This window comes from Ornithorhynchus anatinus, chromosome X1 (genome assembly GCF_004115215.2).
Source record: "Ornithorhynchus anatinus isolate Pmale09 chromosome X1, mOrnAna1.pri.v4, whole genome shotgun sequence".
Lineage (NCBI taxonomy): Eukaryota > Metazoa > Chordata > Mammalia > Monotremata > Ornithorhynchidae > Ornithorhynchus > Ornithorhynchus anatinus.
Genome location: NC_041749.1, coordinates 54,653,595 through 54,940,732, shown reverse-complemented (window position 1 = coordinate 54,940,732; position 287,138 = coordinate 54,653,595). Strand labels below are relative to the sequence as shown.

The following is a 287,138-nucleotide window of genomic DNA, read 5'->3' as shown; positions in this document are numbered from 1 at the left end:
GAGGTTGATAGGCAACCACTGGAGGTTTTTAAGAAGGGGAGTGACATGCCCAGAGCATTTCTGCAGGAAGATGAGCCGGGAAGTGGAGTGAAGAATAGACTGGAGCAGGGCGAGAGAGGAGGAAGGGAGATCAGAGAGAAGGCTGACACAGTAGTCTGGCTGGGATATTACGAGAGCCTGTAGCAGTAAGGTAGCCGTTTGGGTGGAGAGGAAAGGGCAGATCTTGGCGATATTATAAAGGTGAGACCGGCAGGTCTTGGTGATGGATCGGATGTGTGGGGTGAACGAGAGAGACGAGTCAAAGATGACACCGAGGTTGCGGGCCCGAGAGATGGGAAGGATGGTCATACCATCCATGGTGATAGGGAAGTCTGGGACAGGACCGGGCTTGGGAGGGAAGATGAGGAGCTCAGTTTTGCTCATGTTGAGTTTTAGGTGGCGGGCAGACATCCAGGTGGAGACATCCTGGAGGCAGGAGGAGATGCGAGCCTGAAGGGAGGGGGAGAGGACAGGGGCAGAGATGTAGATCTGTGTGTCATCTGCGTAGAGATGGTAGTTGAAGCCGTGAGAGCGAATGAGTTCACCAAGGGAGTGAGTGTAAATGGAGAACAGAAGAGGGCCAAGAATTGACCCTTGAGGAACTCTAACAGTTAAAGGATGGGAGGGGGAGGAGGAGCCTGTGAAGGAGACTGAGAATGACTGGCCAGAGAGATGAGAGGAGAACCAGGAGAGGACGGAGTCCGTGAAGCCAAGGTAAGATAAGGTGTGGAGGAGAAGGGGATGGTCAATAGTGTCAAAAGCAGCTGAGAGGTCAAGGAGGGTAAGAATGGAGTAGGAGCCATTGGATTTGGCAAGAAGGAGGTCATGGGTGACCTTAGAGAGAGCAGTCTCGGTAGAGTGGAGGGGACGGAAGCCAGATTGGAGGGGGTCCAGGAGAGAATGGGAGTTAAGGAATTCTAAGCAGCGAGTGTAGATGACTCGTTCTAGGATTTTGGAAAGGAAGGGTAGTAGGGAGATAGGGCGATAACTGGAAGGGGAAGTGGAGTCAAGAGAGAGGGTTTTTTTTAGGATGGGGGAGACATGGGCATGTTTGAAGGCAGAGGGGAAGGAGCCATTGGAGATCAAGTGGTTAAAGATAGAAGTTAAGGAAGGGAGGAGGGAAGGGGTGATGGTTTTTATAAGGTGAGCGGGAATGGGGTCCGAGGCACAGGTGGAGGGGGTGGCACTTGTGAGGAGGGAGGAGATCTCCTCTGAGGATACTGCAGGGAAGGATGGGATCAGAACAAGTAAAACAGGCATTAATATAAATAGAATTATAGATATGGAAATATATGACAAAAGTGCTATGGGACAGGAGGGGGTTGATACAGCAAAAGGAGTGAGTCAGGGAGAGGTCGGGGAACGGGAGCTGAGGAAAAGGGGACTTAGTCTGGGAAGGCCTCCTGGAGTAGGTGAGCCTTAAGTAGGGCTTTGAAGGGGGGAAGTGTGATTTTTTGGATTTGAGGAGGGAGGGCAATCCAGGCCAGAGGTAGGATATGAGCTAGGGATCAACAGTAGGACAAGCAAGAACAAGGCACAGTGAGATTAGCAGCAGAGGAGCAAAGTGTGAGGGCTGGGATGTAGAAGGAGAGAAGGGAAGTGAGATATGAAAGCAACACAAGGATAATAATTGGAAGAAAATTGTTATGAATAGTTTTTAAGAATGAATTAAGTATAATAGTTAAATATGATTTAGCAAGCATTTGGCAGACCAGGATTAGAAGCCAGGTCCTCTGACTCCCAGACCCATGCTTTATCCACTAGGCCATGCTGCTTCTTATTGCTGTTTGGTGGACACAGATCATGGCTCAGTGGAAAGAGCACGGGCTTTGGAGTCAGAGGTCATGAGTTCAAATCCCAGCTCTGCCACTTGTCAGCTCTGTGACTGTGGGCAAGTCACTTCACTTCTCTGGGCCTCAGTTCCCTCATCTGCAAAATGGGGATTAAGACTGTGAGCCCCACGTGGGACAACCTGATGCCCCTGTGTCTACCCCAGCGCTTAGAACAGTGGTCTGCACATAGTAAGCACTTAACAAATACCAACATTATTATTTCTTTTCAAGTTCTGTGGTGTTATCCAGCCCATGCACCAATGTTGCTGAGGAGTTCTCACATACTGCTGCTTAGGCTACTGAGGTGAACTGAGGCTAGGGCATCCTGAGGCTGAAAGCTGAGCTACTGCTCAGGGTCATTCTTGCTCCTTCTCCATATAGTCTAAGGTAGCAAGTCAGGCTGGGAGAAGGGATTGGAAGAAAAGGAAAAGAAGGCTCCGTCAGGGAAGGCCTCTTGGAGGAGATGTGCCGTCAATAAGGTTTTGAAGGGTGGGGGAGTAATTGTCAGATATTAAGAGGGAGGGCATTCCAGGCCAGAGGCAGGATGAGAGAAGACAGGATGAGAGGTTCAACGGTGAGGTAGATAAGATCAAGGTAAAGTAAGTTGGCATTAGATGAGGCTTAAATTGTAAGCCCCATATGGGGCAGGAACGGCATCCAACCTAATTAATTTGGATCTACCCCAAGGCTTAGTACAGAGCTTGGCACTCAGTAAGCACTTAAATATCACAGTTATGTGATATAATCACATAGGAGAATAATAATAATAATCAATGATATTTATTGAGCATTTGCTGTATGCAAAGCACTGCACTAAGCACTTGGGAGAGTACGATACAACAGACACATTACCTGCCCACAGCAAACGTACAATCTAGAGAAGGTGACAAACATTGACTCATATATATATATATATATATATAAATAAATTATGGATATAATTACTACTACATAAGTAGTGTAGAGCTGGGAGGGGGATGAATATAGCTAGCAAATCAGGGTGGGAGAAGGGAGTAGAAGAAAAGGAAAAGAAGGCTTAATCAGGGAAGGCCTCTTGGAGGTCAGGTGCCTTCAATAAAGCTTTGAAGGGAGTGAGAGGAATTGTCTGTTGGATACGAGAAGGGAAGGCATTCCAGGCCAGAGGCAGGATGTAGGTGAGAGGTCAGTGGTGAGATACAGAAGATCGAGGTACAGTAAGTAAGTTGGCAATAGAGGAGTGAAGCGAGTGGGATGGTTTCTAGTAGGAGAGTTGCAAGGTGAAGTTGGAGGGGGCAAGGTGAATGAGTGCTTTCTAGCTAATGAGAAGCAGCGTGGCTTGGTGGAAAGAGCACAGGCTTGGGAGTCAGAGGTCATGGATTTGAATCCCAGCTCTGCCACTTGTCACTTATCTTCTCGGTGCCTCAGTTACCTCATCTGTAAAATGGGGATTAAAACTGTGAGTCCCACGTGGGACAACCTGATCACCTTGTATCCCCCAGTGCTCAGAACAGTGCTTTGCACATAGTAAGCACTTAACAAATACCACCATTTATTTTTTTATTTTTAATGATAAGGACTCTCGGTTTGGTGTGGAGGTGGATAGGCAACCACTGGAGGTTTTGGAGGAGTGGGGAAGCATGGACTGACCATTTTTGTAGAAAAATGATCCAGGCAGCAAAGTGAAATATGGACTGGAGTGGGGAAATCTGCCAGTGGGAAGGGGTGAGCTTGTCAGAGTTTCTCTTGCTGTTAGCACAGTAAAAGCTGCCACTCAGCGCCACTAGCCAAAAGTGGGTCTCCAACAAGTTAAAAAAAAGACAGACACTGGACCACCTGTCAGAGTCATTCAACAAGATAGAGAAAAAAAGGTGATCATCTGGTTCCCCATCTACTACATGGGAGCAGCAGGGCACAATAGGTACAGCACGGGTCTGGGAGTCAGAAGGTCATCGGTTCCAATCCTGGCTCTGCCATTTGTCTGCTGTGTGACCTTGGTCAAGTCATTTCACTTCTCTGGGCCTCAGTTACCGCATCTATAAAATGGGGATTGAGACTCTGAGCCCCACATAATTCAGGGACTGCATCCAGCCCAACTTGCTTGTATCCACCCCAGTGCTTAATACAGTGTCTGGCACATAATAAGCACTTAACAAATATCATTACTATGGAATCAAGTGGAAGATTCAAGACTTCAAAGTCCTCCAGTAGCTGGTTCCTTTCCTAACTGCCCTCTTCACCCCTACTCTCCAGCTCACATTCACTGCTCCTCCCAAGCAAACCTTCCTTCTGCAGCTCGTCCTCAACTTTCTCACCACTGACCCCTGCTCATGCCATTCCCTCAAACCGGAAATCCCTCACACTTCAAGTTCCTCAGGCCATAGCTCTCCTCATTAACAAAGCCCTCCTGAAAACTTACCTCCTCCAGGAGGCATTTCCCAATTACACAGCACCACGTTTGATCTTGTCACTCTGTTAGCCACCCTTAGCATGTGTGTACTCTGCTAAAGTCCTGATAGTATTAATAGGTTCAATTAAAATAAAGTGATATAATTATAAAAAAGCACTAAATGGTTTCACATAGAAATAAAGTACACTAATGTATTCCCAAGATCCAAAATATGGGTTAAAAACATATAAATATATTTTTAAAAACCGGTGAAAAAATTCACATGGGACTTTGCTGTATATTGATGTACATACGCCACTTTTTACTTTATTTCATTTTACATAGTCATACTGTTACCAACTTAATGTATATTTTTCTTTGTGCAACTACAATTTAGATCTGCATTTTTCAGTCAATGCTATTTATTGAATTCTCACTGAGTTCAGAGCACTGTACTAAGCACCTAGGAAAGTACAATACAACAGAGTCAGTAGACACGATCCCTGCCCACAGGGAGCCTGCAGTCTACAGTGTTTCCACCACTAGACTGAAAATTCCCAAAGACCTTGTGCATATACTACGGCTCATTAAATACGAATGAATGAATGAATGAATCTATCAAAAATAGGCTTTCTGTCCTGTAGACTCTAAGCTTCCCTCTAGACTGTAAGCCCCTTGTGAGCAGGCAAAATGTCTACTGACTCTGCAAAGGTCTCGGTGCTCTGCACACAGTAAGCACTCAATAAATATGATTGATTGATTGTCCTTTTTCTGCAAGACTTTACATATTGTCCAATTCAGATTTCTTTATGCAGCAGTATTCTCAGAAACTCTTTGAAATAATGTGTACTGACATTTCCATTTGGTATAATTATTCTTTCTCTTCACTGTCTTACATACCTTTCAGAAGATGGTTTGCTTCATTCTGAATTGAAGATTTCAACAAATTCTTGAGCTCCTTCTGCCAAGAAATTTTCCCTAGATTACCAGGAGATGGCAATGCATGACCATTCTCTGCTAGTTTAGGGCTGATTCACAACACATCTGTTAATAACAAACCATTCCTACCATATCCATTGCCCTTTAAATTTATCCACTTCTTTTCAGTTCATTTTACAGAGTTACTGAGCAACATCAGACCATATGATGTTATATGAAGCCAGAATGTAAGTGATTGATTCAGTGCATTTCAGAGAGATACAATTGGAATTATCTTTGGAGTACATATGATAGATTCTATCATAGGGCACAATATTAGATAGTTTATTCCCACTGCTCTAGACAGAACTTTTAAATTACTCAAGAAAACTACATTCTAACACCACTGTCAGTATTTTGAGAATGTTTATGTGGGTGGAGTACTTTAATAGACACTTGGAAACTATACCAGAAGAAAATATGGTCCCTGCCTTGAATTTACAATCTAATGGGGAAGCCAGGCATGCACATATTTGTGTGTGTGTGTGTGTGTTGGAAGGTGGGGGATCTGGGCAGGGAGAGAGCTGGGGATGAACTGATCTGGAAATGGACAATACTCAGGGAATATCTTGACCAATAAATCAGTGCTATTTATTTAGTACTTACTGTGAGCAGACCACTGTACCAAGTATTTGGCAAAATGCAAGGAAGTAGTAGACATGATCTCTGCTCTTAAGTTACGTACCAGGTAGTGGAGGAGACAGACACTTAACTTGCAGATAGGAGGAAGTAAAGTATAATAATATGTACATTCATAAGTGCTACTGAAGGTATGGGTACCCAAGGGTTTAAGCAACATGGAAGTGTTTATCTCGGTTCCACCACTCATCTGCTGGGTGACCTTGAAGAGGTCATTTGTCACTTGGATAAATTTGTCACTTGGAGAGGTCACCTGGATATTTCTCTAAGCCTCAGCTACCTCTTCTATAAAATGAGCCCCATGTGGGACATGAACTGTGTCCAACCTGATTAGCTTTTATCTACCCCATTGCTTAGAACAATCCTGTGCCTGGCACATAATAAATGTTTAACAAATACCATTAAAAAAGTGTTAAAATGGAAGTTAGGAGTAATTTCGGTGGGTGATAGGTATTAAGCGAGGAAGACCTGGAGAAGATGTAATTTCAGAATAGCCTTGAAATGGAGAGAGCAGTGGTCTGCCAAATGTCAAGGGGAGGGAGTTCCAGGCAGAAAGGAGGATGCAAGGAAGAGGTTGGCAGCAGAAAGAAGAATAAGGCACAGTTAGTAGATTGACTTGAGAGGACTGAAGTGTGTGAACTAGAATGTATTGGAAGAAGAGAGAATAAACAGTGAGGAGAAAGCTGACTTTTATTGGGGAGTGAGGAATAGTGTTCAGGACAGTGTTCAGAGAAGCAGTGTGGGCTAGTGGATGAAGCATGGGCCTGGGAGTCGGAAAGTCCTGGGTTCTAATCCTGGCACCAACACTTGTCTGCTATGTGACTTTGAGCAAATCACAACTTCTCTTTTCCTCAATTACCTCATCTGTAAATTGAGGATTAAGAATGTGAGCCCCATGTGGGTCAGGGTCCCTGACTATAATCCAACCTGATTATCTTCTATCTACTTCAGCATTTAGTAGATTGTCTGGCACATAGTAAGTGCTTAACAAATACCATGAAAAATGATTTAGAAAGATGAGCTGGGGAGCAGAATGAAGTACAGGCAGAAAAGGGGAGAGGCAGAATATTGGGAAGTCAGTGAAGAGGTTGATGAAGTAGCCAAGGTAGCATATGACATGTACCTGGACTAGTTTCGTGGTTCCTCCCCCTTCCCTCTCCTTCCCCTCCTTTGAAGCCCGTATCATTCTCCTCTATCACCCCCTCCAGATACTTGTAGCCATCATCTACCACCCTCCTGCTCCCACCACCGACTTCTTCAACCACCTTGACCCCTTTCTCACCTTCCTTCTCACCTTCTCTCTGCCCACTGTGATCCTCAGAGACTTCAACATCCACATGAATATACCCAATGACTCCTCTGCCACCCGCCTGCTATTGCGCCTCGACTCTGCCAACCTCCTGCTCCACCACACCTCACCCACTCACCTACTTGGTCACACCCTCGATCTCGTCATCTCCTACTGTTGCACAATCTCCTCCCTCACCAACTCTGAAATCCCTCTCTCAGACCATAACCTTCTCACCTGCCTCCTCTCTCATACTCTTTCCCCCTGTAAATCTGTACTACTCCCCCCAGAGACCTCCGCTCTCTTGATCCCATCCATCTCTCCAAAACCATCTCTCCCCACCTTGCCCCCCGTCCTCTCTTCCCACTCTCGATGATCAGGTTACCACTCTCAACTCCACCCTCTCTACTCATCTCAACTCTATCGCCGCCCTTTCCCTCCGCTGCTCTCGCTCCACTAACCCACAGCCCTGGGTCACTGCCTCTGTCCGCCTCCTATGCCCTTGTGCTCATGCTGCTGGCGAAGGTCCAAGCACCAAGTCAACCTTATCCATTGCAAATCTTAACTAACCCTCTCCTCTGCCAGGCAAAACTACTTTTTTTCCCTCATTGACACCCATGCCTGTCACCCCCGCCAATTGTTCCAGACCTTTAATTCTCTCCTCAGGCCCCCTGTTCCTCCCCCTCCCACATCCCTTACCCCCAAAGATCTGGCCACCTACTTCATCATGAAAATTAACACAATCAGGTCTGAGCTCCCCAAAGTCACCCCTCCACCTTCTGCCTCCCCCCCTCCGCCCAACCCTCTCCCCTACTTTCCCATCTTTCCCTGCAGTATCCTCAGAGGAGATCTCCTCCTTCCTCGCAAGTGCCACCCCCTCCACCTGTGCTTCGGACCCCATTCCTGCTCACCTTATAAAAATCATCGCCCCTAACCTCCTCCCCTCCTTAACTTCTATTTTTAACCACTCACTCTCCAATGGCTTCTTCCCCTCTGCCTTCAAACATGCCCATGTCTCCCCCATCCTAAAAAAACCCTCTCTCGACCCCACTTCCCCTTCCAGTTATCGCCCTATCCCCCTACTACCCTTCCTTTCCAAGCTCCTAGAATGCATCGTCTACACTCGATGCCTAGAATTCCTCAACTCCCATTCTCTCCTGGACCCCCTCCAATCTGGCTTCCGTCCCCTCCACTCTACCAAGACTGCTCTCTCAAGGGTCACCCATGACCTTCTTCCCAAATCCAGTGGCCCCTACTCTATCCTAATCCTCTCAACCTCTCAGCTGCCTTTGACACTGTAGACCATCCCCTTCTCCTCCACACCTTATCTCACCTTGGCTTCATGGACTCCGTCCTATCCTGGTTCTCCTCTTATCTCTCTGGACGTTCATTCTCGGTCTCCTTCAAGGGCTCCTCCTCCCCCGCCCATTCTCTAACTGTAGGGGTTCCTCAAGGGTCAGTTCTTGACCCTCTTCTGTTCTCCAGCTACACTCACTCCCTTGGTGAACTCATTCGCTCTCACGGCTTCAACTATCATCTCTATGCGGATGACACACAAATCTACATCTCTGCCCCGTCCTCTCCCCCTCCCTTCAGACTCGTATCTCCTCCTGCCTCCAGGACATCTCCACCTGGATGTCTGCCCACCACCTAAAACTTAACATGTCCAAAACTGAGCTCTTTATCTCCCCTCCCAAGCCCTGTCCTCTCCCTAACTTCCCTATCACTATGGATGGTACGACCATCCTTCCCGTCTCTCAAGCCCGCAACCTCGGTGTCATCTTTGACTCGGCTCTCTCATTCACCCCACACATCCAATCCGTCACCAAGACCTGCCGGTCTCACCTTTATAATATTCCCAAGATCGCCCTTTCCTCTTCACCCAAACGGCTATCTTACTGGTACAGGCTCTCATAATATCCCGGCTGGATTATTGTATCAGCCTTCTCTCTGATCTCCCTTCCTCCTGTCTCTCCCCGCTCCAGTCTATTCTTCATTCCGCTGCCTGGCTCATCTTCCTGCAGAAACGTTCTGGGCATGTCACTCTCGTTCTTTAAAAACCTCCAGTGGTTGCCTATCAACCTCTGCACAAAACAGAAACTTCTCACTCTAGACTTCAAGGCTCTCCATCACCATGCTCCCTCCTACCTTCTCTCTTTCTACTACCCACCCCATAGGCTCCGCTCCTCTGCCGCCCACCTCCTCACCATCCCCTGTTCATGCCTATCCCACCGTCGACCCCTGGGCCATGTCCTCCCACTGTCCTGGAATGTCCTCCCTCCTCACCTCTGCCATACTAATTCTCTTCCTCTCTTCAAAGCCCTACTGAGAGCTCACCTCCTCCAAAAGGCCTTCCCAGACTGAGCTTCCCCTTTTCCCTCTGCTCCCTCTCTGCCCCCCCTTCCCCTCCCCTCAGCTAAGCCCCCTCTTCCCCCTCTTTCCCTCTGCTCCTCCCCCTCTCCATTCCCCTCCCCTCAGCACTGAGCTCGTCCGTTCATTTGTATATGTTTTTATTACCCTATTTATTTTGTTAATGAGATGTACATCCCCTTGATTCTATTTATTGCTACTCTTTTTGTCTGTCTGTCTCCCCCGATTAGACTGTAAGCCCGTCTATGGTCAGAGATTGTCTCTACTTGTTGCCAAATTGTACATTCCAAGCGCTTCATACAGTGCTCTGCACATAGTAAGCGCTCAATAAATACTATTAAATGAATGAATGATTAAATGTCAGTCTCTGATTAGCACCGGAGAGAGTTTAGGCGACTCCTAACTGTTAGTCTCAAAAAAGGGACCTGATGAAGAACAGTATGACCACCAGCTGAACTGCTGTGAACATAAATATTCATCTTTCAAAACACAATGGTTCAATGTCAACTGTTCTTGGTCTTGTTGCTCAAAAATAGTTTTGACTGGAGAAATCTCTAGTTTGTAGAATCAGAGGGAATTACGTAGGCAGTCAGTTATGTAGGCATTTGGGGCAGAAGGCTATTTCCTAGAATCAACTCAGGACTGTAGATTTAATGCATAGGCTAAGCTTTGGCTTTCCTTCTTGACTATGAGCCTTTCTTCTCCTCTCCCCTCAGGGCAGCTACTCCAGCAGTGGGATTACATCATTCTGCATAATGTAATGGTGTCTCATATGACAGTTTGCAGGTTAGTCCAAAGAGCATTTTTCTGCTCCCATTCTGTTTCTGTCACTTTAATCATTCATTCATTCAATCATATTTATAGAGTGTTTACTATGTGCAGAGCACTGTATTAAGCACTTGGAATGTACAATTTGGCAACAGAGACAATCCCTGCCCAATAACGGACTCACAGGCTAAACTGGGGAGACAGACAGCAAAGCAAAACAGAACCAAACACATAGTCTAGCGTAAATATCAAGATAAATAGAATCATAGATATATACACATCATTAACAAAATAGAGTAATAAATAATATATACAAATATGCACAGTGCTTTGGGGAGGGGAAGGGGGAAGAGCAGAGGGTGGGGGGAAGGGGCGATGGGGAGGGGAGGAGGAGCAGAGGGAAAGGGGGGATCAGTCTGGGAAGGACTCCTGAAGGAGGTGAGTTCTCAGTAGGGCTTTGAAGAGGGGAAGAGAGTTGTTTGGCAGATGTGAGGAGGGAGGGCATTCCAGGACAGCGGTATGACGTGGGTCGGGTCGAGGGCGGGACAGGCATGAATGAGGGACTGTAAGGAGGTGAGCGGCAGAGGAGCAGAGAATACGGGGTGGGCAGTAGGAGAGAAGGGAGGCAAGGTAGGTGGGGGCAAGGTGATGGAGAGCTTTGAAGCCAAGAGTGAGGAATTTTTGTTTCATGTGGAGGTTGATAGGAAACTACTGGAGGTTTCGGAGGAGGGGAGTGACATGCCCAGAGCGTTTCTGTAGGAAGATGACACGGAAGATGACACGGGCAACGGAATGAAGAATAGTTTGGAGCGGGGGGGGGAGACAGGAGGAAGGGAGATGAGAGAAGAGGCTGACGTAATAATCCAATCGGAATATTGTGAGAACTTGTACCAGCAAGGTAGCAGTTTTGATGGAGAGGAAGGGGCGGATCTTGGCGATATTGTGAAGGTGAGACCAGCAGGTGTTGGTGACGGATTGGATGTGTGGGGTGAATGAGATAGCCAAGTCAAGATGACACCAAGGTTGCGGGCCTGTGAGACAGGAAGGATGGTCGGGCCGTCCACAGTGACAGGAAAGTCAGGGAGAGGACAGGGTTCTTCTAGTTCTAAAAAATTCTGGTATGGTTTAGAGAAATACTCCGTTCTCTTCAGGTTTTAAACAAGTGGAAATGTCATGGGATCCAAGATCTGGCAGCTCTTTTGTGGAACGCATGGAAGCAAGGAATTGAGAAATCTGGAAACTGTTACCTTTACATTTTACTGTTCCAGCCCTGGTCCTGTGTGGCAAACTGATCCAGTGTGAACCTCACCTTACGACTCTTCTCCCAACACCTTTAACCCACAGATCTCAAAGCATGTTTTCCACATCGAGGAAACTCTATGGAATCCTTGTGAGGCAGATTTGTCTCCAGCATCAGGGAGAATTGTTCTCCAGCATCAGGGAGAATTATACACCCCCGTCCTCAAGGAGCTTACATTTTAAGTGGCAAAATGAGGGCCCGGGGCCCTGGATTTCAGTTGCCACGTTCCATCAATTTTGTCAAACCCTTTCCGTTCATCACACCCTTCTTTTCTCGTCCCTAGTCCACAACATTACTTAGTTCAGAAGTTAGCAATCGTGTTTTTAGTGGTATTTGTTAAGGGCTTACTTATGTCAAATGCCATTCTAAATGCTGGGGTAGATACAAGTTAAGCAGGTCAGGCATAGTCCCTGTCTCCTATGGGGCTCACAGTTTTAAGGTACTTTGCCCGCCCACCCCCCTCCCCCCACCCCTTCGCTTCTCTCCTTTTACAACCCAGCCCGCACACTTAACTCCTCTAGTGCAAACTTTCCTGCTGTGCCTTGATCTCACCCTTCTCTCCACCGACCCCTGGCCAACATCCTGCCTCTGGCCTGGAGCGCTCTCCCTCCTCAAATCTGCCAGACAGTTACTCTCCCCACCTTCAAAGCCTTATTGAAGGCACATCTCCTCAAGAGGCCTTCCTTGACTAAGCCCTCTTTTCCTATTCTTCCACTCCCTTCTGCATTGTTCTGACTCACTCTCCTCATTCACCCACGCCCCCACCACCCCCCTCCCCAAACCAGCCCTACAGCACTTATGTACATATCTGTAATTTATGTTAATGTTTGTCTCTCCCTCTAGACTGTAAATTCATTGTGGTCAGGGACTGTGTCTGTTATATTGTACTTTCCCAAGCACTCAGTCTAGTGCTCTGCACACAGTAAGCGCCCAAACAATACACTGGCCTGACTGACTAGCCCCCATTGGTTGGGGTGAGGGTAGTAGGGCTGTTAGTCGCTCCTGGCTTTGGGCCATGATTCAGTGCTTCTCCTGACTGAGGACTGGTTCGCCTTCGTCTTTGGACCTGCAATGAGGAGCAGCGTGGCCTAGTGGTAAGAGCTCGGGCCTGGGAGTCAGAGGACCTGGGTTCTAATCTGTTAATCTTGGTGAGCGCTTACTATCTGCCAGGCACTGTACTAAGCACTGGAGGCACTGTACTAAGTGCAGAAGGGAGTGAAAGAAGAGGAAGAGAGCTGACTGTGCTTTTACTTTGTGGATGCCTGGCCCTTCAAAGCATGTTTGAAGGTTGAATGCATGAGGATATTTTTTATTTTGAGCAGGCTCTGTTTGGAGAGTAATAGCTGGTCAGGTTCTCCCTTGAGTCATCTTTTTCCACGCTGTGTACTGCAGGGGGTTGGTACTGTGGGACTCCTCTCTGTCTGACAACAGGACACAGAACCAGTGAGGGGAGAGATGTGTGACTCACCACCAAGACCTCCTCTGAGTAGAGGGCAGTAGAGCCTGGAGCATGGGTCTGATGGAAGTGAGGTGTCACTGGAGCTTCTCCACCAGTCCTAACTGAAATTTTATCTAGAGTTGTGGAACCCGGACTTAAAATACACATGTGGATTAATGAACCTAAGCATCCTGGTTCCCCTATCCTGCCCTCTGAGGCTAAACTCCTCAGTTTCCAGCAGACTCAAGAATCTCATAGCTGAAGAACCAGGGGGAGGAGATGGCAGACAACCTTCTTTTTGTTCTTGTTATTTTGGAAGTACTTCCCCTCCACCATCCCAACTCACCCCAAACACTGTGGCTAATCTCAGGTGAGGTTAAGTGTACATACAGACCACCACAACTCAACTGAGTGTCACACTCTGCACATTTAATACTTAGCTTCCCTCTCCTCAGAATCCCAGCTCTGTTAGTCCAGGAGGGGCTCATTCTTCAAAGACTGGAGGTCCAGCACAACTGTACAAGTCAATTTCTAGTACAAAGCCCTGGTCTAACCCTCCCCACCCACATCTCTGCTGATTTGGTCTTGGATGGGAAGTTGTACAGCTCTGCTTCTCAGGGAAGAAGGCGTGGACCTTTTGATGCTACCCTTATCTTACTCCCGACACTAGACCAACCTCCCCAGAAGCCACCACCAGCAGGCTTAGGCCAGTCCCTTCTCAGGGGGCTAAGGGTTTGAAGGGTGACCTTGATAACGGGACTGTAGATGCAGGAAGGTATGACCCATCCATAGAATTCATGGCCCTGCATCTTCTCAGTCCCACAGTTGCATCAAATGAAGGCAGCAACCTGCAGAAAACCCCAACCTCTCTTTTCCAGAATAGGCCTCTGAACACAGAGCGGCAGCCCCCACCTAACCCTTCTCCCCTCCAAACTTAACCCCACCGTTCATGTGAATGCACACACCTACATGAAAAACTCTTTCCAATGGAGTGGCAGAATGGTTCCATGTCTCTTTGGGGACAGGGGTCTCCCTTACCCCCCCAGATCTGAAAAGGCGACTGGTGCTCTCTCTGCTTGACAGTGGGGCTTGAGATCATGAAGATGCCTTGAGCAGCCAATGAGCCTCTCCCATCAGTCATTGAGACAAACCAGTGAACTCAGAGCTGGGAAGAAGAAGAAAGAAGGAAGAAACCAAGAAAAAAGTAGAATGAGATTTGCAGATAATGCAGTTTCTCCTTTATTGCACTCTCTCCCCACCCAACCCTCAAAATCCTCAATCCTGGCTTCCCCAGGAAGGATGGGTGTACAGGCAAAAACTGACAGGATAACTGCTACATTCTGCCCCACACTTAACACTGGACCCCCAAAGACCCTCACAGTTGTCAGCCCTCTTGGGGCCCGAGATACCCAGGAAGGCTGCAGACTGGACAGAAATCTGTTTCCCATACAATGCCTGCCTTCCCCAGTCATCCCCTCTACAGACTGCTTCATAATAAAGACCCCATAGTCCTGCCTCTTAGAAAGTGGGATGGAGTGGACACAGTCATGGTCCCTACTGTACTCCTGACCGTGTGCCTCTCGCCTTCCCCCCGTCCCTGTCTTCCCCAGAGGAAGCCACCAACAGTCATGGAAAGATCCCTCCTCTCAGTTCTAAGGATGTGCAGACAGGGCCCTGAATGCAAAGAGGTTTGACCAATCTATAGAATTAAGGACCTTGGGGGTCCTCGGTCCCACAGTCAATTCAGACGGAACCAGTTCTGGCCCCTGTTTCCAGAACCAGCCTCCTTCCCAAGAATGGTATCCCCCTCCTCACTTTTCTTCCCCTTAGGGTAACCCCATCATGCACACAAACAGACACAACCTTCCCTTTCGCATGGCAGTGCAGCTCTGGCTCCATCCATCTGGCTCCATTAATCTGGGGACGGACCTCACGGTGCCCACACCGCAGAGAAATAGTCCACCGGACGAGGAGATGTGTCGAGCAGCCTCTGTAGAGAAGAAGAGATGATCAGTTCTGCCCCTTAGTCATCTGGCCCCGACAGCATGGCTTCCACCCTCCATCAGCCTATGACTGAACGACAAGATGACCAAAATAATGACACTAAGTATGGTATTTACATGCTTCCTAGGTGCCAGGCACTGTACTAAGTGCTGGGATAAATACAAGGTAATTGGGCTGGAAATAGTTTGTCCCATGTAGGGCTTATGGTTTTAATCGTAGACCAGCGGCGGAGCCAGAATTAGAACCCAGGTCCTTCTGAATTCCAGGCCCATGCTCTAATGGCTAAACCACGCTGCTTTAGACACATCATGAAGTGAGACAGGGGTTTCCAGTATTTCAAACATCACATCACTTCCAGGTTGTTTCCTCCCAGAGGATTCCATTGTGTTAGTACACAACTGCCCGGCACAGCTGCCCACCACATAAGGTAACACAAAGGAGTGTAACATTGCAAAAGCTTAACAGTCACTTCATTTCCTCCACCTCCTCACTTTAACCACATTTGGACAGGCAACAGAGCCCCTTCAACCTTCAACCCAATGGCCCTGGCCTAATGTTTCCCTCTAGAGCTGCCTGTTCTTCAATGGTTGTATCACTGTGCAAAGAGACAAGTAGAAACACAACTTATTCTTTACCAAAGCATCTAACTACTTTTTTCCACAGGATTTTGTGACCTGAGATGCCTCTGGACCCATCTTTCCACAACTTGAAAAAAAACTATATAGATTCAAGTCAAAACAGAACGATCCCACCCTTGATTCTAAGGCAAGATAGATGGTGCAGTAGGTGATGTTGCCTGAGAAAAACAAGCCAAACTTTCAGGTACCTGTCTGTTGACTCCTAAGGTCCCACCTGTCTGGGGGTTGGGGGTTCACCCACCCCAGGAGTTGTGGGTAGAATGGGGTTTGAACACCAGAGAGAATCGGGATTTTGAACACAAAACACTTTCAGATAAGAGATAGTGTCTGCTTACTTTCACAGCAGAATTGGGCTCTCTCAGGAAAAACAGTGTCACCACTTACTAAGCCCTCAGTCATCCAGCTGAGAGCCCTGCAGGTTATCTAATCTGCAGAGCCTCAGAGTGGTAGCACCTGTGAGACAGCCCATTCACTTAACCCTTGCCTGGAATCATTCTCAGAAAGCTGAGAATTCATCTGAGGGAGGCCATTCCTCTCAGAGATAGCAGAAAGGCAGGCTATCTAGTGGAGAGAGTGCTGATCTGGGAGTCAGAAGAGCTGGGTTCCAATTCTGCCTCTGCCACTTGCCTGCTGTGTAAAGTGATTTATCCTCTCTGTGCCTCAGTTTCTTAATCTGTAGGATGGGGATGGGGATACCTGCCCTTTCCTCTTTTTTTATGGTCTTTGTTAAACCCTTTATTATATGCCAGGGACTGTACTAAACCCTGAGAAAGATAAGATAAGCAAGTTGGACCTAGTCTATGTCCCACATGGGGCTCACAGTCTTAATCCCCCTTTTACAGATGAGGTCACTGAGGCACAGAGAAGTTAAGTGGATTGCCCAAGCTCACACAGTAGACAAGCGGCAGAGATGGGATTAGAACCCACAAAACCCATGCTATTTCCACTAAGCCACTCTGCTTCTCTATGTCACCACGCTTATTATAATTATTATTATGATGCAGGAGGGAGTGGGAGCCAGCTGGTTTCTCAACAGATTTCTCTTCTCTCTCTCCTCCCCCTGCCTTGTTAACTAGAGGAGGGTGGTTTGACTTGACAGGCTGGATACTGCTGAAGAGGGCACATGGGAGATTGATCTAGATTACTGCCTCAGCCTCCTTTCTGACCTCCCAACCTCCTGCCTCTCCCCACTCCAGTCCATACTTCATTCTGCTGCCTGGATTCTCTCTCTATGGAAACGTTCAGGACACGTCACCCCCCCCCAAATCTCCAGTGGTTGCCTATTCACCTCCGTATTAAACAAAAACTCCTCACCACTGGGCTTTAAAGCACTCCATCACCTTGCTCCCTCATGCCTCACCTTGCTTCTCTCCTTCTACAACCCAGCCTGCACTCTTTACTCTTCTGGTGCTAACCTTCTCACTGTACCTCAATCTCACCTGTCTCGCTGCCAACCCCTCGTCCACATCCTACCTCTGGCCTGGAATGCCCTCCCCCCTTTTCAAAGCCTTACTGAAAGCACATCTCCTCCAGGAGGCCTTCCTAGACTAAGCCTCACTTTTTCTCATCTCCCACTCGCTTGTGCGTCACCCTGCCTTAATCCCTTTGCTCTTCCCCCGTCCCAGCCCCACGGCACTTAAGTATGGATGTGTTATTTTATTTATTTATATTGATGTCTGCCTCCCCCCTCCTCTAGACTTTGAGCTCATTGTGGGCAAGGATTGTCTCTTTATTGCTCCTGCTCTGAGTACACAGCTTTCCCAAGCACTTAGAACAGTACTCTGCACACACTAAGCATTCAATAAATGACTGAATGATCAAGAGGGTTTATTTTATGCAACCCCCTTTACCAAGCGCTTGGAAGAGTTCAGCAGAGCTGGGAGATGTGATCTCTGCCTTCAAGGGTCTTACATTTTACTGGGGGAGGTGGATGCTAAAATAAAGTTACAGGTGGAGGGGATATCTGGGGCATGAGTATATGTATTTGTATATGTGTGTGTGTGTGTGTGCGCGCGCAAACTCATGCACACATCTGAGCTGTCTGGACATGGGTATGTAGTTCTATCTTTTGAATTGTCCACTTTGGAGTGCTTGTACATGTCCACCTACATTGTCTCCGTGCTGTCTGTAGGGTGACAATTCCATGGCAGAGGCCTGGGAGCCAGACTAGTAACTATGGTATTTGCTAAGCCCTTACTCTGTGCCAGGCACCCTACTAAGCAAAGTCATGGGTAACCCCAGCTCCACCATTTGTCTTTGTGACCTTAGGCAAGTCACTTTCCTTCTCTGTGCCTTAGTTACCTCATCTGTAAAATGGAGTGGGTCAGGAAGTGGGTCCAACCTGATTTGCTTGTGTTCCCCCCACCTCAGTGCTTAGTACACTACCTGGCACACTGGGGGTGCTTTAACAAAGATGACAATTAATCTCAGCTCTGCCACTTGTCTGCTGTGTGACCTTGGGCAGGTTACCTAACTTCTTTGGGCCTCAGTCGCCTCATCTGTAAAATGGGGATGGAGACTGTGAGCCCTGAGTGGGACAGGCACCAGATCCAATCAGATTGCCTTGAATCTACCCCAGCGCTTAGGGCAGGGCCTGACACGTGGCAAGTGCTTTACAAATACCCCAATTATTATTACTATAACACTCACACATATTTAATAGTCATAGTCCCTGCCCACAAGAAGTTCAGACTAGAGGGGGAAGATAGACATGAATATAAATAAATGATGGATATCCTGGAACTTAGGAAGCGCTTACTCCAACACTTATTGTGATGATGATTATTATTAGAAAAGGGGGAGGGGAAAGCAGAGACCCAGAGAGACTGAGGAACACCTCTTAGGTCCCACAGCAAATCCCTTAAGTACAACTGATTGACTCACTGATTAACTGGGTAGTGGAACCCGGGACAACTTCCCACCCCCACTGCCACCCTGGGCTGCCCTCTCCCTGGCTCTTGAGTCTAGAGGATCCTGCCTCCAACCTTAGCCTACCCAGGCACAGCTGTCAGAGAAATCTGAGACTCTTCTGCCTCTGCGTGCCACATACTTCTGGGTCATTCCTCTAGAGACCCTCAGGGTGGATGCAGGGAGAAGGAAGGAGAAAAAGGGCCTCATCACCTCCTCTCTTTGAGCTCTCAAGCTTCCAGCCTCCTTACCCAGTGTGTGTGAGACTGAAGGAATGAGATCTAGGGGTTGGGAGGGAGGAGTGAGGGTGCTAGGTTGACAATCTGTAAGTTAGATGCTGGTGGAATCGCTCCTGCTCTGAATACACAGCTGGTACCCCCAACTTATAACCCTCCTGTGGGCCAGGACCACAGGACCAGCCTCAAGGAGACTCAGGGGTGATGAAGAACATATACATTTTATTCCACATACATTTGAGTGCAGCCAGGCAAGGGGAAAGAGAGGGGAGGAGGGGTCCAGACTGTGCCTTTTCCTTCAGTGTGCAGGTGGGGAAAACACTTTGCATCATCCCCCTCTAGAATTTGCTACTAATCCTCCCCCAACCTCATTCAGTTCCTCCAGGGGGGATGGATGACACAAGGTACTCACCCACACCCACACACACACACACAACTGATGACTCCTGCCCCTATACCCTGCTCCCCCAGGGGCACACACCTCAGGGGGGAAAGCGAGTCTGTACTCTTGAAGCCAGAGCTGGGCAGATGACTTCCAGTAGATCAGGCCAGGAGGAAGCCACAGTGACTATAGAATTAAGGGCCCCAGGCTACTTCACACCTGCCCTTGAGGTCCATCCTCAGAGCACCTATCCAGAACTCTAGACCCCTGTTTCCAGAACCCGTCTCCCCGACCAAAAAAGGGTGGCCCCTCTCACCCTGCTCTCCTCCTGGTCCGTGTTCTCACACCAGAGACACACCCACACACACCCATCCATTGCCTCTAGGAGTTGCCAGAGACTGGTTTGGCACCCATGATGCAGGGTTTGACCCTTGCCCACTAAAGGAAATGGCAATGTCTGGAGGGAGGGGATACAGTTATTGGCTAGGGAGTAGGGTGGGTTGGGGGTGGAGGGGGTGGGGAGGAGGAGTGGACAGGTGGCAGCAGCCTGGTGCCAACTGACTGCCTCCTGGTGGGGCCCGTGCAGTGCTGTGGCATCCTGTGAGGAGTCAATTAGTCCTCCACTGCCCCCAGGACCAGGTAGTCTGGTTCAGGTCCAGGTTCTGGTTTCCTGGGGATTGATTTGACCATTGGTTGGCTGATGAGATGTGCCCCAGACCGCCCCTGGGGAGAGTGCCAACCAGTCACAGTTGGGAAGTGGGGGTGAGAAAGAGAAGAGAAGGGTTGGATGGGTCTCCAGTGGGGAGCCCAGTCCTCCAGCCAGGGAGCAGGAAGTTGGGTGTTGAGTAGGAGCCTGGGCCGGGATCACTACTAGGACAGGTGGGACTCGGTCACTGCTCTGATTTGTGAAGTATAAGGATGCAGTGGATAGTGTGTATGTGTAGCAGGGGATATATTGTCTCAAGCACTTAGTATTGTGCTCAATACATTCCACTGGTTCCTCCCACTTGTTCCCAAGAGAGCTCGAACAGTCCCAGGGTTGGGGCGTGACACTCATCGTCTTGTCCTCGGGGAGGCTGAGTCTGGCATGGCCGGAGCTCAGGTTTCTTCCTTGGTCCTAAGAATATACCTGGTCAGGTCTCAGGGCACTCTTACTCTGTGGTACCTGGTCAGGTCTCAGGGCACTCTTACTCTGTCCCCCTGCTTGGGTCAGGGGGTGCTGAGAGCGAGAGAGAAGAAAGTGAGGGAAAAAAGGGGGGGAGGGGAGAGAGAGAGAGAGACCACCAAGACAGAGATAGGCAGACAACACAGAGCTCGGGCTACCTTTCACACACCCTGCAGGGGAGGCCTTGGCACCCCAAGGCAGGACACCCCACCCAGTCTGGATTTTCCCCAGCAAGAGTCTTAACCCCTGCAGACCCCCTCCCCAACACACTCACAAATCCAGTTCCCCAAGGTCTTACCGCTAAGCAGGGTTGTCTGGGAGACTTTTCCAGGAGGGCAGAAAGAAGCTGGGCTTCTCCCTTTTCTCCTCCTGCAGCCAAAGCCCTGAACACTTACCCAGTACCAGTCTGGTCCTTCAACCCTGCTCCTCCTGCCCTCCAACAGTAGAGACCTGATTGGTCTGAGTTTGGTCTGACTTGAGCAAGACCACACCCCATTAAGCACCCTTTTTGGCAAGTTGTGTGGAAGAGACAGCCCCTGCCCACTGGGACCTTACAATCTAAGTCAGTCGATTGGATGTGACCTCTGTGTGCAGAGTACTGTATTAAATCCTTGAGAGAGACATGAGAACACAGGCACATGCACTGCCCACATCGAGCTTACCGGCTAGAGAGGGAAGCACTGACTTTGGAACAACATGGTACAACTGCTTCAAAGAATTCAACACTACATAGCCTATACAGCCCCTACTCTGAAAAGGTTTTCAGACTACATGACAGACATTAAAACTGAGTTACGCATGGGTAGAATGGCATATACAGGGATGGTACATGAAGTCATGCACGCTGAACCCAAGGCAAGCTTGAAAGGGCAGTACAAGTACATAAAAAAATAGAGTGTCAGTACAGAGAGTGAAGGGTAGCACTATTGCATTAAGACAGCAATAGTGACTATTTATGGCTCTGACAGAGCACTGTTCGAAGAACACGATGGAGCTGAGAGACCTCAATTGCTAAGAACGCCAGTTTCAGTCAGTCATATTTATCCAGCACTTACCATGGGCAGAGCACAATACCACAATGGACAGACCGATTCCCTGGACTTTATGAGTTTACTGCATACAGGTAGAGACACATTAATTAAAAATAAATTATATCCATTCCATTAGGAGCCATGACAAGCAGAGAGAGAAGTCATCTGAAATCTTATGCCAACTAGGTTCCAACTCAGTTTTCCAGTTACTCAGTATCTACTGAGTACTCAACAAATGCCATTGGCGACTTGGTTTCTGCTGCTACAACCGTGCTCCAAACCAGTTCTTCATATTTATCCAACGCAGAGCGCTGTATTAAGTGTTTGGGAGAGTACGATATAACAACACAAGCATTCCCTGTCCACCCCATCCTTACAGTCTATTCCTCATGGGTAGGGCTACCAAACCCCAACTCATTCATTCCTGGGCTTTGGGGGAGCTAGGAGTTCCATGGGAGTTAAAGGGGAAACTTGTATGTGGGGGTACAGTGATTGGGAAGCCCATAAAGGAAGTACCCAGACAGCCAACTGAGTTCAACACAATCCTGCCCTCAAGGGGGCACACAACAGTGTTCCCACCCCTCACGACAGGTCTCAAATCCTGCCCTGGGGGGCTCACAGCCTGACACCCCAATAATGACACTTTCAAGACAGAGCCACGGCACTGAATCTTAAGAGGGCACAGTAAAAGGGAACTGAAAGGGCTACACAAAAGGGACACAAGATGGCTAGGTGCCAGCCTTGCAAAAACAGCCTCTCACCTTCTAGTACATCCCAAGTGCAGGATGCAGTGTAGAAATTGTGGAAGGTTACTGGCTTTGTGACCTTCCAACCTCTCTCTACAAAAACCTTCAGCACCGCCAATGCAATAGACATCAATTAACACAGTTGAACAAAAGAAAAGCTAACCAAAGGAGCATCACAGATGCTGCTCACCAAACCCCCAGAAGAGCATATTCCCTCTACTCTCCACAACCTACAAGAAGTAGCACCCACAGGCCCTATTTGGGGTAGGGAAAGGCCCATCAGCCTCTGGGGTTTTAAAGAAGCAGTGGTCCCGGCCCCACTGAAAAGCACCTAATAGAGAGACTGGATCTCTGGTGGATGGGGCTGTAGAGTCAAGGAAAAAAGAGGCAGAAGTCTATTAAGGAGAAGGGGATTTGCAGCTGCTCATCATTAAAAGGATCTGGAAAAATTCCTTAATTACAGACATTCACATACTCCGGAGGGTCCAGTCTAATTCTCATTTAGTGCTTTCCCTGAGCTAAGTACAGTGCTTTGCACCCAGGAGGATGTTCAATAAATAAAAATGAATGAGTGAATGCATGAATGAATCAATCAATCAATCCATCAACTCAAGCTCTTTGCTAAGGCCTCCCCAGTCCCAAGCTTGATAAATGTCAAGCACTGTACTAAGTGCTGATTCCTGGGGTGTCACGTGTCTCATGGAACACTTTTTTATGCTACTTGTTAAGTGCTTACTATGTGTTAGACACCATTCTAAGCGCTGAGTCAGATCCAAGTGAATTAGGTCGGGTACGGTCCCTGTCCCGTATGGGGCTCATGGTCTAAGAACCGAGAAGAGAACCAAGGCCCAGAGAAGTGGAGCCACTTGCCCAAGATCGCACAGCGGGCATTTGGCAGAGCTGGGATTGGAGTCTTTTGACTCCAAAGCCTGGGCTGTACCACAAGGCCACGCTGCTTCTTGGAAGTCCACCTGAATCTTGGCCATTTCTCCCCGGAAGCATGGGTACCGCTTCCGAGCCGTGCAACGTGGTAGTCGGAGTAAAGGAGCAGAGGGAGGCTGGGTGTGGGAAAATAAAAATGGTGGGCAGGAAGGCGTTTGACACTGACCCATACCGTATTGGCTGAGAATCAGATCTGGACAAACAGCCGTTCTGCTGACCACCTTTTCTGCGGGCCTGGGACTCACCCAAGGCCATGTGGCAACCAGGTCTGCCGAGGGGTTCTCCAGTCTCCCCTCCCAGAATGCCTGGGGTTGGGACATGCCACACAAGGCCCCTCAGGACTTACCATAGAACAGGTCTCCTGTTATAGGGTGCAGAGGATGGACTGAGATGCCACATCTCTGCTGTGTGACCTTGGGCAAGCAAACTTCACTTCTCTATGCCTCAGTTACCTTGTCTGTAACCTGGGGATTAAGACTATACTTTCCAATCGCTTAGTACCCTGCTCTGTACACAGTAAGTGCTCAATAAATATGATTGAATGAATGAATGAATGACTGTGAGCTCCCCTTGGGACAGACTCTGTGTCCAGCCTCATTGGCTTGTATCTACCCCAGTGCTTAGAGCAGTGCGTGGCACATAAGTGCTTAACAAATGCCACAATTATTATTGTGAGACAGGTTTCAATCCAACAACAATCAACAGTATTTACTAAGCACTTACCCTGTGTCAAGCACTAGTGGATAGAGCACAGGCCTGGGAGTCAGAAGGACCTGGGTTCTAACCCCAGCTCCACCACTTTGTTTGCTGTGTGACCTTGGGCAAGTCACTTAACTTCTCTGTGCCTCAGTTACCTCATCTGTAAAAATGGGGATTAAAAAATGTGAGCCCCACGTGGGACAATTTGATTACCCTGCATCTACCCCAGCGCTCAGAACAGTGCTCTGCACGTAGTAAGCACTTAACAAATACCATGATTATTATAATAATTACTAAAATTATATATTATAATAATTATAATAATTAATAACTGTGAGCCCATCATTGGGCAGTGTTTGTCTCTATCCGTTGCCAAATTGTGCAGTCCAAGCACTCAGTACAGTGCTCTGCACATAGTAAGCACTCAATAAATACTATTGAATGAATGAATGAATGAATGAATGAATAATAATGATGGTATTTGTTAAGCGCTTACTATGTGCCAAGCACTGTACTAAGCGCTGGCAACTGGAAGAGTTCACTAGAGTGAATAGATACAATCCCCACCCTCAAAGGGCTAAGGAGCCAGCAAGTTGCCATCTGGGTTTCCTTTCAGCCTTCATTGTCAACTCTCTGGGACCTGGGCAAGCAGGGGCCCGGAAAGTTGGAAGCCATCACTCCATCACCCTTGTCTCCCCCATGGATCGGCCTCTATGCCCATGCTCCAGATCTGTTCCACTTCCCCTAACTCATCTCTACAAATTAGGGAGCTGCTTCTGGGCCCTGGTGATTTGAAAATTAAAAACAATAGATATAAATGGTGTCCAATGCCTTAACAGTACTTCTCAGGGGACAGACTGGATGAGAATTGGGCTGACGGGCATAAAATGGGAAAGACCTGGGGATCTTGGCTGAGGGGAGAGGGCGAGAGGGTGGGAGGACTGAGGTTAGAGGGGACATGAACTCAGGGGTATTTACCATCCCTAAGGGAGCTCCAGCAATGCTGCCCAGAGGTCTGCAAGGGGTGTCAGGCTCCAAATAGAAAATGGCAGCTGGAGGACAACCACTGCTACCAGGTTAAAGGCTGCACAACTGCTGCTGTCTGCCAACTGCTAATAATGATGGTAACGATGGCACTGGTAAAGCGCATACTCTGTGCTAGGCATTATTTCTAAGCACTATGGGGAGATGCAAGCTAATCAAGTTGGACACAGTCCCTGTCCCATATGGGGCTCACAGCTTTAATTCCCATTTTACAGATGAGGGAACTGAGGCCCAGAGAAGTGAAGTGACTTAAAAGTACTCCCAGGTTAAAGGCCACTGCTACTGCTGCTACTGCATTGGTTTTCCTGGTCAAAGTCTGTTTGTGAAGCATTTACTATATGTCAGGGGCTGTCCTAAGTGCTGGAGTAGATAGAAGCTAATCAGGTGGAACCCAGTCCTTGTCCCACATGGGGTTGCTCACAGTCTTCATTCCCATTTTCCAGATGAGGTAACTGAGGCCCAGAGTAGTGAAGTGACTTAGCCAAAATCACCCAGCAGACGAGTGGTGGAGCCAGGATTAGAAATCAGGTCCTCCCGACTCTTAGGCCTGAGCTCCATCCACTGGGCCACAGTGCTTCTTGGTGGTCTCAGCAGGGCTGGGGTGTGGTTGGGAGGGAAAACCTGGGAGTGGGGAGCAGTGCTAAACAGCCATTCGTTGATTCAGTTGTATTTATCGAGTGCTTATTGGGTGTACAGCACTATTCTAAGTACTTAGGAGAGTACAATGCAACAATAAATGAACATATTCACTGTCCACAAGGAGCTAGTTCCCTGCCAAGGCTGACTAATCCAGGTTTCCAACCAGGTTACGCACAAAGCTCTTAACAAACACAATGATGAGAGTTCTGTTTTAAAGTCACCCTGTGCCAAGCTCTAGGGCAGATGCAGGATTATCAGGTTGGACACAGCCCCGGTCCCACACAGGGCACACAATCTAAGTAGGAGGGGGGAAAAGGCATTGGATCCCTATTTTACAGAAGAGCAAACAGAAGCACAGAAAAGCTAGGTGACTTGCCCAAGCTCAGACAGCACACAGTAAATGCCATTGACTGATAGGCTGATTAGTGACAGGCAAGGCATATTCATGGGCTTGATTTTAGCTGACATCTCAAAGATGGATTATCTGTCTGGGAATTCCTGAATTGGTTTCAGTTGAGTGTCAAGAGTACTGGTACAAGCTCTCATAATATCCCGGCTGGATTACTGTGTCAGCCTTCTCTCTGATCTCCCTTCCTCCTGTCTCTCCCCGCTCCAGTCTATTCTTCATTCCGCTGCCTGGATCATCTTCCTGCAGAAACGCTCTGGGCATATCACTGCCCTCCTTAAAAACCTCCAGTGGTTGCCTATCAACCGCCACATAAAACAAAAACTTCTCACTCTGGGCTTCAAGGCTCTCCATCACCTTGCCCCCTCCTACCTCTCCTCCCTTCTCTCTTTCTACTGCCCACCCCACACGCTCCGCTCCTCTGCCGCTCACTTCCTCACCGTCCCCCCTTCACACCTATCCCGCTGTCAACCTCTGGCCCACGTCCTACCGCTGTCCTGGAATGCCCTCCCTCCTCACCTCCGCCAAACTAACTCTCTTCCCCTCTTCAAAGCCCTACTGAGAGCTCACCTTCTCCAAGAGGCCTTCCCAGACTGAGCTTCCCCTTTTCCCTCTGCTCCCTCTGCTCCCTCTCTGCTCCCCCTCAGCCCTCTGCTCCCTTCCCCTTCCCCCTTCACCTCCCCTCAGCCAAGCCCTCTTTCCCCCCTTTCCCTCTGCTCCTCCCCCTCTTCCTTCGCTCCTCCCTCTCTTCCTTCCCCTCCCTTCAGCACTGTGCTCATTTGTACATATTTTTATTACCCTATTTATTTTGTTAATAAGGCATACTTCCCCTTGATTCTATTTATCGTGATTATGTTGTCTTGTTTTTGTCTGTCTGTAAGCCCATCATTGGGCAGGGATTGTCTCTATCTGTTGCCCAATTGTACATTCCAAGCACTTAGTACAGTGCTCTGCACATAGTAAGCGCTCAATAAATACTATTGAATGAATTGAATGAATGAATAACTAAAGTCTCCTAGCTGAACCAAAGCTACTTTCTGTAGAAAGAGTTAAGCCACTTCTAAGAGATAGCAACCTAACCATAAATTGCAAATACTAAAGCAGGTAATGAGATATAAGATAAATGGAGAATGTGGTGGGGTGAGGTTTGTAGATCAGGCCTACACCAGCACATTCTACATGTCGAAAGGCAGAAAAAACTTCTTACCTTCAAAGACCAGGTCACTGAATTTTTTTGCCTCAGTTAGTGGAATTATTTGCTGGTTCAGGTCCTTCTCTCCCTTTTCCTCCACGTGACCACTGAAAACATTGAAATAGGATTCAGATTCTCTGAAATCTTGGTGAAACGCCCCTCTTCCCATATCTAACAGAATTCCCTTTCCATATTATAGGTCCAGTAGCAGCGGAAATGGGATGACACAGAAGATACAATACCTGTAAGGGAAGGATCTGAGTATAAGGATATGTGGTGAATACTTCAGGGCTCGGTAGGTGAACCTAAATGCCTGGGTGAGCCACTCTCTATGAGTTCTAAGAGACTTTCCTCCTGCAAACCATCAGTGTTAATAACTCTCACTATGTGTAGAGCACTGTACTACATATTTAGGAGAGTACAATACAACACACTTAGCAGACATGTTTCTTACAGCCCTGACTCAGCACACCTTTCTCCGCTTCTCTGCTGTCCTGGTATCCGGTATCTGAAGCCTTACACCTTCAGATATGTGTGTCTTCTACATTCTAACCTAGTTCCCTTTCAATCTTAGAGGTCCAGCATCAGTTGAATGGGGAGGACCCAGATAATCCAATATGGGGAAGAAAAGGATCTGAGTATAAAGATCTGTACCTAATCACTGTGGGGTGAATACTTCAGTGCTTGGTGGGTGGTTCTAAGTGCATGGGTGAGCTGGAAGAGAAAATAAAGCACGTGGTGGGGTTAGGGGTGGAGAGATGAGAGCTTTAGACAGGGTTGGCTTGTTGGAGAAGAAAAAATTTCAGTAGGGCTTTTAAAGTTTTGGGAGAATGATACATATATACACATCAAAACAAGTAAATGGGCATCAATATAAATAAATAGAATTATATATATATATATATACACATATAAGTGCTGTGGGGCGGGGGGAGAGGGATAGAGCAAAGGGAGCGAGTCGAAGCGGAAGGGAGGGGGGAGCTGAGGAAAAGCGGGGCTTAGTCGGGGAAGGCCTCTTGGAGGAAGTGAGCCTACAGTAGGGCTTTGACGTGGGGAAGAGAAAAGCAGAGTTGTGAGATTGAGTCGTCACAGGTGCAGACAAAGTGCATGTAGTGCCAGCATTGGGCCCAAAAAAGGTCTGAAACCCCTACCGTTCTCTCTCCAGCTTTGAGACCATTGACTCGCTTGGCGGCATTAGTGTCTGGCGATTTAAATGTGGTCCTCAGCTTTAGACAGAGGCCATGCTGAGGAATGCAAATCTTCAGGAATACTAATCCAGGCGTCCCTGCCAAGGTTTCACATGTGCATCAGCCAGGACTGGCGGAGGAGTTCCAGTTACACCCCACCTCCTTTGGACCGATAATCCAGGAATGTTGCCAGAGGAGGCTTCGACAGTGAGTCCCTTCCCAGTTCCTTGTCTAGATGGCTCTGAGACCCTGCAGGAAGTCCCACAGCCTAAACACCTGGCAATACACAGGTTGGGGTGGGATGACAGAGGAGAGACTCTGACTAACTATTATTCTCTCTACAGAAGCAGCTCAATGCATTTTCCTAGCCTTGAGGATCAGCCCTCCATAGTTTGACATCCTAGTCAATTCTCAGACTTGTCCTGCCATTGAGATGGAGCCATTGCTTGTACTACTACCTCAAAGGGAAGCTGTTGGGTGTGTGTGTGTGTATGTTAGTGGATGATGGGGGAGGTTAGCTGGGTGGGGGACAGAACCATGAGTAAGAGGTTGCCAATGTTGACCTAGAAGCTGGTTCTGGAAAATGTGCCTAGGGCTCTTTGCAGGTTGATGCTTCTGTTTGGCTTGACTGTGGGACCTTCTAGACTGTGAGCCCATTGTTGAGTAGGGATTGTCTCTGTTGTCGAATTGTACTTTCCAAGCGCTTAGTAGTGTTCTCTACATAGTAAGTGCTCTATAAATATGATTGAATGAATGAATGGGACTGAAGACCTGGGGACCTTAAATCTTCAGATGGGTCAAAGTCCAGCCTTCAGAATCACTCTGCACATCCTCAGTCCCCAAAGAAGGGACTCTTCTGTGTGTGACACTGGCTTCTAGGGAAGCCAGGTAGGTGGTGCTTTGTCAGGAGTAAGGCAGGGCTGGTCACTGTCTACCTCATCATCTGCTGAAGAAATTGAGTTATGGGGATTTCTGGAGATGGATGATAAGCAGCGTGGCTCAGTGGAAAGAGCCTGGGCTTTGGAGTCAGAGGTCATGGGTTCAATTCCCGGCTCTGCCACTTGTCAGCTGTGTGACTGTGGGCAAGTCACTTAACTTCTCTGTGCCTCAGTTACCTCATCTGTAAAATGGGGATTAACTGTGAGCCTCACGTGGGACGACTTTATTACCCTGTATCTCCCCCAGCGCTTAAAACAGTGCTCTGCACATAGTAAGCACTTAACAAATACCAACATTATTATTATTAATGGTAAGAGTCACAGTGTGGCGCAGTGGGTAAATTGCATTTACAGTCAGGCATACAGGCTGGGGAGTTGAAAATGCAGGCACTATACTAGATACTGATTTCTGTTCAATGAATAAATATACTGGTTATCTCTGGAGTCCCTACAGGCTGGATATTTGGAGGGGAAAAATCTCTGGGGTTTGGAGGGGTCCAGTGTGAAGCATAAGGTAGAGTTTAGTAGTGAACAGTGATCGTTGAAACTTCATTGCGCATCTCTATTTTGTACAGAAGGGACCTTCCTCGATATGCCAGGTGCTACTCCCAAGGGAGTGGGAGGTGAGTGTCCAGAATGAGTGTGTGTGTATATGTGTGTGTGTCCACCCGCCCCATTTGCCTCTAGAGTTTTGTAGCCCCCAACCTGAGTTTTTTTAGGGAGTATAGAAAGTTTTGGTCCCAAGTACTGTAGGTCTTAGCTCTGACCTGTTTAGTCTGCCATTGCAATGGCAACTTCTTGCTCTTTAAATCTGGGCTTCTCCCAGCCTGGGAGTGTGGAGATCGAATGGCAGGGGTAGGGAAGAGTGGAGAAGCTTGGGCATCTGTGGTGGTTCTCTCAGGCCTGTTGAACAGTAGGTTGATTTAGGGGTGGTAGAGGAATGTCTTTATTTTGGAGAAACTGCATTGTTTGCATCTCCCATGACCTCCTTCTTGCCAAATCCAGTGGCTCCTACTCCATTCTAATCCTCCTTGACCTCTCTGCTGCCTTTGACACTGTCGACCATCCCCTCCTCCTCCATACCTTATCTCACCTTGGCTTCACGGACTCTGTCCTCTCCTGGTTCTCCTCTTACCTCTCTGGCCGGTCATTCTCGGTCTCCTTCGCCGGAGCCTCCTCCCCCTCCCATCCTTTAACTGTTGGAGTTTCTCAAGGGTCAGTTCTTGGCCCTCTTCTGTTCTCCATTTACACTCACTCCCTCGGTGAACTCATTCGCTCTCACGGCTTTGACTACCATCTCTACGCAGATGACACGCAGATCTACATCTCCGCCCCTGTCCTCTCCCCCTCCCTTCAGGCTCGCATCTCCTCCTGCCTCCAGGACGTCTCCACCTGGATGTCGGCCCGCCACCTAAAACTCAACGTGAGCAAGACTGAGCTCCTCATCTTCCCTCCCAAACCCGGTCCTCTCCCAGACTTCTCTATCACCGTCGATGGCACGACCATCCTTCCCGTCTCTCAGGCCCGCAATCTCGGTGTCATCCTTGACTCGTCCCTCTCGTTCACCCCACACATCCTATCCGTTACCAAGACCTGCCGGTTTCACCTCTACAATATCGCCAAGATCCGCCCTTTCCTCTCCACCCAAACGGCTACCTTACTATTACGGGCTCTCGTTATATCCCGGCTAGACTACTGTGTCAGCCTTCTCTCTGACCTCCCTTCCTCCTCTCTCGCCCCGCTCCGGTCTATTCTTCACTCCGCTGCCCGGCTCATCTTCCTGCAGAAACGATCTGGGCATGTCACTCCCCTTCTTAAACAACTCCAGTGGTTGCCTATCAACCTCCGCTCCAAACAAAAACTCCTCACTCTAGGCTTCAAGGCTCTCCATCACCTTGCCCCTTCCTACCTCTCCTCCCTTCTCTCTTTCTACCACCCACCCCGCACGCTCCGCTCCTCTGCCGCCCACCTCCTCACTGTCCCTCGGTCTCGCCTATCCCGCCGTCGACCCCTGGGTCACGTCCTCCCGTGGTCCTGGAACGCCCTCCCTCCTCACCTCCGCCAAACTGATTCTCTTTCCCTCTTCAAAACCCTACTTAAAACTCACCTCCTCCAAGAGGCCTTCCCAGACTGAGCTCCTCTTCTCCCTCTACTCCCTCTGCCATCCCCCCTTTACCTCTCCGCAGCTAAACCCTCTTTTTCCCCTTTTCCCTCTGCTCCTCCACCTCTCCCTTCCCATCCCCACAGCACTGTACTCGTCCGCTCAACTGTATATATTTTCATTACCCTATTTATTTTGTTAATGAATTGTACATCGCCTCAATTCTATTTAGTTGCCATTGTTTTTACGAGATGTTCTTCCCCTTGACTCTATTTATTGCCATTGTTCTTGTCTGTCCGTCTCCCCCGATTAGACTGTAAGCCCGTCAAACGGCAGGGACTGTCTCTATCTGTTGCCGACTTGTTCATCCCAAGCGCTTAGTACAGTGCTCTGCACATAGTAAGCGCTCAATAAATACTATTGAATGAATGAATCTCCTCCCCTTTCCTTCTCAACTTGCTGGAGCACCTTCAGACTGCTCATTCTGCCGTTGGGGAGAATCTAAGCACTAGGAGAACCTCGACGATCTCATAGCCGATGAGAAGAAACTTAACTTTCCATGTCTTTTGTTCAGCAACAGAGATTCTTCTCCCTCACTGACTCCCATGTCTATAGCCTTCACCATTTGTCCTAGACTTTTAACTCCTGCTTTAAAGCCTCAATGCCCCCAACTACCTTCTTGTCACAGAGGCAACTGCTAGTGCTTAATAACATACTTTGCACTTAAGAAGTATTGAATCAATACTATCAGTACTAAAAAAAGACTCCTCACTCTGGTCCTCATCCTCTGCCGTGTCTTTCCCGACCTCTCAGCTGAGACTAACACCATGGACCAGCCTGTTGACCTGGGAACACTAAGTACGCTCCATTTCCCCAACACAGCCCCCTCCTGGTTTTCCTCCTCCAGCCTTTCTTTCTTGCTCTTCCTCTGACATTTTCAGTGGGTGCCCCCCAAGGTTGGATCTATTCTATCTTTCTATTCTCATGCTATCCCCACTCCCTTAGACCTCAGATGGTCCCACAGATACTCACTACCTAGCCTCACTCTTCTCCCCCTATAACTCAGCCCACAAATTTTAACTCTGGAGTTGAACTACTCATCGTGCCTTTCTAAGTCTCTCTCTCTCTCTCTCTCTCTCTCTCTCCTTTTCTCTCTTCTCTCTCTCTCACTATTCTCTTGCTTATTCTCCTTTTGACCCTCCAATTCCTCCCCAACCTTCTCATGTGGCAGACTAGTGCCTTGCATCTTTAAGGATCTTCTGAGATGACATCTTCTCCAGGATGCAGTGCAAGATTAGCCTTTCATCCTTCCTCCCCTTTTTCCCCCAAAACTGTCACCTCAATGCTCTCATCACTTTAAGACTTGGGCATTCATTAATCTTAATTCACTATGGCATCTTGTCACTAAAATTGCCAGTAGAAAGAAGACCTAGAATATGACAGATACCTGTTTGCCCTGCTAAACTGTAATCTGAAGGGCAGGGACCATGTCTCCTTATTGTATTGTACCCTCCTAAGTACTTGATATTTAGCAAATTTTGTGTGTCTTGTGCAGGGTGGACTGAAAAGTCTTTTAGTAATGAGAGTGTTATCTGGGACTAGGATCCACCATTCCACATGTGCATGAGTCAGGCCCAGAAGAGAAACATCAATCTCTCCCCTGGGATGGACACTTTCTTATCCATATGACCAAAGGAGGCCCAGAGAGCAGAGGAATGTCCTGAGGCCTACTGGGAACAAACAGGAGGCTCTCCCAAGGACTTGTCTTGTTGGCTCAGAGCAGCCATAATAGAGACCTCTATCCTGTGCACCCTAAAACCGTGCTTGTTATTTGGGTCACTGTTTTTGACCAACCTTCACTTGTGTTCACAGGGGAGCTGAGACAAGGGAAGGCGCACAAAGAATGGACTAGGTCGTGACCAACCCCTCATTAGCGGTTCCGCTGGATGCAGAGTACTCAGGTCCTCCACGGCCACGAGGATCTCAACTGTGCAGTGTGGATACGACTGGATGGCTCCCCAGGCCTCTTCGGAGACTGAGCTAAGAACAATCCCTGGCCCCAAGTCCAACAATGCTGTTTCCTTGAGGATAAATATTTTATTGCCGGGGTCTATGTGCTGCCTCCTCCAGAAAGCGATGGGTTTTTGTGAGATATGTGTGTGTGCCGTGGGATTGACTTTGAGGTGTAAGGGTGCTGTTCATTCATTGAATTGTATTTATTGAGCACTTACTGGGTGCAGAGCACTGTACTAAGGGCTTAGGAGAATACAGTATACCAATAAACAGACCACAACGAGCTCACAGTCTAGAGGGGGAGACAGACATTGATATAAGTGGGGATTGGAGAAGGGGATAGAGAAAGGGAGCAAGTCAAGGTGACAAGTCAGGTGCTAGTCGGGGGCCTTCTCTCTCTCGGCCCCGAGTCCAGCCCTGGATCCGGGGGTCTGGGCTCTGTACCAGGAATAGATTCCGCTGACTGGACCGTGGGCCGGAGAAGACCCTGGGCCCTTAAATCTATAGACAGGTCAAAGCTACCTGAGTCCACAGTCCAGTCTTTAGCATCACTCCACACAGAACTCTGGCCCCTAGAGAAAGGAGCCCTTTGGTGCCGATGATGGGGAGGGCCTGGGGAGAAAGGGGCCTGGTTACATTTGCAATATCACATTTTGTGTGTCTATGTGTGGCCCATCACTTGTGGAGAAGAGCATTTTAGGGAATCTAGGCCGAGAACACATCAGTGGAGGGTTGGAAAAGCAACTGTTGTTCAGGGAAATTGCATTGTCAGTGCAAGTAGTTTCAGTACTACAGCAAGTACAGCAAGTAGTAGCAGTGGATTGAGGGAGACTAATGTGGGGTTCAGGGTCTTTTTGGTATAAAATGTACATAAACTGAGAACTGAAAGGAGCGTCTAAACCCTCCACTTGACCCAAGGCTGCAGAAAAGGTTGCTCCAAAGCCCTATGTTTCAGGATTTTGTGAAACTCATAATGATGTTGATGACAATAATAATGGCATTTGTTAAGTGCCTTCTATGTGTCAGGCACTGTACTAAGTGCCAGGGTGGATGCAAGCAAATCAGGTTGGACACAGTCTCTGTCCCAAATGGGGCTCACAGTCTTAATCCCTATTTTACAGGTGAGGTAACTGTGGAAAAGAGAAGTGAAGTGACTTGCTCAGGGTAAAACATCAGACAAGTGTCAGAGCCAGGCTTGAAACTCAGGTCCTTCTGAATCCCAGATCTGTGCTCTATCCACTAGGCCATGCTGATTTTTGTCAGGTCTTTACATGCTCTTACACATCGGCTGGGACACAGACAGGAGTCCAGCAGCACTAACCCCCTGCAGTGCACAGCTCGGGGTAGGTTGACATGAGGGAGAATCTGACCGTCTATTACTCTGCAAACAGGCTGCTCAACATCTCGCCCTGGCCTTGAGGATCATCCCCTTGCAGTGGGGGTTCAGTCAAATCAATTTTCGGATTTCCTCCACCCTGGAGAGATGGAGCTGTGGGCCAAGCTGCCACCACAAAGGCAAGGCTTAGTGTGTGTGTGTGTGTGTGAGAGAGAGAGAGACAGAGAGACAGAGACAGAGACAGAGAGAGAATGAGAATGAATGAATGAATAAAGGGGCTAGACTTTGGGCCTTGACAGGAGAAGGTTATCACTCTAGGTATGGAGGCTGGTTCTGGAATCTGGGTCTGGCGCTCTGTGTAGGGAACTGGTTCTGTCTGACTTGACTGTGGGACTGAGAAGACCCAGGGCCCTTAATTCTAGAGATGGGTCAAACCTTTCTGTAGCCACAGTACTGTGTGCAGGGTCAACCTGAGCACCCTCAGGCCCTGGGGAAGGGACATGTCTTGCCATTAGTGGCTTTTGGGAGTCTAGTGTCCAGAGTCAGGCAGGAAAACTATCAGTGTATCTACTCCATTCTTCTCTGAAAAGCAGAGTTCTGAGATGGAGTTGTCACAGGTGCGGATAGGGTGCATGAAGTGCAGGCATTGTTCTCAAAACTGAAATTGTCCAGTTTGGGTTGGACCTACAGTCCGTAGAATACAAGCCCCTCCTGGGACAGGAGGTTGGGAGATCAGTAAGGATGCTGATGCAGTAATCCAGTCAGGATATGATGAGAGATTGTACCGACAAAGTAGCGGTTTGGATGGAGAGGAAAGGGCGCATCTTGGCAATGTTGTGAAGATGAGTGGCATGTTTTGGTGATGGATTGGATGTGTGGGGTGAATGAGAGACTGGAGTCAAAGATGACACCCAGGCTTCAGGCTTGTGAAACAGGAAGGATGGTAGTGCCGTCCACAGTGACGGGAAAATCAGGGAGAGGACAGGGTGGTTTGGAAGTGGTGGTTAAGTATTAGTAGGGTAGACTTTTGCTTTGGATTTAACTGTGATTGTGTCCATAAACCTCACCTTTTCTGGTGTTGGGGTTACTGGGAGGGGGGAGAATTGAATACTCGGTCAGACAAAAAAGTTGTCTGACATCCTTACTCTTCTCTTTCCAGATTCAAGATGATTGATTCTCCCAGAGACATCGGCATCTGGTGATTTTTAGATGTGATCCTCGGCTGTGGACAGAGAGCATGGTGAGAAACCCAAATCTTCAGGGTCATTAGTCCAGGTGTCCCCGCCAAGGTTTCAGAACTGCATCAGAGACAACCAGTAGAAAAGCTCCAATCATAACTCAACTCCATAGGACTGAAGCTGCAGGGTCCAGTACCATGTTGCCAGACGAGGCCTTGGCAGTGAGTCCAGACAGCTCTGAGAACCGGCAGGAAATCCCATAGCCTCAAAGCCTGGCAGTGCACAAGTTGGGGTGGGATGACTGAGGGGAGAATCTGACTAGCTATTACTCTCTCCAGAGGCTGCCCAATTCATTCATTCATTCAATCTTATTTTTTGAGAGCTTACTGTGTGCAGAGCACTATACTAAGCGCTTGGAAAGTACAATTAGGCAACAAATAGAGACAATCCCTATCCAACAGCGGGCTCAGAGTCTAGAAGGGGGAGACAGACAACAAAACAAAACAAGTAGACAGGCATCAATAACATCAAAATAGATAAATAGAATTATAGATATATATATACATCATTAATAAAATAAATAGAATAATTAATATGTACAAATATACACAAGTGCTGTGGGGAGGAGAAGGGAGTAGAGCAGAGGAAGGGAGAAGGGGTGATGGGGAGGGGAGGAGGAGCAGAGGGAAAGGGAGGGCTCAATCTGGGAAGGCCTTCTGGAGGAGGTGAGTTCTGAGTAGGGCTTTGAAGGCGGCAGAGAGCTAGTTTGGAGGATGTGAGGAGGGAAGGCCCTACAGACCAGAGGTAGGACGTGGGCCAGGGGTTGATGGCAGGACAGGCAAGAACGAGGCACAGTGAGGAGGTTAGCAGCAGAAGAGTGGAGTGTGCGGGCTGGGCTGTAGAAGGAGAGAAGGGAGGTGAGGTAGGAGGGGGCAAGGTGATGGAGAGCTTTGAAGCCAATAGTGAGGAATTCATGCGAAGGTTAATGGGCAACCACTGGAGATTTTTGGGGCGGGGGTGACATGCCCAGAGCATTTCAAGTAGAAAGATATTCCAGGCAGCAGAATGAAGTGGGGAGAGACAGGAGGTTGGGAGATCGGTAAGGATGCTGATGCAGTAATCCAGTCAGGATATGATGAGAGATTGTACTGACAAAGTAGTGGTTTGGATGGAGAGGAAAGGGCGCATATTGGCAATGTTGTGAAGGTGAGTGGCATGTTTTGGTGATGGATTGGATGTGTGGGGTGAATGAGAGAGTGGAGTCAAAGGTGACACCCAGGCTTCAGGCTTGTGAAACAGGAAGGATGGTAGTGCCATCCACAGTGACGGGAAAATCAGGGAGAGGACAGGATTTGGGAGGGAAGATAAGGAGCTAAGTCTTAGACACGTTGAGTTTTAGGTGGTGGGTGGATATCCAGGTGGAGATGCCCTGAAAGCAGGAGGAGAGATGAGCCTGAAGAGAGGGAGAAAGAACAGGGGAGGAGAGGTAGATTTGGGTGTCATCAGCGTAGAGATGATAGTTGAACCCGTGGGAGCAAATGAGTTCACCAAGAGAGTGAATAGAGATGGAAAACAGAAGGGGACCAAGAACTGACCCTTGAGGAACCCCTACAGTTAGGGGATGGGAGGGGGAGGAGGAGCCCTTGAAGGAGACTGAGAATGAACAGCCAGAGAGATAAGAGGAGAACCAGGAGAGGACAGAGTCTGTGAAGCCAATGTTGGATAACGTGTTGAGGAGAAGGGGATGGTCGACAGTGTCAAAGTCAGCTGAAAGGTCGAGAAGGATTAGGATAGAGTAGGATAGAGGGTTCATATACCATGGATTGATTACCATTAAATGATAGAACGAGACTAGACTGTGAGCTTGTTGTGGTCAGGGAACATGTCTACCAACTCTGTTATATTGTACTCTCCCAGGTGTTTAGTATAGTGCCCTGCACACTGTAAGTGCTCAATGAATGCCATTGATTGATTGCTTGACCGAGGCTAGGTCCCAAAGAGACCAACAGGGATATTCTTATCTTGTTGTTTTCCCCTATCCCCCTTCCCTCCTATGGAGGACTTTGGACATGAGATGTCGGAGCTTTTTCCATTCCTGGCTGAGAGGCCAGGAGAACAGCAGGCCCAAGATTACTAGATGATTTATTCCTTCATCGAGGATTTTCTACTTCACAGCTCGCAACTGATTCAAGAAAACCCCATCTGTCTCTCAGAAGCCCTGCTCCGGATGGCGATAGCCTTGCGTCTGCTGCCACCTAGTGGCCATTCCTAAATAGGTTCCTCGTGGCTTAACGTGAAAGAAGCAGCGTGGCTTAGTGGAAAAAGTACGGGCCTAGGAGTCAGAAGGACCTCGGTTCTAATCCCAACTCTGCCAGTTGTCAGCTCTGTGGTCTTGGGCAAGTCATTTAACTTCTCTGAACCTCTGAGGATTAAGACTGTGGGCCCCATGTGGGACATGGATTGTGTCCGACCTGATTAGCTCGTATCTACCCCAAGTGCTTAGAACAGTGCTTGACACATAGTGAGCCCTTACCAAATACTATTTTTATTAGCATTATGTTATTAAAATATATTATATAATACAATCATATAACATATTGTAATATTATATTAATATAATATAATACAGAATAGTGAGTCCCCCTTTCCTCTGCTCCTCCCCTCATCATCCCAACTCCCTCCCTCTGCTCTACCCTCCTCCCTGCACCACGACTTGTATAGGTATATACATATTTATTATTCTATTTATTTTATTAATGAAATTCATATATCTGTAATTCTGTTTGTTTATTTTGATGCTATTGATACCTGTCTACTTGTTTTGTTTAGTTGTCTGTCTCCCCCCTTCTAGACTGTGAGCCTGTTGTTGGGTAGGGATTATCTCTATCAGTTGCTGAATTGTACTTTCCAAGCACTTAGTACAGTGCTCTGCACACAGTAAGTGCTCAATAAATACGACTGAGTGAATGAATACAATAGATTATATTACATATTGTATCGTATATAATAATAATAACAGTAATAATGATTGTCCCAATTCTCCCTGTCTTAGGACCATGGCTGGAATAGTCCTGAATCAAGTCTAGGAAATCTCAACACAGATTCGGCCAGGCCCGACCCACAGGGATTTTTCCCAGTGTCCTGGAGGCTCAGTCTGGCTTTACTAGGGACAGCTCTCTAGCCGAGTGTATACGAATGTGCTTGAGAAGATCAATGCCAAAAATGCACACAATCACACAACACACTTGTACAGATTGTCTTTTGTTGTCTGGTTCTATTTGCTAGCTGCAGTAGCTGATGGTGCATTCTGCCCCTTACTAACAATATCTTTTCAAAGACCCTGCTTGAAAAGAGCCATCCCGCTGGCCCTCGTAGACACATCCCTTGTCTGGGGGCACAGTGAGGATTATTACCCCAGAAGTCACCCTTCCTACTAAGACACCTAGGGTTCCTATTGCTCCCAGACCTGGTGCTGTGACTTAGTGGAAAGAGCACGAGAGTCAGAAGTGGTGGGTTCTAATTCTGGCTCTGCCACTTGTCAGCTGTGTGACTTTGGGCAAGTTACTTTACTTCTCTGTGCCTCATTTACCTTATCTGTAAAATGGGGATTAAGACCCTGAGCCCCACGTGGGACAACCTGATTAGCTTGTCTCTACCCCAGTGCTTAGAACAGTGCTTGGCACATAGCAAGCTTAGCGCTTAACAAATACCATGTTGTTCCTCCAGCTTGAAACGCTTTCCCTCCCCACATTCCAAGCCCTCTGGATGCTCCCTCCAACAGATCAAACCATCAGTGGTATTTATTGAGCAGTTAGTATGTGCAGAGCACTGTTCTAAGTGCTAGAGAGAGTACAATATGACAATTAGCTGACACATTTCCTGCTCATAATGAGTTTACAGTCTAGAGGGGAAGACAGACAGATCACAGCCTCCTCACATTCAAAGCCCACCTCCTCCAACTTGTCTTTTTTTTTCCTAAATGGTATTTGTTAAGCACTTACCATGTGCCAGGCACTCTACTAATAACTGGGGTAGGTTACAAGATCATCAGGTTGGACAGAGTCCCTGTCCCACACAGGGCTCACAGTCTTAATTTCCATTTTACAGATGAGGTAACTGAGGCACAGAGACATCCAGCACTTAGTGCCCAGTGCTTAGAACAGTGCCCTGCACTTAGAATAGTGCTTGGCACATAGTAAGCGCTTAACAAATACCATCATCATCATTGTCATCATCCCAATTCACACAAGCCCATCAACCCTCTCTAGCACTTGCGAATTTATTCATATCCATCTTCAGCATTTAAGTATATCTGTTTATTCAATTGCACATTCAAATATTTATTTTGAATATTTTTTATGTCTTATAAAATTATTTTATACTTTTTATGTCTTTCTCCTCCAACCATATGGAATTGTCACCACATCTGCCTGATCAGCAGACAGCAACTCCAGATTTTGCACCCTTAGCTCTCCACCTGACACTGCTGTCAGCAGACCTTCACATCCAGGCACACTGGGAGTTGAGTGAAAGGCGAGCCAGAGTCACTGGCTCCCTTGGATGGCAGCTGCCAATTATGTGTGGCCATGGGCCAATTAGGAAGCGACAATTCCATCCTAATCCCTTCATAATCACAGTTCATCGCCACAAACCCAATCCTTCCCAATTGAATTACAACAAAAGCAACTCAACACCCTGCTCCCTGTCATTAGTTGATTAATGAGGCCATCGAATTAGTGCCATTGAGAAACTGTGAACTTTTTCCAACATGCTGTACGGTTCACCCCCCCGCCAGCACCAACAGCACACCTGGTCAATGGCAGGGGACTTTGGTCTGTCACTGAGCCAGAGTCACCCTGGGTACCTGGAAGCCAGCATTACATTTAGCTGATAAACTGCAAAGGGAAGTACAGCCAACCTCATCCTTTTCTGCTAGCACACTCTGGATGTCATACTGTCAATTGTCAGCTGAACCTCAGTCCCTTTGGACACTGGAATCTGTGTTGGTCCAGTGATAGTTTTTGACTGGGCTCCATTGTCTCCTAAATACCTCCTGCCAGATTGGTGGAAGGAAGTGAAGCTGACCAGTAACGACCTCAAGTTTTTGTTTCTGTTTTTGTTTTCTTTTCATGGTATTTCTTAAGCACTTACTATGTGTCAAGCACCATACTAAGCACTGGGGTAGTTGCAAGTTAATCGAATCCCCACTTTGCAGTTGAGGAAACTGGGGTACGGAGGAATTAGAACGCAGGTCCTTTGGCTCCCAGCCCCGGGCTTTATCCACTAGGCCACACTGCTTACCCAAGTTAGAGAACCAAGGTGTGTACACGGCCACCACCTTTGGAGACTTCATTCAGATGCCAGTGAGGAAACTGGAGAGGGGAAGGTGGAGACAAAGAACAGCCTATAGACTACATAGGTGTTGGGACCGCCGGGAGTGGGAATGATACCGACTCCTAACCCAGGGTGGGGAGCTGGAATCAGCATTCCCCGGGACCCCCGAAGATTGCTTTGGTGACCTGATTTTCCTGGGTCCAGAAGACTTCTGCCTCCTCAGGAAACTCCCTCTGGCTCATCCGGCAACTCTGCCTGGGCATCTACTTGGGGCTAATCTTCTCTGGGGGACCCACTTCCTTGGATGGGACTTCTCTTTTGTTCAAAGCCCCCTCCCAAGCTCAGCTGTGGCCTGTCATCAATCCATCATATTAATTGAGCACTTAGTGGGGGCAGATCCCCAGTATAATATAATTGAATTGGTAGACCTGTTCCCTTATAGTCTGTCAACTTGGTGAGGATCCAGTCTTTCTCTGACACCACTTTTCAGAGAACTCACCTTCATCTTCTTCCCGAGGCACCCTCACCTTCACTCACTATGCCATGGCTCAGGCTCCTCGTTTCTCCCCTAATTCTAATTAATTCTAATTATGGTACTTGTTAAGCACTTACTATGTGCCAGGTACTGCTCTAAGTGCTGGGATAGATACAAGTTAATCAGGTTAGACATAATCCCTGTCCCACATGGTGCTCACACTCTTAATCCCCATTTTACAGAAGAGGGAACTGAGGCCCAGAGAAGTGAAGCGACCTGCCCAGGATCACACAGCATATGGCAGAACTGAAATTAGAACCCAGATCCTTCTGACTCCCAGGCCTGTGCTTTATAGACTAAGCCACACTGCCCTACCACCGCCTCTTCTCAGAGGCCCCTTTCCTCTTGCCTGTCATCCATCCTCCCTCCATCTGCTGACGATTCTGGTTGGCAGCTCTCCCCCGCCCCCGCCACTCCAGGAGGGTGGCGATTCATGGTGTTGCCTTCAAGGCTGAGAAGCAGCATGGTGTAGTGGATAGAGCACGGGCCTGCAAGTCAGAAGGACCTGGGTTCTAATCCTAGCTCTGCCACTCGTCTGCTGTATGCCCTTGAGCAAGTCACCTCAGTCACCTCACCTGTAAAATGGGGATTAAGATTGTGATCCCCATGCGAGACAGGGACTGTGTCTAAGCTGATTAACTTGTAATTACACCAGAGCTTAGTTCAGTCCCTGGCACATAATAAGCACTTAACAAATACTATTTTTTAAAAAAAGGTTGTTTGTCTTTCCAGGCTTGAGGCCTGGAGAGAGGAAAGCCGGACATCTACCTGGCGAAGATGGGGCTGGATGGTCTCCCTTCAGACCTGACGTGGGTTCTAATCCTGGCTCCACCACTTGTCTGCTGTGTGATCTCGGGCAAGTCACTTAACTTCTCTGTGCCTCAGTTACCTCATCTGTAAAATGGGGATTAAGATTGTGAGCCCCACGTGGGACAACCTGATTACCTTGTATCTACCCCAGTGCTTAGGACAGTGCTTGGCACATAGTAAGTGCTTAACAAATACCATAATTGTTATTATTATTATTGGCCATGAGTGTAATGGGCTGGCTGAGTCTCTTCCCAGATTTCATTCCTCTGAGACTGGCAGACAAAGGTGGAAGCTGGGGAGGCTTCATACATGCTGTTTCCCTCGCTGAGATTGTCGATTTCACTTCTCTCCCAGTGTTCTTTTCTGGCCACTAAAGCTATTTCTGTGCTCTACCCCCACCGCCACCTAGTCACTCTCCTTCTTTTCTAGCAATCCCCAAGTCCAGGATGGGACTTTCCCATTGGTCTGCTGAGCCCCTAGCCTGGCTGACTACTGCCTTTGAACCAATTCCTCCTGCTTTAGCTCCACAAAAGGGCAGAACAGAATTGAAATTCCCTTTGGCTGCAGTAATGGAAGGATAGGGTTGGTCTTGACCAGGAAACCTGGGTTTCCAAACTCTATTTTCAGGTGCAAATGCTCGAAGCTTTCCCCTTGAGCTCAAACCCAGTGGGGCTTCCAGAGCCACGGAGGAACGTGAGCCATTTCTGATTTGACAAGAGATGGAAATGGAAGCTGGAGGAAGCAGGGATAAATCTTGGGTTCTGTAGGCTCTTAGAAAGAAAAAGGTAAATTCCCAGACTTGGTTCTAGGGATCATTCCTCTATCTAGATGTCTCCTGTAAAGGGGCCTCGGGAAGCAGCGTAGCGTAGTGGATAGTGGATAGAGCATGGGCCTGGGAGTCAGAAAGTCATAGATTCTAATCCCAGTTCTGCCACTTGTCTGCGGTATGGCAAATCACGTCACTTCTCTGTGCCTCAGTTACCTCAGCTGTAAAATGGGGACTAAAGACTCTGAACCCTATGTGGGACAGGGAATGTGTACAAGCCAATTTACTGGTATCCACCGCAGCGCTTGGTAAAGTGCCTGGCATATAGTAAATGCTTAACAGATACTATAATTATTATTAATTAATATATGGGAAGATAATGGCCCCAGAGAGAAGAGGTGAGAAGAGAGCCTGAGGGGAGACCTGCTTAAGAAAGAGAACCAGGAAGGCGCAGGAATTCAAGGAGTAATAGGCAAAAGAAGACAGAGATCATCAAATTTAGGCTCCTGAAGCCTCCCCCTCTTCCACCTCCCATAGCCCTGCTCCATGGTCTGGTAACAGGAAAATTAATTCAGACCATTTCAAGGGGGTTGTCAAATCCTCGTCCCAGTCTCCTGCCCCCAGCGATGTCTTATTCTCTGGTTCTCTCTCCTAGCCTGCCTAGCTGATATTCGTTAGAAAGTAAAGCCACCATTCTTTCTCCCTGTTCTTCTCCTGGTCTCCTGTGCTCAAAGTACTGACCTGCCGAAAGACCCACAGACCTGCTGCTGCTGCTGATCTCAGGGCTGGGAGAGGGGCAACCTCTTTTCATCCCAGGACAATCTGGATCCCCACCATGTCTTTCTTTTCTGGCCCTAGTGCTCCTAGATCCAAGGGGTTTTCCTCCTTGACTCTCCTCCTGCTATGGTTCTGAGTCATTGAATACTACTGTGTGGGCAGGAGATACGAATCCTTGAGACATCTGACAGAGTTGGAGTCAGGCGGGGGGAACAACATGTGAACATTGCTGGGGTGTGCAGGAGAGGAAGTGGAGTTTCTAGGGAGATTTTTAAAGAAAAGGTCAGATAGCCCTGGGTAGGGAGGTCATTCTACAACAGGTTGATTTTCAGCTGGTCTGTCCCTTATCTGGCATAGATTCAGTAGCAGGCCCTCTGCCCCAGCTCCTGCTGTCAGATTCCAGGATTTGGGCAGGGTGTCTGAGTTTCCGTGATGATGATAATGATGATAATAATAACTGTGGTATTTAACCACTTACTATGTGCCAAGCACTTTACTAAGCACTGGAGTAGATACAAGATCACCCGATAGGACACAGTCCCTGTCCCACATGGGGCTCATGGTCTAAGTAGGAGGAAGTAGGTTTGAATCCCCATTTTACAGATGAGAGAACTGAAGCACAGAGAAGTGAAGTGATTTGCCCACAGTCACATAGCAGACAAGTGGCAGAGCAAGGATTAGAACACAGGTCCTCTGCCTCCTCCAGCCCCCCAGGCCCAGACTCTTTCCACTAGGTCAAGCTGCTGCCCATGAGCCTGAAAGAGGAATGCAAAGGCTCTGGAGTATTTGGGAAGGTCAGGTCCAGGCCCTTGGGGAAATACTCTAGATTTAGGATTATTTGGGCTGAGTTGGGCAGACTTCTGCAAAACGGAGACCACATGATGTCAACACATCCCACTGTGTGCCAGCATAGCATGTGTGGCGTCACGTGCACCTCGGAGTCTGCTTTTTCCAGAGCGTTGTAACTGACAAGCCCAGCCCTGAGAGAACTCTGGAGACAGGGGTAGACTAGCTGACCTTTCTAGGCCCTTTTTGGCAGAGGAGTCTCTTTGGTGTGGGATGGTTTGGTTTGCTCTGACCTGTCTGGTGGGGCTCAGACATCCTGAGCTCAATGCCCCCAATTTACTCTGAAGATTGGAGCCCACCCTTTCCCCTTTCTGGGTCTCATTTGCCCATTTCAGTGACTGGAGAGTCCACCTCAGCAAAAGATGAGATTAGATGAGGTGGAACTGGGAGAAACTCCAGAAGAGAGGACAAGGCGAGTTTATGGCTTTATGGTATAAGGGAAGGGATACGAATACCATAACTCATCCATTTCCTCCAGTCCAAGGAGCCCCAAAATAACAGGGAACAAATGATGCAATAGCCTTCCACTAAAGGAGTCAAGGAATCAGAGAGGTTGTCAGATTGCAACATTTACAACCGCACACACGTGTGCACGCACACACACACGTGGCCTAGAGCAAATATACAAGCACATAGAGGCACATACATAAACACACAGGCAGCCTCCATGCCCAGACTTCCCTCTTTGAGGACTTTTGAACAGTTCATCGCAGAAGTCCTAGGAACTATTTCAGCTAGGGCAGGAAGCTGAGGGGTAAAAATATCACCTTCTGCTGCCAAGAACAGAATTTCCTCTCAGCTTGTTCTCTCCTCTCTCTCTCTCTCCCTTTCCTCCTTCCCCTTTGTCTCCACGACTGAGCTCACTGGTGGCAGAAATCCCCAGCCTCATGGGTTTGGTGAGAGCACATGCACTTAGCTTCTCCTATACAAACCTTGCAACAAGAGCAGCAGCATGGCCTAATAGAAAGAGCATGGTAGAAAGAGCACGGACCTGTGAGTCAGAGGACCTGGGTTCTAATCCCCACTCCTCCACTTGTCTGCTCTGTGACCTTAGGCAAGTCACTTAACTTCTCTGGGTCTCAGTTTCCTCATCTTTAAAATGGGAATTAAGACTGAACCCAACTTAAACACCTTGTATCTACGCCAGCGCTTAGTACAGTGCCTGGCACATAGCAAGCACTTAACAAATATCATTAGAAAAAAAACACCTGGGCTTCCCATGCTGCTCTCTCATCTTGGAGCCATTTTTCACAGCTCCCTTCCCACTCAAATTTCCCCAACTATGTCCCTCCTGACCTTTCAAGTCCTCTTAAAAAACTACCTCCTCCAGGAATTCCCCCGGTTTACTAGAGTAGACCTGTTGACTTATAAGCTATTTAATCGCCTACTTTTGTTTTTATCATTTGTATCTCTGTCCTTTTTCTTTTACCTATTGCAGATTAGACAGACAGGTTTTGTTTCCTTTTCTCTCCCATTGGACTGTAAACACCATGAGGCCAGGGATTTTGTCTTGTTTTCCATACAAGCTCCCTAGCACCTAGTATAGTGCTGTGCATACAGTAGGCACTTGTGGCTTAGTGGAAAGAGCATGGGCTTGGGAATCAGAGGTCATGGGTTCAAATCCCGGCTCCTCCCCTTGTCTGCTGTGTGATCTCAAGCAAGTCACTTAACTTCTCTGTGCCTTAGTTACCTCATCTGTAAAATGGGGATTAAGACTGTGAGCCTCAAGTGGGACAACCTGATAGCCTTGTATCTACCCCAGTGCTTAGAACAGTGCTTGTCGCATAGTAAGTGCTTAACAAATACCATCATCATCATCATCATTATTATTATTATTATTAAATACCATTGATGTCAATGCTGTCACTAACAGGGCCAAAGGCAGAGCTATGTTCTGCCATCCAGCCCTTGTGCAATTTCTCTGGCCACAGTTACCAGGAATATGTCCCAAGAAAAGAGCAACTGCCAGGAGGTGCAAGAGTAGGTTCAGCTAGATAATATCCCCGTTTTCTGCCCTCTCACTCCTCTGGCCTCTGGTTTCTCCCCTGCAGAATCTTTTATTTGTTTAACCAGGGTCCAAGTGAACTAGAGGAGAGGCACTGTGACTCCAGGGAGCTGGAGTTGGGGGTGGAAATGAAGGGTCGGGGGCCAGAAAGGAAAATGATTCCCTGTTTCCTGCTGCCCCAGGAGAATCTTCATGGACCGAGACAACCCACAGGCCTCTTATCTGGGTTCCCTTTACCCTGGATATGGCCAGAAGCAGCCCCTAGGGAGGAGAGGGGGTGAGAGGTAGGGGGTTTTAGCCTTCCCCACTGGTCTCTTTCCCATCTACTCTGCAGGCTTCTTATCTCAGAGGAAACAAAAAGGCAAGACCAGAGGCTCCAGAGTGTCCATACCCCTGCACCGCCTCCTGCCTCTCCTCCCCACCTCCCCAGCAGAAAGCTGTGGCAATGGGGACAGAGGCAGCTGGCTGGGGCCTGAGGGATAACATATGTATCCCCTTATAGTGTTCACCTATGGAAACCTCCTTCCCCTGGCTCAGCATAGCTGCTAGAAGCTGGTTGGAAAAGAGACTACCTCCAGGCTGATTTGACAGACCCCTTTTCAAGGGGAGGGAGAAGGGGTTCCAACCAAAGGGAGGTGGGGTACAGAAAGCCAGCCAGCCCTGGTGGGGTCAACAGCCTCAGCCCCACCTCCCCCCCACCCATTCCCCCCCGCTTCCCTTATGAACCCAAGAACCCATTTGCCACTTCAATCAAAGAGCACTTTGCTAAGCATTTGGGAGAATACGATACCAAAGAGTTGGTAGATGAGATTCCTGCTTTCAAGGAGCTTACAATCGATCAATCAGTCAGTAAGTGCTTGGAGGAGTACAATATTACAATATAACAGAGTTGATAGTGTCGCGGATCGCCTCAAGATGGCGATGGTGAGGCCAGCCTCAACCCCAAGTCAGGGGACCTGTGCCATGTGACCTGTAAAATGCCTGCGCCATTGCCTGTGCCATGTGGACTGTAAAATGGCCACGCCACGTGAAACTCCTCCACCATGTGCCACTTCAAACTTGGTGCGCCACTCTCGCGCGGACTGGTCGGGTGTCACGGGATCACGAAAGTGCTTACTGATTGGTTACTGTTACTATGTGTGCCTAGCCCCGATTTGGTGCCCTGTGCCAGCGGGGGGTTTCGCCGTACCAATAAAGCTGGCAGGGCTTAAAGCTGGCGGGATCGGGGCGCTGTGGTCATTCGTACCCCACTGGGTGAACGGGCCGCTCGCCACTTTCCTACTGTCCTGTTCTTTGACCCGTTCTCTCGGAGTCTTTCATCTCTTCATCGACTAAGCGAACCCTTTCTAATTTATCTATTTTTTGTCAATAACAATAGACACATACCCTGCTCATAACGACCTTACAGTCTAGAGGGGGAGACGGACATTAAAAGAAATGAATAAATTATGGTTATGTACGTGAGTGCTGTGAGGCTGAGGGGTAGGAGTGAATAAAGGGAACAAATCAGGGTGACACAGAAGGGAGTGGGCGAAGAGGAAAGGAGGGCTTAGCCAGGGAAGGCCTCCTGGAGGAGATGTAACTTCAATAAGGCTTTGAAAGTGGAGAGAGTGAAAGTCTGTTGTATAAGAAGAGGGAGGGTGTTCCAGGCCAGAGGCAGAACATAGGCGAGAGGTGGGTGGTGAGATAGATGAGATTGCGGTACAGTGGTTAGGTTGGCACTAGAGGAGCAAAGTGTACGCTGGGTTGTGGTAGGAGAACGGGGAGGTGAGGTAAGAGGGGGCAAGGGGATTGAGTGCTTTAAAGTGTACATTTTACAGTATACACTTTGACCTCTGGAATGACTTCCCCGAGCACCAGGAGCCCAGGATGGGCTCAGATTCTAATAATAGTAATGGTACTTGTTAAGTGCTTACTATGTGCCAAGCACTGTTCTAAGTGCTGGGGTAGGTACAAGCTAATCAGGTTGGATACAGTCCCTGTCCCACATGGGGCTCACACTCTTAATCCCCATTTCACAGATGTGGTACCTGAGGCCCAGAGAAGTGAAGCGACTTGCCCATGGTCACACAGCAGACATGTGATGGGGCCAGGATTAGAACCCAGGTCCTCCTCCCTTGCCCAGCAGGCTCAGAAGTACAGAGGGAGGAGATATGACTTGTCCTAGTGAAGGAGTTGGGGTAACTGCATGGTTCCCCCCAACCCCCTGGTCCTGCTTTCCCACAGGTTTTGTTGCATAGCGAGCAGCCAGAACCAGAGCGAGGATTCCCGGTGTGACCCCAATCACCACGTTTAATTTCCCCAGCCCCAGATGACCACGGGGCTCAGCCACGACTGAGGGCCCCAAAGATGATTTGGCTAAGGCCAGGCAACTCTATTTTGCCATCTATAAAATGGGCATGTCTATGGGTGGTCCATGCTCACCAAACCAGCTGTAACTCAAGGTCATAATATTTGGGAGAACAATTCATGGCCATTCTAAAAGAAGGAATAACCATTAAAGTTGTTGTTTAATCCTTTTAGAGAATGGAAAATGACCTATTTGCAGCCCTGCCCAGGTTGTCAGTATATAATAGGCAACAGGAGAGATTTCAAGGATGTTTGAACAATGGGCTTTCAATAAAGAACTTCTAAGGTCCTATCTGTGCATTCCGAATCATTATGTGCAGCCAGGCACCTTTCCTCACACCCCTGCTTCCTGTTTTTCCTTTTTAGATGAAAAGACAAAGTGAGAATCCAACTTGCAAAATGGGCAGCTACTGGGTCGAGACCCTGGAAACACCCACGACTTTTGGGGGTTTCCTCCCCTCCTAGCTTGCCCCACAGCCATGTGGCCTCTGACCTTGGATGACTTCATCTTCCTGGGCCTCAGCATGGAGGTATTTCGAGGCATTTTGGGGAAACGTGCTCATTTTGGGGAAACAGCCCCATGAGTCATTCAAATCCTGGGGGTTTGGATCGATTCTGTTTCTGTTTCATTGCTATTCTTGTCTCCTCTCCTCCCTCCATCCTCAGCATAAAAAATGTCATATTCCCCCAGAGCACTTAGCGGGTTCTGCACCGTAGCCTAGTGGAAAGAGCCCAGGCCTGGAAGTCAGAGGACCTGGGTTCTGATCCTGGCTCTGCCACTTTCCTGCTGTGGAACCTTGGGCAAGTCATTTAACTTCTCTGTGCTTCAGTTTCCTCATCTGTAGAAGGGGGATTCAATATCTGTTATCTCTACTACTTAGACTGTGTGCCCTGTGTGGGACAGGGACTCTATCTGATGTCTTGAAAATCTTGTTTCTATCCCAGGGCTTAGTACGGTGTTTAGCACATAGTAAGCCCTTAACAAGTATTATTATTATTGCTATTCTGGGTGAAACCCTGGATGTCTCTGAGCTGAAAAGTGGGGATGGCAAATCTGAATCATCCTGGTAATGCAGAGAATGAATGGTCTTCCCCAGGACTGGGCTAGGGAAGAGTGTGAAAGATGCCTATCAGGCAGGAGACTAGGTTCAAGTCCCCCCACGGGGAGCCTCAACATTTTGCTTTAAGCACTTTGTACAGCTCTGAGGATCCAGTACAATGCTTTACACACAAAAGGCCCATGATAATGTTGAAGATGATGAAGGCTCAGCTTTCTAAAAAGAAGAGAATTATGAAATGGAGAGAAGAGTAAGAAAAGACGGAAGATATGAAAAAACTACAAGGCCAAGCTGCAGCCTGACATCTCCCACTATTCTGTTATGGGAATGTAAACCCTGCTGCCTGGAAGACACCCTTCAGTTGCCATTCCCTGGATATGAGGCCCCACCTGCTCTCTCCCTTCTCTGGGATATGAGGCCCCAGGATGTGGGGGCCCCTCTTGCTCTCATTAGCATGTCAGGGTGGGAAGGAAGCTGCAGCTTGCCTTGTTTAGAACATTGGGGTTCTTGTGTCAGTGGCTGTCATGACTCTTGGATTCTAAATAGCCCTTTCCAGGTGGCAAGGAGCCTGAAACTGGAACTCCTTTGCTATTTATTCTTGTCTTTGTCTTTCATCTTCCTTGCATATCTGCTATCAACCCCCATTCCCCACCCCTTATTCTTCTTAGATTGTCAGTCCTCGAGGGCCAGGGACCTTGTCGATTTTTAACCTGTGTGCTTTTTCTCACTGTTAAGTTATAGGGCTTTGAACATAGTAAGCACTTCAAAAGTACTATTCTTATTCATCAATCCATCAGTGAGTGTGTGCAGAAGATTGTATTAAGCGCTTTAGAGAATTCAAATCCCCAGAGTTGGTAGACACATTCCCTACCCACAAAGAGGAGAAAGAGCAGGAAAGGAAGAAGTGATTTATCAATTAATTTTCTTCTACACACAGTCATGTGGAGAAAGCTCCCCTGAAGATCTATTTCCCCTGTTTAGAGCTTCTTCTCCTTTTCCTTCTGGTGTGAGAGCTGTGATACCAGAGATTAAATTGGAACCTTGACCTGCTGTGTTATCCAAACAGCTTGCTGCTGTCTCCATTTTGCTGCTGTCTCCCTCCCTGTCCTTGCTCTGCACACCCCCCTCTCCGACTCCCAGCCTGCTGGCCTGTACAAACAGACTTGGAGCCTCTGTTTCCTGTTGATGGTGTCACCAGAAAAGATTTGGGGGGGAGGAGGCTGGCTGAGGCCTGCCAAGGGTTAAGCCCTGCCCTCTTGCCACAGCCTATTGGAAGTGCTGGGAGGGTCTTTCAGTGACAAAGCTCATGCCAAAAGTAAGTCTCCTTAGATTCCTACGCATCCCCTTTCAAGGGAAGAATTACTGAATTGTTTGATACACAGAACTTTTTTTTCCCTTCTTCCTCAGTGACTCACTTCCTCAGGTTAAAGTTACTTCTCTGCCGAGGTCCGCAGAGTCTTACTTCTGAGACTTGGGACTCCTGGGACCTAATCCTGCATCTCACTTCACTGAGGCAAGCCAGGCAAAAAATCAAAAGCCACCCTCCTGCATGGAGTGGCATCCTCAGGCAGCAGGAAAAATTGGAGCAGGAAAGAGTGTAGCTTTCCTTAGGTTTTTTTCTCACTTCAAAACTCATTCTTAAGGATTTTTCCAAAGGGGGAAGATTTAGGAATAAGCACGCAGAGTCATTGTTCCCCTTCTTCTGAAGGTCACAGCTCTGTGAGCCAATTTGTCAGAGGCGCTCACCTGCCTTGGGAGATTTGTACTGTTCACAGCTCTATGGGCTCTCTTACCCAGTTTTGCACTGGGAACAACATGTTGGCAAAACTGGTTCTAATGGGACTAGAATGTTATCTTGGTTTCTCTTCTCAGCTGAGTTGCTGATTAGGGCAAGGCTGGCAGGACCAGGTGTCCTGAATTAGGGAAACAGTCACAACTTGGGACATTCTATCAAGCCACCCAAAAGACCTCTGTCTGGGCTTGTTTGAGTCCAACTTTCAGGAAGAGACTGGAAAGCTGCAGGAGTGTAGCAGCAGGAAGGTGGAAAAGAACATGTCTAGCCCCCTCCTCCTTCTCCTCAGCAGCAGCCACTGTGAGTTGAAATGGCCACTTCCTGAGCCATTTCCTGGAGGTTTCTAGCATGAACACTATGCAGAGTTTCTGTCCAGCCTTGGAAACTTCCAGGATACAGCCCAGGGGACAGCAGTGATTGCTGCCGTGGCCAGAACAGTGGTGGAGGTGGCAGCCATTAGGTAGCAGTATGATGGTAGGCAGCGGTTGATATGTAAAAATGTAAAAAATATAGGCAGTGTGATCTAATGGGTAAAACTCACTTCTGGGAATCAGAGGACTTCGGTTCTCATCTCACTTCTTGTTGTGTGACCTTGAGCAAGTCCCTTAGACTGTAAACTCTATGTGGGAAAGAGACTGTGTCTGGTCTGATTATCTTGTATCTACCCCAGCACTTAGAACAGTGCTTGGCACATAGTAAGTGCTTTACATGTACCATTATTTTTTTTTTCCTTTTTGTTAAGTAGGGAGAAAAATCCCTGCTCTCAGCCTTCCTCACAGGGCTGTAATGAAGAGAAAAGGAGTACTAGGCAGAAAAAGCTAGATTAGGAAAACTATTGTTATCTTCAGATTGGGGTGCTGTCCTTCACGAGATCTTTACTACTTTATTAGTTTTAAGGCAGTCACTAGCATTCGGGGATTGTCCACACAGGGTCCTTATTGAGTGTTTTAGTTTCGTAAGCTTGGCGTGGGGCAAAGGAGACAGAGTTTCAGCAGTATTTTAAAGACTGGAGAAGGAGGGGACCTTTTGTAACTGTGGCACCTAGAAAATTGATATTAAGAGCCACTTCATTTTCAGCTCAGAAAACCAGACTCAAAGTAAGGATCAAAAGTGTGGCAATAATAATGGTAAGTAGGCCATTCGTTACTTGCTCTGGCACTGAAGTTCATTCAGGAGGAGAATCACGGAGTCACAGACCTCAAAGAAACCTCCAGACTTCATCTAATCCACCCTACCTGCCATCAACTGCCTCTCCCCCAGCCCTGAGATCAGCAGCAGCAGCAGCTCTGTGGGTCTCTTGGAGGGTTGACGAGGTTTGAGAACAGAGGACCAGGAGAGGAACAGGGAGAAAGAGTGGTGGCTTTACTCTCTGATGAACATCGCTAGGCAGGCTGGGAGAGAAGACATTGCTGGGGGCTGGGATTAGGCTAGCAAAACTCTCAGTAAAGGGGATCCCTCAGCATCCCAAGCCATATAAACCCATCAGCTCTTTCTAGCACTTATGTACTTAACTTATCCTCAGAACCTATGTATATATTTTCATTCAGTTGTACATTCAATTATTTATTTGAATTACCATTTGTAATACTTTTGTGTCTGCCCCTGCCATTAAAGTGTAAATTCCTTGTGGGCAAGAAATAATAATAATAATTATGGTATTTGTTAAGCACTTACTTTGTGCCAGGCACTGTACTAAGCACTGGGATGGATACAAGCAAATTGGGTTGGACACAGTCCCTGTCCCACATGAGGCTCACAGTCTCAATCTCCATTTTACAGATTGAGGTAACTGAGGCCAGAGAAGTGAAATGACTTGTCCAAAGTCACACAACAGACAAGTGGTAGAGCCAAGATTAGAACCCATAACCTTCTGTGCTATCCACTAGGTCATGCTGCTTCTCAGGAAATGGGTCGCTTGCTTGTTTTGCATTTCCAAAGTGCTTAGAATAGTGCATGCACCCAGTGGGTGCTTGATAACTGCTGCTACTATCAATCAATCAACCATATTTACTGAGCGCTTACTGTGTGCACTCTCTGCCCACAATAAGCTTACAGTCTACTACTACTACTATTATTCATTCAATAATATTTATTGAGCGCTTACTATGTGCAAAGTACTGTACTAAGTGCTTGGATTGTACAATTCGGCAACAGATAGAAACAATCCCTTCCCAATGACAGGCTCACAGTCTAAACGGGGGAGACAGACAGCAAAGCAAAACAGAACAAAACAAAAATAATAATAATGTTGGCATTTGTTAAGCACTTACTATGTGCAGAGCACTGTTCTAAGTGCTGGGGTAGATACAGGGTAATCAGGTTGTCCCACGTGAGGTTCACAGTCTTAATCCCTATTTTACAGATGAGGTAACTGAGGCCCAGAGAAGTTAAGTGACTTGCCCACAGTCACACAGCTGACAAGTGGCAGAGTTGGGATTCGAACCCATGACCTATGACTCCCAAGCCTGTGCTCTTTCCACTGAACTATGCTGCTTCTCTACAGACAACAACAAAGAGAACATCATCAAGATAAATAGAATCAAGGAGCTATACACCTCATTAACAGAATAAATAGGGTAATAAATAATATATACAAAATGAGCATAGTGCTGAGGGGAGGGGAAGGGGGAAGAGCAGAGGGTGGGGGTGGATGGGGAGGGGGAGCAGAGGAAAAGGGGGGGCTCAGTCTGGGAAAACCTGTGAGCCCGTCATTGGGCAGGGATTGTCTCTATCTGTTGCCGAATTGTACATTCCAAGAGCTTAGTACAGTGCTCTGCACATAGTAAGTGCTCAATAAATACTATTGAATGAATGAATGAAAGGCCTCCTGGAGGAGGTGAGCTAGAACTGCTAGTACTACTACTACTGCTAGTCTCTAGCTAAGAATAGAATTCCCTGCCTACTTGAATCTTCATGCTTCATCTCAGGCTCAATTTATCTTTCCCCATTCTCAGTACCCTCTGTAAAAGGGCCCTTAATAGACTAGAAAACCAATAAATACATTTAAGACTGATAATGTACATGTAGATCATTAAGTACTGGCAGCTTGAGATGAAACAGTACCCATGTGCCTTGTGGTCCAACCTTAGGGATACATTTGAAAGAAAATCCTAACTGTGTACTCTGGGGTAACTGAAAATTTGGTTGAAAGAAAATCTTTTTTTCACCAACAACCATTTATAAGTATACTATAAACAGCTTGTCAGTCTTATTAAATTGCCCCTGAGCCCTCTCTTTTCCCAACCAAAAAATTCAACTCCTCTTAGGTCTTATTTTCCCACCCATTTGTCATTTCTGTGACTGTCCTGGGACCCTAGATCCTCCATATGACTAGTTATGGAGCCCAGAACCAGATGCTGGACTTCAGTAAGGCTCTACCAAGGGAATGAGTGCATGGGAGAATTACCTCACAGGTTCAATGGGCTAAGTGATTTGTACATCCCAGTATGGAGCTTGCTATTTGTCTTGTCTATAGTATGCATTTCTGAGTTCTGACTCCTTATTATCCACCAGTGCTTAGTGCTTACCGTGGGCAAAGCACTGTACTAAGTGCTAGGGAGACAACAATATAACAATAAATGGGCACATTCCCTGCCCACAACGAGGTGTCAGTCTAGAGGGGGAGACAGGCATTAATCTATATGAATAGATGAAGATGCTGAGGTGCCCTGATCACCCCCACTAGGTCACCTAAGCACTTTACACATACTCTTTTCACCTTATACATACTCTTTCTGAGAACTCATCCACTCACCTGGCTTCATCTACCATCCTCTGATGACTATGTGGATGACTCCCAAATCTATCTTACTTCAACCTCTCACGTGCTCTAGAATCTTGAATTCCTCTTAATCCATCAGCATCTATCCATCAGTATTTATTGAGCACTTACTCTGTGCAGAACACTGTGCAAAATGCTTGGGAGAGTACAACAGAGGTAGTAGACAAGAACCCTACCACCAAGATACTTCCAATCTAGTGGGAGAGACAGATTCTATTGCTCCCCTCCCCGCACCTCCCTCCTCCCACCATTCATTCATTCATTTATTCATTCAATTTTATTTCTTGAGCACTTACTTTGTGCAGAGCACTGTACTAAGGGCTTGGGAGAGTATGATATAATAAACATATAGTCCCTGTTCATAATGAGCTTACAGTACAGAGATGAGCACCAGGTAGGGGGAAGCACTAGAGTAGAAGGTATGTGCCACACAGGTGGCAAATAGTAAGCACTTAACCAATGCCATAAAATGAAGTGGGGGGTGAGTACTTAAGTGCTTAGGTCACGTGTAAGTGCCAAAGTGACAGCAGAGGAGGAAATAGGGTGTGGGGCGGCGGGAGGGTGGGGGGGGGTGAGAGATAAATTGGGGAGGATCTCTTGGAGATGTGATTTCTGAAGGGCCTTGAAGGTGGGGATAGCAGTGTCCTGCCAGGAAGAGGGAGGGTGTGAGCAAAGGGGAAATGGTGAGAGAGATGAGAACAAGTCAGAATGTAGGATGGCTCGAGAAGAATGATGTGACATGGGAGAGGAGTGAGTATAACTATGGGGGAGAGCATAGATTCAGTGCCATAAAGTCGATGATCCAGAGTTTCTGCTTGATGCAGAAAGGGATGGGCAACCTTTGGAGGTTTTGAAGCAGATCACTCCCTCCTCTAAAGCCTCCAATGCTACCCATTGCTCCTCCCATAAAGCAAAAATTCCTGCCCATCTGTTTCATGGCTCTTTCTGGCCTAGCCCTAACCCCTAAGCCACCTCAGCATTTTTAAGCATTTATATGTTTATTTATTTCATATTGATTTATTTATCCACTTGGTTTCACTATTTATATCTTCTCTCCAACTATTTAGCCTGTTGTGTATTTATTTATACTCCCTCTCCATTCTGTATGTCTTCCCCATTAGATCATAAGCTCGTTGGGGGCAGGCATCACATCTTATACTTCTTTAGTAGAGGAGCAGCGTGGCTCAGTGGAAAGAGTCCAGGCTTGGGAGTCAGAGTTCATGAATTTGAATCTCGGCTCTGCCACTTGACAGCTGTGTGACTGTGAGCAAGTCACTTAACTTCTCTTTGCCTCAGTTCCCTCATCTGTAAAATGGGGATTAACTGTGAGCCTCACGTGGGACAACCTGATTATCCTGTATCTACCCCAGCGCTTAGAACAGTGCTCTGCACATAGTAAGCGCTTAACAAATACCAACATTATTACTAGTAAGCATGAGCTTGGGGTCTGCTAATTCTAATTCTAACAGATATTCTAATAAGGTAAAAAAAATCAAAGAAACAATAATAATAATAATGTTGGTATTTGTTAAGCGCTTACTATGTGCCGAGCACTGTTCTAAGCGCTGGGGTAGACACAGGGGAATCAGGTTGTCCCACGTGGGGTTCAGTCTTAATCTCCATTTTACAGATGAGGGAACTGAGGCACAGAGAAGTTAAGTGACTTGCCCACAGTCACACAGCCAACAAGTGGCAGAGCTGGGATTCGAACTCATGAGCCCTGACTCCAAAGCCCGTGCTCTTTCCACTGAGCCACGCTGCTTCTCCAGGTAATGTCTTTTCCAAGAAGCCAAATCTCATTTTCAGGAGACAAGTTCAGTACAGGCAGAGAGAAGTCTAAGGGACAGAGCCTGGTTTCTGTGCTTAAAGCGATCGCTCGATCGCTTTCGAGCACTTAGGTAATTAAATAATCAACTGTACTCATTTAGACATTGAAATCAGGTGTCATGGTTACAGTTTAAAAATCACTGTTTAAAGAATCCTAAAGTGTCCAACCACTTGATAGCGACATTCTATCAGGCAGTGTTTTCCCGGGGTGGGCAAAAAGGTTTGAGTCCCTGGATTGGGAGGTTCTTGGGAAAAGGAGCTTGGGACAGTGGTAAGGGTCTTTCACGGAAGTGTCTAGAAGAAGGAAGGGTTGATCTTGGAGGAAGGGATTGTGAAATGCAGTGAAGCAAACTGCTCCCTGAAAATGAGCATAGCAATCACCAGATCTAAGAGATTTCAGGAATTGCATCCCTCCACTCATAAATACTGGTGACAGACATTTGGAACTTGAGCGTAAAAAGAAAATGAGAGAACACTGCTAAAAATAGACCTCACTCTAACTATGCACCTCCTTCTTAACACGGGTGATGACCTCAGAGATGGATGTTAGGAGGTCACCCAGTTGGGAAGTGAATTACAGACAGAGAGGCAAGGTGAGGTCACTGACTCTTTCTGAGCCTGCCAAAACCAAGTCTACAAAGTAAATCATTCATCAGTATGGTGTGTGTGTGTGTTTTGGGGTCGGGGGTCGGAGGGGGGGGGATGTCGGGGGGGCGTGTGGAGATAAGCTTGTGTGTGGAGGTATTTGGTATTTTACTTTTATGGGCCTCTCCAGTTCACCTCTCAGTGCTTTAGCAACTTGGAAATCAGGCTCCTGTGGACTTGACAAAATCGGGAAGGACTACTGTTTTCCCTGTTTCATAGATGGAGAAACCAAGGCTCATAAAGGGTTACTTAGAAAGTCAGCGATCGAAATGAGCACAGAAACCAGGCTCTGTCCCTTAGACTTCTCTCTGCCTGTACTGAACTTGTCTCCTGAAAATGAGATTTGGCTTCTTGGAAAAGACATGCAAAATGAAATGTGTTTATCATCACTAAATATCTATTGAATGCACCCTCCTCCTTGCCAAATCTAATGGTCTCTAATTCTCTTTGACCTTTCGCTCGCCTTTGACATTGTAGACAACTCCCTCCTCCTGCAAAGGGCTATCTAATCTTGGTTACATGGACAGAGTTTTCTCCTGGTTTTCCTCCAAACTCTCTGGCAACTCTCTCTGTCTCTCACACTGGGTCTTCTTCCTCTTCCTCTCTGTGAGTGTCCTTAAAGGCTCTGTTCTGGGTAACCCACTTTTTCTCACTTTATATTTGCTCCCACAGCTTCAGCTACCGCCTATCTCTATGTGAATGACTCCCAAATCTATCTCATTAGCCCCAAACTCTCTCCCCATCACAATCTCACATTTCCTCTTGCCTGCAGGGTACCTCTTCCCAGCACTTTAAGCTCGATATGCCTGAAACTGAACTCCTCACCTTCCCTTCCAAATTCTCTCCTCCACTTAATTTTTCCTTTATGATAGACAATGATCCCACCCTCCCTTGGCGTTACCCTTGAATCCTTCCTTCTCTTTCAACTCTCATATTCAGTCTGTCTCTAAATCCTGATAGTTTTTCCTCCACATTTCCCGGATCCACCCTTTCCTCTCTATACAAACAGTTACCACCCTGGTCTGGACACTCGTCATATCCTGGCTAGACTACTGTGTCAGCCTCCTCGCTGGGCACCTGGCTTCTAGCCTCTCCTCTTTCCAAGCTGCACTTCACTCTGTTGTTCAGATCATCTTTCTAGCACATCGTTCTGCACACATCTCTGCACTCCTCGAAAACCTTCAATGGTGACCCATCAACATTCACCCCCCAGCTGCTCTCTTCTCCTTCTACCCCCTAGCCTTCACTTTCTGATCCTCCCAAGCCGACCTTCTTTTTGTCATTTCTCCCATCTGACTCCTTGCTCAAGTCCTTCCATCTTGTTAGAACTTCCACCCCCTTCAAATCTGTAGACCACGGCTCTCCTCATCTTTAAAGCCCTTCTGAAAGCCCAACTCTTTTAAGAGACCTTCCCCCACTCATTTTTCTTGTACCTTTAAATTATATGTTATAAATCATTTATTGATATTAATGTTTGTCTCCCCCACTAGACTGTAACCTCGTTACGGACAGGGAACATATCTGTTAATTCTGTTGCACTGTACTCTCCCAAGCGCTTAGTACAGTGATCTGCACATAGTAAGTGCTCAATAAATACCATTGATTAATTGATTTTCTCCAGGTTATATCCTCCTATCATCTCACCACTTTTTCACTCACAATCTCTCCTGTCCTTTAGTACATACCATTTTACATACTTTGACATTTAAATACTTCTTCCTCCTTTCTGTAAACTATTGTATGACAGTCTTCCTGACTAAACCCTCATTTCCTCTTCTCCCACTCGTTTCTGCATCACCTTCACACTTAGATTTGCACCCTTTATTCACCCTACCCTCAGCCCCACAGTACCTATATTTATTTATATTAATGTCTTTTCTCCCCCTCTAGACTGTAAACTCATTGTGGGCTGGGAACATATTGTATTGTACTCTCCCAAGGTCTTAGTACGGTGCTCTCCATACAGTGATCAATAAATATGATTGACTGATGGATTGATCCACCATTAGCCTCTAAATTCTTTGTGAGCAGGGATTTTGTCTTTGGCATCTGTTTTTCTATCTACTCAAAGTAAAATTCTCTGCACTCATGGTACGTGGCAAACTGATAGAGAAAAGGAAAGATCGTTGGAAACATGTCGGTTGGAGAGCCTGAAATTAAGGAAATGAGGATGTTCTCAATGACCTAAGTTTAAAACCTAGCTCCCCAAGTGAGCACAAAGAAGGAGGCCCTATTAGCATAAGATAGCCAGCATTTCAGCCACCTAAGGCAATCAATCAATCAATCAATTGTATTTATTGAGCACTTACTGTGTGCAGAGCATCTTAGTAAGCTCTTGGGAGAGTCTACAATACAACAGAGTTGCTAGACACGTTCCTTTCCCACAATGAGCTTACTGTCTAGAAGGTTAGGAAGACATTAATGTAAATAATAATAATAATGTTGGTATTTGTTAAGTGCTTACTATGTGCAAAGCACTGTTCTAAGCACTGGGGAGGATACAAGGTGATCAGGTTGTCCCACGTGGGGCTCACAGTGGAAAGAGCAGGGGCTCTGGAGTCAGAGGTCATGGGTTCGAATTCCCACTCGGCCACTTGTCAGCTGTGTGACTTTGGGCAAGTCACTTAACTTCTCAGTACCTCAGTTACCTCATCTGTAAAATGGGGATTAAGACTGTGAGCCCCACGTGGGACAACCTGATTCCCCTGTGTCTACCCCAGAGCTTAGAACAGTGCTCAGCACATAGTAAGCGCTTAACAAATACCAAAATTATCATTATTATTATTATTAATCCCCATTTTACAGATGAGGTAACTGAGGCCCAGAGAAGTCAAGTGACTTGCCCAAAGTCACACAGCTCACAAGCGGCAGAGCCGGGATTTGAACCCATGATCTCTGACTCCCCAGCCCGTGTTCTTTCCACTGAGCCACCCTGGTATGGATGTGTATATAAATGCTGTGAGGTTTAGGAAGGAGTGAATAAAGGGTGCAAATCCAAGTGCAAGGGTGATGCAGAAGGGAGTGGGAGAAGAGGAAATTAGGGTTTAGTGGGGGAAGGCCTCTTAGAGGAGATGTGCAGGAAGGGAGTAGAGCTTTCAAGGGGGGATGGCAGAGAGAAAGACAGAGAGTGAGAGACAAAAAGGGGAATAGAGAGACGTGGGGAAAGAAAGAAAGAAGAGAAGAGAAGAGAAGAGAAGAGAAGAGAAGAGAAGAGGTGAAGAGGTGAAGAGGTGAGAGATTAGAAGAGTTCCCAGTGTAGACATAAATACATCATTCTGAGTGTGCTGGAAGAGTAAGGTAACAGCCTGGTAGAGGCCAGTTCAGCTGAAGTGGTGGCGGTGGAGGCTTCTGGTACTGCTAAAAAAGATGGCCCGGAAGCCTCTCTTCACACCTCCTCCTTATTGCTGTATCACCATCACCCACTGCCTCAACTATTGGGTCCCCACCTACCACCCTGGCCAAAAGCCAAAACCTAAGTGGGTCCCACCAGGTAGCATCCAGGTCGTGAGGCAGAAACCTAGAAATTGCGACTGTCCCACCCAAACTGGAATGTCTGGTCATAATCATTCTAGCAGAGAGATGCCCCATCCCCACCTCTGCTCTTAGCATGTTGATGTCCAGTAGTGGTGTGATATAAATAAAAGCCAGATGTTTTAAGGAGGGAGGGTGCAGATGGAGTCGGAGGTGGAGGATCACAGGGAAGGGATCTTTTCCTAGGAGCACTCCCTGTATGGGTGGGGAGGAGGCAGCTGTTTGGATGGAATTTGTTCCAGGCTAGTGCCGGGGTTAGGTGGGTGGCTCATCATGATCCAATTCTCATTTTCTACTTTTGTTATTCAGATTCCTCAGAAATAATAGGAAATAAAAGAACCTTATGAATTTCCCACTACCACTCCCTTCCCAGACTTCAAAACTGAAAATAAACTCAAGTTACTCCATCTATATAGTTTTCCCTTTTGCCTCTTCTCTGTCCCTCTGCACCACTCTTGGATGCTTTCAGCCCTGACCAATCAATCACTTTGTAGGCCCAGATGAGTCAGCGGTCAACAGGAAACTCTGAAAATGCGGAAGGAAGAGGAAGTCATCTGGCTTCTTCAAGCAACCCCAAACTGGGTGTTTTCCTCTACAGCAGCCTTGGTCGCTATGGATTAGAGTCTCTGACAAACTTGGCTTTTCCTTCTTTGTGCTCTTGTGGTCTCTATACTACTAATAATAATTATGGTATTTGTTAAATGCTTACTATGTGCCAGGCACTGTACTAAGCGCAGGGGTGTATACAAGCAAGCTGGGCCTGTGCTCTATCCAGTCGAATGCAGAGAGGAGATGCAGTGTTTTTCTGTATTGTGTGTGGCATCTCGCTAATTGTAAGCCTTCAATCAACAATAAATGACTGTGCCTTGTATTTAAATAGGCCTTTCTAAGTGGATACTTGCTAATGATCCCAATTTACAGATGAGAACACTGAGTACAAGATGGTTAGAAGCCACCTTGGACAAAGTCCAGAGTGTCAAGGGAGGAATGGACCTTTTTGGACATAGAGAAAGAGCATGCCTAGTGGATAGAACACGGGCCTGGGAGTCAGAAGGTAATGGGTTCTAATCCTGGCTCTGCCACTTGTCTGCTGTGTGACCTTGGACAAGTCACTTCACTTCTCTGGGCCTCGGTTACCTTATCTGCAAAATGCTGATTGAGACTGTGAGCCTGTGACTTGGGACAGGGTACTGTGTCCAACCTGATTTGCTTGTATCCACCCCAGTGCTTAGTACAGTGCCTGGCACATAGTAAGCACTTAACAAATACCATAATTATCCTTATTATTATTAGGAGACTTTGCACACTGACAGACCTGCCCAAAGTCATTCCCAAGCTATCAAGGAGACCTGGACTGTAGACTGTAGTCCTCTAAACTGTAAGCTCATTGTGGGCAGGGACCGTGTCTGTTTATTGTTGTATTGTACTCTCCCAAGCGCTTAGTGCAGTGCTCGGCACACAGTAAGCGCTCAATAAATACAATTGACTGACCTAAGGTGAAATAGAATAGTGCTCTGCACACAGTAAACGCTCAATAAATTTGATTATTTGATGGAATGCAGGTATCCTGGCTTCCAGAACTGTGCTCTATCAGATGGTGATGGAGCCTCCTGTTGCAAATGACGGACAGCCCTCAGTCTAGGCATAGAGACTTTGTGACCAAGAATCTTTTACCAAGGACTTGATCACTGTGATAGTGGTTTGGTTAGTGTCACTCAATTTCTCCTATCCTCGCCAACTGGGTTCCTGCTGGGGCACAGAATGCATTGAGTAAATAGATGGGTGAGAATTTCAAGAAATGACTTGCCCAAGGCCACAGAGCAGACAAGAGGAAGAGCCAGGATTAGACCCATGACCTTCTGACTCCCAAGCCCTTGCTCTATCCACTGCACCTCAGCAGATAAGTGGTGGAGCCGGGATTAAAACCCAGGCCCTTCTGACTTCCAGGCCTATGCACTATCCACTAGGCCAGGCTGCTTCCCTGACAGCAGCACAGTTCTGATGCGGTGCCGTCTGACCATAACTCAGCAGGTGATTACTTTGGTAGCCACTGCTATCTTTGTCTTCCACATTAACCAACTATTTTCAGGGTTCCTGCTGGGCCTGTCTACCTCTAGGCTGTAAGTTGGTTGTGGGAAGGGAACGTGTCTACAAACTCTGTTATATTATACTCTCCCAAGTGCTTAGTGCAGTTCTCTGCATACAGTACACTCTCAATAAATATGATTGATTGATCATTTAATCGAAGAAAACCCTCAGTTAGAGCACTTCAGAGAACTAACACATACAAAGTTTGGGTGGGAAACACTCTATACAATAGATGAAACTAGGCAGACACCAGTGCTCCAGCACTTAGAACAGTGCTTGGCACATAGTAAGCGCTTAACAAATACCATCATCATCATCATCATCATCACCAAAATGCCTCACATGGAGCCATGGAGCCACGCTAGCTAACCATGCCTTAGACAAAATCCATGTCTGACTCAACCCATTCTAAAGTATGGGGGTGGTGGTGAAGGAGGAATCCTTCTGTGGGCTGGGCTTCTGGGTACCTGCAGGAAATGTATTTTGCCAGAACATCGTCTCCAGAGAGAACATTTGCTCCTGTGAGAGCAAGCAAACATTTTGCCTAGCAATACAGGGTCAGCATGAGTGCAAATAGGATCATTTCAATTAGTAGGAAGAAAAAAGGAGGATCAGACTGGTTTAATGAATTAATCCATTTATCAATCAATCAATCAATTAATCTTATTTATTGAACACTTACTCTGTTCAGATCACTGTACTAAGTGCTTGGGATAATTCAGTAGCATTCGTAAATATGATCCCTGCCCTCCAATAATTTATTATCTAGTAGAAGAGACCTAAAGTTAAATAAACTGTAGGTTGATGGAAGCAACAGAGCATAAAACTATGTACAAAATGCAGTGAGGGAGGGGTGTTGTAAGTACCGAAGTGCTGAAGTGGCAGTTAAAGGGAAACAGGGTGGGGAGATGAGAAACTAAATGGAATTCAGACAGACCTTGAAGATGGTCAGCCAGATAATAATAATAATTGTAGTATTGGTTAAGTGCTTACTATATGCCAAGCACTGTAATAATAATGTTGGTATTTGTTAAGCGCTTACTATGTACAGAGCACTGTTCTAAGCGCTGGGGTAGATACAGGGGAATCAGGTTGTCCCATGTGAGGCTCACAGTTAATCCCCATTTTACAGATGAGGTACCTGAGGCACAGAGAAGTTAAGTGACTTGCCCACAGTCACACAGCTGACAAGTGGCAGAGCTGGGATTCGAACTCATGACCTCTGACTCCCAAGCCCGTGCTCTTTCCACTGAGCCACGCTGCTTCTCTGTACTAAGTGTTGGAGAAGATACAAGATAATCAAGTCTCACATGGGGCTCATACACTGAGTAGGAGGGAGAACAGGTAGTGAATCCCTATTTTGTACATGAGAGAACTGAGTTACTGAGAAGTTAAGTTCATTCAATCCTATTTACTGAGTGCTTACTGTGTGTAGAGCATAGTACTAAGTGCTTGGGAGAGTACAATATAACAATAAACAGACACATTCCCTGCCCACAGTGAGCTTACAGTCTAGTGTCTGGCACACAGTAAACGCTTAAACAAATACCATAATTATTATTATTTCAGAGGGAGAAAGACATTAATATGAATAAAAAATTTACAGATATGAACGTAAGTGCTGTGGGGCTGGGAGAGGGGATAAACAAAGGGAGCAAGTCAGGATGACGCAGAAGGGAGCAGGAGAAGAGTTAAGTGACTTACCCAAAGTCACGCAGCAGACAAGAGAAGCAGTGCGGCTTAATAGGAAAAAGCCCGGGCTTGGGAGTCAGAGGGTGGTGGGTTCTAATCCTGGCTCTGTCACTTGTCAACTGTATGACTTTGAGCACGTCGCTTAACTTCTCTGTGCTTCAGTTACCTCATCTGTAAAGTGGGGATTAAGACTGTGAGCCCCACGTGGGACAACCTGATTACCTTGTATCTACCCCCAGCACTTAGAACAGTGCTTGGCACATAGTAAGCACTTAACAAATTCTGTTATTATTATTATATGGCAGAGCTGGGATTAGAGCACAGGTCCTCTGACTCCAAGACCCATGCTCTTTCCTTTAGGCTATGCTGCTTCTCTACTGTGAGGGAGGTGGGAGTTCCAAGAAGAAGGGTTCAACTGCTCTTCAGGTCTGGTTTTTCCATAGAGGTTTGGTTCAACTGGGGAATTTCTGCTTTAATCATGAGGCAATGAGAATACCATGATTGCTTAGTGGACAACTTGCTGGTAGTGCAATACGTTTTGGAATGTGGAAATGGAAAGACCTCATCATACATATGAATCCAAGAGAAATTCTACAGATTTAGAATTATACCTCAGGTCTGCTCCCCTCACAATTCCAAGTCCCCACTCGCTGGCCAACTTTACCACCTGGAATAACGTCCCACTATTCATCCCACCGTGTGCCTTCCTTCAGCCTTGGGCAAGTCACTTCACTTCTCTTTGCCTCAGTTACCTCATCTGTAAAATGGAGATTAAGACTGTGAGTCCCATGTGGGAAAGGAATGTATCCAACCTGATTAGCTTTTATCTACCCCAGTGCTTAGAACAGTGTCCGGCACATAGTAAGCACTTAACGAGTACCATTAAAACAAACAAACCAACAAACAAAAAACTGAGAACCAGGCTTGGACGTGCTTCAGCAAGGCCCTAAACAGGCTTTGAGCTGGTGCCCCTAAAAGATGAGGATATTTTGCTAGGATATTTGTGAGGATGGTTTTCCCTCATATCTCTTTCCTTGAGGCCACCTTTCCTGTTTCCTACTTCTACAGAGGCCTTATCCGTTTTCAGTGGCAGATCAAACACTTTTAAAGGTGTTGTTTGTGCGTTTCATTAATGTTTTTAACTTCTGAGTCACTTCCTTTTCCACTGCTGAATTCCTTGGGGAATTCTAAAATAACTTGCTCGAGAGATATGTCATGCAAAAGTATTGCAGGTTGGATATGAACATATAGCAGATGTGTTTGTGTAATTGTTTCATTACCTTAAATATTCTAAATGTCCATACAGTGTGGGTCTAAGTGTGTGTGTGCGCATAAAGCAGATTTGACCTGCACCAACTACCTGAAGTTCAGATTAGTGGTTAATCAATTAATCAATCAATTGTATTGATACCCAAATCTACATCTCCAGCCCTGATCTCTCTTCCTCTCTGCAGTCTCTCATTTCCTCCTGCCTTCAAGACATTTCTACTTCGATATCCTCCTGTCACCTCAAGCTTCACATATCCAAAACAGAACTCCTTATCTTCCCACCCCAACCTTGTCCTCCCCCTGACTTTCCCATCACTTTAGATGGTACCACCATCCTTCTCGTTTCACAAGCCCATAACCTTGGCATCATCCTTGACCCCTCCCTCTCATTCAACCCACATATTTAATCCATCACTAAATCGTGTTGGTTCCACTTTCAGAACATCACTAAAACCACCCTCTCCTCTCCATCCAAACTGCTACCATGTTGATCCAATCACTTATCCTATTCCATCTTGATTATTGTGTTAGCTTCCTTGCTGACCTTCCTGCCTCCTGTCTCTCCCCACTCCAGTCCACACTTCACTCTGCTGCCTGGATCATTTTTTTCTACAAAAACATTCAGAACGTTTCCCCATTCCTCAAGAAACTCCAGTGGCAGCCCGCCCACCTCTGCATCAAACAAAAGCTCCTCACCATTGGCTTTAAAGCACTCCACAACTTTGCCCCCTCCTACCTCACCTAGCTACTCTCCTACTACAACCCAGCCCACACACTTCATTCATCTAATGCTAACCTTCTCAGTGTACCTCGATCTCATCTTTCTAGCCACTGACCACTCACCCATGTCCTGCCTATGGCTTGGAATGCCCTCCTTCCTCAAATCTGACAATTACTCTCCCCCGCTTCAAAGCCTTACTGAAGGCACATCTCTTCCAAGAGGCCTTCCCTGACTAAGCACTCGTTTCCTCTTCTGTCATTCCCTTCTGCATCACCCTGACCTGCTCCTTTCATTCATCCCCCCTTCCACTCCCCCCAACATTTATGTACATATCTGTAAATTTAATTATATTAATGTCTGTGTCCCCCTCTAGAATGTAAGCTTGTTGTGGGCAGGGAATGTGTGTGTCTGTTTACTGTTATATTGTACTCTCCCATGCACTAATTACAGTGATCTACACACAGTAAGGGCTCAATAAATATGATAGAATGAATGAATGAATGAATGAATGAATGAATGAATGAATGAATGAATATTGAAAGCTCACTGTGGGCAGAGCAATGTACTGAGAACTTGGGAGAGTACAATACAAGAGAGTTGATAGATGTGATTCCTGCCCCAAAATAGCTTACAGTCTACAGGAGGAGAAAGACATTAAAATAAATTAGAGATAGGGGAAATGGGAGAGTATAAGGATAAGTGTTGTGGGGCTTGTGGGGGTATGAATTTCAAAGTGCACAGGCTATGCAGAAGGGGAGGAGGATAGGCTGTCCACTGATCACTGATCATTCTTTACCATTGATCTTATTACCACTGATCATTCTTTTTTAAAAAATGATATTTTTAAGCCCTTACTCTGTGACAGACACTGTACTAAGTCCTGGGGTAGATACAAGTTAATCAGGTCGGACACGGTCCGTGTCCCACAAGGGGTTCACACTCTTAATCTGCATTTTATAGGTGAGGTAACGGAGACACAGAGAAGTGAAGTGACTTGCCCAAGGTCACACAGCAGACAAGTGGTGGGGCCAGAATTAGAACCAAGGTCCTTCTGATTCCCAGGCCCATGCTTACCCACTACCCCACATTTCTTCTCTAGAACTCGTATTGATTGGATTGATTGAATTGATTGATTAAATTGAATTGATTGGTTGAATTGATCGAATTGATTGGTTTGAATTGATTCTCTAGACTGTAAGCTCATTGTGGGCAGGGAATGTGTCTGTTTATTGCTGTACTGTATTCTCCCAAGCGCTTAGTACAGTGCTCTCTGCACATAGTGAACACTCAAATACAATTGAATGAATGAATGATGGGTGAGCCTTTTCTACTAGTTGCTTAAGTTTCTCAGATGTTTGTTTTCTCTGGAGATTGGGGAAATGATGGCTGGAGCTGACATTTATCATTCCAACAAATGTCTAAAAAGTCAGAGCTGGCTAGTGAGTGCGAGGGAGGCCTGAGGTTATCACAGGTGTCTTCGAACTTCCCTGTGGCACCCCGCCTCCCATTAAAAGTCCCACACAGCCAAACAGTGTCCCAGGTGCCAGTGACCTAGTCAAGCCAAAAGGAAGCATTGGGGATGAAGTGGTGTTCTTGGAAGAGGGTACAATAGCAGCTATTGATCTGGAAATAATTCTGGAAGCTATGGCCACCTAACCTGATGAGGTATCCGTCTCCAGCATACTGAAGCAACAGGGGCCTCCTACAGAATATGCTGATTTTTGAATGCTTACCGTGTGCAGATCATTGAACTAAGCACTTGGGAGAGTACATTACACCAAAGTGGGTAGACACATTCCCTACCCACAAGAAGCTTACTTTCCAGCCAAATTTGCTTATAGCCACCCCAGCGCTTAGTACAGTGCACAGCACATAGTAAGCCCTCAACTAATACCACAATTATTATCATTATTATTATTACTTTCACAGATAGTAGTAGTAGTATTTTTTGAGGGCCTACTGAATCCGATGCACTGTACTAAGCTCTTGGGAAAGTACAACAGAAGCACAAGACACAGTCCCTGCCCACAAGGAGCTTACCTCTTAATGGGGCAAGCAAGCAAGAGTACAGGCAACTTGAAACAGGCCTTATACTGGTTATTTGTTTGGTTTTTGTTTTTCCCAAACCTTCTTGAATCTCAACTAGTGAAAGGGAAGCTGTTCTATCTCTAGCCCCCACTCCTACCTCACCTCACCACTCTCCTACTACAACCCAGCCCACACACTGCGCTCCTCTAATGCTAACTTTCTCACCATGCCTCTATCTCGCCCATCTCACCACCGACCCCTAGCCCACGACCTGTCTCTGGCCTGGAATGCCCTCCCTCCTCAAATCCAACAGACAATCACTCCCCCGCCCCCATTCAAAGCTTTATTTGAAGGCACATCTCCTCCTAGAGGCCTTCTCTGACTAAGTTTACCTGCTTTCCTTTTCTCCCACTCCCTTCTGCGTGGCCCTGACTTGATCCCTTTGTTCTTCCCCTCTCCCAGACCCTCAACACTTATGTTCATATCTGTAATTTATTTATTTATATTAATATTTGTCTCCCCCCCAGACTCTAAGCTTGTTGTGGGAAGAGACTGTGTCTTTTTATTGTTGTATTGTACTCTCCCAAGCACTTAGTACAGTGCTCTGCACACAGTCAGCACTCAGTAAATATGATCAAATGAATGACTACAAAAACTGTCGGTCTTACCAGACACAGGTGCTTTCCGGCATCTAACCCCTGAGTTAGCAAGGGAACCCTCTCCCCAGACTGTGGGAAGAATTGAGAAGCAGCATAGCCTAGTGGAATGAGCATGGGCCTGGGAGTCAGAGGTCATGGGTTCTAATCCCAGTTCTGCCACATGTCTGCTGTGTGACCTTGGGTAAGTCACTTAACTTCTCTGTGCCTCAGTTACCTTATCTGTAAAATGTGGATCAAGACTGTGAGCCTCATGAGGGACATGGACTGTGTCCAACCTAATTACCTTGTATCTACCCCAGCACTTAGAACAGCGCTTGGCACACAGTAAGCGCTTAACAAAATACCAACATTAACAAATATCACAGTGATTATTATTATTATTGATTATGGGTTCTGGTCTCTGGGTGTCTTCAGGGGCCCCTATTCTCCTGGATTCAATCTCAGCAAGAGAATTTGATCTTAAGTTTGACTTCCCAATGGGGTAGGGATTTTCATACCCAAGATAACTAAAAGGAGGTGGCATGCCCCAAACAGAAATGAAAAGAGGGGACTGACAGCTGATTGAGGGGGAAGACAAACAGGGTAACCCTCCCATTGCCTTGGGAACTAAAGGCTTGGGGAGGGGGTCCTCTGAGATGGCATAGAGGTCTCACTTTTTTTTTCTTTTAGTATTTGTTAAGCAATTACTCTGTGCCAAGTATTATACTAAGTGCAGGGGTAGATATACAAGCTAATCAGGTTGGACACGGTCTATGTCTCCATGGGGCTCACAGTCTTAATCCTCATTTTACAGATGAGATAACAGAGGCACAGAAAAATGAAGTGACTTGACCAAGGTCACACAGCAGACAAGGGGTAGAGCCAAGATTAGAATTCAGGTCCTTGTGACGTCCAGGCCTGTGCAGGCCTCTAATCACTAAGCCAGGCTGCTTCTCACTTCTCCCTTTCTGACTCCTCTACCAGCTGGTAGAATAGCCCTCAACACACCTGTCCCAGGCAAAGGCAGATATGCAAGAGTGTAGGAATTCCCAGGGATACTTTCTGGGAACCCAGAGTTGGCAGTGCATAGAGCGTTGATCTGAGGGGAGGGATTCCCAATGGCCATGTGACTGTGCTTCCAGAATACAAAAAGCTCCCATCCCCAACCTTACCCAATCCCATACCGCATGCTGATGAAATAATAATGGATGATAAATAGTCCTGAAGAGGTGGCGAGCTTCCTGTGGGTCCCAGAACTACTGGGGAGCAGGCGAGTAAGCTGGGAATTCATAAATGGAATCAGGATGCTCATTACCGACGTAACTGTACATGTGCTCGGCTCCCACAGTGGCCTTAATGATCTCTTCGCTGGGGCAGCCAGGAGCACTCCCACCTTTCCTTCGTGGCCAAGTGCCCGTCTCTAAAACGATGCTTCACTGAGCGCATTGCTATTGAAATGAAACTCGCAGCACTTAGTGCGAAATGCAGCCACGACCCCCTTCCCTTATTTTTAATTTAATAACTGGGAACGGAAGGAGTCTGGAAGCACATTGGAGGGAGGACCCAACCGCTAATTAACCTTTATTATTGTTAACGGGTAATTAAGGAGCAGTTGTTAAGACTGAGCCAGGCTACTGGCTCTTGCCCAGACTTTCCCTCTTAATGGTAAGGATTGAGAGCTAGTTTGGAATTGCTGAAGTCACACACTGAGATCCTGGGGCTCTCCCTCCAACTCAGACTTCCTCCCCTCTCTCTTCTCCCCTCCTCTCCCCAAGTTCGTCCTCTCCTTGATGGAAGGGAGCAGGATGCAGGAGGACGTGGGGCCTATACATACAGGACAGACTTTTACAGATAGTAGTAGTAGTGGTATTTACTGAGCACTCTCCCCCCCCCACACTTAATCCAATGCACTGTACTAAGTGTTTGAGAGAGAATAGCAGAAGCACAAGACACGTTCCCTGCCCGCAAGGAGCTTAGCCCCTAATGGGGGAGACAGACATCAAAATATTTACAGATCATGGAATCAGAATAAATAATAGAATGTTCAGATCGAATATATGCATATCCAAGGGCTGGGAAAGGATATTAATAAAAACATAAGTGCTAAAGGTGGCTGGTGGATTGATACAACTTGGGGTGCTGTGAAAAGGTGAGATTTTAGGAGGGCTGTAGTCTAAGAGCTCCTTGCGGGCAGGGATTGTATCTACCGATTCTGCTGTGTCGTACTTTCCCAACCACTTTGTGCAGTGGTCTGCACAACAGTAAGTGCTCAATAAATACCACTGATTGATTGAGTGATTTGAAGATGGGAGAGCTGTGGTCTGGTGCCCTACCCACCTACCTCTAATATCTCCATTGTCCTTTCTGTCAGAAGGCTTGAGTTTTTGTACACACAACTGTTGATGTGTTTCTGAGTGCCTATGTCTGTTATATTTACTGAGTGCTTACTATGTGCAGAGCACTGTACTAAGCGCTTGGGAAAGTACACATGCTTACAGTCTAGTGTGCATGTCTGCATTCATTCAACAGTATTTATTGAGCGCTTACTATGTGCAGAGCACTGTACTAAGCGCTTGGAATGTACAATTTGGCAACAGAGACAATTCCTGTCCAAAGACGGGCTCACAGTCTGTTTTATCAGTGTATGTATGTTGGCTGCTGTGCACGTCTACATCTGTGTAACACTGCTAAATTGTCATGACAGGGGAAAGAGCTGCCAATCAACAGCTGGCTTAGTTAGGAGTCTAGGTTTACTGGGCTGATCGCTACTCCTTCCATTTTGGCCCCCCAGTGTTGAGATGGAAGCAGCATGGCCTAATGGATAGAGCATGGGCCTGGGAGTCAGAAGGTCATGGATTCTAATCCTGGCTACTCTACATGTCTATGTGACCTTGGGCAAGTCATTTCACTTCTCTGTGCCTCATTCACCTCATCTGTAAAATGGGGACTGAGACTGTGAGCCCCACATGAGACCGGGACTGTGTCCAACCGGATTTGCTTGTATCCACCCCAGCACTTAGTTTAGTGCTTGGCACATAGTAAGCATGTAACAAATCCCACAGTTACTTTCATCATTATTATGGACTAGGCTCTGCGCTGTACTTCTGAAGAATGGGATGTCATTGAGGGAGAAGAGTTAATGATAAGCCAGTTGAAACCCTCTCTTGACCCTACAGCTCCCTCAAATTATCACGACATCTCCCTCCCACCATTCCTCTACAAACTCTCTGAAAGAGTTGTCTACACCTGCTGCCTCCACTTCCTCTCCTCCAATTCTCTCCTGGTTTCTGCCCCTTCACACCACGGAAACTGCCCTCTCTTCTTGCATCTTCTTCTTGCAAATCCGGCAGCCTCTACTCCATCCTAATCCTCCTCAACTTCTCAGCTGCCTTCGACACTGTGGACCATCCCCTTCTCCTAGAAACATTATCCAACCTTGGCTTAACTGGCAATGTCCTCTCCTGGTTCTCTTCCTATCTCTCTGCCTCAATCTTTTTTGTAGGCTCCGCCTTTGCCTCCCATCCTCTGATAGTGGGGGTCCCAAAGGCTCAATTCTACATCCCCTTCTATTCTTCATCTATATCCACTCCCTTGAAGAATTTATTCGCTCCCATGACTTCAACTGCCATCTTTATGCAGGTGATTCCCAAATCTTCCTCTCCAACCCTGACCTCTCTTCTTCTCTGCAGATTTGCATTTCCTCCTGCCTTCAGGACATCTCTGCTTGGATGCCCCACTGACACCTCAGATTTAACAGGTCCTACACCGAATTCCTATCTTCCGACCCAAACCCTGCCCTCCCCTCTCTTTCCCATCACTGGAAACAAAGCTACTATCCTCCCTATCTCATAAGCATAAAACCTTGTCATTATCCTTGACTCAACTCTCTCATTCAACGCACATATTCAATCTGACACCAAATCCTATCAGTTCTACCTACACAACATTGCTAAAATCCACTCTTTACTCTACACCCAAACCGCTACCATGTTAATCCAATCACTCATCCTATCCCACCCTGATTACTGTATCAGCCTCCTTGCTGACCTCCCTGCCTCCTGTCTCTCCCCACTCCAGTCCATTCTTCACTCTAGATCATTTCTAGACTTAGATTATTTCTCTAAAAAGAACACTCAGTCCACATCTCCCCACTTCTCGAGAACCTTCAGTGGTTGCCCATCCACTTCTGCATCAAACCGAAACTCCTTACCATCAGGTTTAAAGCATTCAATCGCCTTTCTCCCTTCTACCTTACCTCACTGATTTCCTACAGCCCAGCCTGCACACTTTGCTCCTCCTCTGGAGCCAGTTTCCTTACTGTGTCTCGATCTTGTCTATCACTCAATTAATCAATCAATCATATTTATGGAGTGTTTACTGTGTGCAGTGCGCTGAACTAAGCACTTGGGAGAGTATACTACAACAGAGTTGGTAGACATGATCCCTGCCTACTACAAACCCCAACCCCTTTTCCACGTTCTCCCTCTTCCTCAACTCCTTCCCTCTCCATATAGGCCAGACCACCACTCTCCCCATCTTCAAAGTCTTATTAAGGTCCCATCTCCAAGAGACCTTCCCCTATTAGGCCCTCTTTTCCCCTACTCCCTCTCCTTTCTGCATTTCCCTCTATAGCCCTGCTTTTGGGGGAAACAATATTATTTTATTCTCACTGTCTTGTAATGGTTTCTTTCCAGGAAAATGTAGAGTGTAATATCCTTGTGGGCAGGAAATGTGTCATTTTTGTTATTCTGTGCTTCCCAAGCGACTAATACAATGCAGAGCACCGATTTGGGGCTCCGTAAATGTGGCCATGGCTACTACTATTATTACTACTGCTACTACTGCTGCTGCTACTGCTAGTACCGCTACTACTGTTTTTCAAAGAGCCAAATGAAATGACTTTCAAACCAAGGTTTAAATTAATTGCCCTCCCAAGGATATAAGATCTCAATCAATCAATCAATCAATGGTTATCCACTGAGCGCTTACTGTGTGTAAATCGTTGTACTAAGCACTTGGGAGTGCACAATACAGCAGGGTTGGTAAAAACATTCCCTGCCCAACAGGAACTTACAGTCTAGAGGGACTCTCATTTTTCGAAAATCTGCTGCTCTTTTTCGCTGGATGCAAGGTTACCTATTAATGCTCTGGGTTTGGAGGGGATAAGCATTTTTGCCTAGGCATGATGTCCTTTGCAGCAACGGGTTACACTGGGTTCCTATTGCGACTTTCAAATGTGCCTCGGGCCCCTAGCGAGGCATCGACAGAGCTGGAAACTAGGTCTCCCCACGGTCAGGGCTTTATGGGCCATAAAAACACCCAGCTTCCCTGGAAGAGAAGTTACTGGGGTTTCTGTAATATCTGCCAAGAACTAATGTACAGATACTCATAAGGAGGCTCATTGTCAGGTACCTGCTGGGATAACCCACCTCCAGCCGTGCCCGCAAACGGCATGTTGGACTTTGTTTACACCCGGGCACAGGGTTATGTAGTAGCAGCCCTGCATCACCAAAATATGCAGAAACCTGCAGAGGATTGCCCCACATCGGTTTATTCATTCATTCATTCATTCATTAGTATTTGTTGAGCGCTTATTTTGTGCAGAGCACTGTACTAAGTGCTTGGAATGTACAATACGGCAACAGATAGAAACAATCCCTGCCCAGTGATGGGCTCACAGTCTGAACAGGGGAGACAGACAGCAGAGCAAAACAGAACAAAACAAAAACAAGACAACATCATCAAGATAAATAGAATCAAGGAGATATACACCTCATTAACAAAATAAATAGGGTAGTAAATAATATATACAAATGAGCACCGTGCTGAGGGGAGGGGAAGGGGGAAGAGCAGAGGGTGGGGGGGAGGGGAGGAGAAGGGGAGCAGAGGGAAAGGGGGGCTCAGTCTGGGAAGGCCTCTTGGAGGAGGTGAGCTCTCAGTAGGGCTTTGAAGAGGGGGAGTTAGTTTGGCAGATGTGAGGAGGGAGGGCATTCCAGGACAGCGGTAGGACATGAGCCGGGGGTCGATGGCGGGATAGGCGTGAACAGGGGACAGTGAGGAGGTGAGCGGCAGAGGAGCAGAGTGTATGGGATGGGCAGTAAAAAGAGAGAAGGGACGTGAGGTAGGAGCGGGCAAGGTGATGGAAAGCTCTGAAGCCAAGGGTGAGGAGTTTTTGTTTCATGCGAAGGTCAATAGGCAACCACTGGAGGTTTTTGAGGAGGGGAGTGACATGCCCATAGCGTTTCTGTAGGAAGATGATCCAGGCAGCAGAATGAAGAATAGACTGGAGTGGGAAGAGACAGGAGGAAGAGAGATCCGAGAGGAGGCTGACACAATATCCAGTCGGGATATTATGAGTGCGTGTACCAGCACGGTAGCAGGTTGGATGGAGAGGAAAGGGTGGATCTTGGCGATATTGTGAAGGTGAGACTGGCATGTGTTGGTGACGGATTGGATGTATGAGGTGAATTCTCGAGAGAGCTGAGTCAAGGACGACACCAAGGTTGCGGGCCTGTGAGATGGGAAGGATGGTCGTGCTGTCCACAGTGACAGGGAGAGGATGGGGTTTGGGAGGGAAGATAAGGATCTCAGTTTTAGACATGTATGTCCCTCCTCCACTCTCTCCCCACACCCACTATGGTGGGAAAATTGAGGGTCCTCAGTTCCATAAACAAAAAACACTCCATTCATTCATTCAATAGTATTTATTGAGCGCTTACTATGTGCAGAGCACTGTACTAAGCGCTTGGGATGAACAAGTCGGCAACAGATAGAGACAGTCCCTGCCGTTTGACGGGCTTACAGTCTAATCGGGGGAGATGGACAGACAAGAACAATGGCAATAAATAGAGTCAAGGGGAAGAACATCTCGTAAAAACAATGGCAACTAAATAGAATCAAGGCGATGTACAATTCATTAACAAAATAATAGGGTGATGAAAATATATACAGTTGAGCGGACGAGTACAGTGCTGTGGGGATGGGAAGGGAGAGGTGGAGGAGCAGAGGGAAAAGGGAAAAAAGAGGGTTTAGCTGCGGAGAGGTAAAGGGGGGGTGGCAGAGGGAGTACAGGGAGAAGAGGAGCTCAGTCTGGGAACGCCTCTTGGAGGAGGTGAGTTTTAAGTAGGGTTTTGAAGAGGGAAAGAGAATCAGTTTGGCGGAGGTGAGGAGGGAGGGCGTTCCAGGACCGCGGGAGGACGTGGCCCAGGGGTCGACGGCGGGATAGGCGAGACCGAGGGACGGTGAGGAGGTGGGCGGCAGAGGAGCGGAGCGTGCGGGGTGGGCAGTAGAAAGAGAGAAGGGAGGAGAGGTAGGAAGGGGCAAGGTGATGGAGAGCCTTGAAGCCTAGAGTGAGGAGTTTTTGTTTGGAGCGGAGGTTGATAGGCAACCACTGGAGTCGTTTAGGAAGGGGAGTGACATGCCCAGATCGTTTCTGCAGGAAGATGAGCCGGGCAGCGGAGTGAAGAATAGACCGGAGCGGCGCAAGAGAGGAGGAAGGGAGGTCAGATAGAAGGCTGACACAGTAGTCTAGCCGGGATATAACGAGAGCCTGTAACAGTAAGGTAGCCGTTTGGGTGGAGAGGAAAGGGCAGATCTTGGCGATATTGTAGAGGTGAAACCGGCAGGTCTTGGTAACGGATAGGATGTGTGGGGTGAACGAGAGAGACGAGTCAAGGATGACACCGAGATTGCGGGCCTGAGAGACGGGAAGGATGGTCGTGCCATCGACGGTGATAAAGAAGTCTGGGAGAGGACCGGGTTTGGGAGGGAAGATGAGGAGCTCAGTCTTGCTCATGTTGAGTTTTAGGTGGCGGGCCGACATCCAGGTGGAGACGTCCCGGAGGCAGGAGGAGATGCGAGCCTGAAGGGAGGGGGAGAGGACAGGGGCGGAGATGTAGATCTGCGTGTCATCTGCGTAGAGATGGTAGTCAAAGCCGTGAGAGCGAATGAGTTCACCGAGGGAGTGAGTATAAATGGAGAACAGAAGAGGGCCAAGAACTGACCCTTGAGGAACTCCAACAGTTAAAGGAGTTAACTATAACTATAAATATATACAGTTGAGCAGAGGAGTACAGTGCTGAGGGGAGGGGAAGGGAGAGGGGGAGGAGCAGAGGGAAAGGGGGGAAGAGAGGGCTTAGCTGAGGAGAGGTGAAGGGGGGTAGAGGGGGAGCAGAGGGAGCAGAGGGAAAGGGGGAGCTCAGTCTGGGAAGGCCTCTTGGAGGAGGTGAGCTTTAAGTAGGGTTTTGAAGAGGGGAAGATAGTTTGGCGGAGGTGAGGATGGAGGGCATTCCAGGACCGCGGGAGGACATGGCCCAGGGGTCGACTGCGGGATAGGTGAGAACGGGGGACGGTGAGGAGGTGGGCGGTGGAGGAGAGGAGCGTGCGGGGTGGGCAGTAGAAATAGAGAAGGGAGGAGAGGTAGGAGGGGGCAAGTTGACGGAGAGCCTTGAAGCCTAGAGTGAGAAGTTTCTGTTTCGTGCGGAGGTTGATAGGCAGCCACTGGAGGTTTTTAAGAAGGGGAGTGATATGCCCAGAGCGTTTCTGCAGGAAGATGAGCCAGGCAGCATACCGGCTAGTGAGAAAACCTTCTAATAGAGAAACTTTCTTGAGGATAAATGGGAAATTAGGGGTATTCTATCTGAGGATTGTGGGAGACTCTGGGGCCCCGGTTTATCTGCCTTCCCGCCCATCCCTAGCCAACTTGCCACTTTTTCTCAACCAGTCCTGGTATACACCACTTTTTTGGACATCAGCAGTTCAGCAGTCAGCCCACCTTTGGGGCCGATTCGGTCTTTCCCTGGCTTCTCAGTCCAAGAGTCCAGTCTAGTTTCTGACACTGCCCTGATCTCTTGCCCATACTTCTCAGGACTCTGGTGATCTCCACCCCCATCCCCCCACCCACCTCCCTTATTCTCCCTCCTTCCCACTGTCCCTCTCAATCTCGGCTCCTCCTTCCTGTTGCCACCCTTGGCCCCAGCCGGCACCCCTGGTCCTAGTCCCGCTTTCCTCTCCAACCTCAGGGCCTGGCCTCCGTGACCCAGTTGGCCTTTGTCTGGGTCCCTGCTGTCACTCAGCCCCAGGGCACATATTTCCCTTTCCTTTCCCTTCCTGGCCACCCGAGCCTGGAGAGTGAAAATAATTCACTGATATTAGTACTCATGATAGGCGGATGGGAGCTTAGAAGCACAGACTTAGCAAATGGGAAAACTTTATAAGCCGAGGTTTTTGAAGTGGGTGTTACTGTTCAACAGTGGGTTCTTTTGTTTCTTCTGTTTCTGTAGCTAATTATTTTTCCACTGTGAATAATGGACGAATCAATGCTATTTAGCATTTTAGGTAGCACTTTCAATTTGCAAAGTTGTATTGCAGATGTGCATCATCAACAGAGCCGATGGCTAAAATGACAAGATTTTGCATTTCTGAAATGCCTTACAGAGAGGCACCCAAATTACCTACCTTATCAGCAATTTTTAAACATCCTTAAACCCAACTTAGATGGACAATTGGAAGCACAGAGAGAGAGGCTCACCCACCATCCCACAAAGATTTGGTAAAGTTAGGACCTTGGATTCCTGACTCTCCAGTCAGAGCTCTTTTTAGAATGCCTAGGCCCCCTCAACAACCTCCCCCAGCGATCCCCACCCTCAGTCCCCCATGTGTGTCAGCAGAGAGCTGGGAATGGAGAGAAAGCCAACCTCAGTGCCTTCTTACGCAGTTGGAGAACAAAAGCTGGGATCCAAGCTGCCCCAGTCCTGCCTGAGGGCAAAACAGAAGCAAAATTTTTATGAAATCAGAGATAAAGGAGGTCAGGGAAATGAGTGTTACACTCTTGCCCGACTCGGACATAGCTGCGTGAGGCTGGGACCTCTGAAAACAAGGATGTGGGGATTCTGTGAGGGAACAGGAAAAGTACTGGCCACTAGTTTGAGAAAGCACATACAATACTCCAACTTTTATCCCTCAGAACCAGAATCGTTAAAGACCTTAACCTCTGCTTTCATCTGAGGCTTTAAAAGAAAATGAAGAGCTAGTGTAGCCTAATGGGAAGAGCACGGGTCTGGGAGTCAGAGGACCTGGATTCTAATCCCATCTCTGCTACTTTGCTGCATGACCTTGTGCAAACCTCTTCACTTCTCTGTGCCTCAGTTACCTCATCTGTAAAATGGGGATTAAATCCTACTCCTTCCAACTTGGACCGTGAGCCCCATGTGGACAGGAACTGTGTCCAACCTGATTAGCTTGTATCTGCTCCAGCACTTGGAAGAGTGTTTGACACGGTAAGCGCTTAACAAATACCATCGTTATTATTGTTATTGTTATTACTGTTATTCATTCATTCATTCAATAGTATTTATTGAGCGCTTACTATGTGCAGAGCACTGTACTAAGCGATTGGAATGTACAATTCGGCAACAGAGAGAGACAATCCCTGCCCACTGACGGGCTTACAGTCTAATTGGGGGAGACAGACAGACAAAAACAAGACATCATAATCATGATAAATAGAATCAAGGGGATGTACACCTCATTAACAAAATAAATAGGGTAATAAAAATATATACAAATGAGCACAGTGCTGAGGGGAGGGGAAGGGAGAGGGAGAGGAGCAGAGGGAAAGGGGGGAAAGGGGGTCTATCTGAAGGGAGGTGAAGGGGAGGCAGAGAGGCAGCAAAGGGAGCAGAGGGAAAAGGGGACGCTCAGTCTGGGAAGGCCTCTTGGAGGAGGTGAGCTCTCAGTAGGGCTTTGAAGAGGGGAAGAGAGTTAGTTTGGTGGAGGTGAGGAGGGAGGGCATTCCAGGACAGCGGGAGGATGTGGGCCAGGGGTCGATGGCGGGATAGGCGAGAATGGGGGATGGTGAGGAGGTAAGCGGCAGAGGAGTGGCGCGTGCGAGGTGGGCAGTAGAAAGAGAGAAGGGAGGAGAGGTAGGAGGGGGCAAGGTGATGGAGAGCCTTGAAGCCCAGATTGAGAAGTTTTCGTTTCGGGCGGAGGTTGATAGGCAACCACTGGAGGTTTTTAAGGAGGGGAGTGACATGGCCAGAGCATTTCTGCAGGAAGATGAGCCGGGCAGTGGAATGAAGAATAGACTGGAGCGGGGAGAGACAGGAGGAAGGGAGATCAGAGAGAAGGCTGACACAATAATCCAGCCGGGATATTATGAGAGCCTGTACCAGTAAGATAGCCATTTGGATGGAGAGGAAAGGGCGGATCTTGGTGATATTTTATAGGTGAGACCGGCAGGCCTTGGTGACGGATTGGATGTGTGGGATGAATGAGAGAGCTGAGTCAAGGATGACACCGAGGTTGCGGGCTTGAGAGACGGGAAGGGTGGTCGTATCATCCACAGTGACAGGGAAGTCAGGAAGAAGACAAGGGCTTGGGAGGGAAGATAAGGAGCTCAGTTTTGAACATGTTGAGTTTTAAGTGGCGGGCAGACATCCAGGTGGAGACGTCCTGGAGGCAGGAGGAGATATGAGCCTGAAGGGAGGGGGAGAGAACAGGAGCGGAGATGTAGATTTGTGTGTCATCTGCATAGAGATGGTAGTTGAAGCCGTGGGAGCGAATGAGTTCACCAAGGGAATGAGTGTAGATGGAGAACAGAAGAGGGCCAAGAACTGACCCTTGAGGAACCCCTACAGTTAGAGAATGGGAGGGGGAGGAGGAGCCCTTGAAGGAGACCGAGAATGAACGACCAGAGAGATAAGAGAAGAACCAGGAGAGGACGGAGTCCATGAAGCCAAGGTGAGATAAGGTGTGGAGGAGAAGGGGATGGTCTAGTGTCAAAGGCAGCTGAGAGGTTGAGGAGGATTAGGATAAAGTAGGGGCCATTGGATTTGGGAAGAAGGAGGTCATGGGTGACCTTTGAGAGAGCAGTCTCGGTAGAGTGGAGGGGACGGAAGCCAGATTGGAGGGGGTCCAGGAGAGAGTTGTAGTTAAGGAATTCTAGGCAGCAAGTGTAGATGACTCGTTCTAGGAGTTTGGAAAGGAAGGGTAGGAGGGAGATAGGGCGATAACTGGAAGGGGAAGTGGGGTCGAGAGAGGGTTTTTTTAGGATGGGGGAGACAAGGGCATGTTTGAGGGCAGAGGGAAAGAAGCCACTGGAGAGTGAGCAGTTACTTTTATAGCTAATGGGAGAGAGAGAGAAAGATTAAGAAGAAGAAGAACATTAAAGAGTAAGCTCCTCATAAACAGGAAACGTGTCTTTGGCTTCTGTTGCTCTTTCCCAAGCATTTCATACAGTGCATTGTCCTCAGGAGGTGCTTAATACATACTTTGGCAATTAATACTCCTATAACTGGTGCTGCACTGGTGGCAAGTTTTTCTAACTGCTAGAACTTTTTAGCAGAAAATGGAGAGAGACCAAATAATCAGATCTGAGCTGCCTGGCTGCGAAGGGATAGAGCACGGGCCTGGAAGTAAGAAGATCATGGGTTGCTCTCCCTCCCACGGTCCTTAATGTGGTGGTCCCACTCCCTATCCTGATTCCTGGGCATGTCACTTCACTCAACGTCTGCCCTTATTTCCCATTACATCTCACCCTGGCTAACCGCTTGACCATCCCCTAAACACACTTTGCTCTCGTGTTTTTAAGCCATGTTACGAGGATTTTATTACCATTTCACTCAGTAGTATTTGTAGAGCACTTACCTTGGGCGGAGCACTGTACTAAGTTCTTGGAGGAGTACAAGAATCAGTAGACATGGCCTCTCCCCAGCCCTGTCCTCCTTCAAATTTCTGCTCAAGAGAAAGCAGTTTGGCCCAATGGAAAGAGCACGGGCCTGGGAGTCAGAAGAACCTGAGTTCTAATCCTGGCTCCACCACATTGCTGTGTGACCTTGGGCAAGTCACTTAACTTCTCTGTGCCTCAGTTACCTCATCCGCCAAAAAAATGAGGATTAAGGGTGCGAGCCCCAAGTAGGAGTGAGACTGTGTCCAACCTGATTAATTTGTAACCGCCCCAGCACTTAGAATAGTGCTTGGCACATAGTAAGCGCTTAACAATATATAGAACTGAATGTATGGTTGGGGTATGAAAGGGACTTATATGTTCCTGGCTTGTGTAATTATATTCAGAATGTAAAATGAGCCAAGAGGCCTTCCCAGACTGAGCCCCGCTTTTCCTCTGCTCCTCCTCTCCCCATCACCCCTACTCCCTCCCTCTGCTCTACCCCCTTCCCTCCCCCTCAGCATCTGTAAATGTACATATTTATCATTCTATTTATTTTATTAATGATGTGTATATATCTATAATTCTATTTATATTGATGCCTGTCTACTTGTTTTGTTTTGTTGTCTGTCTCCCCACTTCTAGACTGTGAACCCATTGTTGGGTAGGGATTGTCTCTATCTGTTGCTGAATTGTACTTTCCAAGCACTTAGTACAGTGCTTTGCACACATTAAGCGCTCAATAAATATGATTGAATGAATGAATGAACAAATGCCATTTAAAAAAAGATTGACCTTGTCTTATCCTCTGCAGACCAACCCACCCAGCTTCAGTTACTCCAGTAAACACTCCCACCTTCTCCTCCACTTACCTCCCCCTCCTCATATCTCTGTACAGCTGTGGTCGGTCATTTTTTACGTTTGTTTCCCTTAGATTTCCCTGTTACACCGCCTGATTGGAGGGCAGGGACTATGTCTTCTTCATTTGCTGTCGCTCCCCATAGCGCCTAGTAATGTGCTCTGTATAACTGGGGGCTCAATCCATGTTGACTGACGGATCGAGAGAGGGTGAGGGGCTGGGACTCGCCAACTGCTCATTTCACCATTTGCGGAAAAGGGAAGGAAGTCTAATTGCCCTACTGGGTCTTCTCCCATATAAAGCACACTGTCCTGGGACCCTCTCCTACCTACCAACAAATGCCTACTGAACACGTCACCAGTTCCAAGATGTGGGAGGGATGTGGAGAGGGAAGCCGCCCCCCTGCTCCCCAACCCCAATACCACCACAGCTGTTTCTGTCCCACAGACAAGACAGAGGACTTCAGTTTCTGAGCTGCCAATCCTGGCCCCTTTCATAGGCCCAGCAATGCAAACCTATTACCAAATGTCTGAGAATGCTGCCCATTATCCAATTCACAGAGCACAATGGATCACACGCCTGCAGCCCATAGGAAAGATCACCCTAGAAGCGACAGAAACCCCAATCCCCAGTCACAGAGAGGGAAGTCGGAGGCTGAATGTCTGGTTTGAAACATGTTGGATGCACATGTGAGCCAAGGGTGGGCTTCCCATTCTAGCCACCATTTTTTAAGTGTGCTGGGTTGTTGTAGAGAAGGTAAGAAAGAAAGAAAAATGGGACAGGCTCCAAGACAGGAAAGTGCATGACCCCAAAAGGAGGATGCTATGATGCACTGATAATGGAAGACATGTGGAGCTTGGAATCAGAAAGGTCAGGAATGTCTTTGGCTCGCCAAGAGAGTGGCATCTTACTGAAATTAGGGATGGAAAATGTCTCCCCTGACCCAGGAAGAAAAGAGCGGGGACATTTGGCATTTTAAATAGGAATATTATCACAGTGTCAGTTTCTCAGGCTGTAATGAGTCAAACTTGGGAGGGTGCTGAAAGTTTTGCATTCTGCATGTGGAAACTGGGTTCTCTGAAGGTGATCTGCCTCTCAGAGTGGGGATGTTTGTGTTTAGACGAACCATCTCCGCGCAAGTAAACCAAGCTGCCGGCTTTGAATTCAATTTGCAGAAAACAAACAGAAGCTATAATAATAATTTCAGAGTTTCCCACGCTGGGGGATGCCATTCCAGTAGTTAGTCCCTCAGAATTCTCACCCATAACACTCACCCTCGTGGTGGAAAACTCAGATCATTGAGAACCCTTGCCTTGCTACTACCAGATATGTTTTCTAATTTGAAACATCGGTTTGATGCAAGATTTGTCCCTTTTTACTCTTTCCTGTCTTGGTTTAACTGTATTTAATCCTGGCTTATCCTGACCAGATAAATATTCTAGAACTGTTAGTGATGGCTTGAGGGTGAAATCTCGGCATAATGTTCACTGAAGTGTGGAAGTTTTCTAAGTTCCCTGTTTGTTCTATAGGAAATGATCATCAGCTGGCACAGACAGAAAAGAATCAACTTTTCCTACTGTATTTTTGGGTTATTTTCTGCCCCGATTAGGGAGAATGAATTTGATGGGCAGAGCCATGATTTGGGAGCAGGGATTCTGGGTTCTTGCCGTCGCTTCCATCTCAGACTCAGCATATGAAACATAAGTGATTTTGGAATCTGGCTATTGGAGGTTCTGTTTCTGCTCTTGCACAAGAGCAAAGGTAGGATACTAATGTGGCCCATCTCCTATCAGAGGCAGTGAGACTCTCTCCAGAAAGAAGTAAAGCAGTGCCTAGTTACTCTGTGGGTGGTCAATAAATGTTAGTTTTCATTCTCATTAGCTTCTAATTAATAGGTATTAGAAAGGCTCTCTCTTTCTAAATTTCTCTTTTGAGAGAGCTATTAGGCCTCTATTTTTTTGCACCTGAAGCTTGGCAAGTTGAATGGTGATGGGAGATGATCTAGGCCCTGGGCAGTGTGACCCTAGCATTTCAGGGCCATGCTGTTTTTCTGTTTTACACTGCAGAGTTCATGGGCAGGTAAGTGCACTAAGCTAATTTGGTCAGGAACTGCAGGCACAAAATAAGAAGGGGAGGATGAGAAAACAGTTGGGAAATATATTTTTTTTTAAATCAAGACTCGCTGAATAAAATTTTCCCTAGAAATTCTAGGTGCCCAACCAGGTTCACAACTGCTGCAAACTTCCAGCCTATGCGAGGTTGTTGTTTTTTTTTTTGTATTGCCTTTTTAAATCTAAGAAAAATATTTTCCCCTCATTGTATGGGTACAGTTCATTTTACCTGCTAGACTCCTGGCTTTAAAATGGTGCTAACAAGATGTTCACTGGAGATAAGCTTCAGATTGAGGCTCTCTGGAAAGGGCTTTCTGAGATGCAGTATGTTGTCCTGAAAACGGTACGCCTTTGCCTACAAGGAGATCTGAAAAATAAATAACATCGCCAAATGTGTTTCTACTGAAAATATTCTTCTAGTTCTAAAAAATTCTGGTATGGTTCAGAGAAATACTCCGTTCTCTTCAGGTTTTAAACAAGTGGAAATGTCATGGGATCCAAGATCTGGCAGCTCTTTTGTGGAACGCATGGAAGCAAGGAATCGAGAAATCTGGAAACTGTTACCTTTACATTTTACTGTTCCAACCCTGGTCCTGTGCGGCAAACTGATCCAGTGTGAACCTCACCTTACGACTCTTCTCCCAACACCTTTAACCCACAGATCTCAAAGCATGTTTTCCACATCGAGGAAACTCTATGGAATCCTTGTGAGGCAGATTTGTCTCCAGCATCAGGGAGAATTGTTCTCCAGCATCAGGGAGAATTATACACCCCCGTCCTCAAGGAGCTTACATTTTAAGTGGCAAAATGAGGGCCCGGGGCCCTGGATTTCAGTTGCCACGTTCCATCAATTTTGTCAAACCCTTTCCGTTCATCACACCCTTCTTTTCTCATCCCTAGCCCACAACATTACTTAGTTCAGAAGTTAGCAATCGTGTTTTTAGTGGTACTTGTTAAGGGCTTACTTATGTCAAATGCCATTCTAAATGCTGGGGTAGATACAAGTTAAGCAGGTCAGGCATAGTCCCTGTCTCCTATGGGGCTCACAGTTTTAAGGTACCTTGCCCGCCCGCCCCCCTCCCCCCACCCCTTCGCTTCTCTCCTTTTACGACCCAGCCCGCACACTTAACTCCTCTAGTGCAAACTTTCTTGCTGTGCCTTGATCTCACCCGTCTCGCCACCAACCCCTGGCCAACATCCTGCCTCTGGCCTGGAGTGCTCTCCCTCCTCAAATCTGCCAGACAGTTACTCTCCCCAGCTTTCAAAGCCTTATTGAAGGCACATCTCCTCCAAGAGGCCTTCCCAGACTAGGACCCGCCTTTCCTCACCTCCCACTCCCTTCTGCATTGCCCTGTCTTGTTCCCTTCACTCTCCCTACCCGCCCCCGGCCCCCCAGGCCTACAGTATTTCTGTGTATAGCTGTAATTTTATTTATTTCTATTGAAGCCTGTCTCCCCCCTCTAGACTGTGAGCTCGTTGTGGGCAGGGATTGTCACGGTTTATTGTTGTACTTTCCCAAGTGCTTAGTACAGTGCTCTGCCCACTGTAAGTGCTTAATAAATATTATCGAATGAACGAATGAATGGAAGAAGGACTTAGTCCCCATTTTACAGATGAGGTAACTGGAGGCAATGAGAGATCACACAGCAGCAAATGGCAGAGCTGAGGTGAGAACCCAGGTCCTCTGACTCTCAGGCCCAGACTCTCTCCACTAGGCCACGCTGCTCCCTCCAATTTGCTTTCCGGATCCCATCTGTCCGGTAAACTCTTTGCATATTTTCCCGATTTGAGCAATTCTCAGAGAGGCTCGGGGGGAGGGGGGCGACTGTACGCAAACTCTGGTTTCAAAAGGTACAACAAGTAATCCCAGCTCTGCCACTTGTCAGCTGTGTGGCTGTGGGCAAGTCACTTAACTTCTCGGTGCCTCAGTTACCTCATCTGTAAAATGGGGATTAAAACTGTGAGCCCCACGTGGGACAACCTGATCACCTTGTATTCCCCAGTGCTTAGAACAGTGCTTTGCACATAGTAAGCGCTTAACAAATACCACCATGAGAAGCAGCGTGGCTCAGTGGAAAGAGCATGGGCTTTGGAGTCAGAGGTCATGAGTTCGAATCCCAGCTCTGCCACTTGTCAGCTGTGTGACTGTGGACAAGTCACTTAACTTCTCTGTGCCTCAGTTACCTCATCTGTAAAATGGGTACTAAGACTGTGAGCCCCATGTGGGACAACCTGATTCCCCTGTGTCTACCCCAGCGCTTAGAACAGTGCTCTGCACATAGTAAGCGCTTAACAAATATCAACATTTTAACTGGAAGAACGGAGCAAGAGAAAATGCAAGAAAGAGCGAATGAAACTGTGCAGGAGAGTGTGGGAGAGTGGTTTTGATCTCTCGGACTCCCGAGTGCCTCCGTCGGTGGGTGAGCCATTTCATCGACCAGTCCCTTCTCTGTCCTTCCATATCATCTGTCTTCAGGTTATTTATATGGAGAGTTGCCGAGTCATGTCAGTCTGTTTTCCACATGTGACAGTGAACTTTTATCTCACAGCCTTGAAGCGTTCTCTTCCTACCTTCGAGATAAAAGCAGGCACATAAATCGTTTGGGGCTCTGTCTGTTTCAGAGCCTTGATCCCGAGGGTTGACAGAGATTGGTCAATATAGCTGCGGTATGTTTTTCAGACCCGGCTTTGTATTTCCTCCCGAAAGAAACCGTTGGCATATAAACTCGCTTAGGAGTGATCAAAACAAGTCTTGCGCTAAGGGGAAAAAATGCGATATTCCAAAAGGGGTTATCTGCAAACTTTCCTTACAGTCCAATAACAGGAAAGAGGGAGTAAGGGGGGCGGTGTGGAGGGGCAATTGTTCCCAGTGGGAGTGGGAGGTGTGTGGGGTTTTTAGGCCTTTGTTTTCCTTCCTGAAGCCAAATAATAGTAAACACTGCTCAGGAGAGTTTCGGCACAATCTTTCTGTTAACCTATCAGCAGCCGCAGACCTCCAATCCGAGTGCTCTGCCTCAAGAGAGGAAAAGAATTCTTGCCTCTTAAAGGATGAGGTGGCTTGGCCAACCCCCAGATTGGTTCATTTTGTAAAGACCAAAAAAGTCCTTCGGGACAACTGGTCGATAACAAGAGCCGAAATATCTCGCGGTGTTTTCCACATCAGGACGCTAAACTTCCACGGTGTTCCCTTTCCAAAGTCCGGTCCTCGTCGTTCGAGACAGTAAAACCGAATCCAGGAGAGGCCGGACTCTCCGCAGTGGGAGGGAGCTAGGTGGTGAAGAGGAAGGAGATGCGGGGGGCAAAAAAAGACTCCCCCAGATTCACCCCGAAGTGGCATTTAATGCAGTACCCCGTGGCCCACCGATCCGTAGCGCTCTTCGTAACTCGAGTGCTGAAAAGGCTGCAGGGAAGATAGCCTTGGCAGGTGTTAGGGCACCAGAGAGACCTCTGGCTCTACTTGATGTACACTGTACTCTTTGCGTGAGTGGAAACGACTTGGGCAGGATTCGCTCTCGCCGCCTTCCCCCAACCCCCCCACCCTCGTGCTTGGACTATTTCCCCTTTCGATGAATTTGTGATTTATACGCTTGACCCCCTCCGAGCTCCAGACAGCCCGTTCTCCTCCCCTTTGGTCATTCCTCCTCGTAAAAACTTCTTTGCCGGGGAAGACCGCGCTTCTTCGAGAAAGCCGAGAGTTAACTTCTGTGGACTCTCGCCGCGGCCTTTCCGACTGGAAAGTAGGCGAGGAGCCGCCGAAACGCTGCCCTCGCCCACCGCCCGACCCGGTTCCACTTTGGGGTAGAAAATACGAACACGAGGACTTGCTCGTTGCCACGAGAGGCTGCTGAGGGAACGCCTCCGCTCGGACAGAAAACAAAATCGCCTCTGATTTAGCCATGCTCACACGACGACCCCCCGCCGCCCCAGTTCAGGAAGAGCGCGGGGGAAAGGGAGGGAGTGGTGCGATGGGGGGAGCTCGGTCCTCAAGGGAGGCTGGTCAGTAGCTCTGGTCCTCCCTCTCCTCCTCCTCCTCGTCGTCGTCCCCGTCTCCGCCTCCCTCCTCCTGAGGACGGGGAGGTAACGGGACGGCGAGGGGCAGCGAGGGGAGCGACTCGGAGGGCTGGGGTGGGGTGGGCGGTGTCAAGAGCGCGGCTGGGGCGCTGCAGGAAACAGGTTTCTTCTCCTCCAGCCGCCCCTATCCCGCCCCCTCCCCTCTCTTCCTTCTCCCCTCCCTCCTTCCCTCCCTCCGTCCCTCCCTCCGTCCCTCCCTCTCTCCCCGCGCGCTCGGGCTGCTGGCTCGGGCGGCTGCAAATGCACTCGGCGGCGCGGCAGGCCAGGAGGCAGCAGCATGGCTCGTCCCGCCGCGGGGGGCGCAGCCCGTAGCCTCCCGCTCCCGGCGACCCCCGTGCCGCCGCCGCCGCCGCCACCGCTGCTGCTCCCGCTGCTCCCGCTGCTCCTGCTGCTCGCGGGGAGCGCCGGGCTGGAGATCGAGCGGCGCTTCCCCTCGCCCACCCCGACCAACAACTTCGCCCTGGACGGGCTCGGGGGCAAGGTGTACCTGGCGGCCGTGGACCGGCTGTACCAGCTCTCCGGCCCCAACCTGAGCCTGGAGGTGGAGGAGGTGGTGGGGCCGGTGCGGGACAACCCGCTGTGCCACGCCCCGCAGCTGCCCCAGGCCTCCTGCGAGCACCCCAAGGTGTTGACCAACAACTACAACAAGATCCTGCAGCTGGACCCCGGGCAGGGGCTGGTGGTGGTCTGCGGCTCCATCTACCAGGGTTTCTGCCAGCTGCGCCGCCTGGGCAACATCTCGGCCGTGGCCGTGAGCTTCCCCCCGACGGTGCGGGGCGCCGAGCCGGTCACCGTGTTCCCCAGCATGCTCAACGTGGCCGCCAACCATCCCAACGCCTCCACCGTGGGCTTGGTGCTGCAGCCCCCGGCCGGGGGGGTCACGGGCGGCGGCGGCACCCGCCTGCTGGTCGGGGCCACCTACACGGGCTTCGGCAGCCAGTTCTTCCCCCGCAACCAGAGCCTGGAGGACCACCGCTTCGAGAACACGCCCGAGATCGCCATCCGCTCGCTCGATGCCCGCGGCGACTTGGCCAAGCTGTTCACCTTCGACCTCAACCCCTCCGACGACAACATCCTCAAGATCAAGCAAGGCGCCAAGGCTCGCCACAAGCTGGGCTTCGTCCGCGCCTTCCTGCACCGGGGCAGCGGCGGCCGGGCGGCCCGCCGGCCGGCCGCCTTCGCCTACCTGGCCCTGAACAGCGAGGCCAACGCGGGCGACAAGGAGAGCCACTCGCACAGCCTGCTGGCCCGCATCTGCCTGGCCGCGGCTCCCGGGGCGGGCGCCGCCGCCGAGACCAAGAAGCTCACCGAGTCCTACATCCAGCTGCGGCTGCACTGCGGGGGCCCGGCGGGCGGAGAGGTCTTCAACCGCCTGCTGTCCGTGTTCCCGGCCTCCGCGGGCCCGGCCCGGCCCGAGGAGCTGCTATTCGGCGTGTTCGAGCGGGCGGCGGGCGGCGGCGGGGGGGCCGGGACCCGCCCGCAGTCCGCCCTGTGCGTCTTTCGCTTCGCCGACATCGAGGGCGCCATCCGGGACGCCCGCAACGCCTGCTTCGTGGCCCCCTCGCCGGACGTGGTCACCGTGCTGGACAGCGTGGTCCAGGGCACCGGCCCGGCCTGCGAGAAGAAGAGGAACATCCAGGTAGAAGGGACGGGGCCGGGACGGGGGACGGGTCGGACGGGGCTAGAAAGAGCAGGTAGACTCGAGGGAGTAGGGCGGCGGACAGAGCATACCTCCCCGGCGTCTTGCCTCTAATGGCCCCCTCTCCACCCCCCACCCCCAGGTGTTCCATACGCAGGGGTTCACCCGTGAAGGACACAGAGATTCCGATTCCTTACCCCTCTCCCCCCCCCCCCCCGCCTCCCGGCCCTCTCGCTTTCCAAGTCTGCCCAGAATCCCACCCCTCTTCCAGCCTCGCAGGTAGCTCCAAACAGAAAAGTACCCGTTCTCGTATCTTGTGCGATCCTATCGAATTCTAACCCAAACGGAGAAACAGTTATCTGGCCGAGGGCGTGCTTCCTCTCCAGAAAGCAACTTTTCAGCCAATCAGATGTTCCTGCTACCCTGGAGGGATTCGGAGCCTCCTCCTCCTCCTCCTCCTCCGGCAGATCCCTTACACATCCTGGACCCTAGCTCCCCTTTGGAGTGATGACTGGCTGCTGGAACTATCAGGTGTCACGGGTTCTAGAGTGAAGGCCTCTTCAAAGCAGAGCTCTAATCTTGTCAAGGATTTAGAGAAGTGGGAATTAGGAAAGGAAGGCCCTGTTGCTTTTCTGACCCCTGGGAGAGAAGGGTGGGTGGAAGGAAGGGGATGGCGGGGGGAGATGTCTGGTGAGGGAAAGAGTGAAGCGATGGTTGTGAAAATACCTGGACCCAATGGATTCACTGGTTCAAACTCAATTGCTGCGAGGACTCTGAGAGGGGTCTGTCTGGAGGGATATTTGACCATGGGTTTCTTCAGTTAAAATGCCATACCCCCCGCCCCCCCCGCCACATCTTGTCTTGTCAAATTTCCTCACTCATGCCTAAGACTTCCCCCACATTCTCACTCTTTCTCTCCCCATCTAAAAAGTTGCACCCCACACCCCTCTTAACTTCATCCCCCAAAGGGGCTGCATTTGACTAGCAAAATGCAACAATCTCTGAGTGGCTCTGGGGCAGAAGAAACTCCCAAAGTCTAAGAGTTCATCTCAGAACTCATGCTTCCCTCTCTTCGGAATGTAATTGTCTCAATCAGCTGGGGTTTCTGCCCGGCTAGAAGATGATCATCTCTCCCGAACATGCATGGAAATAAATGCCTTCCAGGCGCCCTCTCACGAGAAGGCATCTACGGTATTTGGTTTTAGCACCGCAGGCTTGGAAGCCCAGAGGAGGCAGCTAAAGTGCAGCCACTACTTTCTCAGGAGAGGTTTACATTCAGGATAGTAATCGTGTGTAAACTCTCTGTCACGTCAAAAGGCAATCAGATTCCTCTTTGGGTTAGCACGGAGCCAAACATGCCGTGGTTTTTTGGGTTTTTTTTTTTTAAACTACCCCCTCTTCCAGCAAGAATTGTCTTTATTCCCACGTTCCCCGTCCCCAGTGAACCAAGGGTGACTCATAGTCTTGATTTTTCCTTTTGCTCTTTGGTCGCTGCTCTCGGCACCGAGTCAGAGAGAAGGCAGAGTCTTTCAAGCATGCACGTTCAGCCACAGCTGTTTCCTGTCCTACATCCCCAAGGGTGTGTGCTTCTGTAGAAGGACAGCGTAAAGGCATAGAGCCATGCGGGACACACAAGGCGCCTTGTCTCCCTGCATCCAGGGTGAAAGTTTGCCGTTGTCCGAATTGGTGACTAAGTGGATATACATACGAGGAGCAGACAAAGCCTCCAGTTTTCCCCTTAGTAAGAGATGCAGACAGACTGGATGTGTTGTCTGCAGTTTCATGCCTTGTACGGGGGGTGTAGGGCATTTTTGAAGAAATGAAGTACATGTTCAGCTGGCTTTAAAAAAAATACCATATGTTGAGCGCTTAATGCGTGTCAAACACCGTTCTAAGCTCTGGGACGGATACCAGTCAATTAGGATAGGACACAGACCCTGTCCCGCATGGGGCTCACAGTCTAAATAGTCTCAGCAGACAGTCAGAATGCACCTCTCCCAGGTGAGGTAGGCTGTTCTGTTGGGTTCCTGGCCCGTGGTCTCTTGGGGGAGGTAACGGTTCCTTCTTGAAACCAAACGGCAGGGCTTAGGCGTAGGACAGCCTTCCTCTTGCACTTCCTGGTGGCCTTCACATGATGCTGCCCAAACCCTGCTCGGCAGGACCAACGCGGCAGAGTGACGAAGGATCAGATGTCCATCTGGTGGGAGATGACTCCGTGGACACGGAGCTAACAAGCTCACTGCTTTAACGGGCCACGTTTCCCCCGCTCTTTGGTCTTCAGCTCTGCTTATAGGGCTCCAGATCAGTGTCTTCTGCCCAAGGGATAGTGGCATCCTGGCACTTTATTTTCCTCTCTTCTCCCGATCAAGTCGGTAATTAAGGGGGCAAAGATTCGGTTCATATCAGATCCCCTCTCCTCAGTGGCCAAAAACATTAAAGAACTAAGTTCCTTAGTCAGCATGAATCCTCCAGGATTACTTGGGAACTTGGCCTCAGTGCTCGCTTAACGTCGTCTATGTTTTTGATTAGAGCGATGCTGAATTTTCTCTGCGTGCCAGAGAGGCACGGATCCTGCCACCCGATCTTCGGGTCTGTCCGTCTGAGGAAGATTTCCCCCTTAACTTTCCAGGGTTGAAAGAGTGAGCCTGCCAGTGGTAGAAGTGTTGCTTTTGTCCCTGGGCTCTCACGCTTGCTCGCTCAGCCCCTCTTTGCTTTTTGCTCCTGGAGGTCGGGGCGTGCCAGAGTCTGGGCTCGCTCTGCCAGGGGACAAGGACCTGCGCAGACCCAGGGAAAAAAAACACCTCAGCTCTAGTCACACAGTTGGTGTCACTTGCCATCGGGCAGGGAAAGGGAAAGAATCACATGGGGTCCGTATGGGCTGGACAGCCTTCTGGGGTAGACTCTGGGAGATTAGTAAAAATCACTTGGGCAGGTCAGCTGGTGGAGATTTCTCCCCGTGGTTTGGCTGAAGTTTCTGACCCCAACCTTCCTGAATTGTCAGGGATTTATTTGTGGGATCTGATGGCCTCAGAGGAGCTGAGATGCTTAATCTCAGCGGGCATTAGGTACCCTGCAAAAGTTTTAATCCCCTAGAAATTGTGATCAGACAAACACCTGGACAGGGTCCTCCCTCTCCTTCATCTGGAAGGAAATCTGTCTCATTTTCTTTCTAAACCGTTGGGGTTGCCAGCTAGTTAACAAACTGGGTTTTTGTTATTATTATTATTTTCACTTCCCAGCCAGGCTCTGCAGAGAGGGAAGTAACAGGCATTATGTGTTTGTCAGTTCCATAGTATTTAACTTCAGTTTCACACCTTCGAGACACTGAAATGTTTGCATCTGCCTTATTCTTTAGGTCCTGGGAATTCAGCAGGAGAGCATAATAAAGCAGAAGTAGCTTATTTGTAGTATTAGATATTACAGTTAAGGGCCTGTTAGTGTTTCTATTATAAATCCCAGTTTTCCAATGGTTTGTGTGTCCCAACCTTCGGTATGTTCTTTGGGTCCTTGAACAATGACTGTTTGAACCATTTGAAAGAAAATGGGGGGAAATTAACCCATATTATAGGTTAGGGTTTTAATTACTGTAATTTTATGTTAACGGCATAAAAGGAAGGGCAAACTAGTCTTTAGCGGTAGTATGGGGTATATGTGTCTTCTAACTACCTTTCGGTAAAATGGAAAATCTCCAGCAAATTTGAAGATGTACATCACAGGGATGGTGCGTGTTATATGTGACCGAGAGTTTTTGGTTTTTTAAAGTCAGTCAGAGGGGGTTATAGTTGGCTGAATAAAATCGAACGATGGTTTCCTCTTGGGGACAGATTAAGGCTAAACCCATCACACTGCACTCCTCTAATGCCAACCTACTCGCTGTACCTCTATCTCGTCTGTCTCGCTGCCACCCCCTTGCTTGCCCATGTCCTCCCTCTGGCCTGGAGCTGCTCCCCCCACCCCACCTCACCTTCATCTTCCACAGACCACCACTCTCCCCCTCTTCAAAGCCTTATTAAAATCACATCTCCTCTGAGAGGCCTTTCCCGACTTAGCCCTCATTTCCCCTACTCCCTCTCCTTTCTGTGTCGCTTATGCACTTGGATAGAGAAGCAGCGTGGCTCAGTGGAAAGAGCCTGGGCTTCGGAGTCAGAGGTTATGGGTTCGACTCCCAGCTCTGCCACTTGTCAGCTGTGTGACTGTGGGCAAGTCATTTAACTTCTCTGTGCCTCAGTTACCTCATCTGTAAAATGGGGATTAAGACTGTGAGCCCCACGTGGGGCAACCTGATTCCCCTGTGTCTACCCCAGCGCTTAGAACAGTGCTCTGCACATAGTAAGCGCTTAACAAATACCAACATCTGTGCCTTTTAAGCACCTTGATTTTTACCCCATCAGCCCTACAGCACTGTAAGCCCGTCAAACGGCAGGGACTGTCTCTATCTGTTGGTGACTTGTTCATTCCAAGTGCTTAGTACAGTGCTCTGCACATAGTAAGCGCTCAATAAATACTATTGAATGAATGAATTGAATGAATTCTGTGCATTCCTGTAATTTATTTCAATACTTGTTACCCCCTCTAGGTTGTAAGCTCCTTGTGGGCAGGGACCATCTCTACCAATGTGGTTGTTATGTACTGTCCCAAGAGGAGAACCCAGTGGTCTGCGCACAGTAAGCACTCAATAAATATCATCAACTGATTGAGATAATAGAATGGTTGATGACTGTCAAAGATAAGTAGTTTAAGGACCAGCCCCCTCAGAATAACAATAAAAATAATAATAATAATAATGTTGGTATTTGTTAAGCGCTTATTATGTGCTGAGCACTGTTCTAAGCGCTGGGGTAGATACAGGGTAATCAGGTTGTCCCACGTGAGGCTCACAGTCTTAATCCCCATTTTACAGATGAAGTAACTGAGGCACCGAGAAGTTAAGTGACTTGCCCATCATCTCACAGCTGACAGATGGGGGAGCCAGGATTAGAACCCTTGACCTCTGACTCCTAAGCCCATGCTCTTTCCACTGAGCCATGCTGCTTCTCAGAAGTAAATGGGGAGTGTGCGGGAGGGTGAGGATACCAGCTTGGCTTTCCCTTCAGATCGTACCTGGCCCAGAAATCTCTTGGGAAGAGGGAAATAACAATAATAATAATAATTATGGTATTCGTTAAGCGCATACTGTGTGCCAAGCACTGCTCTACAAAGTAATCAGGTTGTCCCACGTGGGGCTCACAGTCTTAATCCCCATTTTGTAGATGAGGTAACTGAGGCACAGAGAAGTTAAGTGACTTACCCAAGGTCACACAGCAAACAAGTGGCGGAGCTGGGATTAGAACTCACCTCCCCTGACTCCCAAGCCTGTGCTCTTTCCACTAAGCCACAAATAGTAACAGAACCCCTAGGTTGGGCTAGACTGATGTGTATGTGTGTGTGTGTGTCTGTGTTGGGGAAGGAAGAAGGTTGGGAGATGGAGGTTGGTGTTGTGGATGAATGCCCTTTAGCATTCAAAGTCTCCATCCACCTTATTGTAATCCTAAAAGATGAAAAGAAAAAGGTGTCCATTAAAAAGAGCAGATATCTTTTTTTTTTGGTTTGTTTTTTTTTCAAAAAGCTCATGTGGATAAGATATCATATATGACCTGAATCTACCAAAGTTGGGGGAAGGAAAAAAGAGGATTCAAAGCACCCTGAAACCAACCTCGAAACATGTGAGAGCTTCTGATGGGTTTTCTTGACTCTCTCATGTACTTGGATATAATGACATGGGACAGTAATGGAGTTTAGCATCTTGTGGCTTTAACTTAGGCCCTTACTGTTATTTGAACACGGTGTTCTGTGGTTAAATGATTTGAAGGCCAGCAATGATTTTTTATGAAAATGGATTAGTAAATAAAATATGCTCCTCGGACAGCTTATATAAACAGTTCCTGTGGGTCATTCACTTGGTTTTGAAACGTAGCTTAAAGCCAATAGCTAAATGTTCTCCAAGCAAAGTTTATATCCCCTGGGGGACATGACACATCTTTGACTAACTCTAGAAGGGAAGCAGGGGCTTCTGGCAATGACCGAGTGTAAAGACAAAGGGGTTGTTTGGAAAACACTCATTTTGAAGGCCAAGCGCGCAAGGTCTTGGAGCCACGGGAGCAGAAGCTTTTATAAAACCGGGGACTTGAAAGTTCTCCAAGCCTTCTAGAGAAGGAACTTAGACCTACAAGAAAAGGAATTAGGCCTACTAGAAAAGGAACAAACAAATCACCAAAACTCCAACAAAAATGCCACACATGAACAGGACTCGATGGAGGGGAAAAGATCCCTGGGGGAGCTATGGGCCCCAAAACCCTCCACCTACACCCTGCATGTAGAAAGGGGTCCTAGATTGCAGACACCCTCCCTTTTCACCCCAGATACGCCCCAGGTTAACCCACCCCCCCGATTCTCTACCACATGTGCCAATCTGGCCTTGGATTTAACAATCCTATAAAATATGGCCCATTCAGTCATTAGGACAATTGAAAAAAGGAATTGGCAAGGCAGACCATTGCCAAAATCCAAACCAGGATATACAAATGAAAGCAAGTTAATTTCTACTGCTATTCTAACAGAGACAGTTAGTTTTCATATCTGCCTACCTTTTAGTCCATGACTGTTGGAACATTTAACAACAACAGTAATAATAGTCATATAATAACTGTGGTATTTGTTAAGTGCTTACCATGGGCCAGACACTGTACTAAGCGCTGGGGTGGATCCAAGCAAATCAGATTGGACACAGTCCCTGTCCCATGTGGGGCTCACAGTCCCAATCCCCATTTTGCAAATGAGGCAACCAAGACAAGTGCTGGAGCTGGAAGTAGAACCCAGTTTCTTCTGGCTCCCAGGCCTATGCTCTATCCACTAGACCAGGCTGCTTTTTAAAGAGACAACGCTCCTCAAAGAGAAGGATAAGAGGTCAAATATTATGATGAAAGAAGGGCAGTGAAACTACCCTAGACAAGTGGGTGCCTTTCCTAGGCATTTTGCCCTCCAGGGAAGGCGATTCCATGCCCTCTCTCAGGAGCCTATTCCATTATTTTACAACCCTATCTGGAAGTTCTTCCTAATACTTAAACTAAATCTCTCCTGCTGCCATTTAAGCCTATTTCCTCTTGTCTCTCCACAGTGGAAATGGAGAAGAGGATGTCTCTGTCTATCCTTATTGCATTTGAAGATCGTTATCTCATCCTTTCATCCTTCTCTTATGAGGGATGAAAAGAGCTGAGAGAAAAGAAAGTCACAATACCAGAGGAAGTTTATGGGATTCACTGTGTGATTGACACCTTAAAATGAATCACCATTTGTTCTCGGGGGTTGGATCACTGGAATCCAGCGACAGACATCATTAGAGGGGAGAGAATTCATGGGGAAATAGCAAGGACCCTCCTCCCCCGCCCCCAATTTTTAACTTTCATGAGTCAGTGTCCTTTAGATTCTGCATGGGCACAGTCAGAGCAGGCCAGAGCTTGGAAGTGATTTTGGAGCTGCCAGCAACGATCCTGGATTTAAGGAATCATCATCATGAGACTGCAGAAAGAGGGATGGAACATCCTTTGTTCCCATGGGTGTGATGGCTCAGCTCCCACAAGAACAATTCATCCAGTTCCTAACTCTAGTGAGAACTAGGTAGTTTTGCTTAGCGTGGTGGCTTTTCCTGTAACACAGCCTAGGAGCAGCATGACCTAGTGGAAAGAGCACGGGCCTGGGAGCCAGAGGACCTGGGTTCTAATCCTAGCTCTGCCACATGTCTGCTGCGTGACCATGGGCAGGTCACTTCACTTCTCTGGACCTCAGGTGCCTCATCTGTAAAATGGGAATTCCATACCTGTTCTCCCTCCTACTTGTACTGTGAGCCCCATGTGGGACAGGGACTGTGTCTGACCTGATTATCTCATACCTTCCCCATCGCTTAAAACAGTGCATGGCATATAGGAAGCACTAAACAAACACTACAATTATTATTGCTACTACAGGAATCCTGCCCCAAAATGACCAAATTCCCCCTCCAGGACACAAAGTGACAATCCCACTTCCTAGCCCCATCATGAGCACATTCTCCCAGCACAATTGGGCTATTGTAGGAGCTATCTCCCAAGCCCTTCCAACCCCGAGTTTCAAGGAGTTAAATCCTTGAAAGTTCAAGGTGTCCCTTCTACTCCTGCAGCCAGCCTGACAGAATTTCCCACTCACCCAGGCTGCTGGCATATGGAAGGAACTTGGAGTCTCCCCACAGAGCCAGATGCTTGAAGGAGGTGTTCCTGCCCCTTTTGAAACTGCAGAGAAAGCCTCGGCTGACTCCCTGGGTTCAGGGACTTCCTAAGGTTCCGGCGGCAGCAGAACTGACGGCTGGTTTTTCAGTGAAATTCATTCACTCATTCAGTCATATTTATTGAGCGCTTACTGTGTGTGAAGCACTGTACTAAGCGCTTGGGAAAGTACAATGCAACAATAAACAGACACATTCCCTGCCCACAACGAGCTTACAGTCTACGGGGGCGGGCGGGGGTGGGGAGCAGACATTAATATAAATAAATAAATTACAGATATGTACTTAAGTGCTGTGGGGCTGGGAGGAGGGAAGAACAAAGGGAGCAAGTCAGGGTGATGCAGAAGGGAGTGTTGGGGGGGGTCTTAATCTAGGAAGGCCTCTTGGAGGAGATGTACCTTCAATAAGGCTCTGAAGGGAAGAGGGTAATTGTCAGATGGCGTTCCAGGCCAGAGGCAGAATGTGGGCCAGGGATCGGCAATGAGGCAGGCGAGATCGAGGCACAGTGAGAAGGGTAGCACTGGAGGAGTGAAGTGTGTGGGCTGGGTTGTAGAAGGCAAGTAGCGAGGTGAGGTAGGAGGGGACAAGGTGGTAGAGTCCTTAAAGCTAATGGTGAGGAGTTTTTCTTTGATGCGGAGGTGGATGGGCAACCACTGGAATTTTTTTAAGGAATGGGGTGACACATCCTGAACGTTTTTGTAGAATTTTCTTGGGAGCTGGCTCCACAGGGGCCCAGGAGTCCCCTCAGATCCTGTAACAGTGGATGGTTTCAGGGAATGTGTAGGATCTTCAGGGAGACTCCCTCAGGATGCTTGATCACTTTTGAGGTGGCCTTTTCACAGAGAAACTAAGCCATGACTCCGGTATTTGGATCGTGAAACTGGAATACACAGGACTTTAGGTTTATTGATTCCCCCCTTCAAGTACTCATGAATTGGCACATGTAACTCAGGCATCAAAAGTGTGACACTAGCACCCTGATGGAAAGAAGAAAGGAGCAGTTTAAGTTTAAACTATTATTGCCTATAACAATAGTAATAAAGCATTCCCTTCCCCATTTGCCACTTCATTTAAAGCCCAGAGTGGTTTATTCTTGAGAGCAATTCTGTTAATAACTCTAGCAACAATAGAAATATAACAGTAAATGTCCTAAAGCCCGACAAAACCGAAGGCTAAAAAGGGCACATGATTGCCATATTGCTTTTGCTATTGGTCTGTGGATGGTTTACATAGTGGTTGACTCTTATGGAATGCTTTCTTTCCTTGGATCTCTTGGATCTTCCAATCATTGATTTGGATTCCCTTCGCCCTGTGTAATGCAGTGTTACTTGTTTCTTTTCATTGTTAGGTCAGTTGATCCTTGGAATGAATCAATCGGTGGTATTTATGGAGTGTTTACTGTGTGCAGAGTACTTTACTAAGTGCTTGGGAGAGTACAGTGCAGTAGATTTGGTAGACATGATCCCTGCCCCCTGGGAGCTTATAGCCTATAGGGGAAGACAGACATGAAAATAAATTACAGAGAAGGGAAATTTAGAGTGTCCAAAATCGGGTAGCAATTCAATTTTGGAGCTCAGACCCAGGAGTCCCAACTCCCAAGGTAATCCTATCGGTAAATAATCATGGGTAATATTATTAATAATTCCTACTACTAATAATAATAATGGTATTTGTTAAGCACTTACTATGCATAAATCACTCTACTAAGTGTTGAGTTAGAGACAAGATAATCAGGTCCCACACGGGGCTCACAAGGCGTTGAATCCCCATTTTGCAGATGAGGGAACTGAGGCACAGAGAAGTGCAATGACTTGCTCTGGAAAGAAGGTAGCAGAAGTCTGGTAGGAAAGATCACTGGACTAAGTGGCCAGATCAATCGAGGACCAACAACTCATGCTACTCTGCTGTGGATTTGCTGGGCAATTCTGAATGTCATTTAACTTCTTTTTGCCTCAGTCTCCTCAGACCTAAAATGGGGATAAAACCTCCCTTACCTCAGAGCTGGTGGGAGTAGAAAGGAGATTGTACATCTGTGAGGCACCTTGAGCTCCTTGGAAGAAAAGTTGCTATAAATCCATGACACACTGTGGTTCCAGTTTATTGAGAAAAACCGAAACACCAACTTCTGAGCCCCATCATATTTTTTTTCTTTTTCTCAGTTGAATTGGGCAGGGGTTATGAATCTCCCTTTTTCTCTATGTGGAGAAGTAACACCTTCCTTTAACTGAAGCGGGGAACAGACTGTCTGAAGAAGTCATCCACTCAGGGAGGCCAGTAGAATTTATTGACTTTTTTTTTTTGAGCCGAAAAAAGCCATATTAATATCTTACATCTGTTTAACAGTTCTGCTGGCAGACCCCTTTCCTGACCAACCATGCTTTAAATGGAGCTTTGGGGAATTCCTACTTGAGGAGGGGGTGAGCTCAGGTCTAATGGAGATGGATCTGCTGGAGTATGGAGAATTCACACCGGCATAGGAAGGTTGATGATGTGTAGCCCGATAACTTGCTTTTGTATTCATTCATTTTCTCTCCATAAACATGGTCCCTGGGGAGGGAACCTCTTGTTATTTCTCTAGTGAATTCTGAATTCACTGGGATTCAGAGCTGCTGGAAGGCAGGCTAGTTTTCCTTTCGAAGGGCGGAGGGCTGATGATGGGCCGAAAGGCAGAGTTTTCTAGTGGTTAGTTCTGGGGGTACCTGGAAGTCAGTTGCTACATACAGGTTGTTATCAGATTGACTTTTGCTTTCCTGGGGGACCAACGGAGCTGCAGATACTTATTCTGAACACCCCCTCTCCCGGGTCCAAGTGCATGACTGAGAGGAGAGGTGGGAGACTGGCTAATTCGGCATTCCACCCTTTCACTAATGGATGAAGGAGTTTTATTGGGGATGGGGGCCGGGGTGGGGGGGAGTAGAGCTGCCTTCTGCCTCCAGCCAGCCCACAGGCTCCAGCTGGGCAGGCACCCAGGGCTGGAGTCCTTGAGAGCTGCCCTGTCATCCGTTCCTTGAAGTGATGGATCAACCCTCCCCTTCTGTGTCTGTATGTTGATCTCTGAGGAGGTATATGCACCCTCTTCTACAGCAGTGTTCAGTTTTAGTTATTTGGTTTGGTGCTTTGAGTTCCTTTGGTGGTTTTTTATTTAATGGTTTTAGAGAAGCAGCAACGTGCTGCATAAGTAGAAAGTTCTGCATTATTAAAGCGGCAGTCAGAAGTTCAAATACAATGGCAATCAGTTGAAGTGTAATGGTCCTGCCAACATTTATTCCTTTATAGCTTCATGATTTATTATTTTTTCAGGATAAGAGAAGGATCAAGGGGAAAGAGAAATACACACATTCGTAGTAACTTAGCCATATTACGTTACAGCTGGAATGTTTCCGTTTCAACACTGTATGTTGTTCAAAGCACATTTATTTATATAAGTTATGTAGACATATCGTTCATATATTGAAACCCCCCCCCGAAAAAAAAATTAGACCACATGCTATTTAAAAAGGAAAAATCATCTGGTTTATCCTGGCATTTGAGAGGATAATATTCCCAATTAATTAGGTTGTTCTAGCTTAAGGTTTTTCATGTTTTCCCACTGTTGGGGCATTAAAGTTTCCAATATTTGACTTTCAAATGCTGTGAAGCTGGAAGTTTACATGGATTTGCCATTAATGTCCTGATCCCCTTTGAAATACATTAAGAATGCTTTACCATCGTTACTGCCTGGTGATCACTTTTGACTGTGAGCACTTGCTCAGGTTTTGATGGATAATGCTGCAGAATCTTGGAAAGTCACCTTCTCCAAGGTCACCAACTGGTTTCTGCGGGGGCCAGTGACAGGAGGGATGAAGGAGAAAGAAGCAGAGGAAAGGAGATTGAGTTGTGGGAAGCTGTGGACTGATTTGCTGCCACTGAGAAGGGTAGTGTTGGGAATGGAGTCAGGGTAGGAGTTGCATCCAATTTTGTGCCTCTTCCAATCCCAATCCAGCCAGCCTTCTTCTGAGGAGAGTGGTAAAAGCCTCTTCGCCTTGAATGGTCTTAATAGCCTGACTTAGCAGGAAAAGGCTTCGGATGGGACAGGGAAATAATGAGCCCACAAGACTTATTGCTTACCTCTTGGGTTCAGTTGGGAATCTAGTCTGGGCTCTCTGAGCGGAAAGGAGGAGACCAAATTGAGTCCAAGAAACTCCAAGATCTCAGGACTGGTTGATTATTTTTTTAAGGGAAGGGTCCTGCTGGGCATCTGAGTTCCAGTTATATCCCATAGTCTGCTGTCTTGATTTGGTCTGGGACAGGGCATGGACCTTTCTAAGTGAATCCCGGAATGGACTGGGCCTTTTTCAGGCTTCGTCTTAGGCAGTGGAGCTCCTTTGACATGTTTAGATTAGCTCCCTTTTAGCAAGTAAAGGCAGGACCTAGAGGTTGTCCAATTATTTGCTTTGCTCCAGTGCCACTTCCTCAAGATATTCTCTAAGGAAATGCCTCGTGTGTCCAAAGGGTGACCCCCCCAGAGGTCCTGGTTATGGTGACAGTGGCACATAGGATGTGAGAGACTGCAGGTGGAGAAGGCAGCTCTTCTGTTTTCTCCTATTAATGCTTTAGGTCGACTGTCCTGTCCTCCGTCTCTATTCTACCAGCTTAAATCATTCTGACTACCATCATCTAATCCTAAGAATTTATTATCATTAATGTCACCTCTTTATCGGCACTTTTCTTCCAAAATGCCCTTGGGGGGGAAATGAGGTCACATTCATAAAGCTTTCTTCTTACAGTCCCTTAGGAATTTAAGTGTCAAGCTGAGCTGTTCTTGGTGCCCATGGATCCTTAATAAAATCCATATCACCGGAAGATGCCATTCCAGGTCAGGCTGGATGCCCAGGTACTCTGCTAACCTTCATTTCTAAAACAAGATTGGTTTAAGAAGAAGGAAGAGGGGCAACTCTAGATATGGGTGCTAATTTTGGCAGAGAATAATAATAACTTAGTGGTATTTTTTAAGCTCTTACTGTGTGATGAGCACTGGGGTAGAGCGACTATAATCAGATTGGACAGAGTCCCTGTCCCACAAGGGACTCACAATCTAAGAAGAAGGGTGAACAGCTATTTTCTTTCCATTTTACAGATGAGTAAAGTGAGGAACACAGAGGTTAAGTGACTTTTCCAAAGTCACACAGAGGGAAAGAGGTGGATCTGGGACTCAAACCTGGGTCTCCTGACATCCACAAATTGCCCCTGGGAGAGCAGCAAGAGGCCCTTGGATCACAGAAGTCCCACTGTGCAGTTTAGGGCTGCTTAACCGAATGCTTTTCATACTCAGAGATACCAGGAAAGAATATGTCTTGCCCCAAGTTTTACATTCACATAATAGAGGAAGCAGGAATAGTGTGTGACTGTCAGTCCAGTACTCTGCCTCTCTCCTCTTTTCACTCTTTTTTAAAAAAATGTTATTTAAGTGCTTACTATGTAGCAGGCACTATACTAAGCACTGGGGTAGATGTAAGCTAATCAGGTTGGACACACGTGGGACTCACAGTCTTAATCCCCATATTACAGTTGAGGTAGACTGAGGCACAGAGAAATTAGGTAACTTGCCCAAGGTCACACAACAGACCTCTGATGGAGTCAGGATTAGAACCCAGGTCCTCTGACCCCCAGGCCTGTGCTCTTTCCCTTAGGCCTGTACTCTTTCCCCTAGGCCACGCTGCTTCTCTAGACTAGGCTTTTTGTGGGTTGGGAAAGGATCTACCCACTCTGTTGTATTGTACTCTCCCAGTGGTGCTCTAAACACAAGAAGCACTTAATAAATGCCATTGATTGGGTCCCAATGAATGGTAAATCCGTGCAGTTGCACCTTGAAGCTTTACCCCACCCCTCTTCTTAAAAAAAAGGGAACAAATCGTCATTGGATCAGTGCCATTCAAAGTCTTTATGTGAATATTATGTCTGTCTGAAATTTTAAGTCATTGCTCAAATGTCTCATGCAGTTTGGAATTCAGATTTTCGAGGGGTTTTTTTAAGACATTTTGGGGTTTGTGGTACCTCTGTAACCTTGATTAGCAGCTGAGTTGTGATGTATTTACTGTGCATCTCCAGATACTTCTGATGAAAATATCTGTTCCTTTAAATTTTGGAAGCAACAAATGGAAGGGAGGAAAGGAAGGGCTTCTCATGCTGAAATAGGGCAGGCCACTAGTTACTGAATCCAAATACAAGGTCCTTTCAGCTTCTGTCCTTCTGGAATTCCCACCACATGAGAAAATGAGAAAGTTGTGAAAAGAAAAGAGGTGCAATGCCAGAGAGAGCCACATTTTGTTGCATGTCTGCAGTTAGTCTTGGGGAATATCTTTTTGCCGTGGGCAGCGGGGATTTTTTTTTTCTGTAAGAGCCTCCCACATTTGAGAAGCCGAATGTGCTGCCTTCCCAGACTTCTCTCCTCTGGGAAGGAAGAGGTTTTGAAATCTGTTACCAAAGCCAGAACTGAACAGAAATGAGAAACACAGTTCTGATGGTAGGAGGGACTCTCCTGAGAAATATGTACAGCTAACAAAACATCGTCTGAATAAATCAGACTTCTTATTCCAAATGATTTCAAAATAGACATTTTAACTCAGCTGCCGGAACTCTGCCAGGTGATGTATTTTTCTGTCCCAGGATAACAGTGAAATGGGACATTTCCAATATGGTTGGTTTACAGAGTCACTAAGGACCTCATTACTTCAATATTTTGGCTGTGATGACTCCTTTGGATCCCATTATGTGTTAATCTTGCTAGCAATCCATTCTTCAGGGTCTTTAATTGTACAATCTAAAAGTATTCCATTTCCCGCCATCTAATCCTGGTAGTGAGCATCCTGAAGGATGGTCTATTGCATCGAAGACTGGAGATATGTGTTTATTGCCAAGCTTTTTCATTTGACTGCTTTCTTCCTTTCATCATGTGGGTTCTCTTTCACTCCTTGGGACCCTTTACCCAAGAACACAGTCCCATTGGCATCCATCTCAGTGGGTACATGTTAGCAGAGCTCACAGTAAGAATGCTGATACAGCAGAAAGCACAGGTCTGGGTGGAGAACTCTGAGGTACAAGAGCGATAAATCTTCCAGATCAATCAGAATAAAGATCCGGTGGTGATGGTGATGGTAGTTGCTTAGGAAATCCTGAGAATGAATATTAACCAGGAACCTAGCCTTTTCAGGCCCCCAGATCCTCATCTGAGCACTCTTGCTTTCCTTTAGCGTTCTGCTTTGGAATAATTGTTTTTGATTGACATGAAACAAGTTGCACTTTCTTTTTCTGAGGATCCAAAGTGACTCCCAGGCCCTTGACTCCTGCTGAATCAAAGGGTTGGAAGTGAGATTCTTCTCTTCTTGGCCAAACTTTGAACCTCGCGGTTCCACGTGCTAGTGGAAAACTAAAGTTCCCAGGTGCCTTTTCCAAAAAGGTACTTCCTTCAGTTCAATCAGTGGTTTTATTGAGCATTTACTATATGCAGAGTCCTGTAGTAAGTACTTAGGAGAGTACACTACAGCACAGTTGGCAGATACGTGCCCTCCCCACAACGAGCTTACGGTCTATAGGACTGTAGCTTAGAGAGGACTATCTTACAGTCTTCAGGTCCCCCATCTCCCTGATTCAAGGTGCTACTTGCTATGCTCCTGCTCTCCAAACTGCAACAGCAAGTTTGAGTTGGGCAAAGTGTGCAGAGAAGCTGAAATGGGAGGCTGCCAGGCTGAACTCTTTCCCCATGAAATTGTTCCACATTTTGCTATGGAAAACCCCTCTTTTTTTCTTTTTTTTTGTTTTTGAGTCAGCTCGGGATGACTGAGGGAATGATGAAACCATCTTTTGGCTTGGGGAAAATTTCAGTTCCTTTCTTCCTCTTTCCAAGAGCACTTTGAGCTCTAGACATAGCCTTCTAGAACAACAGCCTGTCTGTGTGTGTTTGCTGTCTTTCCACTCCACAAGGGACTCCGGCTTGTCTCCTGCTTAGATTGGCAAGGGAATTGCTCTTCTTTCCCAGTGGGGAATTAGCCCTGTAACCCAGCCATGTCTTATTTTTGCTGGTTTTGCAAATGACTCAATTCTTGGCTTTTTGTTTGGTCACCCCTCACCCTATGCCTTCCTTTTTCCTGCATTCAGGAAGTGGAGCATCTTGATTAAAGCACTGATGGTATCTGCCATTTTCAGCCAGGCCACTCGAGGGACTCACTGGTATTTCCTATCTCAGCGGTAGGTTTCCTCTCCAGTGAAATCAGCATTTTGGTGACCTCAAATGAAGAAAATGTTTCTTGGGCAACTGAGTGTCTACTTGGGTTTTGAATATATGCTTGAGCACTTGGAAACATTAGATTTAGGGGTCCCGGAATCAGGTGTTTTGAGCAGAAGAGGGAGGTGGATGAGGTCACTCTGTTTTGACTTTTGGGATTGTTGAGGCCATTCATAAAGTGGATTGTCTCAGGCCTCCCCTTCTCTCTTTCCCTGCCCCTCTCCCTCTCTCTACCTCCACCTCCAACCCCTGCATGGCTAGGCCCGAGTAAGTGCATTAAACCCGGGTTTTGTTTCTCATTAGTGCATACTTTTTTTAACCTGGGAGAAGGAAAAATAGGAGAGGAGGGAAGCTAAATCCTGCCAGGAAGAATGGAACAGGAAGGGATATATAGCTTTGGAAACTTGATTACATTACCATTCTCCCTGATTTTGCACTGGGGATGCCATCTGAGAAGAGGTTGTACAAAGGCAATTAGTGTAAACCAAACCAAGTTTTACATAGAAACGGGGTGTTGGATTCTAGGAAGTAGAGAGGGGAAGGTGAGATGAAACTCCTTCCAAGGGATGTCTGGGGGAAGCTGCCCAGAAAGTAGTGGGAGGAGACAGGAACCTATATTCCATTCGACACCTGAACCCCCTTGAGGAATACCTACAAACAATCCTGGTGGAGCTGCAGAGGCTGACAACAGCGTAAGCGCAGACAGGAATTTTCTGCATCAGGCAGCTGGGAAATCAATGTTTCTCATCCCAAAAAATAAAACCAAAAAAACTTCAAATCACAGATCAGGGAGATCCATCCCACTATGACAGAATGGTGATCCTATTTCTTAATGTGTTGCACCATCAAGGAACCAACGGCATACTTTGTGAAAAGTATCTCTGACTGGGCAGCCTTGGAAGAAGAGTGTGAAGCTAAGATTCAAGCTGTGTATTTATGAACTACATCCTAGATTTCCAAATCTGTGGTGCTTAAATAGCTGTACAATGGTGAATTTATGTAAAAAGTGAGGGAGATGAGTGTTTTGTTTCATTATTTTCTTACCTGAGCAAGTGGGGTGGGGGGCGGGGGGAGGTGCAGGAGGCAATTTACCTGGCCAGAGCCAGTCCTCTGAGCAGATGGTCCAAGTGTGCATTTGGGGGAACCCAGAAAAAGTGCAACGTGGTAAGTACTTCTGGGAGATGAAGTCCCTTGGCACTGCAGCTTCTGGTCCCAGAGCAGCTAATTTTGGGGGTTTTTTTCAGAGCATGGCTGCTTTAAAATTACTATGCCACTACGTGGCATCTGCACAGCTTAGAGGAGCCAATGGGAGTTTTTATTTACATCATTATTATTATTACCACTCGTATTTGCTGAACACCTATTCTGTGCATAACACTATACTCAGCATTTGGGAGCATATACAAATTCATATAAATTGAAGACTGTAGGAAGCAGTTTGGCCTAGTGGAAAGAACACAGGCCTGGGAGTCAGAGAACCTGAGATCTAATCCTGCCACTGCCACTTGCCTGCTGTGTGACCTTGGGCAAGTCCCTTAACTTTTCTGTACCTCAGTTTTCTCATCTGTAAAATGGGAAGTCAATAACTACCCTCCCTCCTACTTAGACCATGAGACCCATGTGAGACCAAGATTTTTCCTAACCTGATTATCTTATGTCCTTACGTCCCAGGCCTTAGTAAGTGCTTGGCACATGGTAAATGCATAACAGATGCCACAATTATTATTATTATTATTATTACTCACAGGGCATTTACAATCTGGGGGTGGGGGAGGGAGATCGGCGAGGGAAGTAATGCATGATGAAAAATCACAGCTAGCCCATCTCTCTTCAAGTGACAGCAGAGTCTCCAACATTTTCAGTACAGTTACAAGGGCTTCACTGAGCACGTTGAAATGGGGCTTGGGTGCTTGGATAGTAGATGGTGCTCCTCACAGGTAGTGTGCTCCTTGGAGAAGGAGGGGGAAGGAGGAAAGCCGCCTTCCACATCTTCAGATTTGAAGATACTCCTGACAGAGCTGTTTATCCTTGAGGAAATAGAAAAGAATGACTAATACACATGGGAAGACAATAAATTTGGTTAATGATTTAAAAAAAAATAAATGACTGGTTTTGAGCCAAACCTGTAGATGTCTCTTAAAGTTGAGGTGGTCAGTTTTGGCAGGGCAGTCCTGAAACCTGACCTGATCTGGTCACAGCAGTGGTCGTAGAAAATGTCAAGAGAGGTGGAAGGTAAACACACTACACATTCCCCTTTTGTCTCTCCCTAGTTTTCCCTTCTTTGTTTAGCCCTCTTCCCCCCTTTCCCTGTCCTCCTACTCTCTCTCTGTGCCCTCTTGGACTTCAGGCCAACCACATCCCGCCTGACCCTACTAATGTTCACTTTATCTAAGAGTGATAATTCCACCAAATGGGTGAAGCCCATTAGCAAGCAATGATGGGGGATTTCTATCTACTGGCTTTCAGAGATTCTGCAGTCACTATATAAGTTTCTTGGAAGGAATCTTTTCTTCATTAACAGAGCACTTTCTCCAAAGAGGAAGTGGGTCCTGAGCAAAATCTTTGGTTCAGAAGTGAAATAATCCTTTTCCCAACTCCCTAGGTCCAAATCAAATTATTCTTGGTGGGGGCAAGTGGAATTGGTTTCATCAGATGATAAAAAGTTCAGGAGGTGAAATGCAATCCAGACTCAGAGATACTTTCTGCAAGCAGAAGGTGATTTTTGTAAGCAGTTCAACTGAATTCCGTCCATCTCATCATGAAATAAATCAGTGTACTAAGGTAACGGTTATCCTTAACTTTTGATCAATGTGCTTATTTTGCTTGACATCACTTACTTTTGGTACAGTGAATGCTCAACTATATAAACAAAATGAGTCATTAGCATTCCAACCTTGACATTTCATAAGCAATTATGTCCTTTCACTGAGCCATCAGATAGATAGATAGAGGGATAGTCATTTTGGATGCATTCAGCATGGAAACATCTGTTCTTAATGAGTCTCTTAAAGTCTCTTGCTTTTCGTGAGGGTGAGGAAAGTAGAAGGTCCAGTTTATTCCTGGTTGTGGTTAGGTTTTGTTTTTTTCCATTCTTAGGGAATTGACTGCTTGCAGGGAGGTGGCACTTCTGGGCCTTGATTACAGTCAGTGCGCCAAATGTTTTTAGGGATCTCATTTTTAAGTCCATATTTGCAGGTACAGAAGGTAAATCCCGAATCCCCAGAGCCAGCAGGTGACAAGCCTGTGCCATTCATTTCCATGCAAAGTACTGGGTTCAATATTTAAAGCAGCAGCATCCCAGAATGATGTCCTTTCAAGCTTTGCAGGTTTGTCATTCTAATCCATCACACCCCTGAATGAACTAAGTAACTGTGCTCCAGATTAGCTTTCTGGAAAACTGTAGAATGTATTTTAATGCCCCAAAGCTGCTTTATCACTTGTGGGCTCCATCTGCTGAACAAACTCAACTCTTCCTGGGATTCATCAAATGATCAGAGCTGGCTCAATAATTCTATAAAACTCCAAGGAATTCAGTGAAGGGAGGGTGAGAAATGTCCCAACCCGGAAACTAAAAAAACCATTATTTGTCTGCCCCATAGTGTGGAATCATCGATCTGTACCATACTGGGATTCATCCATCAGCATTTATCTCACATCTGAAATATTATCCGTGGTTGGGATTGGGGAATTTGCTTTGTTTTGGAACAGGCTGTGTTAAAAAAAAAACACAAAAAAACCCCAGTTGTATGTCATTGGTTCTGCTCTGTGAGCTCTTGCTTCTGCAGGCTAGGTACTTCCTGGGGGGTTGGAAACATGTCTTCAACACAATTACACTTTGAAGTGAAATCAATATGTCAAAGCAGTAAAAGGAAAACACAGCAGACGGCAAACAGGAGCTGTTTGACACATCGGTTAATGGCGTTTTTCCAACGAAAGGTTAATGAGTGCTGCTTGGGGAACAGGGAGCCGTCACAGCTGACTGACCACCAGAGCTGTCCCCTAGACAGATCAACCTTCCCTTGCAGTCCTACTTAGGTGATAATGACGTCTAGAGAGGAACGGTACAGAGATTAGAACCCCATAGTCTCGACCAGTCCTTTTCAATCCTTTTAATATTTTTGAGGGTACTACTCAGGTGTTATTGGGTCTCCATCATTTACTACTCGGGTACGGTGGTGGGAGTGAGGACTAGCTCGTGACAGGCCCAGAACGGAGAGCTAAATAATAATAATTATGGTATTTGTTGAGTGTTTACTATGTGCTAGGCCCTGTACTAAGAGCTGGGGTGGATACAAGTAAATCGGGTTGGACACAGTCCCTGTCTCATATGGGGCTTACAGTCTCAATCCCCATTTTACAGATGAGGTAACTGAGGCACAGAGAAATGAAGTGACTTGCCCAAGGTCACACAGCAGACGAGTGGCGGAACCAGGATTAGAACCCATGACCTTCTGACTCCCAGGCCCAGGACACTAATAGGGGCAGAACAAACATTCACAGGGAATAAATTACACTGTGCTGTGAAGTACCAGAATCCTAACCTAGTGTGCTGGTCTCTGTGCAAAAATGGAGAGTCTCTACAGCTGGATGGTCTGTTCCTTAAACACAGCCTCTGGAGGACTTTGCATTTTCAAGTGAGTGGAACACCCGTGCTAGCTCCATGCTGGCTGTCCCAGGGGAAATATAAGAACCATGAACTCTTTGGGAGCTGAGACCCACTGCCCGCTCAGCCAACCGTACTCCTCCATGGAGTTAATGGTTGAAACTGAGACCAGCGTTCTCACAAACCCTGCTGGGGCCCCACTCGGGGCCTCTCAGAGAGTTTGGCAATCCCTCGAGTCCAAAAGGAGCAGCAGCAGAAGATCTGTTCTCTGTTGGGTGACCTAAGGGGTCATTTGGAGCCGTGACAACGTGTTGTGTCATTGAGAGCTGGCAGAGGGACAAATCTGACTTTCAAGCTGCTCCATGAGCAGGGTTAGGCTGCAAACCCCAATTCTTCTCATTTAGCAGTTGCCCCTCCAAACCCTCTGCTCTGGTGGGAATGTCTTAGCTGAATCTCAGAAATCCCAAGGTCAACCCCGGCTGAACACGATGACTGGGGTAAGGTTCTAATAATAATTATGATATTTGTTAAGTGCTTACTATGTGCCAAGCACTATGCCCTCATTCTCAGATTTCTCCCTTTTGCTCCAATCGCACCTGAAACTTATAGCTCCCTAGACAGCCGTGTGCTCCCTCATCTCTCCCAAAAGGGACGGAACTCTAGCAGAGTGATACTAAGCATCACCAAGCCAACCCCCATTTTCCCAGTTTTACAAAGGGCTGAGGGACAGATTGGAATCTGAAAACGGAGTTTAAAAGCTCAACTCATTTGGATGCGAGTCAAATGATGCAATCGTAATGCTATTGTACTGAACACCTGATCCAGCCACTGAGATTCCCCTGCACGATTGCCAGGGGTGTGGGTAAGAGGTGTACATAAGATGATCTTGGCTCATAAATATATGAGAACATTTTTGGAGGACTTGAAGATTCCGAAGGGCAGGACTGGATTAGCTGTTGCAAGTGAGCAAGATAACATTTTTGATGACTTCCCGTGGACCTCCCTCCAGATTCCACCTCTGCTCCTGGGGACCTGTCCCTTCAGCAGAGGCTTCGTGGGCTAAACCAGACTGGAGTTCAGGGAACTGAGAGCGCAAGCGGTGAACTAAGTTCTGCTATGCGAAGGTTCATTTCTGGTGATTCTTGCCACCACCTTAGAGGCCCTGCTCTGTGGCTGGACTCCTTACTGCCCTCATTGCCAGGCAGGTCTTGATATGCAGATAATACGTGGGTGGCTGGTTCCCTGGTGATGAACTACTCTTTGCTGAGATCCTGGGATTCTTCCCTCCCCATTCAGTGAAACTCACCTTTGCTGCCATTATCCTTCCGCACTGCACTAGGATCATTATTTCACTGCAAAAGGAACTGCCTTCTCTCCCCTTCCCCTTCCACCCCCCACATCTCTTTTCTTCTCCCAAGACCTGGACCCTCTCCTCCCATGCTTCTGTGTCCTTGGGCCCATACCCTCTGAGCACTTTGATACTCACCCCACCTCCACAGTACTTTTGTACACATCCCTTATTCTCTGTCATTTCCCCAGTCTGTAATAGATTTTAATGTCTGTTTCCCCCACCAATTGTCAGCTCCTCAAGGTGATTATAGGCACTCAATCACCTTGCCCCCTCCTACCTTACCTTGCTACCTGCTACAACCTAGCCCACACACTTCGCTCCTCTAATGCCAACCTTCTCACCATACCTCGATCTCGTCTATCTCTCCGCTGACCTCACACCCATGTCCTGCCTCTGGCCTGGAACGCCCTCCCTCTTTATATCTGACAGACAATTACTCTGCCCACCTTCAAAGTCTCCAAGAAGCCTTCCCTCCTATCCTATTCTTCCACTCCCTTCTGCATTACCTTGACTTGCTCCCTTTATTCATTCCCCCTGGCCCCAGCACTTATGTACATATCTGTAATTTTATTTATTCATATTATTGTCTGTCTCCCCCTCTAGATTGTAAGCTCGCTGTGGGCAGGGAATGGGTCTGTTATACTCTTATAGTGTACTCTCCCAAGCTCTTTGTACAGTGTTCTGCACACAGTAAGCTCTCAATAAGTACGATTGACTGACTGAGGAATCACATCTACCAACTCTATTGTACGCTTCCAAATGCTTAGTACAGTGCCCTGCACACGATGAGCACTCAATAAATTCCATTGATTCATTGATTAGATCCCTGGGTCTTTCCCCTGGGTTAATTTCCATTCCAGTAGATCATTCTGGTAGTCAGCCTCGGGCAGTGATGCCTAACATGACCGGGACCAGTATGAAATTGGGCCACCTGAATGAATGATGGCAGTCAGGACTATCAGAAGTTCTGCCTTCGGCTGAACTTTCAGAAAAGCAGTGGCAACAGCAAGTAAGAGAAGGAAATGGAAGCTGCAGTGAAGGTGCAGTGAAGCCTCTCTCACTGGTGGCTCTGCTTCTGTGACTTTTCTACACTTTGAACAAGCCAGGTAAGAGTGGCAGCAGTTTTGGTAGTACTTGCTGTTTCAGCTGCCATTTCTCTTCCCTTTCCTGCCACTGCTGTCTTCTGAGAATGTCTCCTTGGTAAGTGTGTCGGTGAGTGCATGTGGGTGCCTGAATGTGAGGGGGTTTGTGTATGTGCACGTGTCGATCCGTCAAGCCCTGCTGTTGGTCCAGTGGAAAGGGCACTGCTCTGGGAATCTGGAGAGCTGGGTTCTAGTCCCAGCTCTGCCTGTGGCTGGCTAATCTGGGCAAAGACCACACGTTTATTTCACAATGCGCTGCATCCTTGGTCACTGCACTCCATGCCCCAGTGGAGCATGACCAGGAGGGATGTGACAGTGCAAGTGGCGCTGTGCAAAGCACTATCTCTACAATTACTGGGCAGTTCTCTGTCCTGAAGTATCACAAGACTGAGCCTCATCTGTTGTTCCTGAGAGGAGACTCCATCAGCATATGTCGGTGTGTCTCTGTTTCCCTTTCTGCCTCTCTCTTTTGCTGGCTCTCCCTCGTTCTCTCCCTTCCTCCATTTCTCTTTCTGTCTCCATCTATATTTTTCCCCAACCATATGGCTCCACATCCTGGAACCCCCACCCTTTGTACCGCTTTTAGCGCCAGACAGTATGGTCAGTTTATCTATGCTTTTCCCACGTAACTGAGGCCCCAAACTCCTACCACTGTGTCTCTCTCCTTTTCCCAGCCCAGAGCCCTCACGGAAGTTCTTGAGTGTTCTGTAAACTCCTTGAGGGCGGGGACCGTGTTAATCAACTGTATCATACTCTCCCAAGCACCTAGTCAGTGCTCTGCGTAATGTCAGCACACAATAAATGCCACTAATTGTTTAGTTTCTCTCTACGGCAATTTATCTCTAGTTTCTAAATGCAGTGAGAGGAAAGCAGGAATCATGAGCCAACCAGCAGGAGAAAGATCCCTTCTTTGCTTCTGTTTTAGGAAGCTCCAGCTACTTAGGCTCGAGAAGGCTCAGCGCAAAGAGAAACAAAAGTTGATGTGGGGAGAAACCAAAGCTAATGCTGTTCTGAAGAACTAGACCAAAACCACCAGAGTTCTTTGCAACCAGTGAACTTCACAGGCAGCACAGGCATGGAACGCCGCAGCTAGATTTGAGTGAGACCGTTGTCCATTATCCTTGCAATCTCTGCTGCGGAAAATGTTCGATCTGGGAGACAAGCAGCCCACTGCCTCAGTCAGGGCTTTGGGGAGTATTTTCTTCTCTGTAGTGCCACTCTTTAGCTTAAGCCTAGCTGGGGGCTAAGCTGAGAGGAGAATCTGTGTGCTTATATGTTTTCATGCAGGACTCAATTAGTTCACCGTCATCTCTTGTGCTGGGTCCATTTAGGCTGCCACAACTTCTGCTCCTTCTGAAAGGAATGTATTTCCAGAGAGTATAAAATTGTATTATTTTTTTTCCAGCTTCCTTTTTTAGCTGAAGTTCATAGCCTTCTGTTCTCCCTAGACAATTCTAGAATTATTTTTAGTATTCTGAGCGGGAATCTTCCTGAGCACACATGTATGTTAAAAAAGGGCTAATGGCTTATATTTTTTAAAAGTAAAAAAACAAGAACAAAAGAAAAAAACTGGGGGGCTCTTTCATCAGAAAATAAATGGCCTGAAAATGTCAGCTGTGAGGAGGCAGCTGCCAAATTCGGAGTGTATGTTCTTCTTTGTAGCTCCCACAAATCAGCAAGCTTGGAATGGATTATCTGTTGCTCACTGAGCTATTTTCCCAGGACTCCATGGATGTTATAAGCCAATAGTTTAATGCGGTGAAATAAAATGGCTGAGAAGGGCTAGTTCCCTCCGTCAGCTTTCTTTCGACTCTGATGTAAAACAGAGTCAACGGACTTCTTGGGTAGAGAAAGAACTAACAGGTTCCCCCCAGACAATAGGGGATGTTCATTCCTGGGCTATAGTGTCGGTCTCATTCCTAAGATTAACATGGGCTTTTGGAGTTGCAGAGAGGCTGTTTTTAAGGCCACAAAGCAGGAAACTCTAATCATGACATTAATAGTTTTCCTGAGGAGCCTCACCCCTCCCCTTCCTCTCTCTGTTTCCAGTGAACTTCCTTCCGAAACTCACATCCTCCTCCCCAGTCTCCATTCTAAAGCCCTCCGAGACCGAAAGCTCCTTCTGGAAGGTTGTGTAATTTTTCATTTCCTCTAGGCCATTGTTAGACCTGAAGCACTGCCACAGAAAGACTTTGAGATTCAGATGGAATTATCAGTCCTTATACCTTTCCCCATTTCTTTTTTCCCTCTTTTTCCTCCTTTCAATCAATCAATCAACTAATCGTATTTATTGAGTGCTAACTGTGTGCTGAGCAATATAACAGTTGATAGACATGTTTCCTGCCCACCAGGAGTTTACAGTCTGGAAAGCAACACTCATAATTCCCTGATCTCAACTTTCCTCTGCCAGGATTCATAAACTTCCCTATTTTGTTGCAAAACCGTCTACCAAAGTAGACATAGACGGTAAGAACTGTACACTGTTGTGGCTCTTTTTTGTTTTTATGGCATTTGTTAAACCCTTAATATGTGCCAAGCACTGTTCTAAGCACTGAGGTAGATACAGGTTAATCAGGCCAGTTACAGTCCCTGTCCCAAATGGGGCTCACAGTCTTAATCCCCATTTTACAGATGAGGTAACTGAGGCAGGTAACTGAGGCACAGAGAAGTGAAGTGACTTGCCCAAGGTCACACAGGAGACAAGTGGCAGAGCTGGGATTAGAATCCAGATCTTCTGACTCCCAGACCCATGCTTTTTCCACTAGACCATGCCACTTGATGCTTGATGAGGAATCGCCAGCTAGTGGGGATCACCACCCAATACGTGAATTTGATAGGCAGATGTCCCAGATGGGTTTTGGTAAGGTGTATTTGCCAGCTAGTGAGCTTCATGGTAAGGAAGATGCAGGTTTACCACACAGAGTATTCTCCCCCGCCCCCACCATCCTGCCAAATTCTTCAGTCCATCCCAGAAAACTGTAGCCCCAGTCAGAGTAAGCAACCTCTCCCTCTTTTATACACAGCAGGACTTTTCCCCCAGTTTGCCCTTTGGCAAGCCAGGGAGGCTTCTTGTTGCCTGAATAATCTCATGCACCACCACCCTGCCCCCCCCCCCCACACACACACATCCCACCCCACCCCCACATTCAGCTCCTTTTGTCTTCCCCAAGGGTTGACATCCTGGCCCTCCTGAGGGCTGGGTCTTGATGAGACATAATAATAATAATGTTGGTATTTGTTAAGCGCTTACTACGTGCAGAGCACTGTTTTAAGTGCTGGGGGACATACAGGGTAATCAGGGTGTCCCACGTGAGGCTCACAGTTAATCCCATTTTACAGGTGAGGTAAGAAGTTAAGTGACTTGCCCACAGTCACACAGCTGACAAGTGGCAGAGCCAGGATTAGAACCCATGACCTCTGACTCCTAAGCCGTGCTCTTCCACTGAGCCACGCTGGGAACATCTCCAGGGAATGACAGGGTCATTCAGTTCCCTGATGGCTTGTCACATATTGGATTCTACCTGTCATCAATCAAGCAGTGGTATTTATTAAGCTCTTACTGTGTGCAGAACACTAGATGAAGCACTTGGGAAAGTATGGTGCAACAAGGTTGGTTCTTGTTGTTTCGCTGCCCACAGCAAGCTTACAGCCTAGAGGGGGAGACAGACATTAATATAAATAAATAATTCTTTTGGCTTCAGGCACTGTTCCTCATCGTGGCTTCAGGCACTCGCAGTTTCCCTGGTTTTGTCAGGGGCTGGGCTGGGTGCATTATGTAGTAACCTCTTGATATTCACTGACAAAAGATAGTCTGCTCCCCTAAAATCACACTCACACACACACACACACACACACACACACATACCTTCCTGTCCTCCTTGGGACAGCCTACCCAAGACTATTCATGGGCAGTCAAATTGGAATAGAGGAAGAGGGCCCCAGAGAGAGTTCCACAACATGGTGCATTGGTGTGGTTAGGGAGTCTCAGAAGACTGTCAGAGAAAGGAACAAACCAGAAGTACTTTTTCTCCAAATGTTCTTAAACTGACTTTCAATTTACGTGAGAGATCATCTTGGAAGCCCTTTGCCCTAGAATAATAGGCAAAGGTTGTGGGTCAAAGGACAACCTGGGCCAGTTTATATTCAGAATAGCACAGCTATCATGTTTCCATAAGGGCAAGGAAGTTCTTTGGAACTGGAGATGGAGGAGAGGAGGGAAGTAAAAGGAAGAATGGAATGATTTGTGAAATAGGTTGTACAATCCCTGTTAGTATAGAGGATCAAACTATCTTGCCCATTTGTAGAGAGAGAAGCTTAAAGTATCTGTAGGCAGTTTATGATCTTTGATTTCTTTAAAATGGCCCTGATGCAGAAATTACAAGAATCATTTTGTAAAGTGGCTCCCATTGTAACTTATCGTTTCTTTAACTTAATGATTTACCCATCAAGAAAAAAGTACATGGATAAATAGGTAGTCTCAAGCATACTGCTTTGTCCTTTTCACTAGCCTGAAAACTTTAAAATTAGATGGGATTACTTAATAACTTTAGTTAACAAGCAAGTAGGTAAAGCAATGTATGTGACCAGAGGAAATAAAGAGGAACCCATTTAGGGCTGGTTTGGGGGAACTGAAATTAGTTCTTAGCTTTGTGGCAACAGATTTACATTTGTTTAGCAACTATAGGTGGTTTCTACTACCAAGATAAAGCAGGAATATATCTGGTAAAGGGAGCATTCTCCTTTGTAAGCCACATGAAAGGCAAAGTATTTTCTGTACCCCCGCACCCCCCCACACATAAAATTTAAGAGAATAGCTGAGGTGTAGTGAAGATGGCAGCTAAACAAGTGGTCACCATGGAGATTGCAATCCTGAACTGGGTTGCAGTGAAAAATAGAATTTCAAGGAGAACTGTATTCAGACCCTTCTGGTGCCTCCTAGAAAACTTAAACAAACAAACAACAACAACAGAAAATGAAACAAAAAAAAAAATATCCACCAACCCATCATCAGTGAGAAGACGATTCTGCTACCAGACTTTCTATGTCTTTGCTGGGGATATCATCTTTGAAAAACAGGATTCTTGTTATGTAGAATTCAGCCTCACGGACCTTGCATATTTAACCTGTAGTCTATGTTGCTATTCTGTGACCTCAAAATGAACAAACTGTGGTACCTACAAAATACGCCTTCAAAGAAATCCTAAAAAGAAACCTCCTCCTGGAAGCGATCACTGGTTAATCCCCCCACCCTCCCAGTCATGCCATCCTTTCAGCCATATCAACATTTATGTATTTATCTGTGTTTATTTGTTATTTAATTACTTAGTCATTTGGGTGAATAATATTTATAATCTATCCTCATTGTTTAATATGACATTTATCAATTTGTATCTGTTGTCTCCCCCTGTTGTTGTTCTCTGAAAGCAAGGATCACATTTTTTATTTCCTTTGTATGTTCTTCAAGCATTTAGTACAGTAGGTGCTCAATAAATAGGCTAGATGACACTGTTATGGACATTCCAGATTTAGGGACAGGTACTTTAGAAATATTGATACATCTTCCAATGTAGCTCCTCTAGGCTTGAAACAGGTCTCCCGACTCTAACATAATGTACTCTCCCAAGCACCTAGTACTTTGCTTTGCACACAGTAAATGCTCAATGAATTCTGTTGATTGATTGATTGATTGATTGATTGGTAATGTACATCGTATCCTCGTAAGTAGAGGGTGGGATTTCCACCCAAGTACTGGTTGAGTAATTTTCTTTGGGCCCATTCTGCAGAGAAGAAAACTGAGGCACAATCAGGGGAAATTACTTATTTTCCTATGATATCTTGAAGAGCAGATTGGCCCAAAGGGCAAGAAGGTTTTTGCTCCCCGGGAAATCTGGTCCAAAAGCGTGGTAAAGCAGATTCGTTCCACATTCCTTCCATCATCTCCCCTTCCCACCACACCCCACGGAAAAAAATCCCTGTTCTGGGGGTCTGGCCCATGGCACCAGGACAAGCAAGATGAGGTTCCACCTATCCCATCTATTTTCCGTATTAATGTAATCACCGACCAATGAACTCAACAGAGCTCAGGCGAGTGAGTCATTGACCAATGCTGGTGCATACTCAGGCAGCTCAGATTCATTGGTCACATCTTGCTGAACTCATCTGTAAAACTTGCACACAGGCACAGATCAGTGCGCTCGTCTGTGCCACTTGTTGGCAAATACGAACACTTTAAGGATGCTGAAGTTATTTAAACAACTCATAACTGGAGAAAAATGTGTAGATGTGAAATTTTGGAATGCTCTGGGTTTGGCAGGGCATCGCCTAGAAGTTCAGGGACATCACCACTGATTTTTATGCCCAGGGATCTTTGTTGTGGCAAGGCCTTTCTGGTGTGTGTGTGTGTGTAAGAGAGAGAGATAGACACATGGACACAGACACATGGCAGGGCGGGGGACGGGCACCAGGGATAATGACATGGGGACAGGGTAATGTCTCTAGCCAGGTTTCATGCTCGAGTCTTCTTTTTCACCTCAGTTTAACACTGAGAAGCTCTACAGCTTGATGGCAGAACCAGGAAAAAGAGTACGGTATTACCTTATTCCCTGACTTTGTCTCTAACCCTAGTTCTTGTTCACTCTATTCCCTCTCACATAGGGCCTGCCATCAGAGGGCCTCAGAGTATTTGATGAAAATCATCTGTCAAACCTCCCATCACCTCTGGGAGAAACTTGTTGTTCAGCCTAGTCTATTCACTTGAGTATTAAGGTTCCAGGTGGGAGCCAAACAACAGGAGCAGTTGAGATTTCTGAAGACTGATTTTGTTCAGATGGCCCAGATAATAACAAATAACAATGAAAATACAAAAAGAAAATATAATGCCCAGGCAAAATTATTACTGCCCGGTTGGATTTTCATCCTTTTTTTAAATAAGGTTTGAGTGGCTTTTGAAATAATTAGAATATAATTGGATAGCAGCAGCTTCTTGATTTTTCTTCTTTTTGAAAAGTTCATGTTTTTTCAGATAGGGTATTGCCTTAGTCCCTATCAGTTTCATATAAAGGAGGAAGTACATTTTACAGATGGGGAACTGAGGCACAAAGCACTGACACGACTTGCTTCAGGTCACATAAAGCAGAGCCAGGACCAGAACCAGGTCTTCAATGACCTGGGCCCCATTCAAACAAATCCGAAAACTCTATCTAGAATGTGAGACCCTGGAGATATTGCCAAGGCATTTACAAAACTACGAGGGGTGTGGACAGGGCGAGCACAGAATTGTGGTTTTTGTTTGCTTGTTTTTAATGGAACTTGGCAGGCACTTACTACGTGTCAAACACTGTACTAAACACTGGGTCAGATACAAGACAATCAGGTTGGACAGTCTCTGCCCCACATGGGGCTCACAGTCTAAATCAGAGGGAGGAGGATTTAAATCCCCATTTTACAAATGAGATAACTGAGGCACAGAGAAGTTGTATCTCACCCTAGGTCACAGAGCAGAAGAGTGGCAGAGTCAGGATTAGAACCCAGGTCCTCTGACTCCCAGATCCATGCTCTTTCCATTAGGCCATGCCACTCCACCAGTAACACAGAACTAGCCCAAAGGGGCACCCATTGAACCTGGAAAGTAATAGTTTCAAAGCAATCAAAAGGAAACCCTCCTTCCCACAGTAGGTGGTAAGCATAGGGAATTTGGAACCAAAGGAAGTTTTGCAGATAGTTGTGGAGTAGATTCAAGAGGAATTTGGTTAAATTCATGGAGAAGTAATCCATCATGCTTTACTAGAGGGAAAGTTAGGGATTTTAAGGGGGAAAGTCTAGGCATGTTAGTCGGTACACCCTTAACCGTTTTCACTCTACATGCATTTTTCTTGCTGTACACTCACTCTCTCTGGGACGTCATCCAGTTGCATGACTCCAGCTACAGCTCCTAGATGAACAGTTCCCAAATCTATTCCCCTGCCCCCACCTCCCTTTTTTTTTATTGGTATATGTTAAGCACTTACTCTGTGTCAGGCACTTTACTAAGCGCTGGGGTAGATACAAGCTTATCAGGTTGGACACAATCCATGTCCCACATAGGGCTCACAGTCTTAATCCCCATTTTACAGATGAAGCAATTTAGGCACAGAGAAGTTAAGTGACTTGCCCAAGGTCACACTGCAGACAAGTGGTAGAGTGGGAAATAGAACCCCAGTCCTTCTGACTCCCAGGCCTATGCTCTAACCACTAGGCATCACTGCTTCCCCCTAGGCCTTAAATCTCACCTGATCCACAACCCCACATTTCTCCTTGCCATCTCCACTTGAATGTTCCTCAGCATTTTTAAAACTTCTCATCTTCCCTCCTCCTAATTCTCCCACCTTGGTGACATCACATTAAAGCAACTGCTAAATTCTGCTGATACCTCCTCTGCAACATTTCCAAGATCTTCCCCTTCCTCTCTACCCAAACTGTTATCACCCTGGACCTGGCTGTTGTCATCTCATGGTTAGGCTGTGGCATCAGCTTCTTCACTGGTCTCCTTGCTTCTAGCCTCTCCCTGTTCCACTCCACTGCTTCACAGATCACACATCTCTCTTTACCTCGTAAACCTTCAATGGCTACCCATCTCATTCCATATCAAGCAGAAACTCCTCTCAGTTGACCCCAAGACTGTCCGCCAGTACTTTCTATCTTATACATAGGATCTGTTCACGCACTACTCCCCAGTTTACACTCTTCACTCCTTCCAAGGATACCTTCTACCTGAACTGTGACATTTCACTCACCTGTTCTCCCACCTTTGAACCCCCAGCTCCTGCCCTTCCAAGTCTACCAGATCACAGCTTTCCCATCTTCAAAGCTCTCCTAAAATCCCACTCCGCCTTGGAAGCCTTCCTGTTTAATTCACAGCTCCTTAATTCATCAGCTCAGAAGGGACCCTTAGTTGGCATTTACATATTTTAGTCTTATTTTCAGCATTTATTCATATATGTAAATAGATTTGTAAATTAAATTGTTTATTTACTTATTGCATCCTGATATGCTTGTCCTATTATTACCTGTTATATTCTTGTTCTTCCTCCTGCTCTATTTGTAAATCTCTTTTTTTCTGTTTCCCCATTAGATTAAGCTCCTCAATAGATTGTAAACTCTCTAGCGCAGGGACTGTGTCTACCAATTCTATTGCATTTCACTCTCCCAGGTGCATAGCACAGGACTCTGCATATTAGTCAGTGCTCAATAAATGCTAGTGATTAATTGTATACTCCTTGGGGGCAGGGAACATGAATCTTACTTCTGTTGTACTCTCCTAATCTCTTAGTATGCGGCTTTGCATTCAGTAACCACTCAGTAAATTCCACTGATTAATTGACAGATTGATGGCTGTCAAGGAAGGCAACCATCACAAAACTCCTCAAAGCATTTTGTTACCAGAGTTGGAGGCAGAATACTAGATTGGATGGACAATTGGTCTGACCCAGTAATGGACCCACTAATGTTCGAGAAAACAGTTTGGCAATGTAAACTTCTGCTGCTACTGTGATGCACGTGAAAAAGAAATTTCTGCCTTTCTCAGAGAAGCAGTGTGGCCTAGAGGAAAGAGCACAGGCCTGAGAGTCAGAAGACCTGGATTCTAATCTCCACTCTGCCACTTGTCTGCTGTGTGACCTTCGGCAACTCACTTAACTTCTCTTTGCCTCAGTTACCTAATCTGCAAAATGGGGAATAAGACTATGAGCCCTCTGTGGGACAGGAACTGTGACCGGCCTGATTAACTTGTATCTACCCCAGTGCTTAGAAGGGTGCTTGGCACAGAGTAAGAGCTTAAAAAGTACCATAATAATTATTATTATTACCTCATCTGTAAAATGGGGATTAAGACTGTGAGCCCCATGTGGGACAGGGGCTGTTTCCAACCTGATTATCTTGTATCTACCCCAGCTCTTAGTACAGTGCCCATCACATAGTAAGCACTTAAATTAAAAAAAACCAAGAGTTTGGATTGCCTCTGCCCTATTTGTGCCACTGTAAAAGATGGTTACTTGGATTGTGAGCCCCATGTGGGACAGGGACTGTATCTGGCCTGATTAATTTGTATCTATCCCAGTACTTAGAACAGTGCTTGACACATAGTAAGTGCTTCACAGATATCATAAAAAGGGTGGCACTGAAGAAAAATATCAAAAAGCCAACAATTGATAGCCTTGGGAGTTCTGTTCCAAACGGGGAACTTCAGCCGGCCTCGTGTTTGGCAAGAGTAGGAATTGCTATCCTTGACATACCCTGTACCCTACTCTGGACCAATCAGTCAGTCAAGTGGAATTTATAGAGCATTTACTATGTGAAGAGCACTGTACTAAGCACTTGGGAAAGTACAATATAGTAGAGTTGGTAGATGTGACATCTGCCTATAAGGAGTTAGCAGACTGCAGGGGGAAATGGACAGCAAAATAAATTAAATAGGGGAGATTGTACAGTATAAGGATGTTTACATTTTCTGTGGAACTGGGGTGAGTACCAAAGTGCTGAAGGAGTACACAGCCAAGCACATAGTCAATGCAGAGGGAAGGGCAGAGAGAGGAAAAAAAGGCTTAGGCTGGGAAGGCCTCTTCGCAGAGATGAGATTTTTGGAGGGTTTGGATGGTGGGGAGAGTGATGGCCTGTAGTATATGAAGGAGGAGGGACTTCCAGGCCTGAGGGAGTTCAAGGGCAAGGGGTAGGTGGAAGGATAGATGAAATGTAAATACAGTGAGTAGGTTGGCATTAGAGGAGCAAAGTGTGTGGACTGGGTTGTAGTAGGATATGAACGAGGTGACACAGGGGAGGGAAAGGTTATGAGTGCCTTAAGGCCGTTGGTAAGGAGTTTCTGTTTGAAGCAGAGGTGGATGGGCAACTGTCGGAGGTTGGTGAGGAGCGGAGAGATATTGACTGAACAGCTTTTCAGAAAAGTGAACTGGGCAGCGGGGTGAAGTATAGACTGGAATGGGGAGAGATAGGAGGCAGGGAGGTCAACAAGGAGGCTAATGCAATAGTCAAGGTGTGAAATGAGTGCTTGGATCAGCATGGAAGCAGTTTGGATGGAGAGGAAGGGGTGGATTCTTGAGATGCCATGAAGATAGAACTCACAAATCACAGGATTTGGTGACAATTTTTTTTATGGTATTTGTTAAGCATTTACTATGTTCCAAGGTACTGTAGTAAGTACTGGGGCAGATACAAGGCAATCAGGTTGGACACAGTCCATGTCCTACATGGGGCTCACAGTCTTAATCCCTATTACACAGATAAAGTAACTGAGACACAGAGAAGTTAAGTGACCCAGCAGACACGTGGAGGATTTAGGATCGAATGTGTGGGATGAAAGAGAGAGATGAGTTGAGGATAATGCCAAGGTTATGGGCTTGGGAGACAGGGAAGATGGTGATGCTGTCTTCAGTGATGGCAAAGTTAGGGGAAGGACAGGGTTTGGGTGGGAAAATGAGGAGCTCTGTTCTGGACATGTTAAGTTTAAGTTGTTGGCGGGACATCCATATAGAGATGTCCTGAAGGCAAGGGGAAATGTGAGACTGCAGAGATGTAGATGTAGATTTGGGAATCATTTGCATGAAGATGAAAGTTGAAGCCATGGGGGCAAATGAGTTCTTCAAGGGAGTGAGTGCAGATGGAGACCCAGAACTAAGCCTTGAGGGACAGATAGGGGGCGGGAGACAGAGGAAAAGCCTGAAAAAAAAGGCTGAAAATGAACGGCCAGAGAGATGGGAGGAGAACCAGGAGAGGACAGTGTCAGTGAAGCCAAGGTCAGATAACGTTTCCAGAAGGGGGTGGTCAACAGTGTCGAAGGCAGTTGAGAGGTCGAGGAGGATTAGGATGGCGTAGAATCATTTTGACTGCTTGGCAATATCTTAGAGCAGTTTGTTTGCCTTAGTTTCCTCCTATAAGCTAATGCTGCAACTAAAGGACCCTTTCACCAAAACCAACCTCTCCCCCCGTGCATCTTCATCTTGTCCCTGATGACATGCATAGAGCTGCCAGCACTAGAGACAGCTAAATTGTTGTGTCCTTCAGGATGAGCAAGGGGAGAGACACCACAAACGATACTGTAATGGTGCTCTCAGTGTACAAATCACTTGAATGGCTTTTGTGTGGTTCCCCTGACACACTTAGAACTTTTCTGGAAGTGTTGCCCGGTAAATTTTAAGAGCTTGGCAGATGTGACATTTGAAAGCTCTTGTACCAGCCCCCTTTCTCGAAGTAAATCATGGGAAAGGTTGCAGAGGGGGTGGTAGACTTTGTAGACTCTGTCGCTAGGCAGCCATTCTCAAATGCTGCCCAGAATATCTCCTTTATTCCTAAAGCATCCCCAAGAGGCAAGGAGGAGCTGTTGTGTGTTTTTTTCAAGTGGGAAAACGGAGGCACAGTTAGGTTTAGACTCAGCAAGACAAGTGTGAACTGGGACTCAAACTGCCAATCTTCAGTGTATAAGTGCAATGCTGTTTTGCAATAGAGGATCCTTCAAAGGGTGGGACTTGTTTTTTCCAGGATATATTAAGTAAACCTGCCTGAAGACAAACCATCAAAAGTCCAACACTAATGCATTTCTTCTACAGTGTAAAAAATTGAAGTTTAATCATTGGCCAAACCAAATTGCTGAAAAATTACAGTAAAGCTAACATTAAGGTTAGGGCCAGAGTTAAGACTAGGGTTAGGTTTAAGGTCTGGTGTTTGGGTTGAGGGTAGAGACAGGTTAGGACTTGATGACTAGTTTGTTCTGACCTTGGACAGACATTTACATGCAGTGACAGGAGGTGTTCATATTTCACAATAGATGACTCATTACAGTACCATCAAACTCAGTCCTCCTCTAAGGGGGGAAACTGCAAGACAACCCCAATTCAGCTACAGAGGCAAGCCCTAGTTTGATATAAGTGATGTTTTGGGAGCCTGGCCATAACCAGTTACAACCTCTTTCATACCACTGGTATAATAATTTGCATAAATCTGCATACATTATGAACAAGTTCTGAATCTGTAGGCTCTTCTGAAGAGACAGTCTGGCCTAGTGGAAAGAAGGCAGGACTGAGAGTCAGGAGACCCAGATGCTAATCCTGTCTCTGCCATTTGCTTGCAGTGTGGCTTTGGGCAAGTCTTTTAATTTATCTGTGCCTCAGTTTCCTCATCCGTTAAAGAGGAAAATAAACTAGCGGCTCTCCTTACTTCTTAGTTTGTGAACCCCGTGTGAGATAGGGACTGTGTTTGATCTGATTATTTTGTATCTACCCCAGCGTTTGGTACAGTAAGCCCTTAAAAAATAGTAGTAACAATATTTATTACTCACTTAAAGGTCCACAGAGTACTGTATTAAGCTCTGGGAATTAGACACGGTCCCTGGCCCTCGGGACTCCCGATCTGAAAATATAAGTGGGCAGCGGTGACTGACACATAAGGAGAGATGAAAGAATACATGAAGTCAACATAAAGACCTGGACAGACACACAGAAGAAAAACAAAGCTCGGCAGGGTACCTCAGTAGGAGGAACAGAATTTCCCCCTCCTCATGGCTCAGAACCCCCAGGCAGTTCTATTCTATTTATTCTTGATTCTATTTATTCTTGATTCTATTTATTGCTATTGTTCTTGTCTGTCCGTCTCCCCCGATTAGACTGTAAGCCCATCAAAGGGCAGGGACTGTCTCTATCTGTTACCGATTTGTACATTCCAAGCGCTTAGTACAGTGCTCTGCACATAGTAAGCGCTCAATAAATACTATTGAATAATAAAACTGCAGCCACAGTAGCCGCTATAGCAGCAACTGCCTCAACCCTCTTGAGGTTTTGTGGAGTCGGCATCAGGCTGTGGCTGCTTTTCTCTGTCCTGCCGGGATGGTGCATCACTCTCTTCCCAGTTGGGGGAGAAGATGTCCACGAAGTCACTAAGCCCAGCAGTGTACTTGAGTAACCATTTGAGTGCCCACAGACAGAGAGTACCTTGAGCATCACACTTTCGAGAGAGGAATCCAATCCAAGCTCCCCATCAGCATTCTCATTAGGAGGAGACGCCGGGTCAGTGATTTGGTGCATCTCAGATGAGAACCTTCCCTAGAGTTCAGCCAATGTTCTTCCCCAGCCGCTAACTCTCCCTGCTCACTTTTCTCCCATAAATATGTCCTCTGTTCTTTGTAGTCAATATTTCTGGGTCCGGAACCCCTGGTTTAGTTGGCTACCAAGCTCTTTGCTGTCTCTCGGTCGTGGCACCCTGATAAACAAGGAACATGCTGGGATTTCCTAAGGGTGCTTGAGCTTACTCCAGCCTATGCAACTGAGAGCAAGCAGCCCTCAAGCCTTCAGATTCTGCGCTCTTGAAATCACTACTCATAATGGGCCTGCTGACAGATTTCTAACTGCTAATGGTGTAATAACCTTCTGCAAGTAAATGTCATTATTTACAAGGAATCCAAATGACTAGTTTTAGGGTATGTTACAAGCTTGTATTCTATACAAGAATCATTGGCGTGGTTAGGGTGACTGTGGCTGTGAAAATGGCATGGTGAAGTCTCTATATTCATCCTTTCTTTTTGACTTTTATAACCCGGGGGCTCAGACTATAGTTCAGAGGCTGAATGAGTGATCTGTCTGCCTATATTTTGTGCTTCTAAGAGCACAGGCTGCCAATCAAAGGTCCTGCAATAGGAGCCCCTTCCTTCCCTCACCTCCCTTTCCCGTTCCTGCCCCCTTCAGCCCCTGCCTGCCTCCATGAAGATGGCATGGATGCACAGAGCGGAATCAGAGCCAGCTTAGTTCTTCCTTAGCTGGGTAAGGTCCCATGACCCAGGAAGGAGAATGAGACCATGAGTGAAATTAGCAGGGGTGAATCACAGACTGAAGTAGGGCGGAAAGACCATTTTGACTGATAGAGTCAGGTCTCACTATAAGCACACTTCTCCCATGTCCCATTTCATGGTGATGCTAAAGTATTTCCAATCCTGTAGGGATCTGCGGAGATCAAGTGACTTCCTCAGCGAATATCTTCCCCCTAAGCTGGTAAAGGAACTAACTCTTACCTTACGTGAGGCCATTTGCTACTTGCATTAGCAAAAATCAGAAAGCTGCTCTGAGGAACATAGAGATTCTTTGGCATGAGGACTTTCTCACCAGGGGAGAGTTTGAGAAGAGTTTTGGAAGAGCTGGGAGGGGCAGAACTTTCAGTAAAACAGGGAATGCAGTAATGATAGTCAATCATCCAGTGGTATTTACTGAGCACTTACTGTGTGCAGAGTACACAGTTTACTAGGCACTGGGAGAGTACAATAGAGCAGGTGTACTCTCCCAAGCGCATAGTATAGTGCTCCACACACAGAAAGCGCTCAGTAAATATGATCGATTGATTGAATATAGTGTCCCATCAGGTTGAAATTGCCCCTTTCTCCGGGTGGGCAAGAAAGTGCCCAGCAAGTGGTGCCCATTCATCTTCAGTTATACGACTCTGGGTTTTTTCTCTGCAGCTTCAGCCGGAACAATTGGACTGTGGAGCAGCCCATCTCCAGCACCCTTTGGCTATCATGCAGCCCCTCAAGGCCACACCCATTTTCCGATACCAGGGCCTCACTTCTGTGGCTGTTTCCAGTGTCAACAACTACACCGTGGTATTCCTGGGGACCTCAACTGGGAGACTCCTTAAGGTAATTTAGCTGGATGACCTCAGCCACCCAGCCCGTTTGGGAATGAGTCCCCTCAAAGAGTGGGAAATAGGTTGTAGAACTTCTGTCCCGCAGGAGATCGGTTTCAGTCACCAGCCCACCCGGACAAATGGTGTGACCTCTGGAGTGAATCAAGCGGGCTTGAGGGAATTGTTAACATCAGCCTAGGTTGTAATGTGGACAAGGAGTTTGCTGACCATCATACAAATGATCTGACCTAACACTCCCGGTAGGGGTGGTTGGCCTTATGATCCCCTTTCCACCGATGAGTCACAGAGAGGCCAAGGAACTTTCTCCCTCCAGGCACCTGGTGCTTCAGTGAAGCAGTTAGGATTAAAACCAGGTACCTCTTCTCCCTGCCCCAACCCGTTGCTTACCCCCAAGCTAGGCTACCTCCAAGGGGCTGACCTACTCCTGGACTCCCTGGGGATTGGGACACCGTAGCTGGTGAGTGAGGAGTGGTGAAAGATCAGGGGGCTACGGGCAGATGCTGCTGCCTGGGCTGCATCTGTGCAGTGAATAAACAGGATGTCAACATCCTGGGTTGTCACTAATAACTCACACCAGGGCTAAATCTATTAAGAGACAAAACAGCAGCATTTGACAACCGTGGTGAGGAGCCGGACAGCTTTCTAATACAGAAAGCTAGCTGGATATTGCTTTAATCTCTACCACAGCCAGTGATTCATGGCACCAGATAATGGACCATATTAATCAGTATTTAAGGCCCCCCATACTATCTGGCTGTATTAGATAGTCGGGGCTAATAAAAGATCCTCTCTTGGAAATTTTATTGGGCAGCATTTGATTATTAGCAAGGCCTCCCAATAAATTTTCTCCTTGATTGGATCAGTTTTAAAAGCGCCTCTTAAGTGAAAGAGTTACTGATTGATTCCACCCCCACATGCAGCTGCAAAGTCATGGAAAAGATGCCCTCTACATCTAGGTCAGAGTACAGGGATCTGGATGGTCTTTCTTCTTTGGGGATTGGCCCAGGGACCACATTCCCTCCCATGTGTTTGAAGGAGGCCGCAGCTCCCATGTTCATAAGTCAGGGAATTGGAAGGACCCCGGCTAGGATGGGCTCAGACAGCTCCTGCTTTATCTCGGCCCCAGACGGTTAGGTTCCTGGAGGTAATAGCCCGTAATGTGGTCTATGGGATCAAAATGCCAGGAAAAGAGAAGAATGAATCCAATTTCCCCCGCTGCCTGTAAGTCTGTGTGGCAGAAGGAGATGGGAAAGCCCTGGGGAGCCCAGTCTTGCTTCATCTTAGCCTGGGGCGAGGAATGAGGGAGAAGGATGGGAATGGGATTGGGACCTGGGACATCCAGCAAAAATGAAAGATGAGAACTGTCAGAGCCCAGCGAGGGGCGTGAGGGACAGAGTTCACAGGGACATTTCCCATGCATCTCCTGTTCACACAGAATTAACAGCTCGGGCTGCCATTATCATATCATGGAAATCAGCCTTATCTGCAGAAGCTCCATTAGAGCTTAGGCCAACTATAGCTCCCTGGGATAATTGACTCAGATATTGCTAATCTAATTCCCCCATACAGCTGCGTAACCAGAAGCCCAAGTACCTAGGGGGTTCTTTATTTGGCAGAAGACATAGGATACTCTGTGTGGGTCATAACTCAGGCAATCTGTCTAAGGAGAGACAGCAACTCCTGGCTAACCTACTCATCGTGCACCGCTCTCCTCTCTCCTGCCCCATTCTTGCTCATACCCTCCCTGTTGCCTGGGACTCCCTCTCCTCATCTTCAAAGCCCTTCTGAAATCACATCTCCTCTGGGGGGGCAGGGGGGTCCTTCCCCAGTTCATCTCTCATCTCCCCGCCTTCTAGCCCTCAACTGCCACTTCAGCCCTTGTGCACTTGGGCACCCACACCCTAGAGCACTAACATCTATGTGTGTAAAAATATATTCTCTGACTATCTGTAACTTATTTTAGTTCCTGTACCCCTTCAGGGCAGGGATAATATCTGCTAACTCTATTGTACTCTCTCCCAGGTGTTTAGTACAGTGCTCTGCACAAAGGAAGTGCTCAATAAATTCTTTTGACTGATTGATAGCAACTGTGTGTAAATCAGATTTTGGCCAATTCCCAGTTTGGATAGAGGGAGAGAGAAAAACTCACTCTATTGTAGCAACAATACAGCCAGGCTTAGGGGAAATGGGTAGTTTCTAGAAGAGTCCTTGCTTGACCTCTGAAGGACATTTTAACCCCGATGATCAGCATTGGCACGTCTAGGGGAAAGCACTCCTGGCGGAAGTGAGAGAGATTGTCCCAGTGGACTGCATGGCAGTGGAGCAGATCCAGCTTTGTCTACCTCCAATTCCCAGCCTGCAGAGGATTAGCTTCTGACCTTCTAGCATAGTGGACTTGGCCAACGTTGTCTCTCTCAAGCTGTATCTTTTCTGCCTCTTACCTCTTTCCCCTTCCTGAAGGGTTGGGAGTTGGGCTTTCCGCTGACAGAGTGGTAGCGGATGTGCAGAGCTAAATGGGAGGCAGCTTGTTTCTCCCTTCTATTCCACCAATAAGAAGAAAGCTGGATTTTGATTTTTGGCAGGAAATAGGACAATCTGGAAGGAGGAGGAGAGAACTATTTGTTTGATTTTGGGGGGAGATCGTGAAAATACATTTTATTTGCATTGTCTGGGTGCTCTTGCAGAGAGAGTGGTAAATCCTAGAAAGAGGATCTCCCTTCATTCCTCATTTCTACTCTTCCACCCTGGGAGAGTCGGGGAAGTCTGACCTGATGCCACGGGCTGTGCTCGGACCATAGCCAGGGGGATTTTGAGGCCACACCCTGAAAAGTGATAATGCTCTCCTCCCCTAGACTTGATAATACCTTGATTTGAATGTAGCGCTTGAATTTTCAAAGTACTTTCACAATACTCAGGTCATCTTTGTCCTCACAACATCCCTGTGAGGTAGGGAAAGCCAGGGATTATTATCTTCTTATCCAGGGCCTGTCCATAATGGCTCTCTGGCCAGTGTTGGCAGGAAGAGCAATGGTCTTCACGATGCTGCATTATACCAGACTTTCTAAATGAATTCTAAATGAAAGTCCACATCTCAGTGGCGACTGGGGAGCTGGAAGAGGCCTCGGAGTCTAGATGGAGACTCCTGCCTCAAGGTTCTGCCCTTCTGATTGCAGATTGCTTCTCATATCCCCTGCGTTAAGGCCAAATCTTTCCAAGATGGGGAACCATCCCGTTGAGTTGGGGGGTAGAGGTTAAACCTGGCTTTCCCCCTCTCTTTGCTACAGCTCCAAAGTTGGAAAAGACCCACGGAATAATGTCATCATGCATGTGGCTGGAGCCTGGTAGGAATTAGAGTGCACAGAAGGTTGCCAAACTTGAGCCAGGCCCGCAGGCTGGTGTGAACCTTGTTAGCCAAAAGCTGATGCTGCTTTCCCTTCTTCTTCTTCCCAGTTCAGTTACGCCATCTCCCTCAAAGAGATTTTTCACTAGCCATGCTCATGGCTTTAATAGCAAGAGATGAGTTTCCCACCCACGAATCACAACAGTTAAGGGGTTAGGATAGTTATGAAATTTTTAAAGGCTGAAAAGCTAAGTTTTCCTCTCCCGCCAAGAACGTTCTCCCAACACTCTCCCTCCCCAGCTTGGTGGGAACCCGACAAATGGCACCCACCCCTAACCTGGTGATGTGTGCAGTTGATGAGCGGGACAAGTTGCCTGACGTGCCTAATCTAGAGATAAAGAGGATCAGTGAGTGAGGGACCGGTTCCAGAGATCTCTTGGTAGGATCTCAAATTCAACTCAAGACATGGGTCAAAGCGACAATTCCCCAGAGCTCCCTTGTAAGACCCCCAGATTCAGAAAATCCATTCCCAGTTCCAGTCAATGTCTCAGTGAGTATAGTTCAATGGGGTCAGTAGGCTTTTGGAATTAATTTCCATAGGAAGTTGGGTGGGCCAAATTACCAGTGGGTTCAATTCATGGATGAATAATTCTTTAATGGGCTATTGGAGGGAACATTAGGAGTGAAGAGAAAAGAGTTAGGGATGTACATCCCTAAACATTAGGATGAATGTCATGGAGGGCAACCATCACAGGGTTCCTCCAGGGTTCTGTCGGAGAAAGAATACGGGGCTGGGTGAATCATTGGTCTAACCCAGTAATGGCATTGCTTATGTTCTTATGAGTATCAAGACCTCATGGTGGTTGGCTTTTTAATTTCCATTAAAATCCTCTCTTGCCACTACCTGATTTATCATCTTACCCTAATTTCTTTCAGACCCAGGGCCCATAGGTCTCTCTAATTTGCATGATTACTTTAATAGCTGTCCTTATTCCTCCCCCTCCCCCCTACACTTCATTTACAGATTAATCTGAATGACACCATGAAGGTTATCAGCAGGAAGTCCATTACCATAGCTTATGGTGAAGCTGTGCATCACATCATGCAGTTTGACCCTTCAGATCCCAGCTACCTGTACCTGATGACTTCCCACCAGGTAGGACTGCTTGTACTTTCTGTGGGCTTCATTCCTTGTATCTACACAGAACCTATGCCTGGATGATGTGCCGAACATCTTCAGAGGTTACATCCAACTGTCTGAATCAACCAATCCGTAGTATGTACTGAGTGCCTACTGTGGGTGGTGCATTGTACTAGTTGCTTGGTACAGTACTAGTTGTACAGTAGCGGTGTGGAGGCATTGATCCCTGCTCTCAAGGAACTTACAGTATTATGGGATGATTCCTGAGGAATCTAGGTATTTATCCTAAACTTCCAAATTTAATTTTGTAAAGCTGGGCTGGGCCTGACCCAAGAACAGCAGCTTTGCTCCCATTTCTGGACAGAAAGACAGTTCTCAAAATGAAGGATTAAAAGGAAGATAAGTGGCTGGAATTTTCTACTTTGAATCCCTGGATCAAAACCTCTGTGGGCCCTGAGGATATATTCTGTGAAGGGGGACTTTTTTGAGGGAAGGACCCATCGGTTTCATACCTTGAACATCTGTGTTGATGGGGTCCTTGGGGGAAGAGGGAGGAGAGAGAAAAGGATGGGAAGGAGAAGTTTTAAAAGTACAAATCTCAAATCCCTGTGGATAAAGCTTAATGTAGGGGCTATATCAATTTGTGTGTTTCAAACCCTTAATAATCCCCTAATTTGGATCCAGGGATGTGGACCTTGTGGGAGAAGCTCATCAGTCTAGTACAATCAATCACTTGAGTGCTTATTAATAATAATAATAATGTTGATATTTGTTAAGCGCTTACTATGTGCCGAGCACTGTTCTAAGCGCTGGGGTAGACACAGGGGAATCAGGTTGTCCCACGTGGGGCTCACAATCTTAATCCCCATTTTACAGATGAGGTAACTGAGGCACCGAGAAGTTAAGTGACTTGCCCAAAGTCACACAGCTGACATGTGGCCGAGCAGGGATTTGAACCCATGACCTCTGACTTCAAAGCCCATGCTCTTTCCACTGAGCCACGCTGCTTCTCTATAAATAATAATGATATTTTCTAAGTGCTTACTATGTGCAAAGCACTGTTCTAAGTGCTGGGGGGGGGATCAGGTTGTCCCACGTAGGGCTCACAGTTTTAATCCCCATTTTGCAGATGAGGTCACTGAGGCACAGAGAAGTTAAGTGACTTTGCCCAAAGTCACACGGCTGACAAGCGGCGGAGACGGGATTAGAACCCATGACTTCTGACTCCCAAGCCCGGGCTCTTTCCCCTGAGCCACGCTGCTTATTGTGTGCAGAGCACTGGACTAAGCGCTTGGGAGAGTATAACAGAGTCGGTAGACATGTTTCCTGCCCACAACGAGCTTACAGTCCGGAGAGGGAGACAGACATTAATATAAATATGTAAATTATGGACACATACATCAGTGCTGTGGGGCTGAGGGAATAAAGGGAGAATAAAGGGAGAAAAAGGGTAGTATTATTTCATCAACTGACCAGTAAAGGGCGCGGAGTGTAATACTGGCAACGGGCCTAGAATTTTGAAGCACTGTAGCCTCAAAGGTTGGGGGAAAGGCAGAGATGAGGCTTATACACCGTGTGTCTCTTTTAGGTAGGTGCAACCCCTAGAGTGTTTGCATTTTCATCTTGGACCCTAGGGTAACTGAGAAGGCTCCCAAGCCCCTGAGCATTTTGAATGGGTCTCCTAAGATCCCAGTTGCCCCAAGGTTAGGACTGGCTTCAGACTGTAAGTGGTAGCCTCAGGACAACACGCACACTGTGTCTGTTTATTGTTATATAATACTCTCCCGAGCACTTTGCACACGGTAAGTGCTCAATAAAGACAAATGAATGAACAAATGAACAGTTTGCCTCTTGATCCTCCAAATTACCGGTTGGGACATTCAAGTCAGTTGGTCCTATTTACTGAGCACTTACTGTGTGCAGAGCACTGCATTAAGCACTTGGGAGAGTACAATATAAGACATTCCCTGCCCACCAATGACATTCATTGGTGCCTATACCAGAGATCCCATCAAGATGGCTGTTGCACATGTGCAGAATCCCCGGTTCTATTCTATTCTATTCTATTCTATTCTATTCTATTCTATTCAATAGTATTTATTGAGCGCTTACTATGTGCAGAGCACTGTACAAGGCGCTTGGAATGTACACTTCGGCAAAAGATAGAGACAATCCCTGCCCAGTAATGGGCTCACAGTCTAAATGACTGTGAGTTCCCTTCTTCCCTCTGCCACATTCACAGCAATCATTTTTAGTTTTCTCTATTACTTGATTCTCTGCCTCCCCACCCTCCCCCTACCCTCAGCAGCTCCCCCAAAGTAAAGGAATCCTCGAAAAAGATTTTTATTTGTTTAGTTTTTTATTTGTTTGTAGTTATTTAAGCCTCAGGGAGCCAAAAGGCCTAGTGGATAGAGCATGGGCCTGGGAGTCAGAAGGTCATGGGTTCTAATCCCGGTTCCACCACTTCTCTGCTGTTTGACCTTGGGTGCTGAGGCAAATCCAGGGTGGAGGCACCTAGGGGATGGTGTATGTCCCTCCGCTATTATTTCTCCTACTGCCCCTTGAAATAAAAATATCTCAGCAGGTCTTTAGGGTTTAGGGTTTTTTTGTTTTTTAATAGGTCTGGCGGTCAGACCCTACTCTGACCCTACACCAGCCCTGGAACCCCCATAATTTCCCCGGAACCTCCCGCCCCAGCAGCAATTTCAAGACCAGGTTGGCCATGCACATGCGTCTTGGAAATGTTACATCATGTGTCATATGCACAGCAGGGAATGTGTCTATTGTTGTATTGTAATCTCCCAAGCGCTTAGTACAGTGCTCTGCACACAGTAAATGCTCAATAAAGATGATTGAATGAATGAATGGCTGGTGGAGGTGGGGGTGAGTGGCAGTAAAGACTCTGAGTCAGTAGCAGGCAGAAGGATATTGCCTGGATTCTAGGTTGTTAGCTACTTGCTCTCTCTTGGAGCAAGGAGTGTTCCCTTTGTGCCGTAGCATTTCCAATCAGTGAATCAATCAGTGGTATTTATTGAGCACTTAACTTCATGCAGAGCACTGTATAAAGTGCTTGGGAGAGTGTAATGCAATAGAATTGGTGGACATGTTCCCTGCCTACAAGGAGCTTACAGTTTAGAGGGGGAGATAGATATTAATATAAATAAATTATGGATCTGTATATAATAATAATGATGGTATTTGTTAAGTGCTTACTATGTGCCAAGCACTATTCTAAGCACTGGAGTAGACACAAGGAAATCAGGTTGTCCCACGTGGGGCTCACAGTCTTAATCCCCATTTTACAGATGAGGTAACTGAGGCACAGAGAAGTTGGACATCCACCTGGATGTTGGCCCGCCACCTAAAACTCAACATGAGCAAGACTGAGCTCCTCATCTTCCCTCCCAAACCCGGTCCTCTCCCAGACTTCCCTATCACCGTGGATGGCACGACCATCCTTCCCGTCTCTCAGGCCCGCAATCTCGGTGTCATCCTTGACTCGTCTCTCTCGTTCACCCCGCGCATCCTATCCGTTACCGAGACCTGCCGGTTTCACCTTTACAATATCGCCAAGATCCGCCCTTTCCTCTCCACCCAAACGGCTACTTTACTGCTACGGGCTCTCGTTATATCCCGGCTAGACTACTGTGTCAGCCTTCTCTCTGATCTCCCTTCCTCCTCTCTCGCCCCGCTCCAGTCTATTCTTCACTCCGCTGCCTGGCTCATCTTCCTGCAGAAACGATCTGGGCATGTCACTCCCCTTCTTAAACACCTCCAGTGGTTGCCTATCAACCTCCGCTCCAAACAAAAACTCCTCACTCTAGGCTTCAAGGCTCTACATCACCTTGCCCCATCCTACCTCTCCTCCCTTCTCCCTTTCTACTGCCCACCCCGCACGCTCCGCTCCTCTGCCACCCACCTCCTCACCGTCCCTCGGTCTCGCCTATCCCGCCATCGACCCCTGGGCCACGTCCTCCCGCGGTCCTGGAACGCCCTCCCTCCTCACCTCCGCCAAACTGATTCTCTTCCCCTCATCAAAACCCTACTTAAAACTCACCTCCTCCAAGAGGCCTTCCCAGACTGAGCTCCCCTTCTCCCTCTACTCCCTCTACCACTCCCCCTTCATCTCTCCACAGCTTAACCCTCTTTTCCCCCCATTTCCCTCTGCTCCTCCCCCTCTCCCTTGCCATCCCCTCACCACTGTACTCGTCTGCTCAACTGTATATATTTTCATTACCCTATTTATTTTGTTAATTTTGTTAATGAAATGTACATCGCCTTGATTCTATTTAGTTGCCATTGTTTTTACGAGATGTTCTTCCCCTTGACTCTATTTATTGCCATTGTTCTTGTCTGTCTGTCTCCCCCGATTAGACTGTAAGCCCGTCAAACGGCAGGGACTGTCTCTATCTGTTGCCGACTTGTTCATTCCAAGCACTTAGTACAGTGCTCTGCACATAGTAAGCGCTCAATAAATACTATTGAATGAAAGTTAAGTGACTTGCCCAAAGTCACACAGCTGACAAGTGGTGGAGCTGGGATTAGAACCCATGACCCCTGACTCCCAAGCCCATGCGCTTTCCACTAAGCCACACTGAGGTGAATAGCAAATGCCCAAAGGGTACAGATCCATGTACACAGACAATAGAGAAGGGAGAGCGAGTAGGGGAAATGACTGTCCTTTCCTATGCCTGTGGCCCCAAGCAGGAGAGGATCTCAAAGCATTCTATAGATTTTCAATTGCCAGTATTATTGCCCTATTTAACAGCCAGGGAAAATTAGGCACAACTAACTCAGGAGCTTCCCTGAATCAGTGGCCCATCATCACATCCAGCACAGGTCTCAAATCTTTAACACAGTGCTTCGCTGTTACAGAAGAAGCATGGCATTCCACCACTTACCTGCTGTGTGACCTTGGGCAAGTCACTTAACTTCTCTATGCCTCAGTTCCCTCATCTGTAAAATAAGGTTAAGACTCTGCACCCCAAATGGGATATGGACTGTGTCCAACCCGATTAGCTTGTATCTACCCTGGCACTTAGTACAATGCCGGGTACATAGTAAGCGCTTAACAAATACCATAAAAAAGTGTCCTCTGACCTTCCATGCCCCAGCATGAAAACCATCCCCTCCTTTACAGTTATGTGGAAAGTTTTGATTGGTAGAAGAAGAACTCTGTTCTGGTGGTCTGGTTTAAATTAGGTTTTAATCTGTTGAAACAAAAGCAACAACCACTAATTTCATATTTTCATTTTCTGAACTTAATTCCCTCCAGACCACGCCTTCTCAGTAGAGCAGCTCCTCAACTATCTCCCCCTTCATCTCTCTTTCTCTCTCCCTTTCTCTCCTTTACTTCTACTCTCCTCCCCACTCCCTTTGGTAGGACTCAGCTCTTCAGTTAACCTACATGGAACCCATTCTGTATGGCCTTGTTCATGCAGAGCTCTCAAGGGTCCTTCATGAGGCCTATAGGTAGCTCCAAATAGGCTTGGCATAACAGCCTGTAGTCAGAGAGAATCGGGACCTCCCCTGTGGAACACTTTCTAATTATTCCAGACTTTCAGGAAACTGCATTTATATTGCTGGCGACAGCAAGATTGTGGCAGGCCGGTCACTTTTTGAGTGCGAACTCCCAGGGTTCACTGAAGTCCGATGTGCAGAGAGCTTACTTATTGTAGGGGTTTTCTTGGGGCTCCAGTGCTAGTTGTGTGACCTTGCATAAGTCACTTCACTTCCTCTGTGCTTCAGTTACCTCATTTGTAAAATGGGGATTGAGACTGTGAGCCCCACTTGGGACAGGGATTGTATCCAACCCAATTTACTTGTATCCATCCCAGTGCTAGGTACAGTGCCTGGTACCTAATAAGCATTTAACAAATACCACAATCATTATTATCATTATTATTATTATTATTATTAGAGTCTGAGACTGTCCCAGTTTGCTGCCACTATCCCAGCTCACCTAGATTTAGCACCACTGAAAGGTATGAGAAGGCTTCTGGGTTCAGGTAACTTGTCTTTCACCCTCCCATTGTGGGCAGGGAAAAGATCTGTTTATTGTCCTATTGCACTCTCCCAAGTGCTTAGTACAGTGCTGTGCACACAGCATGTGCTCAATAAATACGATTGACCAACTGACCCTATCGGGCTGGCAGTCACAATTGGGCAGAATGCCAAATGCCCAGCATCCTCCCTGTGAGAGTGATTCTCTTAGAATTAGCCGGCTTACCATGCTCAAACTATGCCAGAATTATTTTGGGTTATCAATCAATCAGTCATTCATTCAGTCATATTTATTGAGCCCTTACTGTGTGCACAGCACTCTACAAAGTGCTTGGAAAGTACAATTCAGCAATAGACAATCCCGACCCCCACTAGGTTTATAGTCTAGAATGGGGGAGACAGACATCAAAACAAGTAAACAGGCATCAATATAAATAGAGTTATAGATATATACACATCAAAACAAGTAAACAGGCATCAGTATAAATAGAATTATAGATATGTACATATATGCACAAGTGCTGTGGGACAGGGAGAGGAGGGCAAAGCTGAGCAAAGGGAGCGAGTCGGGGTGACATAGAGGGGAGGGGGAGCTGAGGAAAAGGGGAGCTTAGTCTGGGAAGGCCTCTTGGAGGAGGCTAGTCTTGGGTAGGGCTTTGAAGCAGGGAAGTGTGATTGGCAGATTTGAGGAGGGAGGACATTCCAGGCCAGAGGTAGGACGTGGGCCAGGGGTCGGCGGCGGGACAGGTGAGAATGAGGCACAGTGAGAAGGTTAGTACCAGAGGAGCGGAGTGTGCGGGCTGGAATGGAGAAGGAGAGAAGAGAGGTGCGGTAAGAAGGGGCAAGGTGATGGAGAGCTTTGAAGCCAATAGTGAGGAATTTTTGTTTGATATAAAGGTTGATAGGCAACCACTGGAGATTTTGGGGGGGGGGGGGGGGGGGGGGGGTGACATGCCCAGAACATTTCTGTAGAAAAATCATCCGTACAGCAGAGTGAAGATTGGACTGAAGTGGGGAGAGACAGGTTTGGAGGTCAAAAAGGAGGCTGATGCAATAATCCAGTCGGAATAGGTTGAGTGACTGTACTAACATGGTAGCGGTATGGATGGAGAGGATCTTGGCGATATTGGAGAGGTGAGAACGGCAGGCTTTGGTGACGGATTATGGTATTTGTTAAGCGCTTACTATGTGCCAAGCACTGTACTAAGCACTGGGGATACAAGGTTATCAGGTTGTCCCACGTGGGGCTCACACTCTTCATCCCCATTTTACAGATGAGGTAACTGAGGCACAGAGAAGTTAAGTGATGTGCCCAAAGTCACACAGCTGACAAATGGTGGAGAGTGAATGAGAGAGCAGAGTCAAGGATTCATTCATTCAGTCATATTTATTGAGCACTTACTGTGTGCAGAGCACTGTACTAAGTGCTTGGAATGTACAGCAACAGATAGAGACAATCCCTGCCCAACTACGGACTCACAGTCTAAAAGGAGGAGACAGACAACAAAACAAAACAAGTAGTCAGGCATCAATACCATCAAGATAAATAAAATCATAAATATATACACATCATTAATAAAATAGAGTAATAAATAATATATACAAATATGCACAAGTGCTGTGGGGAGGGGAAAGGGGTAGAGCAGAGGGAGGGAGTAGGGGGAATAGGGAGGGGAGGAAGGGCAGAGGGAAAGGGAAGGCTCAGTCTGGGAAGGCCTCCTGGAGGAGGTGAGCTCTCAGTAGGGCTTTGAAGAGGGGAAGAGAGTTAGTTTGGTGGATGTGAGGAGGGAAGTCAGTGGTAGGATGTGGGCCAGGGGTCGAAGGCGGGACAGGAGAGAACAAGGCACCATGAGGAGGTTAGCAGCAGAGGAGTGGAATGTATGGGGTGGGCTGTAGAAGGAGAGAAGGGAGGTGAGGTAGGAGGGGGCCAGGTGATAGAGAGCTTTGAAGTCAAGAGTGAGGAGTTTCTGTTTCATGCAAAGGTTGGTAGGCAACCACTGGAGGTTTTTGAGGAGGGGAGTGACATGCCCAGAGCGTTTCTGTAAAAAGATAGTCTGGGCAGTGGAATGAAGTATATACTGGAGCGGGGAGAGACAGGAGGATGGGAGATCAGAGAGAAGACTGATGCAATAACCCAGTCGGGATATTATGAGAGCTTGTACCAGCAAGGCAGCAGTTTGGATGGAGAGGAAAGGGCAGATCTTGGCGATGTTGTGAAGGTAGACCAGCAGGTGTTGGTGACAGATTGGATGTGTGGGGTGAATGAGAGAGCAGAGTCAAGGATGACACCAAGGTTGCGGGCCTGTGAGACAGGAAGAACGGTAGTGCCGTCCACAGTGATGGTGAAGTCAGGGAGAGGACAGGGTTTGGGAGGGAAGATAAGGAGCTCAGTCTTGGACATGTTGAGTTCTAGGTGGCGGGTGGACATCCAGGTGGACATGTCCTGAAGGCAGGAGGAGATACGAGCCTGGAGGGAGGAGAAGAGAACAGGGGAGAAGATGTAGATTTGGGTGACATCAGCATAGAGATGATAGTTGAAGCCGTGGGAGTGAATGAGTTCACCAAGGGAGTGAGTATAGATGGAGGAGTGAGTATAGATGTATGTCACCAAGGCTGTGGGCTTGTGAGACGGGAAGGATGGTTGTGCCATCCACAGTGATGGGAAAGTCAGGGAGTGGACAGGGTTTAGGAGGGAAGATAAGGAGCTCTGTCTTGGACGTAATGAGATTTAGATGGTGGGGGGACATCCAAGTAGAGATGTCCTGTAGGCAGGAGGCAGTGCAAGCCTGGAGGGAGGCAGAGAGAATGGGGGAGGAGATAGAGATATGGGTGTCAGCCACATAGAGATGATCATTGAAGCCGTGGGAACGAATGAGTTCTCCAAGGGAGCCAGTGTAGATGGAGAATAGAAGGGGACCAAGATCTGACCCTTGAGGGACCCCTACAGTTAAGGGATGGGAGGGGGAGGAGGAGTCCATGAAGGAGACTGAGAATGAAGCGCTAGAGAGATAAGAGGAGAACCAGGAGAGGACAGAGTCCGTGAAGCCAAGGTTGGATAACGTGTTGAGGAGAAGGGGAAGTTCCACAGTGTCAAGAGCAGCTGAAAGGTCGAGGAGGATTAGGATGGAGTAGGAGCCGTTGGATTTGGCAAGAAGGAGGTCATTGGTGACCTTTGAGAGGGTGGTTTCAGCAGAGTGGAGGGGGTTGAAGTCAGATTGGAGGGGGTCCAGGAGAGAATTGGAGGAGAGGAATTCGAGACAGCGAGTGTAGATGACTCGCTCCAGGAGTTTGGAAAGGATGGATAGAAGGGAGATGGGGCGATAACCTGAGGGGGCTGTGGGGCCAAGAGAGAGTTTTTTTAGGATGGGCATATTTGAAGGCAGAGGGGAAGAAGCCATTGGAGAGTGAGCAGTTGAAGATGGACGTTACGGAGGGGAGGAGGGAAGAGGCGAGAGTTTTTTTAAGGTGCGAGGGAATGGGGTCCGATGCGCATGTGGAGGGGGTGGCACTTGCGAGGAGGTAGGAGATCTCCTCTGAAGGTACTTCTGGGAAGGATGGGAAAGTTGAAAAGGGGGCTGAGAGGATGGGGGATGGAGGAGAGGGAGGGGTGATTTGGGGGAGCTCAGATCTGATGGTGTGAAATTTTCCTAATGAAGTAGGTGGCCAGATCACTGATGGGGATGGGGGAAGGGGAGGGACGGGGGGCCTGAGGAGGTAGTTAAATGTCCAGAGTAACTGCAGAGGGTGATGGGCATGGGTGTCAATAAGGAAAGTGAAATACTTTTGCTGGGCAGAGGGGAGGGCAGAGTTAAGGCAATAAAGGACAAACTTGAAGTGGACAAGGTCGGCCTGATGTTTAGATTTCTGCCAGCTGCGTTCAGTGGTTTGAGCATAAGAGTGAAAGAGGCGGAGAGTGCAGGTGATCCAGGGCTGTGGGTTAGTGGTGTGAGAGCAACAAAGGGATAGGGGAATGAGTGAGTTGAGTTGAGTAGAGAGGGTGGAGTTGAGAGCATCTGTTTGGTCATCAAGAGTGGGTAGAATGGGTATGGAGGCTAGGTGGGGTGTGATGTGCTGAGAGAGATGGATGGGGTCGAGAGAGTGGAGGTCTTTGTGGGGGAATAAAAAAGATTTACGGGGAGGAGGAGTGTGGAAGAGGACACAAGTGAGAAGGTTGTGGTCAGAGAGAGGGATTTCAGAGCTGGTGAGGGTGGAGATTGTGCAGCGGTTAGAGATGATGAAATCAATTGTGTGTCCAAGTTGATGGGTGGGGGAGGTGTGGTGGAGCAGGAGGTCGGCAGAGTTGAGTAGGGATAGAAGGTGGGCGGCGGAGTCACCGTTTATTGAGTGCTTACTGTGTGAAGAGCACTGTACTAAGCACTTGGGAGAGTACAATATAACAGAATTGGTAGACACATTCCCTGCCCACGACAAGCTTACAGCCCACAGGGGGAGACAGACATCAAAATGAATAAATAAATTACACATAGGTACATAAGAGCTTTGGGGCTGAGGTTATGGGTTATGACCAGATAGCAACTATTTACGTAGCATGAAGATTTCAGCAGCAACAGTAGTTGTACGACAGAATCTTAAACCAGATCTGGGAATAAATGCACTATCCCTGATCGTGCACTTGGGTTTTTTTTGTGTTTGTTGGGGGAAGTGGGGGGTTAGGATTGTTTTTTAATTGTATTTAAGCACTCACTATTAGCCAGGCACTATACTAAACACTGAGGTAGATATAAGATAATCAGGTAGGACACAGACCATGTCCCACAAGGGGCTCACAGCTTTAGCCCAGGGTTTCCTGCCCCCCCAGTATACTGTTTTGTTTCCCATAGCAGCTCCTCTTTGGGCCTCTTCCCTAGTCTCTGCCTGTCTACCCCTACTCTTCTGGCTCTGGAGTTTTTAACTTTTCTGGCTCTGGGCTTCTTACTCAATTCATCTCTTGAAATGGGCTGTGGTCCAGTTGATGTCATCAGGTTAGTGACTGACATCCTGCGTAAAATAGCTTTCCCTCTGAGAGGATCCTAAAGAGTCAGCAGATTGCCAGCTTCAGAGCTTCCCAGAAACATCTGGCAATTTCCACCTACATTCAGTTCTTTCAGAACACGTGCTTTCACTATGTGTTTTGGATAGAATGCAATGGCATGCTCAGGGAAAGTTCTTCTGACAGCTTTCGTCTGCCTGGATACAGCATGACATGGTGTCTTTCATTCAATAGTATTTATTGAGCACTTACTATGTGCAGAGCACTGTACTAAGCGCTTGGGATGAACAAGTCGGCAACAGATAGAGACAGTCCCTGCCGTTTGACGGGCTTACAGTCTAATCGGGGGAGACGGACAGAAGAACAATGGCAATAAACAGCGTCAAGGGGAAGAACATCTCGTAAAAATAATGGCAACTAAATAGAATCAAGGCGATGTACAATTCATTAACAAAATAAATAGGGTAACGAAAATATATACAGTTGAGCGGACAAGTACAGTGCTGTGGGGATGGGAAGGGAGAGGTGGAGGAGCAGAGGGAAAAGGGGAAAATGAGGCTTTAGCTGCGGAGAGGTAAAAGGGGGATGGCAGAGGGAGTAGAGGGGGAAGAGGAGCTCAGTCTGGGAACGCCTCTTGGAGGAGGTGATTTTTAAGTAGGGTTTTGAAGAGGGAAAGAGAATCAGTTTGGCGGAGGTGAGGAGGGAGGGCGTTCCAGGACCGCGGGAGGACGTGACCCAGGGGTCGACGGCGGGATAGGCGAGACCGAGGGACGGTGAGGAGGTGGGCGGCGGAGAAGCGGAGCGTGCGGGGTGGGCGGTAGAAAGAGAGAAGGGAGGAGAGGTAGGAAGGGGCAAGGTGATGGAGAGCCTTGAAGCCTAGAGTGAGGAGTTTTTGTTTGGAGCGGAGGTCGATAGGCAACCACTGGAGTTGTTTAAGAAGGGGAGTGACATGCCCAGATCGTTTCTGCGGGAAGATGAGCCGGGCAGCGGAGTGAAGAATAGACCGGAGCGGGGCGAGAGAGGAGGAAGGGAGGTCAGAGAGAAGGCTGACACAGTAGTCTAGCCGGGATATAACGAGAGCCCGTAATAGTAAGGTAGCCGTTTGGGTGGAGAGGAAAGGGCGGATCTTGGCGATATTGTAGAGGTGAAACCGGCAGGTCTTGGTAACGGATAGGATGTGTGGGGTGAACGAGAGGGACGAGTCAAGGATGACACCGAGATTGCGGGCCTGAGAGACGGGAAGGATGGTCGTGCCATCCACGGTGATAGGGAGGTCTGGGAGCGGACCGGGTTTGGGAGGGAAGATGAGGAGCTCAGTCTTGCTCATGTTGAGTTTTAGGTGGCGGGCCGACATCCAGGTGGAGACGTCCCGGAGGCAGGAGGAGATGCGAGCCTGAAGGGAGGGGGAGAGGACAGGGGCGGAGATGTAGATCTGCGTGTCATCTGCGTAGAGATGGTAGTCAAAGCCGTGAGAGCGAATGAGTTCACCGAGGGAGTGAGTGTAAATGGAGAACAGAAGAGGGCCAAGAACTGACCCTTGAGGAAATCCAACAGTTAAAGGATGGGAGGGGGAGGAGGCTCCAGCGAAGGAGACCGAGAATGATCGGCCAGAGAGGTAAGAGGAGAACCAGGAGAGGACAGAGTCCGTGAAGCCAAGGTGAGATAAGGTATGGAGGAGGAGGGGATGGTCGACAGTGTCAAAGGCAGCAGAGAGGTCAAGGAGGATCAGAATGGAGTAGGAGCCATTGGATTTGGCAAGAAGGAGGTCATGGGTGACCTTAGAGAGAGCAGTCTCGGTAGAGTGGAGGGGACGGAAGCCAGATTGGAGGGGGTCTAGGAGAGAATGGGAGTTAAGGAATTCTAGGCATCGATTGTAGACGACTCGTTCTAGGATTTTGGAAAGGAAGGGTAGTAGGGAGATAGGACGATAACTGGAGGGGGAAGTGGGGTCAAGAGCGGGTTTTTTTAGGATGGGGGAGACGTGGGCATGTTTGAAGGCAGAGGGGAAGGAGCCATTGGCGATTGAGTGGTTAAAAATAGAAGTTAAGGAAGGGAGGAGGGCAGGGGCGATGGTTTTAAGAAGGTGAGAGGGAATGGGGTCCGAGGCGCAGGTGGAGGGGGTGGCACTTGCGAGGAGGGAGGAGATCTCCTCTGAGGATACTGCAGAGAAGGATGGGAAAGTAGGGGAGAGGGTTGGTGGGGGGGAGGGGAAAGGAGGAGGGGTGACTTTGGGGAGCTCAGACCTGATTGTGTTGATTTTCGTGAGGAAATGGGTGGCCAGATCATTGGGGGTGAGAGATGGGGGAGGGGGAGGAACAGGGGGCCTAAGGAGAGAGTTAAAGGTCCGGAACAATTGGCGGGGGTGACGGGCATGGGTGTCGATGAGGGAGGAGAAGAAGTTTTGCCTGGCGGAGGAGAGGGCAGAGTTAAGGCAGGAAAGGATAAATTTGAAGTGTGTGAGGTCGGCTTGGTGCTTGGACTTTCGCCAGCAGTGCTCAGCAGCTCGAACATAGGAGTGTAGGAGGTGGACAGAGGAGGTGATCCAGGGCTATGGGTTAGTGGAGCGAGAGCGGTGGAGGGAAAGGGGGGCGAGAGAGTCGAGATGAGTAGAAAGGGTGGAGTTGAGAGCGGCGACCTGATCATCGAGAGTGGGAAGTGAGGACAGGGCGGCAAGGTGAGGAGAGATGCTTTTGGAAAGACTAATGGGATCGAGAGAGCGGAGGTCTCTGTGGGGCAGTAGCGAAGATTTGCAGGGGGAGGGAGTGTGAGAGATGAGGCAGGTGAGAAGGTTATGGTCAGAGAGAGGGATTTCAGAGTTGGTGAGGGAGGAGACAGTGCAGCAGTAGGAGATGACGAGATGGAGGGTGTGACCGAGTCGGTGAGTGGGCGTGGTATGGTGGAGGAGGAGGTCGGCAGAGTCGAGGAGGGATAGCAGGCGGGCGGCAGAGGAGTCGTCGGGTACATCCGTATGGATGTTGAAGTCTCCGAGGATCAGAGTGGGCAGAGAGAAGGAGAGAAGGAAGGTGAGAAAGGGGTCAAGGTGGTTGAAGAAGTCGGAGGTGGGACCGGGAGGGCGGTAGATGACAGCGACAAGTATCTGGAGGAGGTGGTAGAGGCGAATGATATGGGCTTCGAAGGAGGGGAAGGAGAGGGAGGGGGGAGGAGGGATAGTGCGGAAGCGGCAATGGGGTGAGAGGAGGAAGCCGACGCCTCCTCCCTTACCGGTGAGTCTGGGGGAGTGGGAGAAGGAGAGGCCTCCGCTGGAGAGAGCGGCGGCGGAGACCGTGTCTTCGGGAGAGAGCCACGTTTCCGAAAGGGCGAGGAGGAGGAGAGAGCGGGAGAGGAAAAGGTCATGGATGAAAGGTAGCTTGCCTGTAATAGAGCGGGGGTTCCAGAGGCCACACTTGAAAGTAGCTGTGGGTGCAAGGGGAGGAGGGGGGGAAGGGCGGGGGGAGGGGAGGGTTTGGATGGGAAGGAGGTGGCGGGGCCCTGGACGGGGAGAGGGGGATGAGGGGTGGCGGTGGGACAAGAGGACTGGGATGGGGCATGGGTGGGGAAGAGAGAAGGGGGTAGGGGGTGAAGAGGGGGTTTGGTGGGGGGAAGAGTAGGGGGAGGGGGAAGAGGGGTAGCGCTGGTAAAGTGGGGTTCTAGGGCGGGAGAGGGGAGGGGGGGAGGAGACAGAGGAGAGAGCGGGAAAGAGCTGAGCGAGAGAGGGGAAGGGGAAGGGGAGGATAGGAAGGGGCGGGAGGGGGGAGGGGGGGAGGAGGGACATGTCGAGGCCAGAGAGGTGGGTGGCAGCACTGACAACAATAAACAATAATAAACGAAATCGGTAATATAGCAACATGATACAGTATGATACAATACAGTAGTGCTAATATAGCAACATGATACAGTATGATACAATATAGTCGTGTTAATAAAAGGGGTGATGATCAGGGTCGGGGGTAGACTCGATTAAGGGGCGACCTGATCAAATTCAAAGTCTGACGACAATAAACAATGACAAGCGAGATCGCTAATATAGCAACATGCTACAGTAAGACACACTACAATAGTGTTAATAAGCAGGCGATGACCAGGGTCGGGGGACGAGCCGACCCTACCCGATCAGACTCAAAGTCAAGCGGCCAGCGGCCGAGAGAATCCCAGAGCTCATGACCAAATGTCCCTGTGGCGGCGGGGGGGCCCTGAGGTTGTCCGGGGTGGGTGGCGGCCGTGGGCGGCGGCTAAGGTAAGGTAACATGGTGAGAACAAGGACGTCGTCGCCCGGGGCGGGGGCGGGAGAGATGAATCACCTCAAGAGGGAAGAGGGAGTGAGGCCTTCCCAAAATGGCCGCCTCAGGCAGAGTGGGGGCTTCCCAAAATGGCCACCTCGGGCGGAGTGGGGGAGCGGTTGGGGAGCACAATGTCCCCGGGCCCGAGCAGGGGGACACAATGTCCCCCGAGGACACAATGTCCTTGGGGCCGAGAAGGGGAGCACAATGTCCCCAGGATCGAGAAGGGGAGCGCAATGTCCCTGGGCCCGAGCGGGGCGGGGGGGGGGGGGTGGACTGGAAGCTGGTGGCTGGGGGTCTGTGGGGGCGAAGATCCTTAGTGTCGGAGTTCCCGAGCGGGGGTGCGGAGGTCCAGGTTGCGAAAGGCTGAGGCGGGCGCGGGTCCGGACGGTCCGAGGCTCAGCTCCCCGGTGGAGGCGGAGGAAGCGCAGATGAGTCGGCGAGCGGCAGGTGAAGGGGGGCTTGTCGGGAATCGGGGCCGGGCGGGCCGAGGCTGCGCCTCAGGGGAGCAGAGATCCCGAGCCCACGAGGTAATGGCTCCAAGGGTCCGGGCGATGACAAGGCTCAGCTTCCCGGGAGAGGGGGGTGGTCTCGGCGTGGATGAGTCGGCGGTCGGCGGCCAAAAAGCCGCTAAAGTCGGCGGTCGGTGGCCAAAAGGCTGCTAAAGAGCTAGGCTGGAAACGGGGGGCAGGCAGCCCAAGGAACCACCGCCTGGGAGGAGAGCTCCCGAGTCCATGTGGTGGTCGATTCAGCCCCAGGGGAGCAGAGATCCCGGGTTGTGTGCATGGCATCAAACTTGGGTTGATTACTATGACATAAGTTTTCCTTAATGAGGAATTCTAGAAGAACCCAGAAGTGCTATAGAAGAACCATGCACTAGTGTTCTCCACACAGTAAGTGTTCAATAAATACCATCTGATTGATTGACTGACCATCACAGGCTCCCTTTATATATCTGCCCACGCTCATCCTGCAAATTCACACAAGAGCACTCCCTTTCTGGGAGAGGTGAGTTAGGAGACAACCACATAAGGATCCAGCCCTTGGAGTAATTAAATATCGCATGAGGACTCTGTGTGGTGGCTTCTAGAACATATTAGGAAAAGACATTCCCATAAGGGAAGGCTTATCCCTTTCTGTGAGAAAGCTGGGGGTTGGAGGGTAATGATGGATGTGAGAATGCAGTCAAATAGAGAACAGGGTGAAATGCAGGGAGAGGTTATGTCTGGTTAAGTGGTGGGAGTTTGTATAAAACTGTGGTTTTGCATAGATCTGACCACATGTGCTTCCACTCAGTCAGAAAGTACACAGGATCAGGGACAGAGAGTGAATTGTGTAGCCAGCCCATCTTGGTGCTCCTCATTCCACAGAATATTCCAGGTTGCTTTCTCTCCCAATATCACGCTGCCAATCCAGAAACCTCAACAGGTATGTGTAGGTGTAGGCCACACGCTCTTTGAGGGTAGAGATCATATCTACTAACTCTGTTGTACTCTCAAAGCGCTTAGTACAATGCTCTGTGAACATAAGTGCTCAATAAATACCACTGATTGATGGGGACTAGGGTCTGTATGCTATAAGTCCTGAGGCAGAGAGAAGAAAAGGAATTAACAAGAGGAAAAACAGCTGCTCACCTTCTGGATGTACGTCACACTTCCCTAGGAACATTTGGAAATAGAAGAAAGCATGGTCAGGTGGGTTCGTGGCATTTATCCATGTGGTCATGGGCACCATGAACCAGTGGTTTAGGCATACCTGTGAAATAGGGACATGAGTCCATTCACCCTTATCCCAGGACAAATGAAGTAAATGAGAAAATATAGATTATTCCAGTATTGCAAGAGGCTTTTTGTTATTTATTTAATCCTCACATCACTCCACTGGGGAAATTATGGCACAGAGTTGGGGAGAGGACAGGGGTCTTGCCTGTTTAGTTTTGAACAGAACCCATCTAAGTGCCATGTGCAGGTGCACACTTAATCAACAGTGTTTAAAGACAATGAAGTGCCTTGCTCAAATGCAGTAAGTGGATAGGGGAATTAGAACTGGGACTCCGAAATACAGCCAACTCTTGATTACTGCCAATGATAGGGCACAGGGTTAGTGTGCATAATTGAAATGCACAGATAATCCAGAAACCCCATTGTAACTCCAGCCTACTCTACCACCAATCATTTTACAAGGGCTTTAACAAACTGAGAGCAGCTGGAGATCTATCAATCAGTGGTGTGCAGAGCACTGTACTAAACAATAAGGAGAGTACAATACACCAGAGTTGGTAGATATGTTCCCTGACCACAATGAGCTTACAGTCTAGAGGGGGAGACAGACAATATAAGTAAGCAGCATGGGGTAGTGGATAGAGCATGGGCCTGAGAGTCAGATGACCATGGGTTCTAAGCCCGGCTCTGCCACTTGTCTGCTGTGTGATCCTGGCCAAGTCATTTCACTTCTCTGTGCCTCAGTTACCTCATCTGTAAAATGGGGATTGAGACTCTGAGCCCCACATGGGACAAGGACTTTGACCAACTTGATTTGCTTGTATCCACCTCACTACTTAGTAGAGTGTCTGGCACATAGTAAGCACTTAACAAATACCCTCATCATCAATATTATTATTATTGCCTGTTTACTTGTTTTGATGTGTCTCCTCCCTTCTAGACTGTGAGCCCATCGTGGCCAGGGATTGTTTCTCTTTGTTGCTGAATTGTACTTTCCAAGAGCTTAATACAGTGCTCTGCACACAGTAAGCACTCAATAAATATGACTGAATGAATTGAATGAATGAATGAATGAATATTATTATTATCATTTTTAATAACTTATGGATATGTACATAACCTTTAGGATCAGTGCAAGTAAGCATTGAAATGATCACACAAGGCAAAAGGCAAAGCGAAATGTTCAGATAATCCACCCACTGGCCCCATCAATCGTATTTATTGAGCTCCTACTGAGTGCAAAGCACTGTACTAAGTGTTTGGAAAAGTTCCAATACAGACCCATTCCCTGCCCAAGACGAGTTTACAGTCTAAAGGGGGAGCCAGCCATTTAAAGAAATAAATAAATTAGGGATATGGACAAAAGTGCTGTGGGGCTGAAGGAGGAGCGAATGAAGGGTGCAAATCCAAGTGCAAGGGCAATGCAGAAGGGAGTGGGAGAAGGGGAGATGAGGTCTTAGGGAAGGCCTCTTGGAGGAGACGTTCCTTCAATAAGGCTTTGAAGATGGCGAGAGGATTATTCATCCTTTGAATAATCAAGACTTGGCTGTATATACTCTCGGGGATGGGTGGTACTTTTGAACAGACAAAGGCCAAGGATTTGGCAGTCATGTGACTGCCTCTCCCCCCCCCCCCCCCCCAACTACCCGCTTCACTTTCCCTCTGGCCATGCTAGCCGGCTGCACAGAATCTCCCCTCAGCCCAGAGGCCAAGCAGTTCATCTCCTCACGGAGACACAGTCCTGATCCACACTGGAAGGAGGATGAGCCCTGTAAGCTCTGGGTGTTCCAGTAGTGTTTCTTGGGCATGACGGTTGCCTGTGTTCCTGGTTGCAGATGGCCCGGGTGAAAGTCGCGGTTTGTGACCAATACACCACCTGCACAGATTGCCTGGCTGCGGCTGATGCTTACTGTGGATGGTGCACTATGGAGACCAGGTAGGGAATCCTGCTGCTTTCTGAGAAAGTGAATGCATCATCCTGCTTCTCCTCTTTCTTTCCTGTTTCCATCCGTCTCACCTTCAACCCTGTGTTACAGAGGAGGAAACTGAGGTGCAGAAAGGGCAAGTGGCTTCCCCAGAATCCCTTAGAAAAGCAGTTACAGGGTTGGGATGGGATCTCAGAGCACCCCAAGTCCCAGGCCTCATCTCACCCCACTGGGTGATGCTGCTTCTCTGACACAATCACTTGGGAAGTTCTCACCAGGCTGTAATTCAGCCCTGGTTTCCCACTCTCTGCTTGAGAGAGGTCAGGCCTCCCTATGGCCTTAGGGTGAGCCCTGACTGTGGCTTGTCTGGCAAACAGATATCGGAGTCGAGACCCTCTTCGTAGAGTTTGAGTAGGGGGAAGACAAACTCACATTTTCTCTGGTGAGCCTGATGGTATCTTCCCCCCAGCCAGCTCCCTCACTTTTCCCCCTACCCCATTCTGTTCCAGGTGTTCCTTGCAGCACGAGTGTGCCAACTCTAGTGAGCTACACTTCTGGACCAGTGCCAGTGAGGGGGTGCAACGGTGCCCGTCTATGTCCATCCTGCCCTCAGAAATCAACATTGACCAGGAGTACTCGGTGAGCCCAGTGAGGCGAGCGAGAAGTAGATCCTGGATCCTGTGCTCCTGGAGCTTTCTCAGCTGAGAGCTAGCTAGGCACACCCTCTGGAGGCAGCTCTGTCATCTAGCGATTGAGGCTCCAGGCTAGTGAGGTCTCTGTAGCTTCTTTATTGTAGGACCCGGTCAGGGGAGGTCCCAGGGCAACTTTGGGGATAGGGAGCGGGAGGGAATCAATGGATAGTGTTTATTGAGTGCTTACCCTGTGCAGAGCACTGCATACTAAGCACTGGAGAGAGTACAGTAGAGGTAGAAAACATGGTCCTTGCCTGCTATTGAGGAGCTTACACTCTAGGGGGAAATGTCCAGGACATAAGAAGGAGCTAAATGGGGCCCTTTCAAATGAATTGTCAAAGAATCAGTGGTGTCCCATGGGAGCAGTGACCGTTCAGATGTGGTCTCTGGCTTCCAGGGATTCAAACTCATCAGGAAAGGGCCTGGGAGCTAAGTGAAGTGGCAACAGGAGATAGGGAAGGCCAGTAGGAAAAAGCCACCTCACCCTTCCTGAACCACAGGAACTCAGGGAAGTTTCTACGTAAATTACTGCTGCCGCCATAGGAGAAGACTGCAGGGAGACTCGATCCCAGGGCATCAAGGTAGAGTCAAACCCCAAAGGGGCAGTGGAGTTTCCTCAACTGTTTTCTCCAGAGTGGGCCTTTCCAAGGTTATTCATTCGGTCGTATTTATTGAGCTCTTACTGGGTGCAAAGCACGGTAGCCTAGGAGGCCTTAGACCCAGGGCCCCTGCTCACCCCTCCCCCAACCCCACCCTTGCTCCCCAATATACCACCCTCCAGCATCAGTGGAAGCACTGCATCTCTCTCCTCCCTGATCTTTTCCCACCAGAGAAATGGGTGGGCCTTTAGGTCCCTGGTTTGTTTAAGTAAAGACAACAAACAGTGACAAAACTGAGCAAAAAACCCCTCTTTCCCCCAAATCCAAGGCCTTTCTTCTCATAAGTTTATCAAAAAAAATTTTTTTTCAGATATAATCTTATCCATCCTCTAAGGGATGAGTCAGAAATGTGTACTTTTTATATGGTATTTGTTAAGCACTTACTCTGTGCCAGGCACAGTACTAAGCACTGGGGTAGATGCAGATTAATCTGGTTAGACATAGTCCCTGTGCCACATAAGGTCTCATGGTTTTAATCCCCAATTTTACAGATGAGGGCACTGAGGCACAGAGAAGTGAAGTGACTCGCCCAGGCTCACACGGCAGACAAATGGTCATTCTATGCTACAGCTGGAGAAACTATGGCTCTAAAAGGTTACGTGACTTGGGTCCCACAGTGAGTTTGTGACGAAGCTGGGACTAAAATCCAAGTCTCCTGATTTAACCACTAGACAGATTAAGGAGGAACAGACTAGAAGATCACAGGCCAAAATCTGAAGTAGCAATTCCAGAGTCCAGAAGATGCTGTCTTAAAAAATCACTGACCACAAGTCTGGTTTACTCTACTCCCTGTGTTGAAGCCACAGCACGTTCGTGTCTGCGATGATACAGCTGTTGACCCACTGGGCCAGTGGCTGAAGTAAATTCTGAGAAGGAGACATTAAGTCCAAGATGATTGCATGAGCTTTGGAGCTTTGAGTCAGCCTAGAGTTAATTATCTTGGGCTGGGCTTTCTCACAGGGAATGGCCATTCCCTAATTTAATTCTTCCCAAGATGGGAAAGCAGTTGGCCTATCACACTTCTGCATTCTACTCCGAGGTGAAATCAATATTTATGCAGGTCAACCTGGTGGAGGGCGACAACAAATCGTGAACAATAGTCTCTATCTCAAGTCCAGTAGCAAATAGTCTCGGCATTTTGGGTTGTCCAAAAATGTAGTCGTCCATATTTGCAAAATCCTCAAATGGCCACCTGCTATTTTGCATTAAAGGGAACATGAGCTGATACTCAGGAAGCTGCTGGGTGACATGTTTTTTTCTCACTTTTTCTTTCTGTGAGAAAGGGACAGTTCCTCAGCTCTCCACTGTGCTGCTGTAAAACCTCTCTCGTGGGCTATCATTCTCTGAAGTCGTGCTGTCTGTACCAAATAAGAAAACGCTGGCACTGGGCAGTATTTTATCTAATAGTTGCTAAAAGCTTTTTTTAAAAAAAAAAAGGAAGAAAAAAGATTTTGGTTGATGGTCCTCAATGTAAAAATGCCTCATAAATCCAAATTAATAATATCAATCATTTCATAGGTCCAGGGATGCATCATAGTTGCTGTCTGCAATCACGTTAACCGTGCGGAAAATGTTTATTTATGGAAAAGTCCAGCTAGAGTAGCCCTATTGCAAATAAGAAGTTAAGGCATTAAAGACACCATCCATATTCTTCTCCCTCTCTCTTGAAGATGGAAGGGGCCTTGAGTCCCCAGGAGGACTCCTGATTTTTGCTAGGTGACACAGGAGAAGTGGGATTACAACCCCAGTTGTCAAGAGTTGTAAGACCACTGCCTCAGTCAGCGTTCTAGGACTCATTTAGTTTGGGTTTCATGAGTTCTGGGATCCAGGACCCCTCTATGGTGAGGGTAGATAGATGAACCTCCTGGGCTCCCTGCTCAGTGATTGCTTAAGGGGTGGGTATGGGGACCTGGCACCTTTGCCTTCACCATTAATGCCTGCTCCTTTTCCCTCTTGAGATGCAGAAAAGATCACTAGAGGCCTCTTCCAACCAGCTGTGCCACAGGGGTCAGCTTCTCTAGGCGGGCCAAAGGTCCCCGCTCTCTGGATCTGAGTGTTATGTCTGCACTTGCAGGGCATGATCATTCAGATCAATGGGAACATGCCAAGTCTCAGCGGGATGGAGATGGTGTGCGACTATGGGAACAACATCTACACCATGGCCAGAGTCCCCAGCTCAGACTTTAGTCCTCAGATGGCTTACTGCAACTTCCTCCCAAGGGACCGCTACCCAGTCTTTCCTCCGAACCAAGGTAGGCCCCGGAGAGTCGCGAGGCAGCTCTCACCGAGGTCCATCACCAAAGCAGGGGAAAAAGGGCAGTAGGGGGAATTCTTAGATTCTGGGTAGTTACTTTCCAGGCAGCACTTGGCGAAGAGAGAGGCTGACAGGCCCTGGGAGCAAACCAAACATAACATGAAAATCCCCACGGTGAGGCAGCAAGGACTCCAAATCTGTCCCTGCTTTCTGCTGAGAGTTGCCAAGCAACATGAACGATCCAGCCTCTGTTGCTGGGGGATTAGTTATGTCAGTTTGGGTGTCTGCTCTGCTGTTTTTCTGGCCTGGTTGCCTGACTGAAATTTCTGGGTTTGGTTTCAGGATGTTTTTCTCCCCGCTGCTGTTCCCTTTTTCATTCCCTTCCAGCAGTCGGAGAAGGGAAAAGAGAAATCCAATCTGGGTCATTCTCCTTCTCTGTCTTAAGACAGCATTCACAAAAGAAAGGTTTTGGGTGGGTTTTTTTTTTTGCGGGGGATGGGGGCTTTCTAGGCCTATATGTTTAGCGATCAGTAGTAAATGACCACAATGATTATTCCTCTTAGGTATAAGGTGCCCTTCTTCTGAGAGGCCGCTGAAATTTTAGTCAATCAATCGTATTTATTCAGCATTTAATGTGTGTAGACAACTCTACTAAGTGCTTGGGAGAGTACAATACAACAGATTTGGTAAACCTATTACTTACCCCGAAGGAGCTTACAGTCTAGAGGGGGAGACAGACATTAAAATAAATTACAGATATGTATATGAGTGCTGTGGGGCTGAAAGTGGGGTGATTAAAGGGTACAAATCCAAGGGCAAGGGTGACACAGAAGGGAGAGGGAGTAGGGGAAATGAGAGCTTAGTCAGGGAAGACCTCTTGGAGAAGATGTGATTTTAATAAGGCTTTGAAGGTGAGGGGAGATGTCAGATATGTCAGAGATATGTCAGATATGAAGTGGGTGGGGAGAGTTCCAGGCTAATTCTTACACATCCCTACGAGGCAATGAGAAGCTAAGAAATATTGTCCCTATTGTACAGAAGGGAAAACTGAGGCACAGAGAGGTTAAGTGGCAGAGCAAGGTAACGGGAGTTTGGTCTAGAACCCAGGTCTCCTAACTCCTAGTCCAGTGCTGTTCCAACCAGCCTATCTCTCTTCGGTGGATCTGAACATGGCATCCTGGTAGATATGACATGGAAACAACACCTGAGCTGGAGCCGAAGTGGAACAGAGCAGCGACCCTTCCGCCAGCTGCTCTGTTACCTTCCTCATTCTGTTTCAGACCATGTGACCGTCCAGACGGCCGTGCGAGTCAATGGCAGGAACATCGTCTGGGCTAATTTCACCATCTATGACTGCACGCTTACTGGCAGAGTCTACCCTCACACAGTGTAAGTAATAATAATAATAATGTTGGTATTTGTTGAGCTCTTACTATGTGCCAAGCACTGTTCTAAGCACTGGGGTAGATACAGCGTAATCAGGTTGTCCCACATGAAGCTCACAGTCTTAATCCCCATTTTACAGATGAAGAAACTGAGGCATTGAGAAGTTCAGTGACTTGCCCAAAGTCACACAGCTGACAGGTGGCAGAGGCAGGATTAGATCCCATGACCTCTCACTCCTAAGCCCGTGCTCTTTCCACTGAACCACACTGCTGAATCACCTGGGACAGGGTTGGGAGTTAAACAGCCAAACCTCCCCTGGGAAGCAAGGCCTTGAGTGACTTTCCTGCCGCTTGTCCTACCACTGTTGCATTTGGACTTGGTTCTGGGATGGTACATTAAATTACTCATCATGGGGGAGTTTGGGAGAAGAATGAACCAAGAAAGGAATTCGGGCTTTGTGGGAAGAAGGCCACCCGAAGATGATCTCAGATTTACTTAGTAAAAAAGTCCCCAGGAATTGGGAAAGTATCTCATCATGCCCCAAAATAAAAAAGCAGGTGAAATTTTGATAATTCCAGGACATCAGGTCTGGCAGTAGAGGGATATCAGGGGTCCTCCCCAGATTGGACTGAATCCTGGGATTGTCAAGACCATACTTGGCCTGAACTTTGACCGGGCATGACTTAAGTTTTAATGGGGGAAGAGGGACCCCACATACAGTGTATAGCTCAGCAGGTGACCCGAGGAAACAGAATACTGGATGTGTGTGACACTGTGTGCATGGCACTGCCCCAACCCAGCAGACCTCTTACTGGAGTTCTGAAATTCCCCCCAGCCTAAGGTGGCTTGAACTGGGAAAGATCCAGCTCACCTTTCCCCATCCTGGCGGAAGTGTCAGAAATCATCTGGCAGCCTGAGCTGACCATGGCCTGCTCTAGTCCTTTAAGGCCTCTGTTCTGCCCCCCATCCCCATCTTTTCCCCATCCCTCCATTTCTTTGTTGTTTTATCCAGAAAAGTCACATTTATAAGGTGCAGTGGAGTATTTCACTTTTCTGTGCTCCACCAGAGACAGAGACAGAGAGAGACGGCATAACCAGGCTGGCTTCTTGGCTCGAGTTTGCATTGAGCTTTTGCCTAGTACGGAGGTGTGGATTTCAAACGGCCTCAACTGAAGCCTAGGGGAGGGAGGAGACTGCCAAATTCCCCTGGGCTCTTGGCAGGCTATAGATCTGGGCCCAGATGCAATCCACGAGGCTTGGGAACGCTTATCGGGGTGCCATCCCAGGAGGTGTGGTTGCCCAGTTGTTGTAATCTCACCACCAGGGAGGATTTTGCTGTAAATTGGTTTTCCTTACCAGTCATTTCCACGCTGGAAGAAATTAGACCATCTGCTGGATTAGTTGGACAGAGTGTGGGATGCGTGGGATGTGAGAGCTGCTGTCCTCTCTTTGAGAAGCAAGATCCAGTGCTCAGGGAAGGGCCCAGGGTGTTCAGCAGAACTTTTTTTTCTACCAGATACTTTACACTGTCTTAAAGAGAAATTGACTTAAACCAGACCCCAACCTCTTCTCCCCACACACACACCTCCTCCTTCAGTCCCATGATTATATGGGAGGGGGTAAGGGGGAGAGTTATGTCTTACCCAAAGCCCCCTTCTCCACGTGTGCCTATTGTCCTTGAAGGGAGCTGTTTCCCTTCCCTGGACCCAAATAGGCTATTAGTAACCCCGGGGTGTTTTTTTTTCTCTATTCTCCTTCTCTGGGAGTAGATCCTGGGCACGTGTGAAGGAGCAGCTTCTGGAGGTACAAGGGTCTTCCATGCTGAAGACACACATCATTATGGCCTTTGTTAAGTGCTTACTATGTTTCAAGCACTGTTCTAAACACCTGGGTAGGCAATCAGGTCAGACACCGTCCTTGTCTCACATGGGGCTCACAGTCTAAGCCGGGGGGAGAATAGGCATTAAAGCCCACTTTACAGATGAGGATTTTAAAACACAGAGAAGTAAAGTGACTTGCCCGAGGTCACACAGCAGGCAGCTGGAAGAGCCAGGATTAGAACCCAGGTCCTCTGACTCCCACACCTGTGCCCTTTCCACTAGGCCATGCCTGCACAATAAAAAAAGTTTATGCATTTACATTGGTTGGGGGTGGAGGAGGGAAGGGAGGTGTTCCATAATCCAGCAGTAGCATTGGACTCCAGCCACAGAACTGAAATCAGCAAAAATCTTGAATAGTAAACTCACTTGCATTTTATATGCTTTTCAGATGCACCAGCTGCCTGTCGACGAAATGGCCCTGTTTCTGGTGCAATGAGCAGCACACTTGTGTCTCCAACTCATCCGAATGTGGGAATGCACTAAACCCCAGGGTAGGTGGGGTACATTGGATTGGATTCCTTTCACTCTTCTATTCTTTGTCTCTGGGGTGGAGAATGGTGGGTTCTGGGCTCCCAGGTTGTCCAAGAATGCCCGCAAGATCACTCTGAACTGAGAATTCACTTGTTTTTTTTTCCTGTGGCCCTGGCCATGCACTTGAAAAGGGCAAATGGCTCCAAGAAGATGGAGGATGAGACCCAAGATCCTTTGCCTGCTCAGTGAGGCTGTCTCCCAATATCTGTCTCTGGCTGGCTTTGATTAATTAGCAATAAATGATAAGTGAATAAATCATCTATCAGGGGCCAGTTCCTTGTTGGGAAAGCCCTGGCGATCCTAATGGGTTCCATTGGCCTCAGCAGAAAGGCCCTAAACTGCTTCAGATGAGAGTGTGGAACTTAATCCAGAGACATTTAGGCTACTGGCTGGATGAGGAAGGGAAGACAGGGCTGTTCCTCAGGGAACTAAGCAATAGACTGCCTTTGCTCCTACTTTTCCGCGTGACCTGGAGCAGTGCACACCTCTCTGTCTCCTGGGCCTCTGCTGGCCAAAAGAGTTTTTGTTCTGCATGGTTGTTGAGCCTGCAGATGCAAGTCACACCAATATCTTAAAAAAGATTAATAAAATGGCTAAAATTGATCCTTAGCATTGACACCGAGGTGACTTCCTAACAACATATTAAACAAATGTTCAAATGTGTATAATTTTTTTCTCCTTGGAAGCATTAAGCTTCCTTGGTCATTTCAGCAATTTTTAGCCCTGGGCTTTTTATTGCAGCTTCAGAATCGGCACCGGGCCACCGTTCCAGAGCACTCTAAGAAGACTGGATTTAATCAATTAAGAAAAAAATGTGGCAGTACCTTGCTGTTCATTTAGGATTTACAAGGCATTTGTGGAGCATTAATAACACTCTGGGCATTTTGCTGAAGCACCTTAAAAATTACCCTTTTTCAAAGAGACTCTCTCTCCTATAGATCACACATCCTAAGGCCCAGCAATTCAAATTACAATTTAAAATTCAGTTAATCCCCCAAAGCAGCTTCATGGCAGCCAGTTTATGGTGGACACAAATAAAATATGAACAAATAGAGCGTGCTGTTTAGATATGGTGCATCAAGGAGCCCCGGTCTTCAGCAATCGGTATGAGGATTAGTTTAACCGTGCTTTCTCGTATCTTCCTCCTCCAAGCTCAAATCACTCAGCAGATGCGATGTCTTTCTTCTGCACATTATCCCTGGGGAGGGGCAGGGGGTAAGAGAGAGTCAGGATTCTCTCCCTTTTGCATAGGGAAGAACTGAGGGACCACAGGGAATGGACCCAAGAACCTACCCTCTTAATTCAAAATAGGCACACTGATTTTTCTTCTTAAAAGAAAGAGACTGATGAGAATGAGAGAGCCAGATTTAATTAACAGGATCTGTAGTACTTTGAAAAGAGAAAGAAGCGACAAGTGTATTGATATTAAGACCTATTTCTAACAGTAATAACCCACTTCTAATACTATAGCCCAGGTGGATCTGTCTCCTACTGCTGTCTCTCAACTGTCCATTTCTATGACTTATTGTTTGAGGTTTTGTTTCACTTTATATTTTAAATTTCCTCTTCTCTTAGGGCTAAGATCATTTTATTCCCAAAGATTGAACCACTTCTCTTACCACTGAGTTTGCTAAAATGCAGTAGTCCTGTCTGCTGTCACAACAGCTCATATTGGAAAAGGAATTAATTTTGATACATTAGTTTGAAAAAGCTATTATAGACCAAGTAACTTTTTACAAGCCTGTAAACTTTTCATGGGTCTTCCTTTACCAGTATCATAGGTATAATGTGAGTGAGAGTGGGCCACATCAAAAACCTTCACTTTCCTACAGTCTGTGATTTCTTTTAAGCTAGACCTAACTTTACATAGTTTAGCAGGTGTAACAGGGAGCTGAATATTGAGTTCATATTCAGTATGGCTCTGCACTATTCAGTGGGGATGTGAATTCCATTAAAGATAAAATTTAGGTAGAAACCTAAATATATATATATGTGTGTATATATATGTATATAATGCTATATATGTCTATATTTATCATATATATATATAATGCTAAATCTGTCCTAGAGACAGTTATTCAAGAGTTTCTATATGCGAATAATTGCACCCCAGAGACATAAACTCAAGAAAACATGCAAATTATTGTAAACCCCTTTGCAGAGTCAGCCAGGTGCTATGGACTGATAAATATGAAGAAAACCGAAGGAATGTATTAGCCTGCACCAGGGAAATGCTACCCAAAGATCTTCATTGACAACATGGAGCTAAGCGCAGCCCCAGAATTCTGTTACCTAGACAGCCCACTGGCTAATGATACTCTGCTGGACAAGGAAGAAGAAAACAGAATCGAGAAGACCAGCTCATCCTTTGGGAGACTGTCAGAAAGTGACAGCAGGGAGGCATGAGGCTTCAGACCAAACTGAAGATCTACAGAGCTATATATAGTTCTGTTCCATCTTCTATATGGTTGTGAGACCTAAACCTCCAGAAATGTCACTTATGACACCTTGAGCAGTTCAATCAATGCCACTCATGGGCCAGACTCAATAGCAAAAAGTCAAATAGAAACACACAAAAAAATGTCCTGGAATGAAGTCACTGAAACTATGCTCACCTCAACACAGCTTTGCCATGAGAAGAATGTGTGAGAGTAGGATTCCCAAACAGCTGCTGTGTGGGCAATTTGAAATGGGCAAGTGAAAGCAAAGGGGAGTGGAAGAAACACTTTCCTGATGCTGTAAAGCAAAGCCTCAGACACTGTGGCATCACAGCTGAAAATTGGGAGACAATTGTGGCAAACAGATCAGCAAGGTGCACTGCAAATGGGAAAGGGAAGCTCTCTTTGAGCAGAGAAACTCAGAAAGGATCATGAGACAAATGGGCAGTCTGTGGGTGAATGGTGTGGTCAGGACTGTGAGACCTTTTCAAATAAACTTCACAGACAGGGACATCATCTTTGAGTATAGGCCTACCCCAGTTTTCAGTCTCCCCATGATGCCAACACTCTGAGGACCCAACCTCTATTGTTTGATGCCTTACTCCTCATGTACATCTGCCCAGCCTCAATGTTCCCGCCGAGCTGTATCAGGTGAGTAAATTCTTCCCTGCCCCCTCCCCACCAATGAATGCATTTTGCAGGGCACTTTATCCACAGTTTGGGTCAGATTTTTCAAGACACTCAAGAGTCCCCTGAGCAGGTGACCAGAGAATTTGTTGAACTGGGATGGCAATTTAATTTATAAAAAATGATGCAGTTATTGATCAGTCCCTCACGGAGCTCACAAACTAGTGAGGAACTTACCTCATCAAACTTCAGAAATTGGGGCTACCAATGCAAGATGCTAAAACAACCAAAGATGTGGTTTCTTCACCATGAGCTGAAGAAGATCCTGATGGATAAAAAAAGTTCAAAGATCTTTTGAGGTGTTCAGAAAGAGCCTGCTATGAGATGTTTTAAGAAGAAGGCTGCTAAGTTGGACAGATCCTCCATTAGAGTTGAAAAACTTCTACAGTTTGATCATTCACCTGTGACAGAGAGAAAAACCTAGATTCCTTCCACTGTTTCCATAGCCAAGGCAGGGACTTGCTCCCTATCTCTGTTTTATCTACAAGAGCAGACACTAGTGGCAGATTTTCCAGGAGGACCTGGTTGAGATTTTCAAATATGGGGTGGAGAGGCAGTTTTTCAGGGAAAAGAATAAAAAAAGACTTTCTGTTAATAATACAAGGTACTAAGATGTGTACATTTTTTAAAATTGCAGTTTGCACCCTACAAATTATGTGAGCATATTGCAGCACAGATAACTGGTAGGGTGCGACGTGACAGGATTCTCTGTATGAGGATGGTGATTATTATGTATATGAGAGAAGACTTAAAAGAAGAAAGACCTAAGGGGCAGCACAGTAAGCTTAGTGCAAAACAGCAAATCTGCCTCTACTGGTGACATTGAAGTCTCTGCATCATCCATTAAAGTGAAAAAACTTATCAATCAATAGTATCTATTGAGCACTTACTGTATGCACAACACTGTATTAGGTGCGTGGGAGAGTGCAAGAGAGGTAGTAGACATGATCCCTGCCATGAGAAATCAAAGCATAGGTAATAGCTGTAGGTACTTAATGCACCGGTACTCTATTTAGAAGCTTGACACTCTAAGCCATCAAACCTATTGATTCTATGACTTTGTTTCAGTGTGAAGAGGGCTCAGATGGATGTATGGGTAATGATTGATCATTTAATGCATACTTGTCGATAGGTTCAAAAAAATCTATTACTGTCCCTCTTTCTCAGAAAGGAGAAAGTCTCACAAGGAGCACTTCAGATCCACTTTGTCTTTGTGTTCACTTCCTTCTGGGACAGCGTAGGCACTGACAGTGTCTCTAAAGCTTTTTCCCACCTCTCTAATCTTCATTCTAGAAAAGGAGCAATTACACTAATCAAAGCAGAGGAGATCTAGCCAAAGAAAACACCTGCCTCTGTGAACATGAGTGTGCCTTGGGTACTGGGAAGATGGGTGATTTGTGCTCTGAGTGAAGTTTCTCAACTAAGCACTTAATTTAGAGCTAATTAGATACCAATTCATTCTGGAGACATCAGAGTTTACGGGGTCAAGGAAGGGATTAGGAGCCAGGATTCCTGGGTCTGCCTACTGGCTCTGCTTCCATACCATCTGTAATATGGAGATAATATTACCTTCCTCACTTATAGAGGTATGGAGAGGTTTAACAAATCTGCTTGGGAAGTGATGTGTGATCTTCAGGTGAAAGTAATTTAAAAGAGATTTATTAAGGATCAAGGATGGATTTGAAGGATATCTCCTTTTTCTTTTTCCTGTTGTTGCCAGTTCTGAGTCTGTGTATATTTAACAGCCTGGGAGAGGCTGAACATGAGACTAGTGATCTGTCAACCCCAGCATCTGTCTCCAATAGTGACGACAGGGTGCTTGGAGGAAACTTGTTATTGTTACCCTCCTGGACATCCACCTTAATCGTTAGTGATGTCCCAGGGATCATTTCTTCATTTTTTTCTTCTTCCTCCCTAACTTTCCCTCTAGAATCATCCACCCCTGAGTATTCTGTGAGCAGGGGAATGTCAGAGGAAGCAGAATGAAAGGTTAACTTCTAGCTAACTGGGGTTAGGTAGAAGCAGTGTGACTTAGTGGAAAGAGCCTGGGCTTGGGAATCAGAGGTCATGGGTTCTAATTCCGGCTCCGCCTCTTGTCAGCTGTGTGACCTTGGGCAAGTCACTTAACTTCTCTGGGCCTCAGTTACCTCATAAGGATGAAGAGTGGGACAACCTAATTCCTTTGTATCTACCCCAGAGCTTAGAACAGTGCTTGGCACATAGTAAGCGCTTAAAAATGCCAACATTATTATTATTATTATTATGTTTATCCTTCTCAAAAGACAGGGGCAGTGTCACCCAATAACCATGAAGATCATTTTTGTCCACTTTCTACTCCTGCATTTTGGATCATGCAGGCAGTTAATCAAGGAAAACTTCCTAGAAGAAGTTGACCTTAATCAGCAAAAAAATTAAGGGAAGGGATGCATTCTGGCAAATGAGCAAGCCGATTGTTCCATGTGGCAGGAGAGGGAGGACTGAGAGTGAGTGAGAAGGCTACAAGAAGGCAAGCTTGGCTAGAATGGTGGTTGTAGGTTTAAGTAGAGAAGCCAGTTAGTATAGGGCCAGTTGGTCGAAAGCACAGAAGACCATGTGCTCAGGAGCATGAATTTGATCTGGTGGGTAACGGGTAGCCACTGGATTTCTGGGAGTAGTTGAAATGAGCTGATCGAATGGTGTGGAAGATGTATTGCGTTGTTATATGCAGAACACATAGTAGTGGGGAAAGACTTTAGGATGAAAGACTAGTGAATAGGAAGTTAAGTTGTCCAGGCACTTTTTTATAGTATTTGTTAAGAGCTTACTATGTGTCAGGCACGGTACTAAGCACTGGGGTAATCAGGTAACAAAGTAATCAGGTTGGACACAGTCCATGTCCCACATTGGGGTTCACAGCTTTAATCCCCATTTTACAGATGAGGGAACTGAGGCACAGAGAAATGAAGTGACTTGCCCAAGGTCACACAGCAGACAAGGGGAGGAGTCGGGATTAGAACCCAGGTCCTTCTGACTCCCAGGCTCGTGCTCTTTCCATTTGGCCATGCTGCTTGCTCAGCCCTGGTCAGGTAAATTCCAGTGGAGACATACCCCTCACTGTTGGCTTTAAAGCACGCCATCACCCTGCCCTCTCCTATCTCACCTGGCTTCTCTCCTCCTACAACCCAGTCCGCACACTTCGCTCCTCTAGTGCTAACCTTCTCACTGTGTCTCAACCTCGCCTGTCTTGCTGCTGACCTCTGGCCCATGTCCTGCCTCTGGCCTGGAACTACCTCCCTCCTCAAATCTGATGGACAATTACTCCCTCCCCGCCCCCACAAAGCCTTATTGAAGGCACATCTTCTCCAAGAGGCCTTCTCAGATTAAGCCCCACTTTTTCTCATCTCTCACTCCCTTCTGTGTCTCCCTGACTTGCTCCCTTTGCTCTCCCCCGCCCCAGCCTTGCAGCACTTATGTATACATCTCTAATTTTATTTATTTGTATTGATGTCTGTCTCCCCCATTCTAGCCTGTGAGCTCATTGTGGGTGGGGATTGTCACTGTTCATTGTTGAATTGTACTTTCCCAAGCACTTAGTACAGTACTCTGCACACAGTAAGCGTTTAATGAATAAGATTGAATGAATGAATGAATTCAGGGGATTATGGAAGTGGCTGGGATTGACAACTGATGATTGTTTTTAAAAGCTTATTTCAAAGATGCCTAGATCAAACTGCTCTTATAAAACAGCATTCTGGTGGTTTAAGTGAAACTAAATCAGAAGCATATAGGTTCAATTTCCTATAAATCACTCACAGGTTCAAACTTGGAGGATCCAGGTGCTTGCTAGAAATGGAGCCAGTCTTGAAAGTGTCCCAGGGACAGAAAAGCTAGAATTCAGGTTTGAGATCAAATACAGAACAGAGTAGAAGATTCAAATTTCATTGGTGGGCTCTTCTCCTCATATTCCTCTGTAGGGGCTGTTACCCACCTCAGGATTTTCTGTTTTGGAAATTCGATGTACCATCTGCATCTCTCAGACCTTCTCCAAAGCTCCCTGCACCAGAAGGGCTGAAGATGTCTTGGATAGATGATGGAGTCTCAAGTCTAATCTCAGACAATGTTGTTGGCTTTTTTTTTCCCTGATATCCCCAGCTAGCGTGGCAGACTATCAATCTACTTTAGTGTAGTCCCTCCCGCTGAGATCAATTGGAGTAAAGAGCCTTGGGGGTTTCTGCTGAGGAGCAGACTTCCACTCTCCCCAAGAACATGCTAATCCTGGCTCGGCTCTCTAAAATCACCGATGAGCAACTACAGTCTTGCAAAGGTCATCAGATATGAGGGGGACAGGGATGCTGAGGTAGTGTACTTAGCCAGAAATCCGAAATGTCTGCCCAGACCTGCGAAGAGGTCCCAGAACCCTTAGCACATGCTGTCTAGTCTGGACCTGAATTTCCTTCCTCCCCTCTGACTCCAACATAAGAAAGATCATCATCATCTTAATAATGATGATGGTATTTGTTAAACACTTACTATGTGCAAAGCACTGGGGTAGATACAAGGTAATCAAGTTGTCCCACATGGGGCTCACAGTCTTAATCCCCATTTTACAGATGAGGTAACTGGCACAGAGAAGTTAAATGACTTGCCAAAAGTCACACAGCAGAAAAGTGGTGGAGGGAGGATTAGAACCCACAACCCCTGCCTCCCAAGCCCGTGCTCTTTCCACTAAGCTACACAGGGGTCTATGAGGACCTCTCACTCTGGATTGATTTCCATCTCTTGCTCATTTGTAATCACTTGGTTATTTAATCTCCATGCCAAGTTGGCTCCAACTGTGCTTGGTTAAGATCAATGTCATGATAAGGCCTGATACATGTTTTCCAGAGTCAGACAAGTACTTGGAATTAATTGGGCAACCCTGCAGCCAGGTTTAGAAGAGTTAGTAGGAAAAGCTCTTGAAGTGTGAGCCCAACCCACAGTCAACTGGAGACGTTAGGGAGGGGAAAAGAAAGATAATATTTCTTCGCTGCAGGAATTTTGGAAAAGAGGGGGGTTGTCTAGCATTTCCTTATGTAGTTGAAGTCTCACAGAACCAATCTTCACAATCATTTTCCCACATAATTGTATGTTTGATGACTCCTGAAATGTGTGTGTACTCCCGAGGCTATGCTTTGTCTCCTATGCAACCAAGACCTCAACCTAGCTTTCTCAGTGGCGTAATAGACAACAACTATTACTACAACTATGACTACTACTAATAATAGCTTCAGTATTAAACACCATAATGTTAATTTATATTGAACTTGCTTTCCACAGTGCTTTCACATGTTCAGTTACTTCATTCATCGTGGGAACATCCTTGTGAGGAAGGGAGGGACAGGGATTCTTATCAAATTTAAGAGAGGAGGAATAGGTGCAGAAAGATTCAGGGCAGGCTCAAAGTCCCTGAAAGTCAATGGTAAAAGCTAGACCAGAATTCAAGTCTCCTGACACCAGAACCTACACTTTTCCCACGGAGTCACGCTGCTTACGCTGTCTGCATTGATGAGAAAAGCAAGAACAGACCAAGAGAAGCGGTGTGACCTAATGGAAAGAGCTCGGGTCTGGGAGTCAGAGGACCTGGATCCTAATCCCGGGTTTGCTGCTTGAACAGAGAAGTTAAATGACTTGTGCAAGGTCATATGGCAGACGAGTGGCAGAGCTAGGATTAGAGCCCAGATCCCCCGACTTCAGGCCCCCGCTCTTTCCACTAAGCTACACTGCTTCCCTTATATTATTTCTCTTCATTCTCTTCTCTCCCATATCTCTATACCTTCCTCTGAGGCACAAAGAGATTGTCAGTGGCATTGATCATCTTTCATCAGCATCTATCATGCACCTTCTGTGTACAGATATATAGAGCAGCAGTGTACTAGTTACTCGGGAGCATAGACTGAACATAGAAGACACTTATTCCTAGTCTAGAGGGCAGTTGGAGACTCAGCAGAACAGAGTTGTGCCTTTCTGCTCCCTGGCCATTGGCACCTGACCCAAGCCCTAGCAGGGCAGTTCTTGGCAGATTAAACCCAGGAGCCTCTAATTAGGAATATTTCTCTTCTCAGACCACCATTAAAGAAATATTCATTCAGCACTATGTGTTTGCCTCCACTTACAGGAATGGCCAGTAGGACTGTTGGTTGTTTTGTTTTTTCTCCTCAGAGAGGCGGTCTCTGTGCCAGTCAATAAAGCCCCCATTAAAGTGCTGTGTTCTTCTCTTCTAAACTACAGAACAGCACAGAGTGCCCTCGGATCTTGCCGACGTCGCTGGCTCCTGTACCTACGGGTGGCTCTCAGAGCATCCTGGTCTCCCTGGCCAATGCAGATTTTTCCCAGGTAACTGAAGTTGCACATAATAATGACAATAATGATAATAATTGTATCTGTTAAGCTTACTATAATAATAATAATGGATAATTATGGTATTTGTTAAGCGCTTACTATATGCCAAGCACTGTTCTAAGCCCTGGGATAGATACAGGGTAATAGGGGTTGTCCCATGCGGGGCTCACAGTCTTAATCCCCATTTTTCAGATGAGGTAACTGAGGCATAGAGAAGTGAAGCGGCTTGTCTAAAGTCACGCAGCAGACAAGTGGCGGAGCCAGGATTAGAACCCCCATCCTCTGACTCCCAAGCCCGGGCTCTTTCCGCTAAGCCACGTACTATGTGTCAAGCACTTTGCTAAGCACTGGAGTAGATACAAGTTTATCAGGTCGGACACAGTCCCTGTACCCCTGGGGCTCACGATCTAAGTAGGAGTTGGGAACAGGTATTCAATCCCCATTTTACAGAAGAGGAAGCTGAGGCTCATAGAAGTTAGGTGGCTGGGGGCAAGGTCACCCAGCAGGCAATTTGGTGGAGCCGGGATTAGAACTCAGATCCTTTGAATTCCAGTTCAGTGCTCTTTCCACTAGGCAACACTATTTCCCTAAGAGTACATAAGGAAGCAAATGAGAGGAAGCCCAAACATAAACTAATGGTTGTTGCTGTAGCTGCATCATGACTTGTTCACAATCAGTCAGTCAATCTATGGTGTTTATTGAGCACTTACTATGTGCAGAGCACTGTACTAAGCTTGGGGGAGTACACTACAACAGAGTTGGTGGGCACAATCCCTGCCCTCAAGTAGCTTAGTCTGGAAGAGGAGCTTACAGTCTAGAGGGATGGACAACCCAACCCTTTCTTACTGTCAGGCTATGTGGCTGCATGCATCCCTAAATCAGTGAATGGTATTTATTGAGCATTTACCATGTACAGGGCACTGTACTAAGCACTTGGGTGAGTATAATACAACAGAGTTGGTAGACAAGTTCCTCATCCACAAAGAACTAGAGTCAATACATACAGTCTAGTAAATACACACAAGAGTGAGTGCTCATGTGAATTTGGAAATGGGTGGGTCTCAGAGGAAAACAACAAAATGGTTACCAGGATGGAAAATAGGTCTTGTGAACTGGGGCTACAGGGGGGTGGCTGAATCACTATTTTCAAGGGCAAGTACATACAAGGTTTTTGTGGGAGGTTGCCATCCAGTTGTTCTCCATGCCGTCAGAAAAATAAACAAGAGGAAATGGACATAAATTAATGTAAGAAAGATTTTACTTGGACATAAAGAAGAACTTCTAGATTGTCACAGTGAAAAAATAGTGTAATAGAGAGGTCACCTGAAAAGAAAAACCCACTAAAATGACCACTAGAAGGGAGGTTGTGGAATTTCTATCCCTGAAGAGCTTTCAGAAAATGATGGACAACCATCCATTCTGTCAGCCTGACTGTGAGCTTTTGGAGGGCAGAGGTCACGTCTATGAACTCTGTTTACTCTCCCAAGTGCTTAGCTCAGTACCCTGCACAAAACAAGAACCTTCTAATTGCAAATCAATGGATAACGAAAGCAAGCCTGACTTGAGTTGTGCTCTGCTTCCCGATTTCACCCCAAATTCACCCCCAGATTTGCCATAAAACAAAATTCCTGACACTATTAGATTCTGTGACTCTGTAATGGGAAGATTTTCACTCCTTGTCTCTGCCCATTTGACGATTCCCCAGGTGTAAGATTGAGTATTTGTGTTCAGCAGAACATGACTCCCGCCCACCCCACCCCAGCCTGGGGGCATTTTAGGCCCAGAGACGATTGTCACCAGGAAAATTTGATTTGTTTGAAAACATTTCTCAGTGACATGTTTTCATTTGCACCACATCACATCTTCCACATGCTGAGCAGAAGGCCTGACAAGAGCTGGGAAAGCTCCTGGCAGCAGGACAAGATGCTTGGGGAAATTAAAAATCACACTTTTCAGAGAGCTTCTCCCAGGTTTCTTCCAGAAATGTTCAGGTACTTGTGATGGGCAGACAGAGACCACTTCTGAGATAGTCCCTAAGAATAATATAAACATGGCAGATGATCTTGCATAAGAGATATTGACAGGTGCCTAAGATTTTCCAAGGCTTTTGTCAATCAAAATGTCAGATTTGTGATCACTTTCCCCTTCCCCTAGCTCTTTTCAGGGTAAACCATCTGCCTCCAGATTGTCCTCAATCAATCATATTTATTGAGAACTTACTGTGTGTAGAGGACTGTACTAATCACTTGGGAGAGTACAGAGTTGGTAGACACATTCCCTGCCCTCAAGGACCTAAGAGTCTAGAGGGGCTGACAAACATTAAAATAAATTACAGATATGTACGTAACTGCTCTGGGGTTGATGGTGATACGAATAAAGGGTGGAAATCCAAGTGCAAAGGTGACTCAGAAGGGAGAGAAAGGAGGGGAAATGAGGACTTAGGGAAGGCTTCTTAGAGGAGATGTGATTTTAATAAGGTTTTGAAGGTAGAAAGAGTGATGGGCTGGCGGATATGAAGGGGGAGGGAGTTGAGGCCCAGAGGCAGGACATGGGCAAGATAGATGAGATCGAGGTAAAGCAAGTAGGTTGACATTAGGGGAGTGAAGGGAACATGCTGGCTGCAGAAGGAAATCAGTGAGGTAACATAGAAGGGGACAGGGTGATTGAGTGCTTTAAAGCCATAACTTGTCATAATTCAGTGCCTGTAATGTGCCCATTATAAGAGCTAAATGTAATTATTTTTTGCTTATTATTGGTATTATTTAATTGTTACAATACTACATACTTAATAGATTTAGGTTTTTTTTTTACTCTAAAGGACCTTACAATCTATTGGCTCCAGGAGGAATTATGTTCAGGTATAAAGGTAAAGAGAAGCAGCGTGGCTCAGTGGAAAGAGCCTGGGCTTCGGAGTCAGAGGTCATGAGTTCGACTCCCAGCTCTGCCACTTGTCAGCTGTGTGACTGTGGGCAAGTCACTTAACTTCTCTGTGCCTCAGTTCCCTCATCTGTAAAATGGGGATTAAAAGTGTGTGAGCCCCACGTGGGACAACCTCATTACCCTGTATCTCCCCCAGCGCTTAGAACAGTGCTTGGCACCTAGTAAACGCTTAACCAATACCAACATTATTAAAGGTTTTCTAGTTGAGGCTGTAAAAAAAATAACAAGCCTGCTGGAGAAATAATAAAACTTGACCAGTTTACTGAAGTTGCCCGTTTGTTTTAATTCTAAAGCAATTTAAAGAGCACATATATCATTTGATTCATATGCAACCTTGAGAAGATTTTAAAGTCAATGAGAGTGGGGAAAGGGATGGTTAAAACTGGAGCTGCAAAGTACTGGAAGGGAAGAAACCTATTTTTATGTGGCTAAACTGAAAAAGTTGATATACCGGTAGAATGAGGTTTGCGGCATGTTCTTTGTAATAGAATTCAGAGATATGAGAAGATGCAGGATATGATCATCCGATCCATTTAGATTCCACTGTGGTCTCTTCCCACAAATGTACATGGAAGGCAAAATGGTGTATTCTTACATCAAGAGCTAATGTCAACCACGGGTAGACAGTATGAGAGGTAATGGCTTAGTCCTACTGCTCTCAAATATTTTCTCCCTTTTTTTCAGGTTCTAAAATGAAATTCAGGCTCTCCCCTAAAGTCAGAATTAAGCTGCAATCAGAGTGGGGAAGTCTCTTAGCACCTAGTTTGTCCTCATAGTGGTGGCCCTGTATAAAGCTGTAATTTTTTTGCATCTTGGTCACCGAAAAGAAAAAAAAAAAGGATTTTTTTTTGCTGCTGTAAGCTCACGGTTTCCTGTCTGAAATTTGGCATTCTTAAATAAGGATGTACCCCTGTATTGTCAGCAAAAAAAAGAGGGGTGGGCAGAGAATCTGCTTCCTCTGTCAGTTTTTAGGGCAGCCACAGAGGAAGAAGTCTCGTGCGTAAACCTGATTCCAGCTGAAGTAAACAGGAAGTTTCCTGAAGGACCACAGGGTTCCCTTGAGGCTGTCCAGACAGCTACCTTACAATCCCACTTCCTCCTTCAGCCGGTTATTAAAGTTGGCCTGATGGGCACGAGATAAAATTTGGGGGCTGGAATTGTCTCCAGGAAGGTTATTTTGCTTTCTTCCTTCAAAAAACAAGAGAAAAAATTGCCAAACAGAATTTCTTTCTGTCTTCAGTTCTGGAGGAAAAAAACAAAGCTTTCTGTCAGTGTTGGCTCAGGAGGTGGTCATGGATCAAGTCTGGTGATGCAGCTCTGAAACTCTCAATAAATGGATGAGGGAGGAATGAAAAAGGAGCAAACAAACAAAAACAGTATTAGCATTTCTCCTGTCAGCTTAGGAGAAAAACCCAAATCAATCAGTGGTATTTACTGAGTGTTTTCTATGTGCCGAGCACTGTACTAAATGCTTGGGGCGCTTGGGAGAGTCCAATACAGCAGAGTTAGTAATCATGTTCCCTGCCTACAACAAGCTTACAGTCTGGTCGGGGGCAGGCATTAATATAAATAAATAATTTATAGCATATAATTAAAAGATATGTACATACGTGCTGTGGGGTTGAAGGTGGGGCAAATATCAAATGCCCAAAGATCTCAGACCCAAGTGCATAGATGACGCAGAAGGGAGAGGGAGCTGAGGAAAAGAGGACTTAATCGGGGAAGGCCTTTTGGAGGAGATGTGACCTTAATAATGCTTTGAAGGTGGGGACAGTAGTGATCTGATGTATATGGAGGGGGAGGGAGTCCGGGATGGGAGAGGACGTGGGAAAAGGATGGGCGGTGAGATAGATGAGGTAGGGGCACAACGAGTAAGTTGGTACTAGAGGAGCGAAGTGTTCAAGTTGGGCTGTAGTAGATCGGTGAGATAGGAGGGGGTGAGCGGATTGAATGCTTTAAAGCCAATGGTAAGAAGTTTCTGTTCTTGAAGTTATTGAGGTTATTGAAGAGTGGAGAGATGTGGACGAAAAATGTTTGTTTTTTTTTTTCAGAAAACTCCATGCAGTAGAATGAAGTATGGACTGGGAGTAGGGAGAGACAGGAGGCAAGGAAGTCAGTGAGGAGGCAGATGCAGTAGTCAAGATGGGATAGGATAAGTGTTAGGTTCAGCATGGTAGTAGTTCGGATGGAGAGGAAAGGGCGAATTTGAGCAATAAAGTAATAACGGTACTGTGCTTGCAAAGGCCAAGAAACAGACTCTGTTTGGGGCTAAACAAAACCTAGGTCTTAGTTCAAAATGTAAGTAAATACTTATTTCTCATTTAAATATAATAACTCCAGAATTCCACAGAATTACAGAGCCGCATAGCTTGAGAGGTCATTTGGCCCATCTCTGCCCTGCCCAAGACATTCTATGGCTTATAATATAGATGGTTGAATAATCTGTTGTTAAATATCCTGCTGGAAAGAGCTTTTGTGCCTTCTCTTGGTGACCTGTTCCAGCGATTTAGATCATACTCATGGGTTATATGGATATATAACCTGAATCTGTCATGCTGCCATTTAAACTCCACTATCTCTTTAAAACTAGGCTAGACACCCAATGTCTCTTTGGGGTGTTTTAGGTACAGCCCTGCCCAGAAGCAGGGGGTTAGAAGTTTTGGGGTCAAGAGCGTGGGTTCTAATCCCAGCTCTGTCATTTGTCTGCTGTGTGACCTTAGGCAAGTCACTTTACTTCTCTGGGCCTCAGTTACGTCATTTGTAAAATAGGCATTGAGACTGTGAGCGCCACGTGGGACAGAGACTATGTCCAACGCGATTTGCTTGTATTCACCCCAGCTCTTAGTACGGTGCCTGGCACTGTAAGTGCTTAACAAATACCATAATTATTAAAAGCACCAGGGTCTTTCCTCATGATAGTGCTTGAGCAGTGGTGTCTGTGTCCATCTAATGGATGCCTGACTTCCAGCTATCACAGGCAGTAGAAAGTACTTGGATTATTGCTGTCCATTCAGCCACGCTTACATTACCCACCAGAGAGAGCCAGTTGGCACCCTCATTGGTAAAGGGAGATTGACAATTTTCCTGCAGTCCTGCCAGATCTCATTAGATGAGATGACAGCAGAAGAAGAAGCAGCGTGGTCTAGTGGAAAGAGCATGGAGCTGCGTTCTAATCCTGGATCCTCCATTTGTCTACGTGTGACCTTGGACAATTCATTTAACTTCTCTGTGACTCCATTTCCTCATCTGTAAAATGGGGATTAAATCCTACACCCTCCTACGTAGACAGGAGCCCCCTTTTATCTTTTATCTATCCCAACACTTAGTACAGTGCTGGGCCCATAGTAGGCACTTAACAAGTACTGTTATTATTACTGTTATCATTCTTCTTCATATTCTTCCAGTACACTGATCCTGGACTCAGCTAGCTAATGCCATTTTCCAAAGGCAATGGATGTGTCATTTGCAGATCATGGTCTTTATCCTTCAGAAGCACTTTGATCGTATCTAACATTTGCAAAGCATTTATAAAGCTTATACATTCAATGTATGTTATCCTTCTGAGAGTAGGTAGACAGACATCTGCATTTTACAGATGTTCAGATGAGAACCAGAAAGATGGACGTCGTCATCATCATCATCTTAACTGCTTTATTGCATTTCTACTATGTGCAGTACACTGTACTACTCCCTGAGGGAATAGTTCAGAGAGGGAATTGGGCACCCATCCATGAAGAGCTCCCAGTCAAATGGAGAGGACAGGCAAATACAAGCTTTCAGTAGGAGAAATACTCATGGGACAGAACATAAAACTATAAAGTAGAGAAGGAGTTAGGAGGTCGTTTTCCCTGTGCCCCATACCGAATAAAAACTCTGTCTTCTGGGGAATGAGCACTGTCACCACCTTCCCCAACTGTCTGAAGCCCTCTTAGTCTCGGAAAGAAGCAGGGAGGGCAGCAACAGTGCCAGTCCATGCTTTAGTTCCCAAGGGTCAGGAACATTGCCCATCATTTCCACCAAGTTCTGCTTCCCCACTGCTTCCACCCTGACCTTAGCAAAGCCCTTGGTCCTTGGGCCCTAAAGTGTGGCTTCTCAACACCTTTGCCCCTGCTAAGGTAGAGCAGCACAGCCTGCTGAAGCCGGGGGAGATCCTGCTCTTGGCCCTGCACCACTGCTAAAAAGTACGAATAGTAGAAATATACACACACACAAGATTTACAGAGATATTCAGAAGTCCTAAGGTAGCTGGAGAGGTTGGCTTGGCCAGGGCAGTAAAGGATTGTGGGGGACAGGAGGGATGAGAGAGCTTCATGCAGAAGGGCTTTAAATGAAGGGAGGGATGTGGTTTGGCTAAGGAGAGTGGGGTGGGCCTTAAGTCTGAGGCTAGAACTCAGATGACTTCATCCCCTTACTGGACTTGAGGCTGCCAAACTGAATTGCTCCTCCTGTTTCATGAGAATTTAATTCACTTCTAGAGACCTGTGGTGAAGAACCAGGGAGAAGGGTCTATGAGACTTGAGTCTTCTTCTATGTCTTCTAGGGTGCAGCTCTGGAGTGCAGCTTTGGAATTGATGAGACATTTGAAGCCACCTGGGTCAACTCTTCAGCAGTGCGATGCAGCAATGTTGTGGTGAGTTCAGGGACAGAGATCCTCCACATATCTGTCATTGTCATTGAGAAGCAGTGTGGCTTAGCGGAAACAGCCCGGGCTTGGGAGTCAGAGGACGTGGGTTCTAATCCCAACTCTGCCACTTGTCTGCTGTGTGACCTTGGACAAGTCACTTAACTTCTCTGGGCCTCAGTTCTCTCATCTGTAAAATGGGGATTAAGACTGGGAGCCTCGTGTGGGACAACCTGATTACCTTGTATCTACCCTAGTGCTTAGAACAGTGTTTGGCACATAGTAAACACTTAACAAATACCATTATTATTATTATTATTGTTATCTACTTTAGGCTAAAGTCTCCATGGAAACAAATGAGAAAGATGAAAGGGAGAACTTTATCTTCAAAATTACAAAAACTGGCTTCTTTCTGGTTGGAAAGATCCCAAGATCTTGGGGAGAAGAGAAAAATATTGTCTTGTGAGAATGAGAGGTACATTGGATCCCTGAGGGGCACAATCAAGGAACTTGCCCTTGACTGCTTTGGTTTGAGAGGATTCTGCCCAGTGGATGGGGGAGGGGGTGGACTAAATGACCATTGGGGATCCTTTCTAGTTCTACAATTCTAGAATTCAAAGGATAGTTAGGTAGTCTGAGATAGTATGGTTCCTTTATTATTCCAATGGAAGGGTAGTAATAACATAAAGCAGTTCCTTTTCCTCCTCCCATCCAGAGCTCCTCTTCCCCAACAGTTCCCATCCCCCACATCTCTGAGCTTCCCTGGGGTCCCAGGAAAGTCAAGTGCTAATGTTCACTGAGCCTCTTGGATAGGGAAGGGCTCCCTCAGCCAGGGTTCTTCCCTGACCCAGTGAAGTGGGATGCACTTGGAGGTCAGTGACCTCCAAGGTCCCTCATTCCTTCCATACCTGCTCATCGGCAATAATTTATCAAGCACCCTCTGGGCATTATACTCACCCAAGTGCTTAGAACAGTGCTCTGCATATAGTCAGTTCTCAATAAATACCATTGATTTTTGATTGATGGATAACTGCCCTCAAGGAACTGTCAGGTGAGAGCTCTGAAAGATAGTTTTGTTTGAAAGGCTTGGGACTGTGGCATTTGCTCAGTCAAAACACGAAGGTAATATTTCCATATGGGTTGGAAATATGTTGAAGATGGTTTATTTATGGGAAGAAGGTCATTTAGATCAGTGTGAACCCTCTCTAAATAGGAAAAATTGCCATTGAGTTCTTTAATGGTGGTTCGTAAACAATTCGTGCTAAGGGTCGTCTTGATCATTCACACTGTGGAAGAAAAACTTGACGGACTCTGCCGTGTTTGAGCAGGTGTGTTAGACACAAGTTTATTACTACTAGAGCTTCTTCTAGCATAGTAGGGAGTGTTGGTGGACAGACAAATTTTCTTCTGTTAGTCAAGGCCAGCTCAACTCTGAGCAATCCAGAGCTTCCTTATATACATTACAGCCTCTAATTTAATCAAATTGTACAATACAGATTAAATACATCCAGATAGGCATCTGGATAGTTATCCGGATAACTCCTTGGGACTGGTTTCTCCATCCAGCCTCTGCCTTGTTCTCAAGGTGATTAAATCCCATTGAACAGCAGAGCAAGAGTCCTGATTAGATGAAGGAGGTAGCTTTATCTTGTTCTCAGCTACTCCTTTCAGAAGACCAGAGAACAAAGGGAAAGTGTGTTGTAAGTGCTTGCCTTGACAACCAAGAGCACCCAGAGCGGATAATGTTGGTATTTGTTAAGCGCTTACTATGTGCAGAGCACTGTTCTAAGCGCAGGGGTAGATACAGGTTAATCAGGTTGTCCCACGTGAGGCTCACAGTTAATCCCCATTTTACAGATGAGGTAACTGAGGCACAGAGAAGTTAAGTCACTTGCCCACAGTCACACAGCTGCCAAGTGGCAGAGCAGGGATCAAGCAGGCCTAGAGCTGAAACTGCTCGGAGAGAAGGGGAGCAAGTACAGGACCTTGACCCTTGGGCTTCCACAGCACTGAATTTCTGGGGTACCCTTTCTATGTTGGTACTTTTGTTTCCCTACTGTTCCCATAGCCAGTTACTTAACCTTTAAGACCTTAGTCTTTTCCTTTCCTTCCCACCAACCCCTAGGACTTGCCCCTCAGAATATCCCCCCAAATCCCCACTCCTTCCACCGTAGATCCTCATCCCTTCTCCCTTCCCCTCACAGTCCTTGGCAGCCACTTCTGACCTTATAAATATTCCTTGCCACACAAACTAAAGAGAACCCCAGGGCCTTAAGCCTATTTAATTCATGTCATTCAATCGTATTTATTGAGTGCTTACTGTGTGCAGAGCACTGTACTAAGCGTTTGGAAAGTACAATTCTATTTTGGGAGATCCTATCCTGTAGTTATAGCCAGGAAGCCTGCAGCCATCTCTGTTATGCATAAGCTTCACCTAAAGGAGGTATTTTTGGATCCTAGGTGACTTGTTTTTTGATTCATTTTTTTTCAAGGGTGATTTTTCTCTTTGAAGTCTTCACACCCACAAATAGGGACTGGAATCACTTTTCCAAAAGGGGTGGAAAGAAAATTTCCCCTGAGAACATTTTGGAAAAAGGAGGAGTTTTTGGCAGCTCATTTTTGTTTCTTAGATATTTTTTGTCCTGTTTGTTTCCACACAGTTTCAGCATTGCAGAACCATATGTTGGCTATTCCATGAAAAGTTTGAGGATTAACAGCAAAATCCACTTTAGTTAACCCAGTAGCATGACTTTCTTTCTTGCTAGGACAAGGTCTGGACCTCTGAGAAGAATCACTACTGAAATGGCAGTGAATTGAATCAGTAATGTTAAAGTCATTTGTGGATCATAGTGAGTGTGTGTGTGTGTGTGTGTGTGTGTGTGTGTGTGTGTGTGTGTCAGTGTCAGAGAAAGTCGGGGGAGGTTGTAGGCATGTGGGTGAGAGTTGGAATCTGCATAATAATCTCATAATTTAGTTCTACTTTATTACCCCTTGTTCATTTGTTTCTTTCTACAGCTCCACACAAACAAAAAGAGCCAGATTTTTCCAGTAAACCTTCAGCTGAAGGATAAACCAGAGAGATTTATTGACAGCCCAGAGATGATGACAGGTTTGAGTTGATTTTTTCTATTTTAAAATTCTCCCTCTTTGCTCAAACTAACAGCTCCTATAAAGCTCTGAAGTGTAAAGTGGGGAATTTCACACTCGGGTTGCAAACATTCACACACAGACAACTATACATACCAACAAGCAAACACACACAGAGACAAGCATTGTGGCACTCCATCAATAGACAGGCAGAGACTCACTCATTTTAACCCATCCTCACCACCGCAATCTTGTCATGATGCCAAAAGTGAGAATAGAGAATGTTGAGTGTGTGTGTGTGTGTGTGTGTGTGTGTGTGTGTGTGTGTGTGTGTGTGTGTTTAATAAGAAGGATTCTAACCATAAAATGTGTTATTGGTTCCCACACAAAACGAAGAGGTAATGGGCTCTAAGCAGGAAAAAAGGAGGCCCCTGAAATGCTTATGGGAATTCTCATTTCATGTAAGTTTAAAGAATGCACTTTGTTAGCAAAGGGGAAAACAAAGACAAGCAAACCCAGTCTTCTCCCCACCCCACTTTAAGACACAGTTTTTCAGCAAAATAGTCTAGGATTCCTATGGAGTTGTCAGCTGTGGACTTTGTAAGGAAGGCCTCATGACAAAGAAGAACTGAACAAATCCAGCAAATTAAAAGGTTTCATCAGAGAGTGCTTGCTAGGAGTTCCGATAGAAGATGCTGTAGAAAAACAAAGTGTAACTATTGACTTATTACACTTCATGATGCCCACTTATTATAAAATGGCATTGCCTAATACGATGTTGTCATTCAACAGATGTTAATTAATAACAATACTCATTTGGAATACTTATCATTTCTGGGCATATTTAGAAGAATAGTACCAAAAAGTCAGTCTCTGCCACGAAGCTTTCCATCTGCAATGAAAGTTGTGAAGTAAGCTCAAGTCCTTCTCCTCAGCAGAATTGACAGAACTTGGAGACACACTGGGGGCGTGAAGGAGAGAGGAGAGAGTTGAAGATGACTTTGAGGCTATCAGCCTGTGGGCCTGGGGAGGATAAGGATCAGTCAGTCAATTGTATGTATTGAGCACTTTCTGTGTACTAAGCACTTGGGAGAGTACAATATAACAATAAACAGATACATTCCCTTCCCAGTGATGTTGCTAGAGGAGATGAGGAAAGAGAAGAGGAACAGATTTTCCCAAACTACAGGGTACTGGGTGGTTTCTCTCTCTAGGAAGGCAGTCAGGAGAGAGAGACCACACTCCTAGGAATCACCATATTTCAGTATCAGAGACAGTGGATCCACGAAAGACTGATTCAGTAGAAAATACAGGAGATTGAAACAGAAAGGGAGACACTGAGGGAGAAGAATCCTGAAGAAGTTAAAGGAGCAACAGGAGTCCAGAAATCCCCATTGGAAAGGATAGAGAGCATGGGTGATGGGAAGGGCTTCAGGACAGTGGAGTATTGCCACAGAAAATCAAAGCAAAGTGATTATTCTGCCAATAGGATGGAGGGCTGCAGAGATCCCCATGTGGATAAAGAGAATTGGAAAAATGCAACATAAATTGACCAATTTTTTTTTAAGTGCTAAATTATATTGCAGTGGGAATGAGTGCCCAGTTCTTCTGGGAAATCTTCAGGATCAGAGCCAAGGTTGCCTTAGTTCAAGCAGTATGCAAACTCTTATGTCTCTCTGCTCCTCTCCGGATGATTTATGGCCCCCATGCATGGTTTGGTTCTTTGATGGTGAAACCTATGACTAGGAGAAGAAAGTATAGGCTCGTGTGTTCACTCAGTTCTCTCTTCGGCTGTAGTGGAGGTGTACAACTGTGCCATGGGCAGCTCAGACTGTTCCCAGTGCCTGGGGAGAGAAGATCTGGGGCATCGTTGTATCTGGAGTGAGGGCTGCCGACTCTATACCCATCACCAACCCATCACCATGCCATGCCCTGCACCCGAGATCAGGAAGGTAAGTTTTTCATGGGCACACATGTGTGTGTGTGCCCATGCATTCATCCCAACCAACATTTCATTCCTATAGTCACACACATGCTTAGGCCCGCAAATTCACCAGCAAACATGCACCATCATTCCTGCAGTTTTACATTAGGTCTCCCAAGGAAATGACAGGGTGAAGGGGGCTTTCTTACAGTTCCATTTGACCTTTATTGATCATGGAGCTGACCTTTCAAGGAGTGGAAGCAACTAAGAGAAAATCCTTGGCCCTCTGTTGGGTTCTGATTTTAAATGTTACAATAAAGGCATAGGCAGAGTTCCAAAAATTACTGAGGGCATTTTTACAGGTCTCCCTTAATCCCCCTCTCTGACTTAGTTAGCTAGGCCTGAATAACCCAGGGAAATAAATAAAGTCAACCTCCCATACTAGTTGCCCAGCATCCACTTTCCTAATTGTAGGCATGTGGACAAGTGGCTAATTGCAAGATTGCATTATATGCAATAAATGCAAGTTCTTCTCTCCTGATTAAATGTAAGATTGCTTAGGACCTTTGGCTCCCCCAAATGCCAGGAAGACTAGATCAGTGCAGCAACTCTACAGCTGTTGGGGTTGAGTAGGGTGGTCGGAAGCATTCCAAGGTCAGCTGATGAATCTCACCTCTATGAGTTGAATCCCAAATCCTGCTGACAGGGATGTAATCCTTGGGGCACATCTGAACCCATCCTAAAACTTGGCTGCCCAAAGAATGGGTTACTGCTCCCAGAACAATTCAGAGAGTAGAGCAAGTTTGGGCCAGGCCTGTGTTAGAGAAGTTTGCTCCTCTTCAGAACTCTGAAATTTGAGTTTTCATAGTATAAAGGTACCCAGTGGGCTTCTGAACCACATTCTTCTGAGCAGCTAGAAGTTGGAGAAATCTAGAGGAGGCTAGGGTGGAGAGAGATAGGATGAAGTGAGAGAAAAGTAAACTTTGATCTTGACCATAACCCAGAAATGAGAAGATCCCAGGAGAGGTGAAAAATAGTGATGCGATAAGATTTGCAAGCCACTTGCAAAGTTTGGTACATTGGATTTGAGGAGCATTTTCATTCTATTTGAAATTAAGGCCAAGACCTGGGAGACTGCTGGGTGGAGGGATGAGGAAAAAGGGAGGGTTTCCTATTTTATTAGAATTGGTTCTCCTTCCCTCCTCTCACTGTGCAAGTCTAAAAGTACTGCCCAACTTTTTTCCTAATAAGAAGGAACAGGAAAGTAAGGAAATGCCATGGTGGGGGATTTATTTCCCCCCCCTCCCCCCACCCCTCTCTTATTCATATGTGTGGGTGTGAATGTGAGTTTAGGGGGAGAAGACAGAAGAAAGAACCCCCATGATGGTAAGATTAGAGGGATGACTGAAAGCCCCTGGATCAAGTCCTGGAGATGAGCCTGCTGCTGCCCAAGACCAGGAACATTGGTGCTACTTGACACTCTGTTCTCTTCCCAAAATCAGGGATGAAACACTGTGGTGAAACCTTGCCTCTCTATTCAGCCTGAGGAATGTTTCGAGCCCCAGGCCAACAACAACAGCATCTGGCCATGGGATCTCGCTCACTTCACTGGCCTGGGATGCTCTTTTCTTAGCATGTTCTGTCCCCTCAACCCAAACCTTCCATCACAGAAGCATAAGCAGGCAAAGAACTTTCTCCAGAATAGAGAGAGGCATTTAAGGATCAGAGGAATCAGAGGAGTGACCCAGAGCTCAATGGGAAAACAGTATTACCTGTCTTTTCCAGCCGAAAGGGAAGGTCCTCTGATTCCACTTCTGCTCTTAGGCCCTCCTGTCCTTTCCCATTTCCCCCTGCCTCCTTTCCAGGTCAGTGTCACCTCCAAACTGGATCTGGTCTGAACAGGGGATGGTTAATATGATCGGGGTGAGAGGTAACTATGTGTGAATCCAAAGAAGGAAAATGTGAATCCTGGGAAACCCACTGATGGGGAGACCCCTGAACAATAATAATAATAATAATGATGATAATGGCATTTGTTAAGCACTTACTATGTGCCAAGCACTGTTCTAAGCACTGGGGGGGGGGTACAAGGCAATCAGGTTGTCCCATGTGGGGCTCACAGTCTTAATCCTCATTTTACAGACAATAATGTTGGTATTTGGTATTTGTTAAGCACTTACTATGTGCAGAGCACTGTTCTAAGCACTGGGGGAGATACAGGGTAATCAGGTTGTCCCACATGAGGCTCACAGTTAATCCCCATTTTACAGATGAGGTAACTGAGGCACAGAGAAGTTAAGTGATTTGCCCAAGGTCACGCAGCTAAGTGGCAGAGGCAGGATTAGAACCCATGACCTCTGACTCCCAAGCCTGGGCTCTTGCCACTGAGCCACGCTGCTTCTGTCAGGCTAAATCATCCAACAGAGGGGTAGACACAAGCATGGGAAACATCTGAAGATCTGAAGGACTGACTCTCTTCCTAGGATTAACGCTCACTAAATTAACCTCCATTCCCTCCAATTCCAGGCTGTCGCCATCCTGTTAAATCTACAAACTTTCTACCTTTGCACTGAGCGGGTTGTTTGGAAGTAGAGGCCTTTTCTGACTGTGGACAGAGTATTAAAGGGCAGGGACACTCGCCCCCTCCTACTGCCCCTGCTTCATTCAGTATAGCTTCTCAGGCACAGACCCCTTTTCACCATCCCACTCTCTTCAAGGGTGGCCTTGCCCAAACCCTTTCTCACTTCCCTTTGTCTCTGTAATAGATCGAGCCCCTGAATGGACCCCTGAACGGAGGAACTCTTCTAACCATCAGAGGGAGAAACTTGGGCCGCCGGTTCAGCGACGTGGCACACGCAGTCAGGATTGGCAGTGTGGAGTGTGAGCCTCTCCCGGACAGATACACTGTCTCTGAGGAGTGAGTAGCCTGAAGGGTGCAGAGAAACCTGTACCCGGATAGCTCGTCTGAGCCTCCAATTAGGTAGCGTGGTTCTCATTTCCCATCCTCCTGGACTGGGTCTGGTACTGAGTTGGGGACTTCATGGATCCAGTCCCTCCCTACCCTCATGCCAGGAGCAAAGATAGCTAGCGGGGTGTCCTGAATTCACTGGCTTCTAGGTGTCTGTGGGAGTATAAACCAGTCAGCTCTCCAGGTGTCCCCCTGGCTTGAAATTTGTGCCCGTCAGACAGCTGTTTGCGGCTGATGGGCCCCGTCCAACTTGCTCTGGCCAGGGGCCCACAGCACTCACACAAAATCCCTCCATGCAGTTGGCACCGACCTCCTTGGCAAACTCAGCGGCAGAGAAAGCAGGTGCCAACCAGCCTTGAAGCCTCTGCAGCCGCCCAGCCTCAGGCAGCAATCCCTCTTCAGGACACCATCCTCACTCTTCATTATAGGATGGGGGCAGTGCTATGGGGTAGTTGCCACTGCCTCCGCCCAGGTTTCATTCTCCATCTTCCATGGAGGTCCCACTGGTACTTTTCACTGGCTCGACACATACGTGTGGTTTTGTGTCTCAGAGCACTTGGGAAGAAGGAGTTATATCAGTAAAACTACCATCTCATTAATCCCTTTAGCTCATATTTGCAAATGGATCTGGGAAGGGACAACTATTTCCATCTCCTCATCCATCTCCCTCCTTCCCCCTGCCCCTACCCCTTTCTTTTTATGAATTAGGATTGTGTGCTGGACTGGAGCATCTCAGAGTATCTTTTCGGATGTTGTGACGGTGAATGTGAGCAAGGAGGGAAAGTCCCGGGAGCGCTATTCCTATGTGGTGAGGTTTTTTTTTGTTTTTTTAAATGATATTTGTGTTAAGCCCCTACTATGTGCCAGGCACTGTGTTATGTGCTGGAGTAGATACAGACTAACCAAGTTGGGCCCAGTCCAGTTCCATGCGAGTCTCACAGTCTTAATCCCTATTTTACAGATGAGGTAACTGAGGCACAGAGAAGTTAAGTGACTTGTCCAAGGTCACACAACAGGATTACAACCCAGGTCCTTCTGACACTTGGGCCCGTGCTCTATCCACTAGGCCATGCTGCTACTCACTAGGCCACGTAGGAATTCCCTTCCCCTTTGTATGTGCCAGACCACCACTCTCTCCACCTTCAAAGCATTACTCAGATCACATCTCCTCCAAGAGGCCTTCTCCGATTAAGGCCTCTTTTCCTCGGCTCTCTCTCCCTTCTGCAACGTCTACGCAACTCAATCTGGAACCTCTGGACACTTGATAGTCTCTTCACCCCCAGCCCCACAGCACTTATGTACATTTCTTTAAATTATATATTATAAAGTATTTATTCACATTAATCTCTGTCTCCCCCTCTAGACTATAAGCTCATTATGGGCAGGGAACAAGTCTGCTAATTCTGTTGTACTGTACTTTCCCAGGCGCATAGTACATAGTAAACGCTGAGTAAATACGATTGATTGATACTCTCCCAGGTGTTTAGTCCAGTGTCTTGCACACAGTAAGCACCCAGTAAATATCACTGATTGATTGATTGACACTTGGGGAAAAAAGCCGGGGTTTGGAAAGGAGACCATTTGCCACTTGAATGAAGCCAGGGATGGGTACAACCCAGAACAACTTTTCCCCACTGAGGCTGGGGCCAGGAGAGGGCCTATCACCAGGAGCCCTGCCATGGCTCCACCTTCCAGTTGTGCCCCTTCTGGCCCAGTTTGCTCTACTATGAGAAAGATCAGCACAGGGGCTTTAGAGGCTGCAGTGTTGGATCTTGGGCTAAAGGGGAACATGCAAACTATATTTCATAACTCTAATGTACTCTCCCAAGTGCTTAGAACAGTGCTCTGTGCATGATGGGTGCTCAATAGATAGTATTGATTGATGGATTCATTGATATTCATGAAAATAGAAGATGTATGATCTATGGTTTGGGGTATATATAACAGCTGTTCTTATGGAAAAGGCAGGCTATTTGGAATTAAAAATTACTCTACCGGTTTTAAATCTGAAATGTAGCAAAGGCAAGTTGAGTATAGTTTATTGCCTCAATGTCAGAATTGTGATCATTGTGGATTAAATTAGGAAAATGACTTGTATACAGGGGCCCCAGAAAATCCAATAGGCCTGGGTCTGGAGAAGACTTAATCCAACCTTGGAGGGGCGAAAGGAATGGCCTCATTCCAGCAACCCCAGTCCCACTGGAGCAATAGCCAAAACCTTTCAGCCTAGGTCCTGAGCTCTATGCTCTGAGTAGCAGCGTGGCCTAGTGGAAAGGGCACAGGACTGGGAGTAACAGGACCTGTGTTCTAATCCTGGCTCTGCCACTTGCCTGCGGTGTGACCTCGGGTGAGTCACTTAACTTCTCTGTCCCTCAGTTACCTCATGGCAAGGGAAGAAGTTACATGTATGTGCACTTGTAATGTACGGGTCTTTGTCTGTGCATATATGTGAGTAGATGAAGGATCACCACTAAAAGTAGCTATTTAGTTGAGTGCATTCCATCCTGATAATCCATCCTGCAAGACAGATGCGAGCTACTCGGCTCCTGGACAGAGGGAAGAAGATGAGAAACCCAGGGAGCAAAGAGCTCTGGAGAGAGGTAATCCATCTCACTGGCTCTGCAGCAACAGGGATCAATAATGCATTTCTGCCACTCTGCCATTCCCCAGGAAAAGGAACCACTGTCTCCCGAGCCTGGGGCCTTTCTCTCACCTGGTCTGGGCAGCCAGAGGCGGTGTTCCGAAATACCCTGCTCTTGAGTGGCAGGGGGGAGTATAGCAGGATTTCTATTTCTTCATACCCTTGCATGTATCTAACTTGTGCCCTGCACATTTCTTAAATTTGACTGTCCCTCAGAAACTCTCCAGAGAGTGGGGTGGGTTCCAAGTGGACCAGGATTGAAATCCTAGTCCCTATCTCGATAGGACTATATGCGTGGCCCTACCCTTTCCTCCAACTCTGGGGCACTTTCAATCAATCAATCAACTAATTGATCAATGGGATTTATTGAGTGTTTACCACGTACAGAACACTGTACTAAGCACCTGGGAGAGTACAGTACAACAGAGTTGGTAGCTTACAGTCTGCCATGGAAGGAGGCAGGAGCCATTGACAAGGCTCTGAGGTTTGTGAAAAGAAGCCCAATGTGAGTCTCTGTGAATATCAGGGGTTGGTTGATTCAGCCAAGAAGGCCTCACCTCTCTTTTCTGCTCTTTAGCTCCCAGTAGTATACTCCATGGAACCAGATGTCGGCCCCAAAGCCGGAGGAACCAAAGTTACCATCCGAGGAAGTGACCTAGATGTGGGGTCTGAGCTCCATGTCCTCATCAATGCCACCAAGCAGTGTACAGATCTCATGTATGTTTGGGAGTGGGGACTGGCTAGGAAGTTGGGCAGTGACTGTGCAGACGGAATGTCTTCTGCCCAGGAAGCCGAAGCGGAGACCTGACCTCCTCCCGGCCACCAGGAAGCAGATGTTAGCCGAGGCTCCTCAATCTCCATGGGACTACCCAGTCGGGCTCTGTGCCCAGAGCTTTCCCAGATCCGATAGGCATGTGGAGCATTAAAAACTTCCTGCTGTGGTGGTATGACCAAGTGATGACGCACCACGGGGTTTCCAGGGCTTCAGGAGCCCCTAAATATTCCCTTGACCCCTACTGCTGTGAACTGAGGTGGAAATGAACATTTTGGATCAGTCTCCCTGCTGAGAAAAAGCAGATGGAGAATCATTGCACCATGTTTGAGAGATGCTCGGAGATCCACAGATTCAGGGTGGCGGTGGTTGAGGGGAGGCGGGGGTTAGTTAGCTCAGAGGGGTTGGGGGTGGCGGCAATCCAGAGGTCCCCCCGAGCTCCTTCCCGTTACCTTTCTTGCAGGGTTTGAATGCAGGATAGCTTCCTTGGAAGTCCGGGGTGACCCGGGTTTTGCTCCCTTATCGTGGAGCTTATGAACGCAGCAGAGGAGGCTCTGGCCATCGCCTTGGGGCTTGTAGAGGGACAGTATCTGGCCCACCTTTCACCGCAGGGTTCAATCCCAGCTCTGAGATCTCTCACCCTCCTAGACTCTGCCTGCTTTTCATTGGCTCGGGCCTTTCCCTCTCCCTTCCCAGGCGCATAGACAGCACCATCACATGCACCATGCCAAGCGTGGAGCTGACCACTACAGTGAGAGTCTGTGTCCAGTTTGAGAACAAGTCCTGCATCAGCAGCAACATCACTTTTAACTACATGAAGAATCCAGTCATTACAGACATCAGCCCCAAGAAGAGCCTGATCAGGTGAGGCCCAGGAACCTGGATTCAATGTGCCAATTTTCATCTTCTGTAAATAAATAATAATAATAATAATTATGGTCTTTGTTAAGCACTTACTATGTGCCAGGCACTGTACTCTAGGTGCTGGGGTAGATAACAAGATAATTGGACTGTCTTAATCCCCATTTTACAGATGAGGGAACTGAGACACAGAGAAGTTAAGTGACTTGCCCAAGATCACACAGCAGACAAGTGGAGGATCTGAGATTAGAACCCATGACCTTCTGATTCCCAGGCCCATGCTCTATCCACTAGGCCATACTACTTCTCAAATGTACATGCTGTGCTCACCAGCCCTTCTCCCTTTGCACCTCCCCCCGACCCCCAAACACATTTTGAATGCATAAAATCAAGTTAACCAGTAATGAGGGCAATCTTTTGCAATCCTATTCAACCCCGAATTAAGTGCATCAACACACAGGAAATTCAGAGCAGACTTACAAACCAATCAGTTTAATCCCTTTCTGGGTCAGAAGAAGCAAGAGTAAAGGCCAGGACCCTCCTCTGGTGCATGCTGGCCTGCCTTGATGCTTCTCCGGACGGAAACCATCTGAGTTAGGGACCAAAGAAATAGCTGGTCAGGACGAGGTCATCGACCGGAGCAAAGGAAAGGCTGGCTATAGGGCGGGGCTGGACACACAGGCTTCAGCGGAAAAGTGTATGGAGGGGGAGGTCAGTGTATGGAGTATCATTAGCAGGCATAATGACAGCCAGCAAAAGGCTGCAGGCTGGGTGGGAGGCAGTTGTAGAGAACTGAGGGTGGCCTAGTAAAACTCGCAGGTCAGGGCCGAGGGGATGGGGCAGAGCTGGGCTGTGTATCTTGGTGAACTGAGCCATGGCCTGGAGTCTCTGCTTGGGAGTTCTAAATCCAGTTCTTACCTTGGCTCAGTGAAGGACCTTGAGGGCCACCTGCCCCCTCCTTTGGGCCTCAGACTCCCCATTTGGGAAGCTGGGTCATCAGCATTAGTGTTCTTCCTGAGCTCATGAGGAGAACTGGCTAGCACAAAAAACGGCCAAGCAGTTTGCAAATGGAGCGTGCTGCCTCACTGCTAAACAGTACCACGTGTGAATGTCGGGAGAGAAGGGTGGGAGCCGCCGAGAGCAGAGACTGGCAGGGCACAGCAGCTGGAGATTACCAGAGAGTTGACGATTTTTTTTCTTCTTCTTCTTAAACAACACTCACAGCTGCCAAGTTTCATTTGGAGAAACGTTAGTTTTCATCTCCTATGTGTCTCCTGAGCCTCCTGACTCTTGTTCCTTCTGAGTCCTCCAAAAAAAGAATGATCATTTCGGTCAGCAGTCTGCTGAATTCTGCCGAAGAAACCTGATGGCTGCTAGCCTTCTCCTTGCCAGGGGCCCCAGGTCCGGGGCTGCCCTCAGTTACTAGAGTAGGAAATTTACTTTGGCAACATGCCACCTGAATGACAAAGTGGGAATGAGCAGGACAGCCTTGGTAAACTGGAAAAAGAAATGTCCAGAGCCATGGGGACATTTCTCAGCCCTCTCTCCACAGGCATAGCAGGGAAAGCCCCCAAATCCTTAAAATCTGGGGCATCTGGTGGTGGTGGATGGGAACATAAACAGTCCCACCACCCTCCTTTGGCAAATACTGCAACCTTCAGCCCAGCCCACAGTTCCTGGTGGGAAATTTTTAGGGTTTTAGCCATTTCCGACAGAGCTGAGTAATGGCCCTTATGTCTGATGGGGAGTGACAGCTGTACTGTCAACTGTGTCCATAAGATGGGGAAGAGACAGGCAACATGTTTTAACTTGAGTTTCTGGGCTAATTTTGGTTTCCAAATATAACTCTTGGCAATCTTGAAATGGATGGCTCTCCCCATCCTCCCGCCCCCTCCCCGAACCTCTCTCTTCCCTTGTCATACTGTTTTTGTGGAGAATTCTGCAAGGTTCCTCCGGAGTTTCAACCCTGCTACATGAGGTGAACGCTGAATTGTTGGCTTCGGAGTGTCCAGTCCAGGTGGTGTGGCATGTGATCTGAGGGTGGTGTCCCAGGGTGAGCCTGGCACTACACAAACTCAGGAGCCACACCTGTTGTATAGTCAAACAAAGAAGCTTGATCTCAGGGCTGGCAGCACCAAACATCCCTGCAAGAAGGAAATAAGTAAGCAGGGATTTGGAAATTGAAGTGATGGACCAGGCTCTGGATCTCAAGTTGACATAGTGGGCCATCTGTCAGTGCCCTTCCCTATCAGTCAATCAGTGGTATTTATTGTGTGCAGAGTACTGCAATAAGTGGTTGGGAAAATACAACACAATGGAGTTGGTAGGTGCGTTCTCTGCCCACAATTTGCTCACAGTCTACGAGGGCTTCCTTGGGTCTGAGGCTCCTTCGGGGGCCCCACCTGGACCTGGAGCCTGATTTTGAGATGGTCCTTGAGTTATGGAGCTCAGGAGGGAGGAAGCTAAAGGGAGAGCAACATGGCCTAGTGAAAAGAGCACAGGACTGGGAGTCAGAGGACCTGAGTTTTAATCCCGGCTCTGCCAGTTGCTTGCTATGTGACCTTGGACAAGTCGCTTAAATTCTCTTTGCCTCAGTTTCCTCATTTGGAAAATGGGGATTCAATACCTCTTCTCCCTCCTATTTAGACTGTGAGCCCCATGTGGGACAACCTCATAAAACTGTATCTACCCCAGCGCTTAGAAGAGTACTTGACACATAATAAGCACTCAACAAATACCTTTTTTTAAAAAAACAAAGGGGGGGGGGCGGGCATTGGAGGAGTAGTCCCATAAGACTAGGAAAAGGTTTCCTGTGGATTCATGAAAGACTTCCTGTGGTGTGCCTGCAAAGGCTGCAGATAGCTCCTTCCCTGGAACTCTGCATGTGAACATCTGAGGCAGTAGGGAGAACCACTTCCCAGCTTCGACAGAGCCAGAAAGGAGCATCCTTCTTCCTCCCCATCTCCCTTTGGTCTCACCCCTGCCCTAAAGTCAGAGCCCAGAGTGAGGTTCAGGTTTCACCCTTTTATATCTGCTCCTTTGGGTCGGGAGGAGAGGTGGAAGTTTGTTGAACCCAGTGCGGGTCAGGGACTGTGTCCAATCTAATTAACTTGTGTCTACTCCAGCGCTTAGAAGAGTGTTTGACACAGAATAAATGTTTAACAAATATCATTTATAAAAAAACCCTGCAAACATCTGCAGTTTCCCGAAGTGTTGCAGCATTGCCATGGGATGGGAGCCACAGAATGATTGATTGCCCGCACCTTAGTAAAACCTCTGGGTGAACTCACCTAGTCCCCTGAAAGAGAGCTTTGGAGTATCCTCTCCCAAATTCTGTGAACCCACTGGGGCCTGAGAGGGGGTCAGAAAAATAGTTAATCATAATAATTATGGAATTTGTTAAGCATCTACTCTGTCAAGCACTGTTCTAAATGCTGGAGTTGTTACAAATTAATCAGGTCAGACACAGTCCCTGTTCCATATGGGATTGATAGTCTAAATAAGATGGAGAACAGGTATTTAATCTGCATTTTACATTTGAGGAAACTGAGGCACAAAGTAGTTAAGCAGCAGTAATAATAGTAATGGTATTAATAATAATTATTATTATTATGGGTATTTGTTAAGCACTTACTGTGTGCCACACACTGTATTAAGCACTGGGGTGGATACAAGCAAATGGGGTTGGACACAGTCCCTATCCCACATGGGGCTCACAGTCTCAATCCCCATTTTACAGATGAGGTAAACTAAGGCACAGAGAAGTGAAGTGACTTGCCCAAGGTCACACAACAGACAAGTCGCAGAGCCGAGATTAGAACCCAGGTCTTCTGACTCCCAGGCCGGTGCTCTTTCCACTAGGCATCGCTGCTTCCCCAAAATTTTCCCAGAAGAATCACCCCAGTCCCACAAAAGTTCCCCCCACCACTCCCAAAACCCTGCGGAGCAGAACCTCTCCACCTTCTCCAGAGCAGCTACAAATCCCTCAGACTTGACCCACATCCCCAGGTAGGTCATCCTAACAGCCGCCCTTAGCATGTCTGTTCCCTCCCAAACAGTCCCTACCGCTATTGATGAGAATGATGATGATTGAACCCACAGAATTTACAAACCACCAGTTCTAAGTTTTTTGCAGCTTTTCTTGGGACTACATAGTTTACTAGAACCCTGGATTCCACAAACATAGGTGGCCACCTCACTCCCCCCAGCCCTGAGTCTTTATTCCCAACAGCATTAGGATAAGCAGGCATTGGTAGAGCTTGTGACATGGGGTGTGCATTCTGCAAAACTTGACCTTCTCTCTGGGTGGTGCACCTTCCAAATAAATATCAGGCTACAGTCCTTTACAGAGGCGTGTATAGAGACTGCCAGCAAGCAGCATGGCTTAGTGGAGAGAGCACAGGCCTGGGAGTCAGAAGGTCATGGGTTCTAATCTCTGCTCCACCATATGTCTGCTGTGTGACCTTGGGCAAGTCACTTCACTTTTCTGGGCCTCGGTTACCCCATCTGTCAAAGGGGGATTAAGAGTGTGAACCCTATGTGGGATAGGGACTGTGTCCAACCTGACTAACTTGAATCTACCCCAGTGCTTAGAACAGTGCTTGGTACATAGTAAGCACTTAAGAAGTACCATAATAATAATAATATTAACTTTTGAAGAGGCATTACTACAAGAAGGGAACCCTGGCTCACATCTCCTCCCTTTTCCTGCACCTCCCCCTGATAACTCTTTTTTCAGGGCATTCATTCATTCATTCATTCAATAGTATTTATTGAGCGCTTACTATGTGCAGAGCACTGTACTAAGCGCTTGGGATGAACAAGTCGGCAACAGATAGAGACAGTCCCTGCCGTTTGACGGGCTTACAGTCTAATCGGGGGAGACGGACAGACAAGAACAATGGCACTAAACAGCGTCAAGGGGAAGAACATCTCGTAAAACAATGGCAACTAAATAGAATCAAGGCGATGTACAATTCATTAACAAAATAAATAGGGTAACGAAAATATATACAGTTGAGCGGACGGGTACAGTGCTGTGGGGATGGGAAGGGAGAGGTGGAGGAGCAGAGGGAAAAGGGGAAAATGAGGCTTTAGCTGCGGAGAGGTAAAGGGGGAGTAGAGGGGGAAGAGGAGCTCAGTCTGGGAAGGCCTCTTGGAGGAGGTGATTTTTAAGTAAGGTTTTGAAGAGGGAAAGAGAATCAGTTTGGCGGAGGTGAGGAGGGAGGGCGTTCCAGGACCGCGGGAGGACGTGACCCAGGGGTCGACGGCGGGATAGGCGAGACCGAGGGACGGCGAGGAGGTGGGCGGCAGAGGAGCGGAGCGTGCGGGGTGGGCGGTAGAAAGAGAGAAGGGAGGAGAGGTAGGAAGGGGCAAGGTGATGGAGAGCCTTGAAGCCTAGAGTGAGGAGTTTTTGTTTGGAGCGGAGGTCGATAGGCAACCACTGGAGTTGTTTAAGAAGGGGAGTGACATGCCCAGATCGTTTCTGCAGGAAGATGAGCCGGGCAGCAGAGTGAAGAATAGACCGGAGCGGGGCGAGAGAGGAGGAAGGGAGGTCAGAGAGAAGGCTGACACAGTAGTCTAGCCGGGATATAACGAGAGCCCGTAATAGTAAGGTAGCCGTTTGGGTGGAGAGGAAAGGGTGGATCTTGGCGATATTGTAGAGGTGAAACCGGCAGGTCTTGGTAACGGATAGGATGTGTGGGGTGAACGAGAGGGACGAGTCAAGGATGACACCGAGATTGCGGGCCTGCGGGACGGGAAGGATGGTCGTGCCATCCACGGTGATGGAGAAGTCTGGGAGCGGACCGGGCTTGGGAGGGAAGATGAGGAGCTCAGTCTTGCTCATGTTGAGTTTTAGGTGGCGGGCCGACATCCAGGTGGAGACGTCCCGGAGGCAGGAGGAGATGCGAGCCTGAAGGGAGGGGGAGAGGACAGGGGCGGAGATGTAGATCTGCGTGTCATCTGCGTAGAGATGGTAGTCAAAGCCGTGAGAGCGAATGAGTTCACCGAGGGAGTGAGTGTAAATGGAGAACAGAAGAGGGCCAAGAACTGACCCTTGAGGAACTCCAACAGTTAAAGGGCACTTGTTAAGCACTTACCAGGCACTATACTAAGTCCTGGGGCAGATCCAAGATAATCAGGTTGGACACAGTCCCTGTCCCACGTGAGACTTACAGTCTAAGAAAGATGGAGAACAGGTATTGAATGCCCATTTTACAGATGAGGTAACTGAGGCACAGAGGTATCAAGTGACTTGCCCAGGGTTACACAGGAGGCAAGAGGAATAGCCGGGATTAGAACAGAGGCCTGTGATCTTTCCGGTAGGCCACGCCGCTTCCCAGAGATGACTCTGGGTCATCTCTCTACAGCAGCCTGAGGCCCAGGGTATCACCCAGCTTGGGCCACTTGGGATTTTCCCCTTTATTACCCCCATTTCCTCACCAGTGTCACTACTCTCATCTCAGCTCATATTTATAATCATAGTAGTAGTAATAATGATAATAATAATAACTATGATTAGTGTGGTATTTGTTCATTGCTTACTATATGCCAAGCCCTGGGGTTAGGTACAATACAATCAGTCCCACATGGGCGTCGCCGTCATAAGGAGGAGGGAGAACAGGTATTGAATCCACAGGTACTGAATCCCCATTTGACAGGTGAGGAAACTGAGGCACAGAGAAGTTAAGTGACTTGCCCAAGATCACATAGTAGGCAAGTGGTGGAGCCTGGATCAGCACTCAGGTCTCCTGACTCCCAGTCCTGGGCTCTTGCCACTAAGCCATGATCGATAGAGTTAGTTGTTTGGAATGTGTGTGTCCTGGGCAACAGTAGGCCATTAAGCAGCAGGATATGTGTGCATGCGCAGGGACACATGCATGCTAAGAGCCTGCAGAGAAATCCCTCTCAGTGACTAGAGCCTGCATTGTAACCCCACCATACTCAGCCTAATATGCAAACCTCAGAGAGTCTGAAGACACAGGGTAAATTACAGGCCCTCCCTGCTTGAAGCAGGCAGGCATGCTGCAAGATGGTGAGCAACAGGATGTGAAATGCAGAGGACAACAGAGATGTTCACTGTTTACCTGTCTACCCCCCGTCTTCCTCCTCCTTTGTCCCCTCCACCCTGACTCACTGGTGGCTCACTCTGCTCTTTCTTCCATCCAGCGGAGGGAGGGTCATCACAGTGGAAGGTGAGCGGTTCCATATGGTGCAGAATGTGTCTATGATGGTGAGGCACATCGGAAAGGAGCAGACGGTAAGTCCAGCCATGAATGAAGACTGGGAACTGAGGAGGACAGAGCGATGTCCCAAGGAGACAGAAGAAGGGGCGTGGGGTGGAGGCACAAAGAGGCAGAGATAGATACCATGACAGCGACTGGGGGGAACAAACTGAGAGACGTGGGGTGGCGGCGGGAGGAGAAGAAGCAGTTCCCATGAAAAAGGACAGATGGAGAACGATTTGCCTCGTTAATGAGAATGTAGTAAGAAGAGCTGAGTGGCATCCGACTGTGCTGCTTAAAGAATGTACCGCCCCTTCCTCTGTTAGAAAGGGTGACAGCTCTCTCATTATTCCCCCCCATGTGTTAATTCTCACACAGGCATAAACTACTCCCCACCCAGCAAAGGTTAATTGCAACTAATCCGATCCTTAGTCTCCTCTCCCTGCCAATTCAGAGCAACGGAGTCCATGGGGGAGAAGCAGCGTGGCTCAGTGGAAAGAGCACGGGCTTTGGAGTCAGGGCTCATGAGTTCGAATCCCAGCTCTGCCACTTGTCGGCTGTGTGACTGTGGGCAAGTCACTTAACTTCTCTGTGCCTCAGTTCCCTCATCTGTAAAATGGGGATTAAGACTGTGAGCCCCACGTGGGACAACCTGATTCCCCTATGTCTACCCCAGCGCTTAGAACAGTGCTTGGCACATAGTAAGCGCTTAACAAATACCAACATTATTATTAAGGAGGCAAGCGTGCACTCTGTCTTCCCTTTCCCTCCCTCTGCCATATATAACTCGATCCCATCTCTCTTTCCCCCTTTCGGTGTCTATCTCACTTTCTGCGGCCCTCTCTTTCGACTGCTGTCTTTCCCCATGTCACTCTGTCCATCCTTTTATATATCTCTTTCTCTGTCTCTCATGCGTCTCTCTCTCCCTGCCCTCCGCCTTCCCCCCCAGATCTGCAAGGTCCTCAATTCCACCCTCATCACGTGCCCCTCCCCTGGGGCCCTGTTCAACAAGTCAGAGCCTGTAGATTTCTACATCAATGGGCAGTGGTACGTCGAAGATCAAGCGACCCCCGAGGAGCCCGGAGACCTCGAGGAGGCCCTACTCAGCAGCAAATTCAGCCTGGAGTATCATCCTGATCCACAGTTCTCCACCGCCAAGAAGGAGAAGTGGATTAAACACCATCCTGGAGAACCACTGACCCTGGTCATCCATGTAAGAATGATATTACTGATCTATCGGAAGGAGGTGTGGGGAGGAAGAGGTGAGGGAGGAAAGGATCGGGGATGGAGCTGCTGAGGGAACTGGGTTACTTGGAATTGGAAAAAAGAATCCTGTTGAGTCCAAGCCAAGAGTTGTGCCACAAAAGAATGACTTTTTAGATTGGGTCAGCGCTCTGCTAATCACTCATTTCTGGATTCCCGGAGTGACTTATTTCTCAAGGCTGCCTCTACAGCCATTTGTGGAAAAGCCACAAATCACCCCTTTAGGTTGGGTTAAAACAATATATGTTTACCGGAGGGGTTAACACACTTCCTGAGGACTTAATCTTATGCTGTAGTCACTCCCCAGGAACATACCCAGCCCTATGGGGGCTCAGAAAGCTAAAGATTCCCTTTCCACCCCTGCCTCTGTTGCCCAGATCTCTCCAACACCCTCCTCCTTTGCTCTTTAGGAGGTCAAGAGTGGTTTAACCCCCAGAGCCCAAAGCTGCTGTAAAATTGGGATTGTCTGAAACCCAAAGCCTAGCTCTCTGCAGAGGGGAGAATGGGTCCGAGGAAGAATTTAGGGATAATGTGGAAATAAGGGAATCCTGACCATGGAGCAGGAGCAGATGGGAAACTCAGAGCTGATCCTGGAAATTGGTTTAAAATGCCAAAGTGTTCCCAAGGTAGAAAAAAGTTTTGGGACCCCAAGGCCAAGGGACAGAGCCATGACCAAATAATAATGATAATAATAATGATAATAATGATTCCCTTACTATGTACTAAGCGCTGGGGAAGATTCTAGATAATCAGGGCCCACATGGGGCTCACAGTCTGAAGGAACAGGTAGTGAATCCCCGTTTTGCAGATGAAGGAACTGAGGTACAGAAAAGTGAAGTGACTTACCCAAAGTCACACAGCAGAGAAGTGGCAGAGCCAGGATTTAGAACTCAGGTCCTCTGAGTACCAGGCCCCAGGCTCTTTCCCCTAGGCCATTCTGCTTCTCTAAGAAATAGATTTCTAGACTCTGTTCTCAACTACACCACTATGTGGGTTTAGACACATCAGGCCGATAGCGCTTAGTACTGTGCTCTGCACACAGTAAGCATTCAATAATTACGATTGAATGAATGAACCAGTCCCTGTTTCCGCCTCTGTGAGATGGGGAATCCTCTCCTCTTACCCTCCATCTTTGTGCTACTGGGGGCTTCTGAAAGCTCCTGAGAGAAGGAAAGCTACTCAAAATGTCAATGTTACTGGCAAAATTATGGCCCCCGCAAACCCAACCTGTTATCCCAGGCCTATCCAGCTTGTGTGGCAGTGGGAGTGGATTGTTCTTCTGCTGAGCAGAAGAGAAGACCAGACTCAGGCTTGACGACCCTAGTGTCGAGGGCTGACAAGTCATGGGATTCTGCAAGGAGTGCACCTTGTCTCTAAGGTACTTCCTTTGCCCTCAAAACCCACCCGGACAGCAGAAAGGAAGACAGCCCAGAGAAGGGAGTCACCCAACAGGCCTGAGGTTGGTCCTTTGTTACCAGCCTGCCTTAATTTAAGAAGTAGGAATCAGCACTGGACCAGGCTGAAAGGCCAGGTACAGGCAGACTCTCCCAAAAGGAAGAAGGGAGGAAGGAAACCTTGTCCAGAGATGGTCCCTGACCCCACACGGTGGTAAAGGGGAATAGGGCCATTGGACAGTTTCCCCCCCACTCGACCTGGCATACAAGGGCCTCTACTGGGGGAGAGATGAAGATTTCTTGCAAGAATGGGCTCCTACAGATGTTGGACACATGTTGGCAGCAAATTCAGCATGCAGAAAATTTAAGGACCCATAAAGTGAGGCAGAGCAGGGATGTGTGCTTGGGACAGGAGCGTGATGAGCATGTACAACCCCGGCCCAGCAGAAAAAAGTCCTGCCTGAAGAAAATTGCTTTTTTTGGTCTCATCTTACCTCTCAGCCCCCAACCTAGCTCACTGCTCAAGCAGCCAGGGATTAATTAACTTTGTTGTTGATTGTTCATGACCAGGAGAGATCGAGGTCTATTTCCTCTACCCTGCCTTAGATAGAAGGTAATCAGGTTGTCCCAAGTGGGGCTCACAGTCTTAATCCCCATTTTACAGATGAGGTAACTGAAGCCCAGAGAAGTAAAGTGACTTGCCCAAAGTCACACAAGCCGATAAGTGGTGGAGCCAGAATTAGAACCCATGACCAAGCCCGTGCTTTTGCCACTAAGCCATGCTGCTTCTCTTGCAAAGCAAGAGATAGTGAGAATGAAGGGTGTTCCTTCAGAGGGGCTGCGGGAACACCTGGGAAATGTAAGATGGCTGGAAACCGCTTTCCTCCAGGGAAGCCAAGCTAAGTGTCTCCAAACCTGCAGGATGACCACCTGAGTTGGGTGACAGCGGCTGATTTCCTATTTCATTTTTTTTCTTCCATTTCTTTTATTTTAATAACAGAAAGAACCCGACAGCTTGGGCCTGGAGAGCCATGAGTACCGAGTGAAAATCGGACAGATTTCATGTGAGATCCAGATAGTCTCAGACAGAGTCATTCACTGCTCAGTCAACGAGTCCCTCAGCACATCCGAGAGGCAGCTGCCCATTACGGTAAGAGGACAAATGGGCAGGGACATCCCTGACCATTGTGGGGCTTGGAATATTCAGGTTAGCAGAAGTCACTTAGAGCTCAAGCGTCCCACCCAATCCATCCCATAAGGCAACTCTTTTCTCAGATAGATGTCCCCAAGTCACCTCATTCCAACCATCATCCTCTTCTCACCTCCTGGAAATTCTCATGTAAGACTCTTGCAGTTCACTTGACTTGTCCAGATGGCTGACTGTGTGACTCTTGCCTTACCCTGATTTGGTTGCTAAGGCACCTGCAAATTTCTAGAGGAGCAGAAATTTCCTTAGGTGCTAGTTCTACTAAATCAAATTCTGTAGTGTAATAATAATAATGATAATAACAATAATAATAATATTTGTTAAGTACTTACTACATGCTATGCACCATACTAAACACTGGGGTACACCCAAGCTAGTCATGTTGGACACATTCCCTGTCCCACATAAAGCTCTTGTCTAAGGGGGAGGAGGGAGGACAGGGATTGAATCCCCATTTTATAGATGAGGAAACTGAGGCCCAGAGAAATTAACTCAGGGGCTCTGGGTTCTAATCTTGGATCTGCTATTTGCCCGCACAGCAAGCAAGTAGCAGAGCCGAGATCAGAACCCAGGGCCCCTGAGTCCCAGGCCCTTGCTCTTTCCAGTAGACCACGCTGCTACTAGTTGAAGTGCAGGAGATTATCTTGATAAAATAGGGTCTTGTGTCTTCCTCCATGCATATCTTGGTCATCAGTGGTTTTTGATGGTCCCCTGGGGGGTATTTTGGAAACTAAACAGAAATCTCTCTTGTTGGCTCCCAAGAAAAGTCAGGGATTAAGGAATCTGAAGATTGAGAGCTCGATGAGTATCACGGATTGATTAATTCCCTCTAGCAATTGCTTCATTTCCTCTTTCTCTTCCTCTCCCCCAAATCCCCACAGTCAGTTACTAAAAACATGGAAGAGTGCTAGTGATTGGGAACTGGCATCAGGAGGAATGAAATTTCTCAGCCACTATCTGGACTGGAGCTAATTTTGTTTCCAGTTTCCAGATCTGTCACTTTGACCCTTTCTCCCTAGCTCTTCTTTCCAATGAAAAGATGTAAGTTGTCAAAGGCCCCTTTGCACCTCTCTCTTTTGTGACCTTTCAGGCAGGCCTTTGAATTTGGGGGTTTTAACCTATTCTTGTCTCCTTGGAGGATGGGGAAGGCACAGCCAAGAGATATCTCCTCACAGGTGGAAAGTGTGCCTCAGTCTCACAGGCCCAGGACTCTGCACACTCCACCCCAGAGGATTCCCTTTCTGTAGAACGTATGGAAAAGCCGATGGACTGGATGCATGAGGACATAATCCAACACAGATAAAAAGGCCTTTTGCCAAGAGAGTTGAGGGTGACAGTTTTTTAGGGTCCCCTTAGTTCCGAGAAGATAATTTATACTCCCGCGGCACTTGTGACGTCTGAAAATGGGAGCAATAGCATCTGTGGGTTTTAATGGTTATCGTGGTGCAAGTTAGGTGGCTACTTGAGATGGAAAGAGTCAAGACCCTGGAACCCAGTCCTGGTAATCAGGTTGGGAATGCCCTAAAAGCTTCTGAAAACCCAAAAGCCTTCCTTGCCTAAAGGCTTAGTGAGTCATGCATTACAGTCAAATTCCAGAGACTTTTTCAGGAGAAAATGGGGGTAAATTTTCTGTTACCCACATGCAGTGACAAGGGAGCTCTGTGCTGTCTCCTCAGGCCATGACAGAGTCCTTCTGGGGTTGGACCCAGGGGCTCTACTCCTGGAAAATATGCACACAGGACTGGGGTAAATGGGCTGACAATGGAAAAATATCTCGGAAGGAAAATGAACCTGCTCTTATTATAATTTCTGAATGTATCTAAATTTTCATCACCACATGGCTTGGCTTTTTTCTTGGCTCCCGCATAGGCGCCCATGCCAGGGACCATGAAAGAGAAGCCAATTCGTAGGTAGTGACTAGAAAGGATACTGAATGCGTGTGTGTGCATGCGTGTGCTCATGTGTGTTTGTGAGTATAGGGGGTGGTGGTGATGGTGCCAAGACTAGAAATAGGGAGGAATGCTTCCCGGAGCGTCTCAGAACATAAGGGCAAGAGAAAAAGGGGATGATTTTTTTGTTGCCCACGTGCAGTGATGGGGGATCTGTGTGCTGTCTCCTCAGCCCTTGACAGACTCCAGGTAGAAACCCTCTGTGCGTTTTGCATTGATTTACTCATTAGAAAATGAAACAAGTGGAGGAATTTTTCTTCTGCTGGCTTTGGCCACGCTATCAAGTTTCCAAAGAACTGGTTTCTGCATTGTGCTCAGCTCAGGAAACAGCAGAGTGAGGCATTCCCCAAATAACTGGCTTCCGGCCTCCTCAGACAAGCAAAATAAATCCCATCTGGAGGGCTGCCCATGAGTAGATAGAAACAGAAGGATGCCAGTGCTTCCTGAGAAAGATCACAGGAGTCCAGGAAGGTTATCAGGGAGAAGTCTAAAGATTGTTAAGTCAACTTGTTTTTCTCTGGATTTTTCTCCCCCTAAAGAACAGAAAAATCCACTCCTGAACTATTACTGGGGAAAGACCAGTAGGACAGAAAGCTACACTAAATTTAGGAGATCAATAGAAGTCAAAAATAAATATAATTTATTGAGCACCTATACTGTGCAGAGCACTCTCCTAGGCACGAAAATACAGTAAAATAGTAGACCTGATCACTGCCCCCAAGTATCTTACAATCTAGCGGGAAGAAAGAGGAAAAGGCGGATATGTGCATGAGTTAGTGCTTAAGCAGTGGTGTGTACAAGGTTGAGAGTTATCATGGGCGGTTGAGAGTATTCATTCATTCATTCAATAGTATTTATTGAGCGCTTACTATGTGCAGAGCACTGTACTAAGCGCTTGGAATGAACAAGTCGGCAACAGATAGACAGTCCCTGCCATTTGACGGGCTTACAGTCTAATCGGGGGAGACAGACAGACAAGAACAATGGCAATAAATAGAGTCAAGGGGAAGAATATCTCGTAAAAAACAATGGCAACTAAATAGAATCGAGGCGATGTACATTTCATTAACAAAATTAACAAAATAAATAGGGTAATGAAAATATGTACAGTTGAGCAGATGAGTACAGTGCTGAGGGGATGGCAAGGAAGAGGGGGAGGAGCAGAGGGAAATGGGGGGAAAAGAGGGTTAAGCTGCGGAGAGGTGAAGGGGGGGTGGTAGAGGGAGTAGAAGGAGAAGGGGAGCTCAGTCTGGGAAGGCCTCTTAGAGGAGGTGAGTTTTAAGTAGGGTTTTGAAGAGGGGAAGAGAATTAGTTTGGCGGAGGTGAGGAGGGAGGGCGTTCCAGGACCGCGGGAGGACGTGGCCCAGGGGTCGATGGCGGGATAGGCGAGACCGAGGGACGGTGAGGAGGTGGGCGGCAGAGGAGCGGAGCGTGCGGGGTGAGCGGTAGAAAGAGAGAAGGGAGGAGAGGTAGGAAGGGACAAGGTGATGTAGAGCCTTGAAGCCTAGAGGGAGGAGTTTTTGTTTGGAGCGGAGGTTGATAGGCAACCACTGGAGGTGTTTAAGAAGGGGAGTGACATGCCCAGATCATTTCTGCAGGAAGATGAGCCGGGCAGCGGAGTGAAGAATAGACTGGAGCGGGGCGAGAGAGGAGGAAGGGAGATCAGAGAGAAGGCTGACACAATAGTCTAGCTGGGATATAACGAGAGCCCGTAGCAGTAAGGTAGCCGTTTGGGTGGAGAGGAAAGGGTGGATCTTGGCGATATTGTAAAGGTGAAACCGGCAGGTGTTGGTAACGGATAGGATGTGTGGGGTGAACGAGAGAGACGAGTCAAGGATGACACCGAGATTGCGGGCCTGAGAGACGGGAAGGATGGTCGTGCCATCCACGGTGATAGGGAGGTCTGGGAGAGGACCGGGTTTGGGAGGGAAGATGAGGAGCTCAGTCTTGCTCATGTTGAGTTTTAGGTGGCGGGCCGACATCCAGGTGGAGACGTCCTGGAGGCAGGAGGAGATGCGAGCCTGAAGGGAGGGGGAGAGGACAGGGGCGGAGATGTAGATCTGCGTGTCATCTGCGTAGAGATGGTAGTCAAAGCCGTGAGAGCGAATGAGTTCACCAAGGGAGTGAGTGTAAATGGAGAACAGAAGAGGGCCAAGAATTGACCCTTGAGGAACTCTAACAGTTAAAGGATGGGAGGGGGAGGAGGAGCCTGTGAAGGAGACTGAGAATGACTGGCCAGAGAGATGAGAGGAGAACCAGGAGAGGACGGAGTCCGTGAAGCCAAGGTAAGATAAGGTGTGGAGGAGAAGGGGATGGTCAATAGTGTCAAAAGCAGCTGAGAGGTCAAGGAGGGTAAGAATGGAGTAGGAGCCATTGGATTTGGCAAGAAGGAGGTCATGGGTGACCTTAGAGAGAGCAGTCTCGGTAGAGTGGAGGGGACGGAAGCCAGATTGGAGGGGGTCCAGGAGAGAATGGGAGTTAAGGAATTCTAAGCAGCGATTGTAGACGACTCGTTCTAGGATTTTGGAAAGAAAGGGTAGTAGGGCGATAACTGGAGGGGGATGTGGGGTCAAGAGCGGGTTTTTTTAGGATGGGGGAGACGTGGGCATGTTTGAAGGCAGAGGGGAAGGAGCCATTGGAGATTGAGTGGTTAAAAATAGAAGTTAAGGAGGGGAGGAGGGCAGGGGCGATGGTTTTAATAGGTGAGAGGGAATGGGGTCCGAGACGCAGGTGGAGGAGGTGGCACTTGCAAGGAGGGAGGAGATCTCCTCTGAGGACACTGCAGGGAAGGATGGAAAAGTAGGGGAGAGGGTTGGTGCGGGGGAGGGGAGAGGCAGAGTGGTGACTTTGGGGAGCTCAGACCTGATTGTGTTGATTTTTGTGATGAAATAGGTGGCCAGATCATTGGAGGTGAGAGATGGGGGAGGAACAGGGGGCCTGAGGAGAGAGTTAAAGGTCCGGAACAATTGGCGGGGGTGACGGGCATGGGTGTCGATGAGGGAGGAGAAGAAGTTTTGCCTGGCGGAGGAGAGGGCAGAGTTAAGGCAGGAAAGGATAAATTTGAAGTGTGTGAGGTCGGCTTGGTGCTTGGACTTCCGCCAGCAGCGCTCAGCAGCTTGAGCATAGGAGCATAGGAGGCGGACGGAGGAGGTGATCCAGGGCTGTGGGTTAGTGGAGCGAGAGCAGCGGAGGGAAAGGGGGGCGAGAGAGTTGAGATGAGTAGAGAGGGTGGAGTTGAGAGCGGAGACCTGATCATCGAGAGTGGGAAGTGAGGACAGGGCGGCAAGGTGAGGAGAGATGCTTTTGGAAAGACAGATGGGATCAAGAGAGCGGAGGTCTCTGTGGGGCAGTAGCGAAGGTTTGCAGGGGAAGGGAGTGTGAGAGATGAGGCAGGTGAGAAGGTTATGGTCAGAGAGAGGGATTTCAGAGTTGGTAAGGGAGGAGATAGTGCAGCGGTAGGAGATGATGAGATCGAGGGTGTGACCGAGACGGTGAGTGGGCGTGGTATGGTGCAGGAGGAGGTCAGCAGAGTCGAGGAGGGATTGCAGGCAGGCGGCAGAGGAGTCATCGGGTACATCCATATGGATGTTGAAGTCTCCGAGGATCAGAGTGGGCAGAGAGAAGGAGAGAAGGAAGGTGAGAAAGGGGTCTAGGTGATTGAAGAAGTCGGAGGTGGGACCAGGAGGGCGGTAGATGACAGCGACAAGTATCTGGAGGGGGTGGTAGAGGCGAATGATATGGGCTTCGAAGGAGGGGAAGGAGAGGGAGAGGGGAGGAGGGATAGTGCGGAAGCGGCAACGGGGCGAGAGGAGGAAGCCGACGCCTCCTCCCTTACTGGTGAGTCTGGGGGAGTGGGAGAAGGAGAGGCCTCCGCTGGAGAGAGCAGCGGCGGAGACCGTGTCTTCGGGAGTGAGCCACGTTTCTGAAAGGGCGAGGAGGAGGAGAGAGCGGGAGAGGAAAAGGTCATGGACGAAAGGTAGTTTACCTGTAATAGAGCGGGGGTTCCAGAGGCCACACTTGAAAGTAGCTGTGGGTGCAAGGGGGGAGGGGGGAAAGGTCGGGGGGAGGGGAGGGTTTGGATGGGAAGGAGGTGGCGGGGCCCTGGACGGGGAGAGGGGGATGAGGGGTACCGGTGGGACAGGAGGACTGGGATGGGGCGTGGGTGGGGAAGAGAGAAGGGGGTAGGGGGTGAGGAGGTGGTTTGGTGGGGGGGAGAGTAGGGGGAGGGGGAAGAGGGGTAGCGCTGGTAAAGTGGGGTTCTAGGGCGGGGGAGGGGAGGGGGGGAGGAGGCAGAGGAGAGAGCGGGAAAGAGCTGAGCGAGAAAGGGGAAAGGAGAGTACTAAAGTGAGTAGCTGGTACAAAAGTGCTGAATTGGCAGTTCCCTCTAGACTAAGCTCTTCGGAGGCAGGGAACATGTCTTCCAACTCTGTTATAGTGTGTTCTCCTAAGTGCTTAGTACAGTGCTCAATAAATACAATTGACTGGACGGACATAAGGTGAGGGGCACATGAGAGATTAATTGGGGAAGATCTCCTGGAGATGTGATTTCAGAAGGTCTTTGAAGATCAGGATTGCTGTGGTCTAACAGACATGAAGAGGGAGAGAATTCCAGGCAGGAAGTCGGTGGTCGGAGAGATGAGAATGAGGTACAGTGAGTAGGTGAGCCTGAGAGGAGTGAAATGTGCAGTGGGAGAAGAGTGGATAAAAAAGAGGAGGAGAACATATTGAGTGCCAAAAATGGCAGGAGGGTGATGAGCTCTTGGAACAGAGAGGATGGTGGTGTGGTTAACCATGATGGGAAAGTGAGGAAGGGAAGAGAGTTTAGGAGAGATTAGGAATTCAGTTTTGGCCAGCAGGTCATCCAGATGGCCATGTCATGAAAGCAGGGAATTGTGAGTTACTACAGCAGGCAAGAGATCGGAACTGGAGCTGTAGATTTGGGGGAGCAGAACACTCATCTCAGCCCCACTTCTAAATCTCAGTATAACAGTGGGCAGGTTCTTTTGTCTTCCTAGGTCTTCAATTCTCCATTGAACAAATGGAGATATCTACAGCTGCACCCTGAATAACAAAACATTACACAGAGAAGCCTTAGGAGGGCAATAAATGATCCTGATAGAGCATGCAATCTATAAGAAATATGTACTAATAGAATACTGTCTCCTAAGAACACACAGTGAGCTGGGTTCTCCTCTGAAACCAGGCCTACTTCTTTCCTTCAGTATCTGAGCCCATCTCCCAGTCAGAGATTAAGATTGACTACCTCAGACTTCTCACATGGGGTGTAGGTAGGTAGGTGTACTGAGTTTTCACTGAAGCCTGGAAACCAGAAGGCTTTTTTTCCTGGAGCCTAGCTGAGAACTCTGGCTGCTTATTCACTGATCAATGCCTTTTCTTTTCCTTCCTTTGGTTAGATCCAGGTTGGGAATTTCAACCAGACCATTGCAATGTTGCAACTGGGAGGGATTGAGACAGCCATCATCGTCTCTATTGTCATCTGCAGCATCCTGCTTCTTCTGTCAATTGTCGGTAAGAAAGGGGAAGGAACTTTGGCAGACTTACCCTTTTTCTTTAGTAGCATTTTCAGCTGTTTCCACTCTGACAGGCAGAAGTCATTATTAGGCCAAGCTTATTCCATCTCTCCTCACTTCCCCGCAGCTCCCAACCCATCCCGAGAATTATACCAGGTCTCAAGACCAGGCCAAGGGCCTTACGCCCCTTGCCCAGAGCCTCCAGTATCTCCCTAGCTTGAGATACTGAGAGATACTTGAGAAAGCTGAGAGGGAACTCCTGGCCAGACCTCACCATCATTAGCCATAGTATTTATTGAGCTCCTATATGCTAACACTGTACTGGGCATTTGGGAACAGGAAATAAATGTTAAAAGACCTGCCCCCTGCCCCCTAGGAGTTTACTCTTCCTTGCTCATTCCCGGACTCCCACCCAAAAAGCAGCTAGTCGTGGCCAGAGTCCCTCCTCAAAGATACCTACTCACAGATACGATAACCAGGAAGCACAGATGATAATTCCCACCATTATCAACAAGGATTTCCACTCCCCTGGCAAAAATTGTTCAGAAAGCAAGAGACCGAGGTTAATCTGAATATTCTAGAAAATTGGGTTTTCTCTTTTATTGACATACGGTTACACTTAACTATACCACCCGTAAATGAGAAGGCGAAATGCACAAGTAAAGGCCTGGAAGGTGCTAGAGATAGTGTTTAGTTATGTATTCACTGACTGCATTTGGAAATGAAGAGGTGTATGACCTAATGTATTCATTTCCCATGATCACTGAGCTCTTCAGCAGAGTACAATACTCCAACCTACTCGGTGTTCACATGTACTCTACAGGGTAGCTGGTCACGGAGAGTACCTAATCTTCACATCAGGCAGGTCAAACTTGAGGGCCACATGTGACCACCCGTAGCCCCCCCCCCCAGAGGGCAGCCAACTGGCAACGGGGAAAGAGAGATGTAGCTAAGGTTTTTCCTGAGGTCCAGGGCCTGCAGCTGCCCAGGACTTTTCTCTGGAGTTTCTGGGAAACCCCAGGGAGCAGGCCCTCCAACCTAGAGTAGGAGCTGCTGATACAGAGGCGGGATGATCATTCTCTCCTCCACTTGGGTGAGTAGGTGGATCTGCCCTCCACCTCCCTGTGGCTTTCTTTTCCGCTCATCTCGGACCACTGTCCCTGCCCCAATGGAAGGCCTATTATTAAATCTACATGCTATTAATACAGATGGTTCTCTTTGCTAATTCCATTCCCTCCGTTCTACTTAAGAATAACGATAATGTATTAGGGAGCTAATAATGTTACGGAGAATTCATTAGCAGTTTTCAACCTTTGAAAAATGTGGTGATATTTGAATGTATAATGGTCTAAAAGGCTCATCCACAGGAATGAGTTTGACATTTCTGGATTGCATGCTTTTTATATAGATATTTACCTTTACAGAAAAGCAGCATGGCCTACTGGGTAAAGCACAGGCCTGGGAGTCAGAAGGACCTGGGTTCTAATCCCGCGTCTGTCACTTGTCTGCTGTGTGACCTTGGGAAGTCACTTCACTTCTCTGTGCCTCAGTTCCCTTATCTGTAAAATGGGGATTAAGACTGTGAGCCCTAGGTAGGACAGGGACTGTGTTTAACCTGATTAACTTGTACCTACCCCAGTGCTTAGTACAGTACTGGCACATAGTAAATGGTTAACAAACACCATTTACAAAAGGAGAATTATAGTACCTAAAAGTCAGATCCTCTAGTTAAGCACAGGTGGCCCAAGAAGTTGGGCCAACTGAGCTTCCTGGATTTTTCACAGTCTGCACATAAGCATTTTTATTGTTCTCACCTGAGAGAGTGGGGCAGTGGTTAATTCAATAACTTCACTGAGTCTCTTCGAGCCTGAGGAGTCTGTGATTAAAGTTTATGTTAAGGAAAGGGGCCTGAGTAGAATAGTTTGGGCAGCATAAGCCAGAATGAGAGTGGCTCTGCTTAAACGGTGGTCCGGAAAGCTTTACGAGCTTTGGTCACAAGTAGCGGCAGAGCCGGGGGGGGGGCGGGAAACGCCATGAGAGAGGCTGCCACCCTGTAAAGCCCATTCTGAGTTGTGCTTCTGATGAGTAGTTTCCATTTCCTAACAAACCTAAATGCTCAACAGCCCCCACAGTGGAGATATTCCTGAGCCTGGGGCAGGATTTCATTTCTTAACATTCCTCTCTCCCTACATCCCCCATCCCCCTCCTACTTTCTTTAATGGAAAAAAAAAATCTCCACATCCAAACCACAGCCCCCCAGACATCTAGCCAGGGGAAGCACCTCGTCTAGCAAACTCTTGGCATGGGCTGCTTGCTCTCCTCCCTGTATGCAGCAGCTCGGGCACAAAACAGCTTGGAAGTAGAAAAACACGTTTGCATTGGAAATGCATGTTTCTGAGCCAGATTCCTTCAGCTTTAATAGGGTGGCTTCACTGTGTGTACTAAAAACCAAATAGTCATTGGTAGCACTTAAAGTGTAGGGAGATTATGTAGGTGCTAGCATTTATTAAATATGTTTAAATTATCAACTGGGACTTGTTCGTGTACAGTCACCATGGCCACATATGCAGTGTACCGGCATTTCTTACATGCTGATGCGTTTCCAACATTTATTGTCTTGTCTTATGCTGTCGAGTCGTCTCCGACCCGTAGCGACACTGTGGACACATCTCTCCCCGAACACCCCAACTCCATCTGCAATTGTTCTGGTAGTGTATCCATAGAATTTTCTTGGTAAAAATACTGCCTCCTTCCATGCAGAAAACTTGAATCTCTGCCCTCAGGTCTCTCCCATGCTGCTGCTGCCCAGCACAGGGGAGTTTTTGTCTGTAGCAGTTTGCCTTCCACTCTCTAGCCACTGCCCAAGCTAAGAATGGAATGGGTATGACTCTGCTTGACTCCCCCTCCTGTAGTCGAGACTGGTAGAGTACTGGAAACTCTCCAGGTGCCACCCTGAGAGGGGAAACATCTATTGCTATTTAGTAAAGGTAATTTTTTTGAGCGCCCACTGGATCCAGTGCACCAATCTAATAAATACGTGGGAAAGTACAACAGAAGCATTCATTCATTCAATTGTATGACTATAGGATCCTGACTTTTAGGTACTATAATTCTCCTTTTGTAAATGGTGTTTGTTAACCGTTTACTATGTGCCAAGTACTGTACTAAGCACTGGGGTAGGTACAAGTTAGGTTAAATTGTATGAATTGTATGTATGAATGTGAGCGCTTACTGAGTGCCAAGCACTTGGGAGAGTTCAGTATAACAACAGACACATTCCTGGCCACAGTGAGCGCACAGTCTAGAGAAGAGCATGAGACACGGTCCCTGCCCTCAAGGATCTGGTGTGCTAACTGGAGAGACAGACAGAAAAATACTTAAAAACAGGGTAATCAGAATTAAAAAATTGACTATACAATCAATCCTATGTATATTCATAAGAGCCGAGGGAGGTTAGAAATATGTACATTATAGAGGTGATAGATGGATTGATCTTGTGCTGGTGTTCTGATCTGACTTGCGAGTCAAACTGGGAAAGGTTTGCTGAAGGAGGTAGGATTTTAGGAGGACTTTGAAGGTGGGGAGAGCTGTGGGCTAATTATGGAGTTAGATGGGGAGTTCCAGGCTGGTGGAACCCCTTCTTGTTGTCCTGCCTCCTGTACTGTAATACTATGTAATAGCTGTCCATCAATGTCAAACGTCGCTCTCCACCCTGCCAGAAGCTCACTGTACTGCTGTAGGAATGGCTAAGTAATGTTTGTGAAAGCCCTTCACTCTTCAGCTGGAATGTGGTGGCCTGAAAGAAGGGTTGGGTTAAGGAGGTTTCATCCTAAACCTCCCCTACTTCAAAGCCTTCTTGAAGGCACGTATCCTCCAAGAGGCCCTCCTTTTCTCTTCTCCAACTCCCTTCTGTGTCATCCTGACTTGCTCCCTTTATTCATTCCTCACCTCCTCCCCCGCCCCAGTCCCACAGCACTTATGTACATAGCTGTAATTTATTTTTTATTAATATCTGTCTCCGGCTCTAGACTGTAAGCTCGTTGTGGGCAGGAAATGTCTGTATATTGGTATACTGTACTCTCCCAACCGCTTAGGAAGTGCTCTGCACAGATTGAGTGCTCATTAAATACAATTAATTGATTGACTGACTGACTGAAACCTTGGAAACAGACAAGATATTCCATCTCTTGACCTTCTGGAGCCACTGCTTCCTAAATTCCCGGCAGCCCAACTGAAACAAATGTAACAAAATGGGGTTTAGTTTAAATTGAAATTGGCTCTAAGCTCACTGTGGGCAGGGAATGTGTCTGTTGTTATATTGTACTCTCCCCAGCACTTTGTACAGTGCTTTGCACACAGTAAGAATTCAATACATATGATGAATGAATTAGACAAAATTCTTCCGCATCCAGGGCACTGCTGCACAGTCCTTCAGAATTCTCATGGAGGGTTCCTAAACACATCACGTTCTAATAGGAGGGAGGGAGGCACCCAAGGGAGAATCTGGCTCAAGGATTGGGTGGAATGTAGTTTGAATAAGCGAGGTCTTTCTCAACTTGAGGAGTAAATCCCTTGTCCAGGCCAGGGACTGAAGCCTTTCCCAAGTTCAGGATACCTAGAATTCCAGGATCTTATTCTCCATTTCAAATGCATGAGGTTGGTAATGTTGGGGAGTATTGGCTCTTTCCAGACCACGTCTCTTCTGCTTTTCCAGGCCTATTTGTATTCTGCAACAAGAGTCGTCGGGCTGAACGCTACTGGCAGAAAACGTTATTGCAGATGGAGGAAATGGAGTCTCAGATCCGTGAAGAAATCCGCAAAGGTAGTGTACATTGCAAATGGGAAGAGAGAATCCACCACTTGAGCAGATATCCACCTTGGCATGTAGTGGGGGGCAGGTTCAGCAGCCTGGTGAGTCTCAATTCATTGATCAGTCAATTGTATTGAAGTGCTTACTGTGTGCAGAGCACTGTACTAAGCACTTGGCAGAGTCCAATATCAGAGAGTCGGTAGACACATTCCCCGCCCACAGCGGATTTACAATCTAGAGGGAGTCTTCATCTCTTCTCTCTCAAAGGTGATCCCTAAGTGTCCTTGGAGAACAGGAAGGAAGCTGTTGAAAGGCCCACCTAGACAGGTAGAAAGCCTGGAATCAGAGGCAGCTTCAGCTGACTGCACCATCTTCACGTTCTGGCTGCTCACCACCCCTGCTATTTACAGAGGGGCCTGGCTGAGAGATCTTGGAGTCTCTTAATTTTCTTTCCTTCCCTTGCCCTTCCATCAGGATTCGCTGAGCTACAGACGGACATGACGGACCTGACCAAGGAGCTAAATCGCAGTCAGGGGATCCCCTTCTTGGAGTATAAGCATTTCGTGACCCGCACATTCTTCCCCAAGGTCAGCTGCCCTTCACCGTTTCTGCTGAGGCCTACCCATTCACAAGACCACAGTGACCTAAATCTGTTTCCCACCACTCACTGTACACTGAGGCAGATGGGACTGCCATTCAGCTGCGAGGGGTCCGGGGAGGGGAATCCAAGCTTTGGGGGAGGGATTTCACCTGTAGGGGCTTTGCTCCCCTAAAATCTCACTCATCAACTTGAAATGCCACAGTCCCCCACCTTTCCTTTTCCCATCGGTAAAGTTGGTACATCACTGATGTACTCTCCCCAACCACTGCATTTATGGTGATTGTCTCATATCACATCGGCTAAGCTGTACTGAGTCCGGTGAGTCTCAGTCCATTGATCAATCGATTGTATTTAAGTGCTTACTGTATGCAGAGCACTGTACTAAGCATTTGGCAGTCATCACACTGGACTGTGTAATGACAAAGAGGAAGCTGCCACAGTCCACGAGACCCTACGTTTTCAGGAGGTAGCATTCTTCATCTGGAGGGGGAAACGTGTCCTTTAAGCCTACTCTCCCTCCTGCTTTGACAGTTATTCCCATGTGCAACAGGGACTGTGTCCGATCTGATTATCTTGTATCAACCCTAGCACTTAGCCCAGTGCTTGATACGTAGTAAGCACTTGACAAATATCACAATTATCATTTATCATTATAAAACCCAGGCCAGACCATTTGAGGTCCAGGAGAGATTCTGGATTTGAGTTTTCCCTGATGTCCAAAGTGAATGGCAACAACTCTTCCAGAGTTTTCAGTCCATCATTTGTCTCTTGTCCTAAACAACCACACCCCAGCTCTCCATGTATAACTGTTTAATCACTTTCTGTGCTTTATCCCAGAAAGGCTGTATGCTATGTATAGTACCTATATAACAGGAGGCTACATGGCTCCTTCGATTCTGATTCTCTCAGGTGGTGAGGCTGGATCCAATTTTCTCACCATTGCTTTGCCTCGTGTCATCAGAAGTACCTGCTTGCTTCTCACCACCTGAGAGGATCCTATTCCCTCTTGGGGGTTGATGGAAGAGTTGAAATGAAAAATGTGAGCTCTTAAACCCATTACTGAATAAACTATAGGAGCCCCCAGTCTCCCAAATGATAACTTCTGTATTTCATTCCCAAATCTCCACTACTATGGGGTGGCTAAAACAAGCTGGCCATGTTTTCCCTCCAGTTATTTTTTTACGTTGCCTGAGAAGCAGCTTGGCCCGAGGGAAATAATAATAATGGAAATAATAGTAATAATAATTGTGGCATTTGTTAACCATTTACTATGTGCCAAGCACTGTATGAAGTGGGGGTAATACAAGATAATTAGGTTGGACACAGTCCCTGTCCCCCTTGGAACTAGAAGACCAGAGACCTGAATTAACACTGGCCTGCTGTGTTAATTTGGGCAAGCCACGTAACTTCTCTGTGCTTCAGTTTCCTCAATCTGTAAAATGGCGATTCAGTACCCATCTTCTCTCCCCCTTTGGCAGTGATCCCCATGTGGGACAGGAACTGGTCCGATCTGATTATCCTGTATCTATCGTGGTGCTTAGCAGAGTTCTTGGCACATAATAAGCACTTAGCAAATGCCATCATTATTATTATCATTATTAGAAACAAACTTTCACCTTCCCCAGGGCTGATTGCCATGTAAAAATTATGTCTGTTTTTAACAGGTTTATAAAAAACTAAAATGCGCCACCTGTATTTTCCCTCTGTATGACCTCCCCTAATTTGTCCTGAAGGCTGCATAGGGTCTGGACATCAGCCTCTTGGGTAGAATTTCATCTCACTCTTCTTTGTCTCCTTGTGATATATGTTTACTGCAGTGTTCTTCCCTATATGAGGAGCGCTACATACTGCCTTCCCAGCCATACAACTCCCAGGTGGGCTCACAGGTCCAGGAAACCCATCCACTGCTGCTGGGAGAATGGAAAGTGAGTATTTTCGATACACACAGGATCATAATGCTGTCTGCTGTAGTTTGGAGGCACTGGAGTAGGGCATTTCCTGCCTCCCCATCCAACTTTCGGCCCAATGGAAAAGTCTTTGGGAAAGTGAGGTATTTCCCCAACCTTGCTTGAAGGTTCTCAGCTCCTTTCTTCCCCTCCTTCTAGGTGTTGGCTTACTCTGGGGGAGAACGAGCAAGAGCTGCACTATTCTCACATTCACCCCCACCTCTCCCCCTACACTCTGCAGTAGGTTGGCTATTCAAGAATCTATGAGCCTCAGGATCAGTGGGGTAGCGGAATAACCCCAGGCAGGCAACCCCAAAAGTGAGAAGCAGCATGGCTCAGTGGAAAGACCATGGTCTTGGGAGTCAGAGGTCATGGGTTCTAATCCTGGCTCCGCCACTTGTCTGCTGTGTGACCTTGGGCAAGTCACTTCACTTCTCTGGGCCTCAGTTACCTCATCTGTAAAAATGGGAATTAAAAAATGTGAGCCCCACATGGGACAATCTGATTACCCTGTATCTACCCCAGCACTTAGAACAGTGCTCTGCACGTAGTAAGTGCTTAACAAATGTCATAATTATTATTTGAGCCCTCCGGACACTGCTTCTAGCCTAAATTGCTGTGTTCAGAGCTTCTCGGTCCACAGAATCAGGTTCTTATAATCCCATGTGCCCAAGGAGAAGTTCATCTTTCTTCCCTCTTGCACACTGTGGGGTGTGGAGATCTCTACGCAGTGCCCAAATCGGGTCAGATAGAGGATGGACAGGCACCCACAGAAGTTTTACTCCCCTTCCTTCTCTTTAGATTCCTGAGAGCTGCCGTCCCAATATGGAAGAAGGGATTGCACTGTTCTCCACTTTGCTCAACAATAAGCACTTCCTCATTGTCTTCGTCCATGCACTGGAGCAGCAGAAAGACTTCGCAGTTCGAGACAGGTTGGGACAGGCATAGAAAGTGCCTTTTTTTTTTCTCAGTTCTTTGCAAATTCTCTCAGATTGCTGCCAGTAGGTTTGAGCCCTAGTGGCCCCTGGAAAAGTACAGGGCAGATAGTGAAGCAGTGGCCAAATCTGCTTCAGGTGGAGACCTAGAGATTCTTTGGCATCTCCCCTCCCTGGAGTAGTCCTCTTCTGGCCTGAAAAGTTAAATTACTCAGTACCCACTAATGCTTCTCGGCCTGTGGAATAGCCCTAACAGCAGAGTTGTTGCTCCTTGCCCATGGGAGGAGGGTCTCAGTGATCTGGGCCTCCCAAATGTTTCTCAGATCAAAGTAATTGATCAATCAGTGGTATTTATTGAGTATTTAATGTGTACAGAACATTCATTCCTTCAGTTGTATTTATTAAGCACTTACCATGTGCCGAGCACTGTACTAAGTGCTTGGGAAAGAACAATAAACATTGACAATCCTTGCCCACAATGAGCTCACCTCTAGAGGCAGGAAGGCAGACATCAATAGAAATAAATAAAATTACATATATATATACATAAGTGCTGTGGGGCTGGGAGGGTCGGGGGAGAGCAAAGGGAGCAAATCAGGGTAATGCAGAAGGGAGTGGGAGATGAGAAAAATGGGGCTAATCTGGGAAGGCCTCTTGGAGGAGATGTGCCTTCAATAAGGCTTTGAAGGAGGGGAGAGTCATTGTCTGCCGGATTTGAGGAGGGAGGGTGATCCAGGCCGGAGGCAGTACGGGGGCCAGGGGTCAGCGGTGAGACAGGTGAGATCGAGGCACAGTGAGAAGCAAAAGCACTGTACTAAGCACTTGGGAGAGCATTATAGAGTTAGTACACATGATCTCTGTCCTCAAGGACCTTCATTTCATCCCTACCCTTTCCTGAATAGCAATGAATAAGTTCTCACAGTGTTCTAACCTATGACAAGGTGTCTCGTTCCCTCCCCGCACTTCAAAGTATCTTCCTATCCTCTCAGCTCTAGTCTGATTAGGACTGGCTTTCAGCTCCTCTTCCAAAACCCTTCCCTTTCCAGCATCTTCAACATCAGAAAACAGAGGACCAAAAACTAAAAGCTTTCTGGGAATCTAATGATGGGATTTTATAACCTTTTTGCCTTATGGTAATTATGCATAGTAATGATTGTAACAGTAACAATAAACATGTATTTAATGCCAACCACGTCTCCCAAAATGCTTCGACAGCTTCTTGCCCAGTGAGTTCACCATTTAAACAGTTAGGCATTGGTCTTGCAGGGAAGGTAGCCCATACTGCTCCTTTGGTGGTACAAGCTCTCATAATATTCCAACTGGATTATTGCATCAGCCTCCTCTCTGATCTCCCATCCTCCTGTCTCTCCATGCTCCAATCTATACTTCACTCTGCTGCCCAGATTATCTTTCTACAGAAATGCTCTGGGCATGTTACTCCCCTCCTCAAAAGCCTCCAGGGGTTGCCTATCAACCTTCGCATGAAACAAAAACTCCTCACTCTCGGCTTCAAAGCTCTCCATCACCTGGCCCCCTCCTACCTCACCTCCCTTCTCTCCTTCTACAGCCCCCCCCCTTACACTAGGCTCCTTTGCCACTAACCTCCTCACGGTGCCTCATTCTCACCTGTCCTACCATCGACCCCTGGCCCACATCCTACCGCTGACCTGGAATGCCCTCCCTCCTCACATCCCCCAAACTAACTCTCTTCCCCTCTTCAAAGCCCTACTGAGAGCTCACCTCCTCCAGGAGGCCTTCCCAGACTGAGCCCTCCCTTTCCCTCTGCTCCTCCTCCCCTCCCCATTCCCCCTACTCCCTCCCTCTGCTCTTCCCCCTTCCCCTCCCCACAGCACTTGTGCATATTTGTATATATTATTTATTACTCTATTTATTTTGTTAATGATGTGCATATATCTATGATTCTATTTATCTATTTTGATGGTATTGATGTCTGACTACTTGTTTTGTTTTGTTGTCTTTCTCCCCCATTTAGACTGTGAGCCCATTGTTGGGCAGGGATTGTCTCTACTGGTTGCCAAATTGTACATTCCAAGCGCTTAGTACAGTGCTCTGCACACAGTAAGCGCTCAATAAATACGATTGAATGAATGAATGAATGAATGAATGAATAGGTGTGGCTACAGTGGTTAGAGAAGTGGGTGAACTATGAAATCAATTCTTTATTGAGCATTTACTGTATACAGAGCACTATACTAAGCGCTTGGGGGAGTACAGTACAACAGTAAGAGACCGCTGTTTGGCTTTGGGCCCTATTAGCTTTGGGACTTTGGTTCCCTTAATAGTTGAACCATATAATCCGGTTACAGAACAATTGAATCCAGGTACTTCAGAGTGACTGGATTCCCATAGTACAGCATCACTGCATCCTACTACCATGAGGTCACAAGTCTAGGGTAGCCTTATTAGATTCCGTTTCCTCAGGTGCAACCTGGCGTCTTTGCTCACCATTGCTCTGCACGGGAAGTTAGAATACTACACCAGCATCATGAAGGACCTCCTGGTGGATCTCATCGATGCCTCAGCTTCCAAGAACCCCAAGCTGATGCTGCGGAGGACAGAGTCAGTGGTGGAGAAGATGCTCACCAACTGGATGTCTATTTGCATGTACAGTTATCTCCGGGTAAGGAAAGGGTGGGTGGGGGCTGGGGAAGTGGTGGGGCAGAGGTGTGTGTGTGTTGGGGGGGAGAGGTTGCAGTAGAGGAAGGCAACATCTGGCTACACCAGAAACTACAGTTTAGACCTTTTCTATCCATCTTCCCACCAGCCAGAGAAACCCTTTATCGGCCCCAGTATCATCTATTGATGATGTTTGAACGTTCAGGATGTGCCCAGCTCTATGCAAATTATATGGTATAAAAACCACAAAGAAGTTTCTATGCAAAAGCTGGAGGAGATATAACTTCCAATTTAACCTGCACCATGAAAGGGAAAAAAAAAAAAAGAATGTTCCCAAGCCTGGGAGATAGATATTTTTGGCCAAATACCAAATACCAGGCCATTGGGCTCACATCTGCAATACCTGCAGGACAACATCCATCAGTCAGAGGTTCCTAAGTCATTCTGTCTTCATAATGCTTTGTGCAGGCCCTGTAAGTTAATATAGTAAGTAGGCTAGTTATGTGTGATTTTTTTCAATATGTTTCACATAAACGGACACTCACCACACAGGCCCCCAAACCCTGGAAATAAATCTCAAATTGGTAGAAATTGGAGCTTGGTCAATTCTCTCGGGGATGAAAGCTGCAGAGCAGGGAGTCAGGAAAGTGTGTGATTTCCATGGACTTTCAGTGCCCAGGGAGTTCAATTGGCAAGTGAAAAATGATGGTTTTGTAGCCTACACACACACACAACACAGAGCTGAGAGAGACTGAAGACCCCTGGGACTGGGTAATCATGTCTGGACTTTAACAGAGCCCCAGCAACTGCCTTATGGTGTTGTTGGTGGGTTTTGTTGTTGTTGTTTTGGTGGCGGGGGTGGGGGGAACAATGAATTTTATTTTTTTAATATTTCAGAGAGTGGAAGTTGTGTAAGAAAAAGATTTCTTGGGTAAATATGTGGCATTGAATCTTCTAGGGCTTGGACTTGGCTGAGTTGCAGGGCAAAAGTTGTGTGGTGGCTGCAATGCTGACGTGGTTGACAGAAGCTTTATGCCACCCCTGACTGGGCCTGCTAGTGAAATTCCGGCTGCACTTTCTATCTATCGGGCTGGATTAGAGCAGGAGAAGGAAAGGAAAATAAAGATTGAACATTTGGGACCAAATAGACTCAGATTAGGAACTCTTCCTAAAAATCACAACCAGCCTCTTTCCATCTTCCCACCCTGGCAGGTGTTCAGAGACAACATTGGATACAACCTCCTCTACATAGAGTTGGTTGTAGATGGAGGGTAGGTGAGAAAGGTTCAGCTGCCATCTAATTGCTGTGTAAAGCCAAGTAGCACTGTGATTGATAAAAGAGTGAAACACAAAGGAACAGAAACCCTTGGAGAGAAGTGGCTTGGTCCTTTGGTGGGTGGGGGGGATGATTTATTGGTGTCTCCCTCGATGCTGATGCCTATCAGTTGGATGGCCATCTAGCTCCCTGTTATGTGTTCACATGTAATGAACAGCTCTGGAATGGGAAGTCAGATTAGATGTTGATTTCTGGAATGGGTTCTCAGAAGTAGTGGTGATAATCATAATAATAATTGTAGTGCCTACTCTGAGTCAAGCACCGTACTAAGAATTTGAGTCGACATAAGATAATCAGCTTGGACACAGTCCTTGTCCCGCATGGAACGCACAGTCTAAGTAGGAAGGAAAACAGGTATTGACTCCTCAGATGAAGAAACTGAAGCACAGAGAAGTAAAGTATCTGGCCCAAGGTCACACAGCAGGCAAGAGGCTGAGTCAGGATTAGAACCCAGGTCCTCCAACTCCCAGGCCCATGCTCTTTCCATTAGGCCACACTGCTTCTCTGCTGCATGTCAAATGGTACTCTTTATCTCTCCCATAGTGGGGTGTTTATTCACTCAATCGTATTTATTGAGTGCTTACTGACTGCAAAGCACTGTACTAAGTACTTGGAAAGTACAATTCAGCAACAAAGAGAGACAATCCCTGCCCACAACGAGCTCACAGTCTAGAAGGGCGGAGACAGACATCAAAACAAGTAAACAGGCATCAATAGCATCAATATAAATAGAATTATAGCTATGTACATATATACACAAGTGCTGTGGGGTGGGGAGGGAGGGTAGAGCAAAGAGAGCGAGTCGGGGTGATGGGGAGGGGGATTTCTAGAGATAAAGGAGATGAGGGGGATAATCAATAAGTAATCTCTCCCCCAAGTGCACTTGAAAGGAAATTCTCCACCACTTCAGAAATCACAGCTATTCCTGTCCTCTTGGTGAGGAAATATGGAAACATTTCTTAAAAGTAGCATCCAAAAGCACTGACTGAAGTGATCAAAAGTCAGGTAAAGAAAGCATAATTCACTAGCTCTGCTTTGGCTCATGTCCAAAGCCCAGGGACAAGTGGAACCCAGACAAGTCCACAGGTTCTCTCTCCCCATCAGCCTGACATGTTTAAATTACAGGACTGAGTTAACTGAGTGATTACAGGACTGAGTTAACCAAGTGTGTGGGCCCAATTGTTGATGCACAATGTAAAGCCTTTCTCTCCATTTCCTTGCCTTATGGCTGATCTGAAAATGTTTATATGCCCATCTGCTGGCATCAGCTATAACCCACTGGGGAAAGAAACCCAAGATCCGTTTAAAAATACATCTACCCACTCATGGGCTGTTAGAGGCGCCTTCACCCAGCAGCCTTCCCGCCACAGAGTTTCCTTTCCTTTCTTCTTTTCCTCCTGTTTCTCCAGCTCTTTGAGATCCGGGGTTCTGGGGACTGTTGAAGGAAGAGGTGTGTAACCCTGCTTTCCTATTCTCCCCTCCCTTTCAGTCTCAGGGGCCAGTCCTTCTGTAAGCAAAAGTGACCAAAAATCCACAGTGGAAACTTGAACAGATGAGGACCATCCTTTGGCCTGATCAGAAGGGTTTGCTGTGAACACAAAAAGCTGATAATGCCATTTAACAGGCCTTAGCCCCAGCCAAACTTTAACCTTAATCCAAACACCATCAATCAGTGAATATTTATTGGCCTTTACTGTGTGCAGAGCACTGTACTAAGTGCTTGGAAGGAGGGGTACAATATAACAGTTGGAAGACACATTCCCCACCCAGAAGGAGCTTATAGTCACTAATATCAATAAATTATAGATATGTATGCAAGTACTGTGGGGCTGAAGGTGGGGTGAATAAAGGGTACAAATCCAAGTGCAAGGGTGATGCAGAAGGGTGAGAGAATAGGGGAACTAGGGCTTTGCCAGGGAAAGCCTCTTGGAGGAGAAGTGATTTTAATAAGGCTTTGAAGGTGGGAAGAGTGATGGTGTCAGCATGAAGGGGGTGGGAGGTTCCAAGCCAGAGACAGAAATTGGGCGAGTGGTCGGTGGCGAATTAGATGGGATCGCGGTAGGTTGGCATTAGAGGAGCCAAGCAAGTGGCAGGGTTGTGGTAGGAGAGCATCGAGGTAAGATAGGAGTGGGCAAGGTGATAGAGTGCTTTAAAGCTAATGGTAAATGGTGTCTGTGAAGGTGGATGGGCAACCACTGGAGGTTCTTGAGAAATGGGGAAACATGGACTGAATGCTTTTGGTGAAAAATGATCTGGACAGCAGAGTGAAGAATGGACTGGAGTGGGGAGCAACAGGAGGCAGGAGGTTAGCAAGGAGGCTGATGCAGTAGAGGTGGGACAGGATAAGTGTTTGGATCAACGTGGTAGCAGTTTGCATGAAAAGGAAAGGGCAAATTGAATATGTGGGTTGAATGTGATGAGTCTAGGATAATGCCAAGGTTATGGACTTGTGAGACAGGGAGGATGGTGGTGCTGTCTACAGTGATGGGAAAGTCAGGGGGAGGATAGAGTTTGGATGGGAAGGTAAGTAGTTCTGTTTTGGACATGTTAAGTTTAACTCCTTAACCATAGTCTTCATTTTAGTGTTTTGGCAAATGATGCGTCTTAGCAACATTTTGTGGTTGATTTCTGTCCCTTTGAGATTCCGCTTCCTCAGTCGATACCAGGGTTTCCCTTTTGTTGGACTGGCTGTCAGGGTTCCCCGTGACCTGCAGCAGGATGATGCAGGTCAATGTGGCTTTGCTCCCATCGATTACTTTCCCTTGCTGCTAGGCAAAATTCACCAGCCTCAGTCAAAAGAAAAGCTGAACGTTTCTTCATTCGGAGGAAAAAAGAATCTTCCGAGAAATGTCAACTGCACTGTGACTCTCGGTAGCATCCTAAAATCTGGCTTTCTTTCAAACTGCATTTCATTCTCGAGTTTTCCCTCCTTCTCTTCAACTTCAGAGTTATGTGGAAAACTCAGGGGCAAGGGATTTTTGTTCCAACTCTTCCCCACTGGTGGCCCCGGCTTGGGTGACCACACTATTGCATCTCTGCAACAGTCAAGGGAAGCCCCGAGCATGTGAAGTTCCATCCTTCCTGCCTTTCTTCCCCTCCTGGAGGCCCACTCGGCTCGGTTCTTTGGCCAGCTCTCTCTCGAGGCTGAGCAGAGGACATTTGTGACGCGGGGTCTGTTTTTGGTTCTGAAGTTATCCCCCATTAATCACGATGTCTATTCAAAACAGCTGTTTGAAGGCCCTTCACAATAGGTCAGTGGAAAAATTCCAGCCGCCTGGGTTTCGCCTTGTAAATTAGTATAACACGACTCAGACATTTGTTTTATATTAATTCTCTGCTGACTGGCCTAGGGGCTTGGGTAGGAGACACCCATCTGAGGGAAGAGGGACCCTCTCTCTCTCTCCGAGCGAACATTGGGAATGAGATGTGTGGGGCTCAGTCTACCCCTGGAGTTAGTCTGGATCTAAGCCTCATCCAAGTAACCTCCGCTTCCCAAGAGTCTGCCTCATGTGCCTCGAAAGCTGGACAGAGTGGGCCGTGTCCTGGGGTGGCAAGAATATTTACGAGGCCTTTCTTCCGAGAGCCTCGTGGAAATTTACATCCATTTCCTCATCCTTGCATCCTCCCAGTGAATCAGGAATGGGCCAGAGGCATGTTCTGTTTTATAAATGGGGAAATTGGGCTCTTGTGACCAGAGACGGCTTTCCCATGCCACTCAAGGTTGTCTCCATCAAACTACATCATCAGTCTCCCTTCTAGCTGCTGCAGGCGCCTCAGGGTCAGTCCGTGGGATCACTGCTTGACATTTCAGTCAAGTCTGGTTCTGCTCCACAGGCAGGGAATAGGCAACTTTACCAGAACAGGATATTTGAAAGATTTAATTCTAGCAAATGGGCAAATTCAAGGGTGGGAAAGATGGATACACTAAACCAGCTCATCCTGCCTGGTGCCCTGCCCAATTCTGCCTGGCAGTCCACATTCATTGGTCCCTTTCTTGCCCACCTGGTGCCAAGAGGCTACTATTTTGGGGCACACAGCCTCAGGAAATTTCAGGTTACATTTTATACAGCTGGCCCCCAAGCAGGAACAATTTCAGGCTCAGAGAGAGTGGAGTTTCAGACCTCTTCCACTTAAGGTGTCTCACAAAATGACCAAATCAGTGTGCTGCTGCAAAAATGCCCCAGTTTGCCAGTGCTATTGTTTTCCTGTCATCAGTTCTAGGGTGACTCCCCAGGAACTGCTTCTTTATGCCTAGATCCTCCAGGATCTTCCCAAACTCTTCAGAATCTTCAAAAGGGGCCACAAAAGGGGACCTTCTCAGAACAGGAGAAATGGCCCAGCCCAGACAAGAACTCTCCAGGCTAGTGTAGCCCAAACCCGGTTCTTCAGACCCATGCTATACCTTCCCAAATCCTTGGAGCAGAGTCTTGTGGTGCGCTGGAGGGCCCCTTGCATTCTGAGGGGCAGTTTCACTCAGTAACATCTCTAGGGATATCCTCTAGCCAGTGGTTCCCAAATGTCCACACCACCGAAAACTTCTGGCAGCCTGTGTCATACAGCAGTTCCACTCTCCCCACCCGCAGCTTACATCTGAAGCATTGAGGTATTTCCCAGCATGCTGAACCAGACTGAGCCCCATGAAGGAAGATGCCCACGATCCCTACAAAAGGAGACTTTTTCAGTAGAGGGAAAAATTTCTCCCTCTCCCCAACTGCCCTCCTCAAATGAAGGGATGATTCTCAAATGGGTCCTGCCAACAAAGAGTCAAAGAGTGCAGGAAGGGCCAGCGAGTGGAAGTCTTTGAAGAAGAGGCAGCAGAGCCTGAGGGTGAAACCAAAGAGAGGCCAGAAAGAGACTGGGTTCTCAGCCTGACTCATCACTCAGCTGGGAGTCATCCCACTTGAACTCTTGGTGCAGCGGTTTCTGGCAGAGCAGTTTACCAAGGAGGAACTAACTCCAAAACCGACCTTGAATCAGACCTGAGCCACCCCCAGGAAAGTCAGAGCTGGAAGTTAGAGAATATTCTCAGCTGTCTTCCTGCTATGGCTACCTTTTAGTCCTGGAGACACTGCCCAAAACTCATGGTTTGCCTGCTCTGGGAACTCACTCCCCGACAAGGCTCAGAGACCAGATCTGGGACTCCCAGATCCGAGTGAGTCCAGAGACCCATTGTAGCCCATGGGCTGTTCAAACCCAATCTCTGGGCTAGTGGCTACCACATTCATTATCTCCTGGTGGTTGCCAGGCAATGCTTCCTGAACCTTAATACCACAAACCCCAGTCAGCATCTTCCCACCAACAAAAACGTGGGTGAAGAACCTGATGCCATGGAGACCCTCCCTGGAAACATTTTGTAGTAATGGAGAGGAAGGGAACAAGCACACATCTTCAGCTGATACCCCCATTTCCCACACCCTGTCCGGGGAAAGTCTTGGGAAGCAGTGAGACATCGGGCTCCATTCATTCAATCATATTTATTGAGCACTTACTTTGTGCAGAGCACTGTACTAAGCACTTGGAAAGTACAGTTCCCCAAGAAGACATCCCAAGTAACCCATCAACCCTCCCTAGTGGAAATTGCATGTAGATTCACTGGGAGCTTTTTCCCTGTTCCATACAGCTAAGCCTCATCCTGTGGTTATAGAATGTTTCAACAGAACCCTCTTGGCCCAGATTGTCCATTGTTGGGAAGTTACTTTAGGGGAAACTGTCAAGAGCCCAGAACACTCTCCAATGGCTCATCAGGTTGCCGCTTACTATAGGTAAGGGGAAAGGTTCCTAGAAACCAAATGTCCTATCTCCTTTCTTTCCCTTCTGAATTAGCCTGGTGGAGGGGAAACCTCACTAACTGAGATCTGGGCTAAGACTGAAAGAATGTTTGATTCAGTTCCAAACCTGTTTTCCCAGTGACGTTCCAAATGAGCTCTGTCTCTGTACGTCTCACCTTCTAGCTTTCTCCTCCTCACTGAACATCTAGGTTTCTGATTGGAGCTTTGCAGGTGGCCACTGCCATAACCCTGATTTTCTAGATTGAAGAGCTGGGAATTATTTTTAAAATGTTAAATAAGTCATTAAGATGCTTCCCCTCCTCCCAGCCACTCCACTGCCCTGAATGCATGAGCTAAAGACTAGTGAATGCCATTTCTCAGTTGGTACAATGCATTCCAGTATATGCCCGCAGCATCAGATCCTGAGGAAGTTCCAGGCCCACCAAGTTCACCAAGTTCTATGGGCCTGAAGGCTAAAATGAGCTATTCCCCCAGCAGGACTCAATAACAATAGACTATTTTTAGGTTTGGATAAGTTTTTAAAACATTTTTGGCTTTTATCTCAAGTCTGGATCTTTGGAGAAACATAGAAAGATAATTGGTGAGTGTAGTCATTTCTTGCATAGCAGATAAACACCCGATTTTCAATCTCCTGCTTAAAGAGACTCATTAGGAATGATGAGGATATATAGACTTCTGAGCCAACCAAAGTGTGGAATTTAGGCCCAAGGGGCAAGATCTGCTTCCTGAAAATAAGAATTGTCTCTCCAGGGAAGTAGGGTAGTCTTGTAATTGGAAATCCAGAGTAGAGGGGAGGAAGAAAAAAAACAGATCTCCCCTTCCCCCCTCTCATTCTGGTCCAGGGCTTAAACATGGATCTGACCTAGTCATCATACATTCTGAAAATTTAAGAGCAAAATTGCATCCTGTTTTCGAGACAAAAGCACCATTTTAATGTCTCTATTACTTGCTGTCATGCTACCAGCTGAATGGGAAGAGAGGCGTATTAAATAATAATAATTACGGTATTTGTTAAGCGCTTACTATGTGCCAAGCACTGTTCTAAGTACTGGGGTAGATATAAGGTAATCAGGCTGTCCCACCTGGTGCTCACTTTCTCAATCCCCATTTTACATATGAGGTAACTGAGGCACAGAGAAGTTAAGTGGCTTGCCCAAGATCACACAGCAGACAAGTGGCAGAGCCGGGATTAGAACCCACATCCTCTGCCTCCCAAGCCTGTGCTCTTTCCACTGAGAAAGAGAAATATTATGCTCTAGCCACAGACTTCTTTTTTATTACGGTATTTATTAAGCACGTACTATGTGCCAGGCACTGTACTGAGTGCCACGGTAAATACCAACTAATCAGGTTGAACATAGTCCATGTCCCACAAGGGGCTCACAGTCTTAATCCCCCATATTACAAATGAGGTAACTGAGGTGCAGAAAAGTGAAGTGACTTACCCAAGGTCATTTGGCAGACACGCAACAGAGTGGGGATTAGAACTCAAGTCTTTCTGACTTCCAGGCCCGTGCTCTATCCACTAGGCCATATGTGAAGCAATTAATGTGAGTTTAGTGTTACTGATCCTAGGGCTTCAACAAAAATGATCTTGGCGTTTGGCTCTCAGTCTCTTGACCTGTGTCGTCTCTTTCTCCCAGGAAACAGTAGGCGAACCCTTCTTCCTGCTGCTCTGCGCGATAAAACAGCAGATCAATAAGGGATCCATTGACGCCATCACTGGTAAAGCCCGCTACACCCTGAATGAGGAATGGCTACTGAGAGAAAACATCGAAGCCAAGCCTAGGGTAAGCAGTGACCTTCAGGGGCCCAAACTTGAGAGACCACCCAAACTTCCCATCCAGTGTCACTCTGGTTCAAATGTCCCCTCTTGACTATCTCTTCCGGAAGGCCGTGGTAGCCTTGGGGCCAATTGCCGGACGGGAGAGGACTCTTTCTCAAAGTGCTGCCCATAGTCAGGGACCTGGGGTAAGAAATGAGGCTGGCAGACTCCACTGGGGGACAAATTGCCAATGGCTGTTGGCAAGGGAAAAGCAGAGGGCACAGCCACAGACCATATGCTACTCCCCTCAGGTTGCAGGAGCTCTCTGCTACCAATTGGCCTGTAATTTATAGTGGAGACCGAAGGGCTTAGTGGAAGGAGTTTCAGCTATTTATTTTCCTCTGCACATGTGGTAACTCCAGGAAGCCTGCTGGAGGAGGGCCACTCACACTATCTAGGGAATGAACAGTGCCGCAGCCCCCAGCAGCTGGAGAGGGACCCAAGGCTGCGTGTCAGAGTCGCCTCTGTTGGCAGGTTTATGGCTACTCCAGACAGACTCCCCAAGTCGTAAGGTCTGAAGTTCTGGTTAAAAAAGCAGCAGGTTATTTATTATCCAGGAACGGAGACACTGACAGCCCTATGCAAGCCTGAAATCTGTCTGCTTGGGAAAGGGGGCAGATAGCATTTTGTATTTGCTGACTCCTACCAGGTTCATGTTCGAGAAATTCACCGTCCATTTCACGAGTTATTCTAAAAAACAACCCCAGGGAGTAGGTCAGTATTGGTATTCCCAGTGCGCAAATGGGGAAACCGAGCTCCACTGCTACTTTGCTGCCCCATGGGGTAGTAAGATTAGCGCTGACACTCCTGAATCTGCCTTGCTAAGTTGCCCCAGGTAGTTTCTGGGAAAATCTGAGCCTTGGTCCCCCTTCTTTCTGCAGAACCTCAACGTGTCCTTCCAAGGCTGTGGCATGGATTCTCTGAGTGTGCGGGCCATGGACACTGATACACTGACCCAGGTGAAGGAGAAGATCCTGGAGGCTTTCTGCAAGAATGTCCCCTACTCCCAGTGGCCCAGGGTGGAGGAGGTGGATCTGGGTAAGGCCTTCATTGGGTAATACCAGTGGATACTGGGGAACAGAAGGAGAAGGGGACAATTGACTGCTGATTGAGAGCAGCCTGGCTGAATGTCTCTAAATGCCAAGCTTGGCAGGAACTTCTAGCCTCCCCTTAGGATTCCTCTCACTCTTTTCTGCCCCTACCCCTCTCTCAACTTCATCAGCCTCCACCCTAAACCACCGCCCTCTCCCAACCCCACTAGCCTTCCTCTGCAACGTCTTGGGTCAAGCCATGCCATCTGACATGTCTACTTTTAAAAGCCTTGAAATCTGTAGGGTCTGGAGCAGATCAGACTGTGGGCAAAGATATGGCAAGGAGGGTCCTGCCCAAATTTGGAGAAAACAAGTCCTGGTCGTAGGGAAATCCTGGCCAGAATTTGCACCCATTTTGGGTTTCCCCTGTTGCTTTGCCTGGCCTCTGGTCTCAGCTTTCACCTTGTAAAAGACAGCAGGCAGTCTGGTAGGTGGGAGGTGAGACTGAGCCCATTGTCCAAGAGCTGCTGTCTTAAATTTGGATATTTGCCTGGGAATTCAATTGCTCTGTTCCTGCTGAGAGCCATGGCAGCCCGCGACCTTAGTACATGCAGGTCTGTGCCCACCTCCACGGGGGTGAGAGGAGATTGTACATTTCACCAAGTGCTTTGCCTGACCTGATCTCCTCAGGAGCCACCAGCAAAGAGGCAATTTGGGGAACCTAAGGACCAACCCTCTGGAAAAGGGGAAACCAAGAAGGAGACCTCTGGAAAACAAAAGTAAAATCTTGAGAAATCCCCAGGCCAAAAGCATAAAGGAGAAGAAAAAAAGTTTCACATCTCTCTTAAAGGTTTTCTAATTTCTTCTATATCCTGGTCAGCGCACACTAGAATTTGAGATCTCTGGATCCCTTACGTTCTTCATCAGTTAACCTTGCCGCTGGTCACCTCTAGCATTCTCCTGCATGTCTAGCCTGCCCTGTCCTGCCTCTCGTCTTTCAAAAATGGGTATAAAATACCCTTCTCCCTCCCCCTTAGACCGCGAGTCCCACCCGGGCCAGGAACTGCATCTGATCCGCTTATATCTACCCCAGCGCTTGGTACAGTGCTTGGTGGATAGTCAGCACTTTAATACCAAAATTATCATCATTAGTAGTAGAAGTATCTCAGTCTTCTCCCTGCCCTTTTTTCTCCATTTAGAGTGGTTTGCATCAAGCACCAACAGTTACATTCTCCGGGACCTGGATGATACGTCAGTGGTAGAAGATGGTCGAAAGAAACTGAACACATTAGCACATTATAAGGTAAAAGCAGTGCCCACAACTTTGTCCCTGCTTTGGAGCTCAGCCATTTAGTTCCCCATCGGGATGTGCTGGGTTTGCACCATTACCACTTTCCATTTTTGTGCCCCCTCTTGGGGTCTGGTGGCATACTAGATGCTTGGGTTTGATTTGCCGGGCTTTCCCTCCCACCCCCAGATCCCAGAAGGAGCTTCCTTGGCCATGAGCCTGACGGACAAGAAGGACGCCACTCTGAGTCGAGGTAATTCCTTGTTCCTACTTTACTAAGTGAATATTGTCACTTGCGGGCCAAAGCTGTAGTCCGGGATGGGGGTGGGGGTATACTGTTTAACAATTGGGTGTATTATTACAGAAACTGGGAGTTTTGTGGAAGAAAGGGATCTCCTAATTCAGGGCTCACTGACCCCCAGTCCTCCCCCTGGTCACCAAGAGAGGAAGCTGTAGGAGCAGCAGATAAGGACTCTGCCCTTGCATGGGTAAAGTACTGTAGCCGTCCAAAGGGACATAGCCCTGAGCATGTCTAGGGCAGAATAGAGAAGAGCAAGAGCCAGGGACAATGATTTCTCTGAGGCTTAAGTGGGATACTCAGTGAAGAAAGAGTCCATTCACTGCAGAGTATCCATCCCTTAGCCAGCTGGAAGGGAAAATTCAGCAGGGTTTGAGGCGATGGTATACAACAGTTCTTACACCCACCCAGCAGGCTAGGAGGGTACATAGGAGCCAGTGGTGCCCTCCTGCATATGAGAAAAGGAATAGAACTCAAGATTTGATTAGATTTTTATTTTTATTGTTCTTATTTCAAGGAAAATGGATTTTCTTTTGACCGGGCAGGCACAGGGAGCTGGTGGGCAAGAATTGGATATAGCTCAAAGAAGGAATTGAGCAATGTGGTCTACCAGGCATGCTAGGGGATTGGGTCAGTTTGGTTGGGCGGGTGGGGAGGGTGGGGGGGTGGGGGGACAGCGGGAGGACAGGAATGCCAGGCCAGGGAATCTGGGTGTGGGGGACCAGAAGGCTGGGAAACTAAAGCCTGGCCACCCTCTAACATGTCCTTGTTCCAGAGAAAATGGAGACTTTTAGATGCTTTCTTTCACAGCCCTACCCTACATCCTTCTCCTCTGCAGCCCCAGAAAATGCCAGAAAACAAAGCTAAGTGATAGCCTCCACTTGGAAACCCTCAATTAGAAGCAGGCTTAGCTCCCATGGGAAGGCCCCAGTCTTGAGACCTCCTCCATGCTAATGGTCCCACTACCTGGGAGGTACCTTATTCTGCCAGACAGAAGGGTCCTGGGATTGCTCATTGGGCCAGAGTTCCAGTGTCACTGTTATGAACCCAGTTTCCCCTGCTAATTTGCTGTATGGCCCACCTCAGTTTGGCTTGCCTTTTAACCATGGTTTGCCCACCTGAAAATAGGGCCAAATAATCTTGCTTCTCAAATGGAATGTTTGGGAAGTGTCTTAGCTCCTCAAATAAGTCCAAGATTTACCTTCCTCCCTCACCTAACAGATATCCCCACTAGCATATTAGCAAATTGTGCTGATAAATGCTTATAATATCTCTCTTCCTCACTCCCCACCCCCTCTCTCTTTCTGGATATTTTCTTTTACAGTGAAGGATTTGGACACCGACAAGTATTTTCATTTAGTAAGTATCTGATTCCACAACCAATTGAGGTTCATAACACCCTGCTCTGTGTGTGGCCAGAAGCATTTTTTCTTGCTTCTCCCTCCCCTTCCCACTCCCCCACCCACCAACCAATTTCCTTCTAAGGAAATTTCTCTGGAATGTGTCCAGCTCCTGAGGAAACTGTGTCAATGATGAGTTGCAGATAAATTAAAAAGAAACAAAGTACATTTGCAAACACACACACACAAAAAAAAATATCCCTCAGGGGCTCTACTATCCATTTTTCAATTGTGACAGTGAAAAGAATGAATTATTGGGGTATGTGGTATAGGCCAAAGAGGGGGGTATCCTCTATCCACTACCATCTACAGTCAGGTTGTTGTGAAATTTACCTCCCATGCAGCCATTTTAGTCACTTAGCAGTTAATTGAAGGACAATGCGGCTGTGCCCAGAGCAGTGTCAAAGGCAGGGAGAGGAATGTGTTCCATATGTCTGCACAGGCAGATGGGTTTGTCAGCTGTCCAGTGCATTGCCTTCTGATCAGGCTAGCAAAGGTGCACAGGAGAGAGGGAGTCCTGAGGTTTTGGCTTTGTTTGTGACCGGATTCACATTCATGTGGGAGAAAGGAGGGGAGAGGAGCAGCTTAGTTTTTAATCAGACGAAAGCAGGGTGGCCTAGTGGAGAGACTGCCGGTCTGGCAGGTGAAGATTCCTGTTGCCAAGCTCATTTTGGGCAAGTGACAACTTGCCTGTATGTCAGGGTTCTCCCATGAGGGTGGGCTTGGGGTACTCTAAGGGTTGTCTAGATGGTGTTGGCATAAGATTTAGCATTCCTCAAGAAGAAGGTTCGGGGTCATCTGCTGCTCTCTGTTTTCATGCTCTCTAAGATACCAGAAGAAGCAACAGGAAATTGGGGTGGGTGGTATGTCAAAATCTGAAGCCGACCAAATCATCTCAGCCACAATACCTCCTTCCTTGAGACAGAACTGGAAGAAAGTGAACTTTCCAGAGCAAAGTTCAGTATTTTAGCAGAAAACAAAGAGGGGGAGAGAGCATTACCAAGAATTTACTTTGGAAGGAGCTGATAGAGGAAAGCAAATGATCTCCCAAAGAAGGCCAAAGAGTCTCCTTCATGGGACATCTTTAAGAATGGGTGCTTTAGGTACGGTCCTGCCTAGGCCTAGGGAATTGGGCTGGGTGGACTGAGTTCCCCCTCCAGCCCTGCGATGCCAGGCTTGATTTTACTTACTGATCATATTCACCTATTCATGGTCAGGAAGCCACTGAATGTACTAACAAAAAAAAAAGGCACCCATAGGCTCTCAGACTGTCGAAGATGCATATCCTCATCCAGGAATACGCATTTCTTCAGACAAGAGGAAATGATCAAAGCTAAAACTCTAAATCAGCCTTGTAAATCCATTTTCAAGGCAGAAACGTCCAGATCCACGATGGATATAGGCCTCAAATGCTTCAGGTAACTGCTCCCAAGTCCAGAATATTTGGGTAGTGCAGGAGCAGTTGTTGTGGTAGTAATAATAGACAAAAGTGTATGTTCATTCCAGAGCAATTCTTTGATTAATTGTTCAAGAAGGCACCTAGCCCATGAGTGATTCTCCAGAGATGCCTGTCTTTTTAAACTTCCTCTGATGGATGAGTTGGAGAGCAATCCAACAGGACCGATGCACATTCAGAGGAGTCGGTCGATCAACCGGTCATATTTATTGAGGGCCTAGTCTGTGCAGGGCATAGCACTAAAAGCGGGGGAGAGTACAAATAAGAGTTAGTAGTCAGGATCCCTATTTCAAGGAGTTTACAATCTAGTGGGGAAGACAGCCTTAAAAATCAATTACAGGTAGGAGGAAGCAACACAACAGCAACATTGCAGTGGAAAAAACTGAAATCTGTCCTTTAAAAATTCCAAAGACCAGAAACCTTGACGACTCTTCCCTTTTCCTGCTTCAGGTTCTTCCTACTGATGAAATGATTGAGCATAAGAAGTCACACAAACAGAGCCATAGGAAAAAGGTTCTTCCAGAGATCTATCTGACCAGGTTGCTCTCAACAAAGGTAAGAGCAAGCAGGTATGGAGGGACCAGGACTTCAGGGATGGCCAAGGGTCTTGAATACAGGCATAGAAATGACAAATTCTGAGGTTGCACTTTGGTTCCGGGGCCCATCCGGAGTGGAGCTTTGCATCTCCACCTTCCTGGGCTCTTCATCCATAATCTGTAGACCTTTTAGCTTTACCTAATAAGAACAAGTGTGCGGGTGACCGAATATCATCACCTTAGAAGATCCAGCAATGTCCATACTTTGGAATATAAGAAGTTAGCCTGGGGATCTGATCCCATCTAAGTCAGTCAGTCAATCGTATTTATCGAGCGCTTACTGTGTGCAGAGCACTGTATTAAGCACTTGGGAGAGGACAGTATAACAATATAGCAGGTATTTTCTCTCACTTCAACATGCTTACAGTCTAGAGGGGGCAGAAAGAAACATAACGGTTTGGTCTTTTTCTGTGACTTTGAAAATAAGTGTTTTCTTACATGACCACATAAGTCAATATTAGATAGATGCTTCAAAATGAAGCAATACTTCATATTGCAGGCCTTTCCCCTTCCCCCCACCCTCCCACTCACATGACTATTCCCCAAAGGTATTTGGTGATTGCTCACTGGGATTACATTTCTTCTTCATCTTCTTCATAATTGAAGAGACCATCAGAATAGCAAGCCATTTCAAAGTTTTCTGTTCAACTCACTGTACCAAACAATTACAGATGTTTCCTTAGATTCCAGAAGTAGTAAAAGAGAACATCGTTGCCAAGAAAAATTGAATTAAAACAAATGGTAATTATATCAGCATGCCCAGCTTTCAGAGACTGAAAGAAAAAAAGGCTTTTTACTCCAACACTCCCTTCCCTCCTCCCTGCCCTATGAAGCTGGCAACCAAGCTGAGCCTTGTAAAAACTCAAATATTCTTTGCTTTCAAGGTTTCCATTTGCGCTGGTCACATAGGCTTGTTTTCTCCCCAGGGCACACTGCAGAAATTTCTAGATGACCTATTCAAAGCCATCCTCAGCATCCGTGAGGACAAGCCACCCCTGGCTATCAAATACTTCTTTGATTTTCTGGAAGAGCAGGCTGAAAAGAGGGGGATCACCGATCCAGATACTTTGCACATTTGGAAAACCAACAGGTTTGGAAGGGTGTTTTTCCCCAATCCCCTCTCCCCAAGCCTGATTTCCCATTCTTGGTGAGAACTGAGGAAAGAGAGAGACAGAGACACAGAGAGATTCCATCCCAATGAGAAACAGAGAGGGGCCTGTAGGAAACTATGGTAATTGTCTCTGGAGACTAATAAGTGGGAATCTGCAATAATTTTTACCTTTTTTAAAAAAAAAAGGTGTTCAATCATATTTATTGAGTCCTTACTGTATGCAGAGCACTGTACTAAGTGCTTACAAGGTAATCAGGGTGACCCAAGTAGGGCTCACAGACTTCATCCGCATTTTACAGATGAGGGAACTGAGACCCAGAGAAGTTAAGTGACTTGCCCAAAGTCACACAGCTGACAAATGGCAGAAGCGGGATTAGAACCCACAACCTCTGACTCCCAAGCGCAGGCTCTTTCCACTAAGCCATGCTGCTTAAGCGCTTACTATGTGCCAGGCACAGTACTAAGCACTGGGGTAGATACAAACTAATCAGGTTGGACACAGTCGCTGTCCCACATGGGACTCACAGTCTTAATCCCCATTTTACAGATGAGGTAACAGAGGCACAGAGAAGTGAAGTGACTTGACCAGGGTCACACAACAGATACTTGGCGGAGCAGGAATTAGAACCCAGATTCCCTCCAACCTCCAGGTCCACCCTCCAACCACTAGGCCATGCCACTTTCAAATTCTGTTTCAAATCCTGCCTAAGACAACAGTGACCGAAAGTGTGGATGCCAGTGTGGAAGAAATTAGGCCAGTTCAAGTCTCAGGATCAAAATTCAAATCTCTGGGAACCCTCCCACTCAATGAATCCCTAATGACCCTGACCTATTTATGGAGATTTCCTGTGTTTTAGGTCAAGAAGTTGAAGCAATCCAACACTAACGGAGAAGCAGCGTGGCTTAGTGGCAAGAGCATGGGCTTGGGAGTCAGAGGTCGTGAATTCTAATCCTGGCTCCGCCACTTATCAGCTATGTGACTTTGGGCTGGTCACTTAACTTCTCTGTGCCTCAGTTACCTCATCTGTAAAATGGGGATTAAGACTGTGAGCCCCACGTGGGACAACCTGATTACTTTGTATCTACTCCGGCACTTAGAACAGTGCTTGGCACATAGTAAGCGCTTAACAAGTACCATCATTATTACTATTATCACTGCTTCTCCCCAAACAGACCAAAGCTAAACCAGCAGTGAAGAAAGGCATCTGTGAGAGCTATAATAATAATATTAATTATTTTATGAATATAATTGTATTCAGAGTTATTGATCTGTTCATCAAGTGCTGGGGTAAATAAATTATCAGATCAGACTCAGTCCCTCTCCCACAAAGGACTCATAATCGATCTAATCCTGAATTTACAGGTGAGGAAACAAATCCAGAGAGGTTAAGTGAGTTGCCCAAGGTCACACAGAAGGCCCCAGTTCTCTTGACTCCTAATCCCCAGATCTTTCCACAGTAGGTCACGCCTGCCAAAGCCAGAAGCTCTACCTCCAGTCTAGCTGATGTGGCGGGGCCTTCTGCTTTCATTTTCATTTTTGAAAGAGGAAGAATGAGTTAGAGAGGAACACTGATCAGAGGGGATGTGGGGGACGGGGAGACGGGGGGTGGACAGGGGCTCTCAAATCGTAAAGCGGAACCTAGTTACAAAGGGAGCTTGGAAGAAGAGAAAGTAGTGTAAGCAGCAAATGGTCAGAGCAAGAAAACTGCCCCTTCCAAGTGCCTGTAGCTCTCCGTGTAGTTTGAGAGCTAAACAATTGCCTCTGTGAAGACTAGCCTCAGATCTGCGGCTGACTCACTGGGTGACCTTGAGTAAGTCTCTTCCTCTCTGATACTGGACTTGGATTGTTCCTCTGTTAAAGGAGAGAGTCAGGGAGACTTGGCCTTAATGAAGGTCAGATCTTGGCCAAAGACGCTTTCCGCTTTCTTGTAGCTGCAACCTTGACTGACAGGAACTGCCGAGACAGCTGTCCTTTGGCAGCGGGGAAGGGCTCCCACCCAGTCAGTCACCCCAGACTTCTCCGTCTCAGCAATGAGGCCAGTTTAAGTAATGCCACATTGTCATAAAAGATCAAACATCAAACCTCTACTCCGAACTTACCAAGCTCTGTTCTCATTACCATGCCTCCTTTTCTCCTAACCCATGCAGTGCAGTCTGGGTGGGCTCAAGTGCTCACCCTGACTCTGTTCCCTTGTTGCGATTCCCTACTGCAGCCTACCTCTGAGGTTCTGGGTCAACATTCTGAAGAACCCCCAGTTTGTCTTTGACATTGATAAGACTGATCACATAGATGCCTGCCTTTCGGTCATCGCCCAGGCCTTCATTGATGCCTGCTCCATCTCCGACCTACAGCTCGGCAAGGTAAAGCCTACACCTGAACATGTCTTGGGCAAGGACCGCTCTCCTGAGATTAGAAGGTATTTCAAGGAGATAGTTTTAGGACTTCAGTTTTAGGAGATAGTTTTAGGACTTCAGAATCTGACTGGACCTTGAATCCTAGAAGCAGAATCGAGAAGCAGCGTGCCTCAGTGGAAAGAGCCTGGGCTTCGGAGTCAGAGGTCATGAGTTCGACTCCCGGCTCTGCCACTTGTCAGCTGTGTGACTGTGGGCAAGTCACTTAACTTCTCTGTGCCTCAGTTCCCTCATCTGTAAAATGGGGATTAAAAGTGTGTGAGCCCCACGTGGGACAACCTGATTACCCTGTATCTCCCCCAGGGCTTAGAACAGTGCTCGGCACCTAGTAAGCGCTTAACAAATACCAACATTATTATTATTAGTAGCTTCTTGACCACCTGGGAGTACAGGTGTGTTGCCCCAAGTTACTAGGTAGATTCAGGCCGTACATGTGAACATGCACATGCATACACACACACACACACACACACACACACACACACACACACAGAGTTCCTAAAAAACTTGGGATGGGAGCATCTGGACTGTTCACTCTCTCCCAGGCTATTCTGCCACTCTAAATATGTGACCTGTCCAAGGACATAGATGAGGTTTTGAGCCCATTTGTTCATTTTGCTATCCCTGTTCCGTCCACCCAAATTGAAAGCATCAGGAAAACTTTTTCTGAAAGAAAGCTATGGTGAAGGAAGATTAAGTGACTAAACCCTATCGAGATGGTGAGGCTTGTTTGTTTTTCTTTTTACAATTTTGACCAGTTATCAGGCACCTCCATTTGCCTTATCAGGGAGTCGATTAGGTTAGAAGGGTTAGCTTGGGTCAGACAGCAGATGGAAAGGTTTCCAGCTGCTCGTTTTCATCCAGGAGGGGAAATGTCACTCCCCGCAAAAGCAAAATGGCCCCTTCAATGAATGCAGACACAAACTGCCATTTATTATCCCCACAGTCTCCTCTGTCTCTCTGCAGTGCAGTCTTTCCCTGCTTCTGGCATGCGATCCCATGTATAAATAAGAGTTCAGTTTCTAAGCCTTAGACTGTAGAGAGTACTAACTAATACAGTGTGTCTGCATGTAATGTGTTTAGTTGGGGGTGCCTGCACCCATGGGTTTGTAGCTACCTAATAGACAGTAAGGATAGGGATAACAAGTAGTGGATTTGAACTCTTTGGGAAGCCACCTTTGCGGAGATTATTGGCTTGGGCCCTACATCTCTCTGGGTGTTTCCTAAACCAAAGGGGCTCCCCATTCAGAGTGGAAACTGGGATAAGCCAAATTCTATTCTCCTCCTCCAAACACTTAAATTAATCTGACACTGGTTTAGGGACTTGTTCCTAGGGGGTGGGAGTGAAGGGTTCACACTTGCAAATGGAAAACTCGGTCTATCTACAGAGGCATCATCTAACCTTCAGGCTGCCAGGGCGAGTGCAAAGTACAGTTGGAAGATGAGCTTATTGTAGTGAATCCATCTGAGTAGTCTAATCTAGCCCTGAATTTCAGCCTACAAAGGGCCAAAAATCCAATCCACCACATTTAACAAACAATACCACAGGTACTGACGTCTGACATACTATTCTGGTCAAGATTTTGAAGCTCAACATAAGCAGGAGGGACTCCATATCCAGGTCAAAGCAAAGAAAGTACAGATCCTGCCAGTGTTTCCTCGTGGCTTTGAAAGAAAGGATAAGCCATTCAGTAGCATTTAAGACACTCCTATATGTAGGACTCAGATCCTGCTGAATGCATGTAGTTTCTATGCAAGTCAGGACACCAGACCACTTTGGACCCACTCACCATCTCTCAAGCACTCAGTGCTAAATTTACTGTCCCTCTCACCTTGGCGCTGATTTTTCCTTTCTCCAGGATTCACCAACCAATAAGCTTCTGTATGCCAAGGAGATTCCGGAATATCGAAAAATCGTACAGAGATATTACAAGCAGATTCATGACATGCTGCCTCTCAGTGAGCAGGAAATGAATGCCCATTTGGCTGAGGAATCTCGGGTAAGGAGAAGCTAATTTGCTGAATTAATTAATATTGATTGAGGGCCTGTCACCTGGAAGTAAAAGACCCAGTCTTTGTAAGATGGGGCTGGTTGTTGCAAAGCTCCCAATCCTCCAGGGTGGATCTTTATCAGCAGCAACAGGGGCATTTATTGAGTGCACTGTGAGTAGAGGACTGAACTGGATGCTTAGGAACATATAACAATGTATGATAATAATGTATTCCCTGCTGTCAAGAAGCTTACTCTTCCAATGGGCTGTAGGGGGACCCCAGAATGGGAATAATTTATACTAAAAGCCCCGGCTCCATTACTGCCGGAGTCAGGACGCCCTTTGATTGTCTTTCTCGGGAAGCCGAGAGGATTCTCCATTTCCGCTCCTGCCTCCCCACCACTCCTCAGGCCATCCCCAACACCCTCTTTCTGGCATCCTGCTTCTCTGCCACAGCAGCCATTCTGCCACCACCACCACCCAGCCACTGCTGCTCTTTCCAAAGTATCCCTTTTTGGCCCTGGAGGTATTAAGGTAGTTGTTAAGGGCTTACTATGTGTCATTTAGTGACTTAACACTGTCCTAAGCACTGAGGTAGATACAAGATAATCAGATTGGATTATCTTGTCCCCCTGTCCCACATGGGGCTCATGGTCCAAAGTAGGAGGGAGAACAATTATGGATTCCCCATTTTACAGTTGAGGAAATTGAGGCACAGACAAGTTGTGACTTTCTCAAGGTGACACAGCAAGCAAATGGTGGAGCCGGAGTAGAACCCAGGTCCTCCGGCTCCCAGGCCTATGCTTTATCCACTAGGTCATGCTGGTCCCCATTTGTTTTTATTGGACATTTTAACCTAACAGTAAAATTGGATCTAGGCTGTCTTTTTTTGGATCGGGTTAGAAACTGGATTTCCCTTGCAGGCATTTGGTTACCCTTCCCTCCTCTCTCTCTCTCTCTCTCACTCCCTCCACCCCCAACTCCTCTCTCCCACCTCACATGTTTTCTGTCTTGTATTAGAAATACCGGAATGAATTCAACACCAATGTTGCCATGGCTGAAATCTATAAATACGCCAAGAGATACCGTCCTCAAGTGAGTGACCTTGTTTCAAATTGTGGTTTATGGGCATGAACAGAGAGGGGTCTCCTGGAATCATGAAAGGTTTTCCTCCTGGTAAGGGTGAACATCTGACCAGTACCCCTTTTTCCCCCCTCCCACCCTCTGGTGACAGTTCCTACCAGTCTTTGACAATCTACAGTGTAGAAAGGGAAGGGGAAACTGGAAATTATCAGGATAATCATGGGGATCATTCAAGGCCCAGAGTAAACTTCTTGGCCTGAAACATACAGCTCGATCTCTCTACATAGTCCAGATCAAGACCTTTCTACTGTAGTCTGGTGAGAGAAAGGAGGAGTAGCAGGGGGAAAAAAATCTGCCCCAACACATCTGACCAAGACACTCCAGGACCTGTAAGAGTGGAAGCAATGCCCTATTAACACTTTCCCCTCTCCCTGCCCTACCTTCTGGGGGGCGGGGCTTCTCTCACTCCCCACAGATTGTAGCAGCACTAGAGGCCAACTCCACAACTAGGAGGACCCAGTTGCAGCACAAGTTCGAGCAGGTGATAGCCCTCATGGAGGATAACATCTACGAATGCTGCAGTGAAGCCTAAGGCTCTCACTCCCAGACTGCACCCACACCCCCCCACCCCCACCCCCCAAAGTGACCTTCTACCCAGTGCACTGCTGATGATGAGATGTGTCTTTAAATGAAGTATATATGTGTGTATATAGAGAGAGACAATAGATATCTATTTTATGGTGTATTGTACCTTGAGGAGGAGAGCAGCCCCAAGCCAAAGTCCCAGAAATGTGTGGTGGAATGAGAGCCACTGAAGAGGTTTCATTTGGCTTTTGTGAGACACCAAGGGCCGAAAGAGATGGGAAACTGCCCCAGCCTCATCGGGCAGCCCTTTCCAGAGCCATGCAGAGGGCTTCCTGGGGAGAAGGGCCATTAACTGGGACAAGTGGCTGGAAGACCTGGCCCCATCTGAGCCAAAAACAGAAGAGCCTCCTCCCCAACCCCCACACTATCCTGGCACCAGCAGGGGGGCACTCACCCCTGTAGCCTTCACCACCTCATGGCTGTGCATCCAAGGCAGAGGTTGGGGTGGGGGTTTGTTTGGCCTGTACTGTATATTGGCAGCTCAACCACTCCTTATGCAGGGATGCTGCAGGGCAGACTCAAAGAATCAGTTTGCTTTCCCTCCTAATAGTAGATGACAGAGTCAAAGTGTGTGAAAGCACTTTAATCCTCTCCCACCCCCAGGGAAAGGGGTGGGTGGTTATCTGGGGGTGGGGCAGTGAAGGGGGAGGTGGGGGAAGAAAGTGCCAAATTGGCCCAGCTGTTTCCAATTATGAGCATTCCCCAGATGCCACGGCATACACACTCATTCTGGAGTTTATCAATTCTGTTTCAAATTGTCCTGAAAGAGCACTTTCCATCCCTCACGGCAACTTGGGGAGGGTCATTTTACCTTCTCACAAGAAAACAAATGTGTGTGGTGCAGTGACAGGAGTGGGGGAAGAGAGGGAAATGTTTCTCTGCTGAGAGTTCCACTCGGGCTGTTGGGAACTGTAATATTTTGAGCAATTGTACTGATGTCTTCCCCCTGTTGCTGAGGGATCCAATGCTCTGGCTCTCCTTCACCACTGGATAGGTTTCTTTGAGGCTCAGGATGTGTGAGGGAGGTTGCCAGACAATCTCATTGTAAGGGATCTCTCTTATGCAGAAAGGGTTCATGACCCCAGGGTATCACACTGATGCAGTGTAAAGAGTTAGTAGCTTCTAGACTCAGGTTCAGCCTTTGTGAGTGAGGCAACCAGTGAGTCTCATTTTAAGGGATCTTCCTCAGCCAGGAAGTATTCATGGCCTCACACCCCAACTTCCAACTGAATATTTTCCCCATCTTGCCTATCTTTCCCCCTGCCCCCTGATGCAGGAATTCACCTTGTTCTGTCCTCCAAGCTAGATTCCCCAGAGAGAACTCAAATAGCTGGAATATGCCCCAGAGGAACAGGAGGTGGCTTACCCTGGCATTAGCCCTCAGCCACCCCTAAGACCAAAGAAGTTGGCACAGGTGGGCCAGGGAAGCAGAGGAAGCGCATTAGTCCTCAAGGGTTGAATAAGACCCAATCCCAGCTGCTGACGACAGCTGTTGGTGCTGTAATAACAAGTGGTTATCAACATCCAACCAAAGTACTACCTCACCCAAGTCAGGTTCTGGAGGAAAGTCTCGGGCATTTGGAGTCATTCTTTTTTAAAACAACCCAACTACTATTAATTTGGTTCTATGCAGCAAAAGAGCTTATCCCACTGGATAGGCGGTTTAGACTCATTGCCGTTCCCCCTGACCCCCTTTGCCCAAAGTGCCTGTAGAATGTTTATATGAGGAATAGGGCAGGCAGCACCCACCCAGCTAGCAATAGACAAAGAGAACATATGGAAACTGTACACCCAGGTTATTTCACACAGACCTGGAAATTGGCCAAGAAGATGGATCGTGCACCAAAAGGGGCAACAGGGGTCACAGACAAATGTAGAAGGGGAGCAGGGAGACAACACACCCACTGGGAATGTCAAATTGCCTGCTCTGAGAGCACACCTGGAGGAGAGAGAGAACTTTAAGATTAATTAAGAGGTTGTAGCTGGGCTACATTGTACTTGCTAGAGATATTTCTTTAAATAGCAACACTTTAATAAAATAAAACCATACAAAACTGTGAATAGCTCCCAGATGGCGCAAAGGGCACCGAAACTGATTGGAAGAGGAGCTTTGGAAGCGAGGTGGGAGCTGGCACCATCCTTCTCCCCGCCCCTCAAAACCCAAGTCCGTTCCGAAGGACTCCTGAGAAACAGGGATCCTCCTGTCAAGACACTGGAAAGGAACCTGAGAGCAGTGGTTCATCAGAGTCTGTCAGCTCCAGAAACCTGTGGCAGGGAGCAACACAGGTCCCTACTTGGGACCTCTCTTTGACCAAATCCACAAAGTTTCAATACAAAATAAAAAGACACCCCCCCCTCCCCCACCACCATTCACATTCTCAGCGAACCAAGCCACTGGTACAGGAATGGAGCTGGCACCGCCATCACTCACCACAACCCTTCTTACCTTCGCTTTGCTTTTCTTCCGTGTATCAGTGTGCATAAGGTTTCTGTACTGCTGTTTGAGGGAATGGAGGGTGGGTAGGGGAAGGAAGGGGGTCTTTGGAAACTTCTTTATAATAAAAACCAGTTGAGAAAACGTGTATGTGCAACTACTTGAGGAAATTCAATGCAAGCAAGTAGAGCTACAACCAGGCCACAGAAGCAAAGGCCTAGCCCCTGTTTCAGGACCTGACTGTTAGTGCTGGGTCATGCTCTGCTTTGCATCAACACGGAGGGCACTTGGCGAGTCTGGAGAGATTAGTAGCCACTATTATAGTGGTGTGTGCATCATCAAGGAGTGATGCTATTAGGGTCAGGAATGGAAAAAAGCCTCCATAGCTAGTGTTTTTGTTTGTTTCTTAAGCATTTACCATGTGTCAAACACTGTACTAAGTGCTGGGGTAGATACAAGATAATCAGAGCTCACAGTTTAAGTGGGAGGAAAAACAGGTATCGAATCCCCATTTTGCAGATGAGGGAGCTGAGTCCCAGAAGAGTTAAGTCACTTGCCCAAGGTCACACACCAGGAATGGAAAGAGGATTAGAGCCCAGGTCCTCTGGTCCCTTCTCTTAAGCCATGCTACCTCCCTTCACTGGAATGGTCAGTTGAGACCATGTAGGTCTTCACACTTTCTTCTCCCCTCCCCCATCAAGTCCTGCAGCTTCTCATGAACAGTGACAGAAATCAGTCATGGGCCACTGGGAGCTCAGCTTGAGAGTTGGTGATTAAGCTCACCACATATATAGGTCACCCTACACATTGGAAGGCAGAAAAAGAAAATGACCTCAAATAGTGTGGAAAGAGCCCGGGCTTTGGAGTCAGAGGCTGTGGGTTCTAATCCTGGCTCTGCCACTTGTCAGTTCTGTGACTTTGGGCAAGACACTTCACTTCTCTGTGCCTCAGTTACCTCATCTGTAAAATGGGAATTGTCTGTGAGCCCCATGTGGGACAACCAGATTACCTTGTATCTATCCCAGTGCTTTGAACAGGGCTTGGCACATAGTAAGCACCTAACAAATACCATCATTATTGTAGTTTCTATGGTAGCCATCCCCCTCCAGCATTCCCCCTACCCCCCAAAAAAAGCCTCCAAACCAGCAAAGCCTTCTACTCAGCAGGATCCAAATGGATTTAGATAAATTCATGGGAATCAGCCCTTGAGCTTGTAGAATAAAAAAGTTCAGCATGTTGAATGGTATACTCCTAACCATTAGAAGGGGTAATCAAGGAAGGCAGCCATCAACATGGTCTGTCCTAGTTGCCCCTGCCACAGGCAGATGACCAAGTTGGGTTGATCAGTGGTTGGATTGCTCATGTTCTTCTGGAGCTTGCTTTAGCAAAAGGTACAGGATGCCTTCAGCCACACTCCCCCTTCTCTAGGCTGCAGTGTAAAGTGGATGTAGATTTGTTGGAGCCAAAAGAATTGCAATCATTCTTTCACTTACCTTCGGCCTCTCCAGCAGTTGGATGTGGGTTTCTGTACAGCAGGGAGGGGAACCTTACAGGCTTGGTGGATGCTTCCCCCCCACCCAAAAAAGTTATTTGTTAAGCACTTACTCTGTGCCAGGCACTGTACTAAGTGCTGGGGTAGATACAAGTTACTCAGGTTGAACATAATCCATGTCCCACATGGGGCTCACAGTCTTAATCCCCATTTTACAGATGCGGTAACAGGCACAGAGAAGTGAAGTGACTTGCCCATGGTCACACAGCAGGGAAGTGGTGGAGCTGGAATTAAACCCATGCTCTATCCACTCACTGGGCCATGCTGCCTTATGTTCAAAATATCCCACTGCCTCATGTGTTTGTATGGTCTGGTCTAGAGCATTTGGTACAGGATTAGGAAAGATTTGGGTAATAATGGAAGTTGGGAACAAGAGATGTCATGGCAGGGCATTAATAATAATGATGGCATTTGTTAAGTGCTTACTATGTGCAAAGCACTGTTCTAAGCACTGGGGAGGATACAAGGTGATCAGGTTGTCCCACGTGAGGCTCACAGTCTTAATCCCCATTTTCCAGATGAGGTAACAGAGGCACAGAGAAGTTAAGTGACTTGCCCAAAGTCACACAGCTGACAAGCAGCTGAGCAGGGATTTGAACCTATGACCTCTGACTCCCAAGCCCATGCTCTTTCCACTGAGCCAGGTTTCCCCAGAAGGGGAAGGAATATTAAAGGGGATTTTTTTTTTTTTTTTTTTACCAAGCCAGGGTGCAACTTCAACCTCTGGCATTGTAGGGCAGTACTCTGCAAAGCAAGTGTTTTCAGTACCTTGTCCAACCTGCCATTCAATTAGCAGGACACTGAAGGAGAAGAAGCACAGATGAGAAGGGTATCGTTTTCACTGGAAGCAAAAAGAAGACATCTTGGATGTTTGAGAAAGATGTAAACTCAGGGAGCTGCGAAAGGAACACCAAGAAAGATACTTGGAGAAGTGCTGAAAGAGGGAGCAAGTTGGCGAGGAGTAAGTTGCAAGAGACCAGCCCCAGAAATCAGAGGTGGCAGCCAAAGTGAGTGGTAGATTTGGAAATATGAGAAATGTTAGGAGTGGAGGATGCAGAGAAGTGTAGGCACACAGAAGGAAATGTAAGGGGATGGTGCAGAGACAGGCATCAGCTGAAATGGGAGATTCTGGGTCTCCAGTCATCCTAAAGAAGCAAGACTTCTTCTATCAGTAGCAGATATTGAGTGCCAGTTTTGTGCAGAGCACTGTACTAAGGCAAAGGGTGCAATCGTCAGGCCACCCTCCTTCAAGTGCCAGATAAGAGATAGCAGTAGTAGTAGATGATGGTATTTGTTAAGTGCTTACTAAGTGCCAAGCACTGTTCCAAGCACTTGGGATGGATACAAGATAATCAGGCTGTCCCACGTGGGGCTCACAGACTTAATCCTCATTTTACAGATGAGGGAACTGAGGTACAGAGAAGTTAAATGACTTGCCCAAAGCCACATAGCTGATAAGTGGCAGAAGCGGGATTAGAACCCATGACCCCTGACTCCCAAGCCCGTACTCTTTCCACTAAGCCTCACTGCTAACCCTTTGCTAGGCCCCAAGCTACCTCACCCAGGAGCATGGATACCACTGGTGCTACCCCCAGCATATCCCAACTCCATCACCAGCCCACCCTAGGAAAGAGTTTTTCCTTCCACTCTCCTCACCTACCTCTTAAGGTTTCCCCTGGGGTGCAAGCTGTCCTAGTAAACAGAATCCTAAGCAGAGCAGATCCCTGGTGAGACCAACCCCTGAGAACAGATTTGCTGTGAATTGGTTGTTTGAAGGAGGGAGGGAGAGAGGGGACAGCTCGTTGTTTCTGCCACGAGTTGACCACTTGTGCATTCTCCTCCAGCAAGCCAAGAGGGCAGAGGAGACTGCCGAGTGATCCACCCAAAAAGAGCTAAGGGGGGAAAGCCCCACAGGGCCAGCGGCACTGCTGCCCACATTATGAAGAGAAATCCATAATTCAGTTAATGCTAATTAGCACTGTAATCATCCTCCCTCATCCCTTTGGGCTGGGAGCCCAGCCATGCTCACAGCTTAGCACCACTTTAGCCAACTGGCATTTGCCACCATTTCATATTAGCAGATGCAGTGGGAAACTGGAGACTCAGCCAGGCAAAGCTCACGTTTCAGTCAGACACAGCACTGATCATCTTCCCCTCCTAGCACGGAGGAGAGGTTAAGCCATCGACCCAAGCTTGAGCCTCCAAAATGAAGCTTCTCTCCTTGCCCCTGTACAGACCCACTTAAGTGGCATTTGCATGTGTTAAGTACAAAGAACTTTATTAAGTAACAATTTCCAATTAGAAAAAGTCATAAAAAGAGTAAGCCCAGTGATTTAAAAAACTGACGCCAACCTGCCCTCACCTTCCAGGCCCTGGATAACTAACATCTATTTTGCAGGCTTGCTACTATTCTTAGTTAAAGGGCCTTTTGAATTTGGGCCAGCTTTTCTAGGCCCTTTTGTAGCTTCAGTCTTCTTCCTTTTATCTTTAGGCAGCCCATTTGGTGCTGTCAGCTCTTTGGGTTTGGAAGCAACAGAGGTCTTGGATCCACTGACTGGCCGAATCTTGGTCCCTGGGGTCCCGGAGGTCTCAGGAACTGCCTTGACCTTGGTTATCCCCTTCCCTTCAGCACCCTTAGTCCCCTTGGGCTTTTGGACTGTGATGCTCACCCCTTTGGCCTTCTTTGCTTTGGGGGGCAGAGAAGCCTTCTTTTGGCCTACGGGCTCCTTTTCTCCCACGACAGCTTTGGCTTCTTTCCTTGAGTTCTTTTTCTCTGTGGTCTTCACCCTTGTGGCCTTCACCCCTATGGCATCCTTGTGTTTGGTCTTCTTTCCCACTTTCCCTTCAGAGCTCTTTGTAGCAGCCGCTTTGCTCTGGTCCTATACATATATGGGGGGGGGAGGAGAAAAGAAGAAAGGAGGGGGATAGGGGAGACAGGCCTGTAGTTGCCCAGAAAAATTCTACTGAACTGAAGAGGTTGGTTGCAATACACTGGAGCTTTGAAACTAAGGAATGTAACCTTTGTTCTGCGTTGTAAAATGTGCATTTTGGAAATTACAGATCAAGCATTTCCTGCCTCATTTGTAGTTTTAAAATGAAGTTCATACTTCTAGACTAGCAGGAAACTGAGCTCATTCCAACATTCCAACAAACTCACACAAGTTTATCTTACAAGACAGAGTTACAAGGGCTAGGGCTCTTGAAGCTGAAGGCAAGGGCGGGGGGCGGTGCAGAGGAGGGAAGTGGGTAGGTTGGGAAGAAAGCAACAGAGAGACATTTCTGCTGAGACAGTTCAGGAAGAACTTTGCAATCCCAGCTACTTACATTTGTGGATTTCGCCTTTGGTTTCTTGGCCTTGGGTTTGACTTTTACATCTTTTGTATCTGATGGAGAGATGAGAAAAGAAAGGGAATGAAGCTGTGTTCAGTCTCATGCCCTAGAGTGGATTGGATCCTCAAATAGGTTTAGAAAAAAAAATTGAATAATTTAATGAGGAATTTTAGGGGTACCATGTAAACTGACCTGGGATTAAGCAGGAGGCAAGGGGCCTCCCCCCAAAACAACAACAAAAAAAAAAAAAAACCTTGGGAGGGTCTAGCAGGAGATACAGTTCAAGTTGTGCTCTAGAAGAGTGGGCCGCCCCTCTACCCTGTTAGTAGTAGTAATAATAATTACGGTATTCGTTAAACACTGTGTGCCAGCCACTGTACTAAGTGCTGGGGTGGATACATTCAAATCCAGTTGGACACAGTCCCTGTCCCATATGGGACTCACAGCCTCATCCCCCATTTTACAGATGAGGTAACTGAGGCACAGAGAAGAGAAGTGAAGTGAGTTGCCCAAGATCATACAGCAGACAAGTGGCAGAGTCAGGATTAGAACCCATGACCTTCTGACTTCCAGGCCTGTGCTCTATCCACTGTACCATGCTGGTTCTCAAAAGAATTTATTAAGCATCTGCTACATGCAGAGCACTGAACAAGAGTATATAGGTGGGAATTACAGACCCTACCCTCAAGGGGCTTAATCTATGAATATAGGTTGGGAGCAGAGAAGAGGCCTGGAGACAGACATTGAGAAGAATGAACACTACAGCAGCACCCTGTTGTACCTAGATTATGTTATAGCTCCAGAAGAGGGTCCACGGATGTTCCTCAAAAGGAGCAATTGAGCAGAACTGGACAATCTTTCTAGATTTCCCCAAATCAGGTCTCCACACTAGAGACAAGTTAGCCACCTCCCATAAAGCCATGGTCCCTAAATCCAATCCATGGCCTCCATCCTACCTTTACTCTCTGCTTTTGGTGTAGCTTCTTTGGTTTTGGACTTGGCCACAGTCTTGTCTGGTTTAGGGATCTTCTTTTGGGGCTTGGTACCCATGGATGTTTTCTTCGTCTGACCCTTTGGCCCTAACTGAAGAGCAAGAAGCTTGCTGAGTTAACAGTGGGGGAGGAGAAGGAGGAAGAAAGGGGATTCCACACCATTCTCTAAAGGGAGACATCCAAAAAAAAAAATCTAAAATTACCAGTGACTCTTCCTCAAGGAATCTAGTTTGGTCAGCTATGCCGGGAGGGAACCGCAAGAGAATCAAGACCATATGAAATGGTCCAGATTCATTGGGCTAGATGGTCTTCCCAGATTTTATAGTCTGAGGGGATCTGGGAAAGGCGAGAGGATAAAGATGGGCAGTTACCTTGGTCAAGTAAAGCTATCCAACCCATGGTAAAGTGGTACTATTAAAATCCCAGAGGTGTGGTCACTTCCATTTGCAGCAATGCCTCTCCCTTGTCATCATCATGCACTGCTGGTTTTAGGTGTGGGATTGGGGTAGAGAAGCAGGGGAGAAAGAGAGATCATCCCAGAACTACCTGCTGGTTGCTGCCCACTTACATGCTCAGAACAGAGTCAGCAAGAAGCTGCCAAAGGGAGAAGTCATCAGCTCAGAGCCATAAGAATAATAATAATAATGGTATTTTAGTGCTTATTATGTGGTAAGCACTGTTCTAAGCACTGGGTTGTATAAAGGGAATCTTATTGTCCCACGGGGGGCTCACAGTTTTAATCTCCATTTTACAGATGAGGTAACAGAGACACAGAGAAGTTAAGTGACTTGCCCAAGGTCACACAGCAGATGAGTGGCAGAGGCGGGATTAGAACCTACGGCCTCTGACTCCCAAACCCGTGCTCTTTCCATTAAGCCACACTGCTTAGATTAAGCTGCCTGGCAGGTCATATTTGCCCACCACTTTGGGCAGAAAGTAGGGCATAACCAGGTATGGTGGCCACCAACTCCCCAGCAGAGGCACAAGAGAGTCAGTACAGTGCTCGGCTCCACACAAGGGGAGCAGAGAAGCTGATCAGACCCTTACTTTGAATCGCCCCGTCGCTCCTTTTGCAGTTGAATTGGGTGGCCTCACAAGGATGCCATGATCGATGCCCTTTGCCAGAGCAAGCTTCAGCAGGTATTTGAGCCTTATCTGGTCAACGGCTGGATACTTGAGGAGGATATAGCTTTTGATGGCTGCCACAGAGGTGCCTTGCTTTTCACGGTTTGCCCTCAAGGCTTCGACCACCATGCTGAGTGTAGGGGGGTGAGTGCAACCCAGAAGTCTTGACTTCTCGCCGACCTTAGCTTAGGAGACAAGGTGGGAGGCAGGTTATTCCTCAGAGCCCAGCACCAACAGTCCTTGCTGTTTCCTCAATCTGACAGACTGATTAGACACAGATGAGCAACAGAACAACCTCTAGTGTGAGTCCTTGTTAAACTCAAGCCCTGACTTTAAAAGCAACCTCTAGGACCCCAAAACCCCAGCTCTTTCTTCCTCTCTCCTAACAGCCCTGATAGGCCAATTTACACTAAGTCCCTGAACTCAGTCTAAATCCTACCCCTTCGATTTCTCACCCAAAGAACAGACCCGTTAGCCACCTAGAAAAGGATAGGAGATGCAGCCTGCTCTGAAATTCCCTAGCCAGCTTCAAAAATAGTGCATTTGGATGCCAAGTAAGGCTCCCAGAGTCAGTAAGTGGCATTTCCTGAGCACTTACTATGTGCAGAGCACTATACCAATCAAGCATCTCTGGTTTCATCATAGGGGAGCCCTTGTCCCCTAACCATAACAGTGATACTTGTTAAGCACATAGTGTGTGCCGAACACTGGGCTAGATACAAGATAATCAGGTCAGGTACAACCACTGTCCCACATGGGGCTCAGTGCATTCCCCCTGCCCCCAGGATTCATTCAATTGTATTTATTGAGTGCTTATTATGTGCAGGGCACTGTTCTAAGTGCTTAGAAGCTTAGAACAGTAGAAGTGTGTTTCCTAAGATCAAGGCTTACAGAAAAACAACCACAACCCCCAGAGGCCATTATAACTCAGAAGGAAGAGCCAACTCACCCACAGCCCCTAAACTTACACTTGCCTTCTGGCTGCTTTTTCTTTCTTTGCCCACGGTCCTTTGAGGAGGTTGAGGCACAAGCCCCTTCATCTTCCCCACAACAAGCCATGTTGTTGTTTTTTTAAAAAAAAAAAAACAACAAAAACCCCACAAAAAAATTTCAAAACTCAACCCAAACCTCAGCTTCCTCCAAGAGGGACTTATATACCCAGGTGGGCCTGCCTACCTGTCCTGCTGCCAAATGTAATTAGTGCCTTAATTGAAAGCTACAGGAAGGGGCTATTGACTGTAATGCTTTAAGACAATGGGGAGAAAACTTAAGGAGGCTGTTGGGGGAGATGTTCTTGTGGGGTAAAATGCCTAGGTAAAGGTCAGTCTATGCCCTGAGACATTTTCAGAGGCTCCAAGTCAGTGATGAAGCAAGAAGCAGACAAAGCTGCCTTTTAACATGCATGCATAGAATTCAGAGAGGGGTGGGGGAAGGCAAAGCTATTATTGGTTAAAAGCAAATCTGTTGGCTCTCCCTCCTTCCCAGGCTGACTCACAGCACATTTTCCAGGTTCTCATCTCCACGTTTACCTACGAAATAATAACTTGAATTTGTATAGCACTTTTTTGCTTCCAAAACACCATCACAAGATTACCTCATTTTGTCCTTGCCATGTCTTTCCAGGGCAAGAAGAGGCAGAGATTATTAAACCCCATTTTACAGATAAGGAAACTGAAGCCCAGGGGAGGTCCCAAAGTTCCATAGCTGGGCAATGGAAGAGCTGAGACTTGAGCCCAGTGTTACTCCAGTTAAGGATGTGCAGGTTTAAGGAGGGGCATTTGTCAAGCTGGGAGGCAGGGGTGAGTGCATGCAAGGGGAGTGGTTGTTGCAGGAAAACCTCTGCCCTTTCCATTAAACCATACTGCTTTCCTGGAAAGGTACCAACTTGCCCCTGGAAGCAGAGCCCTTTGCAGGGATAGTGTCCCAGAAGGGAGTTGTTGATGGGACTCGTGGTTTCCACCCTTCCGTTGGCCCACTGGGTCCCCTTGGATCAGTTGTCCTTCTATGCTTTCCTCCATAAATTGAGACTACCAGGTGCTTGACCCCTTCGTTCCTTACTTCACGAGGATTTATTGCGAGCCTAACGTGTGCAAGACACTGTACTGAGCACTTGAGAGAGAACAATAACAGTAAAAGACAGCAGCCTTGAACCTCAAGGAGCTTAAAATCTAACGGGGGAGACAGGCAGACACAACTTGTACAGAAAAAAATAAGCAAACTAATATGTAAATGACTAGACTGGTTAAGTCAATCCATATACACATAACTGCTAAGGGGGGCTGTTAGGATGACTAGACCAGGGTGGTGAAAATTAGTTGGGTAAGGCTTCCTGGAGGAGGTGAGAGAGAAATGGAGGATCTTAAAGATGGGGAGAGATGTGGTTTGGTGGATTTCAGCGGGGAGGTGAGTTCAAGGTAGTGGGAAAGGTGTGAGCCAGAGATGGGAGAGGCAAGCTTGAGGTACAATGAGAAAGTGAGCTTGGGAGGAGAAGAGTGGACGAGCTGGAGAGTAGCAGATGAAGACAGCGGACGCATAAGCTGGAGAGAACTGCTGGAGAACCTTGAAACCAGTGGTCAGGAACTTCTGTTTGGTGTGGAGAGAAATGGGTAGCCACCTGTTTCTCTCCCAGTGGCACTGAGGGAATCTCGTTGTGGAAAGGCTTTCCAAGGGCAGGGAGAAACCATGTGGGAGCCCAGGTCATTGTTATGCAGCTCAGAGAGATGCTGTGGTTACATCTCAATGACCATATGGCAGGCATGATCGACGTCTCATTAACAGTATCGGGAATTCAGCTCCCTGAGGGAATTAATGTTCAGGGACTCCTTACTGACAGACAGGCTGTGCAGCTTAATACCACTGTATATTTGTCAGCATCTCTTTGCTGAGAAACAATGCCCTATCCCAGCTCTCTCTCATCAACTCTTGGCCCAGCCCAGTAACATTCCCATTTCTCAGACAGAGAAATGGAGAATTTGAAAAAAAACACTCAAAAAAACCCCAAGGGACTTTCCCAGGATTACCCTGCCCTTGTCTCCATATTCAAGGAAGAAGGGGCAGGAGAGGGTCTGGAAATTACCTCTTGGGCCGCAGGAGGCTATGGCCTGATGGTTTCTGAGAACGAGACCCTTTTGATCTGACTGGAAAGAGGGGAATGGGCTGGGTGAGTCTTCAAATGGACCCATGGATTGAGTGTCTAGAAGAAATTTGTTTGGACATAAAAGAAGTCAGACACTGAAGGATGAAAGATGAAAAGTAAAACTTAGCTTCATGCTTCTTTACTGTCCAGCCACACCTGGCCTCTCATGTTCACTCCTCAGAGATAATGGGGGTGATAGCCCCCCCATTACTTTAGGAGCTGGGCTCGCAACCTTGCTTATTCCAGGGCTCTGGCAAACCTGAACTGTTTCAAATCAGGGCTGAAAATGTGCAAAACAGTATCTTTCAGGTCTTCAGTTCTTCAAAGACCGTCTCTTCCGGTCCCTGCTACCCCACCCCCAAATCCCTGTCCCCATTTCACTCCCACACACTCAAAATGAAAAGTTAGCACCTGTACCCCTGACCCTCAGGTCTATTCCTGAGAAGAGTGAAAAGGGAGACCAAACTCTTGCTAGGAGGTAGTTTCCGGGCTGAGTGGTTTGGGGAATCTTCCCATTGCAAGGCAGCTAGATCAGAACCCCTTGTCGTATTACTATTATTGATATTATTACGATATTTGTTAAGCATTTATACTATGTGTTGATTCCTGTTCTAAGCACTGGGGTAGATACGAGCTAATCATGTGGGACACAATATCTGCCCCACACGGGGCTCGTGGTCTAAGTAGAGGGAAAACAAGAATTGAATCCCCATTTTACAGATGGGGAAACTGAGTCACAGAGAAGTGAAATAACTTGCCCAAGGTCACACAACAGGCACGTGGATGAGAGGGGATTAGAACCCAGGACCTCTGACTACCAGGGTCCGTGCTCTCTCCTCTAGGCTATGCTGCTTCCCATTCTCATTCTTGGAATCCAAAGAACCTAATGCATGGCTCAGACTTTTGGGTTGTTCTGGGGATGGTCAGGAGGCAGATCATTAAACGAAGAAACCATGAGACTTCATGGAGAATCCCTGCTCACAGAGAGCCAGGGAAGCAAGGTGACCTGGTGGAAAAAGTCAGAGTCTGGGATCTAATCCTGTCTCTGCCACTTGCCTGTTTGGTGAACTTGGGCCAGCTACTGAATTTCTCTGAGCCTCAGTTTCTTCATCCGTAAAATGGGGATTCAATACCTGTCCTCCCTCCCATTTAGACTGTGAGCCCTGTGTGGGACAGAGACTGCGTCTGACCTGATGGTCTTGTCTCTCCCTCAGTGCTTAGTATGTTGGGCACATAGTAGGCGCTTAACAAATACCACATTTATTATTATGACTGATTATTACCCAGCCAGAGACAGTGCAATATGAAGGGGAGGGGAAGGAAAGGGAGCCATTCATTCCCTCAGCCCTGATTCATCTATTCCCTGGCTGGAGTAGATCCCAGGTGTCATGTACCAAGAGGTGGGAGGATGGTGGAGAAAAGAGGTTTTGCTGTAATGCTAAAAAGCATTACTTGGGGCTGTTTCCCACTGCTCTATAACTGCCAAGGACAGTTTCCCAGGCGACTCAGGAAACGTATTCTCCCATCCCTGCTGGCAGCAGCCTACCATGCCAAGGGGATTACTCATGAGCAGGGATACTTCACAAAAGACACAGCCCAGAACAAATCTAAACCCACGGGTCCCTTTAAGAGGAGAAGCAACATCCAGTGGCAAAATTGGAACACGTGAACAGCTGAAGAGGAGAGAGAAGTGGAAGAGAGGAAACACTTGGAATTTGATTTTGGATCCCAGGCTGGCGGGGAGCGTGGTACTTGCCTCAGACCTGTATCCTTAAGCTGGAAAAGGCTCAGAGTCTCAGCACTTCCAAGTCTGGTGCAGCTGTTAAGAGGGTGCAGGTAGAAGGTGGGGCATTCATCCAGCTGGGAGGCAGGGGTAAGTGGCTGCTGGGGGAGGGGCAGGGAGAGAGTGGGGGGCATCTGCTCAGCCCAACCGAGCTGGGCAGGAGCAAAGGAGAAATGGCTGGGAAGAGGAGTGGTCTGAAATGAGAGGGAGTGGTGGCCCAGGCTTAGATAGGCCCTCCCCGAGTCCTGAGCCACAATTCCAACAGAGCAGCCCCTCCTGAAGAAAGGAGCCAGTTCCCCAGACCCCAATGAGCCAAATGCCTGGGTGCAACAAGATGGATCTCCCAGGAGCCTTCAACCAGACATGGTGACTCATTCCTGCCCTTCTGGGAGCATCTCCAGAGCCTGTCTCCTAGTGGAAGGCTTTTTGTGCTGGAGGGGGGGACTTCAGCTCCCAGCTGCCCAAGCATTCTTCTCTTCTCCATGTGTGAGATCATCGTGATCAGGAACCTCAGGGGGGCTGATGTCCATTGTCAGGGAGGAATCTTATGGCAGGGCCTGGGGGAAATGAGAAGGGGCGCAAGAAGAGAAATGTGTGAAAGTGGGATGCCTTGCCCTGCAACTCTCATACTCTTCCACCCATTCCCACACCTGCAATCTCTGAGAGAGATTAGAGAGGGCTGAGGAAGTCGATGGTTGAGTTTCACACAGCGGGAGATGGAGCACTTGGAATTTGTTACCACAGGAAGCTATGCAGGCCAGAAATAGCAATATGTTCAAGGGAGGCTTGGATCAATTCGGGGATAAGCAATCTGATATAGACTACTAGAGGGAGAATTAGGGGTGGAGAGGAAAAGTTAGAGGGGTCACGCGGCCCATCCCTGAATGGAAGGGTGGCCAACCAGGAGGGTGACCGTCATCCAGTTACTCCAAGGATCTTGGAGATGCTCCAAGGCCCCTGTTGGAGCCTGAATCCTAGGCTGGATGGACCACTGGTCTGGATGGCCCATCCAGTGCTATTTAATCATTCGTATTTATTGAGTGCTTATGTGTGTGGAGTATTGTACTAAGCGCTTGAAAGAGTACAGTGCACCAGAGTTGGTAGACACATTTCCTGCCCCCAAGAGAAGCAGTGTTGCCTAGTGGATAGAGCACAGGCCTTGGAGTCAGAAGGACCTGGGTTCTAATTTCGGCTCCACCACGTAGCTGCTGTGTGACCTTGGGTGAGTCGCTTCACTTCTCTGTGCCTCAGTTACCTCAGCTGTAAAATGGAGATTAAGACTGTGAGCCTCCTCTGGGACAGGGACTGTGTCCAACTCGATTTGATTGTATCTGACTCAGTGCTTAGTACAGAGCCTGGCACATAGTGCATAACAAATACTGCAATTATTATTATTATTATCGAGCTTACATGGATGGACCCTAGCCCTGCTGTGTCCAGGGAGCCCACTTGAAACAGACAGTGTGGTTGGAATCAGTCAATAGTATTTATTGAGCCCCTACTGTGTGTAGAGCACTGAGAAGCAGCGGGGCCTGCTGGAAAAAGCACGGGTTTGGGAGTAAGAGGATGTGGGTTCTAATCCCTGCTCTGCCACTTGGCTGCTGTGTGACCTTGGGTAAGCCACTTAACTTCTCTGTGCCTCAGTTACCTCATCTGTAAAATGGGGATTAAGACTGTGAACCCCATGTGGGACAACCTGATTGCCTTGTATCTACCCCAGTGCTTAGAGCAGTGCTTGGCACACAGTAAACGCTTAACAAATACCATCGTTATTATAGTTATTTACTAAGCACTTGGGCGAGTACAAAATAGCAGAGTTGGTAGTCACATTGCCTGCCCACAAAGGGGAAATGAAGCTTACTTTAAATGGACCACCCTGGAAAGTAGAATGGATTGGCTATGGGCACTGAGAAGTTGGAGAACCTGCATGGAAACAAGAACTGTTCTTTGAAGCCGGAGAGCAGCTACTGAAGACAGAAGCCCATTCAGCAGCAGCTCAGTAAGCATTTGCCCAAAGTGACTGTGAATTCATTTTTCTCCTCTAACTTTATAGCTCTAGGAACCGGGGAACCTACAATTTGCTAAATGGTTTCTTTCCTCGAGCCTGGGAAAGTCGCCTTGTCATCCTTAACCAAACCCATTTACAGTCCCTGTAAGATGTCATTAAGGGTATTGAAGCCCAGCCCAGGCCTAGGACCTTTGGATGACGGAGCCTCCAATGAGATATTCAGATCACATCCTGAGGAAACGCACCCCCCGCCCAACCACACCCCCCCACCACACTCCCCGAACCCAAATTGGTAGGCCCGATTCCTGCCTTCAAGAAGCTTACAGTGTAGAGGGGGAGATGGACATTAACATGAATTACAGAGAGGGAAAAGATCTTCTTTTGGGTTTGGCTCAGTCTGGCTCTGCTTTGTTAGCCTAGAAGGTGGAGCCTCTTCTTTGGACTGACTAGAGCAGAACAGGGAAGAGAGGGACCAGCTCTCTGGACAGTAGTGGGTCTGAAACAAGAGAAAAAACAGCCTCAAAGCTGCTAGGTCAGGCTAAGATTTCCAGATATCCCTTGTGTGGGGGAATGTTCCTTATTTCCTTGCTTTGTCCTGTTTCCCTGGTGGACATGTGATTTCAGAAGGGTCTTGAAGATGAGGACTGTGCTCTGTTAGACGTGAAGGGGGAGGGTATGAGCAAGAGTTCGGCCATGGGAGACGTGAGAAAGAGGGACAGCAAGTTAGCATGAGAGGCATAGAGAGTGCAAGATGGGGTGTGGTGGGAGAAAAAAGTGGGTTGATTAGGAAGGAGAGAGATGGTTGAATGTCTTAAAGCCAGTGGACAGAAGATTCTGCTTGATGGGGAGATGAGCTCAGAATGAAGTGATCTGGGTAGCAGAATGAAGTATGGACTGGAAGGAACAGAGAGAGACTGGAGGCAAGGAGGTCTGTGAGGAGGCCGATGCAGTAGTCTCCAAACCATCATTCATATCTTTCCTCTTACATATGTACCCCCATCTCCCCTCATGTCCCTTCCCACCTTCAAAGCCCTCCTAAAAAGCCACCTCCCCCAAGAACAATCCCCTGATGAAATCCCATTAGCCACCTTAGCACTGGTGTGTCTATATGTTTATTAATCATAGAATTCATTGCCTGCTTTCATTTTTATCATTTGTAGCTCTTCTATTTCTCCATTTTTATTTGTTTCCACTTGTCTCCTCCATTAGATTGCAGACATCTCAAGGGCAGGGACACTGCCTTTTACCTCCATTAGTTGTTTCCCAAGTGCCCAGTGCCTAGTACAGAGCCTGAAATATGAGATTCTTTTGTATCATTATTATTATGGTATTTGTTAAGATTTTATTATGTGACAAGCACTGTTCTAAGTACTGGGGCAGACACAAGTCAATTAGGTGGGACACAGTCCCTGTCCCACATAGGGCTCACAATCTAAGTAGGAGGGAGAGCAGGTATTGAATCCCCATTTTAGAGATGAGGAAACTGAGGCACAGAGAAGTGAAGTGACTTGCCCAAAGTCACACGGCAGACAAATGACGGATCCAGGATTAGAATCCAGTTCCTCTGACTTCCAAGCCCAATGCTCTTTCCACAAGGCGATGCTGCTCCTTTATAGAGGAAGCATTTAGTTTTAACAACTTTTCTCCCTTCCAAGCTACATAAAAATTCATTTCCTAATATGGTCACTTGTTTCTCATTTGAGATGGAGATGGAAAGCCAGGATCTGGACCTTGTTCAAAATTGAATGATACTTCCAGTAGAGTTTCTACACACAGTAGACAATACATTTTGAAGAGGATGAGGAAGAGGAGGGGGGAAAGTGGTATTTACTGAAGACCTTCTCTATGCAGAGCACTGTACTAGGCATTTGGGGGAACAGACAGAAGGCATAGAAGACGCAGTCTCCGTCCTCAAGGAAGAGCACAGGACGAAGAATCACGAGCCACAGGTTTGAGGCCCAGTAATGCCATTGACTTGCTGTGTGACACTGGCCAAGCCCCTTAAACTCTCTGGGTGTCAGTTTCCTCATCTGTAAAATAGGGATAAAATGTGAGCCCCGTGTGGGGCAGGGCCTGTGTCCGGCCTCCTTAGCTTGTATCTACCCTGGTGCTGAGCACATAGTATGAGCTTAACAAGTACCATAATAAATAAGAAGAATGGGAAGGATAAATAAACACATATAAGTTGACAAATAGTAGCTAAGAGACTAGATTAAAATCATCAAAGGACTGTCGCAACAGCTAGCAGCCCCGTGGCATGACCCAAGAGGTCAGGGGGTGGCGTGACGTGGGAGTGGGCTCTTGAGGAGGGAATAGAAAGTAGGAAGGGTCACAGCCGGGAGATTTGAGGGGGGAGCTTTGGACTGGGAGCAAAGGCACGAGCAATGAGTCAGAGATGGGAGAGGCAAGAGAGGGAGGCCTCTGGCTCTGGCGACTCAGGGTGTTTATCCACAATACAGCCTCAGGGCAGGGGGGCTGTAGTGCAACTGGTTTAGCTGGGTATGGGATCGCTGCCAAAGGAAGCTGTGGCTCATCCGTAGACAACATCCCACTGCCCAGAACTACTCACCTGACCCTCACCGTCAGTTTGAGGGGGTGTGGGGAGGAACAATAACAGACATTTCTGAAAATGAGAGCAGAGAAATCTTTTAATGTCCAAATACCGTTTCTGTTTGTCTATGTACACCAGCAAAACCAAAGCAAACTCTGAAGTTAGTTTTCGGCATAATGACACCTTGGGAGTATCCATCCCGGGGGGCTCTCACATCAAGAAACTCCAGGATCCTGATGGCACTTTTCCTCCACACACACCTCCCCCCAATCCACACACCCCATCCCTCAGCCCCCATGGCGCTCAGAGAACCATGGGCCCAAATAGCTGGATGTGCCAGACCCAAGGGACTCTGTTGAAACTCATGGTCGCTTTACACACACTGACCAGTGGGAAATGCATCTGCAGAGAGAAATGTACCAGACCAACTTCCCTCCACACTTCCCCATCCCCCATCCCCAAAGACATGGAGGCTTTGAAAATCATGGGCCCCGTGAATCAGGCATCAATTTTTAACCACTGGGTGACTCAGCAAGCCCTGAGTTTCAACACTGTTTAGATTTCATTTCATGAGCGATTGCATTCCCATTTGACTCGCAGGAGCATCCGGGAAGAGAAAAAAGAGTTTTATTTGCACATTGCTCTTTATTAAAGACTGAACTTGCGTGGCTCCTAGAATTTCCCTATTGCTCCTGGAGAAGCCGCAGGCAATTAGAAAAGGGAGAAGAGAGTATTTTACAAAAACCAGCAGAGTCAACAGACGAAAACGCTTTCACACTGTGAAGTCACTGAGCGGGAGGTAAAGGAAGGGAGCTGGAAGACTGAGCACTGAGCACCAGGGAGAGGAGGTGCAGGAGCAGGCTCGGTTGGCGAGGACTCGGGCAATCAAGAGAAAACCTAGGGGCCAAGCAGTCTGCTCAGATCCCGAGGGCTTTCTCCCCCGGCCTGTCCTCTTAAGCAGTTTTTCCTTTTTTAACTTGAAAAGCGGCACACTTGCCCCCTTCACTCCTCTCCCTCCCCCACCCCACCCCCATCATTGTCCCTCCCCAGGGCTGGGCATGGGATACTGTTTACTGGGTCCCTTGGGGTAGGATGTCCAGCCCTGGAGGGGGCAGAGGGGAGGGGAGGTTGGGAAGACAGGGACAAGCGAGGGAGGGAGTAGGGAAAGGAAGGTTGAGGGAGGGGAAGGGGGAGAGAGAGCCTGGGAACCCGCAGGGTTAACAAGGTGGCAAGCGAATTTCGGAAATTTGTTCGGGTTCAGTGAAATCCCAAATGTCACTGACCCTCTGTCTCCACACTTGCTCCAAAGCAGCAGAAACTGGGCCATTTCAACTTTGGGGAGACATCGAATGGTCCAAATGCTGTTTTGATGAGAATGGGTACTGAGCCGCAGCCCGTTTTTCTCAGCCACTGCTGGGCTCATTTTCTGAGGAAATCGTCTGTTGCCGTGAAGGAGAACAGAGCTGGTACCCGGAGGGTTCCAGATCTCTTCCACCCCACAGGAACCCAGGACTCGGTAGCAGGTTCCCAACTGGGCCAAAAAAAAACCCAAAAGAACGAAAGCTCTCCCGGTCCGGGTTTGAGGCCTACCACTCTGCGGCTCAGAAGCCAGACCGAGCCTGAAGTCCTTGGGTGGCTCTGATTTGCTGGAGAGGCCCTTGGTTTCTTTTGAGAGAAACACCCAGCCTCGTTCCACCAGCCACTGCTCCTGACCCGGGTGAGCTCTCCCTGGTGGGTTGGTGTGGATTGGGTGATGTTGGTCATGCGGTTACATTCACACAGATGGGACGGCAGGTGACCTCCAGGGGAGTTCTGGGGGCCAACCACAGATCAAGCACTTTCCTGAGTCTATGCCGGAGAGACCTGGCTGGTGGACACGGAAGACTGCTCGGTCTTGGAAGCCGTGGCCGAGGCCTCGTCGTCGCCCAGCGGGTTCTTGCCGCAGCAGATGGTGGTGAGCATGCAGTTCCGGAACTGGGGGAGGAAGCGTCAGGTTGGAAACCAGGGCAAGGAGACCACAACCAGCAGTCAGTCCCTTCCTAGAGCAGGCTGGTAGCCAAGCTCAGGCACGCTGGGCCCACCCCATCCCCAGTGGGATGCCAGCAATGGTGCGCTGAGGAGGGGGAGGTAGCAGACAGCTTGAGTTCTGGCACCAAGATGGCAGGGTACTTGGGGGTCTTCATCCCAATTCTTGCAGGCCCACGGAAGCCTGTTTATCATGAGGCCCATGAGGATGTCAGCGGTCTTGGGCTTCAGCCTGCCCGAGCGAGAGCCTCCCTTCGGAGAGTTTGGCTTCATCCGGGTTCCCTCTGGCTCCGCCCTACCTCATCCTCGAGAGGTGAAGGGAGAAGGTAAGTACCGTCACCCCGAGGTATGGATAGTGAAGTTTGCCAGAGGTCAGAGCGGACCAAAGCCGGAAAAGGGACCGAGACCAGAAACCCCATCTCCCGACGTTTGGGATTCTGTTACCTCATGCCAATTGGCAGGGCCCTTCCGGGACTCTCGCCCTGCCCTACCCACTTAGACCCCCTAGACTGTAAGCTCCTTGGGGGCAGGGATCACATCTACCTGCCCTGTTGTATTGGATTTTCCCAAGCGCTCAGGCCAGTGCTCCGTCCACAGTAAGCAAGCGCTAGATAATGCCGTTGACTGATTGAATCTGCCCGCCTCCCCCCACCCCCCAGCCTGCTGGGGGCTCTTGCCACACCTCCACTTATACGTAAGGACAAACCAGACATGCTCTCAGTTACCTGCTTGTTCATCATAATGTAGATGACTGGGTTGTAGATTGCAGAACTCTTGGCAAAGAAAGCCGGGACAGTCATGAAGATGGGACCGAAGTTTGATCCCTGGTGAGTGAAGATGTAGAACGCCACACTGGCGTAGGGCACCCAGCAGATCAGGAAAGCAATGACCATGATGATCACCATGCGGGTGACTTCCTTCTCAGCTTTCTGTGTGGTGGCGGACTCCTGCTGCTGGGCTGCAGCCTAAAATGGAGGGCGGAGAGGGGAGGGTCAGGCAGGAAATCCTGAGGGGAGCTGATGAGAAAAGGGGCTAGGCCGGCAGAGAACCCCATATCCAGTCCCCCCAGGTAGAATCGAGTGGGACAGTTTGCTCACCTCTTTGACAGTGAAGACCAGGCGGCCATAGCAGAAGAAAATGATTGTCATTGGGATGGTGAAATGAACCACAAACATGTAGATGACGAAGGACTCGTTGTTGACCTCAGGTCTGAGAGTGTAGTAGTCAATCCCACATGAACACTGCATACCCTCGGGGATATATCTGCAGACAGATCGACGGCATTACCATTTAGCAGCTAACCAGCCCCCCTGGGTAGATGTGTGAGGAGATTGGCAAAGAGGGCATATTGGAGGCATCGGAATGATTCAACCTAAAGATTATATGATGGGTTTAGCCTCTGTATTAGGAAGAAAGGATCAAGGCAAGTGGGAAATGGGCTTTGACTGCAGAAGAGATCTGGTATTCCTTAGATATGACAGATCTCCAGGAGAGAGTGTAGAATCTTCTTGACAGTTGGCTAGGCAGGTGGGTACCTGCCGAGGCTGGGGTAGCTTTGCTGGATGCTGAGGTGGAGACAATCTGTTGAGGGAGGTCCCTTCTGGCCCAAGGATTCTCTAATCACCCTTTAGAGCTGATTCTCACAGCTCTAAAGTGGAGAGAGCACCAGCCTAGAAGTCAGAGGACCTGAGTTCTAATCCCAGAGCCGCCACCTGCTTTCTGTGTGACCTTGGGCAAGTCACCCAACTTCTTTGCGCCTCAGGGGGACTAAACACCTTTATGGATGAATAGTCCCCTCCACTTAGACTGTTCATCCCAGGTGGGACAGGGACTGTGCCTAACCTGATTATCCTGTACCTACCCCAGCATTTAGTACAGCTCTTGACACAGAACAAGCGCTCAACAAATGTCATTTTTATTACTGTTGTTCTCTTTAAAACAAATGAGTCTCCCAACTCACACCACCTCCACAGCTTCCATTTCCCCACTGTCGAAAACCAATTCTAGAGACGTGATCCCTCCCCATCTCCGCAGGCTCAGAGAGCTCATGGTCAGCGTCGATGGGAACGCTGCCTTAGGGGATTTGGGTAGCTCTGCCCAAGATGCTTGACTTGAACCCCCAGGTTAGCTAAGGATTAGGGAAAAGCCAAGTCGAAGAAGGGAAGCAGGTACCCTGGCAGACCTAGCTTCATCACTGGCACAGTTGAGGATGCCCTCCCATCCCGATCCCTCTGAACTCCTCCCCCTGGCATTTCAGGGCTTTCCCTTGGGCTACTGAGCAGGTTTCAGGCAGCTCCCTGTACCTGGACCAGCCAACGAGTGGGGGGAGGGCACAGGCCAGGGCCATGATCCAGGTGAAAGCCACACCCATGATGGCATGGTTCTCCCCAAACCGGAAGTTGCTCATGGGCTTGCAGACCACGATATACCGCTCGATAGCCAACACCACCAGAGACCAGAGCGCAATCTCACCTGCAAGACACAAAGTTAGTTAGGGTATCCGTTTAGCGCTCACTGTGTGCCAAAGCACTGGGCTAAGGTGCAGGGGTAGATACCAGCTCATCAGATCAGACACTGTCCCTGTCCCATGCCAGGTTCCCACTGTGGCTGCAGGAGCGGGAGGTTGAGCCTAGGGAAGAGCCATAGGTCCCTGCCCCAGCTAGCGACATCCTTGGGGAAGCTTCAGGTCCAGAGCCAAAGGGCAACCTCTCCCAATCTCCCCTGATTGAGACCCCCAGGGCGGTTTTAGGATTGACAGTGGAACTTCCCCTTCTGAGGCATCTGCTCCCCTGGGTCTCCCTCCCCTGCAGTCTCAGTGGACAAACTGAAGGGCAGAGAGGTCGAGGAACTCATTTAAGGGAAGCCCATGGCAGAGTGGGGTCAGACTCCAAGCCTCTATGTGCTCCCCGACAGCTTCCCTAAACCCCCTACTCCTTAACAGAGACTCGGGTGCCGAACAGAAGGTGACCTGCCTCCCTCTCCGCCCCAGTGCCATATTTCTGTCCTCCCCACCCTCAGATCCCACGAGACCTCCTGCTCAGCGGCCTCAGGCTGGTCTCTGCCATTCTCTGTTAATGGTTAACAGTCCTCATCTCGGGGTCTGTACCCTCCTTCTAAAAGACTTGAAATTCAAAGAGAAAGGGCCAGGGATGAGTGGAACAGAGACTCTGGAGTGGCTGACCCCATCTGCTGTGTACCTCGGTCCCCAGTAATAGCCAAAGAAGCCTCTTCTCGGTATTGGCTCGAAAATGACTTCGGCCCTCAAGGCGGCCTTCCCCGGGTGGGGAGGAGGTGTTGACAGCTTTCCTCTCCCTTCAGGAGGAAAAAAGGCAGAGTCCAGGAGAGCACCACCTAGGGGGACTCCTGGAAGAAACTTACCCCCCAGTGTGGCAAAGAAGCCTTCGATGTTGCAGCCTGTAGGTCCAAAGACAAAGTAGCCATGCAGGGAAGTATACAGGGTTGTGGTGAAACCGCCTAACACCATGAAGTGGTTGGCAAATGCCAGGTTCAGGAGGATGTAGTTGAGAGGGGTGCGGAGTTTCTTGTGCTGGATGGTTACGTACAGCGTGAGGAAGTTGATGGGGAATCCCAGCATGATGAGCATGAACATGTATGCTGCGAGGACCGAGTACTGCCATGGCTCTGCCAGGTAATACTGGGGATACTCAAAGGGACTCCTGACGACGCCCGTCTTATTGGACATGGGGATGTAAAAGTCCTGGCCCTCCGTCCCATTCATGGTTGCGGCCCTGCGGTTCCCCTCTGGCGCCTGGCTAACTGCCGAGGAGCTACCCTGGACTGCTGCTGGGAGCCTGAGCTACTGGGTCACCATGGGGAGAAGCTGGGGGACAGCCCAGGTGTCCCTGCAGCCTTTATGAGGCAAACCTTCAGCTAAGCTGGAGGGGCTGGTGTCAGCAAACAGGGGATCGGGGGCATTATTAATCGTAATAATCCACACTGGGTTTGCAAGCGCTTGCTAATTGGCTTCCCAGAGCAGCATCAAGGTGACCCTTGTACCGGCAGGAAAAGGGTGGTCCTCTGGGTCTGGTGGGGCAGCCCCAAGAATCAGGGGGAGAACGAGCCAGCGTCGGGTCACCTGGGAATGCAAGGAGCAACAGAGAACCCAATTGGTGCAGCCAATCGCAGAAGTCCATGGGGCTGGAAGTCAGGTAGAGACTGAAGGAAATGAAACAATGAGCCTAAAAGAAATGGATTGCACTGGGCCTCTTCCTCCTATTATGTATTTTGTGGAATTTTCAGAGGAATGTACATTTGGGAGGGGAATGGGCGGGTTTCCTGCAGCAGATAGTTGTGTTTTCCAGGGAGAGGGATTGAACGGGGCAGAAAGGGGAGGGGTGGGAGTGAACCTGGAAAGGGCCAACACACATTTCCGAGACCGGTGAACCCTTGGGTGGAGGAGAAGAGCTTTTTAACCCCCTCTGTGAGGTTGCTCAGGGATCAAAATACCCTACAATTACTTAATTGCCTGCCAGGACAGAGGATAAAATTATGAAATTTCTCCAAGACTCAAGGCACTCAAGGTATAGCTCCTCAAAGTATCTGAGGAGGGAGAAGACAACAGGATGCGGTTAGCCCTGTCTTACAACTAAAGAAAGCCGAGGCCCGGAAAGGGCAAGTGACTTGCCTAAGGTCACACAGCAGCAAGTCAGCCAGCTGTGGAGCCAGGAAAGAAATATAGCACCCTAGCTGGGGCAGGCTGACCTAAAAGTAGATATTGTCCCTCATGATTTCTACTTCGGGTGACTCGGAAGTAGGGAGTCAGGGATGCGGGGGTAAAGCTTTAGGCTATGCTGAACTAAACAGGCCGAAAATGTGGACTCGGTGTCATCTGGGGAAGCCTCATAAATAATCTCCCACCCTCCCGTCCGGACTGAGGAACACGAGGCAACAAGTAAGAAGCATCGCTGTCCAGTTATTTTACTCTCCCTGGTGCCTTCCGAAGAGACAGTAGCCTCTAGACTGGCAGGTTTTCGTAAAATCCCATTACACCAGGATGTGTGGGAACCAAGCACTTTCCAGGTTGGCATTTTTTTGCTCAAGATCAGAAAATGAGCCCTCACAACCCAGAAAACACCAAGTCCTGGCCCAGTCTGCCATATGGGGCAGAAGTGAAAGAAACACAGAGAGCTTCCACTCCAGAGAGAATGGCATTCCAGATCATCTGGAGCATATAGTGAAAACTCATGAAATGGAAGAACTGCATATTTGCAAAGCTGCTCTTACAGAACTGCCATGTACCATAAGAGATTCAGAGGGAGTGGTCAAAGAGAGGGTGACGATCACTACTTCCAGATTCACAGAGACATGGAGCTGGAGAAATCCCCTACTTCCAGGCAGAACATCTAAACCACCCAGGACAAATGGTTTTCTAAACCGTTTTTATAGATCCCCAGGGATGGAAACTCTACAAGCCTCCCTCGAGAACCTGCTCTAATGTTTAAGCATCCTTACGGTTGGGGAATTCTTCCCTATGTCCAACCAAACTCTCTTTCACCATAAACCCTTCACAGAGGGATTTGAAAAATGGGTGTGGAAAATAACCATGGACATCAAAAACAGCTGCTCAGCATCCTCCTAACAATAATCAATGTGGTATTCATTAAGCGCTTACTCTGTGGCAAGCACTGAGAAGCAGTGAGGCCTTCTGGATAGAGCATGGGGCTGGAAGTCAGGAGGACCTAATAATACTACTAATAATGGTATCCATTAAGTACTTACTATGTGCCAGGCACTGTACTATGTGCCGGGGTGGGGCCAAGCAAATTGGGTTGGACGTAGTCCCTGTCCCATGTTGGGCTAAATCTCAATCCCCATTTTACAGATGAAGTAACTGAGGCACAGAGGAAGTGAAATGACTTACCCAGGGTCACACAACAGACAGGCGGCAGAGTCAGCATTCGAGCCCATGACCTTCTGACTCCCAGGCTTGTGCAATATCCACTACACTGTGCTGCTTCTCTAATCCCACCTTCTCCACTTGTCTGCTGTGTGACCTTGGGCAAGTCACTTAACTTCTCTGTGCCTCAATTAGCTAATCTGTAAAATGGGAATTAAGTTGGGGTTAAGACTGGAAACTCCATGTAGGACATGTAGGACTGTAGGACTGCACCCAACCTTGTCTCTCCCCCAGTGCCAAATACAGTGCCTGGCACACAGTAAGTGTTTAACAAATACCATTTTCTTTTTTTTTAAAAAAAGGACCATACTAAGCCCTGGGGTAGATACAAGATAATCAGGTCGGACACAGTCCCTGTCCTACACTGGGCTCATGGTCTAATTAGAAGGGAGGAACAGGTATTTCATCCCCAGCACTGTACTAAGCATTTGGGAGAGTACAATACAACAGAGTTGGTAGAAACATTGTCCGCCCGCAAGGAGCTTACAATCTTGAGGAGGAAAAAGACATAATTGAAATAAATACATTATGGATACATGTACATAAGTGCTGTGGGGCTGAGGGTAGGGTGAATACCAAGTGCCCAAAGAGTAGCATTTTGCTTTAGGTCACTGCTAGGTTTCTTTACTGTTCATTCATTCATTCATTCATTCATTCATTCAACTGTATTTATTGAGCGCATACTGTGTTCAGAGCACTGTAGTAAGCACTTGGTACTAAGTACAATCTACCAATAAACAGACACATTCCCTGCACACATTGAGCTTACTGTCTAGAGAGGTTGTTTTCTACTGAAATATGCTCTGGTCCTATAAAGAGCTATTTGAGTTCTTGGTTCTGGAAGGCCTGTAGGGCACAGACCTGAGAGAAGAACCTCCTGAGTGGACTCTCCGAAAGAAAGGCTGAAAAGTCCTGTTCTGGGGTGATTTAATCCAGGGCTCCTGCTGTTCCATGGCAAACCAGTCATGGGTGATCCTACAAGCCTTGGGTGAGCTCTGGGGATATCCTCTGTGATCCAGCATGGGAAGCAGCTTGGCAAAGTGATCAGAGCACGGGTCTGGGAATCAGAAGGGCATGGGTTTTAATCCTGGCTCTGCCACTTGTCTGCTTTGTGAACTTGGGCAAATCACTTCACTTCTCTGTCCCTCAGTTACCTCATCTGGAAAATGGGGATTGAGACTGTGAGCTCCACGGGGGACTGGGACTGTGTCCAAACTGATTTACTGCCTGTTTACTTGTTTTGATGTCTCTCTCCCTCCTTCTAGACTGTGAGCCCATTGTGGGCGGGGATCGTCCCTGTTGCTGAATTGTACTTTCCAAGCGCTTAGCACAGTGCTCTGCACACAGTAAGTGCTCAATAAATACGGTTGAATGAATGATTTGTTTGTATCCCCCCAGCACTTAGTACAGTGCCTGGCACATAGTAAGCACCTAACAAATACCACTGTTATTATTCTTATTATCCACAGTGAGAAGCCTCCTGGCAGCTTGCAGGGCTCTGCATTAGAGGTGGGTGGATGGCTGCAGGAGAAGGCCCCATCTGTTCTTGCTCTTCAGGCTCTTGGCCACTGGAACAGGGAGGGGGACATCTGTGATTACAAAATGCTGAGGAATCCTCAGCCACAGCAATCTGGCTCTGTGAAGGAGAGTATCCTTGCTCAGTCCTCCTCCCCAACCCCCAGTATGGAGCATGGGCAGAGGAGGGGCAGGAAGCTCATCTCAGGCCGCCATCTTGGGAACTACGGTTAGCCAAGAGTAGCAGAGACCCAGTGGGCTCTCTCCCCGACCCAAGTTTGACCCTTGCCAGAGTGTATTCATGTATTCCCCACCCACCTGCCACAGGCAGGCACTTCCTTGTGCCTAGTGGATAGGGCACGGGCCTAAGAGTCCGGAGACCTTGGTTCTAATCCCGGCTCTGCCCGCCTGCCTGCTGGGTGACCTTGGACTAGCCATTTTTCAGTGGGCCTCAGTTTCCTCATCAGTAGAATGGGAAAAGCCCTACTTTCCCTTCCTCTTAGGCTGCCAGCTCCATGTGGGACAGGGACTTTGTCCAACCTAATTATCCTGTATCTACCCCAGTGCTTCGCACAAGTCTTGGCACACAGGAAGTGCCGAAGCTTGTTGTAGATGGGGAATTTGTTATATTGTTATACTGTACTCTACCGAGCGCTTAGTACAGTGCTCTGCACACAGTGAGTGCTCAATAAATTTGATTGACTGACTGACTGACAGGTCTGGCAGTTGGGGACCTGAGTTCTAATCCCGGCTCTGCCATGTACCTGTTATGTGCAAGTCACTTCACTTTTCTGTGTCTCATTTGCTGCATTAGTAAAATGGGGATTAAAACTGTGATTCCCATGTGGGACATGGATTGTGTCCAATCTGATTAGCTCCTACCTACCCCAGCACTTATAGTGTTTGGCACATAGTAAGCACCTAACAAATACTGTAAAAATAATTGATCCTTTCAATCTCATTACACAGAGGTTGTAATGATCAGTTCCATAAATTTGGGGTCGTGCAAAAGGCTTAGTTCTCAGGGGCATGGGGGAGATTGGAAGAGAAGAAAGATCCTTCTCTAGGATATCATCTGGGACCCAGCCCACAGGACAAAAACTGACAATCCCCCAAACCTCAGGAAGTCACTCCATCTTCCCTGGCCCCATCTTCACTGGCATCCTCAGGATGGCCCCCCTCTATCTTGGTCATCCTCTGCCTGCCCCGATTCTATTCATCCACTCTCCGTCCCAAGAGTTTGGCCACATTCTCACCCAGACTCCCCTCCCAGACCATTCCTCGACTGGGGAATCCTTCCCTGTAATCTCTACTGCAGGGAGCGTGCACACACATGCACGCCAGTGTGCTCTGCCCTTTTTCCCAGTACCTCCCCTCCTAGGAACCACTTGGCATCTCCTTAAACACACCCTCTAATGGGTCAACACTTCATAGTCACCCTCCTTAGCCTCCCACCCAAGGATTGTCACACTTTCCCACCCATTGCCCAGTCTGGGATCCCCACCCCGCCCTCAATTCCGAGGATCTCCTCTCCTACTGCTAAATGCCCCCCACTACTAGACTTGGAAAGTCATCCCTGAGGTCCTTCTTCTTGGATGCCCCCTTCTCAGGATGCACTTCCCTGAAATTCTCTCTGTTGCCAAATTGTATATTCCAAGCGCTTAGTACAGTGTTCTGCACACTGTAAGCACTCAATAAATACGATTGATTGAATGAATGAATGAATTCCCACCAGAACACATCCTTTCTAAACAGAATTCATCCTCCCTTGGAACTCAGTCTGTTGGAGTGGGGTTCAACTGAGAATAACAATATGGATAAAACCTTCATTGTTTTTTTCCTCAGGAGACCACCTAGCTGTTATTATTAATAATAATAATAATAATAGTATTCATTCAATAGTATTTATTGAGCACTTACTATGTGCAGAGCACTGTACTAAGCGCTTGGGATGAACAAGTCGGCAACAGATAGAGAAGGTCCCTGCCGTTTGACGGGCTTACAGTCTAATCGGGGGAGACGGACAGACAAGAACAATGGCACTAAACAGCGTCAAGGGGAAGAACATCTCGTAAAAACAATGGCAACTAAATAGAATCAAGGCGATGTACAATTCATTAACAAAATAAATAGGGTAACGAAAATATATACAGTTGAGCGGACGAGTACAGTGCTGTGGGGATGGGAAGGGAGAGGTGGAGGAGCAGAGGGAAAAGGGGAAAATGAGGCTTTAGCTGCGGAGAGGTAAAGGGGGGATGGCAGAGGGAGTAGAGGGGGACGAGGAGCTCAGTCTGGGAACGCCTCTTGGAGGAGGTGAGTTTTAAGTAGGGTTTTGAAGAGGGAAAGAGAATCGGTTTGGCGGAGGTGAGGAGGGAGGGCGTTCCAGGACCGCGGGAGGACGTGACCCAGGGGTCGACGGCGGGATAGGCGAGACCGAGGGACGGTGAGGAGGTGGGCGGCAGAGGAGCGGAGCGTGCGGGGTGGGCGATAGAAAGAGAGAAGGGAGGAGAGGTAGGAAGGGGCAAGGTGATGGAGAGCCTTGAAGCCTAGAGTGAGGAGTTTTTGTTTGGAGCGGAGGTCGATAGGCAACCACTGGAGTTGTTTAAGAAGGGGAGTGACATGCCCAGATCGTTTCTGCAGGAAGATGAGCCGGGCAGCGGAGTGAGGAATAGATCGGAGCGGGGCAAGAGAGGAGGAAGGGAGGTCAGAGAGAAGGCTGACACAGTAGTCTAGCCGGGATATAACGAGAGCCCGTAATAGTAAGGTAGCCGTATTTGTCAAGCGCTTACTACGTTCCAAGCACTATACCAAGCACTGGGGTAGATACAAGATAATCAGACCCCACAGTCACAAGCAGGAGGAAGCAGAACAGGTATTGAATTTCCATTGTGCAGATGAGGGAACTGAGGCCCAGAGAAGTTAAGTGACTTACCCAAAATCACACAGCAGACAAGGAAAAACGTCCTGAGAAAAACCCCTTTCTGAATCCCGATCCTAAGCAACAGTTGCCTCTCATCTAGGATCGAGAGCAAAGTAGGAGCCTGAGCTGCCGGGGGTCAGATGCTAAAGGACTGGTCACACCCATCAGGTTGGTAAACTACTGAGGCAGTCCTGGGCTGGAACACGATCAACACACCTAAAAAGGGTTTTAGTGAGGCAGACAGGAGCCCCAGAAGCAATGTCCACTGACTCCTGGGCATTGCTTTTCGGGTGCTGACATTCTCCTGGTCAGCCCTGCTCACTGTTATCTTTATCAAAATAAAAATACTAACAATTGTGCTATTTGTTAAGCCCTGACTATGTGCCAAGCACTAGGATAGCTACAGCCCCACATGGGACAGGGCCTGTGTCTAAGGGGGAGAGAAAACAGATATTTTTGCTTCATTTTTCGGAACCTCTGAGGCCCAGAGATGTCAAAGGATTCACCCAAGGCCTCATAGCAGGCAACTAGCGGATCTGGGATTAGAATCCAGGTCTCCTGACTCTCGGCCCTGTGCTCCTTCCACTGGGCCGCACTACTTTCCATGTGTCCCCTTGCATTGAAGAAAAAAAGAGAAATAATCAAGGGTGCTTATCCTGGGGACTCTGGGATAGCTCTAGAGAGGGACTTACATTGGGCGGAAACTCTGATCTGGTTCCCTGGTCCCCGGTTTCTTAGCTCTGAAATCACACCTGGTGAAAAGTGCCTAACCACTGTGCCCTCTAGCCCCCAGCCCAAAGCAACAGAGAATGCCTTGCTTTTCCCATCAAATCCCCTCTTTTAGAGCACTGCCTAGAGGCTTGCGTTTCGCTCGCATCCATCTTGAGCATTACCAAAGGGAGAGAGATTCCCATCTGGGGCCAAATTCCCCTTAGGGACAACCTTCCTTACTGATCTTGTTTTTCATGGTATTTGTTGAGCACCTGCTCATCAGTCAGTCAATTGATTATAGTTACCGAGCATTTACTGTTTGCAGGACACTGTATTAAGTGCTTGGGAGAGAACAATGTAACAATATAACCAAGTTGGTAGACACGGTCCCTGCCCACAGTGAGCTTACAGTCTCCAGGGGGAGACAGGCATTTTTAGAAATAAATTAAGGATATATACGTAAGTGATGTGGGGCTGAGGGAGGGGTGAATAAAGGGAGCAAATCCAAGTGCAAGAAGTTCTTGAGGAGTGGGGAAACGTGGACTGAACATTTTTGAAGAAAAATGATCCGGGCAGCAGAGTGAAGTATGGACTGGAGTGGGGAGAGACAGGAGGCAGGGAGGTCAGCAAGGAGGCTGATACAGTAAATCAAGATAGGAGAGGATAAGTGTTTGGATAAATGTGGTTAGCAGTTTGGATGGAGAGGAAAGGGTGGATTTTAGCCATGTTGTAAAGGTGGAACCAACAGGATTTAGTGACGGATTAAATGAGTGTGAAATGAATGAGAGATGAGTGGAGGATAACACCAAGGTTATGGGCTTGTGAGACAGGAAGGATGGTGGTGCTGTCTACAGTGATGGGAAAATGGGTGGGGGCTGGGGAGGACAGCATTTGGTAGGGAAGATAAGGATTCTGTTTTGGACAGGTTAAATTTGAAGTGTCAGCGGGCTGTCCAAGCTTACTGTGTGCCTGGTGCTGGATATAAGCTAATCAGGTTGGACACAGTCCATGTCCCACTTGGGCCTCCCAGTCTTAATCCCCCTTTTACAGACGAGGTAACCGAGGCACAGAGAAGTGAAGTGACTTCCCCAAGGTCACACAGCAGACAAGTGGAGGAGCCTGGATTAGAACCCAGGTCTTCTGACTCCCAGGCTCTTTCTACTAGGCCACTCTGCTTCTGACCTTTGCACGCAGCAGGGTTCCTTGGCTTTTTCTCCAACTAGGTCACATCCCAAGCCAGCCACCTGTTCAGCTTCCTTTTGTCTAAGCTTGCCCACCTATCAGCCTGATCCAGACGCAGAATCCCCTTGGGGAATGGTCTTGGGGGGGGGTACCCTATTTGCGTTCCCTTTTCCAACAGATGTTGGCACCGTAATGGCTTTCCCAAACACACAGTTGTAACCTACAATTCCGCTGCTCTGCCCCCATGAGCACATACACCTAGCCTGTTGGCAGATTAGGGGCTTATCCCACAGGTACACAAATAACTCACGCTAAGCTCTAGTGCAGTAAGACGCTGCTGAGGTAGCAGTTCAGCTTTAGAGCCTGAAATGCGTCAGTGGCCTGAGAAGTTTTGGAAAAGTCAAGGAGAATGAAGAGAAAAGATGAGAGTGGATTTCAGAAACTGTTCTAGACAGATGGAAATTTCAACTTTGAAGCAGAGTTGGGCTGGCAACTGAGACTAGGTAAAGTTGTTCTCCTTCCAGCTACATATCCAAGCAGCATCAGTGAAACAGATGCGATCGTGTCCTGAAACCAATACAAAAATCACTTTACAATTGGCTCAGTGCTATTATCATGTGAAGCGTGCTCTTTGGGATTCAGTGACCTATTGAGGGAGTCTGCCTTTAGCGGGGCCAGAGTCTCAACTGTGACTGCTGATTCCATTTCATTCATCTCAACATAAAAATGAAAATCTGCTGGAAATTTCAACAGCTTGCTTAATATCCTAGACCGAACAGCCACATATACTACGAATGGTCCAGTGGAAAGAGGTCTGTTCTGGGAATAAGGAGGCCCAGATTCTAGCCCTGGTGGAATTCTTGCACTTGGATCCGTGACTTTTGGTCATTAGATATTTGCTCCACTCTCTACCCCACAGCACTTACGTACGTATCTTTAAATTGTATATTAGAAATGATTTATTTATATTAATATCTGTGTTCCCCTCCCGAATTTTTTTTTAAAACGGTGTTTGTTGAGCGCTTACCTTGTGCCAGGCACTGTACAAGATACGAACTAATAAGGTTGGATACAGTCCCTGCCCTACATGGGGCTCACAGTCTTAATCTCCCATCTTACAGATGAGGTCACTTAGGCACAAAGAAGTGAAGTGACTTCCCCAAGGTCACACAGCAGACAAGTGGCAGAGCCGGGATTAGAACCCAGGTCCTCCTGACTCCCAGACCCGTGTTCCAGCCACTAGGCCACGCTGCTTCTAAGACCGCAAGCTTGTTGTGCTCAGGGTGTTTCCAACTCTTTCAAGTGTTTAGTACAGTACTCTGCGCACAGAGCCATGTGGGCATTCAATGAGATGAACAGGTCCAGCAGGAATCCTGAAAAATTGGTGGCTTATGTGGATGGCAAAGACTGCGATGGCTACCAAGACAACTGTCTTCCCAGGCACAATGTTATGGCACAGAATCAGGGCTCTAATGCAGTGACTTTAGCCAAAAATGAATCCTGCACGTAAAAAAAAAACCATCCAGGGAAGGACTTGGCCATGTGCTCCACCATGCTCATCTAACAATAATAATCGTGGCATTTGTTAAGCGCTATGTGCCAGGCACAGTACTAAGAGTCACGGTGGGTACAAGCAACTTGGGTTGGACAGGGTCCCTCTCCCACGTGGGGCTCACAATTTTAATCCTTGCTCTACAGATGAGGTAATTGGGGCACAAAGAAGTAAAGTGACTGGCCCAAGGTGACACAGCAGAAAAGTTGCAGTTTAGGGATTAGAACTCAGGTCTTTCTGACTCCCAGGCCCGGGTTCTTGCCACCGGGCCACGCTGCTCCTCCCTCGTGGCATTCTGTGCCCTAGCAGGAACAAGATTAGCAAGGATGAGTGAGTGTGATTAGCAGCTGGCAAGCCACTAGCACTAAAAACGGATTCGTTCCTACAGATTCTCGGTCATCGAGATCGAGACTCATCGATCATTTGACAGGAGACTTCATAACCAACATCTACCTCTCCCGGGACTAGCCGTTCCTCAGTGATGCACCAAGTCAGAGTTCCACTGCATTTTTCAAATGTTATCTCCCTCACCCTCCCAACATCCCTCTCAGGAAGCAGACTATCTCAGGTATCCAGGTGAGGAAATGGAGGCTCAGGGGCCCACGGTGTTCTCCCGGGGATCGCGAACCTTTCTCTGCTCATTCCCTCACTACCCCGCTAAAGACAGTGGGCACAGAGCTGGGGAATCATCATCTCAGGGAGCTAACATTCCTAATTCTCAGTCTGCACCTCTCTTCACATTCCCTTCAACTTATCTGAGAGTATCACGGGCCATATGATCTGTCACTGTGAGTGACACACGTTAGTCTGGTGATTCAGAGCTTTTCTCATCTTTTTCCAGCAATATGCAAATGGTTTTAGTTCAAGAAATGTGCTAATGAAAATTCTGACACATTAGTAGCTGTTTAGCTAGAGAGAGAGAGGGTAGGCAGGATTTTTAACAATTAGATTCTCCCAGAGAGCCTGGCATCACAACGTTCTTGCTCTTTTCCTTTGCTCTCTTCCATCGATTTCATGTTTCCTGCAGGTAGGGTCCTAGAGGTTGTCTTTCGATGTCCAGGAGGAGGGTAGTGGTCAAGGAAAGAGCATCAGTCGTAGCAACAGCACAAAATGCGCAAGGGGGATGGCTTACATTAGGCCTTTCACCTTCCAACACACAACTCTCCCTCTCCCGCTCTTCCCCAACTGCACGTAGAGTGATCCAGCCGGTGCGGAACTGGACGTACGCAGCCGGAAGATTTCTTTTAACGGGGCTTGGAGGTGGAGAAAGGAAGGTGGGTGGAGACTGGGAGAATGAGGAGGAGAAGGGGGGACAAGGATGGGGAGGGGAATTAATCAGATCGGGAGCCCCATGCGCTTTTATCGTGTCTACCTCAGTGCTTAGTTCAGTGTTTAGCACATGGTAGGCACTTAACATCACAAATAATGAACAAATATTAATTAGTGGTGACTCCTGTCCAAGTAGGTGGCCTCTCAAGTTCCCTTAGTTTGGCTACATTCCAGAGGATGACTTCATGCTTCCAGCCAAATGGAACATTTTCTTATGTGGCCTTATTCTGCCTATCCATAATCCTCTGTAATTTCTCCCAGGAATCAACGAATCAGCTTGTCCCTGCCATAAAACACAGCACTCCGCAAGTCAAGAGTTGGCTTCATTTTTTTCCTCTCTGGCCTCCTTTGTTGCCCACCATAGGCAAAGGCATTTATTTCCTCGGCTACAATTCTCTCAGAAATATATATTTAAAAAACCCCAACACCCAGCAGACAAAAAAACCTTATTAAAACCCCACCTCATACTGTCATTTCAATGAGATTAAATGTTAAGAGCTCACAAATGTAATGGTCCTCTCTGATTAGATTAGAAACAGGTGCACTTTTGCATAAGGAAATTAAGTTGCAGACAATATGAAGATTTGCTAAAAGGCAGACATTGATGAAAATAAGTAGCCCTTTTATTTGTAATTATTGAGGCATTCTGTTCCCAGAGTGTACATGTTAATAGTCTGACAGATCTGGCAGGCTGTAATGAACAACTCGAGTCAAGTTCTAGAGTAAGATTAGTTTTAATAGAAAATATACAGACTGTCTTTTACATTTAACTGCTACTTACAAAGCAGAAAATGTCATAAATAGGGATTTGGTAGATATACTAGCTCATAAAAATACAAATTTCATCAGGACATGAAGCAACGTTCCGACTTTTTCTCCTTTTCCTCATTAAAACGTCTCTTAAAAAAAAAAAGCCTGGCCCAAATGAAAGCAAGAAAGCCAATGAATATATGAGAAGTCTGTGTTGCGCCACCCCTCCAGAAAACCCTGAAGAGGAGTGTCTAGCAGTCGAGGTGTCACTAACTGGTGTCATCGATATGTCTCCGGCAGAATGGACAGCAGTTGTGCTGCAGGACCAGCAGCTCATAATCTTCTGAGTGATACATCTGTTGGGCAGAAGGGAGTCACAGCCATCAGATTCACCTTTCCCAAGACCTTTCCCACTGCCCGGGCTCCCCGCCCTTCTGGAAATGGAATTTCTCCACAGCCTAGTGAAAGCTGACCACTTTCACCTGTCACACCCGGGCCTGCAATCTGCAAAGTCGGACGCCACGGGAGAGCATCCCCAAGGCCAGCTCTTGAGCAGTCTGTGTGGACTAGAACACTGGAGGATGAGGACTTGGACAACCTCTCTGGAATGGTGCTGGTCCACGGCGGGGAGCAACGGGGGGCCGGGGGGACCCGGCTCTTACCTGAAAGCACGAAGGGCACATAGTGATGGAAGCATCCGGGAGCAGGGAGCGGAAGTACTGCCACGGCAACGGCTTGGGCCAACGCTTAATCAGAACATCTCGTCTGCTCATGGTGCGCAGGACCGCCCGGTTCACCACCACAGGGACAAACTCGGAGTTCCCTTGCTGTGGAAAACCCAGGATGGAGCAGGGGTGAGAGCGGTAGGTAGGATGGTTGGGTCACTTGCAGGCTTCATTTAAACCATTGGGAATTAAAACACCTGCTTGCGTCTCCCGATACGGCGGTCGTTGTTGACCGAGTGCCACGGGGAAGTGGCTGCCGTCTGGAAAACCCAAGGAGCTGGGTCTCTGCTGTCTAGTGGTGACATTCAGAGCAGATGAAACTGGTGACACAGTTAACGGCGTCTCCCCAGGCAAGGTGTGAATGCTGGGAGTCATGCTAAGAATAGAAGTAAGGGGTCTTTGAAGAACTCCCAGCGATGTCCTCACCTCAAAGCTCAGTTTGGCAGTAAATGGATCTTCTTGTTTGATGTTTCCCACCTTCTCACTCAGCTGCAGACTTTGGGAATCTGGATGGGTTTGTTAAAGCAGAAATCTCAGGCCTGACTGGGGAGAAAGCTCCATCCCTGCCGCTTCCAGACAAGTGAATTTCAGTGGCGCCCACAGAGCTCAGATCCAAGAAGGCCACAGGGTCTTTCCAGCATTCACCCTCCTACATCTCTGCCAAGAGGGAGGGAGAAGGCTGTTTCTCTGATGAAGCCTTCAAAGCCTTAGTGAAGGCACATCTCCAGGAAGCCTTCCCTGACTGAGCCCTCCTCTCCTCTTCTCCCACTCCCTTCTACACCGCTCATACTTGCTCCATTCATCCTCCCTCCCCCTTCCTCACAGTACATTTGTATACATCTGTATAGGTCTGTAATTTATTTTATTTATCTATTAATATTGACGTCTGTCTCCCCCTCTAGACTGTGAGCTCGTTGTGGGCAGAGAATGTGTCTGCTGTTATATTGTACTCTCCCAAGTGCTTAGTACAGTGCTTTGCACACAGTATATGATTAACCAACTGATGACAATGAGCAGGGCAAGTCATAAACGCCCGAGGTTACATGATGACAGGTGAAGGTGAGAGAAGAGAAGCCGCATGGCCTAGTGGAAAGAGCGTGGGTCTGAGTGTCCGAGGGACCTGGGTCCTACTCCCATCTGCACCATATGTGCTCTATGACTTTAGGCAAGTCACTTAACCTCTCTGTGCCTCTAGACTGTAAGCTCGTTGCAGGTGGGGAATGTGTATGTTCATTGTTATACTGTACTCTTTCAAGCGCTTATTACAGTGCCCTGCACACAGTAAGCACTCAATAAATACAATCGACTGACTCAACTCCCTCATCTGCAAAATGAGGGTGCAATACTTCTTCTCCCTCCTATTTAGATTGTGAGCCCCATGTGGGACCTCATTATCTTACATCTACCCCAGCACTTAGTACAGTGCTTGGCACATAGTAAGTACTTAACAAATACCACAATTATCACTGAGGACTCCAGTTTAGTGAACTCAGGAGACTAAATAATCACGGTATTTATTCATTATGGCATCTATTAAATGCTTATTCTGTGCCAAGCGCTGTGCTCGGGGTAGGGTAGACAAAGAATAGTCAGTCAGACATAATCCTGGTGCCCCATGGGGCTCAGAATCTAAGAGGTCAAGAAAACAGATGATGCTCAATAAATACTATTGATTGGTTGACAACTGTGGGCACAGCACTGAACTAAATGCTTGGGAGACAACATTAGAGTTAGAAGACGCAAGGATTGCTTGGGAGAGTACAATAGTTAATAGATACAAACCCTACCCCTCAAAGATCTTACAGTATAAGGGGGGAGGTGGACACTTCTTACAGGAAATCCCTGATGTGTACTCTAGAGAAAGGATACTGCTACTTTCTGTTTCTTTCCACTGGTACATTCTCTTGCCTGATCTGGGGATCTCCAGGTCTATTAGCGCCACGGCTTCTTCATCTGTGATCCCTTCCTCCAGGTAGAACTCCACCAGATGCAAAACCTCTGCAAAGCACATACGCCACAGTGAGGGACGAGACTGTAGACAACTACAAATGGCTCTGCATCCTAGATGATCCCAGAATGCGAGCAGATTCTGTCTGATGTCGCGTTACCTGGTTCCTAAAACCCCAGCTCCCTCTGAGGTGAGTCGCTCTCCTGTCAAGCCCCGCACCCCCTACTTCCCCACTCCTCCCTACTGTCAAAGGGGAAAGCCGAAAAATAACTCAAGATTTAAAAATCAAAAGTGCACCAAATGAAGTCAAACCAAAACTACCCAGGCCTTTCCGGGGCTGAGCTCCAGAACCCCAGCACTATCCAGGTGCATGAGTTTGCTGTCATGCCCTACCGTTGTCACCGTCATCGATGGTATTTTTTGAGCGCTTACCGTGTGTAGAGCACTGTACTAAGTGCTTGAGAGAATATAAAAGAGGAAATAGACGTAAGAGGAAATAGGAAACAAAGGAAGTAATGCCCCCTATTCACCCCCTCACCCCACCCTACCCCACCCGCCAGGAGAGGATCGGTTCGACAATGGGACAAGTGGTGGCATTTAGCATTCCAGCACAAATTGAACATGAGAAGCAGCATGGCCTAGTGAATAGAGCCCAGGTCCGGGAGTCAGAAGGACCTGAGTTCTAATCCCAGCTCCACCACCTGTCTGTGTGATCTTGGGCAAGTCACTTAACTTCTCTGTGCCTCAGTTACCTCATCTGTAAAACAGGGATTAGTACTATGAGCCCCACGTGGGACATAGCCTGTGTCCAGCTTGTATCTACCCCAGTACTTAGTACAGTAGCTGGCACATAGAAAGTGCTTAACAAATACCATAAAACAAAAACAAAAAACATCTCCCCCTGTGGTTGCAAGTCTGGAAAATCCCACATGGTTTCTCATCAGAGATAAGTCGGACACTAGGACTCTAGGATGGGTGGAGAACCTTGCAGCAGATTCTTTGTGCGGTTTTATTCTCCTGTGGCTACTGACGGCCTCCCACTCAGGGAGAGGGAAATGGCTAAGGCCCAGAAGCTGGAGAGGCTTTTACCGATTCTGACTGGGAAGTTTCTGCCTTGTTCAAAAGGACAAATCTCAGGGCTGCCAACATTTCATTCAGCACTCACCATATGAAGAAGCGGAGAAGACGAATGGCTGCCGGCAATTAATGCAGATATTCCCGAGGTTGTTGAGCAGGGGGTTGTTGGTGGAGCACCTATAACACAGGGGCACAAGCTCCTACAAAGACAGAGCCATCAGCAACATGCAGTCAGAGGCAAGCCCCACTGTATCAAAGGAGATTACAGCGTGGCTCAGTGGAAAGAGCACGGGCTTTGGAGTCAGAGGTCATGAGTTCGAATCCCAGCTCTGCCACTTGTCTGCTGTGTGACCTTGGGCAAGTCACTTCACTTCTCTGTGCCTCAGTTACCTCATCTGTAAAATGGGGATGAAGACTGTGAGCCCCACGTGGGACAACCTGATTCCCCTGTGTCTGCCCCAGCGCTTAGAACAGTGCTCTGCACATAGTAAGCGCTTAACAAATACCAACATTATTATTACGAAAGAGTAGAGCTTGTAGAATTTGGTTTAGTGCTCTACTAAGCACTTGGGGGAGTAGAATACAACAGAGTTGGTAGAGACATTCCCTGCCCACAGGGAGCTTAGTCTAGAGGATAAGACAGACAATTTAAATAAATTACCGTTATGTACAAAAATGCTGATGGACTGAGGGTGGGGTGAATATCAAGCACTTAAAGGGTACAGATACAAGTGCACAGGCAACACAGAAGGGAGAGGGAGTAGGGAAAACAAGGGCTCAGTTGGGCAAGGCTTCTTGGAGGAGTTGTGATATTAATAAGGCTTTGAAGGTGGAGAGATTGGTGGTCTGTCATACATGAAGAGGGAGGGAATTCCAGGCCAGAGGGACTATGTGGGAGAGGAGTCAGCAGCAAGATAGGTGAAATTGAGGTACAGTGAATAAGTGGGTATTAGAGGAGCAAATCGGGTGGGGTGGTTTGAGGTAGAAAATCAGCGAGGTAGGGTAGGAGGGGGCAAGCTGAGTGTTTTGAAGCCAATGGTAAGGAGTTTCTGTTCATTGCAGACATGGATGGGCACCCACTGGAGGTTCTTGAGGAGTGGGGAGACATGGACTGAACTTCTTTTAGAAAAATGATCCAGGCAGCAGAGTGAAGTATAGTCGAGGGGGTACAAGAGACGAGAAGGTCAGAGAGGAAGCTAATGCAGTCAGTCTATGGTGATGCGGGATATGACAGGTGCTTGATTCAGCAGAGTAGCTGTTTGGATGGTGAGGACAAGGCAGTTTTAGCGATGTTGTCCAGGTAGTAAATGGCCAGGATTTGGTGACAGACTGACTATGGGGGTTGAATGAGAGAGATGAGTCAAGGATGATGCCAAGGTTACAGGCATATCTCACATAGGAAGGATAGTGATGTTGTCTACAGTGATGGGAAAGACAGGGGGAGGACGGGGTTTGGGTGGGAAGATGAGGAGTTCAGTTTTGGACATGTTTAGTTTGAGGCGTCAGTGGCGCAACCAGGTAGAGATAACCTGAAGGTAAGAGGAAATGTGAGACTGCAAAGAAGGGGAGAGGTCCAGGCTGGAGAGGGAGATTTGGGAATCATCTGCGTAGAAATGGCCGTTGAAGCCGTGAAAGCAAATTAGTTCTCCAAGGGAATGGGTGCAGATTGAGAATAAAAGGGAATCCACAAATGAGCCTTAAGGCTCAGAAAAGGAGCCTGCGAAAGAGACTGAAAAGAAGGAGCCAGAGAGACAGGAGGAGAGCCAGGAGAGGAGAGTGTCTGTGAAGCCAAAGTTGGATGATGTTTCCAGGGGAAGGGGATGGTCCAGTGAAAAAGGATTAAAATGGAATAGATTTGGCAAGAAAAAGGTCATTGGTGACCTTTAAGTGGGCAGTTTCCGTGGAGCATTTACTGTACCCAAAGCACTGTACTAAGCAGTTGGGAGAGTACAAAATAACTGAGTTGGCACATACGTTCCCTTCCCACAGAGTTCACAGTCTAGAGGGGGAGACAAACATTTAAATAAATTACAGATCTGTACATAAGTGCTGTGGGTTGAGGGAGGGGTGAATAGTGGGTACGAATCCAAGTGCAAGGACAATAAAGAAGGGACAGGGAGAGGAAATGAGGGCCCCTTCCCCAGTTTTGGGGAGTGGACTGTGAGCCCCATAAGGGTCAGGGACCACATTTAATTCCCACCTGTGTATTTTCTCCCAGCACTTGGTACAATGCTCAGCACACAGTAAGCGCTTAATTAATTACTACTGGAAGCAGATGAAGTCCCTCTGGCGAGAGCAGCAGGGGAGACCGTGTCATCTGGAGAGAGCTAGGTTTCAGTGATGGTGAGGAAGAGCAATGACTAAGTCAGAAACAGGTCAAGGATGAAGGGAGGCTTTCCCATGGTGGAGTGGGGGTTCCACAGGCCACACTTGGCCGAGTCTGTTAGTGGGGAATGAGGGGTGGGGATGGCATAAGGGGTGGGGGAGGGGGTGGATGGGAGTGAGGTGATGGGGGCCAGTGTTGCGGGGAGGGGGATGAGGGGCGGCACTGGGAAAGAAGGACAGGGATGGGGCAGGGTAGAAGGGTTGGAGGGAGGTGGGTGCTGGGAAGCAAGGACGACGGGACTGGGCTGATTAAGGGGAGGGGGATTTGAGGGACACGGGGAGGTCAGAGAAGTCAACAGCAATAACTGCTTAATCTGGTCTTTCTGTTGATCAAATCACTGAATTTGAAGGCAGATCCCTGGGTCCTTAAGAGCAAAGAGACCAATGTTCCAGAGCAAACAGGTTTCTGAGTTGATGTGAAGTCAGGTGGTTGTTAACATGCAAAAAGACAGGCCTTTGTCACCAGGAATGACAAATGCTCTGCATTCCTCACTGTGCACTCAGGTCGGGCAGCAGGGAGAGGCAAGATGAAGGAATGGCTGCTTCTAGGCCACAGCAATTTGAGAGCAAATTCTTTGTGTTTCAGAGGGGGGGTTGGCAGTGGGGTTTTTTTTATGGCATTTGTTAAGCACTTATTAAGTGTCAAGCACTATTCTAAGCACTGGGGCAGATGCAGGTTAATGCGGTGGGACACTGACCCTGTCCCACATGGGGCTCACAGTCCAAGGAGGAGGAAGAACAGGTATTCGATCCCCATTTTACAGATGAGGCAACTGAGGCACTGAAAGGTTTAGTGACGCCCAAGGTCACACAGCAGGCAATTGGCAGAGTCGGGATTAGAGCCCAGGTCCTGTGATTCCCAGGCCCGTGCTCTTTGCATTAGGCGACGCTGCATCAGAACTCAATAGTTCCGATGTTAGAGTTTACAATTTTGTAAACAGATGATGAATCTCCTAGCTGAGTTATCGTTATTTGAAGCTTGGGTATGCTGGTGCTAAGTAATTTTGGGTGAGGGTTTATGTTCTTGTGTTAATGATAATAATATTTGTGTTAATTAAGGTGGGTCCTTACTATATTCATTCAATAGTATTTATTGAGCGCTTACTATGTGCACAGCACTGTACTGAGCGCTTGGAATGTACAATTTGGCAACAGATAGAGACAATCCCTGCCCAATGACGGGCTCACAGTCTAACTGGGGGAGACAGAGGGCAGAGCAAAACAGAACGAAACAAAAACAAGACAACATTATCACGATAAATAGAATCAAGGGGATGTGCACCTGGTTAAAAAATAAATAGGGTAATAAATAATATATACAAATAAGCACAGTGCTGAGGAGAGGGGAAGGGGGGAGGGGGAGGAGCAGAGGGTGGAGGGG

The 287,138-nt window shown here is 47.5% G+C and overlaps 4 protein-coding genes, 1 long non-coding RNA gene and 1 other non-coding gene across 7 annotated transcripts in view; 1 reads left to right on the top strand and 5 right to left on the bottom strand.

The window, feature by feature from the left end:
• Nucleotides 1-13,467: 13,467 nt before the first annotated feature.
• Nucleotides 13,468-15,935, bottom strand: LOC114806306. Its single transcript, XR_003754335.2, has 3 exons — nucleotides 15,848-15,935; nucleotides 14,881-15,007; nucleotides 13,468-14,182 (listed from the first exon to the last, which is right to left on the bottom strand). It is a non-coding gene; the product is annotated as an uncharacterized LOC114806306 (long non-coding RNA).
• Nucleotides 15,936-90,247: 74,312 nt separating this feature from the next.
• Nucleotides 90,248-245,388, top strand: PLXND1 (plexin D1). Its single transcript, XM_029050663.1, has 36 exons — nucleotides 90,248-91,637; nucleotides 130,771-130,947; nucleotides 135,320-135,451; nucleotides 154,263-154,363; nucleotides 154,862-154,991; nucleotides 157,778-157,955; nucleotides 159,238-159,346; nucleotides 161,612-161,714; nucleotides 171,126-171,230; nucleotides 178,717-178,806; nucleotides 181,813-181,906; nucleotides 183,682-183,836; nucleotides 186,574-186,725; nucleotides 187,485-187,584; nucleotides 189,995-190,134; nucleotides 190,886-191,053; nucleotides 198,221-198,311; nucleotides 199,226-199,489; nucleotides 201,934-202,083; nucleotides 209,504-209,618; nucleotides 214,335-214,442; nucleotides 214,905-215,017; nucleotides 216,849-216,956; nucleotides 217,779-217,909; nucleotides 220,355-220,553; nucleotides 229,318-229,464; nucleotides 230,381-230,537; nucleotides 231,730-231,833; nucleotides 232,008-232,071; nucleotides 233,441-233,475; nucleotides 235,423-235,527; nucleotides 236,495-236,658; nucleotides 238,893-239,040; nucleotides 240,951-241,091; nucleotides 242,103-242,177; nucleotides 242,641-245,388. Exons 1-36 carry the CDS (start codon nucleotides 90,276-90,278, stop codon nucleotides 242,755-242,757), a joined length of 5,832 nt encoding a protein of 1,943 aa, XP_028906496.1. The 5' UTR covers nucleotides 90,248-90,275; the 3' UTR covers nucleotides 242,758-245,388.
• LOC114807043 lies at nucleotides 212,445-212,582 on the bottom strand. The gene has a single exon (XR_003755096.1). It is a non-coding gene; the product is annotated as a small nucleolar RNA SNORA7 (small nucleolar RNA).
• Nucleotides 245,389-249,051: 3,663 nt separating the features above from the next.
• On the bottom strand, nucleotides 249,052-253,376 carry LOC103170173 (sperm-specific protein PHI-2B/PHI-3). Of its 2 annotated transcripts, none has more exons than XM_007667007.4 (5): nucleotides 253,212-253,376; nucleotides 252,166-252,428; nucleotides 251,083-251,209; nucleotides 250,121-250,179; nucleotides 249,052-249,675 (listed from the first exon to the last, which is right to left on the bottom strand). In XM_007667007.4, the coding sequence occupies exons 1-5, from the start codon at nucleotides 253,300-253,302 to the stop codon at nucleotides 249,184-249,186; spliced, it is 1,032 nt and encodes a 343-aa protein (XP_007665197.1). In that variant the 5' UTR covers nucleotides 253,303-253,376; the 3' UTR covers nucleotides 249,052-249,183. The 2 variants fall into 2 exon arrangements, with proteins under 2 accessions (XP_007665197.1, XP_028907658.1); XM_029051825.2 differs by having other exon boundaries at nucleotides 253,218-253,376.
• A 10,193-nt stretch (nucleotides 253,377-263,569) lies between these two features.
• RHO (rhodopsin) lies at nucleotides 263,570-267,485 on the bottom strand. The gene is made up of 5 exons (NM_001127627.1): nucleotides 267,125-267,485; nucleotides 266,050-266,218; nucleotides 264,844-265,009; nucleotides 264,472-264,711; nucleotides 263,570-263,695 (listed from the first exon to the last, which is right to left on the bottom strand). Exons 1-5 carry the CDS (start codon nucleotides 267,483-267,485, stop codon nucleotides 263,570-263,572), a joined length of 1,062 nt encoding a protein of 353 aa, NP_001121099.1.
• Nucleotides 267,486-279,587: 12,102 nt separating this feature from the next.
• The window catches only part of IFT122 (intraflagellar transport 122), a 70,478-nt gene continuing 62,927 nt past the window's right edge, over nucleotides 279,588-287,138 (bottom strand). The window contains exons 24-28 of the mRNA XM_029051074.2: nucleotides 283,461-283,572; nucleotides 282,217-282,345; nucleotides 280,774-280,853; nucleotides 280,285-280,449; nucleotides 279,588-279,978 (exon numbers count right to left, since the gene is read on the bottom strand). Of these exons, the coding sequence (XP_028906907.1) occupies nucleotides 279,892-279,978; nucleotides 280,285-280,449; nucleotides 280,774-280,853; nucleotides 282,217-282,345; nucleotides 283,461-283,572 (573 nt within the window). The 3' untranslated portion in view covers nucleotides 279,588-279,891. The remainder of the gene's footprint in view (nucleotides 279,979-280,284; nucleotides 280,450-280,773; nucleotides 280,854-282,216; nucleotides 282,346-283,460; nucleotides 283,573-287,138) is intronic.

What these genes read in the sequence shown, in the direction of transcription:
- RHO (NM_001127627.1), bottom strand. Translation starts at nt 267,485, where the DNA reads ATGAATGGGACGGAGGGCCAGGACTTTTACATCCCCATGTCCAATAAG. An exon ending in CCACTCGTTGGCTGGTCCAG is followed by an intron (nt 265,010 to 266,049) that starts GTACAGGGAGCT and finishes ATCTGTCTGCAG; the next exon opens with ATATATCCCCGAGGGTATGC. An exon ending in ACATTATGATGAACAAGCAG is followed by an intron (nt 263,696 to 264,471) that starts GTAACTGAGAGC and finishes TTCCTCCCCCAG; the next exon opens with TTCCGGAACTGCATGCTCAC.
- PLXND1 (XM_029050663.1), top strand. Translation starts at nt 90,276, where the DNA reads ATGGCTCGTCCCGCCGCGGGGGGCGCAGCCCGTAGCCTCCCGCTCCCG. An exon ending in ACATTGACCAGGAGTACTCG is followed by an intron (nt 154,992 to 157,777) that starts GTGAGCCCAGTG and finishes CTGCACTTGCAG; the next exon opens with GGCATGATCATTCAGATCAA. An exon ending in GACTTCGCAGTTCGAGACAG is followed by an intron (nt 217,910 to 220,354) that starts GTTGGGACAGGC and finishes CCGTTTCCTCAG; the next exon opens with GTGCAACCTGGCGTCTTTGC.
- LOC103170173 (XM_007667007.4), bottom strand. Translation starts at nt 253,302, where the DNA reads ATGGCTTGTTGTGGGGAAGATGAAGGGGCTTGTGCCTCAACCTCCTCA. An exon ending in GAGCGACGGGGCGATTCAAA is followed by an intron (nt 251,210 to 252,165) that starts GTAAGGGTCTGA and finishes CTTGCTCTTCAG; the next exon opens with TTAGGGCCAAAGGGTCAGAC. An exon ending in ACCAAAAGCAGAGAGTAAAG is followed by an intron (nt 250,180 to 251,082) that starts GTAGGATGGAGG and finishes TCTCTCCATCAG; the next exon opens with ATACAAAAGATGTAAAAGTC.